The sequence below is a fragment of the Lithobates pipiens genome, unplaced genomic scaffold, assembly GCF_037356315.1.
Source record: "Lithobates pipiens isolate NorthernLeopardFrog02 unplaced genomic scaffold, aLitPip1_a1.2 Scaffold_8, whole genome shotgun sequence".
NCBI classification, from domain to species: Eukaryota; Metazoa; Chordata; class Amphibia; order Anura; family Ranidae; genus Lithobates; species Lithobates pipiens.
This window is the reverse complement of record NW_027507903.1, coordinates 26247748-26536105: the sequence shown is the minus strand read 5'-3', so window position 1 is coordinate 26536105 and position 288358 is coordinate 26247748. Positions and strand designations below refer to the sequence as shown.

General features: G+C 43.4%; 2 protein-coding genes, 1 long non-coding RNA gene and 1 other non-coding gene across 8 annotated transcripts in view; 1 reads left to right on the top strand and 3 right to left on the bottom strand.

Annotated features, from left to right (window-relative positions):
- Positions 1–32765, top strand: part of RGMA (repulsive guidance molecule BMP co-receptor a) — a 96354-nt gene extending 63589 nt beyond the window's left edge. For both annotated transcript variants that reach the window (XM_077473874.1, XM_077473875.1), the window contains exons 3-4: positions 22507–23024; positions 28560–32765. In XM_077473874.1, coding sequence (XP_077330000.1) covers positions 22507–23024; positions 28560–29234 — 1193 coding nt within the window. In that variant the 3' untranslated portion in view covers positions 29235–32765. The remainder of the gene's footprint in view (positions 1–22506; positions 23025–28559) is intronic.
- Positions 32766–91307: 58542 nt separating this feature from the next.
- On the bottom strand, positions 91308–211608 carry CHD2 (chromodomain helicase DNA binding protein 2). Of its 4 annotated transcripts, none has more exons than XM_077473075.1 (40): positions 211110–211608; positions 210324–210448; positions 182550–182787; positions 178359–178445; positions 175542–175600; positions 175323–175433; positions 173865–173978; positions 170819–170965; positions 166439–166572; positions 164581–164806; positions 164268–164368; positions 162918–162962; positions 158931–159109; positions 158475–158599; positions 156833–157049; positions 156633–156722; positions 154573–154763; positions 152904–153092; positions 150876–151035; positions 145449–145601; positions 143530–143601; positions 143268–143417; positions 139894–140042; positions 139700–139796; positions 135168–135260; positions 134846–135016; positions 131363–131538; positions 131173–131214; positions 130768–130907; positions 128193–128331; positions 124820–124970; positions 118638–118757; positions 115586–115711; positions 114791–114913; positions 111714–111848; positions 110384–110562; positions 107641–107746; positions 103618–103825; positions 102368–102620; positions 91308–100908 (listed from the first exon to the last, which is right to left on the bottom strand). In XM_077473075.1, exons 2-40 carry the CDS (start codon positions 210386–210388, stop codon positions 100596–100598), a joined length of 5574 nt encoding a protein of 1857 aa, XP_077329201.1. In that variant the 5' UTR covers positions 210389–210448; positions 211110–211608; the 3' UTR covers positions 91308–100595. The 4 variants fall into 4 exon arrangements, with proteins under 4 accessions (XP_077329201.1, XP_077329202.1, XP_077329204.1 ...); XM_077473076.1 differs by having other exon boundaries at positions 107647–107746; XM_077473078.1 differs by having other exon boundaries at positions 182709–182787; positions 211110–211607.
- Positions 105505–105633, bottom strand: LOC143965206 (small Cajal body-specific RNA 14). Its single transcript, XR_013271588.1, has one exon.
- A 2438-nt stretch (positions 211609–214046) lies between the features above and the next one.
- Positions 214047–233510, bottom strand: LOC143960620 (uncharacterized). The gene is made up of 6 exons (XR_013270354.1): positions 233094–233510; positions 229575–229615; positions 229376–229433; positions 229229–229274; positions 222607–222635; positions 214047–214359 (listed from the first exon to the last, which is right to left on the bottom strand). It is a non-coding gene; the product is annotated as an uncharacterized LOC143960620 (long non-coding RNA).
- Positions 233511–288358: the final 54848 nt, after the last annotated feature.

The window sequence follows — 288358 nt, the reverse complement described above, 5'->3', positions numbered from 1 at the left end:
CTTCTTTATTGAGAGATCTGGGGTAAAAAAAAAAACAGATCTCTCATTTACCCTTAAAATAAAAGAAATGTTGACACTTTGACTTAAAAAATAAAATAATAATGTCTTTAAGCCCAAGAACCGCAAGTGATGTCGGAGGTTGCTCTGGTCCTCCAAAGGCATAGAGCCGAGTGGGGGCTATCTTGTCCTCACTTGACTTCTTGCCTAGCCATGGCCGCATCGGATCTTTTTTCTGGGCTTACCAACAGCTACGGTAAGCTTGGAAATGACCAGGAAGCGGCAGAAGGGGGAGCACCTCTCCCACCGCCTATAAAAGTGATCTCGTGGCAAATCCGCTGCTGGGATCACCTTTATCGGAAAGCCGGCCGCCTGACGAAAAAGATGCCAGGGTTTTGGCAGCTAGCTGCCACCATAACCCCCGGTGTTTAACGTCAAAGTAATGATGTATATTTACAGTTAGGCGGTCAGCAAGTGAATTCTGTAAATAGTGATAATGCCATGTGAATTTTGCCAACGTCCTTTAGGATCTTTTCCCATTCTGTTACCTTTTAGCAGATTCTGCTAAATTACTAGATTATTATTTCTTTAAAGCGGTGTTGGGTAAAAGCCTGCTGACATTTAATATTTGGTAACTTACCTGTCCAGGGAGCCCGCAATGTCGGCACCCCAGCCAATCTTCAGAACGTCTGTCGGGTGCTGCCGGCAACACCGCCACCACCACCATCTCCACTAACGGAAGCCAGCAGTGAAGCCGAAAGGCTTCACAGATGGTTTCCTACAGCGCATGCGCGAAGCGTGCTGCGCTTTCTAATTGGACCAGCAGCAGAGGAGGGGGACCGAACTTCCAAAGGATGCCGCTGTGGCCCCCGGCTCCCACAAGTGAGGACAGGGACTTGTCGAACAGGTCCCCGTTCCCTCCTCCCCCCTGAAATGTGCCAACCGGAGGGAGGAGTTGGAAGCAAATAAGCGGAAGTTCCACTTTTGGGTGGAACCCCCACTTTAATTTTATTACATTTTAAATTAATTGTTAGAAATCTTTTCGATTTGAAATGCCAATAAATATTTCTGGTTTGCTTGTATGGGGGTGAATGCAGCAACTCCCACTTTTTTCACGCTGAACATTCACAAGTTCAGTTTTGATTTTGCGGGCAATTTTGGACTGAGATTGCTATTTTGAGACAAATCCGATCTTATGCCCTGTACACACGATCGGACTTTCCGACAACAAAAACGTGGATTTTTGTTCGAAGGGAGTTGGCTCCAACTTGTCTTGCATACACACGGTCACACAAATGTTGGCCAGCAATTCTGAATGTAGTGACGTAGGAGACGAACGACTGCTGATAAAAAGGAAGTTCAATAGTCATGTGATATCATCTCCATTAGACGCAAAAGGGAGTTTAACAAGACTCGTGGCCACTCATTAAAACTAGAAGAAAAGAGGTTTAACCTTGGACTGCGTAGAGAGTTCTTTACTATAAGAGCGGCAAGGATGTGGAATTCCCTTCCACAGGCGGTGGTCTCAGCGGGGGGCATTGATAGTTTTAAGAAACTATTAGATAACCACCAGAACGACCACAACATGCAGGGATATACAATGTAATACTGACATATAATCACACACATAGGTTGGACTTGTCTTTTTTTTTCAACCTCACCTACTATGTAACGAAGACCAAGCGCTTTCGTGCTCGTACTTGATTCCGAGCATGCGTGGACTTTTGTGCGACTGACTTGTGTACACACGATTGGAAAGTCCGACAACAAAAATTTGTTGGTGGAAAATTTGAGAACCTGCTAGCCAACATTTGTTGGTGGAAAGTCCGACAACAAATGTTCGATTTGAGCGCACACATGGTCGGAGTTTTAACCAACAAGCTCACATCCAACATTTCCCGTCGGAAAGTTTGATCGTGTGTACGTGGCATTAGAATCATAAATCTATTCGATTGTATAGTTGATTCTTTATTTTAATATGGTAAAGTTTGAGACCAGTAGGTTGTCAACTCTACTAAATTCTATAGGAAACGTATCTCAGATTATTTTCTATTGATAGAAGTATTTAAGACCAGTACATTGTCTACTGTGGCCTAGTTGTACAAAACTTTTTTTTTTTTTTTACTTTTACGTTTTTTGTGTTTTTTTTGGGCATTTTCACTTAAACAAAATTGAATACCTAGGTGTCCTCGCCAGATGTTGGATGGGGATGGGGGGGGGGGGGGGGGGGAGGTTCCAGGACCGGTAAACAAGTTAGGCAGCTCAGCTTTGCATTTTCTTTATCAAATGTATAAATGAAGCCTTGCACCATATGTCTTCGAAGACTCCTGTTGAGCGGGCTTTTGAATGAAAGGAGCCCCTGTGTCTTTAAGAGAAGCAAAGTATTCTTCCCTCCTCCACCCAACCCCCACCTCCCCCCTCCCCAGTGTAACTGAAACCTGAGCTAATCCTTTTGCACATGGGGTAATTTATTGGCCTATTGGGCTTTTCTTGATGGCAAATTGCATTGTCTTTATTCTTGAGTCCAAGCTTTAGTGAGGCTTGCTTGCATTCCAGAGGCTCTATTCTCAGCTGATCTTTCACACCCCTCTGAGTACAGTCAAATACGGGTTTATTGGAGTGCTTTTGTTATGCAAACAAGACAATAATAATCAGGCCATTATTCCGCAAGATTGCTTGATTAGCAGTTCAAAAGAGGTCAGTGGAAGGACCCCCGGTGCCCAAGGAACAAGTTTTTCGAAAGTAAACGCTTTGCTGTTCATTTTTGTTTCTTCAAAGTTTTACGCTTCTTGGTAGCTTTACCCCGTGCCGATAATACATTTCGTAAAGCGTGACGATTTAAATTAAAATTTTACGTTTTTTTTTTTTGCAAAGAGTTCCCGCATAACTCCAGTTCTATCGGAAGGAAGTAGAGCGCTCCTTGGTGATTATTTTCAGCTAGCCTTAGAATACTATTGTGTAAAATGTAATTACTAGGACATTTAAATGCAAATTCCTCCCATTAAGATGGTGATCATTGAGAGATCTGATCAACTAAAAAAAACTTTTAAAGGGGTTTTAAAAAGTTCACACGTTGCTAAGTGAACAACATCGCCTTTTTTTTTGAGCTGTAACCCCAAATGGTGTGGTGCCAACCACAGAATATCACAATTAGTTGAATTGATTGCGCAGTTTGCATGCCAGTAGGCAAAAAAAAAGTGTCAGTTGAGAGTACACGGAAATGTGATTTTTAAAATCCGGGCATGTTGCAGAGACCTGTCCCGTGGCACAATGGTTCTCACCGCACTGTTTTGCAATGTAGTAATTGTGATTAATGCAGTCACAATGGGTGCTTTTGTCTATCCAGCTGTAGGGATAGGAAGGTTCTTTGGGTTAATGAAACCTATAAGGCTCCCGTCAAGAGTTGTTTTTCACAGCTCGGCTTATGTATAAGCGTTTTTTTTGGCCAGCTGTAAACGCAGAAATGGGGGGCCGCCCTGTTCACATCTTAAGGCTGGCAGAGATCACCCCAAGAAAAAAATTGTGGGAAGTCTGCCTAGCCTTAAAGGATATCTAAAGGCTCGTTTAACCACTTAGGACCGAGCCTCTTTTTTTTGAGATTTGTTGTTTACAAGTTAAAACACTTTTTTTGCTAGAAAATTACATACATACATTTTCTTTCTTTTTTAACACCCTCGAGAATAAAATGGCGGTCGCTTCAATACTTTCTGTCACACCGTATTTGCGCAGCGGTCTTACAAGCGCACTTTGTTGAATATAAAAATAAGACAACAGTAAAGTTAGCCCATTTTAAATTTTTTTTCATATTGTGAAAGATAATGCAGAGTAAATTGATACTCAATATGTCACGCTTCAAAATTGCGCCCGCTCGTGGAATGGGAACAAACGTTTACCCTTACAAATCTCCGTAGGTGACGTTTAAAAAATTCTACAGGTTGCGTATTTTGAGTTAGAGGCAGTCTAGGGCTAGAATTATTGCTCTCGCTCTACCGATCACGGCGATACCTCACATGTGTGGTTGACCACCGTTATCATATGTGGGCGCTACTCACGTATGCATTCGCTTCTGCATGCGAGTTCAGTGGGATTGGGCGCGTTTTTTATTGTTTAGTTTACCTTTTTTTTTTTTTTCTTTTTTTTACTGTTCTTTAAAAAAAAAAAAAATTATATAATTATATAAAAAAAAATCTGTCACTTTTATTCTTATTACAAGGAATGTAAACATCCCCTGTAATAGGAAAAAAGCATGACAGGTCCTCTTAAATATGAGCTCTGGGGTCAAAAAGACCTCAGATCTCATATTTACAAAAATAAATAAATGTCTCTTAAGAGCTATGGGCGGAAGTGACATTTTGACGGTCGCTTCCGCCCTGCAGTGGTATGGAGACAGGAGAGGGCCATCTTCCCCTCACTCACCTCTATGCCAAGTAAGGAGCAACATCCGGTCACCACTGCCGACGGCTTCGGTAAGCGGCAGAGCGCTAGCGGGAGGCCCCTCTCCCGCCGCCGATAAAAGTGATCTTGCGTTGGATGTGCCACAGAGACCACTTTTATCTGAAAGCGGACCGCTGGCTGAAGAAGAGGATTCTGGGGTTATGGCAGATAGCTGCTGCCATAACGATATTCCTCTTCAAAATGCCAACGTATATCGGCGTGCAGCAGTGGTTAAAAAAAAAAAGTTATACTTGACATCTCCTGTGCAGTTTTGCACGGAGTGGCCCTGATCCTTCTCTTCTGGGGTCCCTTAGCGGCGCTCCTGGCTCCTCCTCCTCTTGTCTAGTACCCCCATGGAGAGTCACACTCGGGGCACTAGTGAGGGCGCTCTGCCGTGTCCTGCTGCTGCGTCCATTGACACAAACTGCAGGACTCCCACGTCATTGGATTTGATCGACAGCAGTGGGAGCCAATGGCTGCGCTGCTGTCAATCTGTCCAATCAAGACTCGAGACACAGGCTGGCACTGGTGTGCTTGTCTGCATTTCTAGAATGACTGGGTTCAGGTAAGTAAAAGAGGGGGCCGGGGGGGGGGGGGGGGGGAGCTGCATCACAGGATGTTATCACCTTTTAAAGTAGAGTTCCAAGGACCTATAGATGTGTTTTTTATTTTTATTTTTTTTTATTTTTTTTAATGCATATATTAACATCATCATATACACTAATGGCACTCAATATTCTTATACGTTGCGCCGCTACATTTACGATTTTAGAACAAAAATGGCCTTATTTTTCTTTGCTGCCAGTTCCCATCTTGCTTGTGGGCATGTGATGAGCACAAGCATAATCTTCCAGGGCACGGCGCTCCTGAATAACCAGCTTGCACCGCCCATTCTCACACACACCCAGTATGGAAAGCTTATAGCGCAGGAAACTTCTCAGGTTGCTATCACAACAGGCGGCGTTGTCGGAAGTGCCCGCCTCCGTTGTAATGGCAACGAAGATACATCCGGTCCGGTTTTGTAATCTCGCAATGAGGAAAGCTCCCAGGAGAGAGTGCGCCGCCAGATATGATGGCGATATCCACGGGTGAGAGAAGGCGGAAGCGATATGGAAAAGCTTAGTCATGGTAAGCTACCTGAAAAAAAATTATATAAATGCCCGTTGCTGAAAATATGGCCACTAATGTTGATTGAGAATAAGTGTATAAAGTGGGTGGAACTCCACCTTAATTCATAGAATTCATTAAAGCGGATGTCTTAAGTAAGGGAATTACAGCCTGGTTCCCAACTGCGCATGCCTGTTCTGAGTGGTCCCCGCTGTCTTCTGGTTCCTGTGTGTCTCTCAGAAGACAGCGGGGGAGGGGAGGCGCGGGCGGAGGAGAGGCCGGACATGGTGTAGATCGCCGCGGATTCTTTCACCGTAAGTAGAAGCAAATACCCGTATTAGAACGACATCTGTTCCCCCTGAAAGGTGCCAAATGTGACACCGGAGGGGGGGAGGAATCTGGACAGCAGAAGTTCAATTTCTGGGTGGAACTCCACTTTAAGGTGAAAAGCCTCCAAGGGTTTACAACCCCTTTAAAGCCACTCCTAGATGGTTTCGAACCTCAGCTGGTTCAGCAGGGCTTGGCTAAGACTCGATCCATCTATGGGGAGACTGGTTATACCCAAGGCAATCCATGGTAGAAACCAATCTGTCAAATTTTTTGTTTACATATATACTATAGCCTCTAGCAGTAATCACTGTGTTCTGCCGGCCGGGAAGTCTTCCTTTCAGCAGAACACAATAACATTGTGGCAGGGATTTCCTAATTGCATTGATGGGGGAAATCAAGCATTTTTTTTTCCTTTCCCCCGTAATGTAAGGAAAGAAAATCACATAATCTATGACCTGCTTTACACATCCACAACAGGTGCCACCCGGACCTGTCATGGCATTTATTCAGCATCCAATAGACTCCAATAGACTGGATTTAAAACTGGCGTTGGGTTTAAAATGCTGATTGTGTTCTCTTTCTCTTGTGAAGTCGCCTCCCCAATGGTGGGACACACAACAATATCATTTTAACCAAGGCTTGAACCTTTCTACGCTCTCAGGGGGTTTTGCTCACTTCCTGGCACCCAATATTTGGAGGGAAAATGAAGAGAAATCTCTTCAGTAGGACACACACCAGTAAAATTCTGCAGAGGTTGTTACCGTTCCTTACTCTACTAGAACAACCTATCACTATCTGTGTTCCTGTTAGTGAAATTTCCTCTAAGGTTAGTCATAGATGTAGATTTAGCATGGATGGAGGAATCTCCCTTGCCAGCTGTTGTATTCTGGCACCCACGACTAGAGTGCCCGAACAGTGACAAATCTGATTGAATACAGTTACTCTTTGGCCAACAAATGTCCTCCTGGTTCCTTCAACAAAAGGCACTTGGAAAAATTGACTTTTGTCGAGGCAGGTGGTGCCAATAGGGCCATCCACAGCTCACATTTTAGACAAAATTCAAGCCGGCCATAGTAACTTTTTAAGACAACACATGGATCGAAATGAGGCTAGATCAGCAGGAACCAGCCAAATTTCAATCCATGTATGGACAGGCTGATTGTGCCCACAGTAATCATTGTGTTCTACCACCTGGGAAGGCTCCCTGTGCCCCCCTCCTGCCAGCAAAACACAATAGTGCTGTGGGTGGCATTTAGGTGGCGTGGAGATCGAGCCGTTTTTTCTTTCCAAAATTTTAATCTATGGGCTGCTTTAGTTGCAGTGAAGTTGTCCTGTCCCTTCAGCAGAAAAACACCCCCAAAGCCTAATGTTTTCCACCTCCATGTCTGATGGTGTTCTTGGGGTCATAGACCGCATTCCTCCTCCTCTAAACACGGCGAGTTGAGTTGATGTCAAAGAGTTTGATTTTGGTCTCATCTGACCACAACACTTTCACCCAGTTCTCCTTCAGATGTTCATTAGCAAACCTCAGACGGGCCTGTACATGGGCTTTCTTGAGCAGGGGGACCTTGCGGGTGCTGCAGGATCTCAGTCCTTTGCGACCTAGTGTGTTACCAATTGTTTTCCTGGTGACTATGGTCCCAACTGACTTGATATTATTGAAAAGATTATCCCATGAAGTTCTGGGCTGATTCCTCACCGTTCTCATGATCATTGAAACCCCATGATATGAGATCTTGCATGGAGCCCCAGATTGAGGGAGATTGACAGTTTTGTGTTTCTTCTAAACAACTGTTATCACCCTCTTTCACCAAGCTGCTTGGTGATGAGCCCAGTGGTCATCAACCCTGCCCTCAAGGCCCACTAACAGGCCAGGTTTGCAAGATAACTGATATACATCACAGGTGACATAATTTGCTGCTCAGTGATTGCAGTATTCTAGTCTGCATCTCCCCAAGGTAATACATAAAACCTGGCCTGTTAGTGGGCCCTTAGGACAGGGTTGATGACCACTGTTGTAGCCCATTCCAGCCTTGTGTAGGTCTACAAAATTGTCCCTGACATCCTAGAATAGCTCTTTGGTCTTGGCCATGATGGAGAGACTGGAATCTGATTGCTTCTGTGAACAGGTGTCTCTTATACAGTTAACAAGCTGAGATTAGGAGCACTCCCTTTAAATTAGAGCTACTAATCTCAGCTTGTTACCCGTATAGAAGAAACCTGAGAGCCAGAAATCTTGCTGATTGATAAGAGATCAAATACTTTATTTCACTCATTAAAATGCAAATCAATTTATAACTTTTTTGAAATGCGTTTTTCTGGATGTTTTTGTTGTTCTGTCTCTCACTGTTTAAAATACACCTACCATTAAAATTATAGACTGATAATTTCTTTGTCGGTGGGAAAACGTACAAAATCAGCAGGGAAACAAATACTTTTTTTTTTTTTTTTTTTTTCCTCGCTGTATATCTGAGGCTTGCAGATGAGGGAAATTAATGAATTTTGTCAAAACATTCGCTCTTTTAGTGATTTCCGAAAACATTTATTTAGCAAGTAGTTCTAAATATTGATATTCCTGTAGAGCAGAAAATTGTGGATTCTCGCAGGTGAGAAATTATATCAAATCAATTAGTTTATTGAAAAAAAAAAAAACCTGACTTTTTGAAGCCTGTAGCTTTGTTCCCTGCTGCTGGTCGAAGGGAACTGGAGAAACTTGAATAAGTCTTTTTAGCGTTCGTTTCAATCAGCTAATTTTTCAATCTTTTGGTCTCCTTGTTGAAAGATGTGGCAGCCACAAGCCAAGATATGTTGGCACTTTGTCGTCTTCTCCTTTTTTTTTTTTTTTTTTTTTTTTTTTTTCCCCCATCTGTGTCAAAACCAAGTAAATAAAGTTCTAAGGGTATGGATGCCAACAATACCAACATCTCCTGCCAGGCATGAGTCACACAGAAAGGTTTTGTGATCCATCCAGGTTTCAAACAACCGTGCCATTGAGCGAATGTCTCACACGCTGAACTCTGCATCTCATATAGGGTGTCTAGCTGGGTTTATGAGCTCTCCTCTTTGTGTCCGTTTATGCTAAGGTATACTTGACCTAAATTTAGTGAATACACTTTCTTTCCACGCTGACCTCCTTTTTGTGTCGGAGACACAAGACATAGAATACTGGGCCTCCTTGATTAAACACAAAAAAGGGAAGAAAACAGACAATTTGCCCTAGGGGTCTCTGTTGTTTTTTTTTTTTTTTATCGGTGCGTAAAACTTAAGATATATTTAAAGGTACCAATACCTGTTGAGAGAGCGTAACACGGCCCATAGAGTATTTGACTTTCTTTCCTTCCTGCCGTTGTGGGAGGAAGAAATCTTGCTTGATTTCACCCATCAATACAGTCATTGTTGATGGGCAGTGCCAGGACAAGATCATCCAGGGCAAAGATGCCAGATTGCGCCCCCTTCATTATGTGTAAGCTTATGAGGAGGAGGGGGAGAAAGAGAGCACAGCCTGCACCTCCTCCAAGCTCTTTCCTCTCCTTGCCGCTTTCATCGCTGGACTGACAGAAGTAGTGATGCCACTGTCACTACTCCTGTCCACCTTTATAGTAGAAGGAACTTGCTGTCCCATCCCTACAATACAGTCCCTTCTGTGCCCACTCCTTGCCCTGGCCCTGATGATGGGGGAATGCCTCCCGCTGTTGTGTTCTAGCCCTCCTGGTTAGCAGAAGGCAAGGATTACTGCTAGCGGGTATAGCTGCCAGTAGTATTCTTGTGCAAAAAAACTGACAGGCTGGGTTGTATCCAAGTTGATCACTGAACACCAACTTGGGTACTATAAGCCTGCCCATAGATGGAGTAAATCTCGGCCGGTCCCTGCTGAACCAGCTGGATTTTGATCCATCTATAAGCAGCTTAAAGTGATATTAAGGTCTTTTCTTTATTTAAAAAAATAAATAAATGTTATACTTACCTGCACTGTGTAGTGGTTTTACACAGAGCAACGAAGATCCTCCTCTTCTTGGGTCCCTCTTCAGTGCTCCTGGCCCCTCCCTCTTGCAGAGTTCCCCCTGCAGCAAGCAGCTTGCAATGGTGGCACCTGAGCCACAGCTCTGTGTCCATTCTCTCATCATTGGCTGACTGACCTTGACAGCAGTGGGAGCCAATGGCACTTCACTGCTGTCTCGGCCAATGAGAAGGGAGAGTCCTGGACAGCCGAGACTCTTGTGTAGCATCACTGGACCAAGATGAGGCTCAGGTAAGTATTAGGGGGGCTAATGTATAGAATTAGATAAAAAAACCTTCTGACTTTACAACCACTTTAAAGTGTTACTAAACCCACAACCGTAAAATCAGTCTGTAAATGCAGTTAAGTATGCTTGTTATACTCGCTGTGGAACCTAAGGGGTTAATCCTGTGCATCGTGTAAAAAGGGTGTTTGATCTTGCCTTCTTTTGATCCTCCCCTTCTTCGACTGTCCCCAATCTAGATATTGAATGCAGGGTCCTAGGTTTAGTAACACTTTAAAGCAGGCCATAGATGGATCAACATTCGGCCCGCTCAGCGGGAACTGGGCAAATTTCAATCGGTCTATGAGCATGCTAGTTGTACCAAAGTTGATCCATTCATTAAGTATAGGCAGCCTGTTTGGTCAATAGTGCTGCAGGAGGGATTCCCCCATCAACACTGACTGTATTGATGGAGGAATAGATCAATTTTCTCTAATTTAACCCAAGATTCAAAAAAGACAAACGTATTCCTCCATCCACATAATCGAGGTGGATGGTGGAATCCTCACCACTGAGACATTGTATTTTGACAGTGCGAACGCTCCTCATTTGCACTGATCAGCACCTACAGCCATTGATCAATTTTCCAGCAAGCCTGTTGGACAGAAGTGGATGGTTAGATCGAGGTTTGTGGATCGGCCACACATGGAGTGAAATTGAGCTGGTCTCTGGTGAAATGGCCAATTTTAAAGTAGAAGTCTGGCCTGAACCTATGTAAGCTTAAACCAAACCTGTTCCCTCCCCCATTCTAATGCCCTGTACGCACGATCGGACATTCCGACGACAAAATCCGTCTGCTTTTTTTTTTCCCCCGATGGATTTTGGCCCAAACTTATCTTGCATACACACGGTTGCACAAAGTTGTCAAAAAATCTGATTGTTCAGAACGCAGTGACTTAAAACAAGTACGTCGGGACTATAAATGGTCCAGTAGCCAATAGCTTTCGTCTCGTAACTTTATTCTGAGCATGCGTGACGCATTGTGCGTCAGATTTGTCTACACACGGTCTGAATTTAAACGTTCGGATTTTGTTGGAAAATTTTAGATCCAGATCTTAAACTTTGTGTCGGAAATTCCGACTGAAAAAGTCCGATGGAGTCCACACACGATTGGAATTTCCAACAACACAGTCCGATCGCACATTTTCCGTCGGAATGTCCGACCGTGTGTACAGGGCATAAGTCCTATACCAACTAACCTGTAAAGGAAAGATGTGTTTACTTAATCTAAGGGCGCAGTGGTCTGGTCACATGATATCCCCAGTGGGAGAGCCAATGTCATGCTGTGTGTTCCTGTGCGATTTCAGCCTATTCATTTTAATGGGCTAAAATTGAACTGGACTGCTGCAAAAGTGGTGCATGTGCTACTTTATAAAATGTGCAGGAACCTGATCGCATGGTACTGCTGTACCATGCAATCCGGTGCAGGCAAGTGCACTGCATTTGGGGTGTCATTAAGTTAATGGTGAAACCCGCTGCAGCTCACAACTACAGTGTGTTTTTGAATGCAGTGTGGGAAATGAGCACAGATGGCGGGTTTCCTGCTCCTCGTTGTGGTGTGAACTGGCCCTCAAAGTTGTGTATTATAAACAAAAGAAAATATCCTTTATCCCAGGCGCCAGGTCGCCATTGCATCCTGGCGCCTTGGCATTTGTCGGCCCCAGTAGTGTAGTGTGGGGGCACCAGGTGCAACAGGATTCACTGTTGTGTCCTGAAACACTCCTATCATTCTCGGACCGGTCTCTCTATACCTTGTGTGTGCATGAGGATGGGGCTAGGGAAGGGGCGACGGGTTAAAGGAGAGGGGCAGGACTTTGAAGTGCGGGTTTGGGGACATGTGGGGCTGTAGGGAAATGGGATGGGCGGGTCAGGGGAGAAGCAGAGCTGATAAGAGCGGAGCCCCTAGCAGAGGGGGTAGGGACCAATGTGAGAGGGTAGGGACCAATGTGAGAGGGTAGGGACCAATGTGAGAGGGTAGGGACCAATGTGAGAGGGTAGGGACCAATGTGAGTATGCAATGTACAGGGATGGGGACAATTGTAGACACTCACTCAGGTTGAACTGGATGGACTGGTGTCTTTATTCAACCTTACTAACTATGTAACTTTGAAGCGTCCCATATGGGAATCTCTGTGTCCCCATGGCAGTGTGGATTTTAGCCTCTCGTTTTAGGATCATGGAACTCCTCCTACAGTGGCTTTGAGTCGGGTCTGGGCAGCCCAGGAGCCTGCTACCCTCCCTCTGGACAGCCCAGAGCTGGTGAGGCCAGTCATCAGTGCAACCTCATCAGGGCCCATCAGTGCAACCTCATCAGGGCAGCTCTTCAAAATGTTTGACCTTTTTCATGTATTTAAGCAAAAAATAAAAAAGCCAGTGGTGATTAAATACCACTACCAAAAAAAGCTCTATTTGTGTGAAAATAAATTATAAAAAATGTTTGTGTTGCATGACTGAGCAATTGTTGTTCAAAGTGGGACAGTGCTGAAAATTGGCCTGGGCAGGAAGGGGGTAAAAGTAACCAGTGGTTAAAAAAAAAAACTGGCTCCTAACTTTTTAAGCTTGCTCCTAGACTCAAAGCAAATTTGTCAAGCCCTGCTTTAGGGTCCTTCCACACCGGGCGGACTCCGCGGGGAAAAAAAGTGGGTAATCTGTCTGCTGATTCTTGCTGAGCAGGTGGATGGCTAGCCCGTGTCCACTCCGCTAATGCAAAGCAGACACAGCCTGCTCCCCTCTAAGGGCTGTCGGATGTAAACGGCCCGCCTGTCCGCTTACACCCGATCAACAGACAGATGGGGAACGGGTCCCCCATCCGTCTGTTTTTAGCGGGTTTGATGTCGGCGCGTGCCAACGGACACATGTCCGTGGACACCCGCTGTTCCATAGAGGAGACTAGAGGGTCCGATCGGGTCCACCTGAAAAACTGGCAGGCAGACCCAATTGGTCCTCTAGTGTGGAAGGGGCCTTAAATAGTTTGTGTGAAAGGAAATAAAATCTGAATTTGAACATTTTATTTAGACTACCTGCTATGCTAGGAATACTGACCTTTTGGGGTGCTCTTGGAGCAGTTGTAGTTCTTGTAGTGGGGACGTGGACCTCCTAGTTCTTAGCTTTTAAAGACTTGCCAAAGACCATTGTATATTTCATCCTTACTTCACAATAGGGACGACATAAAGCTGGGAATTTTCAGCCACTAATGCTTAGAAGATCTTTCAGGGGTTCTCTGACATTCTATAAACACCATCTGATGTGCAACATCTTCTATACATCTAGGAAATTTCCATCTTACGGCAGGAATTTACCGTGCCTGTGGATCAGGGGTCAAAATGACCCTTTTGATCTTTCTGAATAAATACGTCTCAAAATCTGCAAAACGTTCACAGACATGGCTGAACAAAGCTTCAACAACGGAGAAAAAAATAAATCTTTCTCGGTGAAATATCCTTCTTGGAAATTAGTTTGCTGTAGCTAGTCCTACAAAGTCTGCTATAGCGGGAATGCCCCGTTTCAGTCGTTAAGGGGCAGAGTTTTGGGGTGGACAAAATTTGCTTAACCACTTGCCGACTGCAATATGTGTATATATGTTGCGGTTTGCAAGTGTTTTTTTTTCCCCGGGATTATGGCTGAAGATATCAGCCATAAACCCGGTATTTTTTACAACCGGCGGCTGGCTTCCTCTTGAAAGCATTCCGAGTGGCTCATGAGTCGCTGGAATGCTTTCAGAAGCGGCAGGAGGGAACGTCAGCCATGTGGCCATAGATGGTCAATATCGTTGATCTCATATGACCACATAGCCATATTTGGTCAATGTCACTGATTTAATATGGACACGTGGCCATATTTGGTCAGTCGTTGATCTAATATGGCTATGTGGCCGTATTTGGTGGATTATTGTTGATCTAATAAGGTCACATGCCCATATTTGGTCACTGTGGTTGTTCTAATGGGACCATGTGCCATATTTGGTCAATATCGTTGATCGAATGTGGCCATAATTGGTCAATGATGTTGCAAGCATCCCCATTCCATTGTACAGTGGTGTGAAAAAGTGTTTGTCCCCTTCCTCATTTCCTGTTCCTTTGCATGTTTGTCACACTTAAGTGTTTCGGAACATCAAACCAATTTAAACAATAGTCAAGGACAACACAAGTAAACACAAAATGCAATTTGTAAATGAAGGTGTTTATTATTAAAGGTGAAAAAAAATCCAAACCATCATGGCCCTGTGTGAAAAAGTGATTGCCCCCTAAACCTAATAACTAGTTGGGCCACCCTTAGCAGCAACAACTGCAACCAAGCGTTTGCGATAACGTGCAATGAGGCTTTTACAGCGTCCTGGAGGAATTTTGGCCCACTCATCTTTGCAGAATTGTCCTAATTCAGTTACATTAGAGGGTTTTCGAGCATGAACGGCCTTTTTAAGGTCATACCACAACATCTCAATAGGATTCAGGTCAGGACTTTGGCTAGGCCACTCCAAAGTCTTCATTTTGTTTTTCTTCAGCCATTCGGTGGTGGACCTGCTGGTGTGTTTAGGATCATTGTCCTGCTGCAGAACCCAAGTTCGTTTCAGCTTGAGTACACGAACAGATGGTCGGACATTCTCCTTCAGGATCTCTTGGTAGACAGCAGAATTCATAGTTCCTTTTATCACGGCAAGTCTTCCAGGTCCTGAAGCAGCAAAACAGCCCCAGACCATCACACTACCACCACCATATTTTACTGTTGGTATAATGTTCTTTTTATGAAATGCAGTGTTCCTTCTACGCCAGATATACTTGGACACACACCTTCCAAAGAGTTCCACTTTTGTCTCATCAGTCCACAGAATGTTGTCCCAAAAGTCTTGGGGATCATCAAGATGTGTTGTGGAGAAATTGAGACGAGCTTTGATGTTCTTTTTGCTCAGCAGTGGTTTTCTCCTCGGAACTCTGCCATGCAGGCCATTTTTGCCCAGTCTTTTCCTGATGGTGGAGGCATGAATGCTGACCTTAACTGAGGCAAGTGAGGCCTGCAGTTCCTTGGACGTTGTTGTGGGGTCTTTTGTGACCTCTTGGATGAGTTGTCGCTGCGCTCTTGGGGTAATTTTGGGCGGCCGGCCACTCCTGGGAAGGTTCACCACTGTTCCATGTCTTCGCCATTTGTGGATAATGGCTCTCACTGTGGTTCGCTGGATTCCCAAAGCTTTGGAAATGGCTTTATAACCCTTTCCAGACTGATAGATCTCAATTACTTTCTTTCTCAATTGTTCCTGAATTTCTTTGGGTCTCGGCATGATGTGTAGCTTTTAAGGATCTTCTGGTGGACCTTACTGTGTCAAGCAGCCCCTATTTAAGTGATGCCTTGATTGTGAACAGGTGTGGCAATAATCAGGCCTGGGTGTGGCTAGAGAAATTGAACTCAGGTGTGGACAACCACAGTTATAGTATGTTTTAACAAGGGGGGCAATCACTTTTTCACACAGGGCCATGATGGTTTGGCTTTTTTTTCACCTTTAATAATAAACACCTTCATTTACAAATTGCATTTTGTGTTTACTTGTGTTGTCCTTGACTATTGTTTAAATTGGTTTGATGTTCCGAAACACTTAAGTGTGACAAACATGCAAAGGAACAGGAAATGAGGAAGGGGGCAAACACTTTTTCACACCACTGTATATGTGCAGCTGTAAGGTGTAACCTGTTACTTCCTACTGCAGCTTTGGGACAAGTGAAGAGAAATCTCCCCAATGGGACACAGATGGAAAAAATACAACCTGATTGGGGGTATACGGGCTCGTTTACAGTTGCTTCAACACACATTAATGGCTAGTTTTACACTTCAAAACAAAGCTTCGGACATGCTGTGTTAAAGCTCTCTGAACGCTAGTCAAAGCCCCTATCGCTAAATAAAATGGTTAGCTTAGAGTCATGTTTACGCATTGCTTTTGCATTGCTTTTGCATTGCTTTTGCATTGCTTTTGCATTGCTTTTGCATTGCTTTTGCATTGCTTTTGCATTGCTTCTGCTTTGCTTCGAAATACCACCCCAAGCATCTTCAAAGCCTCCATAGAAGTCTATGGCAAAGCTCACTTGAAGCCCCACAAAGCCTCACCTGAGGCTTTGAGGCTTTGTGGGGCTTCAAGCGAGCTTTGCCATAGACTTCTATGGAGGCTTTGAAGCACCACTAAAACTACATGGGGTGGAATTTTCAAAGCAAAAGCAAGGTGTAAACAGGACTGTAAGCTAACCATTTTATTTAGTGACAGACTTTGGCGTTCAGAGAGCTTTAAAAAAAGCCTGTCCAAAGCCTTGTTTTGAAGCAAAAGTGTAAACTAGCCTTAACCCTCCCTTACGCTACCCAAAATGGGAGAATTTTTTTTTTTTTTTTTACTTTACATTTTTTCCAAAATGATTTTATTATATAATACACAAACTGGTTAGTCTTCCATTGAGCGGACTTTATTGAATAAACATGCAATGTACATAGAACTCTTGTTTCCGGAAGACAATCGTTGGATGCTGTTGGCGCAGAGCCGTCGAAGCTCACGTACAGCATCTGCACAACTGCAGACTCCATGATTTATTACTTCTGTACTGTGTTCAGGCTGGGTGACTTCTCTGTGTTTGCAGGTTAAGATGGAAGGGAAGGCAGGAACACGGGTGGAAATTATGTAGCAAGATATAAACTATGAACAGAGCTCTGGGAAAAATGTTTTGTCCACAGATCCACGACTAGAAAAGCCGTGGCCAGCGAGTAGTGACTTTTTTTAAAAAAAAAATTTGTCACTTACTGGTATTTCCCAGTGCCGTATTTTAAAGCGGGAAAGAAAAGTGACAAGTTGCTTCCTTTTTTTTAAACAGCGAGCAAGTGAAATCTGATAGAGATAGAATATCGCGTAGCTTGCATTTTTTTATATGAATAATAATAGAAAAAAAAGATTCTTGGCAAGGACGCGGCGATTTATTTAGTAGCTGCAAGACAGATGTCACTGCAGCATTCAGATGTATGCTTTTGATGCCTGCAGCCAGTATGTGACTCTTAAATAGTGAGGATATTTGGGAAGGGAGGTGGGAGGAAATGAGACTCTAACAGCCTCACCTGGGAATGCAGCTGTCCTGCATCGCCCTGGGGTTGGATTTCGCCGTTCAGCTCAAACACAAGTTAATACTCTGTGCAATAAGCAACTTTTTTTTTTTTTTTTTTATCGCAGCCCAAACACAGCTTCCAAATCGAACACATATCTTCTTCCGCAGACAACCCTTTGGGTCTTCTTTAACCCAATAGCAACCCAACCAGAAATTAGGTCTTCAAGGACCATTGCATGAAATTTTTGTAAAGGCAGCCACGGTTTTGTAAATAACTTTTAACAGACATGACTTCAGTTTTCAATTTAGTTTGATTGCTGTAATACTGAACTGCAGAACAACCAGCTTAAATTTTAAATCAGGCTTGCAGCATTTGTCTGTTTTGTAATGGAGAAGCACCTAAGGTGGGAGGTGGGCATACAAGGGGGTTCAAGAAGGACGTGACCATTGTTGTGATGTTTGCCATTTATTTATTACAATTTTACGCAGTGTTTTACATACTGTTGATTCACATCAGTACCTGCCCTCAGCCCAGGTTCTCATATTTGTGATGCGGGATCCAGTGCCGGTTCTCGTATCGTATCTCTCCCGCAGACAGTTCACGCTGCCCTCTGCGAACCGCTGCGGGTATCAATACATTGTTAATGACACACCCAGATCGGTTCACAGATCGCCGTGCGAGCAATGAACTCACACATGAATCAAATCGCATGGGTGAGAACACTCATGCGATCCGATTATAGCGGGGGAAAAAAAAGTCCCTGTCCTATTTTCGTGTGCGAATCCAGCCATACAACTGTATGGGTGAACTCGCACTGCAGACATCGCATGCGATGGGAACCTCGGGAGTATGTGTAAGGCTACCCTTAAGTTGGCCATACATGGACTAAAATGCAATTGGTTCAGCTGGGACTGGCCGAATTTCAATCCATGTATGGGCTAGCTGGTTGTACACAAGTCGGATCTATTGATTGACTTGTGTGCAACCAGCCTGTTGGGTTTTTCCTGAAGATCTGTGCCGCCGGCTATAGCCAGAAACACTGATCACTGTATTCTGCCAGTGGGGAAGGCTCCTCACTAGCAGAATACTATAGCTCAGTGGATTCGGGTTTTTTTTTTTTTTTTTTTTTTTTTTTTTTTTAGCACAACCCTCGGGTTGAAATAAAATGTATGGCCAGCCTTAAGCAGGGTATACACATACCAAAATTAGGGAACGGATTAATTTTAGTACATGTTTACCATTGTCTGTTCAACGACCAGCTTTTGACGAATGGTTATACTGGAAAACCAGAATTCGATCAGCGCTTGCAGCCAATGGCTGCAGTGCTAAGCAGTGTATTTTGACGAGAGCAGAGGGAATCCCTGCTGTCAGAAAACAGAAAAAGACACAGTGGGAGAGATCCCAGTATCAGCATTGCTTATGTTGATGAGGGGATCTGTGTTTTTTTTTTTTTTTTTTTTTTTTTTTTTAAACTCAATGTCTATACCCTGCTTTAACCCAGAGCCAATTAAGCTACCACCTTGTCTTTGAAGTGTGGGAGAAAACCAGAGTACCCAGGGGAAACGCATGCAGGCACAGGGAGAACAGGCAAACTCTTTGCAGATAGCGCACTGGTTGGAATTGAAACCGATGACTTGAAGCCAGCCATACATTAATAGAAATTTTGGTTCTTGACCAGCTGAGATTTGATCCATCTATGGGCAGGCTGATTGTACCCAAACAGATCCAGCAATCAACCAGCCTGTTTTTTTTACATATGCTTACTGCCGGTGGCTATAGCTGCTAGCTGTAATCATTATGTTCCACCTGCCAGGAATGCTCCCTTCACCACTCTCCGCACAGGCAAAACAGAATAGCACTTCGGGAGGCATTCCCCATCAACACTGACTGCGTTAATGGAGTCAAGCTATTTTTCTTTTCCTTCACATGTAGGGGAAGGAAAGACCATCAAAACATCTATGGGCTGCTTTACTATCATAAGGAAGGAGTGCAAGCAGCCAATCCACCATGGACTAATAGTTCAACAAGAAGGCAAGTAAAGACCAAAAACTACAGAGATTTTAGATTGGGGGACCCAGAGAGAAAAACTCATCAGTTTTATGCTTAAAGCAGGAGTAAACCCAGTTTCAAAAAAACACTTACATTCCCGGCATGCCGGAAATGCTAGCTTTCACATTGGTTGTGCTCTCAACCAAACTTTCAAACCATCCAATGTCTGGTTTCATAACTGATTATGGCAGTTGAAGAATCATTAGAGGCCAAGATGGCAGCTTCCTTGACTGAAAGCGATATGGTTTACTTCCACTTTAAACTCACAAGCTTCCACCCAGTACTGAAACATTGGTTTTGTTGGACTTGGCCTACAGAGTACAGTGGGCTTTTAAAACCCTCCAAGGCTATTGATTCCGTAATATATTACAGTGATTCAAAGAGCCGTGGTTCTTCTCCCCCTCCTCCTCCTTTTCACAAGTATGTATCTCATAAGCAGCTGTATCTCATAAACATCAAATAAACTGTGGTTGCTATATGGGTGTGGGGGCTGGTGTCAGGATTAGCAAAGCACTTCCAGCTTGTGCTCGGTTTTACTGCCTGGTATGTGATACTGATAGCAGTACACTTATATACTTCACTTATACTTTGCTTTGGACCTATAAACTCATGCGTCCCCTTTATGAAACTCGGCGACATCAGAGGACAGTTGCCCCATGCCGACGTTTCCTACGGTCGGCTTATATCAGTGTCTGGCGATAAAGCTCTTTTTGAGATCTATTTTTTTTTTTTTCTGCCTTGTCCTGTTTCGAAAGTCACAAAGACTTGTAAGAACTTGGATATTCAAGAGGTTTTTTTTAATGGAATGGAAGTTTATTTTTTTTTGTAAGAGAGTATAGTACAGAAGCAGCCATTAGTGCCAATGGGAGTGTAGTCTATGGACAGCAATTCAACCATTTCGACCACCAAGGTTGACCATTCACTACATGATGACAGCATGTAGACTAATGTTTTTAGGTGGCAAAACTCCATACTATTGCAGATTTGTTTCAGCATAATAAAAAAAAACCTTCTGAAAAAGCTAGTTGTCTGGCTTTAATGGTTCTGAGTCACAGATCTAAAACATGCATGGAGCTTGTTCCAAGATTGCATCAGGGCGACCCCCCCCAGGCCATTGGCATTCTCGGAAGGAGAGGTCATCACTGCCCTCCTCCATATTTCTTTCATGACAGATTTCTTTTAAATAATCAGTCATCTTAGAAAAAGTATTTTGTTTCAGAGTCAGTTGACTTGCGGCCTAGTCTCAGGTTTGCTCAGTTGACATTGATGGAGCCTTGCTCTCAAAATGCTGGATCTCATTTTTCTTGTATTAAAAAAATGCCACAGATAGCAGATGAAACTCTGCAGTGAAATTGGGCAGAGCTGGAACCTTTTAGAGCAGTTGTGTGCAAACTGTGTTCTGTGGGTCGAATGTGGCCCTTTGCGTGCCTTTATCCAGCCATTGAGGCATCATTCCATCCACTGATGCCAGTGATGAGGCACTATTCTTTTCCATCAACACCAGTTTTAGGGCACCATTGGCTTTTAGATTCCATAAAACCCTTCTCTTCAGTGAAGCCAATCCTACCCACACCTAACGACTATATCTTCATTTTGTCCATCTCGTCATCCCCCCACAGCTACTACCCTTTGTTCCACTTGACCCTTCCTTCTAGATTGTAAGCTCTAACGAGCAAGGCCCTCTGATCCTTCCTGTATTGAATTGTATTGTAATTGTACTGTCTTCCCAGATGTTGTAAAGCGCTGCGCAGACGGTTGGCTCTATATAAATCTTGTATTAGAATACCAACAATGGAGTGCCATTCATTCCAGTAATGCCAACAATGGAGCACCATTTATTCCAGTGATCCCAACAATGGGGCACTATTCCTTCCACTAAAACCAATGTTTATGCATTACTTACTCCCGCTGATCCAGAGCATTTGCAAACCCCACTGGCCACAGCCTGTAATGCCCCCCCCCCCAAAAAAAAGCCTGAAGAATCGTTAACTGCCCCTTTGTTTAGAAAGTTTGGGGACCACCCACTTTAGAGGTAAGGTGAAGGAAATAATAGTTTGCTATACAATGGTAAAGACCTGTCTGAATTGGGGAGAAGGTTGGGTTGGGTTGGCTTTGGGTGATCTGCAGTTGTTCTTGGGACGGACGGACACAGATGTCTTCAGGGAGATATATACTTGCTTCGGCAAACATTGCAGTGTTCCTTTTTTCTCTAATGAGCTGATAAAAGCTCTATACTTAATGCAGAGCTCCAAAAATTAAATGTCAGCAGCTGCAAATACTGTAGCTGCTGACCTTTAATATTAGGGCACTTACCTATTCAGGGATCCCGTGATGTTGGCACCCCAGACAATTTTTCTCCAATTTTTCTAGTAAGGGAAACCGGCAGTGAAGCCTTGCCTTTCTGAATGGCGCAGTGGAAAGAGGAAGGGGGCCAAACTTCCAGGGGAGGGTCTCCGAGGCAGGGTCTCCAGGAAGTAGGGGGACGAGTACATTTTTAAAAACTGGTTCCCACTCCCCCAAAAGGTGCCAAATGCAGCAGCGGAGGGGGGGGGGGGGAAGCAAATAAGTGGAGCCTCCCATTTGGGTGCAGCTCCACTTTAAGCTGGTCCTACAACCGTAGAATTTTGTTCAAACATTTTTGCTTTTGGAATGGTCGTTCAATTTTCTAATGTTTAGATTGACCCTTGTTTTCAACTATAGTGATGAGAAAATTCAGATTGGGATGTAATTTATTTATTTATTTTTTCCACGTAAACTAAATTCTAACACTGAATGTTTGTGGGGTTTTTTTTTGTTTTTTTGTTTTTTTTTAGGGAAATACCAATATTGTGAAGCTTATTTAATTTATGCCTGGAATTCCCTTTTAAATAACGTCTGGATGAAATTTTAGGGGCTTTCAAACTAAATTAGTTAACTCACTGGCGAAAACAACTCTTCTTTGAATGTTTCAATGAATATCTAGCCGTGTGTGGCCGGCTTTACTGATTGTGATTAAAAAAGAAACTCGCCCTTTTTTTTTTTTTTTTTTTTTTTTTTTTCTTGGACTGATGAATTTCAGATCTGTTCAAATTTATTGCATGGACCTGAAATTTCTTACTGATGAGAGCTGATGTAATCAAGTCAGAGATTGCTTCCATATTTTGTACCTTCTGTTTCATGATGAGTTTGTTTGATCACAAGGTTTATACATCTGTTGTAAAGTTATGAAGTCACACATTTTGATAACTTTGTTTTGTATTTCCAGCGGTTGGCTCCTCATGCAGAATTCTGAAGTGTAACTCCGAGTTTTGGATAACAACATCAAATTCCCATCACCACATAGGCGCAGAGGACCCAGTGGAGGTTTGCACAGCGATAAGGTCCTACGCCCATTGCACACGCCGCACTGCCCGCTATTGTAGAGGAGACTTGGCTTACCATTCAGCTGTCCATGGCATTGATGACCTCATGATCCAACACAACTGTTCGAAAGATGGCCCCACCTCTCAACCTCGTGTACGCACTCCGCCTCCATGGGACAGCCAGGAAAGGTCTGACAGCCCTGAGGTCTGTAATTATGAAAAGAATTTTCACCGGCATGCTTCAGTCCAAAATTACACCCACTGCGGACTCTTTGGGGATCCCCATCTTAGGACGTTTTCGGACACTTTCCAGACCTGCAAAATACAGGGGGCATGGCCTCTTATAGACAATAATTACTTGAACGTGCAAGTTACCAACACTCCTGTTCACCCAGGGTCTGCTGCAACTGCTACAAGCAAGGTAAGTTAAGTCTTTTACATTGGTGGCCTGTGGACTATCTTGGTACATGGCCATAAACTTTGTACCAAAGACTCGCAGGATGCAAGATCCATGTACCTTTATGTTTGGAAAATCTTACAAAGGAAAGTCTTTTTGTTTCCCATATCAGGCTTCCTTCCTTCGGCTGCATATTTTCCATTTTAGGTTTGAAAATCCAAGGAATTTTCTGATAGTTTTTGACGGAAAAAAAATTGTCTGAAGCTTTATGGGTTAAACCATTGTTGCTGCAGACTTGTACTGAGTGTAGAGTAGTCAGAGTTGGCCATTTGATCTCTAGATAGCTTTAGATCTCTCCTGGCGCTGTGTTCGCATTCTTTCCATTCTTTTACGCTTCGGGCTGAAGGATCAATTAGACTTTTTTGACACCTTTGGCCTGAAAGCTAAATAGTATTTTATTAATTGTCTGTCGTCCAAGTCTATGATATGTCTATTTTGTTTTGTACATTTTTCTTTTTCCTTTTTTTTTTTTTTTTTTTTTTTTTAAAGACATGACTGCTTGCAAATGTACAAATGTAGAAAGTCTGAAAATGTGTTCATACCAAGTACGTATTCGATCTACCTCCTGTTCTGTTAAGGCATACACACACTTAAACCTTAATCCACTGTGTTTTTACCTGAACTGCCAGATTGGTCAGAGAAACATACCCTCCCTGGTGCAATGTGACTGCACCCTCTGACATGTTTCACCCATTGAGCTTAATAATTAAGCCCAATGGGTGAAACGCATCAGGGTGGAGTTGCATCTCACAAGAAAGAGAATGTCTGGCTTATCTGATATCAATAAAGCTTGTTGCCAATCAGAAAAAAAACAGCACAGTCCAGTTTGTGATTGTATGCCTGGATCCCTGAAAGTCTATGTACCAGCGGATGGTTGCTGTACAGTGCCTCATACCCCTTGAAATTCTCCACATCTTGTCATGTTGCAACCAAAAATGTAAATGTATTTTATTGTTTTTTTTTTTTTTTTTATGTGCTAGACCAACACAAAGTGGCACATATTTGTGGAGTGGAAGGAAACTAATAAATGGGTTTTTTTAATTTTTTACAAATAAATATCTGAAAAGTGTGGTATGCATTTGTATTCAGCCCCCTTTACTTTGCTACCCCTAACTAAAATCTAGTGGAACTAACTGCCGTTAGAACTCGCCTAATTAGTAAATAGCGTCAACCTGTGTGTAATTTAATCTCAGTATAAATACAGCTGTTCTGTGAAGCCCTTAGATGTTTGTTAGAGAACCTTAGTGAACAAACGGCATCATGAAGGCCAAGGAACACACCAGACAGGTCAGGGATAAAGTGGTGAAGCTTAAAGCAGGGTTAGGGTATAAAAAAAATATCCTAAGCTTTGAAACTCACGGAGTACCGTTCAATCTATCATTCGAAAATGGAAAGAGTATGGCATAACTGAAAACCTACCAAGACATGGCTGTCCACCTAAACTGACAGGCCGGGCAAGGAGAGAAATATTCAGAGAAGTGGCCAAGAGGTAACTCTGGAGGAGCTTCAGAGATCCACAGCTCAGGTGGGAGAATCTGTCCACAGGACAACTATTAGTCGTGCGCTACACAAATCTGGCCTTTATGGAAGAGTAGCAAGAAGAAAGACATTGTTGAAAGAAAGCCATAAGAAGTCCCATTTGCAGTTTGCGAAAAGCCATGTGGGGGACACAGTAAACATGTGGAAGAAGGTTCTCTGGTCAGATGAGATCAAAATTGAACTTTTTGGCCTAAAAAAACAAAAACGCTATGTGTGGTGGAAAACTAACATGGTACATCACCCTGAACACACCATCCCCACCGTGAAACCTGGTGGTGGCAGCATCATGTTGTGGGGATGCTTTTCATAAGCAGGGACAGGGAAGCTGGTCTGAGTTGATGGCATGATGGATGGAGCCAAATACAGGGCAATATTAGGAGAAAACCTGTTAGTCTGCAAAAGACTTGAGACTGGGGCAGAAGTTCACCTTCCAGCAGGACAACGACTCTAAACAGTCTCTATATAGACTCTATACAGCCAGAGCTACAATGGAATGGTTTAAATCAAAACATATTCATGTGTTAGAATGGCCCAGTCAAAGTCAAGACCTAAATTCAATTGAGAATTTGTGGCAAGACTTGAAAATTTGCTGTTTTACAGACGCTCTCCATCCAATCTGACAGAGCTTGAGCTATTTTGCAAAGAATGGGCAAAAAAGTCACTCTCTAGATGTCGCTCTCAAAGCTGGTAGAGACATCCCCAAAAGGACTTACAGCTGTAAATGCAGCAAAAGGCGGTTCTACAAAGTATTAACTCAGGGGGGCTGAATACAAATGTACCCCACACTTTTCACATATTTAATTGTAAAAAAAAATGAAAACCATTTATCATTTTCCTTCCACTTCACAATTATGTGCCACTTTGTGTTGGTCTATCACTTAAAAGCACAATAAATTAATTTACATTTTTGGTTGTAACATGACAAAATATGGAAAATTTCAAGGGGTATGAATACTTTTTCAAGGCACTGTATGCGCTGGCCTGGAGCAGTGTCATTTACATACATCTCCTGTTGTGTTAAATCCAACATGAAAGCATTAGGCAGGCCATAGACGGTGCAGATTTCTTTCTTCCAACCAGTGGTTGCAGGAAAGGAAGTCGCACTATTCCACCATCAACGTAGACCGTGCTAACAGGAGAATCCCTCCTGTCGAGACATTGTATTCTCCCAGTGGGGGGCGGGGGAAGCCACCCCTGTCTGGAGAAGACAGCGATTATTGCTAGTGGCTTTTACAGTAAGTAAATCCGGCATTCTCGTTGTACCGAGGTTGATCGATTAATTAACTTGGTAGATTCAACCTGCACACACATAGTTTGAATCTCGGCCAGCTCCATCTGAACCGGATAAGATTCAAAACATCTATGGGTGACCTTGGTAGTTATGGAAGCTCAGATGCCCATTATTGTAATAACAATATACACATACTGTAGCTACACACACAGTGATATACATCAGCTCAGTTGTCATGACTGCACAGTCTATTAATGGGTTGACACTCCAAAATGAACCCAAGTTATATTTCTGTAGGCCGAGCCATTATTAACATTAAGGAAAATTGATATATCAGACATAATTAAAGAATGAGACTGAAAAAGAGTCCGCCATAAGGAGCAGAAGCACAAGCTATTCCTTACGCCAAACTGAATCGGGATCATAGTATCTATAATTGGAGAAGGATCTGAAATCCCCCTTTGTTCTATTGTGAGAGAAGAGATATATGGCAATATATCCACTGTGCCCAACACAAGGTCAATATGAGATTTGGTTATCATCTGGATGGGCATGGCGCCATATATCCCACAACCCTAGTTCCCAAAAGAGCCAATGGATCTAAAGAAGCAGTGTGGGGTGGAAAACAATCCCTATTGTGCTCAACAATGTTATTAAAGACACCCATAAATATAACAGGAAGAGAATGCTAATCAGAAATACCCTTATATCTTTCCTTACTATAATGAAGTTGACCCACCTAACCTGACCCTTAATCCTTAATCCTAACCATTGGCGGCTCCTCTCAGGCAATCAGGAAGCTGGTTTTGAGACCTGATTGGCCAGGGAGTCTTAGGACTTCTTTTAGTGCTTCCTATTCGGCTGGGAAGAGAAATCCCGGCTCTTCCCTTAGCAAGCACATCTCACATCTTCATCTCACCTCAGATTCCATCTGCCTCCTTATGGTAAGGCGTCCGATCGCCACCTTCCTGTCTGTCTCCCGTGGGGGTGGGGGTGGGGGGGGAAATCGCCACCTCCCTGTCTGTCTCCCAGTGCGAGTGAGGGGGGAGCAGATTTGTTTAGAGCTATGACCTCACCTGGACAGCTGTTGGTTTTAAAGGCAGGCTCTAGGAAAACTGGTGGATATTTGGGTACCTAAGTGCCATTTGAAATATGTAAAGTATGCCTTTTCTGTATTGGATTTACAATTTTTTTTTTTTTAAAGTTGTTCTAAAGCCTAAAGGTTTTTAGCTGAGCTCATTCCTGATCCAGCGCTGTGCCTTGGAGCAGTGACTCTTCTGGCTTTCTCCCTCCTCACTGGGCAGATTAATAGCAGCAAGAGCCATTGGCTCTTGCTGCTGTCCGTTAATTCCTGTGATGAGGGAGCAGGGCCGAGCCTTCCTGCATGTGTCAATAGATGCAGACATGGTGGCTCAGGAGCGAGCCAGCATGAGTGTCCCCATAAAAAGCAGCTTTAGTGGGGGCACTTGCTGAAGAGGTGGAGCCAGGAGCACCAGCAGGGGTGGAGGGGGGGAATAAAAGCTTTGATATCACTATAAAGTAGTCCGTAGTATAGCTTTAAGCAGCTTTAAACTGTTAGGGTTCCTGTTTCTTCTCATATGTTAGTTTTTATGGTCATAGATAACAGCCTATAATTCATACCTGATTTATAGGTTATGAAAGCGTGGAAAATGAATAAATTATATTAGTTCAAATGTGTAGACCAGCCATTCTCAACCAGGGTTCCTCCAGGGGTTGCTAGGGGTTCCTTGTGCTGTGCCTAACTGATTTCTTATCTGATACCAGGTACCAGGTCCAATGCCACTTGGCTGAGCCAGTGGCATGTCTGCAAAGGTGATTCTGACCACCCCTGTGGTCAGAGGGCTTTCTTCTTCTGACAACACCTGTGGTCAGAGGGCATTCTTCCCACTTACTCCCAGCAATGTAAAGTACATTTTACCAATGACCCTTGACTAATCTTGCCAAGGGTTCCCCAAGACCTGAAAATTATTTCAAGGGTTCCTCTGGGGTAAAAAGGTTGAGAAAGCCTGGTGTAGACTCATTGTAGAATCCAAACTGCCACTGTTTTTGGTAGATGCTAGGAAGCTAACCAACAACTTTTTGTGGACTTTATTTGTGAGATCTCTGCACTTAAGTGTCTGGGTCTAAAACACCTGTGATGGCTAATATAGGGGTTTCCAAATAATTTTTTGTTTTATTGATATATTGATTATGATAATGTCATTTGAGTTGCTCGAACACACAAAATGAGAATGCCCAAAACTCCCAAAAAAGTGGTTTGCATTTAGGAACCAAAAATCAGAAATCGGTTTTCCACTTGTTTGACCATTCTGACAACTTAAAATCTGACTTCTAATTTGTTGTTGCGAGGAGTTGTTGCAGTGTTTCTTTTTTTATATTGGCCTTAAATAAACTTTCTGGGCTTGTTCACACTAGGTACGGTGAACTACATTGATCAGTGTAAGGACACATAGAAGCATTTGTTCTCTATGTGCCCTATGCACACCTTACATGTGTTGATCTTCATTGCGTAAAAATGCAGCATGTTTGCATTTCTTTGCAGGAAAAAGCCCAAAATTGCAGGGTCAATGAACCACAGCAGGGCATGACGTGCTGTTGTTCCTAGAGTTCGTTTCGTATATTCTGTTACGGGAGGCTTTCGAAATTTTCAAGTATTTTTTGTTTTCATTTTTTATACTCTTATTGATTTATATTCTGTTTTTCCTCAGATCACAATAATTTTCAAGAACTTCCAGGAGTGTGTAGACCAGAAGGTCTACCAAGCTGAAATGGATGAGCTTCCTGCAGCTTTTAGAGATGGATCCAAGAATGGTGGAGATAAGAGTGGAGCGAACAGCTTGAAAATTATTGAGAAGGTTGCTGGGCAGCACATAGAGATTCAAGCCAAATACATTGGGACTACCATAGTGGTTCGACAAGTTGGCCGCTACCTAACCTTTGCAGTGCGTATGCCGGAGGAGGTGGTGAATGCAGTTGAGGACAAAGAAAACCAGGGACTTTACCTTTGTCTTCATGGCTGCCCTCAGAACCAACAAATTGACTTCCGAACCTTTCACTCTCAAACCCCAGAGACTGGCTTGTTGAAACGTGGGCCACCATTTACTCCTCAGGTGGCAGGAGCCAAGTGTAAGGAGAAGCTTCCAGTAGAAGACCTCTACTTCCACTCCTGTGTGTTTGACCTCCTTACTACAGGAGATGTGAATTTCACTCTAGCTGCTTATTATGCCTTTGAGGATGTAAAGTTATTACACTCCAATAAGGACAAAATTCATCTGTATGAAAGGACCACAGACTTGGGGCCTGGCAATTCTGCTCCTCGGTTAGGCCTAGAGATGGTCAAGCTTCTCGTGGCATTGGTGTGTTTGTTTCAGTGTTTGCTGTAAAGTTATGTTTACCGTGTAAATCTTTTCACATTTGTGGGATGATTGCAGAGGTGCAGGCCTAGCTACTCAAGGTGTATTTGTTTCTGTGAAAGCACAAGTTCTAACACCTGTATGAATAATTTATTTAAAGTGTTCAACAACTTGCTAAAGGTACACCTAAATACTTTTTAACACCAAGGAGACAACAACACTCTCTTCGGGAGATCTACCGCTTCTGTGTTTGCTCCAGTGTAAGACATCTGCCATTGATCCAAAGCGTAAACACCATTTGATGACCCTCGTAGATGTCTTTTAAACCAGTTTCTTCTTAATCCTTTAGGATTTGGACTCTAGGAGAGAGAAATTAGGAGCCTTTAACCTTGTTTATGCATCTCTGACACAAAATAATCATGAATGAGATGTCGCTTATCTGTTAAATTTGCCTGGCAGAGCATTCGTGCACCATACCTCATGTGTTCAATCAACATTTTGAAGTTGTAGAGGGGAAAAGATGATTCCCCTCTGGTTTATTTGTGGTACTGCAAGTATCATGGTGGCTGTGAAAATTAGCGTTTTGTGAATGTGGCTTTTGTGATCCATAATAAGCTGTAAATGCATGAACAATTTAGGGGTGCTCAGTCAGTATCAGATGACATAATAACAGTAGCACATATGGGAATATGCTTCTCGTTGTCAATTGTGAAAGTAGCCATATTTCCCATTGGCCATAACACTTAACCTTGCAGAACTATGGGTGAAGACTAAGCGAGATGTTGCAGATCTGACATTTTAATGCTAGCCTTGGTTTTAAAGATAATTTTTTATTAAGTAATGGTCTTATGTCACATATGACCTTAGGGCCATAGGATCTAGTGTACCATATCTTCAAAGGAAGACTGGTTGATATTACCCACGTCTTCATTTGGTTTAATTCAGTTTCTAGTGTATGAAGGGGACAATGTGGTTTTTATAGGCTACACCTTTTCCATTTATATTTTTTCAGCTGTAAAGCTTCAAATGGCGAAACCATTGAGTTTTACACTATGATTAAAATCTTAGTTAACTAGTTAGTTTTTAAAACTAGAACAGATTAAATCTTTGAAATGTCTGGGTTAACATTTCACGAAGTCAAGCTGTCACTATTACACGTGAACATTTTATGGGCATATTGGTCAAGGTGCATGCTTTTCCCATAGCTGCAGATGTTGCATCCTGATAAGAGCTTGGAGGAACTGATCCACAGTTACCGCCATCAGCGGGGTCAGTGCTACGAGCGCTCAGCCTACCATGGTGCCTCTAGTGGTGAGAAAAAGCATAACTCTACAGCTTGTTATATTATGGTTATAAATCCCAGAATGTTTTGCAGAGCAGCCTGGTCTTTAAACCTGTGATCATAGTACACACCATTTACTGGTATGACACTGATTGCTAAAGCAGAAGTTAAGTGTAAATATCCTATAGTAGTCACATGTAACGCAAAAAAATGCAACTCGTGTTGGATGTAATTTATGTTGTCTATAATATGTGGAGAGTTTGTGTTTTTTAATAGCTTCACTGTACATAGAGATGTAATGTGTTCAGTGTGTTGAGAAAAAAAAAGAAAAAAGAAAAAAAAAAAAAAGCTAGATGTGGAAACTACTTTATTCCCATTAGATTGAATTTTGACCTTCCTGATGTACTGTGTAAACACTAGAACTCTCATGGGAAAATTTTTAACTTCTTTTAACCAGATAAAGAAAATGTTATGGCAGCTGTGACTTTCTATCTACCAGTGCCATTCCACACACTTCCTGCTCCTATTTAGTGGATGGCATCAACATTCTCGTCCCTTTTTTATTGATTGAATTTAACACAGCTGAGACATTAGACGTAGAATATTTCATATATTAACGATGTATGACCAGCTGAATTCTCAGGAACCTTGGTTCAGACCACACTATAGGGTTCCTCTATAGTAGTGATGGCGAACCTTGGCACCCCAGATGTTTTGGAACTACATTTCCCATGATGCTCAACTATACTGCAGAGTGCATGAGGATCATGGGAGATGTAGTTCTAAAACATCTGGGGTGCCAAGGTTCGCCATCACTGCTCTATAGCATGGATATGCAATTAGCGGACCTCCAGCTGTTGCAAAACTACAAGTCCCGTCATGCTTGTGGCTGTCAGTCTTGCTATGCCTCATGGGACTTGTAGCTGGAGGTCTGCTAATTGCATATCCCTGCTCTATAGTGTGTCAGAAGACAGGATGGTCTTCCAACTGTTGATGTTTTTCTGTGTATTTTTGGGTTCCAAACAGATCTCTTTTTCAATTTTGACAGCAGGAGCTCCACTGTGAAAACAGGCCCAAGGATACTTTTTATCTATTCCAGTGTTCAAACATCTTGTTTGAACAGAGATATCTTCACCTAAATAGTGAGGTAACTCATGGCACACTCCTAAAACCTACTAAATTCTATTGGAGCATAGGCGATAGGTTTCTTCCCAATTTCGGACACTTGTGAGAAGAAAGGAGCTGCTCTATGGCATGAATAGTGGTTGGGTATTCCTATGAACACTCGCATAGGTTGCAGTAGACACAAGAGGTGGCTCATGCTGAGTCCTATTAAGAACTGGGTGAAAAGACAAATTGGAAAGTCCTTATGTAGACAAGCACTTTTTGACTTTGGTAACTCTGAGCTCCAATAGTTTGCTTGTAAGCGTGGTTTCACTTTAACAATCCACTGCTAAATTCCATAGTTGGTTCATTATGGATGAAGAGGTGGACACATCCCAGGAACCATGTAACGGTTGTACCTAAAAAATAGGGATGGGATCTTGAGTTTTTTTGGCACTGCGATTGACTCCAGTGGATATATATCTATGGCTAATTGAAACTGGCCAACCAGCTCTTGGATACCCAATGAATTTGCTAACTTCTACTATTAGTTTTAAACCGCTAGTGGTACTAATAACTTACACTGCTAATGGAGACCTGTCTGTCCTGGCAATGTTTCTGTCAAAAGGGTCTTCAATATTGTTGGGGACCCACTTGCTGCTGGAGTTGCAAGGCATCACATTTTACAGTTGATTTAGAACTGTATTTCCCATGATGTTGCGCCAGCACTTTGTTCTCCAAAGGGCAAATAGTTCTTTGCCTTCATTAAATTGGGGGTTCCATGAAGTTGTTGCTATGTACATTGTCCTAGCTCCTTTTACATGCTAGTGATTAGCACAGCTGTGTTTCTCCAGCCATTAAACAGACATTGGTGTCTGTCCTTCGAACATTGTTTAGTGTAGCTTACTTCACGTTGTAACTCTATGGGTTGAGAAGGAAATAACTGCTGGTGTATCAATGTTTAGAATAAGTGAAGCACTTTATTGTGGTTGTGTTAAAAAGGAAAACCTGGTTAAATGATGCCAAGATAGAACATCTAATATAGAAGTAATGTACTTTACAGCAAAAGGGAAAAAGAAAGCAAACCTGTTTTTACTTCTCTTCATACACATTGACTCATGTAGATAATGTAAATTATTTATTGAAAAACTGCAAGTAAAGGTTTTTATCATTGAGTCTGCGTTGTTCATTATTTATAAAAAAAAAAAAAAAAGACTACCTAAGGAATGGAGTCTCATTTGCACATATCCTGCCTTTTTCATTTGATGCTCTTAGCCCAGTGGTCTCCAAACTGCGGCCCTTTGCTTGCCTTTTTCCGACCCTTGGGGCACTATTCCTCCCGCTGACACCAATGTTGGGGCACTATTCCTCCCGCTGACACCAATGTTGGGGCACTGTTCCTCCCGCTGACACCAATGTTGGGGCACTGTTCCTCCCGCTGACACCAATGTTGGGGCACTGTTCCTCCCGCTGACACCAATGTTGGGGCACTGTTCCTCCCGCTGACACCAATGTTGGGGCACTGTTCCTCCCGCTGACACCAATGTTGGGGCACTGTTCCTCCCGCTGACACCAATGTTGGGGCACTGTTCCTCCCGCTGACACCAATGTTGGGGCACTGTTCCTCCCGCTGACACCAATGTTGGGGCACTGTTCCTCCCGCTGACACCAATGTTGGGGCACTGTTCCTCCCGCTGACACCAATGTTGGGGCACTGTTCCTCCCGCTGACACCAATGTTGGGGCACTGTTCCTCCCGCTGACACCAATGTTGGGGCACTGTTCCTCCCGCTGACACCAATGTTGGGGCACTGTTCCTCCCGCTGACACCAATGTTGGGGCACTGTTCCTCCCGCTGACACCAATGTTGGGGCACTGTTCCTCCCGCTGACACCAATGTTGGGGCACTGTTCCTCCCGCTGACACCAATGTTGGGGCACTGTTCCTCCCGCTGACACCAATGTTGGGGCACTGTTCCTCCCGCTGACACCAATGTTGGGGCACTGTTCCTCCCGCTGACACCAATGTTGGGGCACTGTTCCTCCCGCTGACACCAATGTTGGGGCACTGTTCCTCCCGCTGACACCAATGTTGGGGCACTGTTCCTCCCGCTGACACCAATGTTGGGGCACTGTTCCTCCCGCTGACACCAATGTTGGGGCACTGTTCCTCCCGCTGACACCAATGTTGGGGCACTGTTCCTCCCGCTGACACCAATGTTGGGGCACTATTCCACCGACTGCAAGATGTCATTGTTTACTCCCACTGACATTTTCTACTATCACTGGCCATAGTGTGGCTCCCCTGAAGGACAGTACACTAGTCCTTTGGTTAGAAAGTTGAGACCCCTACTTTAGATCTATGCCCCCTGCTGCATCTGCTTTTCTAGAAATTCTCAAAACTGTCCCATGATGCCTAGATAGGTAGTGATACCTATAACATCATTTTCCTGGCACCGGCACGGTAGCATACATGCCGTAGTATGCTGCCATTGATTGGCGTCAGGAAAGGAAAATTACGGTAGGTATTTCATCCAATTTTTGTTTTTTCTGGCACCAACATGGCAACATACTACCGCATGTATGCCGCCATGGATTAGTGTCGGGAAAGGAAAATTACAGCAAGTATTTGATACAATTTCTGTTTTACAAAAAGGAAAAGGGAGAAGTGTGGTCAGAAAAGGGAAAAAAAAAAAATTATACAGTGACCCATTTGCACCACCAAAATATGGGGTTGATTTACCAAAGGTAACTAGACTGTTCACTTTGCAAGGGAATTTTCACTTAACAAAGGTAGTTCCCCTAGTTTAGTTGAATGAACTAAGCAAGCAAAATTTAATTTTTTTTATTTTGCTCGCATGTGATTGGGTATTTTTTGCAAAATGAATTTTCATTGCATCCACTAAGCTAGGAGAAGATTACCTTGCAAAGTGAACAGCTTATTTGCCTTCAGTAAATTTATCCAAATGTGTCCATTGTGACCAAAGACAGGTAACGCACGCAATATTGGATCTACTCTTGGAATGTTACACTCCTCCTATTCATAAGTGAAATGAATGGACAATATGTGAATATAGGGGAGGTGGGCCTGGTGGCTTTGTGGACGGAGCTGATAGGTTATACTAGGAGGCTTGGGTACAGGTTATCCCCATTAACACATTGTTTGAATTTTACTTGTAAACTGAATATAGGGGTAATTTACTACACAATGTACCAATAGAATCCTAACATTCAGAAGTTTGCAAAAAACTTTGCCATCATTCATATTATACTGCGTTAACAGGAGGAAGAAATATCAGATTTAGGGCACATTTTAGACTAATATATTGCAGTAATGTACATAAAAACATTATTTTATTTTTTTACTATGGATTGCTGCATTTCACATTGATACACAAAACTGTGTGAAGCATTATGGTGCCATTCATGTTCAAGTCAATTGTCCATTAATTTTGAATGGCACCCCAACACACTACAATGCACATACATATTGGGACACCTCAACATGTGAATCATCTGTGTATTGTGGTCCAGGTCTCATAATAAAAATGCTTGTTAACATACATAATGACCAACACACATGTTAACTCTCCACAAAGCGATCTGGAAACCCCTAATATTATCCCTGCACCCTGTTGAATCTGATCAAACTTGACTCAGTCAGCTTCTTTGCTGGTGTCCTGCCAAGAAAGTTCCACCCGGTGCAGAAGGACCCCCCTGTACTGCGCAGGCGCAGCGCTTGCTCAGTACGAACCACAACAGAGCCGCCAAAAATAGCCGAAGCTGAATACAGTGAGTCAGCTGTACACAGCACCTGTAACAGGGCTCCTCGCGAGCTTGCTTCACTCACCACGCTTCGGGGCACAGCCTCGCTGCACTCGGCATATTATTATTCTAACTCTATGTCCACTTGGATGGTGGGGCTTGAACCTGGACATAGGGCAGAATGTAGTGCGCAGGCGCTGTGTACAGCTGACTCACTGTGTTCAGCTTCGGCTATTATCGGCGGCTCCATAGTCATTTGTACTGCGCAAGCACAGGGGCATCCTTTATCCGCCAGGGGAACTTTTTTGGCAAGACAGCGGCCATAGTGGTCATGGTTTGGCAGCTGAACCCGAAATACTCATTGCTGAGCACTTCCAGGTTCATACTTTACAGGAGAGATTGGTGAACATATGTTAGCTGATCTCACAATGCTCTGCATCCTAACACCCACCATGATGATTCCAGGTACCCAATATAGACATAAAAAAAAACCAAAGCTGGCAGACTTTACTGGTACCAGAGAAGGTCTTAACCACATTAGTTCAAGTATAAAAATATTTTATTACAAACCGTTTAAAATATTAGAGCAAATGCTCTTAAAAACATCACATGACAGGCCGATTTTTTTTATATATGGATATATAAAATTACGACACATAGTAGTTCTTTGCAAAAAGTGTTAAGAGGTTGACATGTTTCACAAGCAGCTTCTGCAGGACCTCACTTTCTTGACCACGAATAAACTAGACCTATATGCGACTCCTGGAGTCGAACAAGCATGAATAGTATATCATGTATCACAGTATGCCTCAGAAAAGTGGAGTTGTTTGTACGGGTGCACTAGGATTATAAGCGCTTAAGGTGTTGATTTCATTCATAAGCGAAGAAATTGATGATCATAGGGACAACTATCCTCAGGACTTCTATGGTGAATAAAACGGGAAACCTGGAACAAGATAATTATCTTCAGCATCCATACAGATTAAAAAAATGGCCTGTTGCGCAACTTCCTATAGCCGTATCACACAATAAGGATAGATAGAACTCAGCCTCTAGATCATTCCTGTCTGTAAGGAACACCGATTTTAAGAATTCCTTCTTTCTCTTGTGTTAAACTGGTCCAATAAACCAGATCATCTCTCAAATGTACATCTAATCTCGCACACTCTTCATGGGATGATTCCAGGTACCCCGGAGGAACAGATGCATTGGTGGCAGTGAAAGGCTCAAAGTGACTTGCTATATTATATATCAAAAATAGAATGGCCCTCCACATAAAGAAAAAAAAAAAAAAAATCATACCTCGTTGCCGGCATCCCCACAAGGCACAGTAGTGAATAAGGGGGCCAAAGGATGAAAGCAGTGAGGTAACTGGCATCCAACACACCAGGAAATGTGTTGGATATTTAAGATTCTTCAGAGGTTACTATGGACTCACTTCTTTGCAGCAGTAGTATCTTTTCTATACAGGGCAGGTGGGTAAAGTGACCAGCTGGAAAGGTAAGCACAAACTTGCATCTTTGCAATGCAAGGCAGGTTGTTGGAGCAAGCATCTATAGAACCTATGAACTTTCTTCTTTCCAATACAGGGCAGGTCGGTAAATTGCAGAAGAGATAAAGCAGAATTAAACCTCTGCAAAAAAAAAGTTAACAGTATCTTGTGCCATTGGCCATATAACTATGCCAATCAAAAAAGCGCAATGGTGAAGCACCATTTGTATACTTTGTGGGTGTGATATAAGAGGTTGACGTCTTTTGCTCATAGCTTCATCAGGACCTTGTCATCTTGACTGCAAAGGTAACAAATAAAAGGCCCCTTTAGGCAATGTAGGCCGAGACCATTGTGTCAGAGTGAAATAGGATATTGGGAGGGTAACATACGGATCAATAGGTATGTTGCTGGTGCATAAATGAGGAACACCTGAAGAGACCATCAAGCTCAATCCACAAATATCCAGAAAAAACAGGAGAACATCCTGACTGGAAATCCAATAATGGAGACAATTTATGGCAGGGATATGTAATTAGCAGACCTCCAGCTGTTGCAAAACTACAAGTCCCATCATGCCTCTGCCCCTGGGTGTCATGCTTGTGGCTGTCAGAGTCTTGCTATGCCTTATGGGACTTGTAGTTCTGCAACAGCTGGAGGTCCGCTAATTGCATATCCCTGATTTATGGTAACAACCTGTCCTATAAAAAGGGGACGCATCTCAGCAGAGGCAGCAGTGCTGCTCTGGATTTCAGCCACCCACCTTGTCGGCAACCAACGTTCACCTCAGACCCTCCACACCTTTACACTCACTTTAAGTGTGAACTTACCTCTTAGTAAGGGGCACTTTGTTCTTGACAGGGTCACTTTAATAATAACTCCACTGATTCTGTGAAGTGAAAGTCTGCAACATTTTATCCCATGTCAGAAAATCTGCAAGCCCTAAATGCAGGTGGCTCGGTAATTATGAAGTTTCCTATCTTGGCAGGTAATCTAGGGAACCCGACAAAGAGTTCATTATGTAAGGCCAAGATGTCTACTAAACGCAGATTTTACAAGAGAAAATAAATAAAAAATTCTTGCCCTATAAACTATACATACATTGTGAAGGTGATGGTGTTGGAGGACAGAGTCCTATGTAAACCAGCATTTTAATAGGCCTTGCAATTTGCTGCATATTTGCAGTGTATTTTTCCTAGGTTTTTCACCAGCTTTTCCTAGCGTTCACTTCCCGGCATTGAATTAGAAGGCCAAGATACATAATCCGTACGGTAGATTGGGAGCTGCAGTTATAAGAGGTTCTATACTCTGTGCAGGCTTGTAACCCTGCCAAATGGTTAATTAAGTATATAATGTATCTTCTAACATCCACTCCGTTCCCAAGCTGAAGTCTGATGGATTTTAACCTTTTGCCTGTCACAAGCAATAAAGGGTTTAACTGCTTCAAGACCACGGCCTTGGTTCCCTTTTCTCCTGGTTTATTTCTGAAATGTTGGTTTTGCACCATTTAAAGCAGAACTAAACTCAATCAGCATGAACTATTTTTAAATCCTCATGCTGCTCTAACATTAGTAAACAGATAGAAAGATATAGTATATTTGCTTGTTTCAAACATTTCTCCAGTTGCTTCCTGGTCTAGGCCAAAATGTCGTACATCCCAGGAGGTGAATGTAAAGGAGCGTCTGAAATGCAGTAGTTGTGAAATAAACTGCTTTATTTGGAGTATAGATGGTAGAATATAGCCAACGTGTTTCGGTGGATAAATGACTACCCCATCCTTAGGGCTGCTGTTTGAAGATGGATTCTGGTAGGGTCTGTCTGCGAATGACCGACCGTCAACTGAGGCTTGAGAGGCAGCATTCAGCCTCAGCTGATGGTCGGAGAATTCCCAGACCTGATGCTCAGGTCCCAGACAGACCCTTATGGGATCCATATTCAAACAGCAGCCCTGAGGAAGGGGGAGGCCTTAAGTCCCCGAAAACGCATTGGCTATATTCTACCATGTATACTCCAAATAAAGCTGTTTATTTCACAACTACTGCATTTCGGGCGCTCCTTTAAATTCACCTCCTTTCATCACTACAGGGGCGACCACCTGGCTGCACCTTGAGGTAGCCGCCCATATCCATAACAGGGTTTACTATCTTCACAAAACAGGCAGGCATCAAACTCTGGATAGAAACCTTTCTTACCTTGCATTTTGGACCTCCTATCTACAACCAGTGACCAACCAAGTCAGTCCAGTGCGATCTCTACCCTTCAAGAATACATGCCAGGAGTCTTCATGGGCATTTTTAAACCAAAAATTTCTGCGCTTGTGTGAAAATTGTATAACAAAAAAGTTGCAAACACATCAGTGAGATATTTATCACCATAATACATATGTGAACATCAAGTGTGGTGGTAAAAAAAACTGTAATCAATATATTAATACAATATAGTCCACAGAGAAACTCAATACATAAATGAAAAGTGAAAAAGTATGGGTGTAGCAGCCAAAAGATCGAAGATAAATGTTGTCTCTTCCCCTTCACCGAAGAGGCCAATCACCCTCACCCTAATAAAATGTCCTCTTATTAGAGTGCGTGGTCCCCCTATGTACAAGCGGGTCAAACAGGCTTTTGGGGAGACGCTCCCTTTAGCGGTGCTTAAAGCATCTCCGGGCTGGTATCTCAGTGTGAATGCAGGAAAGTATCTCCAACTCCCCATAGGTAGTACATATAAAAAAAAAAAGCACTAAATAGTAGACGTGCATTAGTTTTCATCCGAATTCATTTTCGTCCGAATTTTGGGTATTTTCGTTATCGTTTTAGCAAATGATAACGAACGTGCAGAATCCAAAAACCGAAAGATCCGACATAAACAGATGCTTTATTTTTGTTTTCGTTGTGACAACAGTTTGATATAGATAGGAGATTTGAAATGACGCTGACAATAGCGATCTGTGTCCATCGAACCTGTGGTCGAATGTGCCTAACCTTAGCTCTATTAGTCCAAGATTATTCTACATAGAGAGAAAAGATTTGACGAAGCAGTTGCAGCGAGCGGACATTTATGGTCAAATGCTCCGCCTATAGGCTATGAAAGAATTCTAATGTTGGTTGACTAGTAATAACAATAAATATAATTATTACTAGTATCATACAACATTAGAATTCTACTATAGCTTGTAGGCGGAACATTCTACCAGAAATGTAAGATTGCGGCGTCATACATTTTAGCTACAGTTGGAGGATCCCACTCATCCCTTCTTCCATCCAAGTTCCAAAATTAAAGATAAATGTCCTGGACTGGTTATTTAGTAAGGAGCAAATGGGACTAAGGGTGGGACAAGCAGAAACTCCTAGCACCAAGCGGGGACCCCTAGCAACAAAGTGGGAAACTCTCGGCAACTAAGTGGGAACTATTAGCAACCAGCTGCAGGTAACCAGAGAGAGACCTATGAAGTCAACACTCGGCAACCCCTACGGGGACAGTGCTACAATAAATTGCTTCTTGAATACTGCTATGCTGTCATGTGACTGTGGGCAACATAGTGGCCTAGCACTTCTGCCTTGCAGTACTTGGTTAGACCCTGTTCACATGGGCATTGAGACCCATACTTCATGAATGGACCATGTGTGTATACAGCTTGAGTCATCATCTGCTGCATGCAGGCACCTCAAGGAGCTTACCATCGAAGGGCCCTCTCTTACATGCATACATACACATACTAGGGCCAATTTACACAGGAGCCAAGTTGGAGGATAACTGGGGTACCTCCAAAGGTTAGAAGAGAAAAGAAAAACTGAAACAGAGGGTTCCTTATGGTGTAGTAGTTTGACAGATAATTGGATTAAATATATGATGAAAAGGTAAATTGCAATGGTGTACTCATATCTATGATGTTTCTGAGCTCCCTAATGGGGGACAAGACAACCTGGAGATAAACTCTGGAGGGACTATGTGTATTGTAAGGTCACTCTCGATGCTCAGTGGGGTGATCCGGACAATTCAATGCACTGTGGTCTCAGGATTCTGGTGTGTTCACAGTAAGAGTTTTATGAGCCCCAAAAAAGTGGACAAATGGATATGCAAACGCACACATAAATTTTATATATGTGTGTATATATATATATATATATATATATTTTTTTTTTTTTTTATATACTTCTTTTTACCTACATATATGTTTTTGTTTATCAGTGTTTTATGCACTATCCTGAGGAAGTGGCCAGTGTAATGCCACAAAACACGTTAACAGTGTTTTATACTATTCTGTGAGCAATAAATATCGAATCAATGAAGAATCCATTTCTCAGCTTCACATTCGGGCGCCTCTTCTGACACTAGTTTCCTATCTTTTGGGAATCATAAACCTCTTACTAAGTTGTTGGAGTGTGGGAGGAAACCAATGCAACCACAAGGGGAATGTATAAACTCCATGCAAATAGTAAAAAAGAAGAAAAGTGTAAAGTGAAAGTTAAATGGTCAACTCCAGACATATATGTAAAGACACGGAGATATATAAAATTTGAGATTTTATTATAAACCACAACAGGTATACAAAGGAAAATATACATCATACATATACATAAAAAGGAGAAAAACGAATCCCCAAAAATACAAGACAGTGATACACATACAGTATATATTGCATAAAAGCAAATGATGGCTGACATGTTTCTCGGTTGTAATCTATAGCCACTTCATCAAGGCTTGGTAACTGTATAGTTTAGTCAACATCTAAAACAAAAAATACAAAGTGCATACATATATATACATTACAATCCATACACCAAAAAAAAAAAAGGGGGGGAGCGATAAAAAACGACGCAAAAATATCTAGTCCGGACGCCATTTAAGGCCTCCAGACTAGGGGAAGACCAAAACGCACAATACATGCCATGCGCTCAGGGTCCGCACTTTGTGGACAATACCTCCAAGCAGTAAGGCTATTGGGGTCATCACTGAAAGGATAAATCCAGAAAGCCATAAGATAATGACAATACTAATACATACGTGTAGATTGCAGGTATCCAGTAATAGTAAAATATGCCAACCTTGATAGACAAAAATGATGAAATATAAAAAGCAGCACAGCAGTCACAAGGATCCAACAGCCTCCAAACAGAGTTGAATACTATAACATGAATGGGGCACACATAAACAAAGGCAAAAGAAGCCAAAAGGTATTGAAAAAATGCAGTTAAACTTCAAAATCCAAATCGAATCCCATATAACAGTAATGCCGCGTACACACGACCAGACTTAGGTCCGACAGACTTTCGACGGAGTTCTGACAGAGTTCTGACGGACTTTCCGAATGAACGGACTTGGCCACACACAATCACACCAAAGTCCGACGGATTCGAATGTGATGACGTACGACCAGACTAGAATAAGGAAGTTCATAGCCAGTAGCCAATAGCTGCCCTCGCATCGGTTTTTGTCCGTCGGACTAGCACACACACGAGCGGATTTCTCGGTAGGAACTGGGTCCGGCGGAGTTCTGGCGGAAAAATTTGAAACATGTTCCATTTCTAAAGTCTGTCAGACTTTTGCAAATCAAAAGTCCGCTGCAGCCCACACACGATCGAATAGTCTGCCGGAATCATTCCGTAAGACTTTTGATGTTGAAAAGTCTGGTCGTGTGTACGCAGCATTAGTCAGGCTTACCTGCTGATAACAGCAAAAACAGGTGGTCTATAAGCTATCATCTGAGTAACATGCCAAACATGTAGGAGCTGTTCCCTGCAGCAAGGACTCAGTCAGGCATGTTATAGATCTGGGTCTCAAGAGGATCCGAAACCCCAGCATGGAGGCCCAATGCCGTAAGCAATACACAGAGGGAAGGATCCACGGCTTGTCTCTCCATAGGACCAATAGTATCACAGAATAACAAAAAAAGGGCGCCAAAACAAAGTAAGGGGGGCCTAGTACAAACACAACAGCCCAGAGCTTCACAGTTTGTGCATAGTGGGTCTGCCCACGTGCGTACCGATGCCATACCACAAACCAGAAGTGACGTCAAAACGGAAGTAACGTCAAACTGGAAGTGGCTATAGATTACGACCGCAAAACATATCAGCCATCATTTGCTTTTATGCAATATATCCTGTATGTGTATCACTGTCTTGTATTTTTGGGAATTCGTTTTTCCCCTTTTTACGTATATGTATGATATATATTTTCTGTTATATACCTGTTGTGGTTTATAATAAAATCTCTCATTTTATGTATCTGTGTCTTTGCACATATGTCTGGAGTTGACCATTTAACGCCCACTTCACACTTTTCTTCTTTTTTACTACATAATTAGGGTTGACACTAGGGATGAGCTTCGTGTTCGAGTCGAACATACGTTCGACTCGAACATCGGCTGTTCACCCGTTTGGCGAATTTCAAACATTATGGGCCGTTCGCGCCAAATTCGTGTGGCGCTCACGGCCCACAATGCACTGCGATGGCGCAGTGCATTGCTGGCTCATGATTGGCCAGGCATGCACTGTGACCCCGCATGCTTGGCCAATCCCAGCGCCGGCAGCGAGGAGAGCCATGATTGGCCACAGGCATGATGCCTGTGGCCAATCATAGCTCAGGCTGTGTAGTACACGCCCCACACTATATAAGGCCGCCAGCGCGGCGGCCTTGTGTAGTGTGTTGGCGTCTGAAGCAGTTAGTGGGTGTTCTGTGTACCTTCAACACAGTATACACCGATCGTTATCGGTCGATTTTTCGATCTTGCTCTTCTGTAGTGGTTGTTGTCTGCGTGCCCTGACCGCAGTATACACCGCTATATTCACCTCACCTATATAGCTCGCGATATATCTATCTTTTATAATAGAGCTTGCAGTCAGTGTTAGGAGCTTGTGCGTGCTGTCTGCATGCTCTGTACCCAGTACACACCGCTATATCCACCTACAAAGCTCTTCTCTATTTGAGCCATCTGCCATCTGCAGGAGTTATTGGAAGGTGTGTGTGCCTCCAGCACAGCACAGTATACATCTGTATTTACCCTTTATTGCTGGTGTTCTATAATAAAGGCATCTGCAGGAGTTAGTGGGTGTTGTGTGCCTCCAGCACAATATACACCTGTATCTACCCTTTATTGCTGTTCTCTAATAGAGCCATCTGCAGGGCTTAGTGGGTGTTGTGTGCCTCCAGTACAGTATACCCCTTTATCTACCCTTTATTGCTGGTGTTCTCTAATAAAGGCATCTGCAGGAGTTAGTGGGTGTTGTGTGCCTCCAGCACAATATACACCTGTATCTACCCTTTATTCCTGTTCTCTAATAGAGCCATCTGCAGGGCTTAGTGGGTGTTGTGTGCCTCCAGTACAGTATACCCCTTTATCTACCCTTTATTGCTGGTGTTCTATAATAAAGACATTTGCAGGAGTTAGTGGGTGTTGTGTACCTCCAGCACAATATACACTACCCAATTGCTGTTTTACCCAACTCCCTTCAGGCCATTACCATGTCTGGAAGGCCAGCAAGGAGAGGCAGACAGGCGCGAGCCGATAAAAGAGGGCAAGCAGGCTCTGTGTCTAGAGACAACAGTGCCGGTCGTGGACGCGGTGCATCGTCATCATCAGCACGTGGCCATGGGACACGCTTGTCCTTCTTTTCGGCAGCTGGACATGTTGAGCTGCAACATGCCAACGACTTGGTAGAGTGGATGACCAAGCCCTCTTCATCCTCCTCATCCTCTCTCACCCAGTCTCAGGGTACTAGCAAAGCAGCTGCCAACGCATCGTCTTCCCTCGTCTCAATGTCATCATCAGTGACTCCTTCCCTAGACCCACCATGTCCTCCTGAGGAGTCTCCTGAACTCTTTGAGCACAGTGTTGGGTACATGCTCCAGGAGGATGCCCAGTGTTTTGTAGGCTCTGATGATGATACTCAGCTAGAGGAAGGCAGTAGCGTGAATGCAGAGAAAGGGAATGCTCAAGAAGGACAGCAATCTGGCAGTCATGTTCCACAAGCTGCAGCATATTGCCAGGTTTGCTACAGCGATGAAGAGGGAGGGGATGATGAGGGCACTGACTCCACATGGGTGCCTGGTAGGAGAGAGGAGGAGGAGGAGGCACATGTCCAACGAGGCAGGATGCCCTCCGGGGGCCAGTTTAGGGGCAGCACACCGACTGAATCACACCGCAGCGCTCCGCCTGTGCAGGGCGCTGCCTCTGCGCGTTATTCTAAAAGTTCTTTGGTGTGGGCCTTTTTTGAGACGAGTGCATCAGATCGCACCGCTGCTATTTGCAACATATGTCTCAAGCGTATCTCGCGTGGCCAAAACATCAGCCGCTTGGGCACCACATGCTTGACCAGACATATGTTGACCTGCCATGCAGCTCGTTGGCAAGCGTACCTCAAAGACCCACACCAAAGAACAAAGCGGACCTCTCCTTGCTCCTCATCAGCTGGCATCTCCAACCCCACTAGACCTTCAGTCCTCTCTGAAACCTGCTCTGAGAGGAATGAAGGTGTAGAATTAGGTATGTCACAGCCAAGTGCTTCCGGGCACTCTGCTAGCAGTACACCCACGTCCGATTATAGCAGGCAAATGTCCCTGCCCCAGCTGCTGGACCGGCGAAAGAAGTTCACTCCCAGCCATCCACATGCCCAGCGGTTGAATGCTAGCTTGGCTAAATTGCTAGCACTTCAACTGCTGCCTTTTCAGTTGGTAGACTCGGCCCCCATCCGTGAGTTTGTACAATGTGCGGTTCCTCAGTGGCAGGTCCCCAAACGCCACTTTTTCTCACGGAAGGCGATTCCGGCTCTCTACCGGCATGTGGAAGGCAATGTCCTTGCCTTGCTGGACAGGGCGGTCAGTGGTAAGGTGCATATTACCGCTGACTCATGGTCCAGCAGGCATGGACAAGGACGTTACCTGTCTTTCACGGCCCATTGGGTCACTCTTCTGGCAGCTGGGAAGGATGCAGGACAAGGTGCAGTAGTGTTGGAGGTTGTTCTGCCACCACGCCTCCAAAATGCTACTATTGGTTGTGACACACCTCTCTCCTCCACCCCCTCCTCTTCTTCTTCCTCCATGGCCTCTTCCAGTGCTCTGTCCTCGGAACCAGCGGTGCTCCGTAGGCGTTCCAGGGGCTATGCAAGTACGCAGGCAAAATGATGCCATGCCGTGCTTGCGCTGGTTTGTTTGGGGGACAGGAGCCACACTGGGGCGGATGTTTTGTCAGCTCTGCAGGGGCAGGCCGAGAGGTGGTTGACGCCACGCCAGCTTAAGCCAGGAATGGTGGTTTGCGACAATGGCACCAACCTCCTCTCCGCCCTCCGACAGGGACAACTGACCCATGTGCCCTGTGCCCTGTGTAGCTCACGTCCTTAACCTGGTGGTGCAGCGGTTCTTGGGCAGGTACCTGGGCTTACAGGATGTCCTGAAGCAGGCCAGGAAAGTCTGTGTGCATTTCCGCCGATCATTTAATGCCTGTGCTCGGCTGGCTGAGCTCCAAAAGGAGTTGAACCTGCCCAAGAACCGCCTTATATGTGACATGCCCACCAGGTGGAACTCAACGTTGGCCATGCTGCAGCGGCTGCACACACAGCAGAGGGCCATCAATGAGTACCTGTGCAACTACGGCACCAGGACAGGGTCAGGGGAGCTCGGTTTTTTCTCACCACACCAGTGGGGCATGATCAGGGATGCATGCACTGTCATGTCACCGTTTGAGGAGGCCACAAGGATGGTGAGCAGTGACAGTGCATGCATCAGTGACACTGTACCTCTTGTCCACCTCTTGGAGCATACGCTGCGTGGAATAATGGACAGGGCACTTGAGGCAGAACAGAGGCAGGAAGAGGAGGACTTCCTTGCCTCTCAAGGCCCCCTTTATCCAGACAGTGTTCCTGCTGTGCCACCCATCACACAGGAAGAGGATGAGGAGGAGGAAGAGGAGGAGGAGGATGATTGTGTCAGCATGGAGGTGGAGGCTGGCACTCAGCATCAGCAGCAGCAGTCTTGTAGGGATGATTTACAGTCCCAAGAAACCTGTGGATTTGTACGTGGCTGGGAGGAGGTAGCTGCGGATCATGTTGTCCTTAGTGACCCAGAGGACTCTGGACCAAATGCCTCAGCTAACCTACGCTGCATGGCCTCCCTGATCCTGCAAAGCCTGCGGAAGGATCCTCATATTCTTCGGATCAAGGAGAGGGACCATTACTGGCTGGCCACTCTCCTTGATCCACGGTACAAGGGTAAGGTTGTCGACCTTATCTTGCCATCGCAAACTCCTGGTCCTGGACAACGTGTTGCTGAGGCATCGGTCAGAAGGAGCGGTGGAGAAGGTGGCCGTCTGACTGATGCTTTCAGACAATTTTTTAGTCCGCAGCCCCAAGGTATGATCGGTTCCAGCAACCATCGCCAGCGTCTGATTTACATGGTGCAAGAATACCTAGGGGCAAGGTCAGACTTGGACACCTTTCCCACCGAAAATCCTCTGGCTTACTGGGTCTTGAGGATGGATCACTGGCCAGAGCTTGCACAGTATGCAATTGAGCTACTGGCCTGTCCTGCATCCAGCGTTCTTTCGGAACGCACCTTCAGTGCTGCTGGTGGCTTTGTTACCGATCACAGGGTGCGCCTGTCCACCGAATTAGTTGATCGACTGACCTTCATCAAGATGAATCAGTCTTGGATAACCCACAGCTACCAAGCACCTGAAGCTGATGTAACCGAATATTTTTTTTTAAATATCACATCCCTTCAAGACTGCCTATGCTGATGCTGAGTGACTGTCCTGTTATGTTGATTGTCTATCTTCATCCTCCTCCACTGATATGTTGGAAGAACATTTCTGGTTCTGGGTGATGCCATCAGCTCAATTTTTCTGCCCCTGTTTAACAGGGGCGTTTAATTACAATTTTTGATGCAATGCTTTGCAGCAGGGCTAATTCCTGCAATAAAACTAGAGTATATGGGAGAGGTTGCAGTGTCGTGGCACCAGCACCAGTGCCTAAGGCCCAATTTTTCTGCCCCTGTTTAACAGGGGCGTTTAATTACAATTTTTCATGCAATGCTTTGCAGCAGGGCTAATTCCTGCAATAAAACTAGAGTATATGGGAGAGGTTGCAGTGTCGTGGCACCAGCACCAGTGCCTAAGGCCCAATTTTTCTGCCCCTGTTTAACAGGGACATGTAATTACAATTCTTGATATAATATTTCACAGGAGGGCCCGTTCCTGTGCCCACCCAGAGTAACTGTGAGGACTTATAGTGTTGTGGCATTAGCACCACAACCACCAAAGGTCAATTTTTCTACCACTGTTCAACAATGGCATGTAATTACAATTCTTGATATAACCATTCACAGCAGGGCGCTCTAGCACCCACCAAGAGTCACTTTGAGGGCTTACAATGTTGTGGCAAAACCAACACCTTGTTCCGCCATTTCTGCAGAGCATATAGGGCAGGCCCCTACTTTCAAACATCCAACTTACAAACATCTCCTACTTGCAAACGGAAGAAGACAACAGCAAGTGAGATGAAAAAAGACGGACGGCAAAACAAATTATACAGGGGTGATAACCCTTCCCTATGTTTTCCAAAAAGCTTAAAAATAGTTTTTTTGACTGGAGCTACTTTTTAAAAATGTACCAGTTGAAAATTACAAACAGATTCAACTTAACACAACAAACCTACACAGTATCTGTCTTGTTTGCACCGCCTGTATACTGCTGTTCTGAGTATATAGGGCCTGGGGGCAACACGCATTTCCTTTTTTTAATATGGGTACGGGGTTCCCCTTAATATGCCTACAAGACCCAAAGGGGCTGGTAATGGGCAGGGAGGGCTACCCATGCCATTTTTCTCAATGGTTTTCAACCATATTGCAGGAACCAGATATAACATTAAAACCGCAAGCAGTTTTAAATGATGTTATTTCCGTTTAATGTCATTTTGTGCAGGGACTGTTCTAAACACGGGAAACACGTGGCACTTCACAGGCATACTACAGACACCCCCCAGGCACCATATTTAAAGAATATTTCACCTTTTTTTTCACTTTAATCATCATTAAAATCAGTGCTCCCGCCAAAACGGTCATTTTTAAAAACATTTTAGGCATTGACCCATGTCCCCTGGGGCAGGAGCCGGGTCCCCAAACCCTTTTTAGGACAGCATCTTGCATATTAGCCGTTAAAATTAGCACTTTTAATTTTGAACGTTCGAGTCCCATAGACTTCAATGGGGTTCTAAAGCTCGTAGGAATTTGGGGTCCGTTCGAAAGTTCTGGTGCGAACACTTTGTTTCAGGTTCCATGGCGAGTTTCCCTGCCTGATGCATTGTGGACAAAATAGGTCGGCCCCTCAGCATGAGTGATATTCAGAGAATGCATTGCACTTTTTGAAAGAATGCAAGACATTCTATGATTGGATGAGGCAGAGAGGAAGGGTGTTGACATTGTGCTCTTTACCCCTTTCAATCAGAGAATGCTTTAAATTAACTCATTATTTGTCTTTTGACTTCCGCTGTGGGAGTACATATATGCTCACTTGGCACACACTACTGGGATAAAGGTGATTCTCTGAATGGCACCCATCCAAGCGGCCGAACTCTTGTACTCAGAATGCATCAGGACGGCCACTCAGCACAGGACCTGAAAGCAAGTGGAGAGTAGCGGTGTCTACTTTCGTGATTTACAGCTACGAGGGGCATTAGTATATTCATAGTTACATTAGTCCATGCTGGGCCAATATAACTATGTATAAAATATCCATATCTGGAATTAAAGGGGTTGTAAACCCTCATGGTTTTTCACCTTAATGCACACCGTTTTACTTACCTGACCATGATCTTTCTCTGGCTGGGAACGAGCACACCAGCACTAGCTGGTGTCTCGTGTCCTGATTGGATAGATTGATAGCGGCGCAGCCATTGACTCCCACTGCTGTCTATCAAATGATCAATGATGCGGTGCCAGGGGGGGGGTCGAGTCCTGCATTCTGTGTGAATGCACACAGATGAGGGACTCGGGAGTGCGCCCACGCGGGTGACTACCAAGGAGAGAGCTTCTCCAATATTGACACTCCATGTGGGGAGGAGCCATCAGCGCTGCCGGGGGGGGGGGGGGGGGGGCAGGACAGGAGAATCGGGCCTCTCTGTGCAAAAACGAACTGCACAGTGGAGGTAAGTATGACATTTGGGTTTTTTTTGTTTTCTTTTAAATGAGGATTTACAACCCCTTTAATCTTTTTTTTTTTTTTTGCATATTTGTCACACTTAAAGTGGTTGTGAATGAATGAAATATTTGTATAGCGCACAATGCGAACTGAATCGCCTCTAGGCGCTGTGGCGAGCTTTGATCATCAGCTAGAAGAGGAAGGTCTTAAGTTTTTTCCTAAAAGCCAGGTGATTTTCTTCCAGGCGGATGTTGATTGGTAGAGCATTCCATAGCCGAGGCCCTTGGACAGCGAATCTCCAATCCCCCTTGGATTTATACCGGGCTTTGTGCACGAGGAGGAGGTTTTTGTTGGCCGATCGAAGACTGCGGATTGGTGTGTAATGATCTCAGCTAGATATTGAGTAGCTTCTCTATGCACGCATTTGTAGGTGAGGCAGAGGGTCTTGAATGTGATCTGATTTTTTACGGTTAGCCAATGTAAGCTCCTCAGGGAAGGATAGATTGATGGGGTTGTAAACCCCATTCATGAAATCTGACCTGGGCACATATATCTGTAGTGTTTACTTATATCTCTCCAAAACTCTAAGTCCCGTAATTTTTGCCCAATTTCTTTCTTATTATTGAATCATGAACACTAACCTTACCTGAGGCAAATGAGGCCTGCAGTTTTTTAAATGTTTTTATAGGTTCATTTATGTCCTTCTGGATGAGTTGTCGTTGTGCTCTTGGAGTAAGTGTGGTATTCCGGCCACTCCTGGGCCTGCCTACCAAACTCCACTGTTCCAAGTTTTCTCCATTTGTGGATAAAGACTCTCGCCATGGTTCGCTGATGTCCCAAAGCCTTAAGGGTGGTACACATGGGCTGAATATTGGGTGGCATTGGCCAGTTCAATAGAAACTGGCCAACATTCGACCTCTGTGTATGGCACCCGGTCCGACAGAGGGAAGCCATTCGGTCGGCTTTTGCCAAAGGGGCATGACCAAAAAAGTCAGAACGCAATATCTCAGTGGGGGAGATCGCTGTACTAACATCAGAGCTCCTAAGCTCTTCGTTTTTTTTTTTTCATTCGGCCCACTGGGTTGAACAAATAAAAACTGTTTAGAAATGGCTTTGTAACCCTTTCCAGACTGATACATGTCAGTTAGTTTGTAAAGAAAAAAACTGTGCTGTGTCCACACCTACAACTATAGCTGCAGCTCAAAGTGAAACACACACAGGCATAGATAAATAAACATAAAGCTGGCCATACACCTATAGATTATCTACAGATTTTCTATGGTTAGATGGAAAAAGTGGGAGATTCCTCCATCCACACAGTTTAGTGAACATGGAGAAATCTGTTGCACTTTTTCCATCTAACCATAGAAATTCTGCAGATCATCTATAGGTGTATAGCCAGCTTAAGGAGCTGCACTCACAAAATGACATGTGACCCAATGATAAGATGCAAAAAACATATACAAAATTTAATTAAATTGAAATTAAAACAAATCACAATAAGCGAAGCATGTGACATATAAAAAGTTCTCCAATGAATGGGGAAATCTTGAAAAATCCTCCAATGGAAGAATGGGTGGATAAATCAAACGACAAATTGTAGTGACTTTCTCCTGTGACTTTAGGACAGACAAATTGAACCCACCACCACAGAGGGTACGCTCACCAGCTGCACAAGCTTTGAAGCTTGTGGCCATGGCTGTCTTTAATATTGATTGGACCCTGGGCAAAACTTTTCTTGCCCCCCCCCCCCCCCCCCCCATGCAGTTTTGCTCTCCACCTGCTCTGAGCTATACAATAAATAGCAGCTAGACTCAAAATCAGTGTACCGAATCAGATCAGGCAGTGATTGCGATTGGTTGCCAGAGCTTACAGTGTATCATTACCGCTCACTAACTAGTTGTTAGAGGTTACAGCACATAATATGGCTCACTGATTAGTTGCTAGAGGTTACAGGACATGATTTCGGCTTGTTGACTGGTTGCTAGAGATTAGTGTGGATATGACCTCAGGGGGGTATGATATACATATCAATGTCGCTGGCCGCTGCTATTTATGTATAAATGCCACCTTTATTTACATATGAACGCCACTGCTATTTACATATGAATGCCAGTAATTTACATGTAAAAACAGGGTCTGCAGGTGAATCATCTGTACACAACAATAGGGCAGATCTGAGCAGCATTTGTAGCAGCACTTCACACTGAGATATTGGGATACAGCATGGGACTAAAACCTTAAGGGATGAGGGAATTTAAACTAGGATAGTTGGCAAGTATGAGGCAGCTGCTTTGGGCCCCACAACAATGACAGGGCCCAGGGCCCCTGCCCCTTTTGCCCTACCTTAAAAACAGCCCTGCTTGTGGCTAACACCCAGCCAAGATCTTTTTCTCCAGGAGCCTCGGGTGACCGATCAAACTAAATAACGCTATGGACTGTTGATCGTGAAGGTGGTCAGAAGCCCAACATTCAAATCCACACTCCATGTTGATGGTCATACCAGCCCTCAGCATCATAGGGGGGTCTAGATAGCGAGTGGTCTCTTGGTCCAGGACACCTAATGGTTAATGCTAGGTGTGCTTTTAACCCCTGCTAGCGGACAAGAAAGGGTTAAAACCACCCGCAATGCGCCGCAATAGTGGTGTTTTGCCGGCAGTATAGCCGTGCTGCCCCATTGATTTCAATGGGGTGCAGCGGTGGAGGAGCGGTGAACACACCACTCCTTCACCGCTCAAAAGAAGCTGCTGGCAGGACTTTTCCTGCCGGCGCTATTTTTAACGCTATAGTGCCTGAAAAATGCCCTCGGTGTGAAAGGGGTCTAAAGAAGATGAGAATGTGCGCTGCATTTCGACATTTCATCAGCTGACGCGTCACAAATGTTAATTATAGATCACGAATGGTAGTTTACAAGACCAAATTCTTCCCAGTCATTCTTTGATTCCGAGCATGCATGTTTGTACTTTCTTCTTTTGTGTGACGATTTCTGTACTGACCATGCGAAAATCAGATGTTGAGTTCACATCCAACAAAAATGTTATAGCCTGCACATCCAGCTTTTGTCTGATGTAAAAGTCAAATCGTCTGTCGAATGCACCGTACTAACGATCCGAAAATCCACGGACAGCTCGTCTTCAGACTTTTCCCTTCTGATTTTCGCACCGTGTAAGAGGCCTAATTCAGTTTTCTAAAGACAGATGAAAATGTTTTGTGTTTGGGTATTTAGCGAAATTGTGTCCGGGTAGTAATTTTTAACAGCTCTCTCGAAAAACGACTCTTAGAAAAATGAGAGGTCGGGGATCGGTAGTTGAAGGTATAATTGGTGATTTAGGTCACTCTATCACAGGTGGTAATTTACTCCTCTCCTTTCTGTCAGTTCTGCTATTTGAAGAGCCCTCAGGCGATAAACAGCTTATCGGTTACCTGTGCATTTTTTTTTTCACACTGTTGTACTCAAACCCTGATAAACAGCCCTCTATCTAACAAAGGAGCGGGATCTTATCTCTATCTCTCTGAGAGTTGCTTTGCACTCTGCCCCTTCTCTATACTGCTTTAGCTTTATCTCCAAAGTCTTGTGTAAGCTGCATCTCTACTCACAGTCAATAACAGGTTGGAAAAGAAGAAATATTTTATGGTCTGTCAAATGTATTATGAATACATCAGCCTATAGCTACCTAGGGAGCCGTTGGATGTGCAGGTGAGATGCAACCGCCAAACGTTCTTTCTTATGAAAAATTTCCAAGAAGTTTGATGTGTAGGTTGCCAGAATGTATGTGTTTGAGATACACTCCCTGGTCACTTTATTAGCTACACCTTGCTAGTATCGGGTTGGACCCCCTTTTGTATTCAGAACTGCCTTAAATTGGAGGTCCACTCACCCCAGGAAAAAGTAAAAGTCAGAAAATACAAATACTGCAGACTTTTAATATAAGGACACTTACCTGTCCAGGGAGCCAGCAATGTCGGCACCCCAGCCAATCTTTGGATCGGCTGTCGGGTGCAGCCGCCATTGTCGGTAAGGCAACCCGGAAGTGACGCCTTCCGGTTCCCAACTGCGCATGTACGGAGCGTGCTGTGCTTTCTAATTGGCCTGGCGGCGGAGGAAGGAGGAGGGGGCCGAGCTTTGCCATGGCGCTGTCTCCGGAAGTGGGGACCTGTTTTCGACAGGTCCCCGTTCACTCTTGCCCCCGAAAGGTGCCAAATGTGACACTAGAGGGGAGGTTGAGACGAATAATCGGAAGGTCCACTTTTGGGTGGAACTCCACTTTAATACACCCCATCCCAAATGTGCTCTATTGGAATGAGATGTGGTGATTGTGGAGGCCATTGGAGTACAGTGACCGCATTGTCATGTTCAAGAAATCAGTGGTGAGATGATTGGAGCTTTGTGACATAATGCATTATCCTGCTGGAAAGAGCCATCAGAAGATGGGGACACTGTAGTCATAAAGGGATGGACATGGTCAGCAACAATACTCATGTAGGCTGTGGCGTGTAACCACTTCCATACCGGGCCTATTCTGGCACTCCTCTCCTACATGTAAAAATCTATATTTTGTTTTGCTAAAAAATTATTCAGAATGCCCAAACATTATATATTTTTTTTTTAGCAGACACCCTAGGGCAGTGATGGCGAACCTTGGCACCCCAGATGATTTGGAACTACATTTGTCATGATGCTCAAGTACACTGCAGAGTGCATGAGCATCATGGGAAATGTAGTTCCAAAACATCTGGGGTGCCAAGGTTCGCCATCACTGCCCTAGGGAATAAAATGGCAGCCGTTTCAACTTTTTATGTTACACGGTATAGTTTCATAGTTAGTAAGGTTGAATAAAGACACCAGTTCATCCAGTTTAACCTGAGTGTCTACAATTGTCCCTATCCCTGTACATTATAAACTCACATCGGTCCCTACCCTCAAGGAGCCCACAATCCAAGGTCCCCATTCATATACCAGGGCCAATTGTGGACAGAAGCCAATTAACCTACCTGCATGTCTTTGGTTTGTGGGAGGAAACCGAAGTACCCGGCGGAAACCCATGCAGGCACAGGGAGAACATGCAAACTCCAGGCAGGTAGAGTCGTGGTTGGAATTGGAACCAGCGACCCTTCTAACTGCTAGGCGAGAGTGCTAACCACTACACCACTCTGCCGTCCTTGCACAATGGTACTTGCACAACTATTTTTCAAACGCATTTTTTTTTGGGAAAAAAAACAGTTTCATGAATTAAAAAATAAAACAGTAAAGTTAGCCCAATTTTTTTGTATAATGGAAAAGATGATGTTATGCCAAGTAATAGAAACATGTCACGCTTTAAAATTGCGTACACTTGTGGAATAATGCCAAATGTTTGAACTTAAAAATCTCCATAGGCAACGCTTTAAATTTTTTTTACAGGTTTAGAGTTACAGAGGAGGTCTAGTGCTATAATTGTTGCTCCCGCTCTAACGCACACGGTGAGACCTCACATGTGTGGTTTGAACGGCGCTTGCATATGCGGACGCGACTTAGGTGTGCTTCCGCTTCTGTGAGCAAGCATACGCTTTAAAAAATGTTTTATTGTTTATTTTACTTATTTTTTTTTTACACTTTCTCTTTAAAAAAAAAATAGTTGATTGCTTTTATTCCTATTACAAGGAATGTAAACATCCCTTGTAATAAGAATGGTGTGTGACAGGTCCTCTTTATGGAGATATGTGGGGTCTATAGGACCTCACATCTCTCTTCCAGGCTGAAAAGCATCAGATCAAAAAAAAAGACAGATCTAATGCTTTTAGGCTGAGATCTCTGTTTAGATCCACGGACGTGACGTCATAACGACCTCCAACGGTCCATAGAGATGACTGGTGACCATCTGGTCACCGGTCTTATAGCAGTGGGGTTCCTCCTTCTTTTCCCTGCTGGAGGGAATTCGAATGTAGGCAGGTGCAGTCTACTTTCTCCACTGCAGGTGGCACTCAATTTCAGTGGCATTGCGGAGGGGGAGAAGTTAAGAGGAACATGGTTCCTATATGGCAGGGATATGTAATTAGTGGACCTCCAGCTGTTGCAAAACTACAAGTCCCATCACGCCTCTGCATCTGGGTGTCATGCTTGTGGCTGTCAGAGTCTTGCTATGCCTCATGGGAATTGTAGTTCTGCAACAGCTGGAGGTCCACTAATTGCATATCCCTTTTATATGGTTTCCTGGGCCACTATCCAATTGGATGCTGCCGCCCCATGTGACTTTACTGGCCATCTTAGGTCAGGCAGAGTCTATTTAAGGCCCTGGCTCCTAGGCTTGGAGTGCATTTCATGGGTGGGTAGTGTAGGGACAGGTCACCCATCTGACAGGGACAGTGATTAGCGGCAAGGAGAGGTTCCAGACGAGTAGGGAAAGGATAGGGACATGCCATCCTTCCTGGAGACCTCCCCACTTGGGCACGGACTGGCCAAGCTGCATCCCGGCCCTCAGGACAGATGTAAGAGAACTGTCAGAATACGTTCTGTGCGCACACATGCGCATGCACACACTCACGGGTAACTGGCACACCCTCACTGGCAACAGCAGATCCTAGCACGCATCCCTAAACCCAGTTGGTGCCAGACGGCCTATTTAAAGGGTGCCCTGACTCCTGAACGGTGCTGACTGGTCTTTAAGCTGTGTTCCTGATACCCTGAACTTGTGATTTCCTGTCTGAATACCCGTTGCTGACCTTGGCTCCTCTTTGACCCTGCTTCTGGATCCTGCTTATCTGATCTCTGGCTTTTGACCCCGGCTCTCCACTGACCTTGCTTCTGGACTGTGTTTACCTAATCCCTGGCTCCTGATCCCGGCTTCTCAACTGACCGTGCCTTTGCCTGATGTCCTGGTACCTCGGTGCCTGCCTGTTAACGAAACCCGGCTTCCTTTGTGACCCCGCTCCAGTGTCCTGTTGGGTTCAGCACTTCTGCAACTACAGTCCTGCGACTAGCTGCAACTTCCTGCAACAGGTCTCCGGGGCTTCTCCTACAGGCACTCATGTTCCTCCTGGCCCTTGGCTCCTTCTGTTGCACCCTCAGCGGGACCTGGGCTGGAGATACAAGAGAGGCTGGTCTCGTCAATTCAGTCTCCCTTCAGGTACGTTACAATGACTGAACAACACTCAGCCCAACTCATTTTTTTTCTGGGTAAAGGATGGGAAGTCCATGTCCTGCTGCTGGAATGTAGCGGATGTTACATACGGTGTACACAGTGCTGACAGCAGCCACATGTATTAGTAAAGGACAGCAGTGGATGACAAGCGTTCAGGAGGCATTATTGCCACCTCCTGAATCCTATATTTATTTTATTGGCGAATTGTATTTTTAGAGCCAGATGCTTGGTTGCTGTGAAGGCCCATTGATCTCAATGGGCGAGTTTGACAGGCAGTGCCATCTGTCAAACTCTGCAGCCCCAGTTAAAATTGCCATGTCACGTGTACAGCCCTGTCAGTATGTACTGTTAGAGTTCGGATGAGCAGCCCTGTGAGGGGAAGGGGGACAGTTAAATCATGGCTCAGCCACCAGTGGGAAAAAGCCCTAAATGTACACTGCATAACAGAACTTGCATGTTGGTTAGTGTAGTCAGGTGCTGCTCAGCTGGCTGGAGGAGTGGGCTGTGTGTTCCTGTGCCCGCTCTCCTCTTTTACCTGCCCCCCTGCCTTTGTACCACTGGGCTATATGGCTGTGTGCTCCTCTGGCTGTCTTTTCTCCCTCTTCAGCACCTACACTGTGCCAGAGCAGATGCTGCATGTGTTCCTGCTCCCCCGCCCCTACAAAGGGCACTGGGAACTGTTGTCTGGAGGAGACTTTGTGGAGGACAGGAACCAGGAGACACTTTGATACAGTAGGAGAGAGCAGAGGGTTTTTCCCGGGCATTCAGGTACTGAGCAGGGTCTTTTGCTAGAGGAAGTGGAGCTATAGACATTTTGGGACCGGAGCCTGAGAAATCTGTTGCTGTGTGTGTGTGTGTGTGTGTGTGTGTGTGTGTGTGTGTGTGTGTGTGTGTGTGTGTGTGTGTGTGTGTGTGTGTGTGTGTGTGTGTGTGTGTGTGTGTGTGTGTGTGTGTGTGTGTGTGTGTGTGTGTGTGTGTGTGTGTGTGTGTGTGTGTGTGTGTGTGGACCTGATTGTGAGGACTGGACCACCAGGCAGCTGGGGACAGCAGACTGTCAAGCATCCTGAATATCATTTGCCGTGTGCCAGTATTTCTGAGTGTAATCCATTGTGCTTATCCCACCACTGTTGGCAGTTTAATGCCAGTAGAGACTGCCCAATGTTTAGCAGCCAAAGAGACATTCACTGCATGCAATTTTAAAGATACAGTAACAAGTGCACTACTGTACAGATTGGGCCCCAACGTTAACCAGCTTAAGATTGAAAATTGGGTGCCAGGTATTATACAAATACTTTCCAGGTATACACCATTGAGGAACACTTATGCATACCCACATCTAGTGGTATAATACTGACGTGCACTCTGGTATATTTGTTTGATCGGTTATCGCAGAGAGTTACTGTGAGACTTTTTCATTGCCATAATATGACCTAGTATTCACGTTATTTTGTTTAATCCATTTAAACATAGTCAGTTAACTGTTTATTGCTTTGTGTGTTGCATTTACCTGCCCTGCAATAATATATTCACTTTATCTACCATCAAGTAACTTGTGGTCTATTTCCTGGGTGCTGTGTGGCACACCAATACTCAAGATACAACCAGGTGTGCCAACGAGGATGGAGAAGTTTACAGAGTTGTTCCAGAACAGAGAATCCATCATGCCAAGCCGCTCCAGTGGGGGTAAGTGCTGCACTAGCTTGGCCCGAATAAACTTTTTAAAGTGATAGCAAAGCCGGAGTTATGATTTAATGCCAAAGGTCTCTGGAGGAAGAATTGTTTTTGTTGCCCACAAAAAAACTATCCGATCCTCACATTTAGGTCGTTGGTTCAGTATGGGAGAATAAAAGAGAGAATCTAAATGGCAGCCATGGGTAGCAAGAACATTTCCTCCTTCAGCCATTTTTTTTTACTCTCAAGCCCCATTGTGAGATGAAAGGACATGCCTCTTCTCCTTCACACCGGCTGTGTATCTCGGTTATTAATGATAGTTCTGGTATGTGAACGCAGTGAGGGATCTCTTTCCAGCCTGAGGGTTAGAACCAAAATGCCAAGACTGTTTGTCATTGTCACCTGTACTCACAATACACAGAGCAGTTTCTGTTCTCAACAAAATGCCATTTTTCACTGAGACCCCTGTGCCGTGTGATCCTCCTTAGCTTAACATACTGAGAGTCATTTATAAAAATTGTACCGGCTAAAAATTGTGCACCATCTGCACATTGCAGGAAGATCAGATTTCTGTGTTATTGATCATCCAGAGGAAATATACAAAATGCAGAAATTACCTTGCTTACAAAAGTTTATAGATATCCCGTATGACCGACACCATATTCCCATGACTTGGTAATATCTGACACACAAAAGACACAACTTCATGGCTTCACGCACATGGGTGCAGGTTACAGGCCTGTATTAGGGTGTGCACCCCAAAGCTCGAACACAGAGCAACAGAGGCAGTGGCTAGGGGTGTACACACGCCACGGCCACGATGCTATGCTTTGCAGCCATGGCAGAAATTATTAGCCCTTGTACACACGGTCGGATATTCCGATGGACAAAGTCCGATAGGACCGTGTTGTCGGATAATCCGACAGTGTGTGGGCTCCATCTGACTGTTTCCGTCGGAGTATCCGATGGACCAAGTTTTCCAGCTGGTCTATAAAATTTTCCGACAACATGTTCCGATCGGACTTTGTCCGATTGTGTGTAGAGAATTCCGATCGAACAAAGTGCCACGCATGATCAGATCAAATTCCTAGACCAAAGCTATTGGCTACTAGCCTGAACGTAGTCCCATCGTAACGAAATTACGTCATCACGTTCTGAACAATCAGATTTTCTTACAACTTTGTCCGACCGTGTGTATGCAACAGTTTCGGACAAAATCCATCGGACAAAATCAATCGGACAAAATCCATCAGACAAAATCCGACGGATTTGGCTGTCAGAATGTCCGACCGTGTGTACAAGGGCTTAGACATGTGCGATTTGTTTAGTTACAAATTAATATTCTGACAAATTTTTCGTTATATGGAGATTCGGATATATCTGAATACCTGAATTACAATATAAACAAATTTTACCGAATGCTCCAAATAACTTAATGAAATTCGTCCAAATTTCAGATCAAATTTTACATTGAACTCCACTCGAACTCTCACGCACATTGCTGAAATCAAAGACTAAGGGGGTTATTTACTAAAGGCAAATCCACTTTGCACTACAAGTGCAAACTAGAAGTACAAAGTGCACTTGAAATTGCACTGAAAGTGCACTTGTAACTAAAGTCACTGTAGATCCGAGGGGGACATGCAAGGAAAATAAAAAAACAGCATTTTAGCTTTCACATGATTGGATAAGAAAAGTAGTAGAGCTTCCTCTTATTTCAGATCTACCCCTCAGATTTACAGCGACTGCACTTCCAAGTGCACTTTCAGTGCAATTTCAAGTGCACTTTGCACTTGTGGTTTGCACTTGTAGTGCAAAGTGGATTTGTCTTTCGGAAATAACCCCCTGTGTGTGTTTTTAGAGTATCATGTCAAAATAATGCTGTGTTTGTTAAGCCAAAGGAGATTTAAAGCAGAGTTCCACCCAAAAATTGAACTTTTAAGCACTCCTCACACCGTTACATGCCACATTTGATGTAATTTTTTTGGGGGGGGGGGGGAGTGGGGGCTTCGTTAGGAGGGGGACTTCCTGTCCCACTTCCTCCTTCCTCCCAGGGACCCCCAAGGCGACTCTTTGGCCCCAGGAGATGGCCTGTCCACTCCGGGAGCTCAACACAACTCACCCATGCGCCATGCGTGCCCGGCCGTGAAGCCGAAAGCTGTCACGGCCGGGTGTCCAGAGTGGCAATGGAGGCGCTGGCGGAGAGGAGGGGGAGAAGAGCGGTGCTTCGTTCGGCCGCATTGCTGGACCGTGGAACAGGTAAGTGTCTGTTTATTAAAAGTCAGAAACTACACTTTTTGTAGCTGCTGACTTTTAATAAACATAAAAAGCCTGGAACTCCACTTTAAAGAGTCATTGTAATCATTTGATGAAGATTTTTCTTTTGTTTGTTCACTTTGCTGCATTCAGAATGAAAACAATATAACATTTTCATGTCGACCGATTAGAAAATGTATCAATTTGATCGTTTCGAAACGAAAAAAATCTGTAAATTCGAACAAAATTTGAGAATTCCGAATATGAATTCCAAAAACGAATTGAACAAATGAAACTAATTTAATTAAACAAAATAACTAGATTAACTAATCAAAACAAAACTAAACACTTTTTTTGTCATGCACATGTCTAGAAATTATAAAAAACAAAGCACATGTGAATAAGTCCTTAATTTTATTTTAATCATTTTTTAGACTTTACATTTTTGTTTTTTTAACTGCCCTTTGTTAAAATATCAGGGGTCTAAACAGACCCCTGATGTAGGGTTGCCACCTGTCCAGGATTCACCCGGACAGTTCGGGTTTGGAATCATGTGTCCGGGTTTCAGACTGTCTGCAAACGGACACATTATTTAGACTGGTCTATGGCTTCCCAGCAGGGTTGCTGGCTGCAGTTGTCTAAGCTGAGAGTGTCTGTTACTCTCTTTAACACTCCCCAAAGCCAACACTAACAACCGCCCCCCCCCAAACACATACAGACGGGAGAGGAGAGAGGGCTCGATCTGCACCTCTTCCGCCCCCCCCCACCCCTACCCCTCTTTGTCTGCCCACACTCCAATCCCTGGCACTGTGCCTCAGAAAAGGGAAATTTGGGACAGAAATTTGAAGTCCAGCAGCCTCAGATCCAACTGGATGAGAGGCGCTGACTGTCAAGAGGTGAGTGAGCTCACCTCACCATCCATCTCACCATCCATCCGTAAATAAAGTCTCCCCCCTTCAATCTCTTGCCTCTGAGTAAGTACACAAAGGCAAATCAGGGTTCTTAAAGCACCCCTTATATCAGAGTTCCCCTTTACACCAGAGGCCACAGTCTTTCCCCTTACATCAGAGTCCTCTCCGTACATCAGAGTTTTCAGTGTCCCCCCTTAGATGAGGGTTCCCAGAGCATCCCTTATGTTAGAGTCCCCAGAGTTCTCCCTTACATCAGAGTTCCCCTTTACACCAGAGGCCACAGTGTTCCCCCTTACATCAGAGCCCTCTCTGTACATCAGAGTTCTCAGTGTTCCCCCTTAAATCAGAGTTCCCAGAGCATCCCTTATGTTAGAGTCCCCAGAGTTCTCCCTTACATCAGAGTCTGGAGAGTCCCCCCTTACAGTGAAAGGGAACTCTGCGAGTTCAGATGTAAAAGGGGGAACTCTGTGGACTCTGATGTAAAGGGGAACTCTTGTTATTAACTACATCTAATTAGAAATGTTATTTAGTAGCAAAATATATGCATAGTTTATACTATAAAAAAAAAAAGATTGCTGTGCGCCGATAAAGTGTTCGGGTTTGACTTGAAGAAAAGGTGGCAACCCTACCCTGATGTAGGGTTGCCACCTGTCCAGGATTCACCTGGACAGTTCGGGTTTGGGTTCATGTGTCCAGGTTTCAGACTGTCTGAAACCCGGACACATTATTTAGACTGGACTATGGCTTTTCAGCAGAATTGCTGGCAGTGGTTGTCTCAGCTGAGAGTGTCTGTTACACTCTTTCACAGCCCCTAAAGCCAGCACTAACAAACCACCCCCCCCCCCCAAACACATACAGATGGGAGAGGAGAGAGGGCTTGACCCCCTACCCCTCTGTGTCTGCCCACACTCCAATCCCCGGCGCTGTGCCTCAGAAAAGGAAAGTGGGAGCCAGAAATTTGAAGTCCAGCAGCCTCAGATCCATCTGGTGCTGACTGCTAAGTGGTGAGTGGGCTCACCATCCATCCATCCCTGTCTGTGACTGAAGTATCCCCCCTTCCCTCTCTTGCCTTTGAGTAAGTACAGTAAGGCAAATTAGGGTTCTCAGAGCACCCTTACATCAGAGTTCCCCTTTACACCAGCGGCCGTAGTGTTTCCCCTTACATTAGAGTCCTCTTCGTACATCAGAGTTCTCAGTGTTCCCCCTTAAATCAGGGTTCCCAGTGCATCCCTTATGTTAGAAGCCCCAGAGGTCTCCCTTATATCAGAGTCTGCAGAGTCCTCCCTTACAGTGAAAAGGAACTCTGCGAGTTCAGATGTAAAAGGGGAACTCTGTGGACTCTGATGTAAAGGGGGACTCTTGTTATTAACTTCATATGATTAGAAATGTTATTTAGTAGCAAAATATATGTATAGTTTATACAAAAAATTGCTGTGCACCACAAAAGTGTTCGGGTTTGACTTGAAGAAAAGGTGGCAACCCTACCCTGATGACTCACATTTAAGACTGAGAAAGGGCTGAGGACATAGATTAATCAGCCCCTTTCTCAGCAACCTCAGCTGCACTGATGAATTAATAGGAAATTGCTCACAGGCTTCCTATTCATTTACAAACTGAAGCATAGTAAATACAGTTTACTATGCTTCAGAGATGAATAGACACAGAAGCAATCACTACTGATTGCTCACTGTGTTCATTAAGAAGAGGAAGGGCTGCTATATTACATATTTACCGGCAACTTTCCCCACTCTCCATCATTAAACATCCCCATGGGTGCACGCAGCAGCTGTCTGTGGGAGAGGAGAGGAGAGAAGCCAGCAGCGCTGTGGGGGAAACTGGGAACACAGGGGGTCCAGACAGCAGGGGGATGGAACACAGATGTTATAACTCACCCCCCTGCAGTGCAGCTAGAGGGATAGAAGGAGAAGCCAACAGTGCTGTAGGAGGAGGAACAAGAAGATCAATGTCTGCAATATGGAATTACAGCCAGTCCTTCTGCTTGGCATGTACCCGGGCCCGGTACGAGAGCCAGCTGTACTGCTTTACCAGTGGCCTGGCGCACGGGGTGAATATGGTGTGCCCAAGTGCACTGGCACACCCAATGCACATGGCTATGGTGCATTAGCCCATGCAACGTAAAGACATTGCATATTTCAAAGTGCGTTTGGTGCATTATGTCTGTGCATGTGCTACTGTACGCAAATAGCGACAAAGAGCTGTAAACAGCTGCCTTCACCCATTAACGTCTATGTCCAGCTGTACTGTACTCAGCTTCGGGACATCCCCAAGTGGGTGAACTCCTGTGCTCACAATGCAGCAGGGCAGCCCTTGGCCTGGGACCTGGAAGCTAGGGGAGATCACTGGAGTAGCAGTGTCTACAACAGTGATTTCCACAGGTATACCAGAAATGTACATATGTAGTGCTACTCTTGCTGGGGCTGCTGAATTTAACTAGTTCTTTCCCAAACATCAGTGAGGCCACAAGTCAAAGCTGAAAGAATCTCTGCTCCGGTGTGGCTCCTGTCCCCTAGACCAATGATCATCAACCCTGTCCTCAGGGCCCACTAACAGGCCAGGTTTGCAAGATAATTGAAATACATCACAGGTGATATAATTTGTTGCTCGGTGATTGCAGTATTCTAGTCTGCATCTCCCCAAGGTAATACATGAAACCTGGCCTGTTAGTGGGCCATAGACAGACCAGCAGAAGCACTGCATGGCATCTTTTAGCCTGACTCATTGAATGGCCCCTTAAATGCTTAGGGGGTACTGGTGGTTCATAGGACAATTCAGCAGAGGGGGGCATGGAGGAGGAGGAGTTGCAAGCAGAGTTACCCAGTGTGCTGTGAATATAATATAGTGTACCTGACCAAGCTTGCTGGACCATGTGTCAGCAGTAACGTGGACCTTGCGGCTGACTGCCTTGCCCAACAATGTCACAACATTGCCTTTCACTTGATGGTACAGAGCTGGAATAACCTAATGTGCAAATAAATAGTGACTGCCATTGTGGTACAGTACATTCTGCAAAATCACAGAAGGGGGCAGAATCTACCAGATGGAAAGGCAGGAGTTGTAAAGCCAGCAGCTTTCACCAGCTTGAATTTAGACGCTAGGCATGTGAATGGCAGTGACTGTATTTGTTTTCTCGCTGTAACAGCTGGGGCAGAGAAATGTGCCTGCTATAGTCTACAGCTGCTGGTGTGCTGCTGGCAGACATGCTGCAAGGACCTATGACACCCTTCACTTTACCATCAACCCTGTCAGTGAAGGCTGCTGAGAGGTCATAAGATATTAAGCAGGGGTAGACCTGAAACGTGAGGACTGATGAGAAGCAGAATTGCGTCCATTTTATGTGGCTTTCAGGTGCTCATGGCAACAGGCTGAGTAGTAAGAGGTTAAATCCCTTGTCAAGCATGTGGTACCCATATGGCTGGTGTTTTGGCAGGCTTGATCTGCTTGAGGCAAAGTTTGCAAATTGCAACAGTGCGATCGGTTGCACATGTGCTAAAAAAGGCCTTGTACTGTCATGTACCCGGTAGGAAGAGCCTGGTCTGCAGAGGAAGGCCTCTCTTACACCTCTGACTCTGGCCCCTGATACAGCAGACAGGTGGCGCAGGAGTGCAGTGTCGCACATATGCTGGTAGTCATGCTAGCTGCTGGGCTTCCAGTGGAGTGGTATGCCAGATGAAGCTGGTACTTGGACACGGTCAGAGGAAGAGCAGGTCCCAACAGCAGGTGAACAGATGTTTGCAGCTAGGTAGCTCCGTATGGACTGGAACATAAACAGAGTCAGACAAGCCGGGTCATACACAGTGCGATCAGATAAGGTACAGATGCGGAGACTGGAGAGTGGTCAAGGTACAACCCGGGGGCGGTGCAGGTGGAGAGCAGGAGTAGTCAGAACAAGCCGGGTAGATAACTGGAAGTAGATGCAGATAAACAGGGAACAGGATACTCAAGGGAATGTTGTAGACAAGAAAGCACTGATCCTGGGTACTGACCCAATTTAAATAGCCCATTTGACTCCCTCGTCTGTCACGGAATAAGCGCATGCGCATTTCTATTCGCATTCTGGCACATATTTGTGCGCAGATGCGTTCACATGTTAGCACGCGCTTATTCCCCTATTTTAACAGAAGTTCAGGGAATAGGAATTTGCCTGCAGGAACCATTTTGTCTTCTGGCAAACCCTTCCTGACATTGCCCACTCTCAAGGGGCAGCCTCTGGATTTCCAGCAAGGTCAATTTTTCTGGGTGGGACCAGTTAAATGCACAGATGAGTCTCTTAGCGTGGACATTGTTTTCAGGTTCCCAAGAATTTTCTTAAGATCCATACCCTTTCCAATTGATCAGGTACTGTGTTTGGTTTCTCCTTCTGCAATCTAGAATTGCCTCAACTTCATAGTCCTCTTCCCCGTCAATTATCATTGGCTCAGGTGGACCTGTATTCCTTTCAGGAAAAGGTTCAGGAGTTGCAGGTTTCAGTAAGATTTACGTGGAAGACAGGATGAATTCTAAAGGAAACTGGTAATTTGTCATAGGCGACATCATTGATTTTTCACTTTACTGGAAATGGCCCCACAAACTTGGTGGACAGGCCAGTTTTAAGTTTGTAGTGGACAGCCATGCCTGATGTCCAGGTTCCAGGATTAACTCCCCACATCTCTTCCTGTCAAAAATGTTTTTTACTGTATTCCTGCGGTTTGCCTATTGCTTCCTGTAACAGTTTGTTATTGGATTCAAAGTAAGTCACTGTTTCTAAAACGGCTGAACAGAACATTCCGGAATTGCATTGGGCAGAAATGACAGGTGAAAGTCGTAATTGGCGAAGAATGGAGATTGTCTGGAAGCGGAGGGCCTGGAATTGCTGTATGCAAATCCAGCTAGGGGTAACAATGATACCCAGTCATTCTGAGAAAATGAAGAAATGCAACGTAATCACTGCTCCAGGGTCTGGTTGGTCCATTCCGTCGGACCATTAGTTTGAAGGTGATAGGCTGAGGAGAAGGACAATTCAATCGTTTAGCCCTTGTACACATGGTCAGACATTCCGACAAAATCAGTCGGAAAAAATCTTGTCTGATACTGGTGTTGCATACACACGGTCGGACAAAGTTGTCATAAAATCCGATATTGTTCAGAACGTGATGCCATTCGTTCGTTATGATGGGACTACGTTCAGGCTAGTAGCCAATAGCTTTGGTCTCGTAATTTGATCTGAGCAAGTCCGATCGGATCATGTTTTCGGAAAATTTTATATCCAGCTCCCAAACTTTGTTGGTCGGACATTCCAACGGAAAAAGTCCGATGGAGCCCACACACGGTCGGATTATCTGACAACATGGTCCGATCGGACATTTTCCGTCGGAATGTCCGACCATGTGTACAAGGGCTTAGAGTTTCAGAGAGAGATATCCAAAAGTTTGAGGTGAATTGAAACCCATGGTCAGACACAATGTTAGCTGGAATTCCATGGAGCCTTACTAGCTGGGATTGGTAATGGTTTAAGCAGACCCCATGCTTTGGTCCTGTTACTTTTATTCCGAAAGCATGCGGTGCATGCCTCCACATACTTCCTGCAGTCTTTTTCTAGGTGGGGCCACCAAAAGGTACGTTGTACTAGTTTGGTTGTTTTACTGGCTCCAAAATGTCCTGCTAATGCATGATCATGACACAAGCCCAGAACAAGAATATGCACATCTTCTGGCACAAAGATTTTATCTTCGTACTATAACAGTCCATCACTAACTTTTAAGGATGTCTTAGGGGGCGAGGGACAGAGGTCTGCTTGATTTGAGACAACAGACCTTCTTGCAATAGAAGGATCTTCCCAGAGGACAGGATGGTATCGGGGAGCACAGATTCTTCAGACTCACCAAACGTGGGATAGAACATCAGGTTTAATATTATTTGACATGGGCCTGTAAGTTATGTGGAAGGCAAACTTTAAAAAGAATAGTGCCCACATTCAAACATCTTGCTGTTCTTAAAGCGTTTGTTAACCTAAACAAAAAAAAAAAAAAAATATATATATATATATATATATATATATATATTGATTCTGTTCCCTTAAAGCATGTTATACAAAAAGCATGTTTTCAGAGCACCAATTGGCGCTCACATCACCGGCCGCCTCTCTCCTTCACTGACATCAGTGGGGAATCCTCAGCCCCACTCGCTGCAGCTGTCAGACGGGGAGAGCAGAGAGGCGGCGGGTCACGTGAGTGGCGATCGGCGCTCTACAACCAGGTAAAGAACAGCTTTTTTTTTTATAAAACACAGACACAGAGGCACATAGTATTATTAAACAGAGAGGATGGTATAAAGTATATAAAGTGGCTTAACAACCACTTTAAAGCGGGAGTCCGCCGGGAGTCCGCGTTTTTTTTTTTTTTAAAAGCCAGCAGCTACAAATACTGCAGCTGCTGACTTTTAAAATAGTGACACTTACCTGTCCAGCGCGCCCGCGATGTCGGCACCCGAAGCCGATCTCTCGATCGTCTCTCGGGTGCTGCCCCCGCCATCTTGGGTATGGGAATCAGGAAGTGGGGCCTTTCGGCTTCATTTCCCAGTTCCCTACTGCGCATGCGCGAGTCGCGCTGCGCAATAAGAATGGACCCGCTGCCTCTGGGATCTGTGTGTTTCCCAGCAGGCAGCAGGGGACCTTCGGAAAGGGGCGTAATGTACGCCCCTTTCCGCAGAGAGCTATCCCGGAAGTGGGTGCAGATACCTGTGCTGTACAGGTACCTGCACCCCCCTCCCCCCTGAAAGGTGCCAATTGTGGCGCCGGAGGGGGGGAGGGTTCCGATGAGCGGAAGGTCCACTTTAGGGTGGACCTCCGCTTTAAATATTCCAAGATTTTGTGGTCAGTGAAAACAAATATTGGGTGAGCTGCCCCTTCCAAGAGATATTTCCACTCCTCCAGTGTAGACTTAATTGCAAGAAGTTCACGGTCCCCCACATCGTAATTCCTTTCTGCCAGTGAACTTTTATGGGAGAAGAACGCAACTGGGTGTAGAAGAGCCTTGGCCCCCTGCCACTGAGAGAGTGCTGCCCCTACTGCTGATTCTGATGCATCAACCTCCAAGACGTATGATAGGGCTGGATCAGGATGCTTTAGAATGGATGCTGAGGTGAACAACCCTTTAAGGGTTTCGAAAGCAGACTGAGCTTCGGGAGTCCTGGAGAACCTGCTATTGTGCTTGTTGTGTGATGGGGAAATGATGGCTGAAAATCCTTTAATGAACTTCCGATAGAAGTTTCAAACTCCACAAAGGTTGTATCCCATTCTTGTCTGTGGGGGCTGGCCAATTCAGGATGGCAGTAACCTTTTGGGGATCCATGTCAATACCCTCTGTGGATTATTAAACCCAAAACTGGATACTCTGGTGCTCAAATTCACATTTTTCAAGTTTGGCATTAAAAACATGCTGTCTGAGTCAAGTCAGCACCTTTCTCTCATGTCCATGCTGAATCTCTAGAGAAGAAGAAAAAAAATCATCATATCATCTAAGTAAAAGATAACAAAAAGATCCAGAAAATCTCGAAAAATGTAACTGACAAAATGCTGGGACATAGCAGGGGCATTACACAGGCCAAAGGGCATCACTAGGTACTTGAAATGCCCGAACTGGGTATGGAATGCAGTCTTCCATTCATTCGTGGTCCATATACAGACCAGACTGTATGCCCCTCGAAGATCCAACTTTGTGAAGATATTTGCTGACTTAAGCCTTTGAAACAGTTCAGGTACCAGGAGTAAGGGGTACCAGTTCTTAACTGTGACTTTATTGAGCTCATGGTAGTTGACACAGGGTCAAAAGTAGTCTTTCTTTTCCACAAAAAAAAATTCCTGCCCCAGCCGGAGAGGTGGAAGGGCGAATTAATCCTTTCATCAAACTTTTGTCAATGTACATTAGAGCCACAAGCTCCAATTCAGTTGGGGAAAAAATTCTCCCAAAAGGCACCTCGGCCCCTGGGAGTAATTCAATTTGGCAGTCATAAGACCTATGGGGAGGAAGAGTTTCTGCCCCCTTTTTACTGAAGTTGTCCAGAAAGTCCCATTATGTAACTAGAAGGAATGTACATGTTTCAGGTTCAGTATCCTTACACAACAGGGATGGTGGTTGACATGAAAGTACTGGTAGGCAATGTTGTTGGCAGTAAAGTGAACAAAACTGAATCTCTCGTGTGACCCAATCTATGTACGGGTTGTGTGCCTGTAGCCATGGCATGCCTAATATGATGGGGAACAGGGGTGAGGAAATGGCATTTTTGTGCAGAAGTTTTTTTTTTTTATGACTGATGGCAATGGTGGTAGACAGTGGGGTGGTTTCTTGGGTGACTAGCCCAGACTTGATGGTGGACCTATCTGCAAGATGAACTGAAAGTCTCTAGGCATTGGGTAGCAGAAGTAGCTGATGTTCAGCAGCAAAGGACAGATCAATAAAGCAGCTGCAGGCTGACACTTGAATGGTTGAAACAGAATGGGGAGAGCAAAATGAGAAGGGTGACTCGACAGAAGAAATAGACTGGCACTTACAGAGCTTGGTTGGACAGATCCTTACATAGTGGCCTGGTTCCCCACAGTACAAGCACAGATTATTCTGGCAACGGCATTGACGTTCTTCGTTGGTAAGGGAAGGACGAAGCAAGCCTAGCTGCATGGGTTCAGGAGCATCAGGAGCAGGTGCTGATGATTCAGGAGGGGCTGGGCCTGGTGAACTGGCAACCCATGGCATCATCCATACAGGGCGAGATTGATCAGCAGATCTTTCGGATCTGCGTTCTCTCATTCTTTGGTCAATCTGGAATAGACAATTTTATGAGGTCTTCCAGAGAGTTTGGAACTTGTAGTAGGATCTCTGGGTCTGGACACGTTACTCCAGCCGTGTATAACTTTCTTGTAGATTTTTGACGGCTTGTGTGAGGCCGGCCAAGTGTTGACACAGTTCATTCAAGGGAGAGGATCCTTGCTCGGACTCAGACATGGCTGTCTTTTACTGTTACGTACCTGGTAGGAAGAGCCTAGTTTGCAGAGGAAGGCCTCCCTTACACCTCCAACTCGGGGGCCCCTAATAGAGTAGACAGGAGAGCAGAGTCACACGCGTGTCGGTAGCTATGCTAGCTGCTGGGCTTCCGGTGGAGTGTTATGGCAGATGACAGCAGTTGCCCCGAGGACTGGAACAAGCTGGTACTTGGATGCGGTCAGCTGAAGAGCAGGTCCTAACAGCAGGTGGACAGATGTTTGCAACTAGGTAGCTCTGTATGGACTGTAACATAAACAGAATCAGACTAGCCGGGTTATACAGAGTGTGATCAGATAAGGTGCAGATGCAGGGACTGGAGAGTGGTCAAGGTATAGGCCAGGGTCAGTGCAGGTGGAGAGCAGGAGTAGTCAGAACAAGCCAGATAGGTAACTGGAAGTAGATGCAAATAAACGGGGAACAGGACAATCATGAGAACATTGTAGACAAGACAGCACTGATCCTGGGTACTGACCCAGTTTAAATTTTTCACCCTCACCTGCCATGGGATGCGCCGCACTCATTAACATGTGCCTGCGCAGATAAGTTAGCACCTCTTCTAAAAGAAGTTCGTGGAACAGGAATTTGTCTGCAGGAACCATCTCGTCTTCTGGCAAACCTCTCCTGACATCCAGACAGCTGGGCTGTGAGAAGTGGGCCAGGAAATAATAGCTCCACGATGTGATGGAATAGGGTGGCTGCTCTCTACTCTTCCATGATGGCTGCCTCGTTGGGGTTGTGTCTCGTGCTCACTTTCCCCCACTGCTCTATCCAGCACCCAAGGTGCATCAGTGACATCATCATTATCATCCCCTCCATCCTCATTACCACTGGAGACAACTTGGCAATAGGCTGCGGCTTGGGAAAAATGACTGCCAATTTGTTGCTTACCAGTGTTCTCCCCTCTCTGTATGCTCATGTTCTTACCTTCCTCAACCTCAGAACCAACATCAGAATCAAGTAATGGCTGTGCATTGTCAAGGAGCAAGTGACTGACACTGTGTTCAAATAATTCAGCCGCTCCTCCATGCATGATGCTGGGGCTATTGCCGGAGTAGCCATGGACAAGAAGGCAGAATAAGCCACTCCGGCAGCTGCGGTGGACTGCACACTAGTCTCCTACTTGGGTGATGGAGGATGAGGAAGATGAGGACAGTTTAGTAAGCCAGTCCACCACCTCCTCTGCATGCTGTGGCTGGATAGCACAGGCAACATCACTAAACAGAGGAAATGATGCCCTGTCTAATACCCTGCTGGCTCCCTCAAGTGCCATGGGAATGTCTGCCTCTCATTGTTGGCCTCCCAGACATAATAAGGTGGGGGGTGGGGGGGGGCTTATTACCAAAATGTAAAAGAGAAGGAAAAATGTATTACTTGGATGCACTTTAATCAATGGAAAGTGGTGCTTTGTGAACTTTAACTTGAGTACTCACTACACACGCACACTCCACTGACACACTACAATGTACTGCAGTAAAACTGCACTAACCCACTTCATTATACGGATGTAAAACTGCACTAAGGCACTAACATATACTGCAGTAAACGTGCACTAAGGCAATGCAATATACTGCAGTAAACGTGCACAAACGCACATCACTATGCTGCAGTAAATGTGCACAAACGCACCTCAATATCCTGCAGTAAACATGCTCTAATGCACCTCAATATACTGCAGTAAACAAGCACTAACGCACTTCAATATACTGCAATAAACGTGCACTAATGCACCTCAATATACTGCAGTAAATGTGCCCTGAAACAATAAAGTAAAAATGAATGGTCACAATTAAGAGCCCTGTTTATCTCCGGTCCAATATCACACTGCAAATGGCTGCTGTGGGAAGGAACTTTTTATAGTGGGGGTTGGGTCTATGAGCAATGAACCATGATTGGGCAGAGTCCTCATTAATTTCCAATCATGGCTCTAACAGTGCACTGTGCCCTGATTGGGCAAATATGATTGCTTCAGCCAATCGGGGCTTCCAATGCATTGTGCGGTGTGCAGTGCATTGTTGGGCGCTCAGGGGGCCGAACAAGTGGTCGAGAATCACAACAACTCGGACTGAACCAACCGTTTGCCCAATACTAGTTCTGAATATATTCCAAAGGACAATTAAATGTGTATTTATTTAATAATTAGGAAGCACAATGTGATTACCATCTGCCTGGTTGTAATTACACCTGGTTGCAATTACAACTAAATTACATCCAAAGAGAATCAGCAAGACTGAAGTGGCATTCCTATGGTTACTTCCTGTTAATGCTCACTAATAGATTCCAAAAAGTAACATTTGGGGAGCGCAATACATCTTTTATTCGAAACACATTCAGTGGACTTTAAGGGCTCACACATAAGAGCAGCACCTTTTCAGGGGCAGTTTACATTCATGGCCCCCATAGAGCCCTGATCTTAACATCAAGGAGTCTGTCTGTGATTACATAAAGAGAGAGAGGGATTTAACCACTTCAACCCTGGAAGGATTTACCCCCTTCCTGACCAGGCCATTTTTTGCAATACGGCACTGCGTCGTTTTAACTGACAATTGCACGGTCGTGCGACATTGTACCCAAATAAAATTGACGTCCTTTTTTTCCCATAAATTGAGCTTTCTTTTGGTGTTATTTGATCACCTCTGCGGTTTTTATATTTTGTGCTATAAACAAAAAAAGACAGACAATTTTGAAAAAAATGTAATAATATTTTTTTACTTTTTGCTATAATAAATATAAAAAAACATTTTTAAAACTAATTTCTTCATCAGTTTAGTCTGATATGTATTCTTCTACATATTTTTGGGAAAAAAAATCGCAGTAAACTTATATTGATTGGTTTGCACAAAAGTGATAGTGTCTACAAAATAGGGAACAGATCTATGGCATTATTATTATAATTTTTTTTTTTTTTTACTAGTAATGGCGACGATCAGCAATTTTTATCAGGACTGCAACATTGCGGCGGACAAATCGGGCACTTTTTTGGGAACATTGAAATTTATACAGCGATCACTGCTATAAAATGCACTGATTACTGTGTAAATGTCACTGGCAGGGAAGGGGTTAACACTAGGGGGCGATCAAGGGGTTAAATGTGTTCCCTAGGTGTGTTTCTAACTGTGAGGGGATAGGACTGACTAGAGGAGGAGCCAGATCATTGTTCCTACTTAGTAGGAACAGACAATCTGTCTCTCCTCCCCTGTCAGAACGGGGATTTGTGTGTTTACACACACAAATCCCCGTTCTGGCTCTCGTGCCCGTGATCGCGGGGGCCAGCAGCGATCGCGGCCGCCAACCACGCGCACGCCTGCTACGGCTCTTAAAGGCGGTTATGGCGGTTCGCCCAGCAGTGCCATTCTGCCAACGTATATCAGCGTGATCCGTTGGCAAGTGGTTAAGGCAGCTTACATCCACAGAGGATCTGTGCTTAGTTCTTCAAGATGTTTAGAACAACCTACCTGGTTTCTTAAAAAAAATGTGTGCAAGTGTACCTAGAAGAATTGATGCTATTTTGAAGGCAAAGGGGTGGTTGGATTTCTCTTCCGTCCCTTTACTTTCCATTTTGTTAATTGATAAAAATAAACAATTTTTCTTTCTGAAAGATTTCTTCCTTTACAGCATTTTTCACACCTGCCTAAAACTTTTGCACAGTAGTGTATATACCTACCCAGAGAGAAGAGCAAGAGGCTTTTTGTAGTGAGATATTGCCAATAAGCCTTTTAATGGAAACTCATGTTTGTATAGTGCAACATGGCACCTGACATCACTGTGGACCAACCCTACGCATTTCAGCAAGAACTTTGTCAGGGGTTTGTTAATATTAAGGGAAAAAATACATGATGAACTGCTTTTCAAAAGATGGTGGTACTAGATGTGTTTTACTGCACTTGTTTAGCAGTGGATCAAGATTTTTTTTACGTTTATAGACAACTCATATACGCTGCTCATTAGATGGGCAACAATGAGACGACCTCCAAAACAGGAATGGTTTTAAAGGTAAGAGGCCACGGACATTTTTTTTTCCTTCTCATCTTTTCTGGCTGTTTTTGACTAGTTTTGCATTTAGTTAGGGTCAGGGGCAGTGCTGGTAGCATCAGACTAGACCTGGACCCTATAGAGGTTGTACAGGCAGTCCAACTCCTCCAGGATAGCACATCAATACGTGCCATTGCCAGAAGGTTTTGCTGTGTCTCCCAGCACAGTCTCAAGAGTATGGAGGAGCTTCCAGGAGACAGGCAGTTACTCTAGGAGAGCTGGACGGGGCCGTAGAAGTTCCTTAACCCATCAGCAGGACCGGTCTCTGCTCCTTTGTGCAAGGAGGAACAGGATGAGCACTTCCAGAGCTCTACAAAATGACCTTCAGCTAGTGTAAATGTCTCTGGCCAAAGAATCAAACAGACTTGATGAGGGTGGCCTGACGGCCCGGCGTTCTTTAGTGGGCCCTGTGCTCACTACTTGGCACAGTGGAGCTTGATTGACATTTGCCACTGAACACCAGATTTGGCAGGTCCACCACTGGCAGCCTGTGCTTTTCACCGATGAGAGCAGGTTCACCCTGAGCACATGTGGCAAGCAGGGGCGGACTGACCATTTGGCTACTCGGGCACTGCCCGGGGGCCCCGGGCAACTAGGGGGCCCCATCAGGGTTGCCAGCCTTAGTAAAACCAGGGACAGTATGTAAAAATCTGTGTTTTTTTACATCTGTCTCTGAAATGTCCCTTACCGACATCCTTTTGGTCTAAAAATCCTGATATTATAGCTGCCCCACCTCTCCAGTACCTTCTCAGCCAATAGAAACATGTCTGTGTATACTGTGTGTACATGTATGTGTATACTATGTGTGTATATACTGTGTGGCCCCATAATCTCTGATTGCCTGGGGGCCCCATAATCTCCTATTGCCTGGGGGCCCCATAATCTTCTATTGCCCGGGGGCCCCATGAGTTGTCAGTCCACCCCTGGTGGCGAGAAATGGTCTGGAGAAGCCGCGGAGAACATTATGCTGCCTGAAACATTGTTCAGCATGACCGGTTTGGTGGTGGGTCAGTGATGGTCTGGGGAGGCAGATCCATGGAGGGACCCACAGGCCTCTACAGGCTAGACAATGGCACCCTGACTGTCATTAGGTATCGGGATGAAATCCTGGGACCTATTGTCAGACCCTACTCTGGTGCCCTGGGTCCTGGGTTCCTCCTGGTACACGACAATGCCTGGCCTAATGTGGCGAAAGTATGCAGCCAGTTCCTGGAGGATGAAGGAATTGATACCGTTGAATGACCCCAACACTCACCTGATCTAAATCCAATAGAACACCTCTGGGGCATTATGTTTCAGGTCCATCCAACGTCTCCAATTTGCCCCTCAGTCTGTTCAGGAGCTCAGTGATGCCCTGGTCCAGATCTGGGAGAATATACCTCAGGACACCATCCGTCATCACCTTAGGAGCATGCCCCAACATTGTCAGGCATACATACAAGCACGTGGGGGCCGTACAAACTACTGAGGACCATTCTGAGATGCGGCAATGAAATTTCAGCAAAATGGACTTGCCTGCTGCATCATTATTTGACTTTGATTTTCGGGGTTGTCTTTGAATTCAGCCCTCTGTAGGTTGATCATTGTAATTTCTTAATATACTGGGCATGTTTAATTTTTTAATAAGGTAAGAATAAAACGATTGAATGAATTAAGCACTTCTTTTTTGTATTGGAAGTATTTGATGTCACACGATGTAGTTAAGTTGGCTGCTTTTGTTTTACTCAAGTGAGCCTTGTGCGGTGCAGGAGCGCAAGCAAAATCACATGCATTCCTGCAGCATACATAAAACATGCATCCTTTTTGGCATGCACATAGCGGTGATAATTGTTAACGCACCCCACAATGCATCTTGCATCTTGCATCTTTCAGCTCCAAAATGTATGGTAACAAAGGGGGCTATTTACTAAAGGAAAATCCACTTTGCGCTGCAAGTGCACTTGGAAGTAAAGTCGCTGTAGATCCGAGGGGGACATGCAAGGAAAAGAAAAAACAGCATTTTAGCTTGCACATGATTGGATGATAAAATCAGCAGAGCTTCCCCTCATTTCAGATCTACCCCTTCGATTTAGAGCGACTGCACTTGAAAGTGCACTTTCAGTGCAAAGTGGATTTGCCTTTCGTAAATATCCCCCAAAGTATCATTAAAAATAAAAAGGTGCTCAGGCTGCTTTCCTGTGGTTGTTGCTTGTAGGGAAGCCCATTGAAATGAACGGACTGCCCTAACCGCGCCACTCTTGAATGTGCAATAAATAGGGATTTTATGAGGGATATTTTTTGCGTATTTAAAAGAGTTGTAAAGACAGAAGGTTTTTTATCTTAACCACTTCAGCCCCGGAACAATTTACCCCCTTTCCTGACCAGAGCACTTTTTGCAATACAGCACTGCGTCGCTTTAACTGACAATTGTGCGGTCGTGCGACGTGGCACTCAAACAAAATGTATGTACTTCTTTTCCCACAAATAGAGCTTTCTTTTGGTGGTATTTGATCGCCTCTGCGGTTTTTATTTTATTACGCTATAAACAAAAAAAGAGCAACAATTCTGAAAAAAAGCAATATTTTTTACCTTTTGCTATAATAAATATCCCCAAAAAAATATATAAAAAATAATGTCTTTCTCAGTTTAGGCCGATATGTACTCTACTACATATTTTTGGTAAAGAAAGTCGCAATAAGCGTATATGGATTGGTTTGTGCAAAAGTTATAGCGTCTACAAAACAGGGGATAGATTTATGGCATTTTTAGTTTTTTATTAGTAATGGCGGTGATCTGCGATTTTTACCGTGACTGCGACATTGCAGTGGACACATCGGACACTTTTGACTATTTTGGGACCAGTGACATTTATACAACGATCAGTGCTAAAAAAAATGCACTGATTACTGTGTAAATAACACTGGCAGGGAAGGGGTTAAACACTGGGTGGCGATCAAGGTGTTAAGTGTGTCCTAGGGAGTGATTCTAACTGTGGGGGGGATGGACTCACTACAAAATGACGGAGATCACTGCTCCCGATGACAGGGAGCACTGATTTCTGTCTTGTTGCCGGGCAGAACAGGGAAATGCCTTGTTTACATCATAATTTCCCTGTTCTGCCGCTCCGCTTCACGATCGCGGGCCCCTGGAGGACATAGAGTCTGCGGGACCCGCGGGCACGCTCACTGAGTGCCTGCCCTGCCGGCAGCACACGTGTGCCCACAATGTCGTGTCTTAAAGGGGACATACAGGTACGCTCATTTGCGCAGCCGTGCCATTGTGCCGACGTATATCGTTGTGCGCTAGTCAGCAAGCGGTTAATGTATTCTATGCATTAAAATAAAAAGCTTTGTGTGTGCAGCAGGCACCCCTGCACCCCCTAATACTTACCTGAGCTACCTCTCTGTCCAGCGATGTCCACGAGTGTCTTGGCCATCTGAGACTCTCCCTAATGATTGACAGAGACACAGCAGCGACACCATTGGCTCCCGCTGCTGTCAATCAAATCAATCAGCCAATCAGGAGAGAGATGGGGCGGGGCTGGGCAGTAGCTCCGTGTCTGAATAGACACAGGGAGCTGCAGCTCAGCTCGGGTGCCCCCATAGCAAGCTGCTTACTGTGGGGGCACTCACCAGGAGGGAGGGGCCAAGAGCACCGAAGAGGGACCCAAGAAGAGGAGGACCGGGGATGCTCTGTGCAAATCCACTACACAGAGGAGGTAAGTATAACATGTTTGTTATTTTTATGGAAAAGGAAACTAGACTTTACAATCACTTGAAATATAAACATGAACTAAAACTGTTAACGTACTTAAAATGGAACTTAACTGTATCTGAGCACCAAAAAACTGAAAATGCTATTTCATTTATTTTTAATATTCAAAGCAAACTCCTCCCTCCAGCCAACCATGCTTTACTTGAGAAATCACTTTAAACCCCCAACCCCCCACCGCCCCCGAGCATTTCTAGTCACAACCGTCTTCAGTAAGGGCAGAAGATTCATGTAGAATTTACTCCCTGGAATCCATCTGCCCTTAGCTCAGGCATGTAGGCAGGAGGGTGTGCTTAGGTGAGAAAGCCCCTCTTCCAGACAAATAAAATAAATGCCTGTGAAGATTTCTGGGATGTATGACATCATCTTGGCTTAGGCCAGAAACCAGGAAGTAACTAAAGAAATGTAAAGAAATGAAACAAGTCACAATATTATACCTTCCGATCTATTTATGAGGATTAAAAATAGTTCATGTTGACTGAGAGAGTTTAGATTTGCTTTAAAGCCCAACTCCAGGATAAATCCTGACAAGTCCTGGAACAGGGAGCATTCACCCCAGAATGTGGTGTGGGAAACGGTGCGATCTGCTGCGGGGTGTCAATGTATTCCCCAAATGCATATCGCAAACGCGGTCCCTTTGCCTGCACCGGATCGCATGTTACCATGCGATCGGTGCAGTGCATTTTTTTTTTAAAGTAGTGCCTTTGTTGCAATCCAGTGCGATTTCAGCCCATTCAAACGAACGGGCTGAAAATTGCACAGCACTGAATTGTAGTCCGTGTTCTTGTGAGATTCAGGTGTGAACTGACCCTTATTGTGTGCTGCTGCATTGGATTTCATTATGTATGTCTTGATGCTGACATCTAGTGTCACTTTAGTGTTACTACAACTCATTGCTATATTTGGTAATAGTATATATATATATAGTAGGATAGGATCTCAATGGCATCTTCCATATACACTCACCGGCCACTTTATTAGGTACACCAGAACTGCCTTCATTCTTGGTGGCAGAGATTCAACAAGGTGTTGGAAACATTCCTGAGATTTTGGTCCATAGTGACATGATAACATTACAAAGTTGCTGCAGATTTGTTGGCTGCACATCCATGATGGCAATCTCCTGTTCCACCACATCCCAAAGGTGCTCTATTGGATGAGATGTGGTGAGTGTGGAGGCCATTGGAGTACAGGGACCTCATTGTCCAGCGGTGAGATGATTGGAGCTTTGTGACATGGTGCATTATCCTGCTGGAAGGAGCCATCAGAAGATGGGAACACTGTATTCATAAAGGGAAGGACATGGTCAGCAACAATACTCAGGTAGGCCATGGCATTTAAATGATGCTCAGTTGGTACTAAGGGGCCCAAAGTGTGCCAAGAAACTATCCCCCACACCATTACACCACCACCACCAGCCTGAACCTTTAATACAAGACAGGATGGATCCATGCTTTATGTTGATTACACCAAATTCTGACCCTACCATCTGAATGTTGCAGCTGAAATCCAGACTCATCAGACCAGGCAATTTTTTTTCCAATCTGTCCAATTTTGGTGAGTCTGTTCAAATTGTAGCCTCAGTTTCCTGTTCTAAGCTCAGAGGAGTGGCACCCGGTGTGGTCTTCTGCTGCTGTAGCCCATCTTCTTCAAGGTTCAATGTGTTGTGTGTTCAGAGATGGCATTCTGCATACCTTGGTTGTAACGAGTGGTTATTTGAGTTACTGTTGCCTTTCTATCATCTCAAACCAGTCTGCCCATTCTCCTCTGACGTTTGACATCAACAAAGCATTTTCCTCCACACAACTGCCGCTCACTGGATATTTTCTCTTTTTCGGACCATTCTCTGTAAACCCGAGAGATGGTTGTGTGTGAGAATCCCAGTAGATCAGCAGTTTTTGAAATACTCAGACCAGCCCATCTGGCCCCAACAACCATGCCACGTTCAAAGTCACTTAAATCCCCTTTCTTCCCCCATTCTGATGCTCGGTTTGAACTTTAGCAAGTCGTCTTCACCAGGTCTAGATGCCTAAGATGCGTTGAGTTGCTGCCATGTGATTTGCTGATTAGCATATCGTGTTACTAAAGCCCCATACACACTATCAGATTATCTGCTGATTTTTTCCTTCAGACTTACCAAAACCATGTAGTGTAAGGGCCTGCCTGATTGCATACACATTGAAACTCCTAAGGTCTGACCTCATATTATGTGGTTTTGGTAAATCTGAAGGAAAAACTCAGCAGATAAACCGATAGTGTGTATGGGGCCTAAGTAACTGAACAGGTGTACCTAATAAAGTGGCTGGTGAGTGCATTTTCAGTAATCTACTTTATTGTATTTTATTTGCTTTCTTTTAACCACATCAGCCCTACGAGACTCGCCTGATTACCGATCCGTGCAAGGGGTCGATCCCGACCCCTTATCACGTGATCAGCTGTCAGCCAATGACAGCTGATCATGTGATATAACGGAGCCAGTAATCGGCTATTATTCCTCCTTGAGCTGACAGCGCGAGGAGAAAAAAAAAAGCCGATCACCGGCGGCCGTGATCGGGACATCAGTCCCGATCACGGCCAGCCCTGCTAGTGCCCACCTGCCCCCTGCCAGTGCCCACCTGCCCCCTGCAAGTGCCACATTAAAAAAAGTAAGTGCCCCCCATCAGTGCCACCCAGCAGTGCCCACAGTGCCACCCAGCAGTGCCCACAGTGCCACCCAGCAGTGCCCACAATCTGCCTTAAAAAAGGTGCTGCACCCCAGTGCCACATATCCATGCCCATCAGTGTCATCTACCAGTGCCCAGCAGTGCCGCCCATCAGTGCCCAGCAGTGCCACCTATCAGAGCCACCTATCAGTGCCCATCAGTCCCATCTATCAGTGGTACCTATCAGTGCCCATCCGTGCCACCCATCCGTGCCACCCATCTGTGCCATCTTATGTGCCCATCTTTGCCCATCAGTGCCGCCTTATCTGTGCCCATCGGTGCTGCCTTATCTTTGCCTATTTGTGCCGTCTTAACTATGCCTATCAGTGCCCACCAGTGCAGCCTATCAGTGCCCACCAGTGCCCACCAGTGCAGCCTATCAGTGCCGCCTCATCAGTGCACTTCAATGAAGGAGAAAAATGACCCGTTTGCAAAATTTTATAACAAACTATTAAACATGATTTTTTTTTTTTTGCATCTTTTTTTGTTTGTTTAGCAAAAAATAAAACTCCGAGCTGTAACTAAATACCACCAAAAGAAAGCTCTATTTGTGGGGAAAAAATGATAAAAATGTCATTTGGGTACAGTGTTGTATGCCCGCGCAATTGTCATTCAAAGTGCATCAGCGCTGAAAGCTGAAAATTGGTCTGGGACTGAGGAGGGGTTTAAGTGCCCAGTAAGCAAGTGGTTAATGACCAGAGCATTTTTTGCGATTCAGCACTGCGTCGCTCTAACTGACAATTGCGCCATGAATTGTAATAGTAAAGTAACAATGTAGGCAATGATTTTTGTTGGCTACCAATATATTTTTTGGGGTGAAATCTTTGGTAAACACACTCACAAGTTTTCTTCCTTATGCACAGTAATACATATAACTGCAGCACCACCATCTATAGGCTTTAATGTTATTAAACAGCTTCCATGTTACTAGGGTCACATTGCTCGGTATAGTTACAGCTGACGTTCCAACTGTTTACCCTTACCCAGCTCTAGACCTGGATGGAACATTTTCTGAGTGCTGTTAATTGATCTAAATAATTGATGGTTTACTGTACGGTAAGAGTCTCCAAGACGAGTCTCTGCAGAAATACTAGGAGGATTTTAAATTTGTCTCGTGGGGGGGGGGGGGGGTGGGGGCTACACGTCTCTGTATACCTAAATGTAAAACAAGAGTTAATTGTGGCTGGCAACAGTATATAACTTGTAATCCTTTCTTTTTACTTTCTATTTAAATATTGCCAATTCTAAGATGCTTCAAACGCGTTAGTATATAGATATATTGTTGAATTTTGATAAAGTTATGTGCTTCCCCCTTGTGGACAAAACACGTTTTGCAATTAAATGAAAGTCTTCAGAGCCAAATAGTTTATTTACATTATCTTCAATATCTCACAAAACTGAGTACACCCCTCACATTTTTTGTAAATAGTTTTATTATATCTTTTCATGTGACAACACTGAATAAATTACACTTTGTTACAATGTAAAGTAGTGAGTGTACAGTTTGTATAAGGCTGACCATACATTATACAAATTTCTTATTCAATTTTCCTTTAGATTTACCAAAACCATATAATATGAGGTCAGACCTAAGCACTTTCAATGTATATGCAATCAGGCAGGCCCTTGTACTACATAGTTTAAGGTACATCTAAAGGAAATTGAATCAGAAAATTGTATAGTGTATGGCAAGCCTAACAATGTAAATTTGCCGTCCCCTCAAAATAATAGTGGTCACCATTATTTTCCAGCACTGCCTTAACCCTCTTGGGCATGGAGGTCACCAGAGCTTCACAGGTTGCCACTGAAGTCCTCTTCCCCTCCTCCATGATGACATCACGGAGCTGGTGGATGTTAGAGACCTTGCGCTCCTCCACTTTCCGTTTTAGAATGTCCCACAGATGCTCAATAGGGTTTAGGTCTGGAGACATGCTTGGCCAGTTCATCACCTTTACCCTCAGCTTCTTTAGCAATGCAGTGGTCGTCTTGGAGGTGTGTTTAGGGTCGTTATGCTGGAATACTGCCCTGCGGCCCAGTCTCCAAAGGGAGGGGATCATGCTCTGCTTCAGTATCTCACAGTATATGTTGGCATTCATGGTTCCCTCAATGAACTGTAGCTCCCCAGTGCTGGCAGCACTGAATGAATGAATGAATGAAATACTTATATAGCGCACAATGTGAACTGAATCGCCTCTAGGCTCGCACTCATGCAGCACCAGACCATGACACTCCCACCACCATGCTTGATTGTAGGCAAGGCACACTTGTCTTTGTACTCCTCACCTCGTTGCTGCCATACAAGCTAGACACCATCTGAAGCAAATAAGTTTATCTTGGTCTCATCAGACCACAGGACATGGTTCCAGTAATCCATGTCTTTAGTCTGTGTGACTTCAGCAAACTGTTTGCAGGCTTCTTTTTTGTGCATCATCTTTAGAAGAGGCTTCCTTCGGGGACAACAGCCATGCAGACCAATTCGATGCAGTGTGCGGCGTAGGTTTGAGCACTGACAGGCTGACCCCCCACCCCTTCAACTTCGGCATCAATGCTGGCAGCACTCATACGTCTATTTCCCTAAGTGCCCGTTCACACAGGGGCGACGCGACTTGCAGCGCGTCTCACAGACGCGACCTGCACACGACTTCAGCGGCGACTTGCAAAATGACTTCTGTATAGAAGTCAATGCAAGTCGCCTGAAGTCGCCCCGAAAATACTACAGGAACCTTTTTCTAAGTCGGAGCGACTTGAGTCGCTCCTATTAGAACGGTTCCATAGTACAGAACGGAGCGCGACTTGTCAGGCGGCTAAGTCGCCTGACAAGTCGCGGTAGTGTGAACGGGCACTAAGACAACTTCTGGATATGACGGTCAGTACATGCACTCAACTTCTTTGGTCGACCATGGCGAGGTCTGTTCTGAGTGGAACCTGTCCTGTTAAACTGCTGTATGGCCTTGGCCACTGTGCTGCAGCTCAGTTTCAGGGTCTTGGTAATCTTCTTACAGCCTAGACCAGTGATGGCGAACCTTGGCACCCCAGATGTTTTGGAACTACATTTCCCATGATGCTCATGCACTCTGTAGTGTAGTTGAGCATCATGGAAAATGTAGTTCCAAAACATCTGGAGTGCCAAGGTTCGCCATCACTTGCCTAGGCCATCTTTATGTAGAGCAACAAATATTTTTTTCAGATCTCAGAGTTCTTTGTCATGTTGAACCTTTCTAATTGGGCCCAATTTGAACATTTTCACTTAGGGGTGTACTCACTTTTTTTTTTTGCTAGCAGTTTAGACATTAATGGCTGTGTGTTGAGTTATTTTGAGGGGACAGCAAATGTACACTGTTATACAAGCTGTACACTCACTACTTTACATTGTAGTGTCATTTCTTCAGTGTTGTCATATGAAAAGATAAATAAAAGATAAATAAACAAATATTTACAAAAATGTGAGGGGTGTACTCACTTTTGTGAGATACTGTATTTGCAGTGTGATGTCCATACTGCCTGACACTTTAGCACCTTGCCTGATGGAAGCCTGTCCTGCAATAGAGCCGCCAATCCATGTTGATGTCAAAATCAAACAAATTTCTGGTGTCCCACATAATCCATACTTTCCAATATTATTTAACAGTCAGTATTGATTAATTAAAAGAGAATACTGTATATCACATTATACAAGGAAATAAAATAACCTTTTAGACAATATTAGATAAGAGCATACAAGGCTTACATACAAAATCTAGAAAAACATCCAGCATGAGTATACAGATGTATTCTCAGCCCCTGTACACACGGTCGGAGATTCCGACGGAATATTTCCTATTGGACCGTTTTGTCGGATATTCCGACTGTGTGTGGTCTACATCGGACTGTTTCCGTCGGAATATCCGATGGACCAAGTTTCCAACTTGCCGGTAAAATTTTCCGACAAAATGCTCCGATCGGACATACTCCGATCATGTGTAGCCTACTCCGACGGACAAAGTGCCACGCATGCTCAGATCAAATTCCTAGACCAAAGCTATTGGCTACTAGCCTGAACGTAGTCCCGTCGTAACGAAATAACGTCATCACGTTATGTACAATCGAATTTTCCGATAACTTAGTCCGACCGTGTGTATGCAACATCACTTCCGGACCTCTTCCGGAATTAATCCGTCGGAATTAATCCGTCGGAATTACTCCGATGGATTTGGTTGTCGGAATCTCCAACCGTGTGTACAAGGGTTAAGATCACTTATACAACAGGACTTTCGGCTGACTTTCCGAATGAACGGACTTGGCCACACACAATCACACCAAAGTCCGACGGATTCGAATGTGATGACGTACGACCGGACTAGAATAAGGAAGTTCATAGCCAGTAGCCAATCACTGCCCTAGCGTCGGTTTTTGTCTCGTTGGACTAGCATACACACGAGCGGATTTTGTCGATAGGAACTGGGTCCGGCGGAGTTCCGGTGAAAAAATTAAAAACACGTTCTATTTCTAAAGTCCATCAGATTTTTGGACAGAAAAGGTCCGATGGAGCCCACACACGATCGAATTGTCCGATGGATTCGTTCCGTCAGACCTTTGCTGTCTAAAAGTCCCGTCGTGTGTACACAGCATAAGTTTGAGAAGGTTAAAGGTCTCCAAAGAAAAGGCTTCTTAGGATTCTTAGGGCACTCCCAGAACATGTGAAAGTAGGAACCCAATTGAGTCTGACATCGAGGACAGTGAAGGTCTTTATCCAGGTACATTTTGTACAATCTTACAGAAGTATAATATTCTCAATGCAAAAATTGAGTCTGGATCAAGTTATCCCTTCAGGAGATTACCAATTTAGGGCATTGCAACAATTTTTCACAGAAATTCTTAAATGAGTGGCATCAATCAGTTATTCTTTGCTGTTGGAATTATGGCTCCTCTGGTCAAGTCCACTCTGTATGGCTGCAGCTCTCTTGCCTCACATGTGCTCACTGCATCAACCGACAAGGCTCAAGGCAGCGATCACCCCTCTGCTGGCCGTGTCCACTTACGAGTCCCAACCAATCACACTGCGAGGCGGGCTCTTCCTGACTTCCTCGCATTAATCAGGGTTCCTGCTAAGAGCCGCTGCTGCTGGGGGAGTCGGAGCAGGTAGGGGAGGAATCTCAGTGACATCTCTATTTTGATTTACTGGGCTGCGCCACAACCATGATTTTAAATAGTTTTAAATCGGGACAGAGCTCCATTTTCAGGATTTTGCCCAGGACAAGCGCAGGGCAGGACACGGGTCACATTTTCAGGACTGTCTCAGGAATTTCAGTACTGTTGGCAACTATGCAAAGGTTCCATAAAAAGTTTAGTGCAGCATAGCACTTTTGGTAGTAAAAAAGTAAATTTTGTATAGAGATGTACATATCAGACCACAAAGAGTCAGAACGCAGGCTGTATGAGGGACAGAAGAATTTGGTCTCCAAAGGGGGACAGTCCCTCCAAATAAGGCGTATACAGTGGGGAAAATAATGATTTGACCCCCCTACAGATTTTGTGTTTGCCCACTTACAAGAAATTAAGGGTCTATACTTTTTATTGTCAGTGTATTTTAAATCGTAGAGACAGAATATCAACCAGAAAAACACAATACAAATGTTATAAATTGAACTGCAGTTCAGTGAGTAAAACATGTATTTGATCCCCTACCAACCAACAATAATTCTGGCTTCAGTATTAGATTAGATTATTAGATTATCCAGATTAGTCCTGTCAATGTGCTCAAGAGCCGTTTCCAACGCTACTATCTAATCTCTACAGCCGTGTTCTAGTTATCATGGTTTTCAGGTCTCGTACCCCTGATTCAAGCGGCTACCATTGGAGATATCAAGTTTCCAAACTGTAGGCTGCTACAGTTTTTTTTTTTTATATGTTATTTTAGAATTTATAAGTGAATTGTTATAAATAAAATTTGTTCTTTTTTGGCAGTGGTGCCTATAAAGTCCATTTTCCATTACCAATCAATAAAAAAAAAAAAAAGGAAGCTGCTCTCCATTAAATACCTTATGTATGTAGCACCTCCTGCCTGGCCTACCAGCCACTGTTATATGGCCATCTGAAGAGAGATCCACCGTGGATCATTTTTAACCACTTACAGACCGGACCATTTTGCTGGTCAAAGACCAGACCACTTTTTGCGATTCGGCACTGCGTCGCTTTAACTGACAATTGCGCGGTCGTGCGACGTGGCTCCCAAACAAAATTGACGTCCTTTTTTTCCCACAAATAGAGCTTTCTTTTGGTGGTATTTGATCACCCCTGCGGTTTTTATTTTTTGCGCTATAACCAAAAATAGAGCGACAATTTTGAAAAAAAACGCATTATTTTTTACTTTTTGTTATAATAAATATCCCCTAAAAATATATATAAAAAAAAAAATTTCCCTCAGTTTAGGCCGATACGTATTCTTCTACATATATTTGGTAAAAAAAAATTGCAATAAGCGATTATTGATTGGTTTGCGCAAAAGTTATAGCGTTTACAAAATAGAGATAGTTTTACAGCATTTTTATTAATAATTTTTTATTATTTTTTTTTACTAGTAATGGCGGCGATCAGCGATTTTTATTGTGACTGCGACATTGTGGGGGACCCATCGGACATTTTTGACACATTTTTGGGACCATTGTCATTTATACAGTAATCACTGCTATATAAATGCAGTGATTCCTGTGTAAATGACACTGGCAGTGAAAGGGTTAACCAGTGGGTGGCAGTGTAGGGGTTAAGTGTTCCTAGGGGTGTGTTACTAACTGTGGGGGGGTTGGGCTTTCATTTAGTGAACACTGATCTCTGCTCCAATCACATGGAGCAGAGATCAGCGTCACTAGTTGCTAGGCAGAATGGATAAATGTTGTTTTACACAGCATTTCCTCCATTCGGCCGCTCCGTGAGACGATCGCGGGGATGCCCGCGGCGATCGAGTCCGTGGGTCCCGCGACCGGACTCACGGGGGTCCCGACCAGCACGGGAGCGCTCCGCCGGCGACGCGCTCCCAATGGCAGGGCGGCATTGAAGATTGGACGTACTTGTACGCCAATATGCCTGCCCGTGCCATTCTGTCGACGTACATCGTCATGCGCTGGTCGGGAAGTGGTTAAAAGGGCAGTAGGCACCGCCAGTGTGAATGAGGTCCTTAGAAATAATTTCCCATGCCTGAAACGTGCATTGCAGATGTAAAGTGGAGTGTAAAGTGCTGCCAAATACAGAATCTGGTCTTTAAATTTGAGCTGCGCGACTTCAAGTTCTACCCCGATAATCGATGTGTGCCACTGCTGTAGCTTTGTCCAAATGAACCTGGTTTGAATGACCATGTTCTCAAGAGGTCCAGTGTTGGAAGGTAAACAGAATTTCTTGTAGCTCCAGGATGTTCATCAGGAGATGGGCTTAATATGACAACCAAGTCCTCTGCACCAGTGGACATCAACCTTGTCCTCAGGGCCCACTAACAGGCCAGGTTTTATGTATTACCTTGGGGAGATGTGGACTAGAATACGGCAATCACTGAGCAGCAAATTATATCACCTGTGATGTATTTCAGTTATCTTGCCAACCTGGCCTGTTAGTGGGTCCTGAGGACAGAGTTGGTGACCACTGCCCTGCACTCATGCCAGGCTGGCATCTGTTGTGAGAATCTTTGAGGCCAGTTGGAGGAAGGATTTGGCCGGGCCAACTTTAAGACCCATCAGGCCATGTCAGACGCACGACTGTCCAAAGAATGTGCCTTCTTGTCTCTCACTGGGCGAAGTGGACTGCATCGAAGGAGGCCACCATAAGACCCAGAACTCTCATGCAAGAGTGGAGAGCAAGATGGCGTTTGAACATCAAGGTCAGGGACCCAGAAGGACGACAGAGGTTATGCTGGTGGAGCATCAGTGAGTGCCAAGCCAAGGACCTAACATGTCAGCAGGGGTGAAGCATGATGAGTATCTGTGAGTGCCAAGCCTGGGACCCAGCAGGGAAGCGGGGGTGACGCGTGGGGAAGATACAGAGTACTGAAGTGGAAGAGCTCAGGGGATCCAGTGACTAGTGGATCTGAAGTCTAGTGAAAGACTGGGTGTTTGTTGAGTGAAGACCCACCATGAAAGCGTGTTGGGAAAGCTGAGAACTGTTCGTGTTGCAAATAGGTGATCCTACCTATACAGAAGTGGTGTCTGGCTGGAGGCCTTCACCTGTATAGCTGTCTACCTATAGAAGTCTCGGAGTCTGCCAATTAACATTACATCTACCTAAGGGTGTCCTGGTCCTAACCCTCTCTCCTACAGTTCTGTTTAAGAGACAATAAATCTTATGCCACGTACACACGATCGGAATTCCGGCCAGAAAAAGACCAATGAGAGCTTTTCATTGGAAAAAGCGACAGTGTATATGCTCCATCGGAATCTAGCTGTTCGATTTCCGCAAGGCCAAAAATTGACTACATGTTCTCAATTTTCCCAACAGAAAAACTTTCTATCGGAAATTCCAATCGTGTGTATGCAATTCCGACACGCCAAAAATCTTGAAAACTACGAGACGGAAGCTATTGGCTACTGGCTATTGAACTTCCTTTTTCTAGTCCTGTCGTACGTGTTGTACGTCACCGCGTTATAAATGATCGGAATTTGGTGTGACCGTGTGTAGGCAAGACAGCTTGAGCGGAATTCCGTAGGAATTCCATCGGGAAAACCATCAGAGCTTTTTCCGACGAGAATTCCGATCATGTGTATGCAGCATTACACTTACCATGCCTTGCAACCCACTCTACACTGAAGGATGTCAGCTGTCCCTGACTCTGGAGGTCACCATTAGGCCTCCAGGGACCTGGGACTTTACTACATGTATATGGAACTTTTTACAAAAAGGTGCTTTCTGGTCCAAAATGGGGCAAGTAGAAACCCTGGAACAATTCTTACCTTGGAAATAGCGCAATCACCCCCTGGGAGAGAGATTTTGCCAGGTCAGCAAGAAAATCTGGTAATTGTTGTGGGGAGATAGCATACAGCAAGATATAGTTAGAAAGCTACGTTAATAGAGCATGTGATATTTAGTTATACATCTGCTAATTTTGTATATTCCTTGAATCCATTAATCCTATGGTCACTGGGTACAGTAAAACCTTGGTTTGAAAGAGTTTTGCAAGACAAGCAGAATTTTTAAATACATTTTGACTTGATATACAAGCAATGTCTTGATATACAAGTAGGGTCACGTCACAACTGAGTATAAAAGAGAAGAGAGGCGCCTCTAAATGTAGCAAAATGGTTACATTTAATGAAGGTACAATATTTATCAACATATTAGAGGTGCCTCTCTTCTCTTTTATACTCTGTAGCTCCTGCTGGATTTTGCTTCTAATTTCCTTGTGGATGGACATTTTATGGTTACACAACTTATCGCATTGCTATAATGTTTTTCTATGGACTAGAAACTGAAGGACTTATGAATAAATGGTTGTTGGTCGAATCATTTATTATTAATTTTTCGAGTTTCCATTATTTCTTATGGGGAAATTCACTTTGATATACAAGTGCTTTGGATTACACGCATGTTTCTGGAAGGAATTATGCTCACAATCCAAGGTTTTACTGTATTCTAAAAGGTTGAGGCCTGCAGTGTCACATTTTACTAGTACCACCTGCAGGTAAACCCTGTTTTTATGCTGCAGTTATAACATACAATTATTCTCTGTGGCAAGCAAAAAAATCTATCTGATGGGACTCAACATTAGGTGGGGGATCCCTCTGTGTTAATTTGTTTTTCCTTGGAAATTTCTTTTTAGAGAAATAATTGCTTTGATCGGAATCTCGGCACTCCACGTTGCTTTTTAATTTTTCCAATCCAATACAAAAGTAACACACAAAAAAAAAAAATAGCAGCTGTTTGAAAAACTCAATCACGTTTTAATATACAAGAATGAAAAGTACAGCAGTTTTACATTGTAGGAAAATTGAATACATACTATATAAACAAACTATTTACACAGGAAAATCACAAAGAGAAATGGCCTTTTACCAAATAAATTAATAATTACACGCCTTCCCATTCATATCTGTACAGAGAGATCAGGGTGATTGCGTTTTGTAAGGTTAGTTCAACTGTACGTTGTGCAAAGAAGATGGGTTACAGATATATTAGGAAAAATCAAGACAAGTCCAAAGAAAAAAGAAAAAACACACAAAACATCTGCCCCCCGGTGCATCAATCCTTCATGGTTCATAAACTTTTTTTTCAATCAGTAACAAAGACTAAAGGCATGCCTTGCCAATTAAAGGGAAATGTGTGGCGAGATGTAGCCATTATGGATTGTACACCATTAACTGATTTAGCTTCATTGGCCCAGATCTTGTATGTCGAAAGGGAATTCAGGAGATGGCCGCTTCCAACTGAAACTTTCATGAAAGGCTTGAAGCCTTCCAACAGATTCCTTGTTAACACTATGTCTGTTGAGTTTCATTTTTCTGCACACCTCCGCATATCTATAGCGTGAACAGGGCACATGGATATCAAGTCACGCCATGGATGTGCGTTGGTGTGCGAAAAAAACTCAACTCAATGGACATGGTGTGAATAAGCCCTGAAGGTAAGTTGTGCATCTGTATTTTAAATATCCAGCTTTTAGTCATTACAAGCACATGATAAAGACTGGATTTAGTTCTTGATACAAAAGTCTATAAAGACCGTCAACGGAATATCCACTGCTAATTCCATGAGTTCAACATAGAAGAGCTTAAAATCTGCATTTAAAGCACAGACACACGTATTAATTTATGTATCCACACATTTCTGGCTCCAAATTTGTGTCCCCACTCCCCATCCAGGACCTTCAGATGATTTGGAAGAACATATGACCACACCATTCCTTGACCTATTGATTGTTTCCATTACCTCCAACCTACATCATTGATTGTTTCCATTATTATCACCAACATAATCCAAGTGGTTAAATCTTTTGCATTTGATTATAAACTGTACATGAATGGCCAAATCTGATTATGGGCTGCCTGTCTAACAATCAGTTGAAGCAATAAATCTACTATTGTATAGACACCCTTTACACACACTTGAAGCGGAACTACAGCCTGCCATACCAACCTCTGCTTCAATAGTCCTACGTCGGTGATATCCGTCCTGGCGCCAGCATTTTCTCCTTGGCTTCTTCTGGGTTCCGGCTCTTTGGCTGCCTTCATTGGCCATTGTGGGAGTTTATTCATCCCGTCACACAAGCAATGTGTTGGAAATGCGTTGCTCAGTATAGGTTCTCCCGAAGACTACGAGCAGGGAAGTACATTTATTTTATTTCAGAAGAGACATTGGATATCCCCTATGTTATAAGGAGACCATCAGCTCATAAGTTTTGTTTTTTAGACTTTAGTAGTCATACTAGTGTAGTAGGTTACTGAATAATTGCCTTTATCTAAGCCAGTGGTCTCCCACTTTTCTTGCCTGTATGTGGTCCTTGTGGCACTATTCCTCCCACTGATACCAACAATGAGCTTCCTCCCAGAGACAAAACAGTGGGGAACTATTCCTCCCACTGACAGAGATGATGGAACACAATTTCTTCCACTGACACCAGCACCACTTGTATTATCGATTGGACACTATGCTTCCCACTAACACCAACGATGGGGTGCTATTCCTTCAATTAATACCAACGATGGGGTGCTATTCCTTCAATTAATACCAACGATGGGGTGCTATTCCTCCAATTAATACCAACGATGGGGTGCTATTCCTCCAATTATTACAAACGATGGGGTGCTATTCCTCCAATTAATATCAACGATGGGGTGCTATTCCTCCAACTAATACCAATGGTGGGGCACTATTCCTCCAACTAATAACAATGGTGGGGCATTATTCCTTCTCCTACTGACCACAGGCATTATGCATTTTTTTTACTCGCACTAGCCACAGTCCAGCCATCCAAACGCCTGAAGACTAAACTTGCCCTTCATTTAGGTTTGGAGACCTCTGATCTAAGCTATTGGCCTGTCAGAAAACATCAGCTTTGGTCTGGGGGGAAAAAAAAGCACATTTGCAAATCCAATATAGCAGAAAATATTTGTGGATTACCTGTTACAGTTGTATAGTACAGGTTACTGTGTGTCCGGTACGGTCATTAATGAAGGCATGTCCTAAAGCTAATATATTCTGTATTAGGTATCCTGTAATATGACAAATAAAGCAGAACGTCCCTACTGTTAACAATGACTTTTAGTTCATAATGTGACGTGCGGAGCTTTATGACTATGGCTTTAACTACCATAGCGGAGTCTAAATGTCTGAACATTTAAATGTCCCAAAACCAATATAAATTAAAAAATATTTAACTTTAGCATACTCCACAAATGTCCAATATAGGAGAAGTATAAAAAGAGTTGAATGGAAAAAAAAAACACATTTGCTGGAAAGTATAGTGTTTGTTCGCCACATATGCAGGGGCACAGTACTACTACCATAAAGAAGTCCCTTTGTGTTAAGAAGATTGTATTGCTGGACAATGGGGGTGGTTTGCAAGACAGGTTAAAGCTGAACTCCAGGTATGATCTGCATTGCATACTTACCTTGGTCCAACTTGGACCAAGATAAGTATGTATATTTCATACTTAGCAAGGTAGAAAATGAAGCCACACTATGAATGTTACACAGTAGGGTTTATTCAATGCAACCAGCTTTTAGGCATAGTCCTCAGCCTAAGCCTCACCCCTATGGCGCATTTTATCTGCATTGAGCAGCTTGGACCAAGGTAGGTATGTATATTTCATACCTAGCAAGCAAGAAAATGAAGCCACACTCTATGAATGTCACACAGTAGGGTTTATTCAATGCAACCAGGTTCCATATATAGTCCCCACCCTAAGCCTCACCCCTATGGCGCATCTTACCTGCATTGCAGAGCTTGAAAAAGGTAGATATGCCCATTTCATACCACTAACAAGGCAGAAAATGAAGCAGCACTCTATAAAATGTCACACCCTGGGGTTTACCAGCTTCCATACATAGCGCCCACCCTAAGCCGCGCCCCCTCTGGTGCATTTTACCCAATTTGAGCTTATTCGTTCAGGTCCTGGGGAAGTGTGGGAACTAAGAAATATGCATGGAGCTTGAAGCTGTGCCATCTTGCCTCATTTCATACCTGATGGACCATGGAGGAAGCTGACACCACATTATTTGGCGATTGCACAGATAGGAACTGAAAGATCGACGCTCTGAACACAGTGGGTTGCTCACTCAGCACTGTCCCCATTCAAAGAATGATTGTATATAAATAGCGAGAGTGCCCCCCCCCTCCCCCGTGGTCAGTGTGCAGAAGGAAAGCCACTCCAGCACAAGACCGGGAAGATGGGGGCTACCAATGTAGTAGTGCCGACTACTAGAGCAATCAACTTTACCAGTGGTCCTTCAGGTATGAGATTTGCAGACTTGCACCGTGCCAAGCTGGACCCATGCAAGTATGCAATACAGATCAAACCTGGAGTTCAACTTTAAGTTGGTCGGGTAGGTTATAAAACAATCTCTTCTCTCATTGGGCATTTGTACAGTACAAAGAGAAAACACCCCTGTCCATGAAGATGACAATTATAGATGGCACCACTATGTTACAACACTGTGAAAGACTAAATTACTAAGGCACTCATAAAGTGATAATAATGTATGTAGTAATACCAGACTATGCATAAATACCTCAATACAATGGAAAAGTGCAAATTCTAATAGTTGGAACAGAAAAAATGTCCTTCTTTCCTGAAACTGATTAAGCACATAATACTGAGTAACAGGGGTAAGTCATATAAGCGGGACTCAATGAGAAGCCATTTTGATATCCCTATTTCAGGAATGGAATTTAATCTTCAAAATCTTAAATCTTTTATACTTAAAGTCGGAGCTCAAATGTAATATATTGAATCTTATTAGTCCATAAATCTAGTGGCTGTATTAGTTTTCATATGTTTAAGCTTTTTTGTTTTTTTCTCTTTATCACATAGTGACCCTGCTGGTAATACACTTCCGACCCTAAGGTGACAAAGCTCACTCACCATACTGTATCTGCGAAGGAGCAGCAATGCCACCTTAGGAAAGGACTACAGAACACCTCGCTCTCCTCCATAACATAAGGGAAAAGGTATTCTGTAGTCCAAAGAGATACCTGGGAACAATTCTGATAATGCTAAGCAAAGACAGAGCACAGGAAGTTATCCACTTACAAGATTTCTGGCAGGATCAACAGGTCATTTGTGTTTTGACCTCATCAAACAGATATAACTAAATGTTTTCAATGGTTAATTTAACGGACCAAAAGAGAACAATAATTGTTCAGGTTTTCAAAATAAAACGCATCAGCCATTTTAAAACTTGAATAGTCCTACCTAAGAATCGGCAATATAAAGTGTCTGGTATCACCTCTGTTACCCAGAAAAGCTAAACTCAGAGGGGTGCAAGAGAGGCTTTTTTTTTTTTTTTGGTGAACGTGGTAACAGCAGGGTACTTCGGTGGAGCTTTTACTTTTAGGCCCTGTTCACACTTAAGCGTTTTGTAGCTCAAAAACGCTCAACAAGCAAAAACCTCTCTGTACATGAGCTACTTTGCAAGCAGAATTGAGCATTTTCGTGTCCATAGAAATCAATGGAATTGCCTGAAAAGCGCAACATAAGCTTTTTTTTTTTTTTTTTTTTTAAGCGTTTTGTTGAGCGTTTTCTGCTCAAAAAGCAGCTCTCTGCCTCTTTTTCAGCAGAAATCCACACCTCCTTTTAGTTGAAAAACGCCTAAAGCAGAACACCTAGCAAAAGTTGCAAAAACCTGCAACTCTGCTCCACAAAAAAAATAAAAAAAAAAAGCTAAAAAAAATAAAAATAAAAAAATAAAAATGCTCAAAAGTGACGCTTAAGTTTGAATGCAGCCTTAAACATTTGGAACCTCCATCAAATCATTCTCTGCATATGTTACCTTTTGTACCACCACCCCCTCCCTTTAGAATGTAAGCTCTATGAGCCGGGCCCTCCTGTACCTTTTGTATTGTACTAATTGTGTTTTCCCTCCCTATACATTGCAAAGCGCTGCGTAAACTGTTGGCGCTATATAAATCATGTATAATAATAATAATAATAATAGTTTCCTTTTAAATTTGTGTTTTGTTATAAAAGTCAATCTTTTGCAGATACCAATCTTTTAGAAATGCATATTATTTATAAGTGTATTTCATTATTTAGAAGTGTATTTCCTCTTTTGCAGCCGAATTGGGATAAACGGATTCCCAAGAGGCGTCACCTACCTTCTATTTTTTTTATAAAGGACAAATGGATTCCAGGAAGTAAATGCTACATGAATCATTTGTCCTTACTTAAGATGGCCATGGCCAGAAATGCTAGGGAGCTGTTTTTCAAAGTGATTTCCCAACAAAATAAATCATGGAGACATGGATGGATGGATGGATGGATGGATGGGGGGGTTTGCTTTGAATATTAAAAATTAATTAACCACTTAACCAACTCAAGGTGGTTTACCTCCCTTCATGACCAAGGCCATTCTTTGCGATACGGCACTGCGTTTTTTAAACTGACAATTGCGTAGTTGTGCGATGCTCAACACAAATAAAATTGATGTCCTTTCCCCCCCCCCCCACAAGAGCTTTCTTTTGGTGGTATTTGATCGCCTCTGCGTTTTTTTATTTTTTGCGGTATAATCAAACAAAAAAAAAAAACAATATTTTTTAATTTATGCTATAAAACACATCCAATAATAATAATAATAATAATAATAATAAAAAAAAAATCGAATTATTTAATTTAGGCCAATATGTTTAGCGCTACATATTTTCAGTAAAAAAAATCCCAATAAGCATATATTGATTGGTTAGCGCAAAAGTTATAGTGTCTACAAACTAGGATATTTTGGTTTATTTTTATTTATTTCCTTTTACAAGTAATGGCGGGCGATCAGCGGCTTATAGCAAGACTGCGACATTGTGAAGGACAAATCGGACACTGATACACTTTTGGGAACCAGTGACACTAATATAGTGATCAATGCTAAAAAAAAATATGCACCGTCACTGTACTAATGACGCTGGCAGGGAATAGGTTAACATCTGGGGCGATCAAAAGGGTTAATTATGTACGTAGGGAGTGCTTTCTAAAGCCCCATACACACAATGTGATTGTTGGCAGGGGATTGTCTGTGGACAGACTGTTGTCCTAAAATCTGGCCGTTAGTACACTCCTTTTGACAATAGGTGTCCAACTTTCAGCCAAGAAATGTTGGATGACAGGCTAGTACATTTTCGGCCGACAACGCTCTGTTGTCTGATTTTCATATGGTCAGTACACAAATGTCAAAAGTACAAACACGCATGCTCGGAATCAATGCCCATGAAATTAAAAGAAGGGGCCCAAAGGGTGGCGCTCAAGAGCTGAAATTCCTCGTAGTACATCACTACATTCATGTTTGTTGGCCGACAATTGTGTACCATTAGTATGAAAGACAAGATCCAGGTACACGCCCTTTTTACAAAAATCAGTTGCTTAGTTGGCCAACAATCGTTCCGTGTGCACGGGGCTTTACTGTGTGGGAGGTGCTTTAACTGTGGGAAGACAGAAATGCTGTGTTTCTGCTAAGCAGGAACACAGATCTCTATCTTCCCTACTAACAACAGAATGGCGATCTGTCTTGTTTACATAGGCAGACCGCCATTCTGCCTCTCTCAGGAACGATCGGTGGGTCCCAGCGGACATTGGGTCCACTGGACCCGCTGATTGGCTCCCGCTGTGTCCAATCACAGTGGAAGGGGGTCGCCGGTGGCACGAGCACCCCAGACCCAGAAGTGCAGAATGACTTACCTATATGGCATTCTGCACACAGAAACCACCAATCCGCAGTAAACGTACGTGGGCCGGTTCGGCAAGGGGTTAAATTGTGTTTTTAGTTTGTGGTGCTCAGATACAGTGAAGAGCCACTTTATTGAGGACAGACTTCAAAAAAACCTTGCAGTCAGTCATTACACACGCTCATGAAAAACATCTAAAAAAGGTAAAAAAAAAAAAGAACAAGTATGCTGTGTGAATGGGGACACAAACATATAGTCGGGGTTTTCTCAAATTTGACCGCAAAAGTGAAAATACACTTTAATTTTCCTTTATTGGCTTAATGTGTTTGCGCATATGGCTGCATTTTTTGTGCTTAGTTGGCAAGTAGGTTTTAATTTTTCTATACCTAATATTTTTCACTGTGAACAAGCAATTTCATGTTGTTTGAGTTGATTTATATATCTGTTCCCACAAAATCATACTAGCCAAACATGCAAGATTTAGCCAGATTGCGTTCAAAGAATGAATTTAATACCCTCATGGTTTGCATGCCAAGGTGTACAAAATATATGCAGAGACTTAGGTTAGCCTAGTACAGTGATGGCGAACCTTGGCACCCCAGATGTTTTGGAACTACATTTCCCATGATGCTCAAGTGCACTGCAGAGTGGATGAGCACCATGGGAAATGGAGTTCCAAAACATCTGGGGTGCCAAGGTTCGCCATCACTGGCCTAGTATGACATTTTATGGAATTATTGAATCTGAATCCAACTCATACTTTTATAAATGTATAGGAATTTGTATACATACGAGTCTGTATGTCATAAATGGTCGTTGAGCTCTTTGGCTCAGATCCAATTGGGAATTTTGGGTGCATGTCTACAAAAAGTCATAGAAGGTATAAAAATTACTAAGTGCCCAATACTGGAATTCAGATTTCTTCCATTTTCATTTCTCATTATTTTGGCAAATTGTTTGGGAAGACCTTTGGAGGGGGGGAAAAAAAAAAGACACGTGATCTCTGCTGAAGAATTTTACCAACTCAACACCATTATTAATGCATGGGCATGTCATTAGCTACAGAAAGAATTTCATATGCAGAGTAAGAGTCAAAGTCTTAAAAAATTTCAGTACACACATTTTGGTTACATATAATTAGGCTTCATTCTGAAGCATGTAAGAGACATCCAGGAAACAAGTCTCCAACAAGAGAAACATAGACTTTTAAGTACATATTTCTAGAAATGACCATCAAAAAAAAAAAAAATAACCGTTCTGGCGATTCCTAGAAAATTTAAATATTGAATTTAATATGCATATTTCATTTAGCAAATGTTGAGTGTCATAAAGAACTGTTAAATGAAAGCTGATACTTGCACAGTAAATCTGTCCAATGTGTACATAAAACAGCCGATACTGAAGTCTTGCACCCCCTGAATGGTATTTTTTGGTATTTAAAGAACACTGAGGTGGTATATAGCAAGTGATCTTAAAGATGTCTTGCATAATCTACAATTGTTTCAAATATTATGTACAAAAATACAAGATGGGGAGGTCTCTCTTTCATGGTGTACCTGGTTTCCCACCGTACTGATATAGATAGAAAGGCATTACATATTGATTGCACTTTCAAGCCTTCTTAGCTTTGCACTGTGGCCACATTTTGTGCAAAAGAATTCATGAGAAGTTAAATGATCTACATCTCCAATTTTTAGGAAGTGTGACCTAACCCAAAGGGTTCAGGACAGCTGGAAATTCTGGCTTGACATTGTAAAATGCTCACATCTGGGTTGTCACCGGGTCCAGATCACACAATATATTCCCGATTGGCCCCAGCTGCCTGTTTGGATAATAATTCTCTTTGTAAACCTCTTCAAGCTGTAGCCAAAGCGACCCTGTCTTTATAACAGTGGGATCCATTAATGACAAAATACAACATTGAAAGTCCAATGTGTGCCAGCAACTCCGACCAAACACCTCAGCATCCGAGCCACATCAACCGCACAAGATTCCATCATTTCCGAGGCCTTGAAATTACAAAGTGACCATGCTCACAGTGCCCATTCTTCCAGAAAGAATTTATATATCACCCAGTTCCTGCCAACATATTAGAAGGTGTAAATACTTGAAATGTTTAAAAAAAAACAAAAAAAAAAAAAACTTTCAACAACAAGTGTATGTTAGATAGAAACAGCTGATGGATTCACACACATGGCACGGGTGCTAGAAAAATGAGCCATTTTATAGGGTGGGTTATCCAGAACCCATAATTCTCAAAATGAGCTTAGTCTATAGCAGCAAGGACCACTTTAAGCCAGTGGCCATTGTGGGCTTTCGTTAGAATTCTGAGGTCAGGTGTCCTATGTTTTTCGACTGTTCCAATTGTAGTCCGTACTTCTCTGTTCTAATGATCTGTCCATGGGGGATTTGGAAACGTGAGGGGATTTTTGAGTTGGCGGAGAACGAGGATCTGAGAGAGTAGAGGACTGCTGGGAAGAACTTTTAAATTCCGCAGGTTTTTCTGGATGGAATGAACGGTAATGATCTGAAGTTCCTTGTCCATGATATTCCATTGGTGGGCGATGATCAGATCCCATTCTTCTGAAATCCTGCTGATGGTAACCTTGAGGACGAAATTCATCTGATCTTCTCCTCTTGTTGTCATGATGATGTCTACAAAAAAAGAGAATTATCATAAATACCTTGGAATGATCTGTGTATATCCTCCAAAATATAGATACCTGAATATTAACAGTTTATCATCTCCCTAAACTTCATCTGAAGTTCAAAATGAGTTGAGGATCTCCAGGAATCAGAGGAAACTGGTGGGTTTTATTTCTCGCTGCTTGTCAGACATTGGCTAAAGTCTGGTGCCAACCATTTATCCCCTTTGAGGAAGTTAAGCAAAGACTCATGGTTCATGAGAAGCTCACCTCAATCTAGAACGATACCCATGCTAAGTTCCTGAAAGTCTTGAGTCTGTGGCTATCCTTCAATAATGCCTGAACTTAGACAGCACTCTACTTTTGGACTTATTGGGCTCTTGATGCCCTATTGTTCTGTGGAATCTTCTTTCTCCTCCCACTCTCCTTTCCCCTACACTTCCCTCCCTTTCTTTCTTATGCCCCGTACACACGTTCCGATTATCGTAAGACAGATCGTTCACATTTTGTTGCATACAACTAAGATTGAATACAACAATGCAAAATGTGTGTAAGATTTTTGTCGTACGATTCTGGAAAAATCTTCCGTTGTGCGTAGCTATGTATTTTAAATGATGTCAAATACGTGTGACCAGTGTGTCCTTCTGGTTTATTTTCGTGTTTCCGATCATGCCTGGTGTTTGTCGAACGACTTTTAATCGGACGCATACTGTACTGACTACACGACTGTCGTACGATGGGCTGTCATCCAACCTAAGTTTTCCTGTTTGTCCCTTCGGATTTGGTTGGACAGACTGTCGTGATCGGCTGTCGAAAGCTGCGTACTAACGATCAGATTATCGAACGATCTGTCCGAAAGCGACTTTTGTGATCCGATAATCGGAACGTGTGTACGGGGCATAAGTTTCTATTTTCTCCTTTCCCCTCCCCCCTGATACATGCTATTTTGTTGATGAGGAGCAGGACTTGCATCAAATGACCTCTACTTCATCTATATACATTGGATGCACTTGTTTATTGATGCATACTTGTGCTGATTTTTAGAGAGTTATTATATGTTCTTTTGTTATATTACCTCTCCCCTTTAACAGACCTGTATGCTCGTTCCTTGTCTTTTTTTAAACACTATTATACTGTGACATTGATGTATTTGCTGTATAACTCTAAAAACCTCAAAAACTAAAGAAGTTGAGGAGCCGAATGTATTTCAGACCTTCTTTCCACAGAAAAGTGCCAGGTAAATAAAAGCGGTAATTCACATCTGGTTTTTGGGAGCCATACGAGGCACTTTACTGCCTCCAGAAGGAGCTTAGCAAACATATAGAAGTGGTTATTGTGTCTAGGCAGTACATCTAATATTTTGTCTGGAATTATACCCATAAAATGGTAGTTTATTTCTTGTTACGTGAGTGTGCCTAGGTAACTCTTGTGCCTATAGCCCCAATAGTTGTAGCATGAGATCTCAGTACCTGTCATAATAATCCCTGTGACCACGATGGTCTCGGTCATTGTTATACTGATCATAAGGCCTCTTGCGTGGTCCAGGGTTTGGCCTGTAGTTTCCAGAATTCCTCCGAGGGTCACCATGAGGACGTCGATCAGAATAATGGTGATCTTTATACCGGGGTTGCTCATATTGGTGGTGGCGGTCTCCTCCCCATGGCTGGTTATTATTACTATTGCCTCCGTAGTTAAATTTTCGATCTCTCCATTCACCGCGATCTACATGACAAACAACACAAAGTCACTATTTCCAATATCCTCTACAATATATCATTGTTTACTGGTAAGCAATGGAAAAAAGGAGCAGACAACCTAAAAGAGACTGTTTCTGGGGGGGGAGGGGAAGCACTGCTGCAGGTATGAAGTACAAGCACATACAGGATAATTACACATACCTTCATTAACCCATTAAACCTTTATGTTATGGTCAAGTATAAGGCCAATCTAAAAGGCAAAGATTCAGAACTTCGTGATCGTAAGGGACTGTTTCCAGCTCATTTATTTATCACAGGCACTTACATAGCGCCACCAACTTAACCAGTGCTTTACACGTACATATATATTGTACATTAACATCAGTCCCTGCCCTCAAGGAGCTTACAATCCAAGGTCCCTAACTCACATTCATACATACACATACTAGGGCCAATTTAGACAGGAGCCAATTAACCTACCAGCATGTCCGTGGAGTGTGGGAGGAATCTGGAGTACCCGAAGGAAACCCACATAGGCACAGGGAGAACATGCACTCTATGCAGGTAGTGCCCTAGTTGGGATTCAGCTGACTACCCTAGTGCTGTTAGGTGGAAGTGCTAAGCACTTGGCTACTGTGCTGCCCATGCCTATTTGCAGTGGGGCTGCCTATAATAGTGATGGTCCAAAACTTGGCTGCCATTGTTTCCTGTGTATTCCCTTTGGCCATTGAGGCTGTCCATAATAGCGATGGGCCAATAGGAATATCTACGGAGCTGGGGAAGGGGAATTAGCAGCAGGCTTAGACATTACTGATGCCAGTCAGAACGGCCCAGCAGTTGGCCATAACAGGACAGTTTAGGAGGCCACGTCAGCCTCTAAGTGCCTAAATTGTATACCTGTATAAGTTCGCCCCCATTGCCATCTAGTTACAGAATCTCTTTACAACTGCCTCAAATGTACCATAATAAAGGTTGTTACTAACCAGTAGCTCATTTCACTTTCCTCAGTGGACACTACTCACCTGCATTATTAAATGGTCTTTTATTAGGGCTGACATAGTTTTCTCTTTGGTGCCCATGCATTTGTGGTGGTGGATGTGGTGGCATATTATAAGGCTTTTCTTGGGTGTGGGCTCCGTGTTGCTGTGAGGGCAGAGAGTCACGGCTGGGCCCAGATGGCTCTGGTCGAAAAGGCTTCTTGGTAGGAGGCCCATCCTTCTTCTTATGTTCCTAACATAGTAAAAAAAAAAAAATGATACACTGAATTAAAAAGGCAGATCTCAGGCCTTGTTTACATGGGTAATAGCAAGTGGTTGAGCCATGGGTTTGTTGTCCCCCAAATGCCGAGACACAAGTTTACATGGCCAATGGCCATGTTAGTACACACTGCCATGGTTGCGGCACTGCTGCGAAACATGACCCGTGCACACTGCCATGGTTGCGGCACTGCTGCGAAACATGACCCGTGCACACTGCCATGGTTGCGGCACTGCTGCGAAACATGACCCGTGCACACTGCCATGGTTGCGGCACTGCTGCGATACATGACCCGTGCACACTGCCATGGTTGCGGTACTGCTGCGAAACATGACCCTGCACACTGCCATGGTTGCGGTACTGCCGCCAAACATAACCCGTGCACACTGCCATGGTTGCGGTACTGCTGTCAAACATAACCCGTACACACAGCAATGGTTGCGTTACTGCCGCCAAACATAACCCGTACACACTGCCATGATTGCGTTACTGCTGCCAAACATGACTCATTCAGGTGACTAGGGCTGCACAGCAACATTGTTGCAGTAGTGTGGGCTTTCATTAGTTAATACAGGCAGTGAGGTGACATATCACCTCTGAGCCACCTCACATGCCTCTCAAAAAGAGATACACCACAGGTCGCTCTCCAGAGGGGTGGCAATGATGGCCACAAACACAATCAAGTCCTAACATACGAAACACCACCAAACAAGCACATTAAAGCGGGAGTCCGCCGGGACTCTGCGTTTTTTTTTTTTTTTAAAAGCCAGCAGCTACAAATAATGCAGCTGCTGACTTTTAAAATAGTGACACTTACCTGTCCAGCGCGCCCGCGATGTCGGCACCCGAAGCCGATCTCTAGATCGTCTCTCGGGTGCTGCCGCCGCCATCTTGGGTGTGGGAATCAGGAAATGGAGCCTTTCGGCTTCATTTCCCGGTTCCCTACTGCGCATGCGCGAGTCGCGCTGTGCAATAAGGACGGTCCCCGCTGCCTCTGGGATCTGTGTGTTTCCCAGCAGGCAGCGGGGCACTTGCGGAAAGGGGCGGGCACTTGCGGAAAGGGGCGTAATCTACGCCCCTTTCCGCAGAGAGCTATCCCGGAAGTGGGTGCAGATACCTGTACTGTACAGGTATCTGCACCCCCCTCCCCCCTGAAAGGTGCCAATTGTGACGCCGGAGGGGGGGAGGGTTCCGATGAGCGGAAGGTCCACTTTAGGGTGGACCTCCGCTTTAAACCTATAGTGGGAGGGTTTCTACTAATAACTTCTTTATGCAGGATGTATAAGTGTTGCATTCCCAAAATAATAATAAGGCCTCATTCACACAGGTAGGCCATAGCACACCCAAGTGAGAGCCACGTTTGCCCACATGTGGGACGCACAGGTGTTCCATATATCCCTGTGGAGGCTTCATAGCCAACATGACAGCATGTGGGTACATGCCACACTACTTGTGTTCGGGGGGCATGCACCGACACCCACACAGCTGTCAAACTGGGAGCGGCGGCTGTGTCCGTGGAGCTGCTGTGTCCCAATTGACATGAATGGCACTGTGCATCCCCATGCAGACAAACACAGCCCTTGCACAGCTGTACGCTTTACTACACCTATATGAATGAGGCCGAAGTGAAAAAGTAATTAGTCTAAATTCAACATGTATGGAGTCATCGCACAGGGAGCCCGATGTCTCAACAGGCCCTGTCGGCAGAAACCAATTCTTCTATGTGGCAGACAGAAGTCCCATTAAATTGCTAATTAATGCAACTAGTCAAAGTCAGCCACAAGTGTCCTACAGGGGAATCGAACTCTGGATCTTTTGTGTAACAAGTCATCGCCTCAACCAGATGAGCCACAGAAAGCACTGGATGTACAATTCAATTATCTGCTGGCAGGACTGAATAAATACAATTCAAATAGGTAGAGAGAGAGAGAGAGAGATAGATCTACCCATCTATACACACACACATATTATATATATATATATATATATACACACACACACATACACACTGTAGTATTACACCAGAAAAATAGTGAGACTTTAATAAAAACTATTAAAAAAAAAATTTGAATAGATTTGTAAAAAAAAAAAAAAAAAAAAGTATCTTATTAATGCTGCATACATACAGGGGGAATTTTATATCAGGCTCTGAATCGCATAGAAATGTGCACCACATTCCTGTGCCATTCCCATGTGATTCAGTGCAGTGGAATTGCGAAATGCATGGCAACCAGATCACATGGTAGTTTTGCACTATGCAATCCGGTGCAGGCAAACACTGCGCTTGCGACCTGTGTTCGGGGCGTTAACATTGCACCGACACCCGCTGCAGAACGCAAAGGGCAGTACAGTTTGTATGCACTGTGGGAAATTTGCACTGATCACGGGTTTCTGTGCTCTAGTGTAAATTGGGGCTAAAATGAGAATTAGAGGCAAAACCTTTTTTTTTTTTTTTTGTTTCAGATTGGGTGGAGAGGGATTAGAACATCCGTCAGGCTTTTATTGCTGTCTGTTCTCCGTTAGGGAGTCACCCTCTCTATTTGTCCTGTTTACCATTATCACTGAAAGTGAAAGTAAAAGAAAATTCTACATTTTGGATTGTCTCTGGAAAAGCAATAAAAAAGGGGAACTCTTCCAACGGGGACACTAGTCCTGGTGACCTGGAATGGCACAAAGGACTTCCCTTAATTTGCATGGATTTCCTCTCACTTCCTGTTTTGGCTATGGGGCAGGAAGCAGGGCCGTCTTTAAAGAGGAAGTAAACCGTGATGGGTTTACTCCCTCTTTGTTTTCCTGCAAAGGTAAAGCATAATGGGCTACTATGCATCGCAAAGTAGCCCATTATGTGTCACTTACCTGACACAGGAGCCAGCGATGTCACCGCTGTCCCCTCTTCCACAGAGCGTCCATCTTCTTTCCAGGTATCGTGGCTCCGGCGCTGTGATTGGCCGGAGCTGCAATGGCTTCACTCCCACGCGTGCGCATGGGAGCTGCCACTAACGGCATATCGCCGTTAGAAGCAGCGGCATGCTCAGTGCGCCTGTGCCATAGACAGCGGTACCTGTCTTTTTGCAAATATCTCCTAAACAGTGTAGGTTTAGGAGATATTTCTTGGACCTATGGGTAAGCCTTAATCTAGGCTTACCTGTAGGTCAAAGTGGTCTGTAAGGTTTTACAACCACTTTAACACAGGGCAAAAGGGGCAGCTGCCCCGGGCACAGTCATTGTTGTGGGGCCCAAGACAGCTTCCTCTTGAGTACGCACTGCCTGCAAATAGTTGATAAGTGGATTCAGGAGGGCCCAAGAAAATGTTTGCCCAGGGTCCAATCAATATTAAAGATGGCCCTAACAGGAAGTGAAGGGAGATCTCCCCCAATAGAACACAGATGGCAAAAAGAAAAACTGTCAGGGTTTATAACCCTCCCTTATCCAAAAACAAAACAAAAACGTTTGCCTATAAGGCCTTGATAGGCTGAATTCTGTTAGCGTTGGCTCTGTTTGGAACATGTGGACTCCTTGGACGAAGTAGAGTGACATTTTATTCATCCTCCCCTGGTTACCGACTTTAACTACATGGAAGGAGGTTTGCCTAGAGTTCTACTTTAACTATAACAAAGTTCACTAATGAAGATGTGACAAAGCATGTTCTTTTATCAAGCAAAACCTATAGCATCTGCCACACGCACACACATTTACCGAAAATGCTGTATACCGGTTTGCTTCGGCTACAGTTGTAGAGATGCCGAGATAATGAAGAGCGACATGCAGAGACAAGAAAAGCCAAATACCTTTACCTCTTCTTCCTGGGATCTCTTTTTATCTGCCATTTTGTACAACTTGTGCAACTTCCTGGCATCAAACTCAGTGAATTTGGAGACAAATATCCAGAGGTTTCTTAATAAGAAAGTAAAAAAGTGACAAGTCAATCTACATGGAAAGTAATAATTCTACAGAGCAGTGGTTCCCAAACTCTTCAGCCTCTCAAACCCCTTAAGCAGTTTCATAATAGGCATTGTTTGATCGTTAAAGCTAGGAACCCAAATTTCAAAAATGAAGTTTGGTTAAATAAAAGAATCAAATGCAAAACAAAGTAATCAAGTGGGTCCTACATTAGTGGTTCTCAACCCGGTCCTCAACCACCCCCAACAGGCCATGTTTGCGGGTTTTCCTTTATCTTGCACAGGTGCTTTAAAAATCAGAGTCAATGGTTTGGTATTTTGGATAGCTATTTTATCTAAGAGAAATCCCCAAAACATGGCCTATTGGGAGTATTTGAGGACAGGGTTGAGAACCACTGCCCTACATCATGCAGGCAACTGCTATGTGTAGAGATCTTCTCAACAGGATAGCCAGTCCTCTTAATGGCACTAAACTTTTGGCACAGTGGGGGTTAATAACATTGAGTCTTCGTGGCTGATCTGCATTCAAGATAGTCTAATGGGCTCCCCACCCCCCTTCCCCACATATTCATTGGAAAAAAAGACAGTCATTGTTTACACTGAATGTAACCATAGGTGTGTGCACAGGGTGCGCCAGGTGTGCCTCGGCACACCCTAATCACCCTGTGCTGGGCAGATTCCCCCTGCTGCTTGGCTGCAAAGAATGGGACTGGGGAATGTCTGCCCTTTCTTTGTCTCAAAAGTGAGACATCAGGGGTTTGTTTAGACCCCACCAAAGCCTCCCAATGGGGCTCCTAAAAAAAATTGTAACAAATAATAAAACTGTAAAAAGAGTAATAATAAAAATTAAACTGCTGACACCAATCCCTGTCCTGGTGACATCGTCCACTGCCCTACATATATTATAATATATATATATATATATATATATATATATATATATATATATATATATAGCTTTAAAGTAGACAGGCCAATTAAAAGGTGGACAGTGTTAAGAGATAGCAAAATTAAGACGTGGAGGTGGTTTACCAGAAAACATAATAGAAGGAGGAAACACCTGGTCCTAAATTGAAAAGAATACAACAAATTCTCCTTAGGGCTCATGTGCACAGTTGCATTTGCAACAAAAACAGGCAAGATTTAGGTTCCCGGGGCCCTTGCATACAGCTGTCCATAGACATGAGTGGTTGAAGGTGACTATGCGCCATTGCTTGCATAAAGTAGCGCATGTGCACAGGCATAATGGGGTTAATTTACTAAAACGGTGGCATACAGAATCTGGTGCAGCTCTGCATGTAAACAGTTAGATTCCAGGTTTTATTGTCAAAGCTTAAAGTGGATGTAAACCCGAAATCTTTTTTTTATGTTATAATGTATAAGATTTCCTATCATTTGAGCCCAGTCTTGCCACAAAGAGTTAATCCAGCTCTGAGCAATCCTCTTTTATTGTTCAGTGACATAAATCTTGACAGAGAAAAACTTTGTCAGATCCTCCCCCTTGCTGTGAGTGACAGGTGATTTACATATCTTCTGCACTAGCCTAAGACATGCATTATATTTTAATTCCCTCCCACTCCTTTCTTCTGCTGCTCTGCCAGGATTGAATGTTCCACACATCAGCATGATTGGGCATGCTGAAGTCATGTGGTTACTTTCCTGTCTATTCACTGGATGTTAGAGATCATAGCAGAAGTTCAGTGTAAGAAATACACAGGAGAAAATGCATATTGACAAGGGGAGTGTAGAGGTGGGCGGGGAGTCTACTGACATCACGACTCCACCCACCGAGCTCCAGACAACAGACCCACCTACGGAATCTGCAGTTTCTCTGGTCTCATAGCAGACAGAGGGGAGACATTTGGCAGGTAAAGATACATGCAGGAGGCATGTATATCCTTATAGATAACCCCTACCCCTATGGCAGTAGTTTAGAAAGGATGACATTGGGTTTACATCCACTTTAATTGCACAAGCTGAATTCAGAAGCTGATTGGTTACTATGCACAGCTACACCAGATTCTGTGTGCACCAGTTTTCATAAATCCAGACCAGACTATCTGCATTGGAGGTATTAAGTCTACACGCATGCAGAATTTTATACCCTGGGGCTCCCGGGCACTAAAATATTCCCATTTGTGGATACTGTTTTGGTGAATGCATCCTTGTGCATGAGCCCTTAGAGTGCTGGGAGTAATTGTTTATCTGAAAGTATAAGCCCTCTTATTAGAGCCCGTTCACACTGAGGCAGCACGACTTGCAGCGCGACTGCCTCAGGCGACCGGGATCCGACTTCTGTATAGAAGTCAATGCAAGTCGCCCCAAAAGTCGTACAGGAACCTTTTTCTAAGTCAGAGCGACTTGAGTCGCTCCGATTAGAACGGTTCCATTGCATAGAGCAGGACGCGACTTGTCAGGCGGCTAAGTCGCCTGACAGGTCGCCCCTGTGTGAACCGAGCCTTACCGGATTGACCATTTAGCAAATAAAGTAGTAATACAGACAGATGACACTGTGTTGCCATCTTTCGCCCATTATATGTAATAACATGCCCTACATTGTCAAGAGTCAGCAAAACATCAATTAGGGCAAATCAGGTTTCACCGAGGCCAATCATTTTAAAGCATTCTGTACCTTCTCCACAACTTGATTTGTTCCTGATCATTGTGGGTTTTAAGGCACTCAGCTATGCGGTCTCCGATTTTTAGCAAGCAGGTCCGAGTGTGCTCCAGCTGCTCCTGGACCGCCAGACCTTTGTCAGGTTTATCCAGCTGCTTCAGAGCTTTTTTCACCGGCCTCATCTTCTCCTTACACTAAAGAATGAAAGACAAATTATTTGTTAAAAAAAAAAAAAAAAATAAAATAAAAGAAGGAGGAAAGAAGAAAGAAGAAGAAAGAAGAAGAAAGAAAGAAGGAAGAAAGAAGATTACACATTGGGCCAAATCTTACAACTACAATTTAACAACCAGTTAAATACTAGAACAGATTTTTTATACCGTCACCAGTGCAGTGCAGTACAGCGTCATCAAATAATGGTAGTGGCACTGATCAGATACACTGACTGGTGACAGTACGAAAAAAATAATATATTTTTTTTATTTTATAATTTTTTTTTAACACACTTTGACGGGAACAATACAATGTTATCCTAGTAACATTGTACTACTCTGGGGAAGTAATCGTTATTTTATCTTTTTTTTTTTTTTACACGTTTGCTTATAGCAATGAATTTCATTGCTATATGTAAGCATTTTACTGAATGAATTGATTTTATCTGGTAAAATGCTTACATATAGCAATGAAATTCATTTGTTTTGTTGCGATTGGCAACAGCTCATCACATGGCACAGATGAGAGATGATTGGCCCAGTCTGTACCATGTGATCACTGTTACCAATCGCAGCTAGCAACACAATTGCACACAATGGATGGCTTGAAAGGAAGCCATCCATTGTTTACCACTGTCATGTGATCTGCTGCGATTGGTTACAGCGGTCACATTGTTCCTGGCAGCGGGTCGGTACAGTGATCAGCCATTGCCCCACATGTGGCACGACCCGGGAGGATGTCATATGACATCCACCCGGGTCAACGAGAGCCCGACCCAGGTGTCATTTGCCCATAGGCTGGGCGGGAATCGGTTAAATAGGCCTTCAGAAGGTAACATCTCCAAACCTACTGTCAAATAGCTCAAAAACTGATCCACCACAGATTGCTTTTCAGAGGGGGTGGTAAACAATACTACACATGTACATCAGCCCATGATGTGAAAACTTCCACTCCTTCCACATTTTGATCTAATGTGGCCCACTGATGTGATTGACTACCCAAATCAATAACAGACTGTGCCAACATTGTTAATCACTGTGTCTGTAAAATGTAAAGACAATAACTGGTCTGTAGAAATGTATGAGCCTTAATGTAATGTTAATAGAAAAGCACGGATGTATAAAAGGTTTCTTACAACACTGAAGGTTTCCTGGTCCAGGTCATCTTCCTCTTCCTCTCCAATAGGAACTGGGTCATTTCCTGCTGTAATATGGACCGGTCCCTGGTTCTTTTTGCTCCGGGCACCAGACTTGCCTTCACCCCGCTTTGGCTTAATTGCAAAGAAAATGAATAGTCAGTCATTATAAACATAAAAAAAAAAAATATGAATTAAATGAGAACCAGTTTGGTTAACAAGTAGACCTTAATAAAAGGACAACATTATAAACAATTCACATGATATATTACATAGGTTCAATATTTACACTGAGCAATCAAACAGATCAATGATATCCAATGGCAAGTTCTAAATGAGCAAAAGGGTACCATTTATTGAACGGGTGGAATTCAGAAGTCCTAAAGGCACAAAACACATTTTAGTAGAATTTCTTCTACAGAACAATACTGTGACAATTATTAAACATGTGCAGTTTGTTTCGTACCAAATTCGGACAAATTTTTCGGTTTTCGGAAATTCGGATGTATCCAAATCTCTTAATTACAATAGCAACGAATTTAAACAAATCCGAAATAATGAAAAAAAAAAAAAAAACAACTTGAATAATTTGCAAATCAAATTCGAATTTCAGATGGGGATAAAAGCGAATAGAAAATAAAGGAATAGAATGGAAAAGAATATAATAGAATAGAAAAACAATAAAGGGATAGACTAGAAGTAAAACAGAACAAAATAGAACAGAAAATAAAAGAACATATTAAAGAATAGAAAATAAAGGAATAGAATAGAATAAAATAGAAAGAGTATAACCATCTTCTGAAAATAGAATTTCAAATAGAATACATTTGAATTCAAATAGAAAAGAAAAAAAAAAAAAACAATAGAACAGAATAAAATAGAAAGAATATAACCATCTTCAGGAATTTCGAATTTCAAATAGAATAAATTCCAACAGAATACAAATGAAAAATAATAGAATAAAAAATAAAATAGAAAAGAAAAGACAATAGAAAGAATATAATATAACCATCTTTCGAAATTCTAATAGTATGAATTAGAATAGAAAAGAATAGACTGGAAAAAAAAAAGAATGAAATAGAAAGAACATAACCATCTTCCAAAATTCAAATTTCAAATAGAATACATTTTATTCCGAATGAAATTCGAATCACTGAATTCAGAAAATTTGAATTGATTCAAACTCAAATAAACAAAAAAAATTAAATGAATTTAACTAAAAAAAAAAATGTATGTAAATAACGAAACAAAAAAATTGTTTTCATTCTGCCGAAGCAGTATGTATTGCACAACACAGGCTTTTCTGTTTTTGACTAGAGATTGATCACTTAGCAACGTTAATAGGATTCAGTTCAATCATCCAATCAAGTGCAAAAGAAAAAAAAAAGAAAAAATTGTTGGGGTATTCAAAATGTACCAAAGGTTTTTGTACTAAGCTATTTTGTGAAGTGAAAATTCCCTACACCCTTAATAAATCAAAGAATTGGAAGTCTGGACCACAGGCAAAACTAGAACCTTCAGGGCCCCAGTGCAAGAAACCATAAAGGGCCCCCCTGACCCCCACGGTGGTGGAACGCCAGGGCCTGGTCGAAAGTGCGACCTTTCCGACCCTGGTAGTTCCGCCACTGGTATCAGCATTCTTTTTTTTCTTTTATTATTATTACTTATTTTATTTTACCCATTTGTTTAAAAAAAAATTAAATCAGTTTTTTTTTTAGGAGCCCCGTTGGGGGGCTTTGGTGAGATATCGGGGGTCTAAACAGATTTCTGATTTTTCACCTTTGAAACAGAGAAAGGAGATTAAGGACACGGCCCTCAATCTCCATCTCTGCAGCTTCAGCTGCAAAAAACGAATGGACAGGAATAGCTCTGTACAGAGCTTAGCCCCCGTTCACGTTGAGTGTGGCTTTGAGATCCTGTGACTTCATCTGAACTCGCAAAATTTCAAAGCCATACCTCAGTGCGACTTTGGGTGCAACTCTGAAGACATCCGTTGCGACTTCATGCATAGATGTCTATTCAAGTCGCACCCGAAATCGCCAAAAGTAGTGCTTGTACTACATTTTCAAATCGATGCAGCACCACAAAGTTGGCATCGCACTGATTTTAACAGTGCAAATGCCGGCAATAGAATGCGACTTGTCATGTGATTTGACCTGTCAAATCACATGATAATTTGCTCCAATGTGAACGAGGGCTTTACTGTGCATTCATAAACTGAAACATAGTACAAACACAGTTTACTATGCTTCAGTTATGAATGGGCAGAGTCAGTGATCAGTATGGATCACTGACTCTATTCATTAAGACAAGGAAGGGGCTGGTAAATAATACATTTCCCTGCTGTCTATCCTGACAGATCCCCTGCAGCAGCCGCAGAAGAGGGAGGGGGAACCCAGCAGAGCTGTGGGGGGTAGGTGGATTGGGGGGAGGGGCTGGGTAGTACACAGGAGCTTGGGGCAGCAGGTGGTGTATAGGAGAGGAGGCAGAGCATGTAGGGCAGTGATAGTGAACCTTGGCACCCCTAGATGTTTTGGAACTACATTTCCCATGAAGCTCAACTACACTGCAGAGTGGATGAGCATCATGGGAATTCCAAAACATCTGGGATGCCAAGGTTCACCATCACCGATGAAGAGAAACCGATCTCCTCCAGTTTCCTCCTGCAGCTGCTGAAAGGTTGCAGGAGGAAAATGGAGGGGATTGGTTCCTCTACATGCCACCCCTCCTATCAAGGTGTACAGGGAGGCAGGTCACAATTGAGACCCCTGTGACCCCCTGTATGTACGCTCCTGGTCTGGAGCATGTAACGTCCAGTTTAATGGTGGGGTGGTTTGAAGAATGTAACTTACAGAACAAAGTGGATACACTTTTGTTACAATAATAAACTTTGCAATGTGAAAAGGTGTGGGTAGAGCCTCTCTCACGTCCTGTATTCTTTTCCCCCCCATTTATACAATTGTGCAATGTGGACCAGAATAGAAGTCACACCATTAGAGGTAAATTCCATTAGCCACATCTAAACCCTACAAAGCTGAAACATGTCCTAGCACAGAATCCATCCGTATATATTATACCTTTTCTTTTGCTTTCTTCTTTTCTTTGGCTCCTTCCTTTTTTTGGTTCTGTTTATCTTTATTTTCTTTGTTATCTTTTTTCTTTTGCTTTTTCTTGCTTGGACTCTTCAGCGAGCCATCCTCCTATAAAAAAAAAAAAATATATATATATCCATACTTTGAACAAATAACTTAAAAATGACAAATGAGAAGTTGTGCCTAACACCATTAACCACTTCAGCTCCGGAAGGTTTACCTCCCTTCATGACCAGGCACTGCGTTATTTTAACTGACAATTGCGGGGTCGTGCGACGCTGTACCCAAACAAAATTTATGTCCCTTTTTCCCCCCCAAATAGAGCTTTTGGTGGCATTTGATCACCTCTGCAGTTTAAATCTTTTTGCGCTATAAACAAAAAGAGACCGAGAATTTTGAAAAAAATAAATTTTTTACTATTTGCTATAAAACATATCCAAAAAAAAAAATCCAAATTTCAATTAATTTAAGCCAAATATATATATATATATATATATATATATATATATATATATATATATATATATATATATATATATTAAAAGTTTTTGTGTCACCGGTGCAAATAAAATAAAAAAATTAAATAATATATATTAGTAAAAAAAATGTATTTGATCTGCTGTGGTTAAATTGTCCTATAACATAGGTTTAGGAAAAGTTGTGTTAAAAAAAGAAAAAAGGGTAACTTATCGCAGTTACCCTTTTTTTGGTTAATCTAAAGGAGAACATAAAATCAGATGGTAGCCTGTGTGGCCAGCTCTATAAGTATAACGCACTCACCTTTGTGTCTCCATCTTCTGAATGGTTGTCAGAATTTCTGGGGGAAGAGATTTCATTGCCATGCTCATCCTTCGCTTTTACAGCCCCCTCTTTCTTCGCACGTGGCCGTCTTTTCTTTACCTTGACCTGGAACAGAACATTTATGGTTCAAAAGCTGGAAAAACATGTAGACGGAGGCACAAACACTATGAATCCAGAATGCTTCCTCATCTTCAAAATAAAGTTTAACTTTGTTCACCAAATCCTAGGAAGGATGTTCTTGAATTAAAAAGACTTCAGCGAAGGGCAACAAAATTATTAAAGTGGTTGTATAGTCATTTTTATAAGTTTAATCTACAGGTAAGCCTATAACATGGCTTACCTATAGGTAAAAAAAAAAAATATTCCCCTCGCAATGCGCCGCTGACTGCATGCGCACAGGGGATTCTCGGCTGAAAGTCCAGCAGACGCCGGACCCTGCCGGAAAGCAATCTCCCGCACGCATGCGGCTCCGGCGCTGCGAGTGTCCGGAGCCGCGATACCCGGAAGACGCACCGAGGGAACATGTCAGCTCCCTCAGCGTGGATTGGGCCAGATGTCAGGGCCTCGTTCTAAGGTACAGTACCTTGCGAAAGTATTCGACCCCCTTGAACTTTTCAACCTTTTGCCACATTTCAGGCTTCAAACATAAAGATATAAAATTTTAATTTTTTGTGAAGAATCACCAACAAGTGGGACACAATTGTGAAGTGGAACGAAATCTATTGGATATTTTAAACTTTTTTAGCAAATAAAAAACTGAAAAGTGGTGCGTGCAAAATTATTCGGCCCCTTTACTTTCAGTGCAGCAAACTCACTCCAGAAGTTCAGCGAGGATCTCTGAATGATCCAATGTTGTCCTAAATGACTGATGGTGATAAATAGAATCCACTTGTGTGTAATCAAGTCTCTGTATAAATGCACCTGCTCTGTGATAGTCTCAGGGTTCTGAGAGAGCATCATGAAGACCAAGGAACACACCAGACAGGTCCGTAATACTGTTGTGGAGAAGTTTAAAGCCTGAATTTGAATACAAAAAGATTTCCCAAGGTTTAAACATCCCAAGGAGCACTGTGCAAGCGATCATTTTGAAATGGAAGGAGTATCAGACCACTGCAAATCTACCAAGACCTGGCCGTCCCTCTAAACTTTCAGCTCAGACAAGGAGAAGACTGATCAGAGATGCAGCCAAGAGGCCCATGATCACTCTGGATGAACTGCAGAGAACTACAGCTGAGGTGGGAGAGTCTGTCCATAGGACAACAATCAGTCGTACACTGCACAAATCTGGCCTTTATGGAAGAGTGGCAAGAAGAAAGCCATTTCTCAAAGATATTCATAAAAAGTCTTGTCTAAAGTTTGCCACAAGCCACCTGGGAGACACACCAAACATGTGGAAGAAGGTGCTCTGGTCAGATGAAACCAAAATCCAACTTCTTGCCCACAATGCAAAACGATGTTTGGCGTAAAAGCAACACAGCTCATCACCCTCAACACACCATCCCCACTGTCACACATGGTGGTGGCAGCATCATGGTTTGGGCCTGCTTTTCTTCAGCAGGGACAGGGAAGATGGTTAAAATTGAGGGGAAGATGGATGCAGCCAAATACAGGACCATTCTGGATGAAAACCTGTTGGAGTCTGCAAAAGACCTGAAACTGGGACGGAGATTTATCTTCCAACAAGACAATGATCCCAAACATACAGCAAAATCTACAAAGGAATGGTTCACAAATAAACGTATCCAGGTGTTAGAATGGCCAAGTCAATGTCTAGACCTGAATCCAATCGAGAATCTGTGGAAAAAGCTGAAAGCTGCTGTTCACAAACGCTCTCCATCCAACCTCACTGAGCTCGAGCTGAATTGCAAGGAAGAATGGGCAAGAATTTCAGTCTCTTGATGTGCAAAACTGATAGAGACATACCCCAAGCGACTTGCAGCTGTAATCGCAGCAAAAGGTGGCTCTACAAAGTATTAACGCAAGGGGGCCGAATAATTTTGCACGCCCCACTTTTCATTTTTTTATTAGTTAAAAAAGTTTAAAAAATCCAATAGATTTCGTTCCACTTCACAATTGTGTCCCACTTGTTGGCGGTTCTTCACAAAAAATAAAAATGTTATATCTTTATGTTTGAAGCCTGAAATGTGGCAAAAGGTTGAAAAGTTCAAGGGGGCCGAATACTTTCGCAAGGCACTGTAAGTATTTCATTATGAGCTAGTATGCGGTGCATACTAGCTCATTATGCCTTTTCCTTTGCAGGTCAAAAAAAAATAAAAACTTCAGCGGATTTACTACCGATTTAAGGGTGCTGGGGGACCTCAGCTCTGGGCAACGATTATATAGATTAACCCTTGAACTGGATAGACCCAGGGCTTTTTTTCAGTGGGAACATGGGGGAACGCAGCTCCAGCCCCTCCAGCACTGAAATGTATGTAATGGCAAGAGGTGCTGAAGTGTTCTAGATGATCTATTGATGCTGGCTGCTGGGGAGTATATTGTTGCTGGTGAGGGATCTATTGTTGTTGGGAGTGGGAGTCAGTGTTTGCTGGGAGGGATCTACTGTTGAGAGAGGGGTCTACTGTTGAGAGAGGGGTCTACTGTTGCTTGCTGCTGGTAGATTTGTTGTATCTGGCAGACAAATCTACTGGGTGGTATTTTGTTGTGAGGGGATCTATTGTTGCTGGGTGGGGCAGTCTATTTTACTGCTTTTCTTATTATTTACAAACTCCATACAAAATTACTTAGCACCACAAAAAATATACTTGGTTCTGTATTCTCTAAAAGAGGTGGTACTGGGAGGTGGGTAGGGGGTAGAACCAAGGAACGGTGCACAGAGGTGGGTAGGGGCCAGCGACAAGGGGTGACCCAGAAGGAGGGAGTTCCTGCACCTATTCTCAGATAAAGGAAGCCCTGGATAGACTTGTGTCTTTAGTCAACCTTATCAACTATATAGTATTATCATTTTACATAGAAGACTGAAATGATCCGAAACAACAATTTCAACAATCCTGCCATTCCAGCAGATACAAACCTCATCACCCTGGCCACTCTCTTTTTTCTCAACTTCTTTTTTCAGCAGTTTTAGAAGATAGTCTGATCTGGTCTGCAAGTGTTTCGCTTGTGGCTTCTTCTCGGTTTCACCTGGCAAGATCTAAGCATAAAAAATATCTGTCATGCACATGGAAATGCTAAACACATCTTAACATATTGAAAAATGGAAAAGGGAATGGACTTTACAGGCACATATAAAAAATTATATCAAAATTTTTAATAATTCACAATGCATAATGTACAAATACACGTCAAAAGCAATACAAATTAATTAGACAATACAAAAACAAAAGAAAAATAGAGAGGACCCATTGATCAACCCTTGACATATGATACATAAAAGATTATTGAGTATGGAAAAGTTTACACTACAATCAGTTGTATGTGCGCCCCAACGGGTATTTCTGCTTTAGATATGTGCAGAATGGAAAAATTTGTTGGGTTTCGGATAGATTCGTAATGTCACTGATTTTGTTTAGTTGATTTGTTTCAGAATTCCTTTTTGTTTATTAATTCTTCTGGAACAATTCAGATTCAGTGAAAACACGATTGACTGATTCGAATTCTGTTTAACCACTTGCCGACCGCCGCACGCCGATGTACGTCGGCAGAATGGCACGGGCAGGCATAAGGGCTTACATGTACGTCCTTGCCTGCCCGCGGGTCGGGGGGGGCCCTACCCGGTGCCTGCGGCGGTCGGTATTCGTTCGGGAGCGATCCCGGACGAGGGGGACGGCCATTCATTCATGGCCACCCCCTCGTGATCGCTCCCGGCGAATGAAAATGTCCGGTGACATCATTTCCTCTCCTGTAATGTAAACACAGGAGAGGAAGTGATGTATTCTCTCCTCCGTGTCGGTATTTTTCGTTCCAGCACCGAGGAGAGAGGTTCGGTGAGTTGCACCAACACACCCCACATACAGTAGAACATGCCAGGCACACTCACACCCCCCCTTTACCCCCCGATCACCCCCCAATTACCCCTGCCCCCCCAGTCACAGTGACACCAATTGCTTTTTTTTTTTTTTGCATTGGTGTCATTTGTGACTGTAATAACTGTTAGGGCAGTTAGGGTTAGCCCCCTTTAGTTCTAATGTGCCCCCCTAACCCCCCCAATAAAGGTTTAACCCCGTGATCACCCCCCGTCGCCAGTGTCACTAAGACTGGGTTCACATTGCAGCGGTTTATGAGAACGAATGTGATTCGCACCGCACTGCAGTGCAAATCACAGCCGATCTCTGTGCGATTCGAGTTCAGCCATACAGATAGTATGGCTGAATTTGTGTCGCACCCACCGCAAATTTGCACGGGACCCTTTTTTTGGCCCGCAGCAGAATGGATGTTCACACCATGCGATCCGAGTTTGCAGATCGCACTGCGATATGCGAACTGATCTGGGGGTGTCATTAACATTTCACTGACACTCACAGCAGTTCGCATAGGGCAGTGTGAACTGCCGCCGGGAGGCATGCGATGCGGGAACCCGCCGCGGATTCATGGCGTTCCCGCATCGCTCCAGTGTGAACCCAGCCTAATAAGCGATCGTTTTTCTGATCACTGTATTAGTGTCACAGGTGACGCTAGTTAGGCAGGTAGGTATTTAGGTTCGCCGCAGCTTTTTATAGCGCCAGGGACCCCCATATACTACCGCATAAAGCCCCCTGATTGCCCCCTAGTTAACCCTTTCACCAGTGATCACCATATAACTGTTACAGGTGACGCTGGTTGGTTAGTTATTTTTTTATAGTTTCAGGGCACCCGCCATTTATTACCTAATAAAGGTTTAACCCCCTGATCACCTGGCGGGTGTCATTTGTGACTGTAATAACTGTTAGGGCAGTTAGGGTTAGCCCCCTTTAGTTCTAAGGTACCCCCCTAACCCCCCCAATAAAGGTTTAACCCCGTGATCACCCCCCGTCGCCAGTGTCACTAAGGCTGGGTTCACATTGCAGCGGTTTATGAGAACGGATGTGATTCGCACCCCACTGCAGTGCAAATCACATCCGATCTCTGCGATTCGAGTTCAGCCATACAGATAGTATGGCTGAATTCGTGTCGCACCCGCCGCAAACTCGCACGGGACCCTTTTTTTGGTCCGCAGCAGAATCGGATTGCATGGGTGTTCACACCATGCGATCCGAGTTTGCAGATCGCACTGCGATATGCAAACTGATCTGGGGGTGTCATTAACATTTCACTGACACTCCCAGCAGTTCGCATAGGGCAGTGTGAACTGCCGCCGGGAGGCATGTGATGCGGGAACCCGCCGCGGATTCGTGGCGTTCCCGCATCGCTCCAGTGTGAACCCAGCCTAATAAGCGATCGTTTTTCTGATCACTGTATTAGTGTCACAGGTGACGCTAGTTAGGCAGGTAGGTATTTAGGTTCGCCGCAGCTTTTTATAGCGCCAGGGACCCCCATATACTACCGCATAAAGCCCCCTGATTGCCCCCTAGTTAACCCTTTCACCAGTGATCACCATATAACTGTTACAGGTGACACTGGTTGGTTAGTTATTTTTTTATAGTTTCAGGGCACCCGCCATTTATTACCTAGTCTCACTAGTGTACCCCTAAATTTAGGGGTGTCTACTTTCCAAAATGGGGTCATTTGGGGGGGGTTTGTGCCATCTTGGCATTTTATGGCCTTCAAAACTGTAACGCCCTTAGAAAGCCTGAAAGCGGTGCTTGGTTTTCGGGGCCCCGTACGCGGCTAGGCTCCCAAAAAGTCCCACATATGTGGTATCCCCGTACTCAGGAGAAGCAGCAGAATTTATTTTGGGGTGTCATTTCACATATGCCCATAGCATGTGTGAGCAATATATCATTTAGTGACAACTTTGTGAAAAAAAAATAAAAAAAAATTAAAGTTTGTAATTTTCCCGCAACTTGTGGCAAAATATAAAATATTCCATGGACTCAAAATGCCTCTCAGCAAATAGCTTGGGGTGTCTACTTTCTAAAATGGGGTCATTTGTGGGGGTTTTGTGCCATCTTGGCATTTTATGGCCTTCAAAACTGTAATAGGTAGTGAGAAGTGAAATCAAAAATTTACGCCCTTAGAAAGCCTGAAGGCGGTGCTTGGTTTTCGGGGCCCCGTACGCGGCTAGGCTCCCAAAAAGTCCCACATATGTGGTATCCCCGTACTCAGAAGAAGCAGCAGAATTTATTTTGGGGTGTCATTTCACATATGCCCATAGCATGTGTGAGCAATATATCATTTAGTGACAACTTTGTGTAAAAAAAAAAAAAAAAATTTTTTTTTTGTCATTATTCAATCGCTTGAGGCAAAAAAATAAAATATTCAATGGGCTCAACATGCCTCTTATCAATTTCCTTAGGGTGTCTACTTTCCAAAATGGGGTCATTTGGGGGGTTTTGTACTGCCCTGCCATTTTAGCACCTCAAGAAATGAGATAGGCAGTCGTAAACTAAAAGCTGCGTAAATTCCAGAAAACGTACCTTAGTTTGTAGATGTGACAACTTTTGCGCAAACCAATAAATATACAATTATTGACTTTTTTTTTTACCAAAGACATGTGGCTGAATACATTTTGGCCTAAATGTATGACTAAAATTGAGTTTATTGGATTTTTCTAATAACAAAAAGTAGAAAATATCATTTCTTTTCAAAATTTGCGGTCTTTTTACGTTTATATCGCAAAAAATAAAAATCGCAGAGGCAATCAAATACCATCAAAAGAAAGCTCTATTTGTGGGAAGAAAAGGACGCAAATTTTGTTTGGGTACAACATTGCATGACCGCGCAATTACCAGTTAAAGCAGCGCAGTGCCAAATTGTAAAAAGACCTCTGGTCATTTACCAGCAAAATGGTCCGGTCTGAAGGTGGTTAAAGAATAGTTGGTTGTTAAAGTGACACTAAAGTTAATAATTTTTTTTTTTTAAATAACAAACATGTCATACTTACCTGCTTTGTGCAGCTGGTTTTGCAGAGAGTCGCCCAAATCGTCCTCTTCTGGGGTCCCTCGGCGGCTCTCTTGGCTCCCCCCTGCTTCAGATAACCCCCTGGGAGAAGCGCTCCCCTGGGGGGCTTACCTTGCAGGTGCGCTCCCGAGTCCAGCATTCGGCGTCCATAGACACTGAATGCATGACTCAGCCCCACCCCCTGCTTCATTTGATTGACAGCTGTGGGAGCCAATGGCTGTGCTGCCATCAATCTATCCAATCAACAGCCGAAAAACCCCAGAGAGATGGCATGTCCCTGTGGGACAAGTTCGAGGGGTGAGGTAAGTAAGACGGGGGGGCTGGGGGGCCGGTCACTGACAGGCATTTTTTCACCTTTGCATTGGATGCATCAAGGTGAAAAAACACAAACCTTTAAAACCCCTTTATCAGCTGAAATGTAAACAAAAGAATGCCCGTAATAGTGGGTGGGGGGGGGGGGGGAAACAGCATGGATCCCGCCCCCAATCCATGCCAGGCCCTTATAGTCTGGTATGGATTTAAAAAATAAATAAATAAATAAAAAATGTCTCCCCAAAAGCCATACCAGACCCTTATCCAGGAATGCAGCCTAGCAGGCCAGGAACCATACCAGGCCACATGCCCTCAACATGGTGGGGGCGGGGACTCTCCCACAGGCATGGGATGCCTTATCTGAGAACTGGGGGCTGTCAGAGAAGCTCTGCACTCCATGGGGGCGGGTGGCCAGGGGTAGGGAGAGAAACCCTCTCTGTCAGCTCTCCCTGTTCTGCCTTCGGGTCCTGTCAGAATGACCACTTGCTCGCGGGGAAGGCCCTAGGGCTTTTTCCCATTCAGGCAGCCGCGGGCTTCATCCCTGCATGGACAGGAGGGGAATGTGTTAGGCAATAGCTCATCACCAAGGCCTGAGCTGGCTTTTCCCTCCCCACCAGGGCACAATCGGTCATTGCCTGGTAGGCTGCAGGGTCTGCTAGGGGCTTACCGGGCTTCAACTACCGTCCTCCCGTCAAAGCTATGTTGGCTATATTTCTCCTATGGAGTGCAATATGCTCTGCACTCCTGTGACCCATTTTCAGCTGACAGCATGCTAAAGCCCAGGAAAGATCCCGACTTTAAAGTCAGGATCCGCTCAGAAGCCTGAAGGGCAGCTGGTTTAGCCTCTTAGCTAGCCACCGAGAAACTGAGCCAGTCACTTCCACCCCCGCCCTCTGCAGAGCCCGGAGCTCCAGTGAGTGCTGGAGGGGCCGGGCAGAGAGCCGATGACTGAGAGTGACCACTCACTGAAGACCAAGAACTCAGTGATCAGTTTTCAGTCTTACAGCCAGCGGGGGCTGTAAGAATAACAATGTAACAATGCCGAATCCACCTAAGTGAGCACGTATGTTGCACTAACACTGTACATCTCACATCCCCCCTCCGGTCCCCATTGTTCATACCTCTGGGGTTTGCCGAGCGGTCAGCACACCCGCAGATGCTCCAGTGGCCCGGGTAATTAAAATTCCTACTCTGCAGCACTTCCAAGATGGACCAGATTGATTCCGATTGGTCAGCGTGGTCACAGTGACTTGATCTGGTCCAGCTCAGAAACGCTGCATAAGAAGTAGAAGATTGGGATTTGCAAATCCCCATCTCGAACTCAACAACCCCAGTAGTAAGTACAGCAGGTACTGGAGGTGGGGGAGAGGGGTGGTAGTTACAAGGGTGTAAAGTATTAGTTCATCTTCACATTTTTTTCTGTAGCAAAAAGGGTTGTACCCACCGCAAAATTCTCTGCAACAGCATGCAATGCAATGGCGCAGGGGTTAAAAACGGGCGGTGAGGAGTGCCTCACCTCCATGGATCAATCTTCAGGGGGCAAAGCAAATAAATATACATGTGTCAATGGATATTTTGCATTCACTGGGGTTGATTTACTAGAACTGGAGAGTGCAAAATCCGGTGCAGCTGTGCATGGGAGTCAATCAGCTTCTAACTTCAGCTGGTTCAAGTAAGCTTTGACAATAAAACCGATCATGGACAGTACTCAATTGTCTCGTTCACAAGTGCACCAATACAATCACCACAGAACCTGGAAGCCGATTGGTTTCTATGCAGAGCTGCACCAGATTTTGCACTCTCCAATTTTTGTAAAATGATCCCCGTTAGCTTTTTAGATAGGGAACATATTTTATTATAGTGACAAGAGGCTAAAATAAACAAAAAGTGGGGTACAGCAAGCACCTTATCAGCCAACTGTAACTCTGGGTCGCTTTTGATGAGCTCCCAGTTTCCATAACCGTGTTCGACAATTCCCAGGAGTAATCGAGAATCTTCTTCTACAGTCCAATCAACATCAAAATGAGCAGCTTTGACCCGACTGGACAATCTGAACCTGGGAAAGGGAGAAGAATAAATAAAGTTACACCTGTGCGAGGCAAAACACATGTTGCAAAGACGATATAAAGGCTCTAGGGGTTTTTTTTTTTTTTTAGAAGGGTGATGAAGTGTGTTCTTCTGAACCAACCTCCAGGACTAAGCAACACCCCATTTAATATTAAAGTGGTTCTAAAGGCTCAAGGTTTTTTTTTTTTTTTAACCATTGGCTCCCGCTGCTGTCAAACACAGCCAGTAAATGGACCCACAAAGCAGAGGCTTGGGAGCGAGCCTGCTTTTGGCCCCCCCCCCCCCCCCCCATAGCAAGCGGTTTGCTCTGGGGGCACTTGGATCACCAGCCAGGGACCCGAGAGGAGGATTGGGGCTGATCTGTGCAAAACCACTGCAACAGAGGAGGCAAATATGACGTTATTTTTATTTTATTTTTTAAACCTTGCCTATAACCACTTCCTACCCGGCCACTGCATATGTACGGCCGGGTGGGGCTCTCTCCTTCTGAGTGGACGTTCAGGAACGTCCCTCAGAAGGAGCGGGATCGCGGGTGTGCGTTCCTGCACAGCGGCGTGATCCCGATGGGCTTGTGTCACCTGGACAGGGCGCATCTTGGATCGGCACGAGAGCTCTGTGATTGGCCCTCCTGATCACATGACGGCCGTGTCCAAGCATGGCCATCATGTGATGTAAACAAACCAGCGGTTGCTAGGCAATCGGCTCTTCTCTCCTCACATGGAAGTTGTCGCTGAGGAGAGGAAAGGAGAGCGGATCACTGCAGTCGGCTGGTGATCAGAGAGTATGAGCTGTTTTTTATGATCACCAACCTAGTGTCACCACACAGTAAAAACACACATGTCCCCAAAACACATGTCCCCACATATAGAACAGTAAAATCACACGTCCCAAAGATTATCTGCACACATATGTCCGTGATCACCTGCACACATCTGTACATGATCATCTGCGTACATCTGTCCGTGATCACACAAACCAACTATTATACACTTAACGGGATTTTTTTTTTTTTTTTTTAACAAAATGTAGCAGAATACATTTTGGTTTAAATTCATCACAAAATTAGATTTTATTGGATTTCTTTTAAAATAGAATAAAGAAAATATAGTTTTTTTTCCAAATTTCCGCTCTTTTTTTTGCTCTTTTTTCGCTTACATCACAAAAAAGAAAAAAAAAAAGTCGTGAATAAATACCACTAAAAGAAAGCTCTATTTGTGCGAACAAAATTATATAAATTTCATTTGGGTACAGTATAGCATGACCGCACAATTCTTATTGAAAGTGTGAGAGCGCTGAAAGCTGAAAATTGGTCTGGGAAGGAAGGGGGCGAAGGTGCCCGGTATTGATGTGGTTAATATCACTTTAAGCTTCACAGCCTAACCTGCTTATACTGCTATGAGAACAGACAATATGGAGGAACCCGGGGCTAGAAGTAGCTTCAAATATGACATGTCCACAATACATACAACTTTTATCACTGGAAGAACCCAGGCATCTTCCCTTCAACTTAAACTGTGCTACTTTACTACTAGATTAGCATGTTACAAAATACATTACATTAACCACTTGCCTACTGGGCACTTAAACCCCCCTCCTGCCCAGACCAATTTTCAGCTTTTGGTGCTATCACACTTTGAATGACAATTACTCAGTTATGTAACACTGTACCCAAATGAATTTTTTGTCCTTTTTTTCATACAAATAGCGCTTTCATTTGGTGGTATTTGATCAAAAAAAAAAACGCATTTTTCTTTGTTTCTGTGATAAAATTTTGCAAATTATTTTTTTTTTCATGAATTTTGGCCACAATTTATACTGCTACATATCTTTGGTAAAAATAACCCAAATTAGTGGATATTATTTGGTCTTTGTGAAAGTTAGTCTACAAGCTGTGGTGCAAATCATAAAAAAATCGATCACATCTGATGTACTGGTGGCCTATCTCGCTTCTTGCGACCCGAATAAGCCAGGAAAGTACAAATAACCCCCAAATGACCCCTTTTTGGAAAGTAGACATTCCAAGGTATTTAGTAAGAGGAATGGTGAGCTTTTTTGGTGTTGTAATTTTTTCCCACAATTCTTTGCAAAATTAAGATTTTTTTTTCCCCACAAAATCGTCATTGTAATAGGTTATTTCTCTCACATGGCATGTGTATACCACAAATGACACCTCAAAATAAATTCTGCTACTCCTCCTGAGTATTACGATACCACATGTGTGGGACTTTTTCACAGCCTGGCCACTTAGAGAGGCCCAACATGCAGGGAGCGCCGTCACTTATTCTAGGAGCATAAATTACACATCTAACTTGCTGATTACTTATCACTTTTGAAGGCCCTGGAGCACCAGGACAATGACGCGTGGCACTGATGGCAGATGGCACGTGACACTGATGTCAGATGGAACTAAAATGTGGCACTAATGACACCGATGTCAGATGGCACTAATATGTGGCACTGATGACACGTGACACCGATGTGGCACTGATGACAGATGGCACTAATAAGTGGTACTGATGACATCTGACAGTGATGACAGATGGCACTGATACGTGGCACTGATGGCACATGACATTGACAGGTGGCACTGGGGACAGGTGGCACTGATAGGTGGCACTGGGGACAGGTGGGCATGTGTGTGTGTGTTTCAGTGTGTGTGTGTTTCACTGTGTGAGTGTTAACTTGTTCAGTGACGCTGCAGCACAGAAGCTCTCCCTCCTCACACGCTGTCTCTGTGTGAGGAGGGAGAGCCGGTGATGAGAGATGATCTCATATGTTTACATATGAGATCACTTCTCAGTAGACACGCCGATCGAGTGCTAAATGCCCGCTGTGATTGGCCATTTAGCACAATCTGTGATTGGCTGTGTCCAAGGGACACGGCCAACACAGAACTTCCCCTATGCATACCCGCGGCGGCGTGCAGAGGGGAAGTAAACAGGAGGACGTCCAGGGACGCCCCCCCCCCGGGCAGTTAGTGTCCGTGCTGTAGCTGTCTTTTGGCTATAGCGCGGGCGCAAAGTGGTTAAGACCAAATATTATTAAGTGTGGAACCCCTCACTTATAGGACCCTTGTCATTTAGAAGGACAAAATGGGGAGATTTACAAAAATGGTGTAATAACAGAACTGTAATTGGTCATAAAACATAACATAATTATTTTGGATCAAAAGTAATGAGGAAAAATACAAAGATACAGTCAACAGACTTACTTTTTCTTTTCCTCTGCATCTTTAGGAATGGCTTTGCTGAGAATCTCAAAGTCTTCTTCATGCTGAATAATGGCTTTCACATTTACTTGGACACCAGAAATTTTTATAGTTGGACCTCTTCTTTTGCCCGGACCTTTCCCTGGGATAAAATAAACACACCTTTGTTTATTTTTTCAGAAGGAATGACTAAACTTCTGGTTATACGCCTAGAAGATGGTCAGATATCGCACCCCATAAGTGATGTAAGGTTACCACATCTCAGGAGCTCAGACTGGGTTACCATTTTCGGAAAGTAGGATACCCCACCATGCTTTATTAGAACGTACTCTAACTATTTTTTTAACCCCTTCACACCTAAGCCTTTTTCTGACACTTTAGTTAAATCCAAATTTTTTGCTAGAAAATTACTTAAACTCCCCAAACATTTATATATATATATATATATATATATATATATATATATATATATATATATATATATATATATATATATATATATATATATATATATATAGATTTTTTTAGCAGAGACCCTAGAGAATAAAACGGTGATTGTTGCAATATTTTATGTCACACTGTATTTGCGCAGCGGTCTTTCACATGCAATTTTTTGGGGGAAGAACTACACTTTCATAAGTATTTTAAAAAAATAAATAAAACAGTAAAGTTAGCCCAATTTTTTGTATAATGTGAAAGATGATGTTACCCCAAGTAAATAGATAACAAACATGTCATGCTTTAAAATTGTGGACACGTGTGGCGATAAACGACGGTACTTAAAAAATCTCCATTGGCGATGCTTTAATAATTTCTGCAGGTTACCAGTTTAGAGTTACAGAGGAGATCTAGAATTATTACTCTCACTCAAACGATCTCATCGATCCCTCACATGTGTGGTTTGAACACCGTTTACATATGTGGGCGCGACTTACGTATGCGTTTGCTTTTGCGTGCGAGCACGGAGGGAGGGGGCACTTAAAAAAAAAAATTTTTTATTATACCTTTAAAAAAAAATAAAAAATTCTGATCCCTTTTATTGCTGTCACAAGGAATGTAAACATCCCTTGTGACAGTAACGGGCAGTGACAGGTACTCTTAATGGTGGGATCTGCGGTCTACAAGACCCCAAATCCCTCCTTTGCACTTAACTGCTTGCTGACCAGCGCACGACGATGTACGTCAGCACAATGGCACAGCTGGGCAAATGGGCATACCTATACGTCACCTTTAAGATGTGGCTTAGTGGGCACGCGCGGCTCCGTGAGTGTGGCCGCGGGTCCTGCGGACTCTATGTCCGCCGGGGGCCCGTGACCGTTACATGGAGCGGCAGAACGTTAAAATGTAAAACAAGGCATATCCATGTTCTGCCTAGCAATATGACAGGGATCTACTGCTCCACGTCATCGGGAGCAGTGATCTCTGTCATGTTGTAGTGAGCCCCCCCTAGGACACACTTAACCCCTTGATCGCCCCCTAGTGTTTAACCCCTTCCCTGCCAGTGTCATTCACACAGATACAAGTGCATTTTTATAGCACTGATCGCTGTATAAATGTCACTGGTCCAAAAATAGTGTCAAAAGTGTCTGATGTGTCTGCCGCAATGTCGCAGTCATGATAAAAAAAATCGCAGATCGCTGCCATTACTAGTAAAAAAAAAAAAAAATGGCATAAACTATCCCCTATTTTGTAGATGCTATAACTTTTGTGCCAACTAATCAATATATGCTCATTGTGTTATTTTTTACCAAAAATATGTAGAAGAATACATATCGGCCTAAACTCAGAAAGAAATTAGTTTTTTTATATTTTTTGGGGGATATTTATTATAGCAAAAAATAAAAAATGTTTTTTTTTTTTTTCAAAATTGTCACTATTTTTTTTGTTTATAGTGCAAAAAATAAAAACTGCAGAGGTGATCAAATACCACCAAAAGAAAGCTCTATTTGTGTGAAAAAAAGGAAGTCAATTTTGTTTGGGTGCAACGTTGCACAACCGCGCAATTGTCAGTTAAAGTGACAGCCGTATTGCAAAAAGTGCTCTGGTCAGGAAGGGGGTAAATTCATCCCGGGGCTGAAGTGATTAAAAGCATTCAAAGTTTGACAGTTTTGAATGTTGTCATTTTTTTAACTTTGGCGCCTTTTAATCTTCTGTAAATGATGTCGTCACATCGCTTCCGGGCTACTAGATCCGAGACCCGATTGAAGCCGCTTCCGGCTTTGTTCGGGTCTCTGGCCAGCCAGCGGTCATGCCGGCTGATCGCTCGGGCCTCCAAGTGTGACAGGAGAGCCCGGGTGAGTCGCGGAAGGGGGGTTGAGGGGAGTCCCCTCCTGCTGCTTGGGATAACAGCCCGAGTGACTGCTTACCCGCATCGGTTGTTATCACGAGAAAGCCGACCACTGGCTCTAAAAAAACAGTACAAGGGTGATGTGTGCACATTACTCGGGTACAGCCCCTTCAAGCCGAGGCCGCATGAAGGGGTTAACAATGTTTTTTTTTCTAAATCAAAGTACAAATGATCAAATTACTACAATTACGTCTTCGAATATCTTCGTTGTATGAAATGGCAAAAAATTACCATCAGTGGGATTTTCCTTCAACTGTTCCTCAAACTCTTGCATTGCCGATGTGCAGCTAGAGTGCAGCAAATCTCCCAGTCTCTTCAGATCTGCCAACGACTTTTCCACAAGCTCTGCATCATGTGCGATGCATTCCAACCTGAGACCATAAAAGTAGAAAGAAGTCATTGGGGTTGATTTACTAAAACTGGAGCGTGCAAAATCCATCTCTGCACAGAAACCAATCAGCTTCCAGGTTTTAGCGTCAAAGCTTAATTGAACAAACTGAAGTTAGAAGCTTTTTGGCTTCCCAGGAACAGCTGCACCAGATTTTCTACTCTCCAGTTTTAGTAAATCAATCCCACTATATTTTGAGATAAGTAATCCTGTACAAGCATAGACAGAGGATACTAAATACAACATACCTTTCAAGTGGAGTCGGAAACTTCTTGTAGGCTTTGATGAACCTAGAATAAACAGAAATATTAAAAAAACTGATCCCCTATGTAAGCACTATGTAGGCTTCAGAGTACAGCAGGATTTACATCATGTAGTGTTACGTATACACACATGCCAATCAGTAGTACATTACAACTATTAAGTGGCCTTCTATACCTTCGTATCTCTGCATCTGTAAATCCCTCCACTGTGTCTTTGCGAACACTACGGGGACGTCCTCTGCGCTTGGGTTTTCTATCATCGTCAGAGTCATCAGTTTCACTGTCCGACCCAGAGGACCTCTGAGCCTTCTGCTTTGATTCCAGGTCAGACTCGCTGTCGTTTGCTTGTGCCTGCCAGATGAAGTCAGCATGAGTTTGTTTTAAGGATCTATACCGTGTTTTGCTAGTGATTTAAAGTAGAACTATTGGGGAAAAACTTTTTTTTTTTTTATGTCCCATTGGGGAAGATTTCCCTTCACTTCCTGTTCCATAGCCAAACAGGAAGTGAGAAGAAATTTCTGCAAATTAAGGGAATTCCTTGGGGACCCTCATGTCAACAGAACTAGCATCCTAATTGGAAGATGTCCCCCTCTATTACTTTTCTGGGGACAACCCAAAATTTGGGGTTTTCTTTTACTTTCAATTATAGTAAAGAGGACAAATGGAGAGGGAGAATCTCCTTAACGGGGGCACAGACATGTTCCAATTCCTCTCCACTCTATCCAAAACTTTGCCTTTAGATATACTTTAAGTGCACATTATTTACACATTCTGTACATTGGTTTTGTACAAACAGCACATTCTGCATATAGTCTGACCTGGCTTCCATCATTACTGTAAGCCACAACCTCTCACTTTAATACGACTGCCAGCCTGAAAGTAGGTGCAGACTACTTGGGTGGCTGTGGCATTTGTCCATCCTGAACAACGCATTTTTTTACCCAGGCATTGCATCCCATCAGCCTCTGCCAGTCTGTCTTTCATAATCTATTCCCATCATTGTCCATCAGCCTGTAAAAGCATGCTTTTTTTGAGTATTGCAAAGATTTTTAAAGATGAAGTTTATTCTGCTTATTTTTTACTGTCCCCGATCTCTCCCCCCCCTGGACATTATTGACAAACAGCGGGTAAAATAAGCAATCCACTAAGGGATTATGGCCCCAAGAGTGCTCACTGGAACATTCAGAAGTTTAGAAAATCCTTCTGTAACCAAAGTCTTCAGTATGTTTTGAAAGAATAAAGTTGCAAAGGTCTTGAGCTCTAAGGCAGGCCAATACCTGGGTCAAATTTCAAAAGAATTATTTCGAAAATCTTACTGAAGAATTTTCATTCGTATTTCACACCATTAGTGGGCTGCAGCAACAGGCGATTTTTGTGCGGCCACCGAATTTGAGTAATCGGACATGTTGGAAATTTTTCGAACAATGAGCGATTTTTCTAAATGATGGGAGAATCGTGCGAGAAATGTAACTGAAAAAGAAATGCGCAAGAAAAGAAATTTCCCGGAAAGAAAATAAGATTCGCAGCCATGGAAATTCTTTTCTGTAGCAACAGGAGGTGAAATAGAAGGTGTGGTTGGTCGAATTTCGAAAACAATGGTGGCGCCATCGGATTATAAAAACGCACAAATTGTCCGATTTTCAAAAGAAAATTCTTTCAAAATTCGGCCATGTATGGCCAGCTTTAGCTTTTACCCATGAGATGTTGCTTGTGTGAATTTGATAACAAAATACCTTTTTATAGGCCATCAGTTGAGACTGAGCCAGCTGATATTAAATTTGCACTGCCTATGAACTGCATGGGTTGTTACCAACATGTGGTGAAAAGTTCATGTCAACAGCACCTTTAAAAATATATTATATTTTATACGTATTATACGTATTTACCTAAGAAATTGTGACACGTTCAATACTTATTTTATTCGCTATACTAAAGAAATCTTTTTAGACCAGTGTTCAACTGGGGTGCTGTTCGGGTTTCCCTTGGTGCCATGAGCACAGGATACAGTTTGCTCTAGATCAGCATTATGCTCTAGGGCAGGCCACACCATGTCATTCATTGCTAAGGCATTAGGGGCCAGCCCACCCACACGGTGCCAACACATGACACTGATCTAGGGCAGGTGGCATGCAGGGTTATCTCCCCCAGCATTCAGAACAGTGTGGAAGTGTGCCTCCCCCAGACCTGCCCTGCCTTGCTGCTAGGTGAGCTCTAATATGAAGAGGGGACTAACTGATTGGGGGACTATGTGATTGAGTGGGCTCTGTGATGGGGGGGAATCTGTGGTTTTGAGGGGACTCTGATGTGATGGAGACACCCTGATATGATTGGGGCCTCATGTATAGGGGGTCTTTAATGTATTGGGCGACTAATGTGCTGAGATGTATGGAGGGGCCTCTGATATAAAGGCGAGGGTTCTTGCATGAAGAGGGGACTCTGGCATCATGGAGGGCCTCTGATTTGAAGGAGGGCTTCTGATGTGAAGTTAATTTTACCAAGGCCGTTGAGTGCATTGTCCCAGGCTCAGGTTTCTTATTGGACGAGTAAAATAGACTTGTTTTTTTTGCTTTTACACTTTAGTCTGTGGTGCCTTAAGATTTGCATATATACAGTGGGCCCCAACTGAAAAAAGGTAGATAAATTCTGATGTGATTATTATATACACCAGGGGTACTAAACCTTTTGACGAACGAAAGGTCCTTAAGCGATTAGGTAACCGGTTGCGGGCCACGATGAACCATGAGGCTTTACCACCCTCAGACCGCTATTGTAAATGAGCCCTTACTGTGGTGGGCCCCTGCTTTTACACCGATGCGCCGTGGTTTACCAGCACCACAGGTGCAGCGCAGTGCACATGCGGCTTTCCTGTGGGTAAGCTGCACTGAGCCATAGACCTCTATTACATCTTGCAGTGTGGTGCATTTTTGAAAGTGCACCAAAACTCCTGAAAGCGTACCAAACCCGCAGGATATAATAGAAGTCTATTGCTCAATCCAGCTAACCCGCAGGTGCACTGCACTCTACCTGTGGATCAGTGTGCAAGCAGCCCAATAACCCTTTTTTTATAACGGCTAATATGCCTGTTGCGAAAGTGCAGTGTATGTGATGTTTGATACACTGACCTTTTTCTCTTCCAGCTTCTGCTGGCATCGCTCTCCAGGCTGCTACAAAGGTTCCAGGCGAAGTGCACTTGGTATCACTCCACCTGGGACAGGAAGCATATGCTTAGGCGGCTCCGTCCGCCGCCGTCTGCTTCCTCCTCTGCCGGTTCCATGCACTTTGATGTTCTGGGATGGTGGGTGGGCAACCCATTGATCGTGATCTGGACTTGCTTACCCGCCATCCCAGAGCAAGGGAATGCGCTTCCCTGGTTTGAGGTCGTGGACCACATCAGTGGGCTCTGCGTGCCATGGGCTGAGCACCTCTGATACTTCAATTTTGCATAGGTCCTGATTTTGTCAAGCAGAACCAGCATCACTAGGGAGTCAGATAAGGTCATTATGAGTGTAATTTGTATTTTAAATGTTTTAAGCTACAGCTGAATTACAATATGCCTCCTTCACAAAGGAACAGTGCTTTATAAATTTTTAATGGTTTACAGGCTGCTACCTTGCATGTATACGTTTGAGTGAAGTTTTTAAATACTGTCAACTCCTACCTTCTTGTTCAAGCTTCGAATCCTGGGAAGCATGTAGATCTCTTCAAGTTCTTTCTGACGCTCCTCTTCCTCGATCTTCTTCCTTTGGTCCTCAGGAATAATATTGTCCCAATCTACCTGGCCTTGGTTTTCCAGTTGAGGCTCATCTTCCATAGTTGAAAAATTAGCCACCTGAAAAAGCAGCAACAATAAACCTTTTTAAACATAAGAATGAATGGTTTTAAAAGCCTTTGGTAATGAGCCTGCAAGTTCCTGTGCCTTTCTAGGTCATTCCATTTTTATGCATCAAGACAAATGTAAAAAAAAAGTACCAATGGCATACCTTAAACTGAGACAGCAACTCATCGGTGGCACTGGAGCTTGGCTCGTTCTCTCTAGTTTCTGCCAGCCGTAAAATCTCATCAATGTCCATTTCCTATTAGTAAAGAAAGTAGAATTAATAAAAGAAAATTCAAAAATATGTTGTAGAGTTCAACTATTTTTTTTTTTTTTTTAGGAAATTCTAGAAAAGAAATAGGAATTTCGACCAGTGGGTCCATTGTGTATACCACTTAGTGACAAATAGTCAAGACAGGAGGCAGGGTATGCGATAAATGCAAAAGTTGTGGAACCACCATGTTCTAGTCTAAAACAGAGTGGTTCCTCAACTTCCAAACCTCCCGTTCATTTCTTTTACAATCAACATCTGCCTTGACACATCCTATAGGGATTGGATTAAAGTGTCTGTGCTACCTGTATGGATATAAATATTGGGGTATGTTCCGATCACTTATTAGAACAAAAGAAGTGGGTTGGATAAACTACAAACGTTCTTCAACAATACAGAACAAGTTCAGTTGAATGTGACCAACTACTAGCAGATATGCCATGACCTGGACAAATGAGAACTTTCACAAACATTCTCAATTTCTCACCAATATCTTCTAGCTCAAGAATCAGAATAGGACAGAGAAAGAGAGGCTAAATAGGGGGAGAAATATATACAGCGTCTTGAAAAATTATTCACACCCCCTGAAATTTTCTACATTTTGTCATGTTACAACCAAAAAGGTAAATGTATTTTATTGGGATTTTATGTGCTAGACCAACACAAAGTGGCACATAATTGTGTAGTGGAAAAAAAATGATTCATGGTTTTCAAATTCTTTAACAAATAAATATCTGAAAAGTGTGGCGTGCATTTCTTTTCAGCCCCCGTTACTCTGATACCCCTAACTAAAATCTAGTAGAACCAATTGCCTTCAGAAGTCACCTAATTAGTAAATAGAGTCCACATGTGTACTTTAATTTCAGTATAAATACAGCTGTTCTGTGAAGCCCTTTGAGGTTTGTTAGAGAACTTTAAATGAACAAACAGCACCAAGGAACACACCAGACAGGTCAGAGATAAAGTTGTGGAGATGTTTAAAGCTTTGAACATCTCACGGAGCACTGTTCAATCCATCATCTGAAAATGGAAAGAGTATGGCACAACTGCAAACCTGCAAAGACATGGCCGTCCAACTAAACTGACAAGCTGGGCAAGGAGAGCATTCATCACAGAAACAGCCGAGAGGCCCATGGTAACTCTGGAGGAGCTGCAGAGATCCACAGCTCAGGTGGGAAAATCTGTCCACAAGACAACTATTAGTCTTGCACTCCACAAACCTGACCTTTATGGAAGAGTGGCAAGAAGAAAGTCATTGTTAAAAGAAAGACATAAGAATTCCCGTTTGCAGTTTGAGAAAAGCCATGTGGGGGACACAGCAAACATGTAGAAGAAGGTGCTCTGGTCAGATGAGACCAAAATGTAACTTTTTGGCCTAAAAGCAAAACACTGTGTGGGGGGAAAACTAACACTACACATCACCCTGAACACACCATCCCCACCGTGAAACACGTGGTGGCAGCATCATGTTGTGGGAATGTGTTTCTTCAGCAGGGACAGGGAAGCTGGTCAGAGTTGATGGGAAGATGGATGGAGCCAAATACAGGGCAATCTTAGAAGAAAACCTGTTAGAGTCTGTAAAAGACTTGACACTGGGGCGGAGGTTCACCTCCCAGCAGGACAACGACCCTAAACATACAGCCAGAGCTACAATGGAATGGTTTAGAGCAAAGCATATTCATGTGTTAGAATGGCCCAGTCAAGGTCCAGACCTAAATCCTATTGAGAATCTGTGGCAAGACTTGAAAATTGCTGTTCACAGACGCTCTCCATCCAATCTGACAGAGCTTGAGTTATTTTGCAGAGAAGAATGGGCAAAAATGTCCCTCTAGACGTGCAAAGCTGGTAGAGACATCCCCAAAAAAAGACTTGCAGCTGTAATTACAGCGAAAGGCAGTTCTAGAAAAGTATACAAATGCACGTCACATTTTTCACGTTTGTAAAAAATGTTGAAAACCATTTATCATTTTCCTTCCACTTCACAATTATGTGTCACTTTGGGTTGGTCCATCAAATAAAATACATTTACGTTTTTGGTTGTAACATGACAAAATGTGGAAAATTTCAAGGGATATGAAAACTTTTTCATGTCACTGTAAATGTTTTAATAGAAAGCCTACAAATACATAATAAATTGTTGACTGAATTTTCAAATTCTCCCACAATTGTGACCATTTCTTTTAAATTTTTGGCAATTGCTTTGGAACCACCTGAACAAGATAATATTTTTAATTGACTATTGCATGGATGGGAGAATCTATGACATTACATAAGGAATCCACACTTTTTTATTTTAAATGTAATCCTGACTTCTATAGAAGTTAGGACCTTCTGTACAAACTGGGCCAGGAAGCAAGGTGCTTCACAAAGAACAACTTTTGAATGCTACCACCAGTTACCCTCGGGCACTAAACTTCTTGGGTCAGGATATCTGGGGAAGAGAGAATGGAGGTGTACAAATCAGCTTCAAGTCGTACAGAAGCTAAAGTCTCTATAATATGCAACCGGGATTCAGAAGTATCATGCTATGGCTGTATTTTGGCCGTATTAGGTCTCTTCCACATGGGGTAGGCTCCATTGGAGTCCGCCTGCTCAGTGGAGAATTTGTCCGCTGATCCCTGCTGAGCAGGTGGATGGCTGGTCCATGTCTGCTCCACTTTTGCAGAGCAGACAGAGACACAGCCTGCTCTCCTCTATGGGTGGTCGAATGTGAATGGATCACCTGTCCGCTTACACCTCGCTACCATCCGATATGATCCACCAGATGGATGGAGAACAGATCCCCATACGCCTGTTTTTAGTGCATAGGATCAGATCGGATGTCGGCCATGTGAACAGACATGTCCGTTTACAGCCGCCGCCGCATAGGAGAGACTGGAGGGTCCCATCAGGTCCATCTGAAAAACTGAAAAGCTGACCTGATCGGTCCACTAGTGTGAAAGGGGCCGTATAATGATATATATTTATAAATGGGGATCTTCTCTTTACTTCAACTAAGTCTGAGGCCTTCTGGACTAAATAAAAGCATATGCAAAACTATGAAATTAGAGCGTTGCTCCTAATGTCAGTCTAAATGACCCTAAATTGTGGCAATGACCAAAACCAAATCAAGTTCGTCCCATATGCGGAAACCATAATTCAACTTATAAAAAAATAAAAAAAGTGCTTAACCTCCTTTATTACCACCACTGTAAAATAAATAAATAAAAAAGCCAGGTAGGTGGACTCTGGAGTGGGGTATATAAATGGCACTCCAGAAAATATGAACAGTCGGCAGTTCAGCCATTAAATGCTTGTGACTGAACTGTCATTACACAGCCAAAGTGGCTTAGTACCTTGTAATCGCTGTGAACCAATCACAGTGACCATAAGTGTAAACACTGCCTATGTTTCCAAACATTGAACCCTCCTCTTCCTCTTACAATGGAGGAGAGCAGAAAGGAAGGAAGGGATCGACAACAGCAGATTCATGCTGGAGGGATTAAAGTGCCACTGACCACCAAGGATGGGAGGAGAGGGGAGTAATAAAATGCTATGAACAACCAATCATTGGGGTACTGCTACTACTTGGCTTCAGTGGGCAACTTTTGAAGTCTTATGCCGCATACACACGGTCAGAAATTCCGGCAGAAAAAGTGCGATAGGATTATTTTGTCGGAAAATCCGATCGTGTGTGGGCTCTATCGGACTTTGGAACTTCTGAAGGAAAAAGTTCGAGAGCTGGATCTAAAATTTTCCGACAACAAAATCCGATCGGACTTTTTCCGATCGTGTGTAGAGAATTCCGACGCACAAAGTGGCACGCATGCTCAGAAAAAATTTGGAGTCGAAAGCTATTGGCTTGTACTTGTATAACGTGACCTCGTTCCGAACGATCAAATTTTCCGACAACTTTGTGCGACTGTGTGAATGCAAGACAAATTTAAGCCGAAATCCGTCGGAAAAAATTGATTTTGTGGTCGGAATGTCCGACCGTGTGTATGGGGCATAAGTGCACCTTAATCATCTCAATACCATCATATTTCTTCAATTCCAAAACACCGCTGCCTTCACGGTGAAGGAAAGTTGTTCCTTCAGAGCCCTGTGTCGGGATACAGCAGATCACGCGCACATGCGTGGAAGTGACATCACTGCAGCCTCTCCAATAAAAGGACCGGAGTCCTCAACTGGGAAGGAAGACTGGGTGAAGATGGAAGATGTCAGTGGACACAGCGTGCCACTAGAGGGCTTTATTTTAAGGCATGTTTCCTATAGTGTGCTAGGATGCAATGCATACTAGCAGATTATAACCTTGCCTTGCAAAAAAAAAAAAACAGTGGTTGACTACTGCTTTAGAAGACCAATACGCTGGATTAGAAGGATCTAAACCTACAGTGCATTGCCCAGTGTTACAAGGCTATCACTTACATCTTAAACAGACATCTAACCTGGGGTTCTGATTCCTCTCCTTCGGGTTCCTTAAAGAGATCTGCTGCTCCAAACTTTAAAATAGCCGCCAACTCCTCTTTGTTAAATGGATTGGAACTACAAGAGACCAAAGATCAACATATAATATAATAAATGTTATCACAGAAAAAAGGCAGCACTCTTTAACTTCACTAGATTTACTGCCATTCCTTACTTTGAACTTCCAGAGTTGTTTTCCAGCACCGTCCGCCCAGTGGTGTCCATGCGCTGGATTACGAGATGGTCAAGAACCATCTTTTTCTTTGCCCGTTCTATGATCTCTTCCTCTACAGTGCCCTTGGTGACCAGGCGATAAATGTTCACCTGTATAGAATAAACTTCAAAAGGTTAAAATATTATTTAAGCAAACACAAATTGACAATAACGGAAAGGAAAATGTAAAGGTCTATTTATAAAGGTTTTCACCCAAGGGTTACACAACTTTCAAAGATTCACACATATTTTCCAATAAATATAGTAAAATAAATGTGTACATTTTGCATGACAGCATTTATAAATGGATCCCAAAAAAGTATGTAAAAAATGTCTTCAATCCATGCACATTTCCTCTTGTTATGGCTTCTAGCTTCCTGTATTGAGGTAACACTACGGCCTTTGCTGCTCTTAAATCTCAAGCAGTGTTGTGAACCATATCCAATTTTCTTTGCACTGAACTACAACACACCTCCATGCTATGGAGCTGAGGAGAAGGGGAGATGTTCTATTGTCTAACACAGTGGTCTCCAAACTGTGGCCCTTTGCCCTTAGTAAACCATTCCATCCATTGACTCCAAGAACAGGGCACTATATTCCTCCCACTGATATCAATAATGGGGCGCTTTATACCTCCCACTAATAAGAATGACGTGGCACTATATTCCCCCCATTAATAAGAATGATGTGGCACTATATTCCTCCCACTGATAAGAATGATGTGGCACTATATTCCCCCCACTGATAAGAATGATGTGGCACTATATTCCCCCCACTGATAAGAATGATGTGGCACCATATTCCTCCCACAGATAAGAATGATGTGGCACTATATTCCTCCCACTGATAAGAACGATGTGGCACCATATTCCTCCCACAGATAAGAATGATGTGGCACTATATTCCCCCCCCATTAATAAGAATGATGTGGCACTATATTCCCCCCACTGATAAGAATGATGTGGCACTATATTCCCCCCACTGATAAGAATGATGTGGCACTATATTCCTCCCACTGATAAGAACGATGTGGCACCATATTCCTCCCACAGATAAGAATGATGTGGCACTATATTCCCCCCCATTAATAAGAATGATGTGGCACTATATTCCCCCCACTGATAAGAATGATGTGGCACCATATTCCTCCCACAGATAAGAATGATGTGGCACCATATTCCTCCCACAGATAAGAATGATGTGGCACTATATTCCTCCCACTGATAAGAATGATGTGGCACTATATTCCTCCCACTGATAAGAATGATGTGGCACTATATTCCCCCCACTGATAAGAATGATGTGGCACCATATTCCTCCCACTGATAAGAATGATGTGGCACCATATTCCTCCCACTGATAAGAATGATGTGGCACTATATTCCTCCCACTGATAAGAATGATGTGGCACCATATTCCTCCCACTGATAAGAATGATGTGGCACTATATTCCTCCCACTGATAAGAATGATGTGGCACTATATTCCTCCCACTGATAAGAATGATGTGGCACCCTATTCCTCCCACTGATAAGAATGATGTGGCACTATATTCCCCCCCATTAATAAGAATGATGGGGCACTATATTCCTCCCACTGATGAGAATGATGTGGCACCATATTCCTCCCACTGATAAGAATGATGTGGCACTATATTCCTCCCACTGATGAGAATGATGTGGCACTATATTCCTCCCACTAATAAGAATGATGTGGCACTATATTCCTCCCACTGATAAGAATGATGTGGCACTATATTCCTCCCACTGATAAGAATGATGTGGCACCCTATTCCTCCCACTGATAAGAATGATGTGGCACTATATTCCCCCCCATTAATAAGAATGATGGGGCACTATATTCCTCCCACTGATGAGAATGATGTGGCACCATATTCCTCCCACTGATAAGAATGATGTGGCACTATATTCCTCCCACTGATGAGAATGATGTGGCACTATATTCCTCCCACTAATAAGAATGATGTGGCACTATATTCCTCCCACTGATAAGAATGATGGGGCACTATATTCCTCCCACTGATAAGAATGATGGGGCACTATATTCCTCCCACTCATAAGAATGATGGGGCACTCTTATTCACTTGAATGGGCCTCATTTAGTTAGTTGTAGCGTCCCTGGCTGCCTATGCCGCTAAAGGGGGTAGCGTTAAAAGCACAGCTTAATCAGTGTTTGACCGCCTCCCAACCACCAGTAGTGGATGCCAGAAGCTTTGAGTGCCTAACCATTTAACATGTTCACATAACTATGATTATGGCTACAATTATGGTAACTTATTTTTTTCTTTTTTAATGTTGAATCTGTTTTATTAAGTTCAAAATAAGATTAAACAATCCAGAATGAAAGCATGGGAGTGTCAACCCGACTCCAACGGATCTACAAGTATACATTGATATCACAACAACAACAATAAAACAAGCGTCACATAAGTACGATAAAGTATAGGTATTTAAGGCATTGTAAAATGAGCATCATGACTGTATTAATAATTAACCCGTAGTCCACCAATAACAAGGTTGTAGAAAACCAACCTCAACATACATGGCATAAAAATATGGTGGCGCTACCATGAAGATGACCATGACCTTATGTTCTGAGCACATAAGTGAAAGAAGGGTAAGGAAAGGAAAATAAGGAAATCGAAAAAAAAGAGGGGGGGGGGGGGTGTTAAGGAGCGAAGGGGGATAGTGGAGCAAGAATAAGGGGGAAGAAACAAAAAAAGGGACGATTTGGGGGGGATAGCCATTTTACACATGAGACGGCCCAGAAGAAGCATCATTAACGGTTTCTGCTACAAAATCATCAAAATTGGAGGCAAACTGGAAGTGCAACCATACAGTCCACATAATGGCGCCCATACGTTCTAGGTGATCAATCTTGTCCATTTCACAAGCCCAATCAGCTAGAGAAGGGATCACCGTTTGGCGCCACCACATTCTAGCGATAACTGAGTGAGCAGCCGTCACAAAAATGACAGTAACAGTAAAATGACAGTAACTTCTGATATTTTTTTCTCCCCAATCCCCCAACTGCACACCACGGTTTACTCATGTTACCGATACGGACTTGACAATTTATATTGGCAGCTCCATCTATTGGCAATAGAGCAATGCAAGGAATGGAACTAGGGAGAGGTTCGCATTACTTTCCCACCAACCAGACAAACTGGAAGTTTATTTTATGTTCTGATCTTTACAGTATATACGGGTATTCCTATGCTTTTACAGTAGACTTGACCACATATTACCATGGTGCCACCTCAAGAACAGAATTCCTGTTATATTGGGCACAGGCCAGCTTGTGGCTGAAAACGAACCTGTTTCTTTTGGCCAATCCTGTGAGCTCTAGCCTGGGCTTGCAAGTCATTCTGGGGATTCCAGTCCGAATCGAAGATGACTACTGTGTCAGCAGACGCCAAGTTTATCCCAAGCCCACCAGCACGTGTAGAGAGCAAGAAACAAAAATCCTAATAAAAAAAACAACAGATGATATATTGAATATTTGATTTGTAAATAATTAATAACTGCATGAAATATAAAAAAAAACACATATAAAACAAAGCAAATGGAAGGTCTCACCTCCGAGCCTTCAGCATTAAAGTGATCCAGCGCTTGCTTACGAATCTCTCCCTTGATTGAACCATCGAGTCTCTGTAATGGAACAAAAATCAGAGGATGCTGCAGGAGAAATCCAGTATGAACAGATCATACCCTTAACGCCCAAGGATTAAAAATAACCTGACTGCGGAGTGCGGTTTGTGGACATACCCTGGAGATAGACACCCTGTGACTGGAGAGATCACTTTACAAAGCACTGGGCAGCTAGAGGATCGTCTTTTAACTATCTTGGTACCAAAACATCAACAGTCAACCCCACAGCTCCGAAGCTCACTATAAAACGCAGACATATGCACAGCAACATGGGGCAGCACAGTGCTTTGGTGTTTAGCACTTACAGCCCTTGGCTTGAATTTCCACCAGGACACGACCTGCATGGAGTTTGCACGTTTTCCCTGTGCTTGTGTAGATTTCCCCTGGCCATACACTAATAGATTATTTGTTCAGCCTAGAGGCAGAATGAAAGAAAGCCAACAGATTCCACATCTACACAAACAGCATTGAAGGACAAATGCCCTCTCTGCCAGGCTATGGTATCCTGACTTGCGCCAGTTGTCAGAATATCTCAGCAGTGCCTGCAGTTGATTGGCCGCAAGCACTGCTGTTCAGCTGACACTTTTCCAGTTGGCTCTTTTCTCAATCAACTTTTGTTGAGGGTCACCCACTTGTTCCTATGAATCGGCTGGAATTCTAAAAGTGGATGGCCATCTTTAACCACTTCAATACAGGGCACTTTCACCCCCTTCCTTCCCAGCCCAATTTTCAGATTTCATCGCTCTAGCGCTTTCATTGACAATTGCGCGGTCATGCTACACTGTACCCAAATGAAATTGTTATCATTTTGTTCGCACAAATAGAGCTTTATTTTGGTGTTATTTATTCACGACTCAGTTTTTTATTTTTTGCGATATAAGCGCAAAAAAAGCGGAAATTTGGAAAAAAAACAATATTTTCTTTTTTCCATTTGAAAAGAAATCCAATAAAATCAAATTTTGTCATAAATTTAAGGCAAAATGTTTTCTGCTACATGTTTTTGGTAAAAAAAATTCCGTTAAGTGTATAATAATTGGTTTGTGTGATCACGGACATATGTACGCAAATGATCATGTACATATGTGTGCAGGTGATCACGTACATATGTGTGCAGATAATCATTGGGACATGTGATTTTAGTGGGACATATGTGGGGGACATGTTTTTATTATTAGGGACATGTGTTTTTATTATTTGGGGACATGTATGTTTTGGGGACATATGTTGGGACACTGTGTTTGTACTGTGTTTGTACTGTGTGGTGTGTTGTGTGTTTACACTAGACTGGTGATCAGTGAGTAAAAAGCTGTAAAAAGCAGCTCATACTCACTGATCATCAGCCGGCTGCAGCGTTCTGCTCTCCTCTCCTCAGCGATGACTTCCGTGTGAGGAGAGGAGAGCCGATTGCCTAGCAACCGGCTGTTTGTTTACATCACATGACGGCCGTGATTGGACACGGCCGTCATGTGATCAGGAGGGCCAATCACAGAGCCCTCCTGCCGATCTGAGATGTGCCGTGTCCGGGTGACACGAGCACATCGGGATCGCGTCGCTGCGCGGGCACGTGCGCGCGCGATCCCGCTCCTTCTGAAGGACGTTGCTGAACGTCCCATCAGGAGTAGACGGCTCCCACCCGGCCGTATATATGCATTGGCCGGGTGGGAAGTGGTTAAACGCATGCCTGATCTTCTGCATGCAGGGGGGGGGGGGAAGCACTAAAGAAGTATAAATTCAAATAAATAAAAATAAAATGTAGAAAATATAATCAAGTATATTGTTTACTAACCAGTCACAATTTGAACTTTTAGGTTCTTAGTATACCAAAGACATAATATTTGCAAACATACCTGAAACGGGTAGTGCTTAATGGCGAGGTATTCTGCCAAGATGTCCAACATGCGCACCATCTGAGAAAAGATGAGCACGCGGTTTCCTCTCTCACGCAGTCGTGTCAACAGTTTGTCCAGCAGAACGAGCTTTCCACTGCTTCTAATCAAAGACTGGAAGGAAAAAAATAAATGCTAGTTATTAAAAATATATACACTAAAGGCGCAAAACTAAAAAACTGAGCTCTTACCTTGTCCAGGGGGGTATATAGTGCATAAGGGGTGAAGTAACACCCTACTGATTTAGTTTTGGGTCCTACCTTGTAGAGGCAGAATCTATACAAGGGGTGTACAACCTGCGGCCCAAGGTGGCTATAAATGCGGCCTAACACAAAATTGTAAACTTACTTAAAAATGTTGGTATTAAATGGAGGTTTTTTCTTTTTTGTAAAAATGTGTTTACGCTTAGCGAACACACGCGGCTGAAGAAAAATATGACAGGGTCTCCTTACTGGACTTTTTAAAGTTTCATCTTCCCAAAGAAAAATCTCCCACTCTTCACAATAACGCCTTATTCATGCCAACAGTTTTTGGCAGCACCTATTTTTGTGAGCAACTATTGTGAAGGATGAAGCACATGAAGGGAAAATTGGAGCCAAAAAAAGTCTGATGAGCGCTTTGAGAATTCATTGAGAATTGACACTACATCCATCCAACCAGATACTGATGGGTTTGTTTATCAAAAATAACATCAGAGATTGCACTAGTTTAATGTTGCCCTCTTACTTTTATAATAATTAATAATAATAATTTATATATATAATTTTTTTTAATTACGTTTTATTACTCGGACAGGTACATTATCTATATCAGTGACCATAAATTTGTGATCTGCCCAACTTTTTCTGCTCATCAGCTGTCCTTATTGTTAGTGTATTTTATGTGTGGCCCAAGACCATGCCTCTTCTTCCTATGCAGCCTAGGAAGGCCAAAAAGTTGCACACCAGTGGCGGCTGGCGCAAAAAAAAAAAATCATCAATTCCAGCCACTGTGCCCTTCAAACGCAGCCACTGTGCCCATCAAACGCAGCCACTGTGCCCATCAAACGCAGCCACTGTGCCCATCAAACGCAGCCACTGTGCCCATCAAACGCAGCCACTGTGCCCATCAAACGCTGCCAGTGTACCCCCTGCCCGCTCGCCGTCTGTCCGCTACTTACCCTTGGTCTTGGTGGGGCAATGGGTGACAGCGACGAGCGGGGTCCTTCGTAAGTCTCCCGCCAATCTCATCTCCCATCCTCTCCTCCTGATAGGCGTCCAATAGCGGCGCCTGTCGTTTCAGCCAATCAGGTGACGGGTAACAGACACGGTCATCTGACTGGCGAAGAGGCGCTTTAGTGTTCATAAAGAGAATATTCATTCGCTTTTCTAACAGCTGATTGAGCTGTGAGCGCCCAGCAGCACAGGATGACGTCACTCCTGTGTACGCAACAGGGTTCAGTCAAACCAGCACACAGGATCTGTGCCTAAACGCACAGCTCAGTGTTAGATTCTAAAGAAAACTGCAAGCAGGCAGGCAAGTTTATATTATTGCAAAAGACACACTGCCCATCTATTCTACAATAAATAGACTGCATGCTTGCAATTTTGTTTTTGGAGACTTTAGTTCCTCTTTAAGCTATTCTATAGCAGTATTATACAGCAGTAGTGGTTTTCATTAGGACTGTGCGTCTCTGATTTAAAGTGTTACTAAACCCAGGAGCCTGTATTCACTATATCTGGTCTCCCACAGCATACAGAACATGGAAATGAAATTATTTTTGTAAATATAAACTACTAAATAGCTTTTCTCTATAGCAGTATTTAGCAGTCTTGTGACTTCTATTAGTGTCCAGCCGAGCACTGGTTAAAGCTTGTAGGAGGAGTTTTCATTCTCCTTTGACTGTCCTATGAGGCTGCATGACCCAAAATTGTCTGGACAGTACTGATTAGCTCTGTGCTGATCACATGCACCCTCCCCCCAAAAAAAATACTCTCAAGCAATACACACCAAACTGAGCATGTGCAGAGTGCCCCCCAAGGCTCTGTTCTGTCAGCAGATGGATTGGGGACAGTAAAAGCAGTGGAGGATCAGAGAAGACAGGATCAAACAGCCTTATTACACAAGTATTAACCCCTTAAGTTCCACGGTGTGTATAACAAGCATGCCTTACTGCATACACAGACTGTTGTGGGTTTAATAACACTTTAAAGTCTGTATTGTGCCATATGGAGCAAAGTGCAAGTCCCTAATCTGATTTATTGTTTTTCATGAGTAAGGGTCCTTCCACATTGGGCCATTCTGATCCTTTCAGAAGGGGATCCATGAGCAGATACCTTACTGAATCAGAGCCGAATGGGATGGCTATTCAGGGTTTGTGGCCACCATGTCATTCAGTTATTTGTCCACATTTTGACAGCGGACTGCGGAGGACCCATCATAGCTCTATGGGACTTTACATCTTCCAACCTCCGATTTGTCATTTTCAGGTCTGGAAAAATGAAAAAGGATGCAGTGCTTTTACGTTGTTTTTTTTGGACCTGGGCGGACTCAGAGGTAGGAGGATGTAAAGGAAGTCTATTTACATTTGCCTGCCCATAGACCTGCATGGAGCTCCCCATCAGGTCCACCTGAGAAACCGACAAGCGGACCTGATCAGAAAGCCAGCGAAAAAGGGGTACAGTCAAGCTTTAAGGGGAACTCCACTTAGAGGGAAAAAAAATGGCAAATATAAAATATATATATTATAGCACAAACAATTGCTACACAAGTCAAATTGTAATTGAATGTTATTAAAAAAGACCTTTCAGCATTGTGCCGAAAAGCAAAAAAGGTGCAGATAATGGCTGCGATTTTATCAAGCTTTTGGTGTTCTTTTTTATAGGTCATGTAACAAAAAATGCATCAAAAACAAAAACACGGGTGCATTTTTTATGCGTTCTAGCTGTATTTTCAATGCATTTTAATGGGGAGGACCTGACCTAATATGTACCAAAAATGTAGCAATCAGGATTATCACTGCTTCAAAGGGTGCCGATAAAGGCAGACAAATTCATATTAATTTAAATTTATGATATTAATTAAAAAGTCTAATATAAATTATATATATATATATATATATATATATATATATATATATATATATATATATATATATATATATATATATATATATATAATTTATTTTTTTTAATAAAAAAAATATATATTCAAAAACTGTCAATTTGGGCCAAGTGCATCCTGAATTTTCGGTTTCGGCACCTGAATTGTCATTTCGGTGCACCACTAGATTGGCAGTCAGTACAAAGATACAAATCAGATTTTGGGCATCCCCTGCAACAAAAAATTCATTTTTGGTGAGATACTCCCAAAGTGAAATCACATCTAAAGGGATGCAATTTTCTAAAGACCCTGCAATTCCTCATAAAAGCCCTGCAAGTGAAGCAGCCGATTGATAATTATGAAATTGCTCCCATGCACAGGAACAGAAAAACAGCTATTGCTTCAGAACAACAAAGGGTAGGAATCTGAATCAAAGTTTATTACAATCCCCACAATGTACATAGATCACCCAGAAGGGAGATTTTTTTTTCCCCTCAACAAAAGTCGAGTTACTCTTTCAGCTACTGGACACAACAAAGCTTGTAAAGAGAATCCTAGGTGTCCATCTGCTGGAAATGTAAATTTGAAATATTCATATAATATAAAAGCAATATTTCAAGTTTAGTTTGCAATAAAAAACTGAAAAAAAAAAAAAAAAAAAAAAAAAGAGAGAGAGATCGGCACAAGGAAAGCATTATTTTCATTGGGTGTGCGAACTCAATTGACTTGCATTGTTAAAAAAGGAGAACAGTAAAGCACAACCATCCTGTAGCAGGATGCAAAATCTGTGCATAGGGAGTTTCTTAACTACTTCAGCCCCGGAAGGTTTACCCCCTTCATGACCAGGCCATTTTTTTGCGATACTGCACTGCGTTATTTTAACTGACAATTACCCATGTCATGTGACATTGTAACCCAATAAAATTGATGTCCTTTCTTTGCCACAAATAGAACTTTCTTTTGGAGGCATTTGATCACCTTTACAGTTTCTATTTTTTGAGTTCTAAACAAAAAAAATGACGACGATTTTGAAAAAAAAAGAAAAAAGAAAAAGAAAAACAGTATTTCTTTATGCTATAAAACAGGAATATGCAATTAGCTCCACCTCCAGCTGTTGCAAAACTACAACTCCCATCATATCTCTGCCTCTGGGTGTCATGCTTGTGACTGTCAGAGTCTTGTTATGCCTCATGGGACTTGTTTTGCAACAGCTAATTGCATATCCCTGCTATAAAAGCATACCTAATTTTAAAAAAAAGCGTTTAAAAATCAAATTTCTTCATCAATTTCGGCAAATAAGTATTCTGCTACATATTTTTGGTAAAAAAAATCTCAATAAGCATATATTGATTGGTTTGCTCAAAAGTTATAGCGTCTACAAACTATGGGATATATTTAATGATTTTTTTTTTTTTTTTTACTAGTAATGGCAGCGATAAGCGATTTTTAGCAGGACTGCGACATTGCGGCAGACACATCTGACACTTTTTGGGGGACCAGTGACACCGATACAGTGATCAGTGCTAAAAAAACAAAAAAAAAAAATGCACTGTCGCTGTACTAAAGACACTAGCAGGGAAGGGGTTGACATCGGGTGCAATAAAAGGGTTAAATGTGCTACTAGGGAGTGCTTTCTAACTGTGTGGGGGGTGCTTTGACTGGGGGGGGGGGGGGGAGACAGAGATCCGTGATCTCGTTTAGCAGGATCACAAGATCTCCAATTTCCCCTCTCACAGAACGGTGATCTGCCTTACATAGGCAGACCGCCTTTCTGCCTCGCCTGAGAATGATCAGCATGTCCCAGTGGAGATCGCGTTTGCCGGACCCAGCGTGTGTGCCCCAGGCCCAGTACAGGTACGTGTTTTCACCCAGGAGGGCCGTCCCGACGCAGTATATCTGCATAGGGTGGTCCATAACAGGTTAAAGTAGAACTATAGGCAAACTTTTTTTTTCTATTATAAATTTTGGATTGAGTGGGGAGGAAGGGAGGATCATAACCCCTTTTCAGTAAATTTTTTGACATCTATGCCCCATTGAGGAGATTTCTCTTCATTTGCTGTCCCATAGCCAAAACAGGAAGCGAGAGAAAATCCCTGCAAATTAGGGGAATCCCTTAGGGACCCCGAGGTCACCAGAACTAGTGTTCCCATTGGAAGATTTCCCCTCTATTACTTTTCTGGGGACAACCCAAGATTTAGTGTTCTCTCTTACTCTCACATTCAGTGATAATGGTAAACATGACAATCAGATGGTGAGTCAATTACCGCATGCAGAAAACAGAGGAGTTTCCATTTTTCATTGACTTACCTGTAGTAAATCTTGTCTGGTTTCTCTTTCTGTATCGTCCGCCTTAATGAGGAAGCAGTGATTGCAGCACTTCTTCAGTTCCATTACAATGTTAAGGAAACCTGATGTGCTGCCCCTTGTGCCTTTAGACAACGCCTTAAAGTTTCTGGTTAATATCCACCTACATCCAGGACATCAAAAGAAAGCCATTGTGAGGAAAACGCTCAACGCTGCATGCAAGCAATGCCAATACATTTAATATGACCACACAGGAATCATTTATCTGTAGATAGTCTCCTGCACTAGGCTGAAATAAGACTTCCAAATAAAGTGGAAGTAAACCCTCCTATCGTTTTCAGCCAAGGAAGTTGCCATCTTGGCCTCTGTTTGATCTTCATCTGCCATGGTGTTGCACATGTGATCAGTTATTACACCGGCCATTGGATGGTTTGAAAGTTTGGTTGAAAACACAACCAATGTGACAGTTACATTCCCGGCATGCCGGGAACGTAACGATTATATAAAACCGTTAAATTGATGGGTTCACTTCTGTTTTAATAATTATGGATACCAGTTCAACATGGTTCTCTGAACTGGTGTAGCACCCACCACCTTTAGGTAGGTGCTAAATAGGATTAAGTAGGGTAAGCGTTAGGTAAACTTAACCAGGGCCTTGCACTTTAAGGCTTGGTTGTCTGTTTTGGGAGAGGGGAGGGAGAGTAGAGAGGGGAGGATGTGGCCACCTGCCTTCTGACCCTGAAAGATCTCCCTTACCTTCCATTGGAAATGTTCTGGAAGGAAAGCGGGCTGGGGACTGGGGTGCAGGCAGTTTGTATGGAGAGCCCTGGACCAATCATTAAAGTGGGAGTCCACTGGAAAAAAAAATTATTAAAAGCCAGCAGCTATAAATACTACAGCTGACTTTTAATAAAAGGACACTCACCTGTCCCAGGGTCCAGCGATGTCGGCAGCAGAGACTGATCGATCGCTCGGCTCTTGGCTGCTAACGCCGCCATTTTCGGTGAGGGAATCAGGAAGTGAAGCGTTGCGGCTTCACTTCCCAGTTCCCTACTGCGCATGCACAATGGGAATGGTCCGCGCTGTCTCTGGGAACCGTATGTGTCCCAGCAGACAGCATGGCGGGACAGGAAGAGGCATAGACTCTCATGGGAGTCTATGCCCGGAAGTGGGTGCAAATACCTTTCTTAGACAGGTATCTGCACCCCCCTCCCCCCTGAAAGGTACCAACTGTGACACCGGAGGGGGGGGGCAGGGTTCCGATGAGCGGAAGTTCCACTTTAGGGTGGAACACCGCTTTAAATTGTATTGGCAGGGGCATGACGCGCATATAAGCTGGGGGTCACATGGTCCGAGGGAGGATGGGAAGAGTCTGGAGCAGAAATGTAACCCACAAGGAGCAGGCTTGAAGGCCTGAGGGTTCAGAGACCCCAGCGCTGGATAGCAGGAAGGGGCTTGAAGGCCTGAGGGTTCAGAGACTTCAGCGTCGGATAGTCATTACAACCGCCACAATGTAATCTGCAGGAGTGGACCGGACTTCCCAGCTTAGGATGTATCCGACCATGCGGAGCAGGAGGTAGCTACAAAGAGGACTGAGTAAACTGGGATCGACTTTCGGTGGCAATCATGGACTGTCGATGGGAGAGAGCAAAGGGGGTGCAACCCACCAGTGCTTAACCGTCAGAACCTTTTCCTGAACTGACGCCGGGAGGATTGCAGGAGTCAAGATAGGCAGGGGAGGCCTGGGGCTTCCAGCATCCATATACCACAACGTCTTTCAGAGGGGCATTGGTCAGTTCACTATAGGAAAGGACATGGGAACAGAAAGGGGGAACAGAAAGGGGAACCAGTTAGAGGCAACTCATATCCTCTAACAGCAATTTAACATTCACCAAGCAAGAAATAAACGTTTTTAAAGTTGAATGGACTGTCTGCTGTTTGTGAAATTTGTGCATGGGGTGGAAGAACGGAAGCAGTTAACAGAAAGGTATGAACACAACCAAGAGCTCCCAATAGTATTGACAGACTCACTTGTAATACTGTTTCTGTAGGGCACACATCTCCACCCGCAGGATTTGCTCCACTTTAGCTGGAAGAGATTTCTCAACATCCTTCTTGACTCTGCGCAGTAGAAACGGTTCAAGGACTTTGTGAAGGCTGTGGTAACCATTATCGCTCCCTTTGCCATGGTCATCCTCAAAGTCCTCCCAATACTCAAACCTAAAACCAAGTACAGGCAAGTAACAGATTTTTAAAAAGCTTTACAGGCATACACCATTTAGTATTCACTTTAAATATTCCCAATCTTAGCTTATGGGCCAAATATGAGACATCGGGGGTTGATTTACTATAACTGGAGAGTGCCAAATCTAGTGCAGCTCTGCATGGTAGCCAATCGGTTTCTAACTTCAGCTTGTTCAATTAAGCTTTGAGAAAAAAAAAACCTGGAAGCCGATCGGTTACTATGCAGAGCTGCACCAGATTTTTGAACATGCGTGTTTTAGTAAATCAACCACAGTGGTATGTAGGACTATGAAATAAAACCCAGTACCACTCGGATGCCCCAGATAATAAGCCCAGCTAGCTGGTCCTACTTTGCTGGTTGGGATGAATATCCACTCTGAATACCAACTCGCCAAGCTCCATCTAGGCTACAGAAAAATGGCGCCCGTCCACACACAGAAATTCAACACACTATAAGTATAAAGTAAATGAGAAATGGCTTCAGCTTGGCTTTCCACCTATGGATCCCCCTCCCCCCACCACCCCCTTCCATGTGTTTGACCCATGCCACCTCTACAGGATTTTTATCAGATCAGGAACACCTGATCTGGAAGGAAGCAACACCACCTGTGCATAGATCAGCTGTCCTACAGGTGGCGCTGTTATGTGGACAACCCTTCTCAGTGAGCAGACCTGTCTGGACAGCTGTCTCCTTTATGGCTTCTAAAGCAGCTGTGGTTGCTTCTACGATTAAGCCCCACATGGAAGAAACGCGTTGGAGGTGGGGAGGTTCTTTCACGGATGGAGAGCCAAGCTGAAGCCATTTCTCATTTACTTTATACTTGTGATGTGCTGAGTTTCTGTGTGCAAATGGGCAACAATTTTCTGTAAAGCGGCACTATGTGTTATGTAATACAAGACCTGGTATTTCTGTGTCAGACACATGCCGGGGTAGGTAAATCTTGGAAGACTCCAGTACTGAGATCTTGTCAGGTCTGCACATCCACTGTGGCAGTTTTGAGGACATCCTACTCCCCCAAATGGATTTGGCATTTATTAAATATTACAGAAACTACAAACAGGAGGAAGGGAAGATGTGAAAGTAGGCAGACACTCAATACTCCAAGATAGATTGAATCACAGCAAGGCCTAGGGCAAGGAGATATTATTGCTACAGCCCCCAAGAGAAAGTCAAAAAGCCGTTGGGAGACTCAAGCAACCAAACTCCACTTACAGTGTATTAAGAATATGACCTTTTTGGCAGACCAATCTTTTATACGAGCAATAAAATTCCAGAAAAATCAGGTCACTGCTGCTTAGCTTTCCAAATTCAAAAAGATATAGTGCAGCAAGGTAGATATGTACTTGGCTCCATGCAAAGAAGCAACTGGAAACAAAGAGCCGAGAACCCCACAGGCCTCCGAAGCCAAAGATTGGTGTCAATTTGATTTTTCAGAATCAGCGAGTAATTTCTTACTTTTCTGGCATAATGAAGTGTAGCAGTGACCATAGTTCCTTCAGTGAATTCTGGAGAGGGGTCCCAGTGATCAGCAGTCGGTTGTTGGACTTGAAGTCTATAAGGGTTTTATACAGCAAAGAATCATCATTCTTCAACCGATGAGCTTCGTCGACGCCGAGAAAAGCCCAATTAATACTGCTCAACACAGCCTGCGAAAAAGATGGACACAGTATGGCTCTATGAGATTTCTTCTTGATGTAGCTTGTGAAAACGAGACTTCCACACAAGGTTCTTGATTATATGTAAATTAGGGGCCTATTTGCTCCACTCTAAACCTATTGTAATACTTTTTTTAATCAGTGAAGCTGGCAAAAGGAACTTTCCTCAAAAGTGTTAAAAATTCATTTTCATATTTGCTACCAGTTCTTGCAACAAATCCTAACCCATATTTTACTTGACTGGCCTAATACAGTAAAACCTTGGCTTGCGAGCATAATTTGTTCCAGAAATATGGTTGTAATCCAAAGCATTTGTATATCAAAGCGAATTTCCCCATAAGAAATAATGGAAACTCAAATGATTTGTTCCACAACCATTTATTCATAGGTCCTTCAGTTTCTAGTCCATATAAAAAGATTATAGCAATGTGACCAGGTTGTGTAACCATAAAATGTCCATCCACAAATGGAAGCCCCCACAAGGAGATCAGAAGCAAAATCCAGCAGGAGCTACAGAGTATAAAAGAGGAGAGGTGCCACCAAGTGTAGCAATATGTTGCTAAATGTTGTACCTTCATTAAATGTAATCATAATGATACACTAGAGGCTCCTCTCTTCTCTTTTATACTCAATTGTGACATGACACTACTATAATATCAAGACAAAATCTATTTAAAAATGTAGCTCGTCTTGCAAAACACTCTCAAACTAAGGTTTTATTGTATGGGCAAAACTTTTATTTCCCCTTTTTGGATAGAGTAAAGGAGGCTTACAACTCCTGTTGGTTTATTTTCCATCGTCTGAGCCCGATTGGGGAGTTTTTCCTTCACTTCTTGCCCCATAGCCAAAACAGGAAGTGAGAGGAAACCCTGCAAGTTAAAATGGAATCTCTTGGGGACCCCCAGGACATCAGAACTAGTGTCCCCATTGGAAGATTTCCTCTCCATTGCTTTTCTGAGCGCAACTCAAAATGTGGGATTTTCTTTAACTTCAATGATAATGGTAAACAGGACAAATAGAGAGGGTGAATCTCCCTAACAGGGGAACAAATGGCATTAAAAACTGACTAGAGTTCTAATCCATCTCTACCTTATCCAAAACTCGCATTCATACATACTAGGGACAATTTAGACAGGATCTAATTAACCTACCAGCATGTCTTTGGAGTGTGGGAGGAAACCAGAGGACCCGGAGGAAACCCACGCAGGCACAGGGAGAACATGCAAACTCCAGACAGGTAGTGTGGTGATTGGGAATCGAACCAGCGACCCTTCTTACTGTTAGGCGAGAGTGCTACCCACTACACCACTGTGCCGCCCAATCAAATCAAAACAGTCTAACGGATTTCTAAATACTGTATTTCACTATATAAGCTCAGTTTACAGGTAAAAAGAAGTGTGAAATGCAAGACTTGGGTGGGTGTAAAAAGATGTCTGCTTGCCGCCTTCAGACTGTAGGCTTACTGTGGGCAAGTGTTGGGTGTACCAAGATGGCTGCAACGGAATGTCACTTTTGTTGCATTTTATGATGGGTAGCGATATTCTGATAGAATACTGGGTATGAGAAAGGAAGTGTCGGCTTGCACCCGGAATGCTGTATGTTGCCTCCACTACATACAGTTTATACCGCACATCCAACAGCCTCACAGGTTAGTAAGGGATATAGTTTGTTTGGGCCAGCTTGGCCCAAGCAATCTATGTTAAAGTGTTGGAATTCTTTTATAAGTAAACATGTATATATTCTGTGCACCCACAGGAGGTCATTATCGTCCTTTAACACATGGGACATGGCCCAGAAATCACTTTACTAAGCTAGCTATGTCCAACCTAAGGCAATAACACACACAACGGAGTCACCTACCTTGTCCTTCAGTAAAATTTCATAGGTTGTCAGTACTGCATTAAACTTCATTTTCTTGCTCTGCTGATGAACCCATTCATACTCTCGTATCTAAAAAAAAAAAAAAGAGGAGGAAGGTTCATCAGTAGATGAGTAAATCTGTACAGATGTGATGAAGAGCCCTTTCCTGAGTAGTTGCTCTGATTCTACACATTGCTCACCGTGTTTCTGCTCCCAAGATCTCCTATATAAACCACCACATTGATGTCAGGAGCCCAGATCTCAAATTCTCGTTGCCATGAAGTAAGTGTAGATAATGGCACCACCAACAGAAAGGGGCCATAAAGAAAATGCTGGTGAAAGAGGTATGAGAGGAAGGAAATGGTCTGAATAGTCTTTCCTAAGCCCATCTCATCAGCAAGGATAACACTGTTGTTCCTGTGACAGCAAAAAAAAAAAAAAAAAAAAACACAGAGCCAGTCAGCAGAAAAAATATATAAATGATCCTTAAAACACAATTTATTACAGGTACTTATATTACACAGCGCTCTACATATAATATATATATATATATATATATATATATATATATATATATATATATATATATATATATATATATAAATATATACACACACACACACACACACACATATATATATTTGTACATATACATCAGTCCCTGCCCTCAGGGAGCTTACAATCTATGGTCAATAACTCGCATTCATACATAAAAATACTAGGGCCAATTTAGACAGGAGCCAATTAACCTACCAGCGGGTCTCTGGAGTAGGGTTGCACAGTGGCTAGGTGGTTAGCACTTCCCCCTGGCAGCATTGGGGTTATCGGTTTGAATCCCAACCACGGCACTATCTGCACGGAGTTTGCATGTTCTCCTTCGTGGCTTTCCTCCCACACACCAAAGTAGGATTGCTACCTGTTTAGGATTCACCCGGACAGTCCAGGTTTTGCTACACTATTAGATGCTTCTTTCCCTTTATTTGATTATCCTGGGAGTTCTTGGATTGACTTGTGACTGAGTGCTGTTGAGGGAAGAAGCTGGCAGACTATCCATACCTATCCATACCTGAGGCTGCTTTTGTTAACCAAGGATTCAAATTGCTTTTTTTGACCATTCCTTTGGGAGGGTCAAATCATTATGGTAAGAGGCAGTGTGATCGGGTGAAGGTGATGGGTCTTCCACTTCTTTACATCACCCCCTGAGCACCATCAAGTTTTTTACATTTTCGATACAAAGCCCGGCTCGGGATCAGGGATCAGCCCATAGGTGTACCACCTTAGGAAGCCACATCCTATGGTGGCATAAAGAGAAGAAAAGGTTTTTACATTTAAGATACACATCCCAGCTCGGGATCAAGCCCATAGGTGTACCACCATAGGAAGCCACTTCCTATGGTGGCATAAAGAGAAGAAGAGGTTTTTTACATTTTAGATACAAAGCCCGGGTCAGGATCAAGCCCATAGGTGTACCACCATAGGAAGCCACATCCTATGGTGGCGTAAAGAGAAGAAGAGTTTTTTTACATTTTAGATACAAAGCCCGGGTCGGGATCAAGCCCATAGGTGTACCACCATAGGAAGACACATCCTATGGTGGCATAAAGAGAAGAAGAGGAGCCAAGAGCACTGGTAGGGGACCCTACAGGAGGAGATTCTGTGCTGCCCTGTGCAATACCATTGTACAGAGCAGGCAAGGCTACCATGTTTATTATTTTAGGGAACAAAATACAATTAACAACCACTTTACGCTCAACAAGGTTTATAAATTTACAGCGTACAATACTTGTGAACATTTAAGACCAACCAATACAAACTTACTCAACAAAAACAACCAATACCTACTTGCACCACGAGTGAGCCAGCCAGTTTAGACCCTCTAGCTGATAGTCCCGGAGCTCGAGCCCTTCACCTCCAATGTAAGAAGGCTGTTTTTTCAATGTCACAAACCTGGGTCTTTGTCTCAGGACCTATCAAATGCACACAAACAGTAATCACTACTACAGAAATGTCAAGATTTTACTATTGTATAACATTAACTAACCAAATGAACCATTCGCTGTTACATAGAAAATGTATAAAATATGTAAAAATATATTTTCCTATGTAACATAACACCCTGTAACTGCAAAAGTCCTGTGCTTTGCTTGACAACTGTTTTATGTTCAAGTCACGTCACGTACAGCAACAAAAAACAAAAAAGGGACATTGGGTCTTGACCTTAGAGGAAGTTTATCAGACTGGCATTTGAACAGCCCAATCTTTGATATTATAAAAACATGTAATAGTATACTATAATACCTTGCAGTCTTTCACTGGAGTGTTTTTGGAGTTATTGCGGCTGTGGAAGCTGTCAATGCAGTGCTGGAATTTCTTCCCAACGAGCGATTCATTTTCCCAGCTGGAATCGGCATAGGGGAGACCCATCCACTTGCACAGGTACTCTGGTTCATTGGAGGTGGAGCTTCTCCGACTGTTGACTGCAGAACATTTTAACAGGTAAATCTTATGTCACTTAACCCATAACAGGTGAGGCATATACACTATATTGTCAAAAGTATGGGGGCCCCTGCCTTTACTCACACATGAACTTTAATGGCATCCCAGTCTTAGTCCATAGGGTTTAATATTGAGTTGGCCCACCCTTTGCAGCTATAACAGCTTCGACTCTTCAAGGAAGGCCGTCCACAAGGTTTAGGAGTGTGTCTATGGGAAGGTTTGACCATTCTTCCAGAAGAGCATTTGTGAGGTCAGGCACGAATGTTGGACTAGAAGGCCTGGCTCGCAGTCTCCTCTCTAATTCATCCCAAGGGTGTTTTTTTTTTTTTTGCAAGAGAGACTTGAATCAACTCTACCGTTCATCGTAGTCCCATCTCGTTTCAGCATCATTGTAGAATTTATCGATTACTTATATGTGTTTTTTTTTTTTGCCCCCCCTTGGGCTACAAACAAGTCATCTCACAATATCCATGTGTTTACAAAATATTATCCCGCCCAACCCCATTCCCCCCACCCACATCCCACTCTCGGTCTCTCCAAATAACTAAAGTCCTGCCCTTTCGGCCTTAATTCGTGTTATACTACTTCTGCAATCCTTTCGGCATATCTCGGTGATTGCTTGTATTTTTCACAATCTTTCCATCTCTTTTCGAACCCCACTTCTCCTATTTCTCCGCTAAACTTTAAAATGCTCAAGATTGTAAATTTTATTTATCTTACAAAACCAGCTTTTCAAAGAGGGACTCTCTGGATCTTTCCACTGGTGGGGGATTAAACTCTTCCCAAGGGTGTTCTATCAGGTTGGGCTCAGGCCAGTCAAGTTCCTCCACCCCAAACTCGCTCATCCATGTCTTTATGGATCTTGCACTGGTCCAAATCATTTGGTGGAGGGGGGATTATGGTGTGAGGTTGTTTTTCAGGGGTTGGGCTTGTCCCCTTAGTTACAGTGAAGGGAACTCTTAAGATGTCAGCATACCAATACATTTTGGACAATTTCATGCTTCCAACTTTGTGGGAACAGTTTGGGGATGGCCCCTTCCTGTTCCAACATGACTGCACACCAGTACACAAAGCAAGGTCCATAAAGACAGATGAGCGAGTTTGGGGTGGAGGAACTTGACTTAAACAACTTAACTTAAACTTAAACTTAAATAACTCGGAGATAGATTGGAGTGGAGACTGAAAGCCAGGCCTTCTCGTCCAACATCAGTAGCTGACCTCACAAATGCCCATCTGGAAGAATGGTCAAACATTCCTATAGACAAACTCCTAAACCTTGTGGACGGCCTTCCCAGAAGAGGTGGGTGAAGCTGTTATAGCTGCAAAGGGCGGGCCAACTCAATATTGAACCCTACAGACTAAGACTGGGATGCCATTATAGTTCATGTGCCTGTAAAGGCAGGTGTCCCAATACTTTTGGCAAAATAGTGTATGTATGTTCACCGAACTGTAACATTTTGAAAGTAATCCAACAGTGACTTGAAACTAGCTGGAGCCAATTAAGAAAATAAATATGGTGGATAAGAAAAAAAAAAAATCCCCACATGCAAACTCATCAATGTCTATAAGACATGCTCCTTAAAAGGCTGCACAGAGGGGGGTTTATTTACTAAGAACTGGAGTGCAAAATCTGGTGCAGCTCTGCATAGAAAGCAATCGGCTTCCAGTTTTTATTGCCAAAGCTTAAAGTACAACTAAAGGCAAAACTTTTTGCTCAGTTTTAGAGTGGAGAGGGATTAGAACACCTGTCAGGTTTTTATTGCTGTCTGTGCCCCCTATAGGGAGATTCACCCTCTCCATTTGTCACGTTTTGCTATCATCATTGAAAGCGAAAGTAAATGAAAGTACCAAATTTTGAGTTGTCCAGAGAAAAGTAATACAAGTGAAAACTTTAAAGGGGTTATAAACCCTTACAAACCACTTTGACCTACAGGTAAGCCTAGATTAAGGCTTACCTGTAGGTCCAAGAAATATCTCCCAAACCTACACGGTTTAGGAGATATTTGCCCGAAGACAGGCACCGCTATCTACGGCGCATGACGGCAAAACGCCGAGTCTCGGCTCCCTTGCACATGCGCGGGAGTGACGTCATCGCTGCTCCGGCGAATCACAGCGCCGGAGCAGCGAGACCCACCAAGAAGATGGACGCTCGGAACTACAGGGGACAGCGGTGACTCCGCTGGCTCCTGTGTCAGGTAAGTGACACATAATGGGCTACTATGCGATGCATAGTAGGCCATTATGCTTTGCCTTTACAGGGAATGAAAGAGGAAGTAAACTCATCAGGGTTTACTTCCTCTTTAAGGCTCCATTCACACCAATGCATTTTTTTTCATGCTTTTTTGCAGAAACGCAGGACATTTTTTATTTTTTTTTAACATGGGTTCCTATGGAACACGTTCCCATCAATGCATTTGTTGTGCCTCTGCATTTTTGTAAAGGGTCAGGGACTTTTTTTAAAACACAAAATGGTGATTTTTTGAGGTTCAATAGACTTCAAAGGAAGAGCTGCAGAAAAGCATGTAGTGCGCTTTTACAGCGATTTTGCCACAATTTGCATTTTTAAATCTGCCCAACAACAGCTTTTCCAAAAAATAAAAAAACATGCAAAAATACTAATTGCGGCTAAATCCCGGGAAAAAAAACACAAAACGCAGAAAGCACAGCAAAAAGCGGCACATAAACATTTAAAAGCAACATGCATAGATGTAAATTGAGCCTTAATGGGAACACTAGTTCTGATGACCTGAGGGTCCCCAAGGGATTCCCTTAATTTTCAGGGATTTCCTCTCCCTTCCTGTTTTGGCTATGGGACAGGAAGTGAAGGGACATTTCTCCAATGGACACAGATCGCAAAAAATAAACCGATAGTTAGGGCTGGGGAAAATAAAAATCGATTTAAAATCTTGAATCGAGTTGAGAGGTCAAATCGATTCAAAATTTCAGCAAATCGATTCTTTTAGATTTTTTTTTTTTTCACCGTGCCGGTCCCGAGGAGCTGCGGGCAGGAGTTTTTAGGCGAGGCCGGATGCTGTGGACAAGGCCGAAGCCTTGCCTTGCCTAAAAACTTCTGCCTGCAGCTCCCCAGGACCGGCGTGATGTGAATAAAAAAAACTTGATTCAAATCGTGAATCCTTTTTTTTTTTTTAAATCTCAGATTTTTTTTTTTTTTTTTTTTTTTAGAAAATTGCCCAGCTCTACTGATAGGTTTTATAATAACCCTCCATTACTCTATCCAAAATGAAAAAACAAAACAAAGGGTCTATAGTTCTGCTTTAAAGTGATTGTAAACAATCACCTGTAAAACAACTTCAGTTTAAAATAGAAATGAAAGGCAAAACATTTGTGTATAGATATAGAAAAACATTTTAAAACCTTTCTATCACTTTTTTATAAGTTATGTCAGGATAAGTCTGATCATTGGAGAAGAGTACACTGAGTTCCCAGCATAGCTAGAGAACTGACCACGGTTTGATCTACTGCTTACGGTGGTCAGTTTTTAATAGGAGGGCAGAGGGACTGGTAAGAAGACCAGGGATTTCACACAAAGGAAGCAATACAAAGAACAGGATATATTCTCATACAAGCACACAATACAGCAGCCACATATCAGGAATATGAAATGTTGGGGTGACAAACGCTTTAACTGAACAAGCTGAAGTTAGAAGCCGATTGGCTACCATGCACAGCTGCACCAGATTCCGAGTGCTCTAGTTTTAGTAGATCTCCCCCCCCCACTGTGTGAACAGTGTTTCAGGCTAGCTCAGTCATGCATTGTATAAAGTTTACCTGGTATGTCAGAATGTACAGTGGCGGATTTACCAGTCCTCACGGCTGAAAAACAAGGAATAATCGTTACCTTCAATACATTATTCCTTCAAAAAAATAAAAAAATCTCTGTACAAGAAAAAATATCTGTAGAGAAAATTCTAAGCTCACGGGGTAGTATATCAGAAGGTATGGATCGGGATAGGGATATGGACAGGCTGTATATCCGAACTGAAGGGTTGTAAAGTTCTGAAGGTGGCATCTAACTGCAACGGTAAGACCAGCCATTCTCAACCAGGGCTCTGTGGAATCCTGGGAGTTACCCTGGGGTTCTTCCAGAAATTGTTGGGGGTTTCTTGAGCTGTGGCTGATTGATCTCTGTTTGAAGGTGGCTGAATAGATCCAGGACAACACAACTTGGCAGAGCCAACTGCATGAAACCAGTGATCTTTTTAGCCACCTGAAGGGTAGCACTTCTGACAACCAGTGTGAGGAGTATTCTCCCCATTAGTCACCGTTGTAAGGTGCAATTTTCCGACTCCCCCACCAATTAGTTGGATTTAGAAGGGGTTCCCAAAGACCAGAAAACCTCCGTGCCCCCCCCCCCCCATCCTTGCCACCCCCTATATGCAGTGGATAATTCAGGGATAGCACGGCGACCCCCTATTCCTGTGTCTGAGCCCTTTTGGTTCACCGGGTATTTTAATTAGAGGTTGTGTGTTTTTTTTTTTTGAAGAAGAAGAACCTGATTAGAGTCATAGGCTCTAACAGGCTTCAAAATCAATTGGGCTCGGGACGCAGAGCATTGCGTCTGGAGCCCACTCAGATGTCTTGCAACAGTGAATGAATATTTGCTTTTGCAACACCAATCCTCCTCCCAGCCAATCAGGAAGCAGGTATGAAACCTGTTTCCCGGATTGGCCAAAACGTCAGGTGATCCTATTGGATACCTAGCACCGGGAGGAGGAGAGAGGAGACACTGCAGAAGCTGCTCCAGGAGAGGGCACTGGAGCAGCTTTCCCCGAGCCCGCCATGCACTCACCACCCGCATCCACGGTAAGGACGGTGAGTGGTGGTGGGGCTGTGTTAGTGCCGCGGGGGATGTTTGCGCCCCCCCCCCCCCACCACTGGCTGTGCAGGAAGATTAAGTGAAGTGTAAATAGGGAAGAAATTGTCCCTGGTTCTTTGGGCATATCCCCTCAGTAAAACAACAAAACACAAAGCTCAAGGACTGTTTTCTGTGTCTGGATGCAAGTTGAAAATGCTGTGTGACTGGCTGTGCAGAAGTGGGAAACCCTGACATCTGCAACTCCTACGGGGGGGGGGGGGGGGGGGGGGGTTGGTAGTGCTACATATAAAAAGCCGACTTACCTATGATCCTCTCAACAATCTGATACTGCTTATTCAGTTCTCCTGCTAGTTCCTGCTGGCAGTTATAATACTCTACATCTTCAGGGGTAACTTTTGATAGCCTGGAAACAAAAAATATAGCAATTGAGTCTAAATAATAATAATAATCGCCTTTAAAAACATAAATAGAACCAATAAAATTGTGATAACCTAACATAACTGAATATGCAAGGCATAAATGGACCAGGAACATCATAATGACTATATAGTGATAACGCTCTGCACTACGGGAAGTGATATTCCTGACAATTGTAGGATCACACTGGAGCGTTACCATTGCTTGATTTCATCATCCTTCTTCTTAAAGTTCTCCAGCTTCTTCAGACCTTTCACCTTCTGCAGCTGGAGGGATTCTTCACTCTCCCAAGTGCTGTGAATGTAGGACCAGCCTTTCCATTTGATAAGATACTGTTGCTCTCCTTCATCTGTCTCTGGGTTAAAGTCGGCACATGGATCTCCATTGGCTTCTGTTGCATATACAGTTGTTGAGGCTCCAGTTGCTAAAATTATTATAAAATTAACATGTTACTTCTTTTAACAAGAAAAACACATACCGCACACACCAGATCATTTCTCATGTCATTACATAGTCACATGATCACGTGTCCATCACTCCGAGCATTCTGCTTAACCACTTGCTTCCAGGGCACTTAAACCCCCCTCCTATCCAGACCAATTTTCAGCTTCCAGCGCTGATGCACTTTGAATGACAATTGCGCAGTCATGCTACACTGTACCCAAATTCATTTTTATCATTTTTTTCAACCAAATAGAGCTTTCTTTTGGTGGTATTTGATCACCTGTGCGATTTTTATTTTTTGTTAAAAAAATAAAATAAATAAAAATAATCTTTTTTTTATTTTGTTATAACATTTTAAAACGGGTAATTTCTGTCCGTCATTAATGTACGCTGATGAGGCGGCAGTGATGGGCACTGATGGGTGGCATTGATGAGCAGTGATCGGTTACACTGATAAACAGCACTTCTATGTGGCAGGCCCCTTTAAGATGAGCCGGTGATCGGCTTTTTTTTTCCTCCTCCGCTGTCAGCGTGAGGAGAAAATAAAAAAAGCGACCACCGAGCTTTTGTTTTGATCATGTGATCAGCTGTCATTGGCTGACCGGCCCCTTACTCAGATTGGTGATCACCCGAGTCTCAGTGACTTGGTGATCGTGGTGTGCTCTGGGGGGAGGCCGTCATAGGACGCCCTCCCAGGAATTCACATCCTCGATGTGGCCGTCATCTGGCCATCCTCGATGTGGCCATAGCGCGGATGTCAGGTGGTTAAACAAACACGTGGTTGGCAACCGCGCCATGAATGGGTTTTATACTTTTTTGTGGGGGGGGGGGAATTTAGAAGACCAACGAGCCCACACCCCCCCCCCCCCCATTGGATGACACTCTGATCTCCCCTCCTACACTGTCCAAGCCAGGGATTGCTGGATGTGGCTGTGGATGAGCCGTCCCTGGAAGAAGGAGCCAAGTCCCAGCTGGAGAGGACTGCTCACCTCCTGCATGCAAGCTAAGGGCAGATGGATTCCAGTAAGTAACAGCTACATGAATCATTTGCCCTTATTTTCAAGATGGCCACAGGAAGAAACGCTAGGGCAGGGGTAGGCAACCTCAGCCCTCCAGCAGGGGAGAAACTACAAATTCCATCATGCCTCTGCCTCCTGCCTCTAGGAGTCATGCCTGTGATTGTTAGGGTCTTACAATGCCTCATGTAAACTTGTAGTTTCAAAACCCCTGGAGGGCCGAGGTTGCCTACCCATGCGTTAAGCAGGGATCTCAAACTGGCGGTCCTCCAGCTGTTGCGAAACTACAAGTCCCATCATGTCTCTGCCTGTGGGAGTCATGCTTGTATAACTGTCAGCCTTGCAATGCCTCATGGGACTTGTAGTTTCGCAACAGCTGGAGGACCACCAGTTTTAGACCCCCTGTGCTAGGGGGCTGTGTTTCAAAGTGATTTCACAAAAACAGAAAGTGTATAGACATGGATGGATGGGGGGCATTTGCTTTGAATATTAAAAATGAATATAATCCTTTTTTTGGTTTATGGTGCTTAGACGCAGTGAAGATCCGCTTTAAAGCCACAATCATCATACACCAACATACTGTACACGGTACTTACCTCCTTTCTTTCCAATTCTGGATTCCAATACTTTCTCTATAGTTTCATGGTTATCTTCTGGTTCTTCTACCTCTTCTCCCGCCATTTCTATCAGATCATCAGAATCTGTTTCAAAATCATCGTCCTCTTTGTAGCTGCAACAAAATAATACATATTGAACTAAGCAGCTCAAAAAGTGCAACAACTATCCCCATATTACAATTAACCCCTTCCGGACAGCCGCACGCCGATATACGTCCTAACTTTGAAGAGGGATATCTTTGTTATGGCAGCAGCTAGCTGCCATAACCCCGGTATCCTCTTCTTTGGCCGGCAGTCCGGTTTCCTATAATAGTGCTCTCTGCGGCGGATTCGCCGCAAGATCACTTTTATCGGCGGCAGGAGAGGGCCCCCCTCCCGCCGCGGTCCGGTGCCCTCCGGCGCTTAGCGGAGCTGGCGGCAGTGGCGGAGGCGATCGGGTCCTTCTGCTGACTGGGTATGGAGACTAGTGAGGGGAAGATGGCCCCCACCCGTCTCCATACCATTGTAAGGCAGAAGCAACGTCATAACGTCACTTCCACCCATAGCTCTTAAAGGGACATTTTTTTTTTTCAAAATGACAAAATCATTATTATTATTTTTTTATTGCATTTTAGTATAAATATGAGATCGGAGGTCTTTTTGACCCCAGATCTCATATTTAAGAGGTCCTGTCATGCTTTTTTTCTATTACAAGGGAAGTTTACATCCCTTGTAATAGGAATATAAGTGACACAATTTTTTTTTTTTAAAAGAACAGTGCAAAAATAAAAAAGGTAAAATAAATAAGGAAAAAAAAATACAATTTTTAAACGCGCCCCGTCCCGCCGAGCTCACGTGCAGAAGTGAACGCATACGTGAGTAGCGCCGGCATATTAAAAAGGTGTTCAAACCACACATGTGAGGTATCAACATGATCGGTAGAGCGAGAGCAATAATTCTAGCACTAGAACTCCTCTGTAACTCAAAACTTGCAACCTGTAAAAAATTTTAAAAGGTCGCATATGGAGATTTTTAAAGGGTAAATATTTGTCGCCATTCCACGAGCAGGCGCAATTTTGAAGCGCGACATGTTGGGTATCAATTTACTCGGCGCAACATTATCTTTTACAATATAGAAAAAATGTAAAATGTTTTGCTAACTTTACTTTTGTTTTATTTTTTAATTCAAAAAAGTGTATTTTTTCCAAAAAAAAGTGCGCTTGCAAGACCTCTGCCAAACATGGTGTGACAAAGTATTGCAACGACCACCATTTTATTCTCCAGGGTGTTAGGAAAAAAGTAGAATGTTTGGGAGTTCTAAATAATTTTCTAGTTTAAAAAAAAAAAAAAAAAAAAATGTTTTTAACTTGTAAACAATAAATCTCAGAAAGAGGCTCGGTCCTTAAGTGGTTAATATTAGGAAAAGATAAACAGATGAAATATGCTATACAGCCAAAAGTTTACTTTCACAGCTACATATATGTTTCTTGGCCATCTCTGTCTAAAACCATGGACATGATGATTATAGTGCTGACCCACCCCCCCCCCCCCCACCCCCCCTCTTTGCACCTATAACAGCTTCCACTTATCTGTTAATGCTTTCAAGGAGAGTTTAGTGTGATGAGCACGTGTCAAGGACAAAAAGGCTTTGCTGGAAATTTATCTCTTAATTCATTCTAAAAGGTGTTCTACAAGGCAGGCCATACACGGTGCACATTTACATCAGTACACACAGGAATGGAGAAAGCCATTGTCCGCTCCCGGGGGTTGGGGCGTCCCCGCTGGGATTAGACAGCGATTATCAATTAAATTGGTACCTTCAGCCTGCCCATTAACGTTTTGAATCATGTATGGCTGGCCTTTGAACCATGTATGGCTGTTTTTTCCAACATTTTTGTAGTCAAAGACACTCTTTAGGATTGTGCACAGGGCCGTTTTTAAGGCAGGGCAAATGGGGCAGCTAGTGGCCCTGGGCCCAAAGCAGCTGCCTCATACTTGCCAACTATCCCGGTTTAAATTCCCTCGTCCCTTGAGGTTTTAGTCGTGTGCTGTGTCCTGATATCTCAGTGTGAAGTGCTGCTACTAATGCTGCCCAGCTCTGCCCTATTGTTGTGTACAGATGACTCCCCTGCAGACCCTGTGTTTACATGTAAATTACATCATTCATATATAAATAGCAGCGGCCGGCGGCATTGATATGTATATCATGCCCCGAGGTCATATCCACAGTAATCTTTAGCAACCAATCAACAAGCAGAAATCATGTCCTGTAAAGCTCTAGTAACTAATCAGTGAGCCGTAATGTTTGCTGTAACCTCTAGCAACCAGTCAGTGAGCGGTAATGATACACTGTAACCTCTGGCAACCGAACTCAATAACTGCCTGATCTGATCAAGTAAACGGATTTTGAGTCTAGCTGCTATTTATTGTACGTCTCAGAGCAAGTGGAGAGCAAAACTGCATTGGGCCCCCCTCCCCCCCCCCCAAGGAAATTTTTGCCCAGGGTCCAATCAACATTAAAGTCGGCCCTGATTGCGCACAACCCCGGGGTACATCAGTCTGAGGGTTGGTTCACACAAAAAGGTGCGCCCGAGCACTTCTTTTTTTTTTTTTTTTTTGCATGTTCTATTTTTATTTGTTTTATTAGGCTGCCCTAGGCTCTTGAAACATGCACAAAAAAGTGACGGCATGATTTTTTTTTAAATTGAGTCCCACTAATATTTATGGTACTGTGATACCATCACCACTAAAGTGATTATAAAGTCTTGTTTAAAAAAAAAAAAAAACAACAATAATGTAATGCCCTGTACACACAGTGGGACAGTACGACCACAAAATCCGTCCCCATCTCCCCTCTGATTGGCTAAATTTTATTTATTTCGGTTACTTATATAGCATCGTCAATTTACACAGTGCTTTACATATTCATTGTACATTCACATCAGTCCCTACCCTCAAGGAGCTTACAATCTAAGGTCCCCAACTCACATTCATATACTAGGGACAATTTAGATAGGATCCAATTACCTACAAGTATGTCTTTGGAGTGTGGGAGGAAACCGGAGTACCCAGAGGAAACCCACACAGGCACAGGGAGAACATGCAAACTCCAGGCAGGTAGTGTCATGGTTCAAACCAGCGACCTTTTTTACTGCTAGGCAAAAGTGCTACCCACTACACCACTGTGCAGCCCAGGACTTTGACAGCCGCAGGAGCCAATGGCGCCGCTGCTGTGTCTCATTGGCCCGTACTGGGTGACACCCACCAGAGGGGTGACACTGGGGCCGCCGCTGCACAGTGCACTAAACTGTTTGCACTTGCAGAGCTGCAGCTGGGCGGTGCGAGGACACGCAGCCATGCGGGGGAGGCTGCCTATAACACTCCCCCGTCATTAAATCAAGTGAAGCTGTGCCCCGGGGACCTCCAATCTCTCCCCAGGCAGCCGGAGTTGGTGGGTGGAGCAGGGGGTGCGGCTGCCTCCTCCACTCCTCCCACAGACTCCTTCAATCTGGCTAATCCCGCGGCGAAAAGGTGGAGAAAGAGGTGAGGACACAGCAACCGAGTGTCTTCATCTCTGCAACTATGCTGTAAGTTACTGCACACTGTGACTACATAGAGTCCTAACCTGCCCCACCTCATCCTACCAATATACCAACCTAAACTGCCCTATATTACCCTAACCTGCCCTAGACCAACCTAACCTGCCCTAGACCACCCCCCCACAAACTGTTCTATACCACCCAACTTGCTTTATACCACCCCAAACTGCCCTATATTACCCTAACCTGCTCTATAACCCCCCCCCCCCCCCCCAACTGCCCTATACCACCCAACTTGCTTTATACCACCCCAAACTGCCCTATACCCCCCCAAACTGCCCTATACCACCCAACTTGCTTTATACCACCCCAAACTGCCCTATATTACCCTAACCTGCCCTATATTACCCTAACCTTCCCTATAACACCACCCTAACTTTCCCTATACCACCCCAAACTGCCCTATACCAACCCATACTACCCCTAACCTGCCACTATACCACCCAATACGACCCCCACCTGCCACTATACCACCCAATACTATAATTTACAGGGGCCGGTTTGGGGTGCGTGACTGCAGGGTGATGGGCAGGATAGAGGGGGGGGTGCGACGCCAACCCTAGTGACACTGTCTATAGAAGCACAAGTTTATGCACCGTCGTGTACAGGCCCATTAAAAATTCAACAGACTTGTGTATACATTCCTCTCTCTTTCACAGTATAAAAAGGATCTCTACAATTTCATTTATTGACTTTCCACATCCACATTGCAAGAAACAAATTGCATATGGTGACAGCTATTGATAGCTATACTTATGGACGAGCAATCGGGAGATCTCACCTAACGGTTTTAGCTGCTCTACGTTTTGTCTGCCTTTTAGGTGTGTCATCGTCGTCGTCGTCGTCATCGTCATCTGATGATTCGGTCGTCCTCCTCTTACCACGCTGTGGCTTTTTCTGACTCCTCCCACCAGCCCTGGACGTACCTCTGAAAACACAGAATGATGGGTCTACATTGTGAAAAATGGCAAAACTGATGGAGACCGCTAAGGAAAATGCTAGACAGCGAAACGCATAGGAGAAAAGGTGTATAAATAGAAAGTGTACAAAGTGCACAATGACCCCTTTTCCTATCTGAAATTCATACAGTAATGCACAAGCTGATATGATCCGGCTACTTTTGCTTTGCTATACAGCTCAACTGCATAAGGGGAAAAAAACACTTTCCTTACCTTTCCCGATAGAGCCCAGGAATGCCCACCCCCAACATCCAAGTTCTTCCCCTGACTGCAAGCCTGAACTCAAATTCTAGCTGGCACATGCCAACTCAATATTTAAGCCTTAGTGAAATGGTGAACCTTGGCACTCCAGATGTTTTGGAACTACATTTCCCATGATGCTCATGCACTCTGTAGTGTAGTTGAGCATCATGGGAAATGTAGTTCCAAAACATCTGGAGTGCCAAGGTTCACCATCACCTAATTTCAGGTTTTCTCTGACTTTAACCACTTAAAGCGATTGTAAAGTCTCATTTATTTTTCATATAAAAATAACAAACATATACTTACCTCCCTCCTCTGTGCAGGTGGTTTTGCACAGAGCAGCCCCAATCCTCCTCTTCTCGGGTCCCTTTTCACTGCTCCTGGCCCCTCCCTCCTGTTCAGTGCCCCCACAGCAAGCAGCTTGCCACAGGAATGTATGTCGTCAGAATAGGCGACCCGTCAGAATTTGTAAGTGACGTTTTGTCATGGCCATCTTGGTACACCCCACACTCGGCCTCAGTAAGGAAACAGTGAGAAGGGGCGGCAAGCTGACATATTTGTACACCCACCGGAGTCTTGCCTTTCACACTTCTTTTTACCAGTAAACTGAGATAGAGAAATACAGAATTTAGCAATCCGTCTGACTGTTTTGATATTAAATTGTAAACCCCATTCAGACACTGAGCCATAAACTGCCCCTGCTCCTGATTGGCTAGCTGACTTTGATTGACAGCAGTGGGAGCCAATGGCACCGCTGCTGTGTCTCAGCCAATCAGGAGGGAGAATCTCAGATGGCTGACACACTCATGGACCTCGCCGGGCAGAGAGGGACCTCAGGTAAGTGTTAGGGGGGCTGTTGCACACAGAAGGCTTTTCATCTTAAATGTATAGAATGCATTCAGATCAAAAAAAAAAAAAACTTCTGACTTTACAATCCCTTTAATGTCTGCCCTAAAGCAATTTTACTGCTACAGGGCGGTATATTATATATATACATACATACACATACACACACACACACACACACACACACACACATACATATATACACACACACACACACACACACACATACATATATACACACACACACACACACATACACACACACACACACACACACCAGACTCTTCCAGGTAGGGGATGTGCATTCGTACCTCTGGCGGCTCGCTTCCATTGTAATTACTCACAGCAGGAGCCGCCCGGTGGGTGCACAGTACCCGATGTCCTCCGGCACCCGCCGATCATCAGGCAGAAAGACAGAACTGTGATCTGCCTATGTAAACAAGGAAGATCCTCATTCTGACAGGACGGAAGGGATGGAATAATATCCATTTCTTCTCCTAGTAAAAGCACCTCACTCAGTATAGTATAGTAAAACACTGGCTAGGCACACAGTTAACCCTTGTATCGCCCCTGAGGTTTAACCCCTTCCCAGCCAGTGTCATTAGTAGAATATTTTTTGGCTCTGATCACTGTATTTATGTCCCTGGTTCCCAAAAAGTGTCAGAACATCTGTCGCAATATCGCCGTCCCAATATAAGTCGCTGATCGCGACCATTCTTCAGTTACCTTCTGGTTTCTTGCCTAGGCAAATGATGGCCATACATCCCATGAGTCTTCAGGAGGGGAGGAGGGATTTTTTCAGCTAAGCACACCCTCCAGCTTGCATGCTTGCGCTAAAGGCAGATGAATTCAAGGAAGTAAATGGTACATGAATCATCCGCCCTTACTCAAGATGGTCATGGGCAGAATTGTTAGGGGAGTGTTTTTCAAAATAATTTCTCAACAAAATTAAGCATGGAGACATGGATGGATGTCGATGTACGCAAGCATGCGGCCTCTCGGACGGGTGGGCCTTGGCGCCAAGTGGCCACATATTTGCGTTCATTAGCGCAAATACAGCTGTGTCGAGAGCGCAGTTATCGACAGCTAACGAAAAGCTAACAATTGCTGCTTGCAGTCAGGGGCTTTCCGATCAGGTGACCCCTGCGACAGCCAATCACGGTGGTCACGTGATCCTAAACCCCACCCCTGGCATTCAAGGGGTTAAAAATGAAAGTGTTACCAACCCCACAATGCTCAGCCATTCGCATAAGCCTTTTATTTTATGAATGAATACAAGGCTTCTTCTGATTGGCAGTTTAAAGGTGGGAAGATGATGTTGCAATCTACATCTCAATCAGAAGAAGTCTTGTATTCACTCACAAAATACAAGGCTTTCTATGAATGGCTGGCAGGTTGTTCCGGGAAGGGGGTGGGAACTGCCCATACTGCTGGTGAAACACAGCGATGTATACTGTATGTAGCTTCCAGCTTGGTCCAAACAAGCTATTTAAAGTGTTACTAAACCCACAACAGTAAAATCAGCGTGTATATGCAGCCTAGCACGCTCGTTATACTCACTGTGGAACCTAAGGGGTTAATCCTCTGCTTTGTGTAAAAAGGGTGTTTGATCCGGTCCTCCCCTTCTTCCACTGTCCCCAATCAATTTTTCTGATAGAACAGAGCCGTGGGGGAAACTCTGCACATGCTCAGTTTGCTGTGCATTGCTAATATTAAAATAATAGGTGTCCTCCCCCCCCCAAAAAGAAAAAAAAATAATCAATCCTTGCTGACATTTACCTTTTTGCTGCAGCCCTCCGTGGTCTAAGCTTAGGTCTCTCTGTTTCATCGTCTTCACTGCTACTTTCTTCATCTTCCTCCTCATCCTCATCCTCAGAATCGAATATTGCCTCTCTGTCACAGTAAAGGGTTAATAAACAGAGAGCTCTCCCAGCCCCTTATTTTTAAGGCATGATAAAGGAAGCAAAAGAAAACATAGGGCTGCTTGATCCTGTCTTTGATCCTCCCCTTCTTCAAGAATGAAAACTCCTCCTACAAGCTTTAAACAGACACTGATAGAAGTCACAAGACTGCTATATACTGCTAACGAGAAAAGGTATCTTAGCAGTTTAGATTTACTAAAACCATTGCATTTCCATGTTCTGTGTACTGTGGGAGACCAGATATAGTGAATGCAGGTTCTGGGTTTAGTAACGCTTTAAGTCATAGTAAAGCTGGAGTTAAGGAATACTAAAGTCTTGTATTTTTTTTTGTTTTTGTTTTTTTAAATAACAAACATGTTATACTTACCTGCTCTGTGTAGTGGTTTTGCACAGAGCAGCTGTCGAGAACTGTCCCCCCGTACTGCGTAGGCGCAGCGCTTGCACAGTACGGATGACAAGGAGACCCCGAAAGTCTTCAAAGATGAACGGCGCCTGCACACTTAGTAGTACCTTGTGCCCCAAGTCCAGGTTCAAGCCCCACCATGCAAGTGGACATACGGTAGATGATATTAAACAGCGCTTAGTAAGACGGCCCCTCGCGGGCTCGCTTCACTCGCCATGCTCTGCAATTTTTTTATTCTAACTCTATGTCCACTTGGATGGTGGGGCTGAACCTGGCAGATGCCATTCATCTTCTGAGACCTTTGGCGTCTGTCTTGTGCAAGCGCAGTACAGGACGGATACTATCCGACGGGGGACAGTATTCGACAAGACACGACAGGCTCTCCTGGCCCCTCCCTCCTATCAAGTGCCCCCACAGCAAGCAGCTTGCTATGGAGGCACCCGAGCCGAGCTGCTGCTTTGTGTGCCCATTCAGACACGGAGCCGTAACTCGGTCCTGCCCCCTCTCCCCCCTTATTGGCTCACTGACTTTGATTGACAGCAATGGGAGCCAATAGCGCTCCCACTGTGTGTCTCAGCCAATCAGGTGGGAGAGTTTCCGACAGCTGAGTCTCTCATACAACATTGCTGAATCGAGACGGGGCTCAGGTAAGTATTAGGGGGGCTGAGGGGGGGGGGGGGTGCTGAACAGAGAAATGTTTATCTTAAATGCATGGAACGCATTAAGATCTATAAAAAATAAAAAACTCTGCCTTTATTTATTATACAGGATTTATATAGCGCCAACAGTCTGCACAGTGCTTGACAAAATGAAGGCGAACATTACAGTTACATTACGATTGTGTACAAGAGGAATCCGAGGGCCCTGCTCCTTAGAGCTTACAATCTAGAACCCCTTTTCGCTGACATTTACCTTCTTGCCGCAGCCCTCCGAGGTCGAGTCGTACGTCTCTCCGTTATATCGTCTTCACTGCTGTCTTCCTCATCGTCATCATCATCATCCTCAGAATCTTTTTTGGTCTCTCTGTCGCAGTAAAGGGTTAATAAATATAAAGCTCTCTCAGCCCCGTATTTTTAAAGGCACAATAAGGAAGCACAGATCTGCACTACCGGAGACCACAAATGTACTCACTTCTTGCTGGCGGATCGAAGACTTCTCCGCTTCGGACTTTCACTTTCAGAATCTGAGCACTGAAAAAATAAAAAAAAGAAGGGATATTTAATACATTTTGCAGACACATTGCAAATGTACACTTCTTCCAAATATGCATTATTACATATAAAAATCTTTTAACCCTGTAGCGGTACCCTCGTAGGGAATGCTGAGTGTAGTAGTCATTTTTTCCAAGCATCCTGAGACAAGAAAGCAGTCCTTGCACTTGTTATTTTTTTCAGATTTTTGGGGGATTTTACTGAGGGGAATTTAACTTGGATGGGGGCAGGAACTTATGAGATGCCCAGGTAATTGACAATCAAAGTTTGGGAACAACTATATACACCGGAGTATATACAATCTCCTCTTCTCCTCCTGCAGACTATCACTCCTCACTCCTCCAGCACATCACTTTTTTGCACTTCCTGGATCAGCTAGCACTGAAGGCCCGACACTGGCTCAATGCCGTTTGCAGGCAGGGACCGCGGGGCCCCTATGGTGTAGCAAACAAATAGAAAGTCCCAGTGCTAGCTGTCCTTGTGGCTACTATTCCCAGTACCACCTCTTCGGACACTGCCAGGCCTCCTGGCTGAAGCTGCCCCTTTCCTCGGCCCATGCCACCACCATCCCATCCTCCAGACTGGCTCTGCACCCATCCCAGACTGCTGCATATCGGTTGTGCCTCCCTGTCCTCCCGACTATGTGAACACTCGCCTGCCCTCTTGGCTGCCTCTGTGGAACTCCTGGAGACTTGCCCAGCAGTTTTCTCCCGCTGTCCTCTCTTGCTCCTCCTGTGCCTCCTGGTCAGGATACCTCTGTGGGTTGGAAAAGGGTCCTGTCTGTACCCAAGCCCAGGCCAAAGGTCACCCCACTCCAAACTGGGGAGCTCCCTCAAAGGCCCCAAAAGCCTAATACTCCACCTTCCACCTGATCAACTCCTCCACCCAGCTGGGCTGACCTTGGGTATTAAAGGAGGCCTGCCCCCTGCCAATTCAGATTAGGGATTGGTCAAAGCTACTCAGAATACCCTAGGCAGCGCACCTCTCTTTCCAGAAAACACCAGAACATTCTGGAAAGAAGTGGGAGGTCATGGTGATGATACCTGGGAGTCACCCAGCACTACTCTGAGCCACTCCCAGCCCAGATCAAAACACACCAGCCAAGCCTGGAAATGTACCCACTCTCACAAAATGTACCACTCTTCTAGCACACTAGAGGGCGCTACAACCCTTTCACTACAACTGATGTACAGCATACATCGGCAGCAGCCTAACAATTTACACACATTCCAAAGTCTGTAAATCTGACAAACCATCTCTTGGGTGGAAGTAATCAGGCAGCTTCCATGTACCAACCTCCAACCCCCCCCCCCCCCCCCCCCATACATTCACACCCCAGGTATATCTGTGCTCCATTAGCTTCAGTTTAAGGCAGGCAAGACCACCTTTTGTGGGGGGAATTCATGTGGTTGGGTTTAACTTTGTTACAATTGAAAAAAAACATTTTTGTTCATCACATAGGGGACAAAATGTCCCCTATGTGATGTTTTTTTTGGTGACAGGTTCCCTTTAATGAGACATCTAGGGTCTACAAGACCCACATTTCTCCTATGTGCTCCGTTGATTGTAATGCAATCCCACTGCATTACATTCTTTTCCGGCCTTGATGGCCTGGGAGACTGTCAACGGGGACCTGGAAGTGACGTCACACGTCAGTTATGCGACAACAACTAGAAGGGGAGGAGAGTGGATGCGTGTTTGCTCTCCTCCTCCCACCCATTTACCTGGCGGCGGCATATCTTAATGGACCTAGCTTTGTGCACTGGTTCAAATCATTTGGTGGAGGGGGGATTATGATGTGGGGTTGTTTTTCAGGGGTTGGGCTTGGCCCCTTAGTTCCAGCGAAGGGAAATCTTAAGGCGTCAGCATACCAAGACATTTTGGACAATTTTATGATCCCAACTTTTGGTGATGGCCCCTTCCTGTTCCAACATGACGGCACACCAGTGCCCAAAGCAAGGTCCATAAAGACATGGATGAGCGAGTTTGGGGTGGAGGAACTTGACTGGCCTGCACAGAGTCCTGACCTCAACCTGATAGAACACCTTGGGGATGAATTAAAGCGGAGACTGTGAGCCAGGCCTTCTCGTTCAACATCAGTGCCTGACTTCACAAATGCGCTTCTGGAAGAATGGTCAAACATTTCCATAGACACTCCTAAACCTTGTGGACGGCCTTCCCAGAAGAGATGAAGCTGTTATAGCTGCAAAGGGCGGGCCAACTCAATATTATACCCTACCGGGCTAAGACTGGGATGCCATTAAAGTTCATATATGTAAAAGCAGGAGTCCCAATACTTTTTGTAATATAGTGTATATTGAACATTATGTGCAGCCTTTTGGCGATGTCATGGGCCGCATTTGAGGCTCATAAAATTACAATCACTGATTTACTAACGTCAACCCTATCTTTGTTTAACCAAAAAAAAAAATAGTAATCTATTGCGTTTGTGCGCCCTAAATTTAGCATTTGTGTACTTTTTACTGAAAATTAGCACTCGACAAATAACTGTGCTAATATTCCGAGACATATAAATTTGGAACTACCACCATTTTATTCTCCAGAGTCTCTGCCGTCAGAAATCACATTTTACACTCCCTGCGCTGCCATTCTTGGTTGGTGACATTGTCCTACAAAATTGGCCAAATACATTTCCACAAACATTTATTTTTAATATTCAGATATTAACAGTTTAAAACAGAAATATTGAAGAACATCCTAGAAGTTTACTGCTCACCTCTGCTTTAATATTAAACCTTGAAGGTTCTTGTCTACTGCGGTTGGACCTCCTGACTCCGTACACATCGGGGTATTCCTCCCACATCTGTAAAAGGAAAGCAAATGTAAGGAGATCTCTGATTCACATTCTGTTACCCCCTCCGCTCATCTATCAGAATCCAAACAGCTAAAATGACCACAGCTCAAAATATAGTACAAATACTAAAGAGAAGCTACACTGTATCTGAGCACCACGTTCCAAAAGAGCCATTTAATTCATTTTATATATACAAAGAAACTCCCACAGCCATCCACGTCCCCATGCTTCTTTTTTTGCTGAGAAATCACTTAAAAAAAAAAAAAATAAACACAACCCCAGCATTTCTGGCCGCAACCATCTTGAGTAAGGGCAGATGACTCATGTACCATTTGCTTCCTTGAATTCATCTGCCCTTAGCTCAGGCATGCAAGCAGGAGGGTGTGCTTAGCTGAGAAAATCCCCTCCTGAAGACTCCTGGGATGTATGACATCATGTTCCCAGTTATAGAAACCAGGAAGTAATTAAAGAAATGTAAAAAAAAAAAAAAAACAGTTTAACCACTTGCCGACCACCGCACGCCAATATACGTTGGCACAATGGCAGCGGTGGGCAAATGGGCATACCTGTACATTCCATTTAAGATGTGAGGATAGCAGGTGCGCGCTGAATACAGCATGACCGTGCCCGCCGGACCAGCGGACCCGATGTCTGCCGGTCTCCCAACGATTGTGTCGCTGAGCCGCAGAACGGGGAGATACCTATGTAAACAAAGCATTTCCCTGTTCTGTCTTGTGTCATGACAGAGATCACCGCTCCCTGTCATTGGGAGCAGTGATCGCTGTCATGTCAGTGGTAGCCCATCCCCCCAGTTAGAATCACTCCCTAGGACACACTTAACCCCTTCCTTGCCTCCTAGTGGTTAACCCCTTCCTTGCTAGTGTCATTTACACAGTAATCCGTGCATTTTTATAGCACTGATTGCTGTATAAATGTCAATGGTCCCAAAATAGTGTAAAAAATGTCCGATGTGTCCGCAATAATGTCGCAGGCCCAATAAAAATCGCAGATCGCCGCCATTACTATTAAAAAAAAATGTTTTAAATAAAAATGTTATAAATCTATCCCCGATTTTGTAGACGCTATAACTTTTGCGCAAACCAATCAATATACGTTCATTGGGATTTTTTTTAACCAAAAATATGTAGAATACATAATCGGCCGAAACTGAGGAAAATAATATTTTTTTTTTTATTTTTTTTTTGGGCAATATTATAGCAAAAAGTAAAAAATAATGCGTTTTTTTTTTCAAAATTGTCGCTCTTTTTTGTTTATAGCGCAAAAAATAAAAACCACAGAGGTGATCAAATACCACCAAAAGCTCTATTTATGGGGGAAAAAAAAGGACATCAATTTTGTTTGGGTGCAATGTCGCATGACCGCGCAATTGTCAGTTAAAGCGACGCAGTGCCAAAGCACAAAAAGTGCTCTGGTCAGGAAGGGGGTAAAATCAAGTAAATATGGATATACCTTCCTATCTATTTGCTAATGTTAGCAGCATAAGGATTCAAAATACCGTATATACTCGAGTATAAGCCGAGATTTTCAGCCTCTTTTTTGAGGCTGAAAGTGCCCCCCTCGGCTTATACTCGAGTCATCGCCGTCTGACTGCTCGATCAGCGTATCGAGCAGACAGACGGCGGACATACTACAATTCGAAAGCCGCGCCTCCGCCTCCGCCTGTGATAGGCGGAACACTCAATTTCCCAGCAGTCAGTGTTCCGCCTATCACGGACATCCGCTCATCCTCGTACTACGGACGAGGATGAGACGATGTCCGTGATAGGCGGAACACAGGCTGCTGGGAAATTCAGTGTTCCGCCTATCACAGGCGAAGGCGGAGGCGCGGCTTTTGAATTTTAGAATGGCCGCCGAGGCGCCGACGAAGAGCGGCGATCCTGGCAAGGCACGGGACGGAGGCAAGGCAAGGCACGGCACGGGACGGGATGGAGGCAAGGCACGACACGGGACGGAGGCAAGGAGGCAAGGCACGGCACGGGACGGAGGCAAGGAGGCAAGGCACGGGACGGAGGCTCGGGACACAGGCTCGGGACACAGGTAGGCTGGACACACACACACACACAGGGATGGATGGATGGAGACACACACACACAGGGATGGATGGATGGATGGACACACACACACAGGGATGGATGGATGGATGGAGACACACACACACAGGGATGGATGGATGGATGGACACACACACACAGGGATGGATGGATGGATGGACACACACACACACACACAGGGATGGATGGATGGATGGACACACACACACACAGGGATGGATGGACGGACACACAGGGATGGACGGACACACACACAGGGATGGACAGGCATGTCTCACCCTCGGCTTATACACGAGTCAATAAGTTTGCCAGTTTTTTTGGGGGTAAATTGGGGGCCTCGGCTTATATTCGGGTCGGCCTATACTCGAGTATATACGGTAGTCAATGTTGATTGAGAGAGTGAAGTTCTACTTTAAATAAAAAAGGGAGCCTTGGTTTTACATTGTATGCAATCAAAGATACACTATATTGTCAAAAGTATTGGGACACTTGCCTTTACATGAACTCTAATGGCATCCCAGTCTTAGTCCGTAGGGTTCAATATTGAATTACGCCCCCCCCCCCCCCCCCTTGCAGCTATAACAGCTTCAACACTTCTGGGAAGGCTGTCCACAAGGTTTAGGAGTGTCTCTATGGGAATGTTTGACCATTCTTCCAGAAGAGCATTTGTGAGGTCAGGCACTGATGCTGAACAAGAAGGCCTGGCTCGCAGTCTTCCCTTTAATTCATCCGAAAGGCGTTCCATCAGGTTGAGGTCAGGACTCTGTGCAGGCCGGTCAAGTTTCTCCACCCCCAAACTCGCTCATCCTTGTCTTTATGGACCTTGCTTTGTGTACTGGTGCGAAGTCATGTTGGAACCTGAAGGGGCCATCCCCAAATTGTTCCCAGGAAGTCAGGATCATGAAATTGTCCAAAATGTCTTAGTATGATGACACCTTACGATTTCCCTTCACTGGAACTAAGGGGCCAATCCCAACCCCTGAAAAAAAATCCCACACCATAATCCCTCCTCCACCAAATGGGTTGGACCAGTGCACATAGCAAGGTCCATAAAAGCCATGAATGAGTGAGTTTGGGGTGGAGGAAATTGACTGGTCTGCACCGAGTCCTGACCTCAACCTGATAGAACACCTTTGGGATGAATTAAAGTGGAAACTGCAAGCCAGCCCTTCTCGTTCAACATCAAAGTCCTGAGCTCAACCCGCCAGAACACTTTGGGATGAATTAGAGTCTCGTCCAACATCAGTGCCTGACCTCACAAATACACTTCTGGAAGTATGGTCAAACATTCCCATAGACACACTACTAAACCTTGTGGACAGCCTTCCCAGAAGAGTTGAAGCTGATAAAGCAGCAAAGGGTGGGCCAACTCAATATTGAGCCGTCTGTGTCAACAGAAGCAGACCGGGCAGCTCAGGAGCGAGCTTGCACTAGTGCCCCCATAGAAAGCGGTTATGGGGGCACTCACTGAGAAGGTGGAGCCGGGAGCGCCGACGAGGGCCCCAAAAAAGGAAGATCAGGGCTTCTCTGTGCAAAACCATTGTAAATGAACATGTTTATGACTTTATTAAAACTTATCAATCACTTTAAATACAGGTCTAGGCAATAGCGTTAGGCATAGAAAACAGAAGGTAACATCAATGTACAAATGGAACAATGTTGTATCAGTTTGTAACCTTTTTAGTATTCTGTGTGGAACAGAAACTGAATATGAAAACTGAATAGTGTTATTACCAATGGCAGTCCTTCATTTTCACACCTTCACAAGAACATCTAAATTCCTACTGGTTACAATGGGAAACCCTTCAATTTCCTTTTTGCACCTTTCTTCTAAATGGACCTACACTGAGAGCAAAGAGCAATGAGGATGCACCACGGGGCAGCAACTCCTAAAGATAAAAATCTGGTGGCCATGGGTGAGCGCCCTTCCAACATCACCACCGTCCTTTGTACTGCACTGGTGATGAGCCCATATGCTTGTAAGCACACAGGAATTGCTGAGACTTCCCAAGATTCACAAATCCCCTCAAGAACGTCTTGCCTTTTTTACATCCGCCAGTCTCTCCTTTTTGGGAAGATTCTTCTGTTTTGGGTCGGCCGATGCTTCCTGGGTTTTGGAGCCTGCTGATTCGCATTCTGATTCAGAATGACTCTCTGAAGACTCAGAGCTGCTATTGGATTCACTGGCCTGCCCACTTGCCTGCTCACTTGCTTGTTCACTTTCTGATTGGCTGCCTGACTCAGAGGCGGAGTGATTGGACTCTTCAGAGGCTGAATGGCTGAAAAAGAAAAATAAAAAGCAATGAGGGGAAAAGCGTTATAAGATGAATCCTTCATAGGCGAATCACTTATCTGACATTTGTTGTTTAAAAGTTTAAATCTCTATCTTTTGCTAGAAAATATTACTTAGAACCTCCAAACATTTATATAATGTATATATATATATATATATATATATATATATTTTTATTAGCAGAGACCCTAGAGAATAAAATGGCTGTTGCTGCAATATGTTTTGCTAGAAAATTACTTAGAACCCCAAACATATTATATATATTAGTCCAGGGGTTTCCAAACTATGGTTCTCCAGTTGTTCAGGAACTACAATTCCCATCATGCCTCATCATGTCTGTGAATGTCAGAGTTTTACAATGCATCATGGGACGTGTAGTTCCGCAACAGCTGGACAGTCTTAGTAGAGTCATTCCAGACAAAATCGTTACAATCATCTGTTCAGACCAAGATTACGCTTCGGCCGATTTGTTTGCGCCCTTAGATCAGACAGAAAACATCTATCTCTCTCATATATATATATATATATATATATATATATATATATATATATATATATATATATATATATATATATATATTTAGCAGAGACCCTAGAGAATAAAATGGTGGTTGTCGCAATATTTTAAGTCACACTGTATTTCACAGGAGTGTTTCAAACGCGTTGTTTTTGGAAAGAAAATATTTTTTGCTAGAAAATTACTTAGAACCCCAAACATTATATATATATATATATATATATATTTTTTTTTAGCAGAGACCCTAGAGAATAAAATGGGTGTTGCTGCAATATGTTTTGCTACAAAATTACTTGGAACCCCAAATATATTTTATAATAAATCTATCTATCTATATATCTATATCTATATATATCTCTATCTATCTATCTATCTATCTATCTATCTATATATATATATATATATATATATATATATATATATATATATATAGAGACCCTAGAGAATAAATTGGTGGTCACTACAATATTTTATGTCACACTGTATTTGTGCAGCGGTGTTTCAAACGTATTGTTTTTGGAAAAAAATACACTTTCATGAATTAAAAAAATAAATAAAATAAAAACAGTAAAGTGAGCCCAATTTTTATGTAGAATGGGAAAGAAGCTGTTACGCTGAGTAAATAGATACCCAACATGTCATGCTTCAAAATTGCGTCAGATTACGGCACTCCATAGGTGACACTAACATTTTATACAGTTTACTTGTTTAGAGTTAAAGAGGAGGTCTAGTGCTAGACTACACTCGGGGCTCCAGCCCATGTCAGTGCCCCCGACGTCACTGGCAAAAAGCGTGGTGAGAAGTAGACAACTGTTGGATGCAAGATTTCGCCTCATGGGGTAAGGATGGTCAAGTGAGGGATCAGCCCAGAACTACATGGGAACAGCTCGTAAATGATCTCTAAGCAGTTGGGACCACAGTCACCAAACAAACTATTAGTAACACAATATGCTGCCATGAACTGAAATCCACCCACAAGGTCCTTCTCAGGAAGACACATGTACAGGCCCGTCTGAAGTTTGCCAATGAACATCTAAATGATTAAGAGAATAAGTGGAAGAAAGTTTTGTGGTCAGATGAGATCAGAATTGAACTCTTTGGCATTAACTCGACCGTGTTTGGAGGAAGAAAAATGCTGACTTTGACCCCAAGAACACCATCCCAATAGTCAAGCACAGAGGTGGAAACATACTTTGGGGCTGTTTCTCTGCTAAAGGTACAGGCAGACTTTGCCGCATTAAAGGACCGAAGGACGGGGCCATGTATTGTAAAATCTTGGTTGAGAACCTTCTTTCCTTAGCCAGAACACCGAAGATGGGTCTTCCAGCATGACAATGACCCAAAACATACTTCCAAGGCAACAAGAAGCATGTTAAAGCCATGGAGTGGCCTAGCCAGTCTCCAGACCTTAATCATATAGAAATCAATCCTATAGAAAATTTATGGAGGGAGCTGAAACTTCGAGTTGCTAAGTGACAGCCAAGATACCTTAAAGATTTAGAGAAGATCTGTAAAGAGAGGACCAAAATCCCTCCTGAGATGTGTGAAAACCTGATCACCAACTACAAGAAATGTCTGACCTCTGTGCTTCCCTACAAGGGTTTCTCCACCAAGTACTAAGTCATGTTTTGCTTGGGGATCAAATACTTAATTTATTGTTTTATAAGTTTTGTTCTGGATATTTGGTTGATATTGTGTCTCTATCATTTAAAATACACCCATGATAAAAATTATAGACCCTTCATTTCTTTGTAAGTGGGCAAACCTACAAAATCTTCAGGGGATCAAATTATTATCATCCCCACTGTAACTTTTTGATTTTATCTCTTCTCGCGCATGCTATCGAGCAGGGTCCTCCGATTCCTCCTGTATTGAAACTGTACTGTCTGTCCTCATTTGGTAAAGCACTGCACAAACTGTTGGCGCTTTATAAATCCTGTATTTTAATAACTATTTTAATCCTGTGACCCAACATACATGGTCCAACAACAAATTCAATAAAAGATGGTCATCATTTAAATCGACAACTCTGCCCCCCCATGAGTAACCATATCCATACATCTCCTTAAGTCCTATCTCAAAGGTGTCGTCTGTCTCCTAGATGCTGTTTAGATGCATTCATTATACGCAAAAGCGTTTCTTGTTAGGTTCAATACCATTAAGAAAGTTTCCTATAGTTTGCTGTTTTTTTTTTTTTTTTTCTCAGGTCTTCATCTGGGGTTACCGAGGGGGGGGGACAGGCACCAGATGTTCTCAATCCCCTCTCACTTCTCACGTAAAATGTCCTCCCTTCCTCTCTTTCCCACTCCTACCCACTCTCCTCTCTTCCAAGTTCCTCTCCCCCTCTTCCCTTTTGAAAAGGAGTTATTGCCTTCACTGAGATTGTATACCCTACACCAGTGATGGCGAACCTTGGCACCCCAGATGTTTTGGAACTACATTTCCCATGATGCTCATGTATTCTGCAGTGTAGTTGTGCATCATGGGAAATGTAGTTCCAAAACATCTGGGGTGCCAAGGTTCACCATCCCTGCCCTACACGATGGCAATGTATGTAATCTATTTTTGGATAACGCCAATAAAATATATTTGAAAAAAAAAAAAAATTTTTTTTTATTATTATAAATAAAAATATACAGATATCGAGAGAGAGAGAGAGAGAGAGAGAGAGAGAGAGAGAGAGAGAGAGAGAGAGAGAGAGAGAGAGAGAGAGAGAGAGAGAGAGAGACAGAGAGACAGAGAGACAGAGAGACAGAGAGAGAGAGAGAGAATATAATATATAGTATTATGTATAATAATACACACACATAAAAAAAAATAACAATAAATATAATAATCATAATAAAACAATTCATCCTCTGCTTGTATCTGCTGCTAATAAATGTGATCACATTTTGGAACCACTGATAATAATATTCTGTTCTCTCCCCGGACTCACAGACCAGATTCACAGCAATAAAATGCACAGTCAGCAGACCATATTTTGGGATGCGACACGTTGCAGCGAGCGAGCGTCATGCGATACAGCGTGTAACTCTGTACAGCGGGATGATGCTGCGTACCAACAAATAACGACGTGGGAAAATCAGATTAGAGAAGACAAAACGCACACACACACACACACACACACACACAAGCCAAATAACCATGACACCGAACAGGACGTCTCCTGCCAAAGCCATTTCCCGGGTCACCGCCCTGTCCTGACATTTATATTTCTAGGATTGCAAATTGGCTACAAAAATTTGACATTTCCATAAACCCAACATACAAACGAATGTTGCTCTCTATTCTGTAATGCAATCTAACAATCTGATGACGGAGCTCATTTTGCATGTCATTATCCTGAAAGCGACAGCAGGGGGCAGCACCAACAAGCCGAGATCTTTTCTCTAAGAGGATTAAAGGGCTGCCGGCTATTCGCCATTTTGTAATGTAATCCTGTGACACGCCGTGTTCCAGCAGCTGCTGCACTGACCCAAAATGGAGAATCGCAAAAGGCATGCCTGCAGTCCTGTGTGGGTGGAAAAGACGAGGACAAATCTCTGCAACCGAGAAATTTTTACAAATAAAAAAAAATAGAAAAAGTAATCAGAAACTTCTAAACCTTTTCTCTGGGAGCTGCACATGTTCCCATAATAAAATAGTGGAAGTAGTTTTGTGTCCCTAGGACAGGGTAAATATAGTAAGTGATGTTCCATATCCGCGGGGGGGGAGGGGAGAGAAGGCTCCAAATTCTGATCCGTCTGAGTCACTCTGATTACAGAAGTGTGAAGAGCTGAAACAGGAACTCACTGCTAATGTTGGAATATTTCTCATCAATGTGTTCATTAATCTGTACCCAAATAAAATATATAAAAGATATTTATTTCATGTATAAGGTTTGGTTCACACTAGCACACGCTCTGAAAAGCGATCTGCAATGGATCGTTTTTCAGAGTGCTAAGCAACCGCTATCCTGCCACCTTCTGAATGCCTGTTTGTTTATTTGCCAAATGGCAATTTAAAAAGTAGTGCAAATGCCACGTTTTGGCTTGCAGTTGTGCCATGCCCCCCCCCCCCCCCCCCCATTGACCTTTATGGCTGAGTTTGACAAGAGGTGCCACCTGTCAAGGTCGCCACACAAAGGGGTCTATTTACTAAAACTGGAGCACTCAGAATCTGGTGCAGCTGTGCAGCCAATCAGCTTCTAACTTCATCTTATTAAATTAAGCTTTTACAATGAAGCCATGTTCACACCGCTTCGAGACGACATTGGCCTGCGACTTCGGATCCGAATTCAATGCGACTTTAACCGCTGCACACAGATACAGGTCGGCAGAATGGCACAGGCAGGCAAATTGGCGTATAGGTACATCCCTTTAAATTTGCCGCCCCCGGAACTCGATGTTTGCCAGCGGCCCGCTATAGCGGTGTGGAGAGGCAGAACGGGGAAGTGCTTATGTAAACAAGGCATTTCCCTGTTCTGCCTAGCAACATGACAGAGAACACTGCTCCCTGGGAGCAGTGATCTCAGTCATGTCCTAGGTAGCCCACACCCCCGCCCCCCCACAGTTAGAATTACTCCCTAGGACACACTTAATCCCATGATCGCCCCCTAGTATTTAACCTCTTCCCTGCCAGTGTCATTTATACAATAATCAGTGCATTTTTATAGCACTGATCGCTGTATAAATGACAATGGTCCCAAAATAGTGTCAAAAGTGTCTGATGTGTCCGCCATAATGTCGCAGTCATGATAAAAATCGCAGATCGCCGCCATTACTAATAAAAGAAAAAATAATAAAAATGCCATAAATCTATCCCCTATTTTGTAGACACTATAACTTTTGTGCAAACCAATCAATAAACGCTTATTGCGATTTTATTACAAAAAATATGTAGAATACATATCGGCCTAAACTGAGGGAAAAATTAGTTTTTTTATATATTTTGGGGGATATTTATTATAGCAAAAAGTAAAAAATATTGCTTTCTTTTTTCAAAATAGTTTTTTTTTGTTTATAGAGCAAAAAAATAAAAACCTCGAGGTGATCAAATACCACCAAAAGAAAGCGCTATTTGTGGGGGGGGGGGGGCGTAAATTTTGCTCGGGTACAATGTCACACGACTGCGTAATTGTCAGCTAAAGCGACGCAGTGCCGAATTGCAAAAAAATGCTCTGGTCAGGAAAGGGGTAAAATCTTCCAGGGCTGAAGTGGTTAATGAACAGGATCCACTTTTGAGATTAGTGCGACTTGTCCTTTGACCAATCAAAACAATTCCTTTGGCTCTGGAATGCAGCGGCGGTCCTTCCATAGAGAGGGTGCATGGGCGCCGCCACCCCTGAACTACATATTAGGGCACCCGACCATGGATTCCAATGGGCGGGGGGGGTTTTAAGCACCTGATTAGAGCCAGAGGCTCTAATAGGCTTAAAAAGAGCACTGCCCACCTAGTTGTGCGACGATAGCGAATTAATTTTTCGCAATTTTAACACCAAAGTTCCTCTCCGCCAATCAGGAGGCAGGTCGTGAAACCTGTTTCCCGATTGGCCAAAGCGTCAGGCGATTCTATTGGAGACACACGGTGCATGCAGGAAGCATTAGGCACGGACACCAGAGCCGCTGTGGCCTGCACTCCAGGAGAGGACACCACAGCCCCGCTACACGAGCGGGTAAATGCCGGACCACCCGATGGGGGGGGGGGGGTGTTAGTGTTGTCAATGCCATGCAACCGGGGGAGTTTGTTTGCCGCACCCCAAAAGAAGAACCCACCAGCCGTCACTTCCGATTGCCCAGCAAATTAAATTCACATCTCTCCTTCCCCAAAGCAATCCCCCCAAGTTGAGATCATGTGGCCTTCAGAAGGGGGCACTCGCTCCCCCCACCTGGCTGCATGCTTGGATAAGGGACTGGTATGGATCTTGACTAGGGATGAGCTTCGAGTTCGAGTCGAACTCATGTTCTACTCGAACATTGCCTGTTCAGCGAACAGTGAACAATTTGGGCTGTTCGCAGCAAATTCGAAAAGCCGGAACACCCTATACAAGTCTATGGGAGAAATCTAAATTTTTTTAAAAAAAATTCAAATTGATCCATGTCCCCTGGGGCAGGACCCGGGTCCCCAAACACTTTTTAGGACAGTAACCTGTATATTACCCTTTAAAATGAGCACTTTAGATTGTGAACGTTCGAGTCCCATAGACTTTAATAGGGTTCTAAAGTGACGTGTGGGTGACCCCGCCCCCTCTGATGTAACGGAAACCTGCGTTTTTGATGCGGGGTTCCCCTTAATATCCATATCAGACCTGAAGGGTCTGGTTATGGATATTTAGGGGGTCCCCCACGTCAATTTATTTTTATTTTTTAATTTGACACGGGGTTCCCCTTAATATCCATACCAGACCTGAAGGGCCTGGTAATTGAATTTAGGGGAACCCCCACGCTTTTTTTTTTTTTTTATCAATGAATGGATGAATTGTCGGCTAATGCAGAGAACACTCATTGAGTGTTCTCTGTATTACGGGACCCGACAATAGCTGCAAGTGATTTTAAAAGACTGTGTCATTTGTGCACAGGGACAGTTCTAAGCACCAGAAACATGCGCCCCTTCACAGGCATACTATAGACACCCCCCAGCTACGAAATTTAAAGGAATATTACACTTTTATTGTTCCCCTCTAATCATTATTAAAATCACTGCTCCTGAAAAAACGGCCGTTTTTAAAACTTTTTTTTGCATTGATACATGTCCCCTGGGGCAGGCCCCGGGTCCCCAAACACTTTTTAGGACAGTAACCTGCATATTACCCTTTAAAATGAGCACTTTAGATTGTGAACGTTCGAGTCCCATAGACTTTAATAGGGTTCTAAAGTTCACACAAAGTTTAGGTCTGTTCGCAGGTTCTGGTGCGAACCGAACAGGGGGGTGTTCGGCTCATCCCTAATCTTGACCCATCGTTATGTAAAAAAAAATATATAAAATTATATATAATGCCGGCAGTCATCCTTGGTGATCAGCTTGTGCTGTGACCAACGGCATCGCCGGCACACATCCCTTATGGGGAAAGGCAGAAGTTTGTTAGGAATTTGCCTGGCTTTAGTTACAATTTTCATAAGAAAACGGAGCGGCAGAACGGGGAGATGTAACCGAGGAATTTCCTTGTTCTGCCTAGAAACATGACAGGGATCTATTGCTCCCTATCATTGGGAGCAGTGACCTCCGTCATGTTCTAGTGAGCCCAGCTACAGTTAGAACACGTCCCAGGAAACACAGTTAACCCCTTGATCGCTCCTCTAGTGTTTAACCCCTTCCCTGCCAGTGTCATTTACACAATAATCAGTGCATTTTTATAGCACCGAGCGCTGTATAAATGTCAATGGTCACAAAATAGTGTCAAGAGTGTCCGCTGCTATCATGACAAAAATCATAGATCGCCGCCATTACTAATAAAAATGCCATAAAACTATCCCCTATTTTTTTAGACACTATACATTTTGCGCAAACCAATCAATATTCGCTTATTGCGATTTTTTTTAAACCAAAAATATGTAGAAGAATACATATCGGCCTAAACTGAGGAAGAAATTTTTGGGATATTTATTATAGCAAAAAGTAATATATATATATATATATATATATATATATATATATATATATATATATATATATATATATATATATTTTTTTTTTTCGAAACTATTTTTGTTTATAGTGCAGAAAATAAAAAGCGCTGAGGTGATCAAATAACACTAAAATAAATCTCTATTTGTGGGGGGGGGAAAAGGACGTCAGTTTTTTTTTTTGGCGTCGCATGACCGCCAAATTGCAAAAAGTGCTCTGGTCAGGAAGGGGGTAAATCCTTCCGGGGGGCCGAAGTGGTTAAGGCTACTGCCAACAAGCAGTCAAAGCAGAGCTCCACCCAAAAGGGGAAGTTCCACTTTAAGGATTCGTTACCCGCTCTTCTTGCACAATTGGCACTTTTGAGGAGCGGGGGGGGAGCAGGTACCCGCTTCCGACTTCCATTCTGAAAGCCGCGGGTACAGAAATTCTCCTCCCTCCCTCCTGCAGTCTTCTAGGAAACCGACAGGTCCCAGAAGATTGCATCCACCATTCACGAAGCGCAGAGCGACTCGGGCATGCGCAGCGGGCACCCGGGTGTAAAGCCGCAAGCTATCACAGCCAGGAGCCCATAGTGAAGATGCCGGGGACCGAAGACAGCGAGCAAGACCGACTGAGGTGAGCACTCCACTGGATCCTGGGACAGGAGAGTCGCCGTTTTTTTTTTTGTTTCTGTACCTGCTGACTTATTTTTGTGTGTGGAGCAGATGAATGGAAGGCACATGACCAAACGTTTGCATCAAAGTCATACGGTTTATTCTTGTACAGTAAAATACATACATAAAAAAATTCTATATAAATAAACCGCATGTCCACATGTCATAAAAGTTAGGTTACAGAATATACACGAAAAATTTCCTCTTTAAATCTCTAAGTAGCAAAGAGATTTAGTCTCCATTGTAGCTGTAGCCTTGTACAGTCTCAGGATGTTTTTTTCTGTATCTATTTGCACACAAATGGATTCATCTCTGCCGGTAGATACATTTACATGGAAAAACAAGAAAGATACTCGGATGGAATAACCCGAGCTCAGGGCTGATAACCTGTGCATGTAAATGTCGCTGGTCCAATGATTGCAAATCTAGCGTTCCCTCATATGCAAATATATACAGATGAAGGAACACAAGGCTAGAAAATCCCGCAGACACACATACTACATTAGCATAACATATAATGCTCTGCTAGTCTGTATGAAAGCTGGAAAAGTAGATGAATGGATCATATGGATGACACTTTGCAGACTAATGCTGGCCATACACTATATGAAAAATCCATCAAAGCCATTTTCGAAAAAAAAACGAACATTCGGCCGTGAGAGCAAACGATAGTGCCATCATGTAATGACCAATAAATCGCTCAGTGGACATAAATGAATCAATTTTTTGTTTTTACGTATACCTGTATTTGCCCGCGTATAACACGCACCCTAAGTTTAGGAGGGAAGTTTAAGGGGGAAAAAAAAAAAACGTACATTTAAACGCCCATCAATGCAGCATTATCAGTGTCCAGTGCAGCCTTGCCTCCGGTGTCCATCGCTTGGATGAATTTAAAATTGGCGCTGCCGGAGTGAACGCCGCCGAGATTGCAGGGACTGGGCGGAGCCAAGATACACATAGCCGAGTGTACTCGGCTCTGCTCACAGGGACTGGGCGGAGCCGAGATACACATAGCCGAGTGTACTCGGCTCCGCGCAGTCACGCCCAGTCCCGCCCTATGATGGACATAACGCAGGTCCAATGGCGGGACTGGGCGTGACTGTGAGCGGAGCCGAGTACACTCGGCTATGTGTATCTCGGTGGCGATCGCTCCGTTCCACTCACAGTCAGCGGAGATAGGCGGGGATCGGCGTATAACACGCACCCACGATTTGCCCCTGATTTTAAAGAGGGAAAAAGTGCATGTTATATGCTGATAAATACGGTACCTAGGGCAGACAGCTCGGACAGGAAACACATTAACCTTTCAATTTATCGTTCGTTCGGCAGAAAACTTCCAAATTTGGCCTTCATATTTTGGGTGAAAAACGTCCCAACGATTATCGATTTCGTGCATATCAACTGGCCGAATAAGGAACGAACTGGCTAAATCCCCGTATATCGGCAGATTTTTTGTATAGTGCAGTCAGTGATGGGGAACCTTGGCACTCCAGATGTTTTGGAACTACATTTCCTATGATGCTCAACTACACTGCAGAGTGCATGATCATCATGGGAAATGTAGTTCCAAAACATCTGGGGTGCCAAGGTCGCCATCACTGGTCTAGTGTAAGGCCAGCATTAGAATGTGACTTCTGTGGATGGAAATGTACAGACTGTTGAATAGGAACCTATTGGTTTGCAGTTTTCCTCACAAGCTTAACACTCATGTTACAATCCAACTGTACAATCAACTACAGGTCTACCAAAACGATGTAATATGAGGGCCTACCTAAAAGTATCAATCTGCCAACCTCAGAACGCCATTATGCAGTGGCAAAGTGGCTCTCATTCCTGTGCCCGATCAGGGATCTAGTACGTATTCTGCCAGTTCCGGGTAGGTGGCACATGCCATTTGTGCTGTGATCAGTCACAGCTGGAGCCGATCAGCAGGTGCCAACCAATGGATGTCCACTGACATCCACGGATTGGCGAGGAGAAAATAGAACAAAGACAAGGCGCGCCAGTGCAGCATTAAGATAATCATTTAACAGAATAATACAAGCTAAATAGCTCCTCATAAGAGGGGAACGATTTCAGGCATATATGTAAAAAATCCGGGTCACTCTCAGGTCTGGGCTGCTGTCCGTGTGGTAACAAGCTGGCTTAGTCACAAGGCACATGGATGGTATGCCACTGAAGGATGAAATAGCGGTTAAGCCTCTGTAGGTGCCTGGGACGTAGAAAAGCCAGGACGCTGCAGTTCTCTATGGAAAGCACCGGATAACCGGAAGTGCGTGTCAGCCTGGAACGCAAGCTACAGACCGGAAGCGACGTATTCCGGTGGCCAATCAGACGATGTGTTTCAGTCTCCACTGTTTCATCAGATCTGACCGTGTTGATCAAATACTACCAAAATAACGCTTTATTTGTGGGAAGAAAAAGTATATACGCTTTGTGTGTGTACAGCGTTGCATGACCGTGCAATTGTCAGTTAAAGTAACAGAGTGCAGAATAACAAAAAATGCTCCATTTATGGTGGGGGGGGGGGGGGGGGGGGTTGGTATATCTTCCAGAGGTCAAGTTTTGCAATTACATTTTCATTCAATTAGTAGACCCTTGCAATACATACATGTTGATCTAAAGAAGATTGTACAATCAGATTGGAACATGTGTGGTGAGCCTTAGGCCTCATGCACACGGACGTTTTTACAGCCGCTTTGAGCGTTTTTTGCAGCTTAAAAAGGCCTGTCCATGTTAGTCTATGGCTTCATGCCCACCTAGGCGTTTTTGAGCTGCAAATGGCATAGGCGTTTTTAAGCTGTAAAAAAAAACCCAGGACCAGTGCGTTCCCTGGCGCGGAGCTAGAGCTGTAAAAACGCGAATCGCGGGAAAACGCGCAAAAACACGCAAAACCGCGCAACATATTTTCTTTGTTTTCTGAGTGCTATAGCCAAGAGATGTGTTTCTTTAAAAACGCTACTTAACGCTAATGCTAAAAAACGCGCAAAAACGCCAATGCAAAACGCGGTAAAAATCGAGTTTTTAACGCTGATTTTTCCAAGCGTCCGAGCTAGCTTTGCAGCCAGTTTTTTTAAAACGTCCGTGTGCATGAGCACTTAAAGTGGCTGTAAACCCTTACAGACCACTTTGACCTACAGGTAACCCTAGATTAAGGCTTACCTGTAGGTCCAAGAAATATCTCCTAAACCTAACGGCTTAGGAGATATTTGCAAAAAGACAGGCACCGCTGTCTATGGCGAGCATGCTAACGGCGATATGCTGTTAGTGGTGGCTCCCATGCGCGACGTCATCGCTGCTGTGGCGCTGTGAGTGGCTGGAGCAGCGATACCCGGAAGAAGATGGACGCTTCATGCTACAGGGGACAGAGGTGACATCGCTGGCTCCTGTGTCAGGTAAGTGACACATAATGATTATGCTTTACCTTTGCAGGGAGACAAAGAGGAAGTAAACCCATCAGGGTTTACTTCCTCTTTAAGCCGAATATCGGGCGGCATCAGCCGGTTCAATAGAAAGCTGCTGACATTTGGCCCGTGTGTACTGGACGCGATCCGACAGAAGCCGGCCATTTAGCCGGCTTCTGTCATAAGATCGTGCTCCATAAAGCCATAAAAGTTTTCCAATCGGCTCCCGATCAGCACTTTCAGCCAATGGCGGTTTGTAATTTACACGCAGCCCCACACCCACATAGATGTGACCCTAGCCTAAAGCTTTATGTGATTTTCCTGCAATTTTAGAAAAGGCATGGGGACCTTTTCACTTTATTTTCTAAAGATACAAGCAGCCCATCCAAATGAATGAGCCCCTGCAAACTCGGGGATCTGAATTGGTGTGAACATAACCTAATGCCGCGTACACACGATCGGAATTTTGGTCGGAAAAAGCTCTGATGGTTTTCCTGATGGGATTTCGCTCAAGCTGTCTTGTATATACACGGTCACAGACAGTCAATAACGCGGTGACAGACAACACGTACGACGGGACTAGAAAAAGGAAGTTCAATAGACAGTAGCCAATAGCTTCCGTCTCGTAGTTGCATCTGAGCATGCGTGAGTTTTTGCGTGTCGGAATTGCATACACACGATCGGAATTTCCGATAGAAAGTTTTTCCGGCTGAAAAATTGAGAACATGCTCTCAAATTCTTGCTGGCGGGAATTCGGCCAGCTAAATTCCGATGGCGCATACACACACGGTCGCATTTTCCGATGAAAAGCTCTCATCGGTCTTTTGCTGGCCGGAATTCCGATCGTGTGTACGCGGCACAAGGCTCGGTTCACACTGAGGCAGCTTCAGTCGCCCAACTCTGAAGCCGCCCCGCACAGCGTGACTTCAGCGTGGCTTGCAAATGACTTCTATAATAGCAAGCGGCTCTAAAGTCGCCCCCAAGTAGTACAGGAACCTTTTTTCTAAGTCGGAGCATTTTCAATTTCATTGCACTGCATGGAGCGCTGACAAGTCTCCCTGGTGTAAACCGAGACGTAGACAAGCTGGCACCTGCTTCTCCATTATCCACTTTGTCTAGGCGCAGACACGCATATTTACCCAAAAGGTGAGCTTGTACATTTGTAGATCAGTCTGCCACCTATTATCTGTAGGCAGAAATTGATTGGTTGCTGTTCCTCCACTCTGTACATGTTAGCCTGGCTAATCATTACCAGCCACGTCTCACTAATGAGGAGGTTAAAAGTAGAATTACATGTTTATGGTCACTTCAAATAGTTTGTCCAGGCCAAGCTGGCCCAAGGCTTAGTTCACAATTAGAGGTGCGATCAAATGAAGGCTTGTTTCCATGTATAGGGCCCTACATGCGAGAAATGCAGAAAAGAAGTTCCTGATTCCTTTCCAAAAAATGTGCAGCACCAAACCGAATGGTGTTGTAGCAGCATATGATTTGGCGTGCTTTGCCAATGCGTAGGAGTGGCACCAACACTTAATGGCACTACCACGCATGTGCTAAATGGCCGCACATGCATGTCAGGATAGTTTTGTCATTTTTGTCCCCCCCACCCTCTAGTTTCACATTTGCCACCTTTCAGGGGGGAGGGGGGGGGGAGCAGATACCTGTCTAATACAGGCATTTTCCTCTCACTTTCATGCATAGATACCGAGCCACCTGCGGGCATCTATGCCACTTCACCCCCCCGCCCACTGTATTCTGGGAAGCACAGCTCCAGAAAACAGCAGGGACTAGTGGGAACGTGCAGCGCGAGTTGCGCATGTGCAGTAGGAAACCAGGAGCCGCAAGGCTTCACTTCCCGATTCCCTTACCAAGGATGGCGGGAGCCGAGGGACAGATCAGCTTTGGGTGTCGACATCGTGGGCGCCCTGGACAGGTGAGTGTCCATATTTTAAAAGTCAGCAGCTGCAGTATTTGTAGCTGTCCACTTAAAAAAAAAATTAAAAAAACGCGGTGTTTCGTCACATTCGGCGACCCATCACATTTGGCTACGGAAGTGACGTTCCGCTGAGAAATTTCGCACTGCGCATGCGTAACTTGCCCATATGATTCATCAGATTAAGCGACCCGTCAGAATGCGTAACGGAAGTGACCATTAGTCTCCGCCATCTTGCTACACCCCGCACTGCTCTACAGTAAGGATATATTGAGAAAGGAAAACGGACATCTTGTTACATCCACTGGAGTTTTCCATTTTACACGCATTTTTACCAGTAAAGCGAGTTTATATAGTGAAATACAGGACTTACAGCTCCGTCTGCCTGGTCAGACGTTCAATTTTAAAAACAGCGAACTTCTGTCAGATCAGCAAACCTGTGAGGTGAGCAGGCTTGCTGCTGCTTCTAAAATTGAACATCTAACCAGTCAGATGGAGTTCTAAGTCCCGTATTTCACTATAAAAACTCACTTTACTGGTAAAAATAAGTATAAAATGCACAACTCTGGTGGGTGTAACAAGATGTCCGCTTTGCCCCTTCTCAGTGTACGCTTACTGTAGAGAAGTGCAAGGTGTAGCAAGATGATGGCGGCGACGGAACGTCACCTCCGTTACACAATCTGACGGGTCGGGGAATCTGGTGTCGCGCATGTGCACTCCAGCGGGTAAACAAAGTTGATGGGTCGCCATATGTGACAAAACATCGGAACTCTGCTTTAAGGTTCCAAAGTATAACAAGCGTGCTTTGCTGCATACACAGACTGATTTTACTGTTGTGGGTTTAGTAACACTTTAACATGTATTATATTAGAACAAAAAGGTCAACAAGTATGAACATGCCTGCCGATAAAAGCTCTGGAGATTTATCTACAAACACAAGTCAGGAGTGGAATGTCACGTCGCGTCTTTTCTGACAGATGTGCTTTCTAATGCGCGTCCTCCGGTTCTGTCATCCCGCTACAGCCTCTGAAGTCAGAAAAGCCTGAACTCCCATCCTCCGGGCTTTTTCTGGCCTGGATCTTACCAAAGAAAAAAAAGAAGAGAAACACAATACCAGCAACTCCCTTATTTCTATCCTTTGATATTCTCTTGAAATAAAGATTTATGCTCATTTTACACAATGCATTGGCCGGTTACGCCTTTCGAATTGGTAGGCATTGTCCTGTGTTATCTGCTTTGTCAGGTCAAGAAGTCCAAAGTACACAAAACACACGTACCTTGTGGTCATAGTTTCATCACAAGTCAATGTACATATTTACCAGAACGGTATATATATAGTAATTTTCTAGCAAAACATATTGCAGCAACACCCATTTTATTCTCTAGGGTCTCTGCTAAAAAAAAAAAAAAAAAAATTATATATATATATATATATATATATACACATATACATATACACACACACACACACACACACACACACTGTAATGTGTTACAGTGCAGTTCCTTGCAGCAAAAAATGCAACATGTTCTACATTTGCTGACAGTACTTATATTGGTGTGTGAACGCCGACATTGAAATCCATGTAACCTACTGCACCGACGTTTGATGCAGAAAAAAAAAACAACGTTGCATGTGGTTTGAACTTGTCCTCAAACTGCATGTTATTTCCAAATGGCCTGTTCTCTGCCTGCTTTAGTCAAAAACGTCCTTACTAAAAACTTTTGACGTCCCCCCTGTCAGAACCGAATCAGCGAGGGAGATCGCTGGACCTGTCAGATTTTATTTATATATATATATAAATAAATAAATGTAGGCCTCTTTCACGCGGACAATCCGGTCAGGACCCCCTGTCAGTTTTTTCAGGCGGACCTGAACGGATGCTCCATAGAGGTCTATGGAGCGTCGGATGTCAGCGGTGACATGTCCGCTGACATCCGACCCCCTCCGATCTGAAAAAGTGTGACGGAGGAAAAACCTACTTTTCCATTCATCTGCGGATCGGGTGAGGTGACGACGGACTCTGCGGTCCGTCATCATCCAATCCCCCATAGGGGAGAGCGTCGCTCTGACGGGTCTGTCCTGCGCAGAGACGGACCTGTCATCTTCCTGCTCAGCGGAGATTGGCGGGGCGATCCCCCGCTGAGCAAACGGATATTCACTGGGCGGATCATCACTGATCCCCCCCCCCCCCCATGTGAAAAAGGCCTTAGGCTGGGTTCACACTGGAGCGATGCGGGAATGCCGCAAATCCGCGGCGGGTTCCCGCATTGCATGCCTCCCGCCGGCAGTTCACACTACCCTATGCGAACTGCTGGGAGTGTCAGTGAAACCTTAATGACACCCCCAGATCAGTTCGCATATCGCAGTGCGATCTGCAAACTCGGACAGGAATCGGATCGCATGGTGTGAACACCCTTGTGATCCGATTCTGCTGCGGACCAAAAAAAGGGTCCTGTGCGAGTTTGCGGCGGGTGCGATGCGAATTCAGCCATACTATCTGTATGGCTGAACTCGCATCGCACAGAGATCGGATGTGATTTGCACTGCAATGCGGTGCGAATCACATCCGGTTCTCGCTGCCGCAGCGGTGTGAACCCAGCCTTAATGTGTAGCTTAGGGATCCATTCACACCTGATTGTATCGATTTACTGGCATTTTCAGGCTTTTTTTTTTATTTTATTTTTTATTTAAGCGTTTTGAAGCATTTTAAAAACGTTTTTAAAGAGTTTTAGAAACGTATTACAAGCGTTTTACAGCTTCTGTGTTTTTGTTTAGTCAATAGAAAACACTGGGGGGGAAGAGAGGAAATTGGGGATGGAGAGCTGCCTTTTGAGCAGAAAACGCTTGTAAAAATGCTCAAGTCAGGCATTTCTATTGAAGTCTATAGGGCCAAAAAACGCTTGTAGTCTGCCATTTTTTGAGCGACTGGCGCTTTGCTTCAGGCAACAGAACGCTCAGATGTGAACAGGGGCCATTGAAATGTATGGGATTTGGCTTGTTTTGCGCGTTTTAGAGCTTTAAGCAGAAAAATCGCACAGGTGTGAACGGGGGCCCTAAGGCCTGGTTAGCACCTATGCATTTTTTTTTTTGTGAATTTTTTGTGTTTTGCAGAAACTACACTACCATCTAAAACCTGCAAGCTGATTGGTTGTTACCATGCACAGCTGCACCAGATTTTGCACTCTCCAGTTTTAGTAAATCAACCCCTTTCGGTGTAAATTATTTGTTTTGTAAGCAAAGTGATATTTTAACAAATGTCTGGTTCAATGGGAACTGTAATATATATATATATATATATATATATATACCTAATAATGAACAAAAACAGGTCATTATCAGGTTTGGCACAACACGAATGTGTAGATCTTATGGAGGTCTGGCAGGGTAAATGTCACAACACACGGGAGGAAACCGCGGTTTATAAATATTCTTATCTCGGGGAACAATATACGCGTGGAGCGGAAATAGAATGTGTGTGTGTATGCAAAAAGAAAAACCTCCTAGAATAAAGAAAGCATAACACAACCGCAGGACTACAGAACACAACAAAGAGCCATCAAATGGAAGGAGATAAACTGCTGAAAGATCTCATGGCTGAGAAGACCGGGGGAGGGGGAAGATTTGCTTAAACTGGAGAGTGCAAAATCTGGTGCAGCTGTGTATGGTAGCCAATCAGCTTCTAATGTCAGCTTGTTCAATTAACCACTTCAGCTCCGGAAGGTTCCCCCTTTACGACCAGGCCATTTGTTTTTGTGATACAGCGCTGCATACTGGTTGGCCATGCGATTTCAATACATGCTGCATTTTTGAACAATTACATGCGCTTTCTTTTTTGTAGAAATGCATGCACAGCAGCCCATACATTTGAACGCAGCCGCACCAAACACAACTAGGGTTAGGCTCAAAAATAAATAAAAATAAATAAATGGTTAATTTTTGTTTCTTTGCCCTAAAACTTTGCATTTCAGTACTCAAAGTTAGCCCACTTGCGTGTCAAAAGACAGACGATCGAGTGTATCGAACGCTTTTTCTAACAATTTTCTAACCGTGTATGGCCAGCTTAAGGGAAGGTTATACCACCCAGGTCAGATTTTTTTTTTTCCCCCTCCATCTGTGTCCCTTTGGGGAGATTTTCCCTCACTTCCTGTCACATATCCAAAACAGGAAGTGATAAGAAATTCCTGAAGAATAAGGAAAATTCACCAGGTCGCCAGAACTAGTGTTCACATTGGAGGTCTCCCTTCTATTTCTGGGGACGACCCAAAATGTGGGTTTTACTTTCAATGATCATGGTAAACAGGACAAATAGAGAGGATGAGTCTCCCTGATGGGGGCACAGACAGCAATAAAATCTGACATATGTTCTAATCCCCCCAACCCCCACTCTATCCAAAACTATAGACAAAAAAAAAAAAAACACACACACAAATTTGACTTTAGTAAAGCCTCGTACACACGATTGGATTTTCGTCAGGGGATTGTGTGATGACAGGCAGTTGGCCTAAAATCCAACCGTTAGTACGCTCCATCAGACAATTGTTGTCCAACCTTCCGCTAACAAATGTTGGATGGCAGGCTAGTAAATTTTTGCCGGACAGCGGTCTGTTGTCAGATTTTTGTATCATATGTACACAAGTCCGTCACACAAAAGTCCAAGGTACAAACACGCATGCTCGGAATGCTCACCAAAACACATTAGCAGAAGGTGCCCAAAAGGTGGCGCACAAGAGCTGAAATTCCACATAGTACGTCACTACATTCGTGTTTGTTGGCTGACAATTGTGTGCCATTTGTACGCAAGACAAGTTCCTGGCACACGCCCTTCGGGGAAAAGTCTGACGCTTTGTCCGCCGAAAATCCGATTGTGTGAACGAGGCTTTAGACCCCTTTCACACTGGGGCCGCCCGAGAGTTAGCGCTAAAGCCCTGCTCGTTTTAGCGGCTTTAAGGCAGCACTTTTTCAGCCACTAGCGAAGCTTTTTACCACCCCCTCCCAGCAGCCGAAGAAGGGGTTAAAAGTGCCCATGTTGTAGCACTTCCAAAACACTTTTTAGGCGCTTAAGAAGCACTGCCCATTCATTTCAATGGGCACAGCATTTTGGGTGTGCTGCATACAAACGCTCCCAAACCGCCCCAAAGATGCTGCTTGCAGGACTTCTCCCAACGTCCCGCAATCGCACCGCCCCAGTGTGAAAGCACTACGACTTCCACATTCAGGCGGCATTAGAGGCAGTTTTCAGGCGCTATTTCTAGAGCTAAAACGCCTGAAAACTGCCTCGGTGTGAAAGGGGTCTTATACTTTAAGCTGGATTCACACCTATGCGAATTAGATGTGGCTTTCTCCGCATCCAATTGGCATTGTAGGCGATTGTGACCGGCTTTCTATAGAGGCGGTTCGCATATCTCCGCTGTGGCTCCAGTGCGAATTTTAACGGGGCCCTGTGCGTCTTTTGGTCCGTTTCAGCCCAAAAATTCAAGCCAAAATCAGTTCCCGCTGCTGTCAAGCAAATCAAATGACACAAGCTCCGGGGCTTGAGTCCGGCATTCGTGTCTATGAACGCAAATGCTGGACTCGGGAGCGCGCCCGCAAGATGAGGGGAGCAGCCGTGAGAGCCGCCGGGGGACCCCAGAGGACCAGGTTCGGGGCCATTCTGTGCAAAACAAGCTGCACAGTGGAGGCAAGTATGACAGGTTTGTTATTTTAAAAAACCCTTACAATCACTTTAAGCTTGGACTTTGGCGCGGTTTTAGCTGTGCTTTTTGGGTTAAAAAAACTTCCCTTTGCTGCGCTTTCAAAAGCGATTTGGAATCGATGACCATTCATTGCAATAGGCAGGGCGTTTTGGGAGTGCTAAATACAGCGCTACCAACCCGCCCTAGAGACGCTGCTTGCAGGACTTTTGGTAACGTCCCGCAAAGCGCAGCGCTCAGTGTGAAGTCACAGTGAAATGAATGACTGGCGGTTTTCAGGCGCTTAACAGAGGCGCTATTTCTAGCACTAAAGCGCCTGAAAACAGCCCCCAGTGTGAAAGGCATCTAAGTAAATCAACCCCCAGATGTCCTTCATTGCAAATAGAGAAATCTCATGGCAGGTGGACTGGAAATAAAGAAATCAAACGAAGTGTCAGTTCACACGGATGCGAATTTGCTGTGAATTTGATGCGCTGCACACAGCCTAGATTCACGTCATCCAAAAACACATAGAGTTTCCATGACTGTTGTTCACATCTATGCATTGCGAATGCGGCAACAAAAAGGGTCCTGTGCAAGTTTGCTGTGGTGCGATTTCCATCTCCATAGATATCAATGGAAACTGCACTGAAATCCCATCCTGTGTTCAGATCTGTGCGAATACCGCTTTTTCTGTGTAAATTTTTACATATTCCCCCCCCCCCCCCCTCGCGTCCCATTTCCTATCTAATGGCCCAAAAACGCATTCCACATAACAAATCGCACTGAACGCCAACAAATTCCGCATGAGAATTGCATCCGCTCGCATCGCATCAGTGTGAACCCAGACTCAAAATAGACTAGCAAAGCTTATTAGAGTGGGGAGGGCTCTAATACATACTAGGGGGTTGATTTACTAAAACTGGAGCATGCAAAATCTGCTGCTGCTCTCTGCACAGGAACCAATCGGCCTCCAGGTTTTATCCCTCGTTCACATTGAGCACGGCTTTGAAATTGTGCGACTTCATCAGAAATCACATTTTTCAAAGCCGCATTTTCAGGTCTGACTTCAAAGACATCTGTGCGGCTTCATGCACTGACGTCTGTTGTAGTCACATCCAAAAATCGGCAAAAGTAGTGCAGGAACTAGATTTGCAAATCAGTGCAGCACCGCAAAGTCGGCGTTGCACCGGATTGGAATTGCCATTGCCGGCTTAGCCCCGACTCACATCGATGCGATTTGACATGTCAAATAGCAGCCTATTCCCGGCACTGTCCCAACTGGTGTGACGCCAACTTTGAGGCACCGCACCGACTTCCAAAAGTAGTTCCTGCACTACTTTTGGTGACTTCAGGGGCGACTGCACGAACCCGCACAGATGTCTTTCAAATCGCCCCTGAACTCGCACTGAAATGCAGGTTTGAATTTGTGAGTGTTCAGCTGAACTCTGAGTCATTTTCCGAGCAAAAAATAAATAAATTGTGATTTACATGTAGAATCGGCTTGGTAGGGAAGTAGTTAAAGTAAAACTATAGGCAAAACTTATTTTTTTCCATTTTGGATAGGATGGGAGGGTTATGAACTCCTGTCAGAATTTTTTTTTTTTTGCCATCTCTGTCCCATTGTAGACATTTCCCTTCACTTCCTGTCACATAGCCAAACAGGAAGTGAGAGGTAATCCCTGCAAATTAAGGGAAATTCCCTATTTTTCATCCGTCTGGCGGATCGGATGAAAAACAGACAGGCGCGGTCCGTAACCATCCGAGCCCCCCCCCCCCCCCCCCCATAGGGGAGAGCGGAGCTCTGACAGGTCCGTCCTACACAGAGTGCAGAGGCGGACTTGTCATCCACCGGCTCAGCGGGGGGATCAACAGATCGATTCCCGCTGGGCAAGCGGAGGAGTAAAAACTGATCCTTAAGTCTGAAATGGTGCGAAATACGAACGAAAATTCTTAGATAAGATTTTCTAAAGAAAATTCTTTCGAAAATCGACCCATTAAGGCTTGATTCACACTAACGCGTTTTTTGATGCATTTTGCAGAAATGCAGGGAATTTTTTTTAACATGGGTTCCTATGGAACATGTTCACATCAATGCATTTTTGTGCCTCTGCGTTTTTGGAAAGGGGTTGGGGACTTTTTTTTCCATGCAAAATGCAGCGTTTTGCCTGTAATAGAAGTCAATGGACCCGCATCAAAAACGCAAGTATCGCGTTTTTACTGCGATTTTCGCTTTGCGTTTTTATCACTGTATATAGCTGGTTGCTAAGAAACCACAGTGTAAAAAAAAAAAAAAAAAAACGCAAAATCGCGCGTCCAAAAAGGCGACAAGCACCGCAAAAACGCTCAAAAGCAACATGCATAGATGTGAATCGAGCCTTATGGCCTGCCTAAATCGAACAAGCTGAAGTCGAAAGCCGATTGGCTACCATGCACATCTGCACCAGATTTTTTTTTTTTTTTTTTTTTTTTTTTTTACTCTTTCAAGTTTTAAGCTGGATTCACACCTAGGCATTTTTGTTCTTTTTGCATATTTGCTCTACAGAACGAGTTCCATAGGAAACCATGGTAAATGGACTGCAGTGCAAATCTGTAAAAAGCACTAAAAATGCATAGGTGTGAATCCAGCTCTAGTGGGCTGCAGCAACAGCTGATTTTCGTGCACCAATCAAATTTGAGTAATCAGACATGTTGGAAATTGTCCAGTCTTAGTAAATCAACCCCCCAGATGTCCTTAATTGCAATTAGAGAAAAATCTTATCACAGGTAATGTGGACTGAGGCTTGGTTCACACCGCTGCGGCTGGGAGACCCGGATGTGATTCACACCGCACTGCAAATCACATCCGATCTCTGTGCGATGCGAGTTCAGCCATACAGATAGTATGGCTGAATTCGCATCGCACCCGCCGCAAACTCGCACAGGACCCTTTTTTTTGGTCTGCAGCAGAATCGGATCGCATGGGTGTTCACACCATGCGATACGATTCCTGTCCGAGTTTGCAGATCGTACTGCGATATGCGGACTGATCTGGGGGTGTCATTAACATTTCACTGACACTCCCAGCAGTCCGCATAGGGCAGTGTGAACTGCCGGCGGGAGGCATGCGATGCGGGAAAACGCTGCGGATTCGCAGCGTTCCCGCATCGCTCCTGTGTGAACCTAGCCTGAAAAGAAAGAAATTAAAAAGGAAAACTGCTTAGAACATGTGATTAGCAAAGCTTTGTAGAGGGAGGGGGAGGGGCGTGTGAACACATCCTATGTCCCATCCTCGTAGAGATGACTGAATAGATCTCCTGTGTTTGGAGACTGAAGCACAACCCCCACTCCATTTGTTAATCTCATGTGTTTGCAGACGGAGGCCCAACCCCCACCCCCATTTATTGTTAGGTAGAATACAGGATTTATAGATGGGCCACAGGCTGCTTGCTGAAGAGTTGGCTGACCTGTTTTTCCAGCTGCTGTGACAAGTCACAACTTGGGAGACGCGGGTCTTCCTCAAATGCAGTAATGTGTTACTATGTATAGTATTTTGATGTTTCGTTTTTTTTTTTTTTTCGTTTTTTGTTTTTAAATACAACCTGCCCTAATGTTGTAAAGCACTGCATAAACTGTTGGCGATATATAAATCCTGTATAATAATAATAATAATAATAAATAAAACCAGAGACATGCTGGGATGTGTAGTTCCACACGCACCAGGAAGCTACAGATTGTTTACTAATCTGCTATAAAGTGGGATTCACACGATAAGAATATCGGCTGAACAATCGTCTGATTTTCTTCGTTTTGCAGCAGCAAGTCGGAACGGAGGAAGGAAATAACGTATGAAAATTCTCACACGACAAACGTTTTTCTTTTTTTTTGTTTGTTTCTGATCACACACAGTCTTTCGTTTCTGATTTTTCTAATCCGAAAACGATAAACATTAAGCGGAAGTCGTTCCCATACAAGAACAAAAAAACCTTGTGCATTTTTTCTCGGAATCATCGGCTGTGGAAAGGCGTGTACACACCATCAGAAAATCGTACGATCGTTCCTCAAACAAAACCATACGATTTTTTTATTGCATGTACGACCCTGAAGACCGCTTCACCTATTTGATTTCTTTCTATCTGTATTTAAGACGGTTGTTTTGTGTTGGCCATCAATGCAGTCAGATACCCAAAAGCTACAAGAGCAGTAACAATGTTTCAGATATGAGTAGTTACAAAATAAAGATGATATGTTGCAAAAGAAGCTGAACATTTCCCCTTTCATGTGAAAGGAAAGCAGGCTGATCTCACACAGAGTCTATTCCCGGCCAGCTGGGGCTTTCTTGCCAAAAAGGGAGTGCTGTGCAGCACTGACATCACACCCGGAGGGGGCGGGGAGCAGCCCAAGCCAATGACGCTCACGGTAACCAAGGGGGCCGACCAACCAATCGGATCCCACGGAAGGCACAAGATGGCCTTTGAACTCCTAGAAAGCAATTTCCTCCTCCTGCTTGTGGAGAGCACACAGAGCTCGCAGAATGTCAGCCAGGCATTGCAGCACAAAGGAAAAGCCATTTTGTGACTCGAACAGAAAACGATAAAATCCTCATTTTTATATCCTCTGCCTTCAAGTTTTTACACTGCATTCAGTTCTATTTACTGATCTCATCATACGGCTCCGCGTCGTGTCTTTATATATATATCATAGGTGCAAAAAAACACAAGTATTTAATGTGAGAGCTCCTATTTTATCCAAGGCATTTTCCCAAAATGGCTGCCAGATACAAAATGTACTTCAAGCAGAGTTCTGCGAGGAAGAAGGCAGCGCCGTGGGCTCCGCTTTTCTTTCTTTCTTTTTTTTTTGGAACCCTTATAGTGCGGCAGATCATCTGAATCTGCTTGTCAATAAAAATGGTGACAGCTGTGAGTTCAATTTGTTTTATAATGTGAATGTTTAAAAAGAATGCACCTTTCTAACATGGCTTTTTACAAGAGTGTGTGTGTGTGTGTATATATATAATATATACACACACACATATATCCCAATAATGAAACCCTGTATAACAATGCATGCACACCAATATACATACATATAGTCCCTATAGATCGGTTAAATTGTCAGAACTTTTGTCTGCTGCACAATAATAATTTCCCTTTGGGATTAATAAAGTATTCTGAAATTCCCTTCTGTATTGTAGTTGTACTGTCCCCCCTCCACATTGTAAAGTGCTGTATAAATCCTGAATAATAATACTTCAACCATTAACCCTTTAGCTCCATGAAAACAAATTTATATATAAACACACACATATAGATAGGGGTTTATTTACTAAAGCACTAGCGTGCAAAATTAAGCTTGTCTCTGCTCAGGAACCAATCAGCTTCCAGGTTTTATTGCCAAAGCTTATTTGAACAAGCTGAGTTTAGAAGCTCATTGGTTTCTATGCAGAAGTGAGCCTGATTTTGCACTCTCCAGCTTTAATAAATGAAGCCCCATTGTGTCCTTTGTACCTGACCCTCCAGGTTCACAAACCCCTATAACAGCTCACAGGTGATGTTAGTCGAATCACATGTGATTGGAAGGTGTGGAGTCTGAGAAAATGAGAGGTACCACAGGAAGCAAACTACCACAAAACACAATGCTTTCCCCTCAATGCAAAATGCTTAAATCAAAACAAGTTGAAACTTCAAAACATTAATCTAGGTTGCCTAGATTCTCTCTCTCTCTCTCTGATATTATATTATATTATAATATATATATATATATATATATATATTTTTTTTTTTTTTATAAAAATGTTCAAAAGAAAACAAAAAAATAAATAAAAGCAAAACCATGCTGTTTAATATTTTTTATTCAGTGAACATACATTCTAAAATAAATTTTAATCAATAAACTCTTCTCGAAAAAAATTCCCAAATATAAATTCCTCCTTAAATAAACTGTAGAGGTGGACTACAACTATTTAGATATATACAAACTAATGGAATAACAGAATATGTCCAAAACAGGTAAAATCTCTTAAAATGGTAGGTGGAAGTGTGTATGACATGAGATTATATATATATATATATATATATTTTTTTTTTTTATTTTGTGGTACCCATATACTAGCAATATATATTGCACATTTTTTTATTTTTTTAAACATGTTTTTCCATGTACAGGACACCCTGTTTTTTTTTTATTATTATTATTAAGCATATACAGGGCACCCTTTAATACACATTAACTGGACATCCCTACATATTTTTATTTAATTTTTTTAAACACCCATTTTTATTTTTTATAAAGCATCCTTATTTTTTTCCCTTTATTACACATATACTGGACCCCATTTTTTTTATCTTAAATACCAGTATATAAAGCACCTTTATTTTTAAATACCCATGCACCGGGCACCTTTAATAAATAGTTTAATGGTGCCCAGTGTATGGGTATTTAAAAAAAAAAAAAGGGGGGGGTGCCTTGTCTAGGGGTATGTAAAACACTTTTTTGTAATACCCATACACCGGGCAACATTAAATTATTGTTTTAAAATACCCATATATTAGGAACCTTTAAACTATTTTTATATGCACGTATATTGGGCAAACTTATTGTGCCTGACAAACTTCCACTAGGACAGTGGTTCTCAACTCCTGTCCTCAGGGCCCACCAACAGGCCAGGTTTACAAGATAACTGAAATACATGACAGGTGATATCATTTGCTGCTCAGTGATTGCAGAATTCTAGTCTGCATCTCCCCCCAAGGTAATACATAAAACCTGGCCTGTTAGTGGGTCCTGAGGACAGGAGTTGAGAACCACTGCACTAAAAGGTTATAAAAAATAAAATAAAAAATAACTTTAAAAATAGTAACAAATTATAACCACTGTTTGATGCTTTAAGTTCTAAATGTTGTAGGACAGGCAGAAAAATATCACAAAACTGTAAGCAAATAACATATCCATGTGTAGCGCACATTATAATATATATAAATATATATATATATATATATATATATACACACACATTCATTTACATTCTTGTTGATTGTTTTGCATTATGTTATTACCAATGCACACCTATACATGTACATGGTATATATATATATATATATATATATATATACACACACACACATACACCATGTATATGTACTTAAGTGTGCATTGGTAATAACATAATGCAAAAAAATAAACAAGAATGTAAATATTAATAAACGTATTAAAATTTGTAACTGAATGGACCATAAGGAAAAAGAAAAGGGGAAAAAATAAAAAATAGAGCAGCTCGGTGACTGGGGAGCAAAGGCAGATCCTGTTCGTCCCCAGAGAGCATCCGATGGATTATTTTGAAATAATTTACACCGAGGCTTCATTGTGGCCTGGTGTGTGAAATAAAACTTCTGAAATTGTGAAGTGAACAAAAAATGGTGCAATGCAGTGGAGGCTAAAAAAACACAAGGTCACATATACAGAGGCATGAAAAAGGATGAAAATGGGAGAAATTGATGGTAAAATAGGAGAAATGTAAGCTGGGGACTCAGTGTAAGAGTCTATCAGGGGCCCTTTCCTAGGCTTACCAAGTTTCAGAAATTAGCAGGAAAAAACTAGGGTGTGGCAATGGGAGAAGTCAAGGTCAGAGCTGGAGAGGATAAAAAAAAAAAGAAAAAATGTGTAATAAAATATTGGGGTGTCCTTAGGAGGAAGTGGGGGAGGGGGTCAGCTGTGTGATCATATAGAACAAGAAAAAAGTTACAAAAGTTATACATTTCCTACCTGGATACATTGCTGTGAGCAGACCCGTCCTCCTCCTCTCCGGATTTCTCTTTATTGCTCATCATCTTCTATCAGTTTATGGATCAGGTGTGCAGATGGATGGGGGATGGGGGTCCAGGTATTTGCTGTCAAAAGTTGAAAGAAAGGTGAGATCCCCACCATGCTACAAAAGTTTCCCTTTGCATGGATCGGGGCTGACACACACAAAGCAAACCACCAAGGGGGACAAAGATAGGGAACCCCCTTACAAAAAAAAAATAATAATAATAATAATGGGGGGTCCAGGTATTGGCTGTCAATTTGAATGAAAGGTGAGATCCCCCCTAATGCTGCAAGGTCTGCCTTTGCATTGGGCTGACACACACAAAGCAAACCACCGAGGGGGACAAAGACAGGGGAACCCCTTAAAAAAAAAAAAAATCATGGGGGGTGGGGTTGGATTTCCAGGTATTTGCTGTCAAAAGTTGAAAGAAAGGTGAGATCTCCCCATGCTACAAAGTCTTCCTTTGCATGGATCTGCGATCGGGGCTGACACACAGACAAAGCAAACCACCGAGGGGGACAAAGACAGGGGAACCCCTTAAAAAAAATCAAATAACCATAGGGGATCCCCCAAATCACAACTTTAATGCCGGATCACACAGCCGGCCAATGCAAAAGTTTGCTGCCTCGCCCCGGAAAAATAAATATAACGATTGCGTCATCGGACATAAAAGTGATCAAAACCCCCCGAAAATACCCCAAATCTTGCAAAAAAAGGGGGGTGGGAAGTGTTCGGGAGCTCACCTGTTCAATCCAGGAGAGGATCGGCTCCCGGAAGCATTGTAAATCCTATTAGCGGTAAATGCCCGAAAACGGTGAAAAATCGGAAAAAAAAGGATAAAAATCGGGTGCGGTGGTGGTTAGTGGGGTGCAGGGGAGGTAGAAGAGGGGTGCAGGGGATGGAGAGAAGTCGAAGATCCGAGTCGGGCTGCGCTCAGAGCAGACAAATATGGAGGTACGCCATGAAGCTGGGAAAACAACGAGCACACTCCTCGCCTCTCCTCTCCGGATCGGGGAGAGAGGAGCAGAAAAAAGGTCCAAAATGCGCGGATTTGAGGGGTGCGGAGCTCCCCGAGGAGCACAGGGGGGGTGCTGGGGGCCAGGGGGGTCCCGGGAGGGGCCCAAAGTTCAGCAAAGTTGAGTAGAAGTGGTGAAGGGAATGCGGAGAGCTGAGTGCGCTCTCTAAGGCACAGCCGCCATCTGTAGCTTCCTTCCCAGCTATGAGCTCTGCCTGTGATTGACACTCTCTACATTTACCCCACAACTCAGGTGATGTACTAAGACCCACCCCCTTCTTCCATATCCACCATCAGACATGGGGTCACTGGGAGAATGGCAATGGGGACACCCTCAGAGATTGGGGAGACTTCAATGTCCAAAGCTGGGGGGGTGGTGAAGAGGGGGGCTGAACACCCTTTAGGAGCCAGACAGGAAAGACTCATTAATAGCCTTTGTCTTCATTGCATTAGCATGCTGCTGTCCTGGAGATAAATCACTTCCTGTTTGGACAGGAAGTGGTTCAAAAAAGTAAGCCATTTTGTGGAGATGGGTTTTAAGATGGCTCCAGCCATAGACTGAAGTTTTGACCCTCTTTATGGGAAGTCGGGTGGGAGGCAGATGGGGATGATAAAGGAGCAGGTGACTACCTACAACCTGGTGTTGGAAACCATTACTGGAAGAGCCAATGTTTTATTTGATAACTCCAAGACTATTTAACTGGGTGAAGTAAAAATTGCTTTGACTCAATGGCGCCACTCTAGTGGTTGACACTGAAATTCATTGAAATAAACATGATGGTGAGATGCAGTAATGCCTGACCAACATAACTAAACCCATTCATTGACATCCATGTGATCAGATGCCAAAGTGGTTGACCAAATGTAACCAAACCTAAAATGTGATGATCAGACGCAATAGTGGCTGATCAACATAACCAAACTCATTCATTGGCCGTGTGATGATCAGCTGACCAATGTAACCAAACCCATTCATTGACAATGCGATGATCGGACATCAAGGAGGCTGACCAAACCCATTCATGGGCATCAGTGTGATGAGCAGACGCCATAGTGGCCGACCAACATAGCCAAGCCCATTTATTGACAGGGTGATGATCAGATGCCAGTGGCTGACCAACTTAACCAAACCCATCCATTGACGTCAGTGTGATGACCAGATGCCATGGAGGTGGACCAACATAATCAAACCCTTTTGACATCAGTGCGATGGTCAGCCACTGGGATCTGATCAACTAAACCAAACACCATCCATTGACATCAGTGTAATTATCAGACAGCATGGAGGCTGACCATTGTAACCAAACCCATTCATTGACATCAATGTGATGATCAGATTCCATAGAGGCTGACCAACGTAACCATTCATTGGCATCAATGTGATGATCAGATTCCATAGAGGCTGACCAACGTAACCATTCATTGGCATCAATGCAATGATCAGACACTATGGAGGCAGACCAACGTAACCAAACCCATTCATTGACATCAATGTGATGATTAGATGCCATAGTGGCTGACCAACATACCTAAACCCATCCACTGACATCCATGTGATGATCAGATGTTATAGTGGTTGGTTGACCAACGTAACCATTGACATCAATGTGATGATCAGACGCCATAATGGCTGACCAACGTAACCAAGCCCATTTGACCTTAGTGTGACGATCAGATGCCAGTAGCTGACCAACATAACCAAACCCATTCATTGACATCAGTGTGATGATCAGATGTCATAGTGACTGACTGACAAAATCAAGCCAATGTGCTGGTAAGACTCCATATTACCTGACCAACACAAACAGCAAACAACCCATCCATTGAAAATCAATGTGATGATCAGACACTATGGAGGCTGACCAACGTAACCAAACCCATCCATTGAATCTATGTGATGACCAGACTTTTTGGCTGACACACAGATACGCCCATTTGTTTAAATCAATGTGATGAGACACCATGGAGGCTGATCAATGTAACCAAAAACGCATCCACTGAAAATCAATGTGATGATCAGACACCATAGTGGCTGACCAACATAGCCAAACCCATTCAGTGAAATTTATGTGATCAGACTCTGTAGAGGCTCACTGACAAATCAAACCCAGTCAATGAACTGAAGTGTGATGGGCCAGCCCCTCCTTACTTGTTTTACCCAAGAATGTCAAAATAGATACATCACTAATGAACTAAAATTGGTGGCTAAAGAAGCTTGTTTTGCCATTGCCAAGATTAAATGTATACCAATAACGGCACAAGAACCCCAAGGATATTGGTTCAATAATTAGGTCACCATTTTGTAGTGGTATACATTGGAATTACATCTGGATTATTTTAGGGCAAGAGTATATTATGTATATACTCGTGAGGGGAAAAAGGGGGGAGACTAGAAACCAAAGTGTGCAGATAAGCATTGAAATAAGTGGCACCTCATTTAAGAATGTTGAAGACTTGGGTCTGAAGTACCATATGCAAGTTTGGGATGGTCAATGACAACCACAAGGAACCCTACTGTACTAGTTTTATGCAAATGGCATCATTTTATAGCTTTGTTCAGTACAGTATATTACCACCTATATACATATGCATTTCCCATCAATTCATTTTGCGGGTTCTACAAGCAATTTGCACACTTTAGATTTAAAACAAAATGGAGACAAGCTGTTATTTAAAAAAACATTTACTTTATTGAAGAGAATGTTGACAATTTGCATCATAAAAAAACAGTACAAAATGTAAATGCAAAAAGGTGATTAGCATTCAAAAAGTTTCCAGAAATCATACAAACAGGTCATAGTAAATACATTTTAAGTCAATATTAGCACTTCAGCAGTGAAGTCCATTTTCAGTATGTTCTTGAATTGGAAAGCCTAAGAAGAGTTCATTCCAGTCCATAAAGCTTCAAGCAATTCACATAAGAGCGCTCATCTTACTTCTCAGTGAATTCCATTTCCAATTGCCAAGGAGTTTTGAGTCTTAGAAAAATCAAAAGAGAAAAATCTATTGGCATCATCTTTTGAATAAATATATCAGCTTTTATTTTTTTTTTTTAATTATAAGCATTAATTTCAACCCCATTCCATGGTTCTAACCCATCTGATCTCAGCCCCAGTCCATGGTTCTAACCCATTTGATCTCCACCCCATTCCATGGTTCTAACCCATCTGATCTCAGCCCATGGTTCTAACCCATCTGATCTCCACCCCATTCCATGGTTCTAACCCATCTGATCTCAGCCCATGGTTCTAACCCATCTGATCTCCACCCCATTCCATGGTTCTAACCCATCTGATCTCAGCCCATGGTTCTAACCCATCTGATCTCAGCCCCATTCCAAGTTTCTAACCCATCTGATCTCAACTGAAATTCCATGGCTCCATCCCATAGGATCGCAACCTAACTGCACGGTTTTAACTCGTCTGTTATCTCAACCCTATTCAAGGATTCTAACCCATCTTTGATTTCAACCCCATTGGTCATTATTGATGAAGTTTGGCATAACTGAGTGTTTCCAAGCATCAGAGCACACCAAGAATTAAGAGGCGCCCCATTTCACATTTTGAATAGAAGACCTCCAACAGTTGGAGAGTTTGTCAGTTAAAAATAAATAAATATGGTGAAACCTCGTTTTCATTTTGCAGCTGACAAAATAGTTTCTAGCACACAATGGAATAATATTTCAAGCTGTCCAAATCTGGACAGCCACCCTTCTCAAATATAAAAAAAAATATGTTATATGACTGCATTTCAAGAAACACTATAACCCAAAGAGTTTAGGTTCTCAACATTAGGTCATAAGACGAGTCCCGCTTTTTGGTCAGTGTGGACTGAGTACAGCTACATATTGGACCACATCTACAAACTGCAATCTACTCTTACCAGGCTCTCTGGTATCACTAGGAACACAATGTCACAGTATACCAGCTTGAAATGAGCTCAAGTCTCTTGCAGACCCATTAAAGTAAAGATGGACATAACTTTTCTTCAAGATTAAAAACCTGAAAGCCCATATTTTTTCTAGTTTAAAAACAAAACAAAACATTCCTTTATGATACAATGGAGGGAGCAGGAAGAAAGCCATAGTGCCTGCAGCTACCAACTTCAAATGGATACAAGAGCTGGAATTGATGCAAATAAGCAATCACAAGATAGCTCCAGTTTAGGCATAAGAAACATTTCACCTCCATATGGGATACTGCAAAAAAAAAAAAATAAATAAAAAAAAGAAGGGCAGAAAAAGCTATGGAGAGGCCTTACATTTACTTTCTGCCTCTTAAGCCTGGTCACCACAGGAAAATATTTATATATAAAAATGAAAGCAGGTTACAGATATTTGTGTGTCTCAAGGGATGGCGCTCCAAACTATTCAGAGACCACAACTTAAGAGGAACGGTCACAAGAGAATAATGGAGGCTTGCACTGATAAGCTCCCCTTTTGAGAATGCCATTTACCTAGCTGTCATGCTGATGACTTGGATTCAATGTCTGAATGCTGTCCCACAACAAAAACAAAAAAACACAATTTAGAGCATACTCGTTCTGGGGTTGTGAGACCTTTGAGGAAACCAGCATTTCCAGGAGCCCATCTAGGAGCCACATTGTGTTTGAGGTGGGTTGCTGCTCAAAAGTGGACTACCTAATTATATTTGAAATATGGACATAATCTGTACTACTATAAATACAGAGTGGGTTAGAACCATTCGTTGAGGCCTACATACACATGAACACCAGCATAGCATCCCGCTTCACAATGCACCTGCTGTTGTGGCCATAAAAGCCTTCCACCACCCCCATGAAGGATGGGGAAATTTTCTCCTTTACATAAAAAAGGGCCAGATGTTATTCATTAGGGCAGCAAAGCAAACTGCAACATTGGAGCCATGAATGATGACTTAAAATCATTTTAGGCAACCAAAGACATTTTCATTTGTTCTTGAAAAGACATATCAGTTTACCACTAAAAACCATTCATCCTGAATAGGAACATTTGCTTGAACAATGGGGCATATGGCCTGAATGAGGTGGCGTTATACTTTATTTTTTTTGGTGTCAGACTGAACAATCTCTATTCTATCTAATCAGAAGACAAGATGACAGCTCCTCCTAGGAAGAGCATAATAAATTGGAGTACAATAAAAAAATAAAAAAAAGAAGGGGACAAAACAAGAATCTTCAATCTTTTACAGCAATCATGCAACAAAGTCAGTTTCACCAACAAATTCACATTTGATAATTTCTCATACATGAAGAGGGCTTAACGCAGAACTAGCCCCTCTATACCAAAGCAAACGTTTTGGCTACTGATACAATAAACCACGGGTGCTCAAACTGTGGCCCTCCAGCTGTTGCAGAACTACAAGTCCCATGAGACACTGCCAGGCTGACAGTTACATACATGACTACTAAAGGCTGAGGCATGATGCGACTAGTAGTCTCACAATTGCTGGAGGGCTACAGGTTAAGCACCCACGCAACAAACATATAGCACTACTTGACATCTTTAAAAAAAATTTGCCATAATTCCCGACACATCAAAGTGCCGAAACTGAACCAGAGATAGTACTGCTCCAACATGTCCAAGGTTAGAGACGCACTTCATTTTCTGGTGCGTTAAGGCAGCTCATCCATTAGACTGCCAACACACCAACAGATTAAAACAAATACACAATAACTTTTTTTTTCTTTGCACAACATGTGATGTGCATAGTGGTGCGCTGAGGTGTGTAGAGTTCAATTTTCATTGGTGTGCCATTCACAATGCATGACACATCAACTCCCTACGAAGAATATGTGCATTGGCAGGCATGGTACATATTAGTGCAACACAAGAGTGAATAGGCCCTAAGGCATTGGTATTTAGGCAGGCTTCCAGGAAGAAGAAAGCATACAAAATGGCATCACCAATTTAGCAGGTTAAAGGCAGTAAGATTGACATGGAAGCTAAAGACAATAGTCTAGTTCCTTCTTGATATGTATGGTGGCGTGGGGTGTGAAAAACAATACATTTGAAATCCTGTAGGCAGATAAGTTCCTGTGTATATTTCAACCAAATACTTATATAAGTTTGGCCAAAGTTCTGCTTTAAAAAAGGGGCATTTCCATGTAAAAGTTAGGTTTCTCAAAGAACCCCTGCTAAATATTGCTACATGGACAACTCTGGATACTTTAGCGAGATAGTCACTGGAAAGCCTAATGCCGCATACACACGATCGGAATTTTCGGCCAGTAAAAAGAGATGAGAGCTTTTCATCAGAAAATGCGACCGTGTGTGTATGCTCCATCAGAAATTAGCTGGCCGAATTCCTGCCAGTAAAAATTTAATAGAAAGTTTTTCCATCTGGAAAATTGTGAACATGCTATCAGAAATTCCAATCATGTGTATGCAATTCCGACGCGCATAAACTCACACATGCTCAGATTCAACTACAGATAGATGGGAGCCATTTAACTTCTTCTCTAGTCCCGCTGTACTTGTACGTCACCACATTCTTGGCGGTCGGAATTTGGCGTGACCGTGTGTAGGCAAGACAGTTTGAGTGGAATTCAGTCGGAATTCCGAAGGGAAAACCATCAGAGCTTTCTCCTACAAGAATTCCGATCGTGTGTAGGCAGCATTACCCTCTTATAGATAGCTAAAAAGATCAATGGCGTCAGTGGGAACTTATCTGAGAGGCAAAAATTGCTCATTGCTCAAGGAACCCGTAGAAACTTCTGAAAGAACACTAGGGTTCCATGAACCCTGATCTACATGTTAGCTTCCTGTTTGTGGGGCTCCCATTGGCAGAATAATTAATAACTGCTAGTTCTGGTCAATATAGGCATTAGAAAAGTAAAAATGATGGGGGTCACCCAACTCAAAATGGAATTTACATTACTGCTTAGTTCAGAGAGCTCCAGTATTTTACAGTACAATTATGACCGCCTGGAATTGTTGCCAATAACAAACCATATATAAAAATGATGATGGTGACTTTGTAGTTAGTGAAAAGCAAAAAAACTACTCGTAAATAAATGTCTTTTATAGCAAGCAATTATTGGTTACTGGACCACAGCAAATACTTGATAAAAAAAGGGTGTATAAATTTAAAAATCTGAGACATTTGTTACACTCATTTAGAAATAGGAGTTATAAATCTCAAAATGAGATTCAAGAGTTGAGATCTTTGGGATGACTGCTGCTTTGGGTGGAATTGCCATTCAAGTCTTATGCATCTCCAAAGCGTCAATGTTCTCAATCTCCATTATGGGGACCAATCTCGTACAAATAACCATACCAGTTTTCAAAGAACTACATCCAAGAATGCCTTCTACATAGGAGAAACCTTTTCTGCGAGAAACATGAAAGCCGCCATTGCTTTTCATTCTCCAGCTTGCCTTAATATTGGGAGTCACTGATCCAGAACAGAGTATTTTTTGACTCTCCCAATCTGCATACTTTTTCTGGGTCACCAAACACCAAACCTATTGAAGCCAAGGGGTTCAGTATAAAAACCTGTTAACTAGCATTTTCACAGATGCTGGCAATGGCAGCCTCCACATTTTTATGGAGGACAGGTTTCCAAAAAAATAAACATGTAGAGCACCTCCCCATCTGAAAAAGGGATTGCACAATGATTAGTGCACCAAATTAAGGACTTTTTGATGTACCGTATACGCTTGTTCCAGGTCACCGACATAGGACCTAAACACATTGGCTGTAACAGGAACAAGTGGGGTCAGCCATAGCAGCTTCCATATTTCTCTCACTAAAGTTTTTCCTCCATTGCCTCTGTGCCATATTCCTGCCATCTTAGGTATGTTGTTGGATTTACACAACACTATGAGGTCTCATTCACATGGACAGGAGGAAAGAATGAGACTGCATACCCTGTAGCTGGGGATGTTCAGCCTGTACCAAGCAATGACAGGCTAACAGAAACTGCAGCTGTCCACTGATCTTCACACGTATCTGCACATTGAGAAGTAACCTGCTGTTAGGGGCAAATGTCCATCCCTAGACACATTTGTACCAGACATCTGCCCCTAAAACATCAGATAACTACTCAGTACATGGATACATGCAAAGATTGGAGGACAGCTGCGGCTCCTGTCAGCCTGTCATTGCCTAGTACAGGTAGAGTATCTGCAGCTGTTTGCAACCATCTGTCAGTCCTGCCACAGTATAGGCCATCTCCTGCCACTGTCCATGCCCATTAATCTGTGTGAATGGAGGCCACACATTAACATTTGTATTTTAGGAAAAAAAAAAAATCTTGAAAACTAATTTTATCGTTCATAAAAAATAAAATTGAAAAAAAAATAAAATGTAAACAAGGTTTACAAACCTGAAAATGGAACAAAAATAAAAATGAATGCAAACTTGTGCAGAGCACAGCAGGGACATTCACAACATAAAATTAAGTGGAACCTGTCAGGATGAAGAAAATATGTGAGCTGCCATTGCAGACTAACTTTTAAAAAAGGTACAAGCTTTAAGGCCACAAGCCTTATCTAGACTTCACTATTAAAGCAGAAGTAAACCCATTGATTTGTTTCAAAAACCAATTAGATTCCCGGCATGCCGGAAATACGTTCACATTGGTTGTGCTTTCAAACTGTCAAATCATCCAATGGCTGGTGTCATAACTCATCACATGTGCAAGATCATGGCAGTTGAAGATCAAACAGAGGCCAAGATGGCAGCTTCCTTGGCTGAAAACCATGAGGGGGGGGGGGGGTGAGGGGTTGTTTACTTCCACTTTAATGTCACACACCAAGAATGCAGTTCAGGCATCACTGGTTGCCAAACTGATCAAAATCAGCAATTAAGCATAAAAAGGCCCAGAGCTTGTACCTTCAACCCAAGTTGCCAAAGGAATTCTACACACTGCCATCCTGACAGGACAGAAAAAGTTGAGGGTGGTGTAAGAAACGTATATGCCAAAGTCTTGCAGGATCTGGCAGGTGGAAGAACTCAAAGAGCGGTATGGTGCAAGGATCAAGGTCTACGCCTCAGCCCTCCCTACAAACTGCTTTCCACCTTTCTAACCAAGAACTAGACAAGAAGTGAATCTTTAACCATGGAAAAACCCAAAAAGGGTAAAAAACAAACAATTAACTTCTGCTACTTGTATATAGGAACACCACTGCTGCAATACTGAAAAGTCCAGCAAATATCAGAACAGAAAGATGTGAGGATATAATGGCATAAAAAAAACAAAGAAAAAAAAAAACCCCACACACACCCCCACACAACACAACAATTTTGACAATTTTCTACTGCAGGGAAGCAGCGAAACCAAACACTACGTGACATTTGTTTTCTAAAGACATCCTCAAACCACCTCAAAATATAAATTTGAGCTACTGGTCACATTTTTGTGAGTAGAGGGTAAACACAGGACGTTATCCATTCAACAGACAACCATGGCCCATGTCTGCTACCAGTAAACCTCATAATACTTTGCTTGAATTTACAGATTCAAGGAGCACCTTATAACCTTAGCTGAAGAACAATCTCCATAAAAAAAGTGTGATGGCAAGGAATTCATACCAAGGTTTTGCCAACATATTAAGCCCAAAGTAACCAAAACTGTGAATTTTGGATAAAAACTAAAAATAAAATAGTGAATGCTAAAAATCGTATGACCGCCATTAGTGAATACTACTAGGAGATGGGGGTAATATAGTATGTAAAGTTCATATTTCCTGGGAATACCCCTTAAATACAGTCATGTCCAGAAAAATAAGGACTTACCATGTAGTTTTGCCATCAATGCCATGGTATATAAAAAAATTCTTTATACCTTTTTAAAGTCTGACATCAGAAGAAAATAGACTGAGGGCCCATTCACACTTGTAGGTTGGATAACACATGACAATGACCTGCTTTAAAGGGCAGCGAATCGCAGTGCCATTCATTGAGAACAGCACCCCTTTCTACTGTGCAGTGAGCATTATATTGCCCATTGTGATGGGCTGCTTTGATAAAGGGCCATGTACATTTTCATCTGCTGTGGCGCACTGGCAGCCCACAAAACAGAATGCTTAAAGCTGAACTCCAGACAAAAATAAAAAAAACAAACACCACACAACTACAACAACTAGAATAGATTTTTTCAATGTCCAGAAAGATGTAAATCTACTGCATGCACCAAATCCTTCTGCTAACCTGGATTTAAATGTGGTATTGACATCATCATTCTATACAAAGTCTATAGGAGGGACCCGGTATGCACACCCACTACAGACTGCTTGCAGAAAGCTACAGGAGGGGGTGGAGACAAGACCAGCGACCCTGCACAAGGAGGGAGCAGCAGTGAACGGTCTTTATTACAGGAAGTTCCTGCACAGAGGTAATGTCTCACACTGGATTACTGCACAGATATGGAAGTAATACACAAAAGCACACCAAGATTCATGGAAGAAAACACATGGCTCACAATAATTTGGGCAATGCTTACTTATCCTGCAGTTCAGCTTTAAGTGTGAACAGACCCTAAAACAAAATTTCTAACACTAAAGCTCAATAGCTTACAAAAACCATTAAAAATATATGTTCAATAGTCTCTCAGACTTCACATACTTATGTTTTTCATGATCTCCAACATTTTGTCCACACATCAAAAATATTGTCAGTGTCCAGCACATATGGGAACATTTTATATTTCTTCTTTATATGAAGAGCAGACTGGACTGAAAGTGGCCAGAAACTGTTGCAAGATTCTTTGCATACATCAGAGTGGGGCTTAAAGTGGAAGTAAACTCATCGATTTAAACAGTTAAAAAAAAATAAAAAATAAAAGTCATGTCGGGAGTGCTAACTGCACATTGGCTGTGCTCGCAGCCAAACTATCAAACCATCCAATGGCTGGTGTCATAACGAATCACATGTGCAGCACCATAGCAGTTGAAGATTAAACAGAGGCAAAGATGGCAGCTTCCTTGGCTGAAAACGATAGGGGAGTTTACTTCCACTTTAAGAGAATAAAGGATGCACTGCATGTGGGTCTGACCCAAGTTCAGCCTCTCAATGTCACCAAACGTGGAATTATGTGGCTGCACTTTTAAAAAGCTTTCAGAACAACCAGTTGATACACAAAACAGCCCAAACTACTAACTGTGCCAGTTTTAACATTGTTATTAAATTCTAATTTACAGAAGCCAATAAGAGTTCACAAGCACTGCAGTCAAAACTAGAAACATTTTAGGAATAGTTAAATACAAAAAAAAACACAACTTACCGTTGTACGTTTCAAACAGGTTACCTGGCCTGTAAAGATAGAATTATTGAAAATGATTACAAATCTACAACTGAACAAATCAGTGGTCTGCCAATTAATTTCAGTACACAATCATTTAAAATAGCATCTCTTTCATCAAGGTAGATCATTTGAAACAAAAGAAATAAAGTTACTATATTACCACCATGCTAATCTTAATGATACATCAAAAAAGTTCCCACAACTCCCACGGAGCTCCAATTCACATCACATGAACAAATGCTGCAGCAGCCTTGCATAGAACTGCTGACCTCAGAATCTTCAAAGTAAAAAAATAAATAAAAAAATAAATAAAAAACACCACCTTTGCCAAAATAAGTGGTCCCCCAATGCAATGTTGCTGCAGGTCATGACTTGGAAAGCAGGTGTGCCCCCCATATTTGTAAATCACAGCACATAGGAATGATTACACAAACACCCGCCGCGCAGAAGATACAATTTGAGTTTGATGGTACACCAAGTATGCATTTATAGCAGTTGTAAAAAGTTACCAACACTGAACTAAACATAGGCAGGCCTTTTACAAGGCAAGCCATAAAAGAAGCCTAAAATAAAATGGATGAGCTTGGATGTCCTTTGAGTTTGACTCCTTTTTTATTACAATAAGCTTTAGGTCACGCAGGCAAATAAGTGGGCTAGTAATGGCCTGGCTTGAAAGCTCCCCCCGCCCCCCCCCCAAAAAAAAAAAAAAAAAAAAAACACACACAAACTTTGAGCACAAGTTCAGAGGGCACTAAATCTCACCTGTGACCTCTGCTGGCCCTTTCACCTTTTTGTCCCTCCCAGGAATGGCAATTTTGCACCTTTTCACAGTTTAAGATGGAAATCCATCCTTTTAGTTTATACTACAGACATTTTATACACCATTTAAAAAGGAACCATTTTAATGAATACAGCATCAAGTCAATTAAACCCATGGGATATCTGGTCAGTTGGGGTTGTTAATCAGTTTCAGCTGCTTTGGTGTATATGAAACAGGTGCACTAGATGGGCAACAATGAGACAACCTCCAAAAACGGTAATGGTTTTACAGGTGGAGGTCAGTGGCCATTCTCGCCCCCCCCCCCCCCGCCCACTCATCTTTTCTGATGATTTTTCACTAGTATCGCATTTGGCTATGGGTTAGTGTCACTACTGGTAGCATGTGACTAAACCTGGACCCTAGAGGAGGTTGCACAGACAGTCAAACTCGTCCAGGATGGCACAGCAATACATGCCATTGCCAGAAGAGCATAGAGGAGATTCCAGGAGACAGGCAGTTCCTCTGGGAGAGCTGGACAGGGCCATAGCAGGTCCTTAACCCATCAGCAGGACTGGCATCTGCTCCTTTTGCAAGGAGCAGCAGGATGAGCACTGCCAGAGCCCTACAAATGACCTCCAGCAGACCACTGGTGTGAATGTCTGACCAATCACAGACTTCACGAGAGTGGCCTGAGGGCCTGATGCCCTCTAGTGGGCCCTGTGCTCACTGCCTGACACCATGGAGCTTGGTTGACATTTGCCACTGAAAACCAGAATTGGCAAGTCCGCCACTGGCACCCTGTGCTTTTCACAGATGAGTGCAGGTTCACCCTGAGCACGTGACAGACGTGAAAGGGTCTGGAGAATGTTATGCTGCCTGTAACATTCAGCATGACCAGTTTGGCGGTGGGTCAGTTATGGTCTGGGGAGGCATATCCATTGAGAAACCCACAGACCTCTACAGACTAGATAATGGCATCCTGACTGCCATTAGGTATCTGAATGAAATCCTTGGACCCATTGTCAGACCCTACGCTGGTGCCCTGGGTTCCTCCTGGTACACAACAATGTCCGGCCTCACGTGGAGAGAGTATGCAGCCAGTTCCTGGAGGATGAAGGAATACCATTGAATGGCCCCCCGCACTCCAGTAGAACATCTCTGGGACATTATGTTTCAGTCCCTCTGACAGGTTACACCTCAGTCTGTTCAGGAGCTCAGTGATGCCCTGGTCAAGGTCTGGGAGGAAATACCCCAGGACAACATCCGTCTCATTAGGAGCATGCCCCATGCCAAACATGTTCAGGCATGCATAAAAAATAAAAAAATACTGAGTATCATTCTAAGTTGCTGCAATGAAATTTCAGCAAAATAGACTAGCCTGCTGCATAATCTTTTAACTTAGATTCTCAGGGTGTTTATTTCCATCAAACGGTGTGGCATCCTTTTGTTCTTAACACATTACCCAGTCCATATCAGTATAGTTAACCAGCATGATATTTATTCCCAATTGAGATTTGATGCATTTTCAAAGTGTTCCTTTATTTTTTTGAGCAGCGTATTTATTTGTATTTATTTATTTTTTTTAAACATGAAAGATTTGTTTGTGATCAGGGGCAAAAAAAAAAAAAAAAAAAGTAAGCGAGGTTGACTGGGGCAGTATAGCCATGTCTAAATGAAGACAATTCGGCAGTTGCATGCATGAAGCAGTTTCATGATTTAGGGAACAATTCAGTGTTTTTCGCAAACAATATTGCCTTTTTTTATATCGCATTTGATAAGTAAATTCAAAGTAAAATTCCCCATTTGTTGTAAATATGAGGTTAAAACAAAAAAAATAAAAATAAAAACCTCACTTAAATGCATTATTTCATGGAGCATCATATAGGAATGTGCAAAAACAATGGAAGGAAATTTGCACTGGTTATTAAGTTCCATATGAAATGTTATGCACTTGAGACAGATCATTGTGTGAAAGAAGACAAAGAAGGTTTTCAGTGTCACAAAATGTATGTGTTCCTTTATTCACAAAACAATCTCCTTCGGACGCACAGTATTAGCCAGAGAAGAGGGGGAAAAAAAAAAAAGGAGTTACAAAAACACTAAGCTTTAGGTGCTAAATATCTCAAAAACAAATATTTAACTAATTTGTTAAATAAGGCATTTGGGGGGCGGTCGGACTACTTTTAGCCATTTTAAAAAAGTAAAAAAATCCTGTGTTATGTATCTTCATGATTTGTCCCCTTTAATTGCCTACTAGGACTGCTGTACTGAGCCACAATTTTTCTCTGAAAATGTTCAGAAAGTACAGAAAATACCTGTTGACCTTGACAGAAGTGTAGTGTCCTTGTGACTTCAAGCTCTGTAGACTAAACTCCCCAACCCCCATGTATTGAAGTGTGAAAGGGCAGGCATGTCTAGGTAACAGCCATGACTCCTTCCACAGAGACAGTGAAGTGAGTGAGTGTAGCCACACTGGGACAGAAATTGGGTTAGAGATTACTAGGGGGAAAAAAAAAAAAAAAAAAACCTGCTCAGCCAATCTATATGACATTTTAAATGTTGGCTTTATATTAGCAGGTTCTTGGAACTTTAATATAACATTCAGAAATGTGCATTTTTAGCAAAATAATCAGCCAGATGCAACTTATTTACAAGCAAAAACAGAAGGGGGGATTCTTCCTTGCAACAATGGCAATAGTACTTGAGGCAGATTTCCAAGAATGCAGAACTCTTTCTCTTGATATTTATTCTCTGCCTTTTTCATGGGGCCGTACAGGATATAAGCAAGGAATATAGAATCCCCCCCAACTCCTTAGGTTTACTGCACTGGAAAGGTTAGGTTTGATATTAAATTTAGTTGTGCACTTTCAGAAATATGGAGAAAGAGGCAGATTAAGTGGCATAGCCAATGTCAGTACTGTTTACAGAACAGAAATAGGAATGGACCCAAAAGGAGCTTGCAAATACTGAATAAAGCTGACCTGGACAGAACTTTTTTTTATATATCTCCTACTTGATTTCTTAACAAGTCATGAATGTCCAAATATACATACTATCAGCCGTCAAAAGGCAAGCCTAACTATATGCCATCAGCAGGCTGACAAATGCCTTTAGATTAGGGTTGTGGTCACAAAATTGTGCATGTCAAAATAACTAAAAGGTGACATTAAATATGACTCAGCAATGGGTTACCATATTAGGTGAATGGCTGTGACAAAAACATGACTGAAATTTTGCAGACCAACCCAGCAGCAATGAGCTACCAGGAGGGGAAAAAAATAAAAATAAATAAATAGTGCCTAGGTGGAACATTGTTATAGCTTGGAGCTGTGCGGTCTTTTAAGTGATCAATCAATTTCACACACATCGCATCCACATTCCTAGAATGAAGGGTGTCCATTTAATAAAGAACCATATGGTTAGGTTTGATGGCATCTCTATAGTCAAAGGCAAAATATGTTTAACATATTGTTCAAGTTCATTTGTGAAGAAATACACAACTTGATTGTTCAGACATCTCTTGAAATTTTCTGAAGATGACATCTTGGTGTCATATTGTACAAATTTGAGTGTGGTTATGCTGATGATCAAAATATTCTCATTTCAAGAACCCAACGTACATTAAAAAGCATACTTTGATCTCGGTGAATACTTACAGAAGTTAACTCAACATGATAGGTCAGAACTTCTCATCAAGAAAGACTGGTTGTTTTTAACAAGTGAAAGGCAGGCTGGATTTTTAGCAAGTGATTAGTGTCCATTCCAGATAGTTTATTAAATGTACACCTATGATTGACACTGAGTTTTTTCACAGTTTGGTTCTCAGAGGAAAGTTCTGTGCAGTTGGTTTATGAGGCTGAGAACTTCAGTTCTGAGAGAGAACAGAGAAGCGCTTCCTCTGAAAACAGCAAAAATCTGTGTAAAAGTGGATGGGCTGCCTGTAATCTCGTGAGATTACAGTGCAGCCGAGTTCAAAAAGTGAAACTAGTTTAAAGTTAAAATTAAAAAAAGGACATGCAATTACATGTTTTCAGACATGTGAGTATAATATATATATATATATATATATATATATATACACACACACATATACACACACACACACACACTTGTATATATTTATATGTTAATCATTTTTAACCCACTGGCGCCATTAGGAAGAAAGCCTTCTTTCTTCCTCCAATTGCACCAGCTTCTCTCCCAGATTCTCCATCTCTGAGCTGGTGAATCTGGAAGGGAGATATTTCAGTGGAACGCCCTGTGATCTTCAGATCTCACTTTTATAAAACTTGTAACAAAACGGTCCTGTACTGTGATGAGAAGCGGAGAATATGTTCTCTGCTCCTTATCTCAGCTACATAAACCGGTACACCCCAGAGATCAGCCGTGATCCTCTCGGTTTTATAAAATGGACACCATTATTTGAAACTTGTTTTTTTTGCCTACAAACATTTCCGCTTTTGAATAATTCAAACAGTTTTTTTTTGTTTTGTTTTTTTTATAAACCAAAAACCAAACACTTTTTGCCCACTTCTGAAAAAACACCAATTATGTTACGGAATTTAGAATATATTTTCTTTACACAAGAAAGGGTTTTTAAAAATGGAGCGATTTCGGCACCAAAGCAAATGCTAATGCATTGATAACAGATCAATTACTGTCTCTAAAAAGTTTGAAGATTTTTTATCACCACATTATAATGGTTTCTTCCACCACTGCATGCAAATAAGTGGGCAAGGTGCTTTTGTTATGGCAGCAGGGTCAGGTGTAACCTGTCAGTGTTGCTTTTCTCTCGGTTGAATATTAAATTTTTGGATACCTGTTGTGCTGCTCAAAGCCCTTGCCAATTTTTGTACACTTTTTTTCGGTCGAACATAAACATTTAATGAAAATAATTTACCAAGTGGGACATTTACACTTATGAATTTGTGCAACATATTCATTATATTTTGTAATGCAAATGAATCCTTTATGCATGCTGCCTACGCAAATTAAAAAAATAAAAATCTAACTCTAGTAACTGGTACATGTCAAGGTTATATTGGTAAAATGTAGCTGAAAAGTAAATGCATTTACAATCAAAAATGACAAAGTAAACCATCTCCACTCCAAGCAGTCAATCCCACCCCCATTTTCTGCAGCAAATAAGAGGAGCTGCAAGATTCCAAATTCATGAAAAATTTCAAGAAATGTATAAATAGATAGAGATATATCTATCTATATATACCTTCCATTTTCTGTTGCATAGGAAAAACAGCAGACATTTTCCAAGGTTGTGCAACCTTGTGGTTCTAAAATTTACATTAAAACCCTATCACTTCTCAAATGCTTGTAAAAAGAAAGTAACAATTCATAGTAAAATTGACATTTCCTATGAGGCAAAATAAATAAGTTTAAAAAAAAAAAAAACCCACACAAAAAGGTGGTGCTTAAAGTGTAAACATTAGCGTAAAAGCATTTACTTAAAAATTGTGTTGTCACAAATCTGTTGTGATGGTGCATTAAATTAGCAGTCCACAAGAAACAGAAGAACAGATTTACACAAAACAGTAAAGCTACCTTTCAAAACTAATCCTTGTTCAAATAATTAATGGCGACTGCTGAGCCAAGAAGCTTTACATATTAATCTGTATTTCCCCATAATAACTATCGATTCACAATTTTTGTTGTATTTAAGTGATATATTCATCTGTATTTTATGTTTACTAGAAGGATATATCAATCAATATTTCACATTAAACATTTCTGCAGTATTCCTTGTTTATTATCCATTCTAGGTTTCTTCTATACTAAAACATTTTATTTACAAAGTAGTAATAAAGGTTTGAGAAAGATACTTACTTAAAAACTGCTAACTAATGCCCAGTTTCAAAAGACCGATCAAAACCTGAAAATTAATAAAATGAGTCGTTAGGAGTTAACACCTTTTACACATTGGTCTAATTGATAGTAAAATGCATACGTCATTATTCAGTTTTATAGGCTTACCTCACTATATATGTTTTCTTTGCTGTTATATTTGGCATGGTTCATCATACCTGTTTACCTGTAAATAAATAACACAAATTAACGATCTGGGAATTTTCAGCAGCATTTAGCATTCGTTTGGACAAAAGTTCACACCAAAATTCCAAACAAATGCACATTATAACAAAGAGAAAAAGCATTAAACAAAAACCAGACTTACTTTAAAAAGTCAGGAACTGGAGCCTCAAAGCAAACGTGTATCTGAAAACAGATCGAAAATTGCATTTTAGAAAAAGGAATAGCTGTATCCAACTCCTCAAATATAATATTCCATAAAATAAATCATATTGTCTTGAAAAAGCAAATATTCTTGTGTTACATCTATTTTACCTCATCTATAAAATAGAATATTTGGGTATTAGATCTTTATTTTCTATGGTTTTAAACCTTATGCTGTAATACCAAATTCTCGCATTAGGACACAACACAACGTTTTTCCAAACACCAACCCTACGAATAATATTGTAGAATGTCTGTATTGTATATTTGTATGCTTTTCTTCAAAAGAAATACTAGACTGAACCAAAATATAGTATCCTTCGCTGCCAACACACCCTGCCTGTATAAGAATATACACTCTTCATTCCCGCACTCTATAAAAGTCTACCGTCTGCAATGTTCATAGTGTCATACCACTTCACAACACCATCCCATCCTGGTTGGCTCATGTTTAAATTTGATGTACAATAGTTGCGCTATTTCCATTTACTGAAGGATGAAATCACATACTATACATTAAAATACATGTATAGCAACGCCGTAGTGAGTACGGCAACCTTGCAACATTGGGGTCCTTGGCTCAAATCCCAAGCAGGACACTAGCATGGCGCTGGCATGTTTCTGTAGTTGCATGGATTTCCTTGGGTTTTTATCCAGCACTCCATGTTGGCCACAGTATGTTATTATGTATGCAAGATATGGAACTTTGATTGTAAGCTCCTTGGCCCTAGCATGCGAGACAGGGTGCATAGATTGCAAGCTCCTTGGTCATATTGCGTGCGTATGCATGCAACATAAGGGCCTTAGATTTGTAAGCAGAGATTTTTAAACAGTCAAGAACTGCACAAGCACCAAGAAAATATTAAAACATTTTATACATGATTGTAAGCTCCTTCGTCCTAGTATACGTAGGCATGCGAGACAGGGAGCCTAGATAATAAGCTCCTTCGCCCCAATATGTATGCAAGTACTTCATACAGGGACCTTCGATTGCAAGCTCTTTGGCCCTATTATGTATATGTGAGATAAGGACTTCGATTGTAAGCTTCTTTGCCCCAGTGTGTGTAGGAATGCAATATTGGGCTTAAGAGAACACTCTCCTTGGTCCTTGCACGTGTGTATGCATGTGAGAGAAACCTTAGATTGTAAGCTCTTTAGCCCTTTTATGCAAGATAGGGTCCTTAGATTGTAAGCTCCTTGGCCCTAGTTATGCATGCATGCGAAAGCAGGCACATAAACTGCATGCTCAATGGCCATATTGCAGAATATGGACCTTAGAGTGCAAGCTTTGTTGCTTGTGTGTGTGTGTAGGCATGCAATACCGGACTTAATATTGCAAGCTCCTTGACCCTAGTATGTGTGTAAGAATGTGAAGTACAGACCATAGACTAATTTCTTCAGCCCTAGTAAATTAATCCGTATGCATGCATAATAGAAACAGATTGTAAGCTCTTCAGCCCAGTATGTGTGCATACATGTGAGATGAGGACCTTGGAGCGCAAGATTTTGACCCTAGATGGAGAATCTGTATGCATGCAAGGTAGGGAAAAGATTGTAAGCTCTTGTGTGTAAGCACACAAATAATAAGGACCTTAGATTGTAAGCTCTTTGGACCTTGTGAGAATCTGTATGCATGCAAGATAGGAAATGGATTGTAAGTTCTTTAGCCCTAGTATGTGTATATAGGACCTTAGAGTGTAAGCTCTTTGAACCTAGTATGAGAATATGTATGCATGATAGGAAATGGATTGATTGTAAATTCTTCAGCCCTAGTATGCATGTGCACACATGTACAATAAGGACCTTAGATTGTAAGCTCTTCAGCCTAGTATGTGTGCGCACACATACGAGACAAGAACCTTAGAGCGTAAGCTCTTTGACTATAGTATGAAAATCTGTATGCACGCAAGATAAAAAAAATTATATATATATAATTGTAAGTTCTTCAGCCCTAGTATGTGTATATGGGACCTTAGATTATAAGCTCTTTGACCCTAGTATAACAATCATGCATGCAAAATGGATAACTAATTGTAAGTTCTTCAGCCTAGTATGTGTGTTCACACATGTGAAAGAGGGACCTAAGATTGTAAGCTCTTTGGCCACATTATGAAAATCTGTATGCATGAAAGAAAAGAAACAGATTGTAAGCTCTTCAGCCCTAGTGTTGTGCATACATGCGTGATAAGGACCAGGATGCGTATATAGGACCTTAGATTGTAAGCCCTTTGACCCCAATATGAGAATCTGTATGTATGCAAGATAGGAAACAAATCTTAAGTTCTTCAGTCCTATTAGGTGTATATAGGACCTTAAACAGTAAGCTCCTTCATTTAAGACACTGATGTAAACATACACTCTGTAAAGCACTGCATAGATGATCAGTGCTATATCAATACTTATAATAATCCCCCCCCATAATAAACACTCCAGCACCTAAACTTTAGTTATGGCTGACACACAAAATGGTAGTCCTTGTAGAATTGTTGCTTCACTGAATATGGCGGTGGTGGTGATGGTGGGGGGGGCATAATATGTAGAACCCCACACTGCAACCTATAGTACCATATGGCAACTAATGCACCCTTCATGGGCTAATGGGACTGTACAGTGCTGTGTACACTGTTGGCACTCTCAATACATCCCTTTAATTAACAAGTCCCCATAATAAATAAGTCAATGAGAAGAGATCTGTAACATTGTATCCGGCAAACACTGAGCAGAGCAGGTTGGATACATTTGAAAATCTAAAAAGAAACATTGTATCCAATAATCCCAGGTGTGAAAGGTCCAAAGAAAATAAAAGGCATCAATGGAAGTCTATGGAGGATGACATCTGATCCATTGTATCCAATACACTCCCAGCAGACTGGATACATTTCAGAGGAGGAAAAAAAAAGAAAAACATTGTATCTATGGGTCTTCCCTCCATAGACATCTGGAGGAATCTCCTGACAATTATTAATATCAAAATAAAGGCTTCTCCTATTAAACATCTCCAGGAGATGAATACAGAATTATCACACATCTGATGATTGACCCCTGGCACAGATGATCAGATATCGATTAAATATAAAATAATCAATGAGTGGTGAGGAGAGGGTTAACAAGCCAACACCCTATAGAGAGGACAAATGTTTATAAAGAGTAGAAATGTCCCCCAATAATAAACAGAGGGACGAGATGAACAGAGCTCTGGTATAGGTGAGTGATATCGAGGAGGAAGGGTGGGGGCAGGGTGTTTGTGTGTGTGTTGGGGGATGGTGGACAGAAATCCGGGGAAAATTCTAGAAATGTCCAGGAGATGTATGGGGGACCCCCTGAGTGTGATGATGGGGGTCAGGGGCCCCTGAGGGCCCAGGTTCCTGGTCTTGTTGATGTTTTTCTCTGAAGGACAAGGCTTGTTTCCTCTCCCCACCCCCTCCAAGGACAAAGAAGAAGAAGGAGCCGCCATACTCACCATTCCCCGCCGCCATTACAGGGAGGATCTGTCATTCGATGTTCAGGGCCACAGGGGCCCCTCAGCCGGCCCGGGACTTCACCCCCCGACTTCTCCGAGGGGCACCTCACCCCACCGTACCGGAGGGGCCCCGGGGAGCGGACCGTGCACACCCACCCCCGGGCTCCTCTCTTCCCTCTCCCTCCTCCATATTGGAATGACTTTACTGGGAGCTCCGCTCACCCTTCACACCCGCTACACTCACCCCACACCCGCCTGTACACCCCAAATATGACAGCCGGGAGCCCGCCTGACTCTCCCCTCAGAACTCCGTCCCGCCATCGTGTAACCTCCGCTCTCCTCCGCCGCTCTGCACCCTCTGCCGCTCTCCGCACACAGCACCGCTGCCTGACACTCCGCACCTCACAGCGTCATGTGACCGGGGGGCGGGGCCACGGCAAGGAAGGAAGGCTGGGTGTCCCCCAATGGCTGCAGTCTTATTAACCCTTCCATGTGTCACAGAACTCACTGAGAGCAAGAAATACCATAGAACATAATATTCACATATAGACCATAAATAATCACATATAGTCCATAAATACTCACATATAGTCCATAATTCTCACATATAGACCATACATACTCACACATAGACCATCATATTCACATATAGACCATAAATACTCACATATAGACCATCATATTCACATATAGACCATAAATACTCACATATAGACCATAATATTCACATATAGACCATAATATTCACATATAGTCCATAATACTCACATATAGACCAACATACTCACATATAATCAATAATACTCACCTATAGACCATAATTCTCACCTATAGACCATAATACTCACATATAAACCATAATTCTCACAGAGGAAGAAAAAAACAGCAATACCAAAATACTCTCAGGGAAGGAAAATACTGACAGAGAAATAATTTTCTAAAGTATAATACAGAGGAAAAAATACTCACATATAGACCATAAATATTCACATATAGACAATAATTCTCACATATAGACCATAATACTCACCTATATGGACCTTTAATACTCACCTCACCTATAGACCATAATACTCACCTATATGGACCTTTAATACTCACCTCACCTATAGACCATAATACTCACCTATAGACCATAATACTCACAGAGGAAGAAAATACAACTATTGCATAATACAGAGAAAGGAAATAAAGCTAAACCATAAGGACCATACAATACCAGAGAAAGAAGCACTCACATATAGACCATAATACTCACAGAGGAAGAAAAAAACAGCTATACCAAGATACTCTCAGAGAAGGAAAATACTAACAGAGAAATAATATACTAAAGTATAATACAGAGGAAAAAATACTCACATATAGACCATAATACTCAAAGAGGAAGATACTACTATAGCATAATATTCAAATAGGAATAATACTAATATATTACTATATGATCATAATACAGAAGAATACACAGCTATACCATAATACTTCCAGAGGAAGAAAATACTCAAAACTATACCAAAATACTCACAGGAATAATATACTACTAGAAAAGATGAAGAAAATACTGTCATACAATACTGACCACTTCACTACTACTACAGCAAAAAGCACCCACAGCAATACTATACTACTTCTAGAGGAATATAATACTGACAGGAATACTATAATACATCTATAGGAATGTAATACTGACAGGAATGCTATAATACTTCTATAGAAATATAATACTGGCAGGAATACTATAATACTTCTACAGGATGTATATTGACAGGAATACTATAATACGTCTATAGGAATATAATACTGACAGGAATGCTATAATAATACGTCCATAGGAATATAATACTGACAGGAATGCTATAATACATCTATAGGAATATAATACTGACAGGAATGCTATAATAATACGTCCATAGGAATATAATACTGACAGGAATGCTATAATAATACGTCCATAGGAATATAATACTGACAGGAATGCTATAATAATACGTCCATAGGAATATAATACTGACAGGAATGCTATAATACATCTATAGGAATATAATACTGACAGGAATGCTATAATACATCTATAGGAATGTAATACTGACAGGAATGCTATAATACATCTATAGGAATATAATACTGACAGGAATGCTATAATAATACGTCCATAGGAATATAATACTGACAGGAATGCTATAATACATCTATAGGAATATAATACTGACAGGAATGCTATAATACATCTATAGGAATATAATACTGACAGGAATGCTATAATAAATCTATAGGAATATAATACTGACAGGAATGCTATAATACTTCTATAGAAATATAATACTGGTAGGAATACTATAATACTTCTACAGGATGTATATTGACAGGAATACTATAATAGGTCTATAGGAATATAATACTGACAGGAATGCTATAATAATACGTCCATAGAAATATAATACTGATAGCAATACTATAATACCATCATCCACATGACACATCACATGAAGCGCCATGGTTAACAGAGGACAAAATTACAATTAGATTAATGCCGCGTACACACTATCAGACATTCCAACAACAAAATCCATGTTTTTTTTCCGACGGATGTTGGCTCAAACTTGTCTTGCATACACACGGTCACACAAAGTTGGTCGGAAATTCTGAATGTCAAGAACGCGGTGACGTACAACACGTACGATGAGCCAAGAAAATTAAAGTTCAATAGCCAGTGCTGCTCTTCTGCTTGATTCTGAGCATACGTGGAACTTTGTGTGTCGGAATTGTGTACACACGATCAAAATTTATGCAAACAGATTTTGTTGTCGGAAAATTTGAAAACCAGATCTCAAATTTTGTGCAACGGAAATTCCGATGGAAAATGTCCAATGGAGCCTACACACAGTCGCAATTTCCGACAACAATGTCCCATCGAACATTTTCCGTCTGAAAATCTGACCGTGTGTACGGGGAATTAGGAAACTTAACATTAATAAATCACCGGGACCAGATGGCTTGCACCCGAGGGTACTTAAGGAGCTCTGTCAAATAATTGCCAGACCGTTGTTCCTAATTTTCACTGACAGTCTACTGACTGGAATGGTACCAGCTGATTGGAGAAAAGCCAATGTAGCACTGATATTTAAAAAGGGACCAAAATACATCCCTGGGAATTACAGACCAGTTAGTCTAACATCAATAGTATGAAAAGTCTTGGAGGGGATGATAAGGGATTATATACAAGATTTCAGTAATGAGAACGGTATCATTAGAATTAATAAGCATGGATTCATGAAGAATCGTTCTTGCCAAACCAATCTATTAACCTTCTATGAGGAGGTGAGTTGCCAACTAGATAAAGGAAGGCCCGTAGACGTGGTGCATCTGGATTTTGCTAAAGCATTTGACACAGTTCCTCATAAATGTTTACCGTACAAAATAAGGTCCGTTGGCATGGACCATGGTGGATTGAAAACTGGCTACAGGGGCGGGTTCAGAGGGTGGTGATAAATGGGGAATGGTCAGGGGTGGGTAGTGGGGTCCCCCAGGGTTCTGCGCTGGGACCAATCCTATTTAATTTGTTCATAAACAACCTGGAGGATGGCGTAAACAGTTCAATCTCTGTATTTGCGGACAATACTAAGCTAAGTAGGGCAATAACTGGATGTGGAAAGCCTTGCAAGAAGATCTGTACAAATGAATGGGGTGGGCAACTGCATGGCAAATGAGGTTCAATGTAGAAAAATGTAAAATAATGCATTTGGGTGGTAAAAATATGAATGCAATCTATACACTGGGGGGAGAACCTCTGGGGGAATCTAGGATGGAAAAGGACCTGGGGGTCCTAGTAGATGATAGGCTCAGCAATGGCATTCAATGCCAAGCTGCTGCTAACAAAGCAAACAGAATATTGGCATGCATTAAAAAGGGGATCAACTCCAGAAATAAAACGATAATTCTCCCGCTCTACAAGACTCTGGTCCGGCCGCACCTGGAGTTTGCTGTCCAGTTCTGGGCACCAGTCCTCAGGAAGGATGAACTGCACATGGAGCGAGTAAAAGAATGGCAACAAAGCTGATAAAGAGTCTGGAGGACATTCGTTATGAGGAAAGGTTGCGAGCACTGAACTTATTCTCTCTGGAGAAGAGACGCTTGAAAGGAGATATGATTTCAATTTACAAATACTGTACTGGTGACCCCACAATAGGAATAAAACTTTTTCGTGGAAGGGATTTTAACAAGACACGTGGCCACGTTTAACATTAAAATTCGTTGAGGGTTCTTTACTGTAAGAGCGGCAAGGATGTGGAATTCCCTTCAACAGGTGGTGGTCTCAGCGGGGGGCATCAATAGTTTAAAAAAACTATTAGATAAGCACCTGAATGTCCACAACATACAGGGATATACAGTGTAATACTAACATATAATCACACACATAGGTTGGACTTGATGGACTTGTGTCTTTTTTTCAACCTCACCTACTATGTAATACTTCTATTTATAATATTGACAGGAATACTATAATACTTCTATAGGAATATAATACTGACAGGAATACTATAATGCCCTGTACACACGGTTGGACATTCCGACCACAAAATCCATCGGATTTTCTCAGACGGATTTTGCCCTAAACTTGTCTTGCATACACACAGTCGCGCTAAATTGTCGGAAAATCCGATCGTTCTGAACGAGGTGACGTCGGGACTATAAACGGGCCAACGGCCAATAGCTTTAATCTCTTAGTTTATTCTGAGCATGCGTGGAACTTTGTCCGTCGGAATTGTCTACACATGATCGGTATTTATGCGATCAGATTTTGTTGTGGGAAAATTTTAGATCCTGCTCTCAAACTTTGTGCGTCGGAAAATCCGACAGAAAAAGTCCAATAAAGCCCACACATTTTTCCAATCGGAATTTCTGACCGTGTGTACAGGGCATAATACTTCTATAGGAATATAATACTGACAGAAATACTATAATAATTCTATAGTTATATACACTCACTGGCCACTTTATTAGGTACATCTTGCTAGTACCAGTTGGACCATTTTTTGTCTTCAGAAAAGCCTTCATTTTCTTTCTTTTTAAAATAATTTATTGAGAATGATACAATACAAAATACAAGTTTTCACATTGTATAGGGCTATCAAACTTGAATAAAGGAACTTCTCAGTTATTGATTTGGAATAACAATAGTACAGTTACCGTTATGCCTCATGGGACTTGTAGTTCCGCAACAGCTGGAGAGCCACAGGTTGAGCACCCCTGGTATAGAGTAATATGGGAATCTTTTATCAGTAAATAAATTATTATTATTATTATACAGGTTTTATATAGCGCCAACAGTTTGCTCAGCGCTTTATAAATGTGAAGAATATAATCTTAATAATGATATTAATAAACCTGGTATAATTTGCATAAAGGAAAATGAATAATATGTCATATATTAAAGAATTAGACATAGAGATATAACTATTTTGGATAAATCGGTCTGTATTGGGATGTCCTGGAGAGACACCCACCCAACCAGGGCCAAGGTCCGGCTATGTGGCCCGGCTTTTCCCGGATGAATGGACGTCTCACCAAAACATCCCCAACATTACTTTGGGTAGATTGTTTCTAAAGCGATCATTTACTTTCTTCAAAGGTTAATTCAATATAAGAATAGAATAATACATTCCCACTATTATACATATCTAAAAATGAAGTTTAATAAGTAATAAAAAAAAAAAGGGGTGGGATCTAAAAGGAGGCTGGAGGGAATGAGGGGTCTAAAAGAAAGCCTTCATTTTCATGGCATAGATTCAGGTTGGCTTCACACTGGAGATCACAGCAGCTCACAGCAGGGGTCCGAATTTTGGGCTGAATTTGCACCTGAAACAGACCAGAAGATGCACAGGGCTCCTGTGCAATTCGCATCGGAGCCGCAGTGGAGATGTGTGAACCGGCTCCATAGAGAGCCAGTTACAATCTCCTGCTATGGGAATTGGATGTGGAGAAACCTATCCAATTCGCATAGGTGTGAACCCAGCCTCAACAAGGTGTTGGAAACATTCCTCAGAGATTTTGGACCATAGTGACATGATAGCATCACACAGTTCCTGCTGATTTGTCGGCTGCACATCCAGGATGGCAAATCTCCCATTCCACCACATTCCAAAGATGCTCTATTGGATTGAGATCTGGTGAGTGTGGAGGCTATTGGAGTGCAGTGACCTCATTGTCCTGTTCAAGAAACCAGTGGTGAGATGATTGGAGCTTTGTGACATGGTGCATTATCCTGCTGGAAGGAGCAATCAGAAGATGGGGACACTGTAGTCATAAAGGGATGGACATGGTCAGCAACAATACTCAGGTAGGCCGAGGCATTTAACGAGTTCCCGACCGGCGCACGCCGATGTACGTCGGCAGAGTGGCACAGGCAGGCATATTGGCGTACAGGTACGTCCATTTTTATATGCCGCCCTGCCACCGCGCTTGTGTGCCGGTCCGGACCCCCGTGAGTCTGATCGCGAGTCCCGCAGACTCGATCGCCGTGGGGATACCCGCGATCGTCTCACGGGGCGGCTGAATGGGGAGATGCCTTTGTAAACAGCTTCTCCCTGTTCTGCCTAGCAACAAGTGACACTGATCTCTGCTCCATGTGATTGGAGTAGTAATCAGTGTTCCCTAAAACAAAGCCCCCCACAGTTAGTAACACGCCCCTAGGAACACTTAACCCCTACACTGCCACCCCCTGGTTAACGCCTTTACTGCCAGTGTCATTTACACAGGAATCACTGCATTTGTATAGCACTGATTGCTGTATAAATGACAATGGTCCCAAAAATGTGTCAAAAATGGCCGATGCGTCCGCCATAATGTTGCAGTCACAATAAAAATCGCTGAACGCCGCCATTACTAATAAAAAAAAATTATTAATAAAAATGCCATAAAACTATCCCCTATTTTGTAAACGCTATAACTTTTGCGCAAACCAATCAATCGCTTATTGCGATTTTTTTTTTTTTACCAAGAATATGTAGAAGAATACGTATCGGCCTAAACTGAGGGAAAAATATTTTTTTTATATACTTTTGGGGGATATTTATTATAACAAAAAGTAAAAAATAATGCATTTTTTTCAAAATTCTCGCTCTATTTTTGTTTATAGCGCAAAAAATAAAAACCTCAGGGGGGATCAAATACCACCAAAAGAAATCTCTATTTGTGGGAAAAAAAGGACGTCAATTTTGTTTGGAAGCCACGTCAGACGACCGCGCAATTGTCAGTTAAAGCGACGCAGTGCCGAATCGCAAAAAGTGGTCTGGTCTTAAGCCAGTAAAATGGTCCGGTCTGAAAGTGGTTAAACGATGCTCTATTGGTACTAAGGGGTCCAAAGTGTGCCAAGAAAATATCCCCCACACCATTACACCACCACCAGCCTCTGGAACCATTGATACAAGGCAGGATGGATCCATGCTTTCATGTTTACACCAAATACTGACCCCACCATCTGAATGTCACAGCTGAAATCGATGTACATTGTAGTACTGACAGGCAGGGGAGGACTGACAACTCATGGGGCCCCCGGGCAATAGGAGACTATGGGGCACCCAGGCTATAGATTATGGCCACACAGTATACACACACACACACACACACACACACACACGCACAGTATACACACACACACGCACACTATACACACACAGACACACACTATACACACACAGACACACAATATACACACACAGACACACAATATACACACACAGAATACACAGATTTTTTACATACTGTCCCTGGTTTTATTGAGGCTGGCAAACCTGATGGGGCCCCTTAGTGGCATGGGGCCCTTGGGCAGTGCCCGAGTGCCCAAATGGTCAGTCCGCCTCTGCTGACAGGGTTACTATACTACTTATATACAAATATAAAACTATGTAATGCTAACAGGGATACTATATTACTTCTATAGCAACATAATACTGACAGGGATGCTATACTACCTCTATAGGAATATACATTGTAATACTGACAGGATTACTATACCACTGCTAATATACAGTAATACTGACAGGGATACTATGCTACTTCTATAGTTATATAAAACTATATAAAACTGACAGGCATGCTATATTAGTTCTATAGGAATATACCGTACTTTGTAATACGGACAGGGATACTATATTACTTCACATTACAATTCAATACTACTCATATACATATAAAATACTGACAGGAATGCAATACTACTCCCATAGTAGTACAATACTGACAGGAATACTGTACTACTTCTATAGTATTAAAATACTGTTGGGAATATAATACTAAAGCCGTGTATACACGGGCGGACTGTCTGTCCAACTTAGTCCGCCGAAACACATTTCAGAGGACAGTCCGCTCGTGTGTGGGCTTCAGCGGACTTTTTCAGGGTGCAGTCTGGCGGACTAAGTATTTCGGAATTTCCGTAATATTGTCCGTCCAACTTTGGTTTCAGCGGACAGTCCGCTCGTGAGTAGGCTAGTTGGACGGACTAAGTATGGCGCATGCTCAGAAAGGATTTACACGGCGGAAGGTTGCATTGCAGTGTATTGGACTTCCTATTTCTAGTCCCGTCGTACGTGCTGTACACGTCATCACGCAAGCTTTCAATGGACTGTTTGTTCATCGTGTGTGGTCAAGTCCGTTCATTCGAAAGTAGGACGGACTGTCCGTCGGATTGTCTGACGGACTTAGTTGGCCAGACAGTCCGCCCGTGTGTACGCGGCTTTAGATTTAATGTAGCTATAAAAGTCATACAAAAAAACAAAAATAACCATCTGAGTATTCCCCGTTCATCGCTAGAACATGTTTGGGTTTCCAGTGCTGTGATACTTTGACTGACAATTACTCTGTCATACAACACTGTACTGAGTCAAATAGAGCTTTCTTTTGGCAGTACCTACGGCAGAATTCTACTTACCTCCATTCCAACGATGAGGTGTCCAAGAGCTCCCTCAATCTTTGGGGTTTTCGATCTTTTGCTGTTTTGATTGGCTAGGCTGAGATGACATCACTTTCCAGGCATGCGTGGGAGTTCATTCATCTCAGCAGATGGTGGAATTGTATTCTGAGCACAAGCAGGCAGGTTGGAGGACTGTAATAATAGAGGAGTTGGATGTCTCTGGTGTATAGAGCAGCCAGCCTATTCGCAATGTTCTACTTTAACCTCTTGGCATCCGCGCTATAGCCGAATGATGGCCACAGCGCGGACCTGAATTTCCGGGAGGCCGTCACATGACGTGAACACAGCAGGACCGTGGATCTGTGTATGTAAACCCACAGATCCACGGCCTGTCAGAGGAGAGGAGACCGATGGTGTGTTCCCAGTACAGAGGAACACCGATCGGTCTCCTCCCCTTGTGAGTCCCCTTCCCACTACAGTTAGAAACACTCCCTAGGAAACATAATTAACCCCTCGACCACCCCCTAGTGTTAGGCCCTTCCCTGCTAGTCACATTCACACAGTAATCGTTGCATTTTATAAAGCACTGATCGCTGTATAAATGGGAATGGTCAAAAAATAGTGTCAAAAGTGTCTGAAGTGTCCACCGCAATATCGCAGTCACGATAAAAATCGAAGATCACCTCCTTTATAGTGATGGACGAACGTTTCGCCCGGCGGTCGTTTCGCGGCGAATTTCCGACTTTCGCCGTCCGCGGGTTCGAACGCCTTTTTCCGTCGTTCGCCCCGGCGGACTTACGTGTTTAATGTATACAAGAACTTTAACCTTTCGTGACACGTTTATCATGTGTTACAGGACAACCAATTGAGACATGACAGCTCATGGACACTTGGACATTCCCCCTAACCTATAAATACACCCGATCCGGTGGCCATTTTACATTCTTTCTTCTGTCACTGTAGGGAAAGGATCCTGTGTGGAGTAGGGACAGAGAAAACGCTAGCTATTTGGTACACAAAAGTTCTTTTCAGGACTGGTATAGGTGTTAGGTCAGCAGCCTGAGTTTCTTTTGTCAGTTTAGATAAAGGGACAGAGCGCTGTATGCTGCTATTTTAGGGACAGCTCAGCCAGATTAGTCTTTCTTCATCATCATCATCATCATCATCATTAGCTGTTACTATCAGGTCCACAAAAGAGCTGTTCCAGCTAATCGTTCCAGCCTACTCTTTTTTGCCAATTTGTATAGGGACAGGCAGGAAGCAGTGTGTCAGGCAGTGAGGATAATTTTAAAGACTTGCTGTTACTATTAGTTCCACAAAGGTTCTTTTCAGGACTGGTATCAGTGGTACGGTAATAGGCTTGTACACGTATAATATTCTTTCTTCCAAATATAGAAAGAATATTATACTTGACTGCTGCCCTTCTGCTGCAGTCTGCTAATCATTCACAACTCACTTGTTCCACAAAGCTCTTTATCAGGACTGGTAACTTGGTCTGTCTAGGGTGCTACGGTACATAGGCTTGGGTGCGGTACAGTCTGCTGTTCTGTAAGGACCGCTATCGGTCCACAATACATAGGGTTGCCGTGCACTACTGCTGACCGCTGCCCTATACTGCAGCAGTCCTTCAGCGGTATAGGGACTGACGCACAGTCTGCTAAACACTAATACACAACCTGCTTGGTCCACAAAAGTTCTTATAAGGACTGGTAACTTGGTATAGGGTGCTACGGTACATAGGCCTGAGTGCGTTACAGTCTGCTGTTCTGTAAGGACCGCTATCGGTCCACAATACATAGGGTTGACGTGCACTACTGCTGACCGCTGCCCTATACTGCAGCAGTCCTTCAGCGGTATAGGGACTGACGCACAGTCTGCTAAACACTAACACACAACCTGCTTGGTCCACAAAAGTTCTTATAAGGACTGGTAACTTGGTATAGGGTGCTACGGTACATAGGCCTGAGTGCAGTACAGTCTGCTGTTCTGTAAGGACTGCTATCGGTCCACAATACATAGGGTTGCCGTGCACTACTGCTGACCGCTGCCCTATACTGCAGCAGTCCTTCAGCGGTATAGGGACTGACGCACAGTCTGCTAAACACTAATACACAACCTGCTTGGTCCACAAAAGTTCTTATAAGGACTGGTAACTTGGTATAGGGTGCTACGGTACATAGGCCTGAGTGCAGTACAGTCTGCTGTTCTGTAAGGACCGCTATCGGTCCACAATACATAGGGTTGCCGTGCACTACTGCTGACCGCTGCCCTATACTGCAGCAGTCCTTCATTGGTATAGGGACTGACGTACAGTCTGCTAATCACTAACACACAACCTGCTTGGTCCACAAAAGTTCTTATAAGGACTGGTAACTTGGTATAGGGTGCTACGGTACATAGGCCTGAGTGCGTTACAGTCTGCTGTTCTGTAAGGACCGCTATCGGTCCACAATACATAGGGTTGCCGTGCACTACTGCTGACCGCTGCCCTATACTGCAGCAGTCCTTCAGCGGTATAGGGACTGACGCACAGTCTGCTAAACACTAACACACAACCTGCTTGGTCCACAAAAGTTTTTATAAGGACTGGTAACTTGGTATAGGGTGCTACGGTACATAGGCCTGAGTGCAGTACAGTCTGCTGTTCTGTAAGGACCGCTATCGGTCCACAATACATAGGGTTGCCGTGCACTACTGCTGACCGCTGCCCTATACTGCAGCAGTCCTTCATTGGTATAGGGACTGACGTACAGTCTGCTAATCACTAACACACAACCTGCTTGGTCCACAAAAGTTCTTATAAGGACTGGTAACTTGGTATAGGGTGCTACGGTACATAGGCCTGAGTGCGTTACAGTCTGCTGTTCTGTAAGGACCGCTATCGGTCCACAATACATAGGGTTGCCGTGCACTACTGCTGACCGCTGCCCTATACTGCAGCAGTCCTTCAGCGGTATAGGGACTGACGCACAGTCTGCTAAACACTAACACACAACCTGCTTGGTCCACAAAAGTTTTTATAAGGACTGGTAACTTGGTATAGGGTGCTACGGTACATAGGCCTGAGTGCAGTACAGTCTGCTGTTCTGTAAGGACCGCTATCGGTCCACAATACATAGGGTTGACGTGCACTACTGCTGACCGCTGCCCTATACTGCAGCAGTCCTTCAGCGGTATAGGGACTAAGAGTTTTGTCACAGGGTGATTTAAAAAATGACAGGCAGAGGAAGAGGCAGGCCCTTCCGCAGGGGTGGTAGGGGTAGGGCAGGAGCAACAGCCTTGAGCCAAAGTGGGAAGTTGCAGAAGGTGCGTTCAATTACTTTAAAGGACGCACCAGACTTGGTTGAGTGGCTCACTCAGCCTTATTCTTCTGCACCCTCCTCATCCTCTCGATCTGCACCCTCTTCTTCACTCTCTGCTATGTGCACCCCCAAAGACACTACCACCAACAACACCACCACCACCACATACCTTCCGCTTGAGTGCAAATGGGGGCCTTCATGCTCCAGTGTTTTAATAGGGACCCCCGTATAAAAAGCATGAGGGTCAAGGACCAGTACTGGGTGGCAACGTACTTAGATCCCCGGTACAAACACAAAATGGCGGAAATGTTACCGCCGTCGCAGAGGGCTGTCAGAATGCAGCACTTCCAGGCCTTGCTTCGAGAAATGCTGCATTCTGCTTTTGCGTGCGCTGGCAGAGGAGCAATTCCCACTCCCAGAGAAGGATTTGCGGGTACCAATCCAACAGCGCCTGCAAGAAGAGGCCGGTTTGAAGATGTGTTGGTGACTTCGGATATGAGGTCATTCTTTCAGCCGACCCATCGACAGGTGTCATCCGGATCCAGCATCAGGGAACGCCTAGACCGTCAGGTGTCCGACTACATTGGGTTAACGGCCGATGTGGACGCTCTGAGGAGTGATGAACCCCTAGACTACTGGGTGGGCAGGCTTGACCTCTGGCCAGAGCTTGCCCAATTTGCAATCGAACTGTTGGCTTGCCCCTCATCCAGTGTCCTGTCCGAAAGGACGTTCAGCGCAGCAGGGGGGATTGTGACCGATAAGCGTACTCGCCTAGCTCACGACAGTGTTAACTACCTCACATTTCTAAAAATGAATGAGGCATGGATCTCGGAGGAATTCAACACATGTGATCAGTAGACCATGTATATGTCTATAAACAATTTTTGGAATCAAGCACACAGACCTTCTTAATTCATTTGGCTCACTTCCCTGACCCAAAAAAGCACACCGTACTATATGCCCCTACCCTCCTCTTTGAAGAGGTTGAGCGGTGTCATATTTCTACTGGGGCTGCTTATTATGAGGGGTTCCCACCATCCCTGTGCTGTGCTGACTTCCTCCTGGGTGTTCTTATTATGAGGGGCTCCCACCATCCCTGTGCTGTGCTGACTTCCTCCTGGGGGTTCTTATTATGAGGGGATCACACCATCCCTGTGCTGTGCTGACTTCCTCCTGGGGCTGCTTACGGTGCTGCTGTCAGCGCTGTATGTCACGGAGCTGCTGTCAGCGCTGTATGTCACGGAGCTGCTGTCAGCGCTGTATGTCACGGAGCTGCTGTCAGCGCTGTATGTCACGGAGCTGCTGTCAGCGCTGTATGTCACGGAGCTGCTGTCAGCGCTGTATGTCACGGAGCTGCTGTCAGCGCTGTATGTCACGGAGCTGCTGTCAGCGCTGTATGTCACGGTGCTGCTGTCAGCGCTGTATGTCACGGAGCTGCTGTCAGCGCTGTATGTCACGGAGCTGCTGTCAGTGCTGTATGTCACGGAGCTGCTGTCAGCGCTGTATGTCACGGAGCTGCTGTCAGCGCTGTATGTCACGGAGCTGCTGTCAGCGCTGTATGTCACGGTGCTGCTGTCAGCGCTGTATGTCACGGAGCTGCTGTCAGCGCTGTATGTCACGGAGCTGCTGTCAGCGCTGTATGTCACGGAGCTGCTGTCAGCGCTGTATGTCACGGAGCTGCTGTCAGCGCTGTATGTCACGGTGCTGCTGTCAGCGCTGTATGTCACGGAGCTGCTGTCAGCGCTGTATGTCACGGAGCTGCTGTCAGCGCTGTATGTCACGGAGCTGCTGTCAGCGCTGTATGTCACGGAGCTGCTGTCAGCGCTGTATGTCACGGAGCTGCTGTCAGCGCTGTATGTCACGGAGCTGCTGTCAGCGCTGTATGTCACGGTGCTGATGTCAGTGCTCTGTATTACGGTGCTGCTGTCAGTGCTCTGTATCTCCTGCACCCTCTTGTTTGCCTACCCTGGTCCCTGACCTTCCCTCTCCTCCATTGCCTTCATTAGCTCCATAGTCCTGAATTGTCAGAACAATTTCCCAAATAAAAAAAAAATGCTTGTAGTTATCGATCCCAAATTCACCTCATACATGTATTATGCTATTGTCCAGGTGGTGGGACTACGTGCTACCCCCTAATAATTACCCCGTGGCCGCAAATTCGACCTAAAGGTTTGCGAAATTCGCCTCCCATTGAAGTCAATGGAGCCCGCGGCGAACGGTCGTTTTCGCGAACGTTTGTGTCCGTTCGCGTTTCGCGTTCGCGAAACGTCCCGTCGGAAGTTCGTCCATCACTACTCCTTTACTAGTAAAAAAAGTAAATAATAAAAATGCCATAAATTTATCCCCTATTTTGAAGACACTATAACTTTTGCGCAAACTAATCAATATACGATTATTGCGATTTTTTTTTTTTTTTTCTACCTAAAATCTGTAGAATACACATCGGCCTATACTGACAAATTTTTTTTTTTTTTTAATGGGATATTTATTATAGCAAAATTAAAAAATATTGTGTTTTTTTTCAAAATTGTCGCTCTTCTTTTTTTGTTTATAGCGCAAAAAATAAAAACCGCAGAGGTGATCAAATACAACCAAATTAAATCTCTATTTGTGGGGAAAATGTTTTCAAAATTTCATGTGGGTATAGTGTTGCATGACCGAGCAATTGTCATTCAAAATGTAACAGCGCTGAAAGCTGAAAATTGGTCTGGGCAGGAAGGGGATGAAAATGCCCGGTATTGAAGTAGTTAAAAGTCAGCAGCTGCAGTATGTGTAGCTGCTGGCTTTTAATTTCTGCAGCGGTGGCCACTTTAAGTATGGATGGATTATTTTTGGAGAATAACAATATTACTTAGTGCCACATTAATATGTTCACCTTAGTAAGATAAAAAATAAATGCACATCTTTTTGCAGGTAAAAAAAGTGCATTTATTACTTTTCTTTTACTAGGAACCTGCAAAGCATTTCACCAATGATGCAATGTGTGGCTCCTGCAGACTGTCAGTGTAACTGTCTGTTCATATGGACAGGCAGATGCACACTGACAGGAAGCTCAACAAGACCCCGGTAGTTCATTAAGAACTACAAGCCGCCAGCCGCAAAGGCTGTTGGTACTTGTAGTTTCCCATTCACAGAACACTGTAAATTAATGACGTGGCTGGGTGGTCGGAGCCCGGAACAGCGTTGGAGCGGGGACTGCTGCAACAATAACATGTTACAAAATGTGAACTTTTAGGGTAAAGTCCTGCAAGCAGCATCTTTGGGGTGGTGCGGGAGCGGTGTATACGCAGCTCCCAAAACACCCTGCCCATTGAAATTTTATCATAGTCCCACTATAAATCACTGATCACCAAAATTAGTAGTAAAATAAAATAGAAATTCCAGTATATATACCATAGTTTGTAGACGCTATACAGGCAACCTTTTTGAGCACAGTGTGCCGAAAAATGTTTTCAAAGAAATTGAGCGTGCCGATTTTATAAAAATTATACTATACTATACTATACTATTAGCCTGAGGAGACAGCGGATCATACATTCCGGCTCTTCCCATTAATATTTTCATAGGAGTCTACACCCATAGGAGATTTTTGGGAGCCTAATTTGGGTCAGCCGCGGTGCTAGGGGGTCATTCTTACCCCCCAATATCCTTTGGGGACAGTGGATGTAAATTCTACATCATTTATTTTGAAGTACTTATGGAGGACTGCGCTGTTATTTACTATCTCAGTTAAAGATCTATTATTATTGCGGCTAAGTGGTCTCGGCACTTACATGCGTTTCCACCTTATATGGAGGAGCGCATCCGATATGAACTACCACGATATTGTTATCTCCTGCTCTCTACCCCTGATGAAAGTTTTGTAACAACAGAAACGCGTCGGGTTATGGGATACCCATGAGAGTATTAGTGGTCTTTGTATATATAGTCCATTGTGTACTTTTTGGCTGTATATTTTATTGGAGACATAATTTGTTTGTGTGCCTCTTTTATTATTTTTGTATTCAACTAATAAAATTCTATGTTTTATTCGTATATTTGGTGGTGTTGGTGGTCTGACAAAGTATCACTAAGGGGGTCTACTTTTTGATTTCTAAAAACAAAATGTCAACTTCGCATTCTCAATCACGAAAAGGATTTTTATAAAGTAAATGCTGTAAATGACTTGAGTAGTAGTGAGAAATTTACATACCACACTCAGATCAGCCCCAATTCCTGCACCTTCACACCTCAGATCACCAACTCCCTGCACATCTCCCCCCATCACAGTACTCCCCTGCACATCTGCCCCACCACCGTACCACCCTGCACATCTGCCCCACCACTGCAACCTCCTGCACATCTGCCCCACCACTGCAACCCCCTGCACATCTGCCCCACCACTGCAACCCCCTGCACATCTGCCCCACCACTGCAACCCCCTGCACATCTGCCCCACCACTGCAACCCCCTGCACATCTGCCCCACCACTGCAACCCCCTGCACATCTGCCCCACCACTGCAACCCCCTGCACATCTGCCCCACCCCTGTACTACCCTGCACCTCTGCCCCACCACGTACCACCCTGCACATCTGCCCCACCAATGTTCCCCCTTTCTCATCAGCCCCGCCACTGTACCTCCCTGCTAATCTGCTCCCCCGCCATATCCCCATGCCCCTATGTCTCACCGCTGAACCATCTTCTCATCTGTTCTAACACTGAACCTATCTGCTCATCTGCCCCACCACTGTACCTCCTGCACATCTGTCCCACCTCTGTTCCCTCTGCTCTTCTGCCCCACCACTGTAACCCCCTGCTCATGTGTTTCCCAAATGCATCTGTCCCTACCTTCTTTCTTCTCTGCACATCTGCCCCATCTCTGTACCCCCCTGCTCTTCTGCCCAACCAGTGTAACTCCCTGCTCATCTGTCCCACCAATGCACCCCTTTCACATCTGTCCCACCACTGAACCCCCCTTCTCATCTGTCCCACCACTGTAACCCCCTGCTTTTCTGTCCCACCGCTGAAGCCCCTTCTCATCCCTCCCACTACTGTACCTCCTGTACACCTGCCCCCACTGTATCCCCTTGTTCTTCTGTCCAACCACTGTAACCCTGCTGTTCGTCTGCCCCATCAATGTACCCCTTTTCTCATCTGCCCTACCACTGTACCTCCCTGCACATCTGCTCCACCGCTGTATTCCCATGCTCTTCTGTCTCTCTACCGAATCACCTTCTCATCTGTCCTAACACTGAACCCATTTTCTCATCTGGAAATGGATAAATAGAACAAAGAACTTAGACCATCTGCTCATCTTCCCCACCACTGTTGCCCGCTTTCTCATCTGCACCACCTATGTACCTCCTGCACCTCTGTACCCCCCTGCTCTTCTGCCCCATGTCTGTTGCCCCTGCTCTCCTGCCCCACCACTGTAACCCCCTGTCCATCTATTCCACCAATACACCTCCTTTCACATCTGCCCCATTGCTCTAACCCCCTTGCTTTTCTGTCCCACCGCTGTAACCCCTTTCTCATTTGTCCCAACACTGAACCCCCCCTGCTCTTCTGTCCCACTGCAGAACCCCCTTCTCATCTCCACCACTGTACCTCCCTCCACATCTGCCCCACAGGTGTACCCACCTGCTCTTCTGTCCCACCTCTGAACCCCTCCTGCTCATTTTCCCCACCACTTTACCCTCATCTGCTCCACCACTGTACCCTCTTCTCATCTATGATATATGTGATATGCAGAGTGGTGAAAGGAAGCAGAGATGAAACACATCTACCTGTCCTGGCACACTCATCCCGCTGACCCACCCCTCACATCCAGCCCTGTGCTTGTATGGGATGTGAATAAAAAGCATCTGGAATGGATGCACAGTGATGAGCTCAGGTCAGGGGCATTTTCTGAAGGGAATGGGCCTGTGTGCAGGATCATAAGTTGGGCCGCCGCAGCTGAGAAAAAGTGCAGCGCTCGGTGCCGCAGCAAAAGTTTGGTGTGATTTTCATTGCGTTGAATACTGGCTATGACTTAAAGGGACACAGAGTGCCGGGGGTCAGTAGTAAGTGACACAAAGGTTCAGCAATAATTTCAACAATGTTATCAGAACTTGAAGCTCAATAGTAATCCCACAAACTGTCACCTGGTTGTGGTTTTCTCAATCACAGTGAAATCCCTTCTTTCTGAGATTGGTAGTGGCAACCAAGCAAGTCATCTTCCTCCAGATGGTGGATGGGGCTAGCAGGATTGTGATTGGCTTAAGCAGTGGCCAATGACAGTTGTCCTCCTTCTAGAAACAGGGAACCCCCCCCCCCCCCCCCCGCCCCTAGCAGGACTATACCCAATCTCTTCCCCATCACAAAAGCTGATGATCCCAATTACAGCAAAGTTAGAGAACCGAACAATGTTTCCCATCTTTTACATTGTGTGGCTCCCCCTCAGTGCAGGAGCGGTGCGGGGAATTCCATAGCTTCCAAATGTCCCTGATTTCGGGGGACTGTCCCTGATTTGGAGCAATGTCCCTCTGTCCCTCATTACTCCTCATTTGTCCCTTATTTTGGTCTGATTGATATAGTTGAATATAAAATGCACTTTTTATCTATTAAAACATTTTCCAGCGCTCAACCTTTCATCTGATTTCTAAATTGCTGCATTTGTAAATTCCAAAAGCCAATAGAAAGGAATAGTAGTGGTAAAAAAAAGCACCATTCTCCTTAACCAATCTTTTTTTTTTTGTACAATTCTCCTTTAAGGGGGCGTGGCAAGGGGTGTGTCCTATGCCTGTGTCCTATGCCTGCATACTTATGCTGATAGGTGTCCCTCATTCTCATCTCAAAAAGTTGGGAGGTATGGAATTCTGAAATTGGAATGCATTAGTGCAGTGATGGCAAACCTTGGCACCCCAGATGTTTAGGAACTACATTTCCCAGAGTGCATGAGCATCATGGGAAATATAGTACCAAAGCATCTGGGGTGCCAAGGTTCACCATCACTGCATTAGTGTCTCACTGACACTTCCCTGCGCTGCTCTGCTGATGGGGAGGGAGGTGAGTGCTATCAAAAGATGCTTTGCGTGTCGGGGGATACCTACCCTTGTGCTATAACTTTCACACAAACCAGTCAATATACACTTATTGTTTTTTTTTTTTTTTTGTATCACAAAATGTAGCAGAATAAATTTTTACTAAAATTCATGAATACATTTTATTTTTCCATTTTTTATTGTTTTGTAGCAGAAAGTAAAAAAATGTATTTTTATTTTTTAATTTTAGGTATATTTTGATTTATATATCGCAAAAAATTAAAGAAACCCAGTGGTAATCAAATACCACGTAAAGAAAGCTTTATTTGAACGGAAAAAATAAAATAAAAATTTCATTTGTGTACAGTGCTGCATGACTGTGCAATTACCAGTTAAATTAGCACAGTGCTAAATAGCAACAAATGGCCTGGTTGTGAAGTGGATAAAATCCTCCGGAGGTCAACTGGTTAATCACGTCATTCAACATTGCAGATCCATGTCAATCATGATGCTGGAGAAATAGCGATCCACCAAAAGAAAAAAGTTATTTCCGAAAAACACGATCTGCACAATCACTTCCTGCCAAATGGCAAGTCCAGTGGATGAGAGCAAGCTCTACCGGGTGACGTCTTTGACCACAAATGTATATATTTGGGGGATTTTTATTTTTATGATTGGTCATGTGTTTGGGTGCCTGTTTCTACATTACAACGTTTTTCTTTTGTGAATGAGTATGAGTACTATGTACTTCCAGATCCTCTTAAAGCGGAGGTCCACCCTAAAATGGACCTTCCGCTCATCGGAATCCTCCCCCCCTCCGGCGCCACAATTGGCACCTTTCAGGGGGGAGGGGGGTGCAGTTACCTGGATAATCCAGGTAAATGCACCCACTTCCGGGATAGCTCTCTGCGGAAAGGGGCGTAGATTACACCCCTTTCCGCAAGTGTCCGCCCCTTTCCGCAAGTGCCCCGCTGCCTGCTGGGAAAACACACAGATCCCAGAGGCAGCGGGGACCGTCCTTATTGCGCAGCGCGGCTCGCGCACGCGAAGTAGGGAACCGGGAAATGAAGCCGAAAGGCTCCATTTCCTGATTCCCATACCCAAGATGGCCACGGCAGCATCCGAGAAACGATCTACAGATCGGCTTCGGGTGCCGACATCGCGGGCGCGCTGGACAGGTAAGTGTCACTATTTTAAAAGTCAGCAGCTGCAGTATTTGTAGCTGCTGGCTTTTAAAAAAAAAAAAAAACGCGGAGTCCCGGCGGACTCCCGCTTTAAGCCCCCCCACCAGCAGACCCCCACATCCACCGGGCCAGGGTTGTGGGGAGAGGCTCTTGTCCTCATCAACATGGGAACATGGTGATTTGCCAGGGGTTCCCCCGGCCAGGCTGCATGCTTGGATTAAGTATCTGGTATACATTTTTAGGGGACCCCTATGAGTGAGTGAGTGACTTGTATAGCGCTACCTATGCGAACTGAATCGCCTCAGGACGCTTTCTTGCCACCAGAGTCCATCTGCGGCTTTGCGTGGTCTTTTACCCCATGATGCATTTTTTTTTGTCTGTGAGATACCATTTAAAATCTGTATTAGATCCAAAGGGTCTGGTATGGATTTTCTGGGGGGAGTTCTCCCTTAAAATCCATACCAGACTCGAAGGACCTGATATGAAAAGGGGATGACCCCACACCTTTTTTTTTTTAATTATTAAATTATCCCCGCCCTATTGTCTACATGGCTGGGAATTCCCAGGCCTTGTAAATGAATGGGGTATCATTGGATGTTAGGGACTACGTAATGCCTTCACTCACCGTACATCCGTAGCCTCCCTGGCGGTATTCCTGAGTCTGGCTCGGGGTAAGATTTAAATACCATAAGCGGTATTCCCGAGCCAGACTCGGGACCGCATCGCTGGATTCATGGAGGGGTTTACTTACCTTGTCCCCTGGATCCAGCGATGTCCCCCACGCTGTGATCTGCGAGCCATCCTCCGCTCGATCTGTCACAGTGCCGAGCTCCGTTCCTTGCGATCGTTGCGACGCACGGGGATGGAGTTCAGCGCCAAATTCAAAAAGTAAAATACACAGTATAGATACAGTATAATGTAATCTAACAGATTACAGTACTGTACCAAATAAGTACACATCCTCTTTGTCCCTAGTGGTTTGTCCAGTGCCCTGCATGCAGTTTTATATTATAAATACTGTTCTTTATGCCTGGAAACTGGAGATTGTCCATAGCAACCAAAAAATGTCCGTTTACGTCAAAAGTGGTTATAGACCAGCTAGAAAACAGCGATAATACATTAGAATCACTCGCAGAATTGAGCGATAGTAATTTGTGGGGAAATTCGTCACACTAAGGCCGCGTACACACGGGCGGACTGTATGGCCTACTTAGTCCGTCGAAACACATTTCAGCGGACAGTCCGCTCGTGTGTGGGCTTCAGCAGACTTTTTCAGCGTGCAGTCTGGCGTACTAAGTATTTCGGATTTTTCGAAATTCTGTCCGTCATACTTTGGTTTCAGCGGACAATCCGCTCGTCAGTAGGCTAGTTCGACGGACTAAGAATGGCGCATGCTCAGAAAGGATTTACACGGCGGAAAGGTGCATTGCTGTGTATTGGACTTCCTATTTCTAGTCCCGTCGTACGTGCTGTACACGTCATCGCGCAAGCTTTCGACGGACTGTTTGTGCATCCGTGTGTGGTCAAGTCCGTTCATTCGAAAGTAGGATGGACTGTCCGTCGGATTGTATGACGGACTAAGTAGGCCATACAGTCCGCTCGTGTGTACGCGGCTTAAGGCTGGATTCACACCTATGCATTTTTAGTGCTTTTTGCATTTTGCAGATTTGCACTACTGTCCATTTAACATGGTTTCCTATGGAACACGTTCTCTAGTGCAAATCTGCAAAATGCAGATCTGGTGCCGTCTCATCTGTGGAGAGGCCCAGCAAATGAAGAAGCAACCAGGGGAGGACTCTTCGGGAGAAGACCAAGCGGAAGGCTGGCTTCCCAGAAAGAGCCTGGAGGCTTAGTTAAAAGACCCAAAGCGAATCTACACTCATACGGTATCACTGAACCGGCTGCAACATACTGGTACCGTATAAGGGCTCTCTAAGTTTGTCTACATCATTCACTTAATTCAAGTGTTCTACAACAAGTCTATGGCAGATACTTTGCTTTGTCTGAGTACTCTATCGGCTGCTAGGCCTAGTGAGAGAAGGTCTATCCGGTAGCATTGAGAATTCAGTTGTGAATGGCTATTTTCTGGATTTCTAAAGTAAGAGACTTCATATTTAACTAAGTTCCAAGAGTACCTGAGCTTTGTACCTATAACCCTCCAGCCCTCATTGAGAGACTGTGTTTTGTCTACTCTCTTTTTTGCACAATAAAAATCCTTGAATGGGATCCAGTGTCAGCTTCTGCAATCCTTTGGGCCATCAACCTCGGGAAACCCCTAGACATACACGAGGTCAAGAAGGTAACGGTAAGCCCAATAAAATCAGCAGCTCCTTCGGGGGTCAGTGCTACACATATCTTGTGCACTAGCCTAAGACATGCATTATTTTTTAATTCCCTCCCACTCCTTTCTTCTGCTGCTCTGCAAGGATTGGCTGTTCCACACCTCCGCATGATTGGGCATGCTGAAGTCATGGGGGGACTTTTCTGGGTTTTGACTGGATGTTAGTGATCATAGCAGAAGTTCAGGGTAAGAAATACACAGGAGAAAATGCATGTTGATAAGGGGAGTGTAGAGGTGGGCGGGGAGTCTACTGACATCACGACTCCACCCACTGAGCCCTGGAAAACAGACCCACCCACAAAATCTGCAGTTTTTCAGGTCTCATAGCAGACAGAGGGGAGACATTTGACAGATAAGTATACATGCAGGAGGCGTATATATCCTTCTAGATAACCAATATTGCAGTAGTTTAGAAAGGATGAGAGTGGGTTTACATCCATGTTAACCACTTGCCTACCTGGCACTTTTACCCCCTTCCAAGCCATTTTTCAGCTTTCAGCGCTGTCGCACTTTGACAATTGCGCAGCCATGCTACACTGTACCAAAACAAATGTTTTTATAATTTTCCTCACACAAATAGAGCTTTCTTTTGGTGGTATTTAATCACCACTGGGTTTTGTATTTTTTACAAAAAAAAAATTATTTACAGAGATCTGGGTCGCGCTGTGGCCGTTCTGGAACGCTGTCATATGACGTCATCCCAGAACGAGAGCCGCACTGCACCGCTGTCATTTGATGGTGGGGCGGCCGGCAACTAGTTAAAGAGGAAGTAAACCCTGATGGCTTTTACTTCTTTTACTTCCTCCTTATTCCCCTGCAAAGTAAAAGCATAATGGGCTAGTATACTGCATACGAGCCCATTATTTGGTACTTACCTGCAAACAAAGCCCGCAATCTCCCTGCTGGTAGAATCATCCATCCATGGAGGAACCCTGGTTAAGGAAGGCTGTCACAAATTCAATCTAGACAACAGATATGTGGAACTTTATTGCAGTTACTACAAAGTGCTAACAAAGTCAATCTTCTGCCCTTTATGTATGAAGATTCCATCAATCACACATACAGATTACTTGTACTTGTTACATTCAGCCTAGGTTCACACTACTGTGATGAGATGTACTGCGAATTTCATCCGTTTTTTTTCTGTGTGAGGTGCGAATTTGCCTTGCATTTTGAGGTGGACAGGTACGAATTCACAGCGATTTTACCACAAATTTACCACAATTTTACCGCGAATTTCAGGAGGCAGACAGTGAAAAATTTGCAGAGATGTGAACTGTGTGCTGTGAGTTTACTCCAAGTTCATTTGAAGCCTATGAAGATAAAATTCGCACTGCACCATAAGAATTCGCATTGCACTTGCAATCAACACGCACAGGACCCTTTTTTTTCTTTTTCTAATACCAAATTCGCAACGCATAGATGTGAACCAAAGCCATGAAATACTATACTTTTTACATGACCTGCGAATCCGTGTGTTCCTAAACGCATCAAACCCTCTGTAAGGCTGGGTTCACATTGCAGCGATGCGGGAATGCTGCGAATCTGCTGTGGGTTCCCGGGGGCAGTTCACACTGCCCTATGCGAACTGCTGGGAGTGTCAGTGAAACGTTAATGACACCCCCAGATCAGTTGGCATATTGCAGTGCGATCTGAAAACTCGGACAGGAATCGGATCGCATGGTGTGAACACCCATGCGATCCGATTCTGCTGCGGACCAAAAAAAGGGTCCTGTGCGAGTTTGGGCCGGGTGCGACGTGAATTCAGCCATACTATCTATATGGCTGAACTCGCATCGCACAGAGATCGGATGTGATTTGCACTGCAGTGCGGTGCGAATCACATCCGTTCTCATAAACCGATGCAGTGTGAACCCAGCCTAAAGGTAGAAGAAATAATAAGGATACATCTGTCAGAGTCTGGAAGTATAGCTGTATTTTTCTGGCCACGAATATACAGTAGACTTCACAAATTAGACTCAGAAAAGAAGGCTTAGGATTCTGACACATTTTTGGCAGGCATGCACCCTTGAAATATTCATTGAGAAGCGTTTCCAGTGAAACTTTTGCTAGCACTATGCGACAGGCTCTTAGGCTCCTCATTGTAGGAAGAACATATTGGAAATATCTATCACACAACAGCAAAGTAATTGTGCCTCCTCTTCATTGCATTCCATCCACAAAGCCAATGATTGGACACCTTTGCTATTCAGCAAGCTACTGAGGCTTTTATTGCAGTATGCACATCTCCTGTTCTCTCTATAAAGGCAAAGTCAAATAAATCTGCTGGGAATTTCCTCAATTGAGATTGCAGTTTTCAAAGGGTTGAAAAAGATGCAATGTGAACTCACTGTGAGTTTGAATAGAAACCCCCCCCCCACCCCCCCTCCCTGCCGCACAAACAGGGGGGCAGCGCGATCCACTCCAGAATACATACAATACTGCGTGTGTTATGTTCTGCATCACTCTACCCCATGCAGTTCTGAGAACAAATAGACAGCATGGGAAGGATAGGACTCTAAAGCAGTATTGTAAGAAACACATTTTAACTAGTCGCCTTTATATTCTGAAGATCAAAATCTACTAAACCTAGATCTACACTTACATTTTATAAATTAATTCATGTGGAGACTGAAAAATACTTTTAAAAAGTTATACCTGTAATGGCGCGTACACACGATCGGACTCTCCGGCAGACTAGGTCCGACGGTCTTCCCGATGGACTTTCAAGGGAGTTCCAACGGACTTTCCGAACGGACTTGGCCACACACGAACAGACTTAGCCCTTGTACACACGGTCGGAGATTCCGATGGAATGTGTCCGATCGGACCGTATTGTCGCATAATCCGACTGTGTGTGGTCTCCATCGGACTGTTTCTGTCGGAATATCCGACGGACCAAGTTTTCCAACTTGTCTATAAAATTTTCCGACAACATGCTCCGATTGGACATACTCCGATCATGTGTAGCCTACTCCGATGGACAAAGTGCCACGCATGCTCAATCAAATTCCTAGACCAAAGCTATTGGCTACTAGCCTGAACGTAGTCCCATCGTAACGAAATAACGTCAACACGTTATGTACAATCTGATTTTCCGACAACTTTGTCCGACCGTGTGTATGCAACAGTTTCGGACAAAATCCAATGGATTTGGTTGTCAGAATGTCCGACCGTGTGTACAAGGGCTAAGTCTGCTTGAAAGTCCATTCGCTTTGAACCTGATGACGTAAGACGGGACTAAAAAAGGAAGTTCAATAGCCAGTAGCCAATAGCTGCTCTTGCGTCGTATTTGGTCCGTCAGAACAGTATACAGACGAACGGTTTTCCCGATAGGAATTGAGTCCGTCAGACAGATTTGAAACATGTTCTATTTCTAGGTCCGTCGATTTTTTTAAAACGAAAAACAATCGGATTAGCCCACACACGATCGGACTGTCCGATGGACTGATTCCGTCGGGCCTAGTCTGCCGGAAAGTTCGGTCGTGTGTACGCAGCATTATGTTATATCTTAAAGTGGTTGTAAACCTCAGACATGAAATATGAACAAAGCATATCCCTCCATAGTGCGCATACCTCCCAACTGTCGCTGATTTTGAGGGACTGTCCCTGATTTGGAATAATGTCCCTCTGTCCCTCATTCCTCCTCATTTGTCCCTTATTTTGATCTGATCTATATAGATGTATATAAAATGCACTTTTTATCTATCAAAAAGTGTTTCCCAGTGCTAAACCTTTCATCTGATTTCTAAATTTCTGCAAATGTAGATTCCAAAAGCCAAAATAAAGGAATAGTAGTGGTAAAAAAAGCACTTGTGGGTTTCACCAATCTTGTTTTTTATTTTTTTGTACAATTCTCCTTTAAGGGGGTGTGGCAAGGGGTGTGTCCTATGCCTGCATACTTTTGCTGATAGGTGTCCCTCACTCATTCCCACCTCAGAACTTTGGGAAGTATGATAGTGTGTACTTTTCCTAATCCAGAGTATTAATTGTCATTTATGTCCAAAGCCTCATTCCTCTGCTATCTGCATGAGTCACTTCTGACAAGTTCTCTTGACACTAAAAGAAAAAGGGTGACAGGGGAGGGACCTCCAGCACACAGTCTGTGAATGACAGCCTCAGCTCTGTTCCTGTGTTTTGTGGGAAGGGGGTTGTGTCCCTTCCCTCCAATCAGCTCTCAGAGCTCTCCTCACTGAGCTCTTAAAGTGGTTGTAAAGGCAGAAGGTTTTTTTTATCTTAATGCATTCTATGCATTAAGATAAAAACCCTTCTGTGTGCAGCAGCCCCCCTCAGCCCTTCTAACACTTACCTGAGGTCCATCACTGTCCAGAGATGTCCACAAGTGTCTCAGCCGTCCAGATTCTCCTTCCTGATTGGCTGAGACACAGCAGCGGCGTCATTAGCTCCCGTTGCTGTCAATCAAGGTCAGCTAGCCAATCAAGGGAGAGAGGAGTGGGGTTTGGTGTTTGATGGGACTCAGCTTGGGTGCCCTCATAGCAACCTGTGTGCTGTGGGGGCACCTAACAGGAGGGGAGCCAGGATCACAGAAGAAGGACCCTAATTTGATCTACCACCATGCATGTCTGCAGCTCTTCTCTCCCCTCACTTCCGGGTCTCACTGGCTTTGCTGGGGCACCATTGGCTCCCAGTGCTGTCAATCACAGCCAGTGATGAGGGAGGGGGGGGTGGTGCCGAGTCCCGCTATCTGTGTCAATGGACACAGGAGTGGGTTCAGGAGTGAGCACACAAGCAGCTTCCCATGGGTGCACTGAACAGAAAGGAGGGGCCAGGAGCGCAAACTTTATAAATTCAGGACTTTGAACTGATGTAGAGAAGACCGCAGATAAAACAAATCCTACACAAGTTGTACCTGTTTATCTCTATGTATCATCTGAGGCCAGTCACTTCACTGGGTATATAGAAGTGTTTACAAGGTTTGCAACGATATATCGGGCACCAAAAATGATCAGTTGATGGGGACAAGGGCTTCATCCCCACAACCCTTGCCCGGTGGTTGTGGGGGTCTGCGGGCGAGGGGGGCTTATCGGAATCTGTAAGCCCCCAGATCCTGCCCCCCCCATGTGAATGGGCATGGGGTACATTGTACCCATTTACCAAAAACGTGTCAAAAAAGTAAAAACGACGGACAGTTTTTGACAATTCCTTTATTAAAAAAAAAAAAAAAAAAGTGTCCCGTGATGTCCATCCATCTTCTTCTTCTTCTTTTTTTTTTTTTCAACTTTCTTTATTGCAAAAATTTTCATTAAACACCTTTAACATACAAACAGCCATTACCATTCATCTTCAATCACAGCGCCGACTGTCCCAAGAAAAAAAAAAAACGGGAAAAACTCTGCCTCCATGGGAGGTGTCCCGCCGACTGCAGCCTCCCTGTAGTGACAGCTGTTATATAGCCAAGGGCGGGGCCACTCGGTGACGCAACCGGGTGACCCCGCTGCTTTTGACGTCATGTCGTTTTTACGTTTTTAAAACTTGGGGGGGGGGGGGGGGGGTGGCAGGATCTGGTGGCCGACAATACATTACAGCCACAAGCAATTTTAAATTACATTTTTTCCTTTAGAAATGTCATTTTGCTGTGGTACTGTTATAAACATCCAAAGACATTCTGGTAGGTTAATTGTGGCTTCTGTCTAAAATTGGCCCCAGAATATGAATGTGAGTTGGGGACCTTAGATTGTAAGCTCCTTGAGGGTAGGGACTGATGTGAATGTACAATGTATATGTAAAGCGCTGCATAAAATTGACGGCGCTATATAAGTACCATAAATAATAATAATAAACATAGGAAAGAGGCGCTACTTTACAGGCAGACCAAGGGGATCCCCAGGCACAATGTTAAAAGGAATATTTCATTTTTATTGTTTCACTTTAAGCATTATTAAATCAGTGCTCCTGAAAAAAACAACTTTTTTTTACATTTATACATGTCCCCTGGGGCAGGACCCAGGTCCCCAAACACATTTATGGCAATAACTTGCATATAAGCCTTTAAAATTAACACTTCCGATTTTTTCACATTCGTGTCATAGACATAGAATTTGACGGTGTTTGCACACATTTTTTGTCTATTCGCATGTTCTGCTGCGAACCGAACCGAGGTTGGTTGGGGGGGTTGTTAAGCCCATCAGTACTATCCAGCATGATATTTTTCCCCATTGAGATCTGATGTGTTTTCAAAGTGTTCCTTTAATTTTTTTGAGCAGTGCATTTATTTCCTGGCTGTTAGGACTCCATGCACACATAGGAACTGTATTACGGGTGTTTAGAGGCAAAAAAATCACTTGTGCAGAGAGGCATACAAAAAAAAAAAACGTGTTAAACGCATTCACGCATGTTTGCCGTTCGTGCATTCTATCGGGCAGAATACATTTATTACATGTGTTTAACACGTTATTTGTCTGCTGCAAAGAGAAAATACGTCTGTACACACGGTCAGACATTCCGACAACAAAATCCATCTGATTTTTTCCGACGGATTTTGTCCGAAACTGGTGTTGCATACACACGGTCGGACAAAGTTGACGGAAAATCCAATCGTTCAGAACGTGATGACGTTTTTTAGTTACGACGGGACTACGTTCAGGCTAGTAGCCAATAGCTTTGGTCTAGGAATTTGATCTGAGCATGCGTGGCACTTTGTCCCATCAGAATTCTCTACAAACGATCGGACAAAGTCCAATCGGATCGTGTTGTCGGAAAACTTTTATATCCAGCTCTCAAACTTTGTTGGTCGGATACTCCGACGGAAACAGTCCGATGGAGCCCACATACGGTCGGAATCGGATTATCCGACAACACAGTCCTATCTGACATTTTCCGTCGGATTTTACGACCGCGTGTATCAGGGGCTAATGCTGACCCTCTGGCTTCTGAGCTTTTTTGTATTGCCAAACTGGTCCAGGTCTGCTGATCAGGTAAATCAGCGTGTAAAGCTAGCTGTATGCTAGTAGGATTTAGTATGACATTTTTCATTTTAAAGGGCTAGGTCACTTTTTCAGAAAAAAATTAACATTGTAGACCCCCACCACCAGATGTGGTGGCTGCATTCGTTTTCTTTTTTTTTTTTTGGGTATTTTTTTTTTGCCTCCGTTTTCACATTGTGTTCTAGTCAGTAACATACTGTATTTGTGAGACACAGCCCTAGAGGAATGAGAACAGGAGGCACAGCAGACAGCAGCATTGTCAGTCTGGGGGAGGGGAGTGCTAAATGTATTAGTAGGTTTAATTACACTAACGAATTGAACTCAAACTCTAGTTCACACTTTATAATCAGTTACAGAAAACGGCTTGTTTGTCTTTTTTGGGATAAATATTTCATGTGAAAAAAATAAAAGCTGATCATTGTAAGCACCACTGTCAGTGTTAAGTGGCTTGTCTCATCCCTGTAAACTGATACATTCTGCTGGAGAGCTTGAGCTTGTGAAAAGCAACAGACTTGCTGACTGGATCAGCAGATGAAAATAGAAGAAATCCTAAAAAAAAAAGGAAATGAATGCAGCCATCACATCTAAGAATTTGTAAGCTGCAATAAAATAAATGCCTGCTTTTGGGTTTAATACATGACCCGTCCGTCACTCCCCTCCTCTCCTACTGGCTGACGTCAGGGGGAAATCTCAACCCCTTCCACTGCATTCTGCCAACGTATATGTACATGCGGCGGTCGGCAAGTGGTTAAACACAAAACCATAAATGTAATACATTGCAGCTTATCAACCATTAGATGTGATGGCTGCATTAGTTTGCTTTCTTTTTTTCTAGGCTTTTTTTCCTGTTTTTACCTGGTGCCCTGGCTAGAAACATACCTCCTGTTTTTTTTTGTTTTTTGGGGGGGGGGGGGGGAGCGGCAGCAAGCAATCCATATGCTGACACCCCCCCCCCCCCCCGATCGGATCTCCTTTTGGCCAATCGGGTGATGGATCTTATAACCTGATTCTTGATTGGGTGGGAGGAGAATCAATGTTACAATAGTTGATATTAATTTGCTATTGTCACACAACTGGGTGGGCTTTGGGCGCAGTGCTCTGCGCCCCGATCCCACCCTTTTTTTAAGCCTAATAGAGCCTCTTGCTCTAATCACATGCTGCAAAAAAAAACCCTGATTGGAATCCATGCATCCGGCGTCCTGCATGTAGATTAGGAGGCCAGACGCATGGATAGGGGGGGCGGCGCCCGTGCGCCCCTAATGGATGGGCCGCCAATGGCCTCCACTCTGGATGAAGGAGAACCTTTGGACAACAGCCTTGTTAATCAGGGGCAGGGGAGTGTTAGATGGACTAGCAGATTTCTATACACTAATAAATTGAAGCCAAAATCCAGCTAACAGTGCAGTTACACAAGCAGTTACAGCAACAGTTTTTTTTTCCTTTTCAGGATAAAGGTTTTACATGAATAAATAACATCATTGTAAACACCTCTGTTGCTGGTAAATAGTTTGTCTCAGGACTCTTAACCACTTGCCTATCGGGCAATTTCTCCTCCTTCCTGCCCAGGCCAATTTTCAGCTTTTAGTGCTGCCACACTTTGAATTGTGCGGTCATGCAACACTGTGCCCATATGACATTTTTATCATTTTCTTCCCACAAATAGAGCTTTCTTTTGCTGGTATTTAATCACCTCTGGGCTTTTTACAAACAAAAAAAGACCTACAATTTGTAAAAAAATTGTTATAGTTTGTTGCATTTTGCAAACAGGCAATTTTTCTCCTTCACTGATGTGTGCCCATGAGGTGGCACTGCTGGGCATTAATGAGGTGGCACTGATGAGGTGGCAATGGTGGGCACTGATAGGCGGCACTGGTAGGTGGCACTGTTAGGCAGGACTGATATGCGGCACTGGTAGGCGGCACTGATGAGCACTGATAGGTGACACTGATGGCCACTCATTGGCAGCACTGATAGACGGCACTGATAGGCACTGATATGTGACACTGAGGAGGCACTGATGGGCACTGATTGGCAGCACTGGTTGGCACTGATTGGTAGCACTGGTGGCTCCCCCCCGCTCTTTCACTTATTCCACCCTCCTCTCTTACTAATGCCACCCCCCAGCTCTCTCAGCAACTCCCCCTCCTCTCTTACTAATGCCCCTTCCTCTCACAGTAATGCCCTCCAGCTCTCACCAATGCTCCCCAGCTCTCTCACCAACTCCCCCTCCTCTCTTACTTATGCCCACCTGCTCTCTCACAAATTCCCCGCTCCTCTCTTACTAATGCCTCCCCTCCTCTCTCACCAACTCCCCCTCCTCTCTTACTTATGCCCACCTGCTCTCTCACAAATTCCCCGCTCCTCTCTTACTAATGCCTCCCCTCTTCTCTCACCAACTCCCCCTCCTCTCTCTTACTAATGCACCCAGCTCTCTCACCAACTCCCCCCTCCTCTCTTACTAATGCCCCCCAGCTCTTTCACCAATTTCCCCCTCCTCTCTTACTAATGCCCCCCTCAGCTCTTTCCCCAATTCCCTTCTCCTCTCTTACTAATGCCCCCTCAGCTCTTTTCCCAATTCCCCCCTCCTCTCTTACTAATGCCCCCGCCAGCTCTCTCACCAACTCCCTCCTCCTGTCTTACTAATGCCCCCCAGCTCTCTCACCAATGCCCCCTCCTCTCTTACTAATTCCCCCCCCCCACAGCTCTCTCACCAACTCCCTCCTCCTCTCTTACTAATGCCCCCCAGCTCTCTTACAAATGCAGAATGGTATGTATTCTTGTGCTTTTTTTTAAGCACAGTGCTGCTGACAGCTCAATGTCAGGACTGTAGACATGGAGCTGAGGAGAAGTTTCACAGCACTTCACTGGCTCCATTCTACAGTCCTGGCAGGTGGGGAAAGACACCTCCGGTACCCCAAATGTGGGCAGTTGTGGTGCCGGAACCCGGGGCACTAACCAGCAAATGTGGGCCATGTCCCCCCCACTGGGTGCCTTGCGCAAACACACAAAAGCAAGTGGAGTGCTTCTGTGTAAGAAAGAGTTGGTGTGGTAAAACTTGGTGTGATATATATATATATATATATATATAGATATATATATATATATATATATATATATATATATATATATATATATATATATATATATTACACACACACACTTTTTTTTTATTAGGGTTACAATCGCTTTAAGTAGTAAATGTGTATGGATTTTGTTTAGTATCACTGTAATGCCCCGTACACACGGTCGGATTTTCTAACGGAAAATGTTTGATGGGACCTTGTTGTCAGAAATTCCGACCGTGTGTAGGCTCCAATTGGAATTTCCGTCACACAAAATTTGAGATCTGGATCGCAAATTTTCCGACAACAAAATCTGTTCTCGTAAATTCCGATCGTGTGTTCACGCACAAAGTTCCACGCATACTCGGAATCAAGCCGAAGAGCCGCACTGGCTGTTGAACTTAATTTTTCTCTGCTCGTCGTACGTGTTGTACGTCGCTGCATTCTTAATGTTCGTAATTTCCGACAAGATTTATGTGACCATGTGTATGCAAGACAAGTTTGAGCCAACATCCGTTGGAAAAAATCCATGGATTTTGTTGCCGGAAAGTCCGATTGTGTGTATGCTGCATAACACATTACATTTTTGTTCTTGGGTTTAAATAAGTTTTACAATTTTAGATGTTTTCTATAATATAACAAATCTTCACTGTCTAAGTTCATGTTCACTTTAAGTAACAGTGGGACCTGTATCCAGTCTCTATACTGTAGTATCAGGTTTGTGTTACAATGTTGCTATTGGCACAGCCTGCTTCATGTTTCTGCTACATTGCTGCAAAAATAGCAGTTGGATGGGGAACAGGAGGGTTCCAATTACTGCAGCATCACTATATTTTACAAAGTGTCAGCAATATTAGAATACCAAGAGCCTTATGTATCAACAACTGGAGCTATTTATTTTTAGCAACCAATCAGCATCAGACCTGCATTGAAAGTTGGAATCTGAATGGTTGCTGTAACGAAATAAGTGGCCATTCCTGGTGGTGGTGGATATACAGAAGGCTCTAGTATGTGTATGTATGAATGTGAGTTAGGGACCTTAGATTGTAAGCTCCATGAAGGCAGGGACTGATGTGAATGTACAATGTGTGTGTATATGTGTGTGTGTATGTATGTGTATATATATATATATATATATATATATATAAGTATTGCGTAAATTGACGATGCTATAATAATAATATTATATATACACAGTGCTCAGCATAAACGAGAACACCCCTTTTAAAAAGTTATGCCCTGTACACACGAACAGAATTTCCGACAGAAAAAGTCAGACGGAAGCTTTTCATCGTATATTCCGACCGTGTGTATGCCCCATTGGACTTTTTACGTTGAAAATTCTGACAGACCTAGAAAGAGAACATGTTCTATAGCGGGAAAACCGCTCGTCTGTATGCTGTTCCGACATACCAAAAACGACGCATGCTCTGAAGCAAGTACGAGACGGAAGCTATTGGCTATTGGCTATTAAACTTCCGGTTTCTAGTCCCGTCGTACGTGTTGTACGTCACTGCGTTCTTGACGGTCGGACTTTTGTGTGACCATGTGTGTGCAAGACAGCTTGAGCGGAATTCCAAAAACCTTCAGAGTTTATTCCGACGGAAAAACCGGTCGTGTGCACAGGGCATAAGATTTTAATCACTATCTCAATGAACACAAGATCAATTTCCAAACATTTGACAAAACTGAGTTTTATAGAACACGAGTTCATTACATGAATGTAAGGTTAATAATATAACATCGATTACAAAATCTTCAGTTTTACTCCAATTAGTTGATGCAAAAATGAATACACCCCACAACAAAAACTACTACATCTAGTATTTTGTATGACCGCCATGATTTGTAAGGACAGCACCAAGTCTTCTAGGCATGGAATGAACAAGTTGGCGATATATTATTGCGACATCGATCTTTCTCCATTCTTCAAGAACTACCTATTTTAGAGCCTGGATGCTGGATGGAGAGTGATGCTCAACTTGTCTCTAAAGAATTCCCTAAAGATGTTCGCTTGGGTTCAGATCAGGAGACATACTTGGCCACTGAATCACTTTCACCTTGTTCTTCTTCAAAAATGCAACAGTCGCCTTAGATGTTGTTTTTTCTTTATTATTGTCATGTTGGAAAAATACTTAACGACCAAAGGCCACGGAGTGATGGTAGCATCTTCTCGCAATATATGGACAGTACATCTGTGGATTCATGATACCATCAATGAAATGCAACTCCCCAAAACCAGCAGCACTCATGTAGCCCCACAGAAGGACACTGCCGCCATCATGTTTCAGTGAAGGCGCCATGCATTTTTCTTTGTACCACTCACCTTTGAAAAGCCATACAGTTTTGAAGTCATCAATTCAAAAAACATTTATTTTGGTCTCATCACTCCAGAGTACAGAGTCCCAGTAATATTCTTCTTTTTCTTCTTATCCCCTGGCAAACTCTAGGCAGGATTTTTTTTGCATGGGCTTTAGGAGAGGCTTCCTTTGTGGACGAAACCCATGCATGCCATTCCTCTGCAGTCTACACTGTATTGTGTCACAGGAAACAATCACCCCAGTTTGGCTTTCTACTTTTGTTAGCTAACTTGCATGGAGATTTTCTTCACCCCTTCTCATCAGAAGCTCTTGATGAGTTGTTAAACTCCATGGACAGCTTGGATGTCTGTGAGATAGTTGCAGTTTCATCTTTGTTAAAGTTTTGTATCACTTTTCCTACAGTATTCTTACGGATAACAAAGCTTTGCTAATCTTCTTGTAGCCTTCACCTCTCTTGTGTAAAGAAATTATTTTCTTTCTCAGGCCTTGTGGCATTTCTCTTCCATGTGGTGCCCTTGCTGGCAGCAATAAATGGGAGGGGTTTTCGTTAGGAAATGCCCTTTTATAATCAACTGTCCACTGGAGACCTGTTTAATGAATAATTAGACTCACCTGTAGTCGAATTCTTGTTAACCACTTCCCGACCAGCGCACGACGATGTACGTCGACAGAATGGCACGGGCAGGCATATTGGCGTATAGGTACGTCCAATATTAAATGCCGCCCTGCCATCGGGAGCGCGCCGGCGGCGCGCTCCCGCGCTGGTCGGGACCCCCGTGAGTCCGGTCGCGGGACCCGCGGACTCGATCGCCGCGTGCATCCCCGCGATCGTCTCACGGAGCGGCCGAATGGAGGAAATGCCGAGTAAACAGCATTTCTCCATTCTGCCTAGCAACTAGTGATGCTGATCTCTGCTCCATGTGATTGGAGCAGAGATCAGTGTTCACTAAATGAAAGCCCAACCCCCCCACAGTTAGTAACACACCCCCTAGGAACACTTAACCCCTACACTGCCACCCACTGGTTAACCCCTTCACTGCCAGTGTCATTTACACAGGAATCACTGCATTTATATAGCAGTGATTACTGTATAAATGACAATGGTCCCAAAAATGTGTCAAAAATGTCTGATGGGTCCCCCACAATGTCGCAGTCACAATAAAAATCGCTGATCGCCGCCATTACTAGTAAAAAAAATAAATAATAAAAAATTATTAATAAAAATGCTATAAAACTATCCCCTATTTTGTAAACGCTATAACTTTTGCGCAAACCAATCAATAATCGCTTATTGCGATTTTTTTTTTTACCAAAAATATGTAGAAGAATACGTATCGGCCTAAACTGAGGGAAAAAAATGTTTTTTTATATATTTTTGGGGGATATTTATTATAACAAAAAGTAAAAAATAATGCGTTTTTTTCAAAATTGTCGCTCTATTTTTGTTTATAGCGCAAAAAATAAAAACCGCAGGGGTGATCAAATACCACCAAAAGAAAGCTCTATTTGTGGGAAAAAAAGGACGTCAATTTTGTTTGGGAGCCACGTCGCACGACCGCGCAATTGTCAGTTAAAGCGACGCAGTGCCGAATCGCAAAAAGTGGTCTGGTCTTTGACCAGCAAAATGGTCCGGTCTGCAAGTGGTTAATTAGGATTTTGTTGTCTAAAATGTAGCTTTGCTCCTAAAACTTTCACTTGGGTGTATTCATTTTTGCAGCATGGTCTTGAATGAATTTGTTAGGAAAAATACTTTTTTGTGTGTGCAAATTACCAAATCTTGGTTGCAATCAATGGCCCACATTTGTGGGAGTATTTTGTAGTATAATGTCCTATAGAAAATGTTGATTCTGAAAGGAAAGTAAAGGTATTCTGACAAATCTGTTGGGGTGTACTCATTTATGCTGAGCACTGTGCATATATATATATATATTTACATTATCTCATAAAAGTGAGTACGCCCCTCACATTTTTGTAAATATTTTATTCTATCTTTTCATGTGACAACACTGAAGAAATGACACTTTGCTACAATGTAAAGTAGTGAGTGTACAGCCTGTATAACAGTGTAAATTGTATGTTCCCTCAAAATAACTCAACACACACTAAACCGCTGGCAACAAAAGTGAATAAGTGAAAATGTCCAAATTGGGCCCAATAAAGCCATTTTCCCTCCCCGGTGTCATGTGACTCGTTATAAGCTAGTGATAGGACCACAGATACCAGGGTGCTGTGACGGGGCTCTGTGGCTTACGCATGTATTTGCAAATGTGTGCAGACTAAACCCCTGTTTTAATGCATACTTTAAGGCCCATACGCGATCAGACTTTGTACAAACTTTCCTGTGGATTTTTGTATAAAGGGCATCAGCCATGAACTTGTATTGCATACACACAGCAGGACCAGTGGCGTAACTAGAACCTTCAGGGCCCCGATGCAAGAAACCATGAAGGGCCCCCCTGAACCCCAGCCAGGGCCCTTCCCTCTGAGTCCGGCGGTGGAACTCCAGGGCGTGGTCACAGGTATGACCTTTGTGAGCCCTGTAGTTCCACCACTGGTATCAGAAGTTTTTTTTTTATTATTTTTTTTTTATTTTTAGGTGCCCCATTGGGGGACTGTCCCTAGCCAGGATGGGGTCCCCGTCCCCGGAAGAGATGAGGTCCTTTTCTCCAGGGCAGATGTAGTTACTGCTCCCAGGTGAGAAGGGGTCCCTGTCCCCAGGGGAGGTGGGGTTCCCTGTCCCCACGTGAGAAGGGGTCCCTGTCCCCAGGGGTAGATGGAGGGGGTATGTAATGGTGTGTGGGGGATGGAGTCCTCTCACTCACCATGACCAAGCTGTAGGCTGTGCACTCATCCATGTTGGCCTGGGCTCCATCCAGTGTGCTGGACGGGCGATCAGCATATCTCCCAGAAAGACCTTTCATCATCTGTGTATGACTGGGGAGGAGGAGGGCTGGCAGACAAGCCTGCAGTGTCCTCTGGCGAGCCGGCTCTCATAGGGCTGCACTGCATCTGTGTGCTTAAAGTTTGTTTACCCGGGAGAAGTATGCAGTGCAGAGTGGGGCGGACTCGGGGGGGGGGGGGGGGGGGGGACTCTGGCTGGGGAGCCGGCCGAGGACACAGGTCATGCGGGGAATGCACAACTAAAGCGCAGCCAGTGCGATAGTCGAGCATGGAGCTCTGCTAGTCACCCTCCACCTCCAGCCACCCGTGTGCATGGTGCACCTGGTACCCCTAGCTGCCTATGCCACTGCCGGCCATATGTAGAGGGGGCTGCATGGGCCCCCTGCATCACAGGGCCCGGTTGCGGTCGCGACTGCTGCACCCCCTATAGTTAAGCCCCTGAGCAGGACTTTTTCAGCCAACTTTGACTAAATCACGTGGTTTTTCTGCTCTTTACTGCCACCTGTGGTCAACTTCTGTATTGTTGTCTGATCATTTACATTGGTTCTGAGCATGCGGAATTGTACTGTGTACAAAAGTCGTATGGTTTTCTGTACATCGGACTTTGCTCCATTGGACTTTTGTTGCCGGAAAGTTTGTCCGTTCACACAGCCAACGAAAGTCAGATGAAAACCGAAAAAGTTTGTCCGATGGAGCGTACACACAGTTGGATGTTGCCTTAAAACAGCTATTTTGCATGTTTGTTGTCAAAAAGTCTGATCGTGTGTATGGGCCTTAAGCTTAGAGATTTCCTTGAATTTGTCCATGGCCATGCTTATATCATATGTTGCCTTCCAATGCTGCTTTCTGCAATAGCCAGTTATAGGTGGGGGGCATTGTACACTTTTTTTGAAAGTGATTATTTGCATGATTATTGTAAATTTTGCTTTCATAATTTTTGAATGTAGCAGAATACAAATTGACTTAAATTGATGAAGAAATTTGATTTTTAAATATTTTTATTGCATATCTTTTATAGCAGAAAGTAAAAAATATTATTTTTTCAAAATTGTTGCACTTTTTTTGTTTATAGTGCAAAAATAAAAACCACACAAGGGATCAAATACCACCAAAAGACAGCTCTATTTATGGGGAAAAAAAAGGGCATCAATTTTGTTTGGGTACAGTGTTGCATGACTGTTGTTATGAATTGTTAGTTAGAGTAACGCAGTGCCGTATCGCAAAAAATGGCCTGGTCATGAAGGGGGTAAATATTTCCGGGACTGAAGTGGTTAAAGTGGAGGTCCACCCTGAAAAAAAAATACATACAAATGCAACATAAAAAATGAAAAAAAAAAACATTTTTACTCACCAGAAATGCCTGTTGCTAGGCAGATCGTCCTAATATGCCACTTCTTATTCCGCGGTGATCTTCAGTCTTCTCCTCCTCCCGCTGATTTCTGGGAAATTTGGCTGCGTGTCTTCTGGGACCTGTGTGTGTCTCAGAAGACAGCCGCCCATTCAGAAATTGCTGGGGCACTTGCGCATGCACAGTAGGAAACAGGCAGTGAAGACGCAAGGCTCCTCTGCCTGTTTCCCTTAGTGAGGATGGCGACACCGGGACACGATACGAGGGACGGATCAGCCGACATCGTGGGCACCCTGGACAGGTAAGTGTGCTTATTAAATGTCAGCAACTACAGTGTTTGTAGCCGCTGACTTTTAAAAAAAAAACATTTTTACGGCTGGAACACTGCTTTGAGAGAGAAAACCCTCTGCCTTTACAACTCCTTTAAGGGGTTAATCCTCTGCATTGTGTAAAAAGCCTCTTTGATCCTGTATGCACAGATCCTCCCCCTCCTGCACTGTCACTTGACGAGTCCAGATAAGACACAGTCAGAGTAGTCTGGCTGCACATGCTCAGTTTGGTCTCTTTTGCTGGAGAGAAAATTTCCTGTTTGAGCTGAGCTAGTCAGGTCACATGATATTGACATCACACATGTGGGTGTGTATACAGATCCTAAATGACAGCCCAGTCCCTCCCTCCTTACTAAAAAAGAACACAGTGGGTGAGATGTCACATCTTGATTCATGGATGATCCGCCTCTCATAACAGAATCAGGACACGGGCTGGAATGGATTTTAAGAAGCAGTGATTCCCATAAACGAGATAACACCATAGCTCCCAACTGTCCCTGATATGGAGCAATGTCCCTCTGTCCCTCATTTCTCCTCATTTGCCCCTCATTTTTATCTAATCTATATAGTTGTATATAAAATGCACTATTTATCTATCAAAAAGTGTTTTGAAGTGCTAAACCTTTCATCTGATTTCTAAATTGCTACATTTGTAAATTTCCAAAAGCTCGTATTATTATTATAATACAGGATTTATATGGCGCCAACAGTTTGCGCAGCGATTTACAACATGAGGACAGACAGTGCAGTTACAATACAAATCAATACAGCAGGGACTAGAGGGCCCTGCTCGTTAGAGCTTACAATCTCATATAAAAGAATAGTAGTAAAAAAGCACTCGTGGGCATAACCAATCTTTTTTTTTTTTGTACCATTCTCCTTTAAGCAGGGTGTGGCATGGGGTGTGTCCTATGTCTACATACTTTTACTAATAGGTGTCCCTCATTCCCATCTCAGAAAGTTGGGAGGTGTGGATAACACCACTCTACATGGGTTTGCAGTGTTATTTTTTGACCTCTCAACAGCATCAGTTACATCCTGCAGATATACATACAGAGGGAATAGATATATCTAAACTTTCAAAAATACATTTATTTTCCAATTTCTAAATTCATAAATAATACAGATAGTGCCAAAATGTGTTTTCTTTTTTCATATTTGTAATCCTTCTTTCTTTTTCTGCCTTTCCTATTTTTCTCTCTCTCCCCTGTCATCCTCATCCCACCTGGCACCCCACTGCCACCTTCCTAACACACCAACCCCTGTCATCATCATCCTCATCCCACCTGGCACCCCACTGCAACCTTCCTAACACGCCACCCCGTCATCCTCATCTTCATCCCACCTGGCACCATACTGCCACCTTCCTAACACACCAACCCCTGTCATCCTCATCCCACCTGGCACCCCACTGCCACCTTCCTAACACACCACCCCCTGTCATCATCATCCTCATCCCACCTGGCACCCCACTGCAACCTTCCTAACATGCCACCCCGTCATCCTCATCTTCATCCCACCTGGCACCCCACTGCCACCTTCCTAAAACACCAACCCCTGTCATCCTCATCCCACCTGGCACCCCACTGCCACCTCCCCGAACACACTACCCCCTGTCATCCTCATCCTCATCCCACTGCCACCTTCCTAACACACTACCCCCTGTCATCCTTATCTTCATCCCACCTGGCACCCCACTGCAACCTTCCTAACACACTACCCTCTGTCATCCTCAACCCACTGCAACCTTCCTAACACACTACTCCCTGTCATCCTCATCCCACTGCTACCTCCCTAACACACTACCCCCTGCCATCCTCATCCCACTGCCACCTTCCTAACACACTACCCCCTGTCATCCTCATCCCACTGCCACCTCCCTAACACACTACCCCCTGCCATCCTCATCCCACTGCCACCTTCCTAACACACTACCCCCTGTCATCCTCACCCCACTGCCACCTCCCTAACACACTACCCCCTGGCACTTTGATGGGGCACTGACAGGCACTACTGATGGGGTACTAATTGGCACTTTTTGGGCACTGATCTGCACTTTCATGGGCACTGACAGGCTTTATAGAGGGGGACAGGCAGGCAGGTGATGGGCATTGATTGGCAGCTGATGAGCACCTGTTGATGGGGGCTGTGCTGATAATCAATTTTCTGATTATCAGCACAGACCCCCCCCCCCCCTATAGGGAGAGCTGCTGATCGTCTCTCCCTGTTGATCGCTGCGTGCCCCTATGGGAGCTCGTCGGCTCTGTTATCCTGATCATGTCATATAACATCCAATCAGGATAACTAAACCACTTTGCCGCCGTCATTTTTGCTATACAGCTACCTCTTTTCTATTTCATTAAGAATCGTTATCACAATTTTTCTCCGTTGCGATCTTGAAAAAAGTATTTCCCCGATTCTTTCTATGCAGAGAATTTGACAGCCTTCAAAAGAAAGAAAAAAAACAAAAAAACAGGCAGTCTGCCAAGAATCACAACATTCTTTAGCAGTGAAACTTAAGTATAAACATTGTAACAATTTGTCCTTTATATCAAAGGAATACACTTTGGTGTGAAAATGAGGGAAATGAGGGAAGTTTAACCACTTAGGCTGCTTTCACACTGCAGCGGGAGCGGCGTCGGCGGTAAAGCGCCGCTATTTTAGCGGCGTTTTAGCGGCGGTGTGCGGGTGCTAGCGGGGTGGTTTTAACCCCCGCTAGCGGCCAAAAAGGGGTTAATCCCGCCCGCAAAGCGCCGCTGCAGCGGCGCTTTGCCGGCGGTATTGCCGCGGTGTCCCATTGATTTCAATGGGTAGGAGCGGTTTAGGAGCGGTGAATACACCGCTCCTTCACCGCTGCAAAGATGCGGCTAGCAGGACTTTTTTCACCGTCCTGCCAGCGCATCGCTCCAGTGTGAAAGAGTTAAAGGGGCCGGTTTTTTTTCAGGCGTTACACAGGCGCTATTTTTAGCGCTGTAACGCCTGAATACCGCCCCAGTGTGAAAGCAGCCTTAAACCCTAAACCCTTTTCTGACATTTGTTGGTTTCAAGTTTTTTTTTTGCTATAAAATTGCTAGAAAATTACATAGAACCCCCAAAAATTATATATATATTAGGGCTGTTACTGATTAAAATTTTCATGTTGTATTAATCAATTTTTTTTTTTAAATCGATGAATCGACTAATTTCGATTAATTATAATGCACATACAGATCCAACTACTTTTAGCTGATTTTCTTGCATTGCAACTCTGCATTAGTCAGTGGTAAATGTGATATACACTATATACAATCCCCCGACACTAGTTAGTTTTCACAGTTCACACAAATAACACAAATACGTTTTAAATTCAAACTGTAGCACTGATGTCATTTTTTTTCCACAGTAGCGTGACAATCCCTCTGTCAGGTCATCTGAGACCAGGTGACAGATGCACTCCGTAGGAGTCGGAAGTGCACCGCTAGGTAGTGGACCTTAGGACTGACTGCTGCGGATTGTACCCAGGGAGATTCAGGACACAGATCTACTGGATCACTAACACAGATCCCAATGGGAGCTAGAGCATAGATTCCCCAGGGCGCGGAGTCTAAGAGCCAGCAGGTGTTCACCAGAGCCTCCAGTGGTGAGGATGGACTTCGCTGCAGTCTGGCTCCAGGTCGCGGCCCCTAGGGTCTCACAGCTCACACTCACAGTAGACTACAGGAGAAGGAAGCAGCAGGCCGGAACAACAAGAATAGTAAGGGGATAAGGCAGAGGTCAGGGCAACTAGCAGACAGGAACAACAGAGTACACACCAAAGGTTAAGGGTCACAGGCAGACAGGGATGTTCGGGGACATGCCAAAAGGTCAAGGTCACAAGCAGACAGGAATCGTAGGGAACACGCCAATGTCCGTACCAGAGACAAACGTAGAGCACACGGCAAGCAGGAACCAGGAAGCCAAACACACAATGGATACACAATGGTTGATCAGCACCGCTGACTTGCGGTGCACAGGTTAATATAGGGTTCCCTGATAGGGCCTGGGGTGGAGCCACGCTTAGAGGACAGGTTATAAAAACCACCAGGTGGAAGTGGCTGGCCTCTTAGTCTGAACACATGAGGGGAGGTAAGCAACCAGAGGAAGATCACTACATAACCATGACACCCTCCACCTCCGGTCTAACTAATCACTCTCACCTTACGGCATGGTCCCCTGTGCAAACAGGTGGTCATGCAAGCGGGTATCAAAAGGGCTAACACGGACCATAAACTTCTCTCCCGTCTCCTTAGATCTCAGCAAGGACGCCAGGTCATGGGTAGAAAGAAAAGATCTAAGTGCTCACCGCTTAAGTATAAGATTTCATTTTTGTGTTCAAACACAAACTACTCACATAAAGATGATAAAAACACAGCATGTAAAGCAGACAGTAGTGTTAGTTCCGTAGGGCAGCAGCGGGTGACGTCATGCGTAGCTCCTCCCCCGTACATGTTACGCTCAATCAAAGCGTCAACATCACTGGACTCCTCCCCCCTTCCCTTCTTAAGCAGACAGAGGCACTTGGGGAAGGGGGAGGAGTCCGGTGACGTTGATGTCCATGGCCTCACTGGATCTCCGGAATTCCCTGAAGACCCGGAAGCCGGCGGAGTGGTGAGTACCGATCAAAAGAATTTTGATCGATCAAATAAATTAACGATTAATCGAGGAATTAATCTTTATTAATTTCCACCCTAATATATATATATATATATATATATATATATATATATATATATATATATATATATATATATATATTGTGACAGAGCGAGGCTCTGTCCCTGTGAAATTGGAGGAAAGAGGGATCTCCAACCCTGTGTCCAGGTCTTGGTGATAACGAGCAGGGTGTGTGCCCAGCTGCACACAGCCCATAAAACAAAGGGGCTGTTGGGAGTAGAGAGAAGGATGGTGGAGTGGAGTAGCTTGCTGCTGTGCATGTCCAAAGAGCCCAAAGCTGTGTGCGTTGAAGGGTTGAAGCTGTGTGCATCCAAAGAGCCCAAAGCTGTGTGCGTTGAAGGGTTGAAGCTGTGTGTATCCAAGCAGCTCGTTTGAGGGGCAAGTACTTATAGCAGCACTACTGCTGAAGAGTAGCCAGGTGGGCTAGCATTTTCATTTGGATTTTTCTGTATTTAATTTAAGCTTGGACCCCTGCGTGGGATTGCTGGATGGACTAATATTTCGTTTTTCTTATAATAAACGTGGGCTACCAGGCTCTTAACCATCAACGCCTGCCTGATGTGGACTAAAAAATGCATCTACCAATTGAGCTAAACACCCCAATATCACAATATATATATATATATATATATATATATATATATATATATATATTTTTTAGTAGAGACCTAGAGAATAAAATGGTGGTTGTTGCAATATTTTATGTCACACTGTATTTGCGCAGCAGTCGTTTAAATGCAATTTTTTGGGATCAAAAAATTACACTTTAATGAGTAAAAAAAACCTAACCAGTAAAGTTAGCTCATTTTTTTTATAATGTGAAAGATTTTACGCTGCAAGAATCATCATCTTTTTATTCTAAGCAAAAAAATCATGATTCTCATTTTGGCCAGAATCGTGCAGCTCTAGTATTTAGCAGTTTATATTTACTAAAACTGTTGCATTTCCTTGTTCTGTGTACTGTGAAAGACCAGATATAGTGAATACAGGTTCTTGGTTTAGTAACACTTTAATTGTTTTTTCTTTTATCGATTTACAAAATGCAACATAAGCAAATAGAAGACAAATCTAATGCCGTGTACACATGACCGGACTTTCCGGTAGAAAAGATATTCCGATCGTGTGAGGGCTTCATCGGTCTTTTTTCTTCAAAAATTCAGATGGACCTAGAAATAGAACATGTATCACATCTGTCCGACGGACTCAATTTCTATCGGGAAAACCGTTCGTCTGTATGCTGGTCCGACGGACCAAATACGACGCAAGGGAAGCTATTGGCTACTGGCTATTGAACTTCCTTTTCTAGTCCCGTCGCACGTCATCACATTCAAAACGAACGGACTTTGGTGTGATCGCGTGTAGGCAAGTCTCGTTCAGTCGGCACTCCGTTGGGAAGACAGCCGGACCTTTTCTGCCCGGAAAGTCCGGTCATGTGTACGTGGCATAAATCAAATTAATATTTGGTGTGACTACTAGAGATGGGCGCCGTCAAAAAATGTGTTTTGTTTCGTTCCGTTCCCTATTTTTTAAAAAACGCATTTCGTGCCCAAAATTCAATTTGGGTTCGTACGAAATACGAATTTTTGTTAGATTCATACACTTTTCGTTAAAATAACTAAAGTTCGTTATGATGAATTTATCATTATGAGGGGGTCCCACCATCCCTGTGCTGTGCTGACTGATTGGTGAACAAAACACCAGTCACGTTTCCATTATAACGGAATTTGGATCCTAAATTCCGAAATACGTTAATGAAATTTCGTATTTCGTATAAAATTCATAAGCATAGAAATTCCTGGGTCTGACTGTATACCCGCTTGCCCATTATGAGGGGTTAACACCTTCTCTGTGCTGTGCCCATTATGAGGGGTTCCCACCATCCCTGTGTTGTGCCCATTATGAGGGGTTCCCACCATCCCTGTGTTGTGCCCATTATGAGGGGTTAACACCATCCCTGTGCTGTGCCCATTATGAGGGGTTAACACCATCCCTGTGCTGTGCCCATTATGAGGGGTTCCCACCATCCCTGTGCTGACTTCCTGGGGTTTTAATTTTTAGGTTCGTTAACTTTTCGTAACAATTACGAATTTCGTTATGAATTTGGTTTCAAAATTCGTAAACAAAATTTTGTATTTCGTACAGAATTCGTATGCATAAAAATTTGTATTTCGGATTCATACAAATGTATGCATTTCTGGAAATTCGTACGAATTTTCGATTTGTACGAAACTAATCACACATGTGATTACCCTTAGGCTTCAAACCAGCATCAATTCTTATAAACTTTGTACATTTTGTACACTTTGTACTGGCACATCCTCTACATACACTTTATAGCTAAACAAAAAGACAAAACCTTTAATACTGTGCTTCTGTGATCTTTAATTTGCAGAGGATGCTGGACTCTCTCCTAAGAAAGCCCAGCACTGTCTGTGTACTTATTTGTAGCCATACGCAACCGGCTAACCGACAACCTTGCTATCACTGGCAGCAGAGACAGAAGGGGTAAATCTTCATTTCTGTCTGTTTTTAAAGGGTAGCTCCACTTTCTTGGGGTAAAAAAAAACAAATAAGAAAAAATAATATACCATATATACAGTTACAATGCAAGTCATATTGTAATTGAATGTTATTAACCACTTGCCGACTCCCTTCTGCATATATATTCTGGCAAGGCGGCTCGGCTGCGCAAACTGACGAATCTGTCCATCAGTCCATGCATGAGATAGTGTGAGCACACACACGCTGGCGGACTCGATGCCAGCCACCCGCAATCGCGGTGCAGAGAGGCAGAATGAGGACCTGCCTATGTAAACAAGGTAGATCCCCATTCTGACAGGAGACAACTCTGAAATCGTTTGTTCCTAGTAATCAGGAACAGCGATCTCTGTGTTGTCCCAGTGAGCCCATTCCCCCACGCAGTTAGAACACACCCAGGGAACACAGTTAGCCCCTTGATCACCCCCTAGTGTTAACACCTTCCCTGCCAGTGTCATTTAAACATGGATCAGTGCATTTTTTAGCACTGAACACTGCATTGGTGTCACTGGTCCCCAAAAAGTGTCACTTAACTAAAAAGTGTCACCACAGTGGGGGGCCATTCTGCCGATTAAACGTCGGCAGAATGGTGCAGATGGGCAAATGGGCATACAGGTACGTCCCTTTAAATTTGCCGCCGTGCCATCACGTTGGCGGGGATACCCACGATCGTCTCAAGAGGAGGAAGAACAGGGAGATGCTAAAGTAAACAAGCCTCTGCCCATTCTGCCTAGTGACACTGTCACTGATCTCTGTTCCGTGTGATCGGAGCAGAGATCAGTGACGTGTCATAGACAGCCACGCCCCCCCCCCCCCCACACAGTTAGAAACACGCCCCTAGTACACACTTAACCCCTACACCTAGTGATTAACCCCTTCACTGCCAGTGTCATTTACACAGGAATCAGTGCATCTGTATAGCACTGATTGCTGTATAAATGACAATGGTCCCAAAAATGTATCAAAAATGTCCGATGTGTCCGCCATATTATCGCAGTCACAATAAAAATTGCTGATCACCGCCATTACTAGTAAAAAAAAATATATTAATAAAAATGCCATAAATCTATCCCCTATTTTGTAAACGCTATAACTTTTGCGCAAACCAATCAATAATCGCTTATTGCGATTTTTTTTGTATTTTTTTTTTACCAAAAATATTTAGAAAAATATGTATCGGTCTAAACTGATAAAAAAAATGTTTTTTTAATATATTTTTGGAGGATATTTATTATAGTAAAATGTAAAAATGCTTTTTTTTCAAAATTGTCCCTTTTTTTGTTTAAAGCGCAAAAAATAAAAACCACAGGGTGATCAAATACCACCAAAAGGAAGCTCTATTTGTGGGGGAAAAAAAGGACATCAATTTTGTTTGGGAGCCACGTCGCACGTCTCACAAATCACAAAAAGTAGTGTCTTTGGCCTGCAAAATGGTCCAGGGCTGAAGTGGTTAAGGTCAGATTTGTCCTCTGCAATGTCGCAGTCCCGCTAAAAATTTCAGATTGCTGCTATTACTAGTAAAAACTATTTAAAAAAAGTCCCTATACCTATCCCTTACTTTGTAGACACTATAACTTTTGCGCAAACCAATCAATATACCCTTATTGGAATTTTCTTTTTACCAAAAACATCTAGCACAATACATATTGGCCTAAACGATGAAGAAATTTGATTTTTAAAAAAAAAATTGGATGTGTATAAAAGCTGAAAGTAAAAAAGAAAATTTATTTATTTATTTTTTTCAAAATTGTTGCTTTTTTTGTGTATAGCGCAAAAAATAAAAAAAACGCAGAGGTGATCAAATACCGCCGAAAGAAAACTCTATTTGTGGGAAAAAAAGGACATCAATTTTGTTTGGGTACAGTGTTGCACGATCACGCAATTGTCAGTTAAGGCGGCACAAAAAATGGCCTGGTCATTAAGGGGGTAAATCCCTCCAGGGCCGAAGTTGTTAAAAATGACCTTTCCTTTTCAATCTGCAGCTCTGTAATTTTCTGTAAAATGCAATATGGCTATAACAGAATGTGTACAGAATGCCCCCCAGATACGTAATTTCCTGCTTGTGTGGCTCACTGATTTTCCCAGAAGTCTGCACTAAGATACAAGTCAGATTTCAGACATCCCCTGCAACAAAAATGTCATTTTGGTGAGATACTCCCAATAGGAAATCACATCTAAAGGGATGCAGACCCTGCCACTTTCCTCACTAGAGCCATGCAGGTGCAGCAGCTGCTTAATATTTATAAAAATCACTCCCATACAGATTCACTGAACACATGGACACAGACAAACAAATAGCTATTTCTGCAGCACTGTAATTTTCTGGCTACCTGGAAGCGTTCTGTATACAGATGGTATACAGAGAGACCCCCCCAGAAAAATAATTTCATGCTTGTGTGGTTGGCTCACTGATTTTCCCAGAATGCCACACTAAGATACAAGTTAGATTTCAGGCATCGCCTGCAACAAAAATTATATTTTTGGTGAGATACTCCCAATAGAAAATCACATCTAAAGGGATGCAGACCCTGCAGCTTTCCTCATTAGAGCCCTGAAAGTGCAGCAGCTGATTGATAGTTATGAAATCTCTCCCATTAGATTCACTTTCCACTTGGACACCACCACACACTGATTTCTTCAGAATAACAAATAGGTAGGAATCTGCAACAACATTTGTTGAAATCTCTGCAATGTATATAGATCACCCAGAGAGGAGATAAGACTGCTGTAAGGAAGAGACACAAGAAAGCACAGGTTTGCGATCTGCTCACTGCTGGTGGGGGGCTCAGGGCTGTAGATATAACATATCTCTATGTAATATTTCATAAACTTTTTAAAATATGAATATTGTAATAGTAATGTGCATAGTAATAGGGTGGATTTGATTTAAAAAGGCTTGATTTAAATCAACTCGATTAAATCATAATTTTTAAAGAACAACTGTCATCTCTGTCCCGCAGCTCCTCCTCCTCTGACCCCCTGGTGACTCACCGACAGTCTCATTCACTTTAATGGGGTGGCTGGTGATGCGGCAGTGACACAACAAGGTGAGGGGCATGGTGGCAGCAGGTGAGTGGGTGCCCAATAACAGGCACTGCCATGATGGATATGGTAAGGACTTATTCTTGCTGGTAGTAAGAATCTTTAATATTTGCAAACAAATGAAGGGTTCCTATTTAGAATAATAAGATGTCAGGTTGGTAAAACAGAAATATCAGAACCGATCCAATCATATAGTTTGTAGAGTACATAGATTTGCAAAACAATGGGATAAAGGAATATTCTTGTTCTCTTTGTTTTATCTCATGGTTACTGTGAAATTGTGTGAATGCATCAATGCAGTGCATGTTATCTTAGCTTGCAGAGCTTGGATTAAATGAGTTTACCAAAAATGTAAATACAGTGGTAATGGATTACGAGCATAATTTGTTCCAGAAGAGTGCTTGTAATCCAAAGCATTCGTATATCAAAGCAAGTTTCCCCATAGAAGTCAATGGAAACCCAGATAATTTGTTCCACAGTGACTTCTATTGTATGCAGTACCGCTTCTGGCCAGAGGTGGGGGGGGGGGGTGCCGGAAACACTCAGAAACCGATCCTGAGTATTTCTGAGTGTCTCCCAGTGGCTCTGAGTGTCTCCCAGTGGCTCTGAGTGTCTCCCAGTGGCTCTGAGTGTTTCTGAGTGGCTCTGAGTGCATCTAAGCATCTCCGAGTGTCTACAAGTGTCACTGGCGACCCTGCACCTCTGGCTAAATGCGATACTGCACACCACAGAGCTTGAATCCTGCTCGTTTTGTGAGACAACACTCTCAAACTGAGTCAGGATTTTAAAAAAATGATAGCTTGTATTGCCAAATCTGAGGTATTACTGTATTGCAGAATATAAAGCTTAATTTCATGCTGAATATACAAAATTATCAATTTATCTTAACCACTTCAGCCCCGGAAGAATTTACCCCCTTCCTGACCAGAGCACTTTTGTAATTTGGCACTGCGTCGCTTTGACAATTGCGTGGTCATGCGACGTGGCTCCCAAACAAAATTGATGTCCTTTTTTCCCCACAAATAAAGCTTTCGTTTGTTGGTATTTGATCACCTCTGCGGTTTTTACTTTTTGCACTATAAACAAAAAAATAGCGACAATTTTGAAAAAAAAAATGCATTATTTTTTACTTTTTGCTATAATAAATATCCTGAAAAAATATATAAAAAAACATTTTTTTACCTCAGTTTAGGCCGATACGTATTCTTCTACATATTTTTGGTAAAAAAATTACAATAAGCGATTATTGATTGGTTTGTGCAAAAGTTATAGTGTCTACAAAATAGGGGATAGTTTTATGCCATTTTTACAATGTTTGTTTTTTTTTTTTACTAGTAATGGCGGCGATCTGCAATTTTTATCTTGACTGCGACATTATGTCGGACACATCGGACAATTCTAACACATTTTTGGGACCATTGGCATTAATACAGTGAACAATACTAAAAAATTGCATTGATTACTGTAAAAATGTCACTGGCAGTGAAGGGGTTAACCACTAGGTGGCGCTGTAGGGGTTAAGTGTGTCCTAGGGAGTGATTCTAACTGTGGGGGGGCGGGGCTGTGTGTGACACAACGCTGATCACTGCTACCGATTACAGGGAGCTGTAATCAGTGACACTGTCACTAGGCAGAACGGGGAGATGCTTGTATACATTAGCATCTCTGTGTTCTTCACAGGTATCCTCACGGACATCAAGTCCACGGGACCCGCGATCACGGTCACGGAGCTCCCGGTGGGCTCCCCCATGCCGCCGCCTCCTAAAGGGCAACGTACAGGTACGTTAATCTGCCTGTACGTGCCCTTCTGCCGCAGTATGACCCCTTTCACACTGGGGCATTTTTCAGGCGTTTTTCAGGCGCTTTAGTGTTAAAAAAAGCGCCTGCAAAGCACTTGAAAGAAGCCTCAACTGCAATCCCAATGTGAAAGCCAGAGTGGTTTCACATTGAGATCCCTTTCACACTGGGGTGTTTTTCAGGTGCTTTAGCTTAAAAAAAAAAGCGACTGTAAAGCGCCTGAAAGAAGCTGCAACTGCAATCCCAATGTGAAAGCCCGAGTGCTTTCACACTGAAGCGCTGAGCTTGCAGGGCATCAAAAATGTCCTGCAAGCAGCTTCTTTGCAGCGCTTTTGGAGAGGTGAATACACCGATCCTAAAGCGACCCTTCCCATTGAAATCAATTGGAAGCGCCTGCAAAACGCCTGAAAAGCTCCTGCAAAACTCTTTTGGCAGCGGCGCTTTGCGGGCGCTGTTAACCCTTTATTTGGCCACTAGCAGGGGTTAAAAGTGCCCCACTAGTGCTCGAAAAATGCTGGTAAAGCGCTGTTAGTTTAAGCGGCACTTTACGAGCTTTTTACGGGTGCTGGCAGTGTGAAAGGGCTCTTAAAGCACTCGGGCTTTCACATTGGGATTGCAGATGAGGCTTCTTTCAAGCACTTTACGGGTACGCCTGAAAAACGCCTGAAAAATGCCACAAAAAACGCCCCAGTGTGAAAGGGGTCTATATCTGCGTGAAGTGGTCGGGAAGCTGTTAAATACAAAACTATCTTCAGATAGATTTTTACTCCAAAAGCATTTTATTAAAATAAATTTAATAAAAATCTAAAAAATCGATTTAAATAAAAAAAATCAGATTTTTTATTTTTTTATTTATTTTTTAATCTGAATTTTATTTTTTATTTTTTAATAATTGATTTATATCCACCCTGCATATTAAAGAAAAATATTTCAAATAACAATATTCAGTACATTTCCCTTTAGGACATAAGAGGCCTGCAGTTTCCACCTTTTGCAAAACAAGATTTAATCTTTTTAATCTATAGAATTTACATTACAAATATCACCTTGTGAAAGTATATGATGTTTTATATTTTTTTCGTCATTCACAGCTAGGACCCTTAGTAATATTAGATTTGATTTGGGGTGTCCTTTTAAAAATTGTTGATAACCTACTTTTATTTTTTCATGTACCAGCAGTTTATCAGAAAATTTCCTGTACACTGAATATGTGAAATTGCAACACAAAATTATTTATAGGTTATTCTATTTATTTGGGCCTGTTTTATTATAAATTTTTTAAGGTTGGGCCGTTGGGGACTGTAAAAACACGTCTCAACAGCCTGTTTTTACCCCCCCCCCTCCCCCCAAACTGCAAGTGTAAACAAGCGCTAAAAGGCTGGAATTTCCAAAGTCCCAGCAATCATGGCACTCCTGTACATGGCTGACCGGTTCCACAATTGCTTTAACTTACTGTATAATGAGACGTTTCCATTGAAAGAGATGCGGAGGGAGTGGAGGTTCCAGTATTACCGGTTCTTTTCTCTCTCATTAACTAAACGCACCAATTTACAGATATTTACGGTGCTGTGACACGCTACATACAATGTATTCAGCGTGTCACATTCTTATGAGTATTTCTATTTAACCATTTCTCCTCTAGAGCAATTTATTTTCATTTTGTGCACTCATGGAAAAATCAGCATTTTTGGTCATGAAATTACTTAAAGTGTTACTAAACCCACAACAGTAAAATCAGTCTGTATTTTGCAGCAGGGCTGCCCCCCCCCCCCCCAATTCACATGCAGGGCGCCGGACGCATGGATTTCAATGGGTTTTTTTTTTTTGAAGCGCATGATTAGAGCCTGAGGCTCTAATTGGTTTAAAAAAAGGGCGGGCTCGGGGCGCAGAGCACTGCGCCCTGAGCCCACCCAGTTGTGTGACAATAGAGAATTAATATTCGCTAATGTCTTCCTGCTTTTTCTCCCGGCCAATCAGGAAGCGGGTCTTCAGGCCTGATTCACACCTATGTATTTTTAGTGTTTTTTGCATTTTGCTGATTTGCACTACAGAACGTGTTCCATAGGAAACCATGTTAAATGGACTGTAGTGCAAATCTGTAAAATGCAAAAAGCATTAAAACTGCATAGGTGTGAATCCAGCCTAAGACCTGATTGGCCGAGAGGAGAAGCAACCGTATTGGCCACCGAGGAGGAGATACAGGGGGAAGCCGGCAAAGCTGCCTGCGACCTAGATGGGGTAATGCCGCGTACACACGGTCGGAATTTCAGACAGAAAAAGAACGATGAGAGCTTTACATCGGAAAATGCGACCGTGTGTATGCTCCATCGGGATTTAGCTGTCCGAATTTCCGCCAGCCAAAAACTGATAGCATGTTCTCAATTTTTTAGACGGAAAAACGTTCTATCGGTAATTCCGATCGTGTGTATGCAATTCCGACGCGCCAAAAATCAGGCATGCTCAGATTCAACTACGAGATGGAAGTTATTGGCTACTGGCTATTGAACTTCCTTTTTCTAGTCACGTCGTACGTGTTGTACGTCACCGCGTTATAAATCGTCAGAACTTGATGTGACCGTGTGTAGGCAAGACAGCTTGAGCCGAATTCCGTCAGAATTCCTTCGGGAAAACCATCAGAGCTTTTTCCGACGAGAATTCCGATCGTGTGTACGCGGCATAAGTGCGGTGGATGGGCGAGCTTCAGTTGGTGGGTGTCTTGCCGGTCGACCGAGTCGGGGGGGGGGGGATTTTGGCAGACCAACCGACCCAGGGCGGGGGAGGGGAAGGTTTTACTTAGGGACCGGACCGACCAAACAAGCTACCCCAGTCTATTTCTCTGCAGCCTCAGCTGCACTGGACAGTGAATGAATGGGAAGTGGTCTGTCCTGAGTGGCTTCCTGTTCATTCACAACCTGAATCATAGCAAACAGTTTGCTATGCTTCACTTTAGAATGCACACAGTAGCGGCCGATACAGATCACTCACTGTGTTCATTTAGAACATGAAGGTGCTGATAAATTACATATTTACCAGCCCCTTCCCCACTCTTCATCCTGAAATGTCCCCCACAGCAGCCGGCGGGAGAGGAGGATAGCTGGTAGCCATGCAGGGGGGAGACAGGGGATGCCAGAAAGCAGGGGAAATTGGCACTGTGCAGGGTGATTAGGGTGTGCCCAGGCACAGCTGGCACACCCTGTTGCGCACGCCTATGAGTGGGAGATATGCACAGAGTGCCACCTGTGTGAACAATTGGTATTTGAGCAGTGTTAAAGTGAGCGGGTCATCGAAATCCCTGCATAACTTTTATCTCAAAGCTGAGGTTAATGTGAGTAGATTCACGCTTTTAATAAACATCTATATTTTTAGCTCCAGTGCACAGTAGAACGCGGCGAGGGAAATCTGTGATCCGTGTGCATTTTCCGCACCTCGTTCAGAATGCTCGGCAGCGGGGTGTCAATGTTAAGTTAGTGACACTCCAAATGCAGGTTGCATTAAATTCATTATTTTCCTCCAAATTCTACAAACAATACCCCATAATGACAATGTGAAAGACGTT

Coding starts and splice junctions, on each gene's coding strand:
- CHD2 (XM_077473075.1), bottom strand. CDS start 210,388: ATGATGAGCAATAAAGAGAAATCCGGAGAGGAGGAGGACGGGTCTGCT. Junction 173,979..175,322: donor CGGAGGGCTGCGGCAAGAAG/GTAAATGTCAGC, acceptor TTACTGTGACAG/AGAGGCAATATTCGATTCTG. Junction 100,909..102,367: donor CACAGGGATTATTATGACAG/GTACTGAGATCT, acceptor CTTTTTTTGTAG/ACATCATCATGACAACAAGA.